This window comes from Heterodontus francisci, chromosome 3 (assembly GCF_036365525.1).
Source record: "Heterodontus francisci isolate sHetFra1 chromosome 3, sHetFra1.hap1, whole genome shotgun sequence".
NCBI classification, from domain to species: domain Eukaryota; kingdom Metazoa; phylum Chordata; class Chondrichthyes; order Heterodontiformes; family Heterodontidae; genus Heterodontus; species Heterodontus francisci.
In genome coordinates, this window is record NC_090373.1 from 33,255,386 (window position 1) to 33,543,743 (window position 288,358).

The 288,358-nt window shown below is 40.5% G+C and overlaps 1 protein-coding gene across 1 annotated transcript; it reads right to left on the bottom strand.

Moving 5' to 3' along the window:
• Positions 1-19,342: 19,342 nt before the first annotated feature.
• Positions 19,343-158,033, bottom strand: kcnq5a (potassium voltage-gated channel, KQT-like subfamily, member 5a). The gene is given in 13 exon segments (XM_068028417.1): positions 19,343-20,155; positions 25,781-25,907; positions 56,228-56,359; positions 57,053-57,158; positions 57,750-57,973; positions 73,736-73,762; positions 75,496-75,590; positions 83,759-83,854; positions 93,960-94,070; positions 96,657-96,782; positions 97,951-98,126; positions 128,404-128,530; positions 157,992-158,033. Coding segments are annotated over 13 exon segments (2,202 nt in total).
• Positions 158,034-288,358: the final 130,325 nt, after the last annotated feature.

Here is a 288,358-nt window from a genome sequence, read left to right on the forward strand (position 1 = left end):
CCTGTCGTGCTCAGCAATTATTGAACTCAATGTTCAGTCCGGCAGGCTGTAGTTTGTCTAATAGGTAAATGATATGTTGTTCCTCGAGCAACGTCAGGTAGCTGCCAGGACTAAAGATGGTGCTGCTCAAATAATCACACTAAGGCAATCTAAACACATGGCAGCCCACAATGGCTGGAGGAAGTGAGCGAGCGGCCAGGCAGGGGTGGGAGGAGGAGAGCACACCTGCCACCACCAAGGTCTTCGGCCGGGCTCTCCCTGCTTCCCCCACTCCCGCTCTCTGCCCGCGTTACACGATGACGTCATCTGCTCATGCACCAACCAGTCCTGGCAATGCAGAACGCAGCAAAAGAGCACAGAGTAGCAGCCAATCTGCACACATGCGCATCTTAGCGCAGTCTGATGACATCAGCGGCCGGCTGCATTGTCAATTATCACTTTGTCAAAATTAATGTTCATGATAAAACTAATGTGCCTCATTCTTGGCAGGTAGGAGCCTTGCATGACACTTCCACACCCAGCGGAATGAAATGGGATTTGAGAAAGGCACATTTCATTAAATCGGTCGCGAGAAAATACATGATACAAAAAAAAACCTGTATTTCTCTCATTCATTGACAAATCCTAAAACTATTAAAATTGCCCCCTTTTTGGCATCCAAATGTGATTCTTTTTTGGGGAAGTTTCTCTTCTGTTTGCCCATTTCTATGGCTGCCTCGGGTCTTTGTTCCTGCTAAGGTAAATTTTTTCAGAAGAGTCAGTAATGGGTGGATTTATCCTGAACTCTCCTTCAGTGCTTTGCTGAGTTATGCAAAGGCTTTTGACTTTAGGGGGATGGGTGGTTTTCTTTTTTCTGACTGTGGGGCAGGATTATTTGCTAATCTCCCCTTTGTCCTCTTGGACCAATCCTGCCTGCAGGTATTTGTGCTGACTCTACTGCACTCCCCTTTGGCACTTCTACCAGATAAGGCATAACCCTCACAGTTTCTCTGCCCCCAAGAGGTCTTTCTTTGTCTCTGCAGGTTCCCGTAAAGGCTGTTAGCAACTCTGGTGGGGTGCTTCTAGTGCCTGCATTTACACAGGAGGAGGTGGGGTCTAACCTTTCACATTTTTTGGGGTTGGCTGACCGGACAGTAGGGGTTTTCAACCGGGATTCCTCCTGGACTTCCTTTAATCTGCCCTCTTGGTCACTTTTTCCCCTTCTCTTTCTAAATATTTGCCAGCTTTGTGCCTGCCTGTCCCCTTTTGTTCTCGGCGGGGGTCCCTTACAGTTCACCAGCCCTCTGCTGGAGGGTCCTCCTAACATTGGTACAGGACTTAGGGGTGCAGGTTTCACTGTAGATTGGTGTTTCTCCTCAACCTGGCACATGTGGCAACTCCTGTAGTACTCCATCACATCTTTGTGGAGTTTTGGTCAATCAAACTACTGTCTTATGCGGGCTTTTTTCTTTTGTATAGCAGCATGTACAGCCATTGTAGTCTCGTGGGCCCTTCTTAATATTTCTCTCCGGCACCTCTGCGGCACCACTTACTGGTGAACTACTGCCCACTCCTTGCTCTCAGGTCTGTGAGAAGAACTCTATTTCCTCATTGGTACCTCAATCTTTAAATAATAGCAATCACAGATTCCCTTTGCTTCACTTTCAGACTGGGCAGCCTTTGCTAACTCTCGCAATACTGGGTCGGCTCGCTGAGCCTCACCTAGGGAAAATCCATTTAATTCATTCCCTGGGTCTTCTAACTTTCCAAAGAAAGTCTCAGACAGACAGACCTGTCCGTCTGCCTGCAGTGCTAAATCAGTCTCCTCTGGGGGAGCTGGTTTGATCATGGCCTGATCCACTACACTATCAAGGAAACTGCAGGGGACCGTCTCCTGCCACTGCCCTGTCTCTCTGACCTCCTGCGGTCTCTCTTTCACTACTTGGGTGGGGGGGGGGGGAGCTACCCATCTTCACCCCGCCAGATCATTACCTGGAGCAGATCAACCCCGTCCACAGGCAAACTAGGGACAATCACTACGGTCACCGCTCCCTAAACTAGGTGGCACTCCAGGTACAGGTACAGGAATACACTGCACTCCAATACCATTCACCACCATTCTGGTGTTCACTGCACTCTCTGGGGGAAAGGTCAGGCCTTTTCCCAGTAAAAGGGATCTAGTGGCCCCTGTGTTCCTGAGAATCACTCTGGGCTTGCTTGCCCCACTTCAGACACAAAACCTTGATAACCCTCAGGAATCCTATTACATTTTCCTGCACTTGCAGCCGTAAGCTTCCTGGGTCTCACTATTACTATAGTTAAAGCCACAGTTGGCTCTGCTGTGCTTTCCATCAGGTTCACTTCTTCACTGAGCGGGTGTGCCCTGATTAACGCTATTGGTTTTCCCTTTAGTTTCCAGCAGTCAGCTTTTAGATGACCTGCCTTATTACAATGGAAGCACACAGGTCTCCGGGTCTCATTCCTGCTCACAGCACCTTCATTTTTGGCTGGAGGAAGACCCCCTGTGTCTCCTGCTTTTCTTTCTGTCCTATCACCTTCTCACCCTTTGTCCTTTTCAGATTTGTGGGGGTGTCTAGGAAAGGTTGTCCCCTGGGAAACTGACTTGTAAATTAAAGCAAACTCATGGCCAGAACGGCCACTTGCCGGGCTCACTGAACCCGCTGCTCCTCTACATGGGTCTTTATGGACAGTATGAGCCCTTTCCTATCCTGAGTGGCGTGAAACAGGGCTATGTTCTCGCACCCACACTTTTTGGGATTTTCTTCTCCCTGCTGCTTTCACATGCGTTCAAGTCCTCTGAAGAAGGAATTTTCCTCCACACAAGATCAGGGGGCAGGTTGTTCAACCTTGCCCGTCTAAGAGCGAAGTCCAAAGTACGGAAAGTCCTCATCAGGGCACTCCTCTTTGCTGACGATGCTGCTTTAACATCTCACACTGAAGAGTGTCTGCAGAGTCTCATCGACAGGTTTGCGGCTGCCTGCAATGAATTTGGCCTAACCATCAGCCTCAAGAAAACGAACATCATGGGGCAGGACGTCAGAAATGCTCCATCCATCAATATTGGCGACCACGCTCTGGAAGTGGTTCAAGAGTTCACCTACCTAGGCTCAACTATCACCAGTAACCTGTCTCTAGATGCAGAAATCGACAAGCGCATGGGTAAGGCTTCCACTGCTATGTCCAGACTGGCCAAGAGAGTGTGGGAAAATGGCGCACTGACACGGAACACAAAAGTCCGAGTGTATCAGGCCTGTGTCCTCAGTACCTTGCTCTATGGCAGTGAGGCCTGGACAACGTATGTCTGCCAAGAGCGATGTCTCAATTCATTCCATCTTCGCTGCCTCCGGAGAATACTTGGCATCAGGTGGCAGGACCGTATCTCCAACACAGAAGTCCTCGAGGCGGCCAACATCCCCAGCTTGTACACACTACTGAGTCAGCGGCGCTTGAGATGACTTGGCCATGTGAGCCGCATGGAAGATGGCAGGATCCCCAAAGACACATTGTACAGCGAGCTAGCCACTGGTATCAGACCCACCGGCCGTCCATGTCTCCGCTTTAAAGACGTCTGCAAACGCGACATGAAATCCTGTGACATTGATCACAAGTTGTGGGAGTCAGTTGCCAGCGTTCGCCAGAGCTGGCAGGCAGCCATAAAGACGGGGCTAAAATGTGGCGAGTTGAAGAGACTTAGTAGTTGGCAGGAAAAAAGACAGAGGCGCAAGGGGAGAGCCAACTGTGCAACAGCCCCGACAAACACATTTTTCTGCAGCACCTGTGGAAGAGCCTGTCACTCTAGAATTGGCCTTTATAGCCACTCCAGGCGCTGCTTCACAAACCACTGACCACCTCCAGGCACGTATCCATTGTCTCTCGAGATAAGGAGGCCAAAGAAGATGAGAGAGTGTTTAAATTCCTCTAACAGAATTACTTCTCTGAAATTCTCATAGCTGAGCTGTACTTTAAGAGCCCTCAGCCACTGGTCAAAAGCTAGCTGGTTACTTCCTTCAAACTCCAGATAAGTTTGATTAGCTCATTTCTTGAGGGTTCTAAACTGTTGGTGATAGGCTTCAGGTACTAATTCATATGCCTCGAGCATAGCACTTTTTGGTCAGTTCATAATTTGATGAACTCTCATCTGGCAACAGGGAATAAACCTCAGGGGTTTTTCCAGTTAGCTCGCTTTGCAGGAAAAGAGACCAGGTCTCAGCTGGCCATTTTAGCTGCCTTGCTAGTTTCTCAAAAGACGCAAAAATCTTCTACATCCTCCTCTTTGAATCTTGGAATTAGTTGAGCTAGTTTTAACAATTCTGTACCCAGCCCTGAATTACGCTCCTCCATATTGGCCATGCTTTCATTGGGGTTACTCTGTCACTCCCTAGTTAACGCAAACCGTTTCAACTCTCTTTTTTCACATTCCTTCTGGAATATTCTTTCCTTCTCCCTCTCCTGCCTTTCATTTTCTTCACGTTCCTTCTGGAAGGCTCTCTTTTTCTCCCTCTCCTGCCTCTTTCTTTTTCCTCTCTCTTTCTTTCTTTCTCCTCTAATTGAAGTTTTCTCTGTTCCAATTGTAGCTTTTCAAGTGATATCTTATCTGGGTCTACTTCTAACCCTGTTTCTGCTTCTTCAGATTCAAGGGAAAAAATTGTTGGCCACTTGTCTTAGGAGTTCAAACTTCCTAGCCTTGGCAAGGACAGTGATCCCACACTGCTCAGCCATTTTCCTCAACTCCTCCATAGACAGTGCTTTTAACTTATCCCAAGTTACTTCACTCTGTCTTAGAGAGCTACTCGCTTCAGTTGCAGACATGTTAGTATTCAAGCACACACAACCACAAGAAAATCTGTATTGAAATATTGCTCTTTTTTGATTGGGAAAAATTTGGCTTCCCACTTTCAATTTCTCTCATTTGTGTGTGGGTCAATTCTGGATGCTAGCACCTAAAGTTCTGTTATGGCCATGTGAGAAAGGTGTCTAGGGGTCCTTCTCAGCCTTCACCTGGTCTTACTGTAACAGGGTTTAATTTGAAACACATTGTGTTTTTAACTCCCCCTTGGTGAATCCTTGTTCACCACTTTCCAAATATAAGGCAAAGAAACCAGCAAAAACAGGCTTTCTTAGGTTTAAAGAAGAAAAGTTGAAATTTATTAAACTTAAACTATAATTTGGTTGACGCCTACAGATACATGACATGCTCACACTTAAATGCATACACGATACACAGTGCAAATAGAGACAGAAAAGAGTAGAAGAAAAATAAAGTGGAAAAGTTTGAGGCAATATCTGAAGAGATTTTGTTACGGTTCTTCGAGCTCACTGTAGAGTCCTTGATTGTAGGTAGATCTTGCTTTTCGTTGGGGCCCAGTATTCTTCTTAAACCTTGTTTAAAGAAGAAATCAATACAATAGTGAGGAAGGATATCAGCTCAGAGAATCCTGATGTGGAATCTATATGGGTGGAGTAAGAAACACCAAGGGCAGAAAACGTTGGTGGGGTTTGTATATAGACCCCCAAACAGCAGTGGTGATGTAGAGGACAGAATTAAACAAGAAATTATAGACGCGTGCTATAAGGGTGCAACTGTAATTATGGGTGATTTTAATCTACATATAGATTGGGTAAACCAAATTAGCAATAATACTGTAGAGGAGGAATTCCTGGAGTGCGCACGTGATAGTTTTTTGGACCAATACATTGAAGAACCAACTAGAGAACAGGCCATCCTAGACTGGGTATTGTGTAATGAGAAAGGATTAGTTAACAATCTTGTTGTGCGGGGTCCCCTGGGGAAGAGCGACCATAACATGATAGAATTTTTCATTAAGATGGCAAGTGAGAGAGTTGATTCCGAGACTGGGGTCCTGAGCCTAAATAAAGGAAACTATGAAGATATGAGGTGCAAGTTGGCTTTGATAGATTGGGGAACGTTACTTAAAGGGTTGACAGTGGATAGGCAATGGCTACCATTTAAAAAGCGCATGGATGAATTACAACAATTGTTCATTCCTGTCTGGCACAAAAATAAAACAGGAAGGGTAGCTCAACTGTGGCTTACAAAATAAATTAGGGATAGTATTAGATCCAAGGAGGAGAAATATAAAATGGCCAGAACAAGCAGCAAACCTGAGGATTGGGAACAGTTTAGAATTCAGCAAAGGAGGACAAAGGGATTGATTAAGAAGGGGAAAATCGAGTATGAGAGCAAGCTTGCAGAGAACATAAAAACTGACTGTAAAAGCTTCTATAGAAATATGAAGAGAAAAAGATTAGCAAAGACCGATGTGGGTCCCTCACAGTCAGAAACGGGGGAATTTATAATGGGGAACAAAGAAATGGCAGACCAATTAAATACATACTTTGGTTCTGTCTTCACAAAGGAGGACACAAATAACCTCCCAGAAATGTTGGGGAGCATAGGTCCAGTGAGAAGGAGGAACTGTATGAAATCAGTATTAGTAGGGAAATGGTGTTAGGGAAATTGATGGGATTGAAGGCCGATAAATCCCCAAGGCCTGATAATCTACATCCCAGAGTACTTAAGGAAGTAGCCCTTGAAATAGTTAATGCATTGCTGGTCATTTTTCAAAATTCTATAGACTCTGGAACAGTTCCAATGGATTGGAGGGTAGCTAATGCAACCCCACTATTTAAAAAAGGAGGCAGAGAGAAAACAGAGAATTATAGACCGGTTAGCCTGACATCAGTAGTGGGGAAAATGCTGGAGTCCATTATAAAAGATGTAATAGCAGAGCACTTGGAAAACAATGACGTGATCGGACAAAGTCAACATGAATTTACGAAAGGAAAATCATGCTTGACAAATCTACTGGAATTTTTTGAGAATGTAAATATTATAATAGATAAGGGAGAACCAGTTGATGTGGTGTATTTGGACTTTCAGAAGGCTTTTGATAAGGTCCTGCATAAGAGATTAGCAAGCAAAATTAAAGCACATGGCATTGGGGGTAAGGTACTGACATGGCTAGAGAACTGGTTGGCAGACAGGAAACAAGAGTAGGAATAAACGGGTCTTTTTCCGAGTGGCAGGCAGTGACTAGTGGGGTACCGCAGGGATCAGTGCTAGGACCCCAGCTATTCACAATATATATTAATGATATAAATGAGAGAATTAAATGTAATATATCCAAGTTTGCAGATGACACAAAGCTGGGTGGGAGTGTGAGCCGTGAAGAGGATCTCCAGTGTGATTTGGACAGGTTGAGTGAGTGGGCAAATACATGGCAGATGCAGTATAATGTGGATAACTGTGATGTTATCCACTTTGGTGGCAAAAAAAGAGGGCAGATTATTATCTGAACAGCGATAGATTGGGAAAGGGGAAGGTGCAGCGAGACCTGGGTGTCCTTGAGCACCAGTCGCTGAAAGTAAGCATGCAGGTGCAACAGACAGTTAAGAAGGCAAATGGTATGTTGGCCTTCAAGGCGAGGGGATTTGAGTACAGGAGCGAGGATGTCTTGCTGAAATTATACAAGGCCTTGGTGAGACCACATCTGGAGTTTTGTGTGCAGTTTTGGTCTCCTTATCTGAGGAAGGATGTTCTTGCTATGGAGGGAGTGCAGCGAAGGTTCACCAGACTGATTCCTGGGATGGCAGGACTGATGTATGAAGAGAGATTGGGTCGATTAGGCTTGTATTCTCTGGAGTTTAGAAGAATGGGAGGGGGTCTCATAGAAACCTACAAAATTCTAACAGGACTGGACAGACTAGATGCAGGAAGGATGTTCCCGATGGCGGGGGAGTCCAAGACCAGGGGTCACAATCTAAGGATAAGGGGTAAGCCATTTAGGACTGAGATGAGGAGGGGTTTCTTCACCCAGAGAGTGGTGAACCTGTGGAATTCTCTACCACGGAAAGCAGTTGAGGCCAAATCATTAAATATATTCAAGAAAGAGTTAGATATAGTCCTTAGGGCTAAAGCAATCAAGGGTTATGGGGAGAAAGCGGCAAAAGAGTACTGAGTTTGGATGATCAACCATGATCGTATTGAATGGCGGTGCAGGCTCGAAGGGCCGAATGGCCTACTCCTGCTCCTATTTTCTATGTTTCTATGCTCACTGTAGGAGACTTTTCTCTCTTGGGGTTCATATGTCTTCAGTGGATTCAGAGGCTTGTGAGAAAGAGGTGGAAGCAGACAGGAGCAATCTTCTCAGTCCAGCAGTAAACAGACACTCTCAGTTCAAACTGTTTGTACTATTCAGTAAACCCCAGGTTGTCAAGCAGGTTAGTCATGTGACTAACTGGTCTGACCACGTCTTGGATTTTATCACCTTAGCAGTCTCTGGAATGCTCCTCTTACACACAATACCTGGTGAACAAGGCCCATTGTGGGCTGAATGTGTCACGGAATGGTCCTTTGTCCTTCTAATCACCATCTGTTAATATGCAAATGTATTTTCCAGCCACGGCTGATCTGTTTAACAAGTCCATTCTTCACGCCAGGAACAGTTTAATATCAATGTTCATGACTAATGTGCCTCATTCTTGGCAGGTGGGGGCCTAGCATGACAATATGAAACAGCTAGGAGTGCAATATATATATAGATTCCTTTCAGGCCAAAAGAAGTGCATTCCTGAATAGACTTGTGTGAAGATACAGAGCTTAAAACCAAACTGCAATTTAAAATGGCTGTTTTGCAAATGGCAACCCATGGTTGGTGAGCTGGACCAGGAACTGACAGTCTTCAGGTGGTGAGGATGAAAAATGACCACTGGGATCTAAATGGCATCACTGGGCCCCAATTTGAATTTATTCATGAGGCTCCCGGCAGGATCCATGGGTGCCCGTGAAAGCAGCGGTGAGTGAGCAAGCTGATTCACATTACACTTGTTAACACTTGGGACTGAAAAGAGACGATAATTGTCCTCCGCTTATGGTGTAACTGACAGTCAAAGTTGTCAAAAGTCCTTTCCTAGGAACTCTGCCGATATCTCAGAGTTCCTTCAGTTTGTAATGGATCTAGAATGTTCTTAAATCCATGTACAGATTCAGCATCTAACACCTGTATCTATCACACATAAAGTCATGCTCCTCAATCAGTTCTATTTGAATGTTGTGCTCAGCTCTCTTATTTAATTTATAATCCTCTAAATCCTTCCTCCAATTTCCACCTTGACTCTCCACTCTTTGCTAAATGTGTTTTCCAGGAGAAATGGGAATGTTTGGAAACCCTCAGTGCTAACTCGCAATTAATTCATGCACACTTTAAGAGCTGTTCACACTTGAGACCAAGAAGGTATTGACAAAGATGATATTTGAATGCAAGCATGTGGAGCACCTTGGATTAGTAATCCATCATTCTAACAGCTCAACCCTCTCACACTGCACATAGCCAGATTTGCATAGAATTGCACCAAGTCTACAGCACAGAAACAGACCATTCGGCCCAACATGTCTATGCCAGTGTTTATGCTTGCATTATGATCAGGTGAGTTGGGGTTGAAAGGCTCCCCTCTTGTCCCTTTCCTTGTTTGACTGTAACAGGGTTTATTTCTTTTTACCAATTCGGTGAGTGTTTAACCCTTTATGTGTTATGATCATAAAAGAATCAATCGGACAGGTTTTCTTGTGTTTAAACAAGAAAGAGGTTAGTTTATTGTACTTAAAACCAAAGTAAACTAAGTAAAATAATAAACTTCACTTCAACATTTACACACACACACACACACAGAATCACATGCACACAAATAGGTTACAGAGTGAAGAAGAATAGATTGGTTGGATTAGTGTCCTGAACAAATAAAAGAATATACAGTCTGTAGAGTCTGGTAATTCTGTTGTCTTCCGGATGAACTCGTGGTCCTGAAGTCTCTGACTGGTAGAGGTGACCAACCGGTTCAGGGTTTTCTTGGAGACAGTGATGCAGATGGTTTTCTCCCCGGGTCTCTGTCTGCAGCAATGCAGCAATTGTATGTATTGCAGCCAGCAGGCAGGGTTCAAACTTATAGCATTTCCTGGAGTGAGAGAGAGATAGAGAGAGATAGAGAGAGACAGATCCCACTTGGGTCTTGCACTGACTGAAAGCTTAGATGCTTGTCTGTTATAGCCAAAAGAAACTGTAAGTTTTCACACAGATTGTGAGACTGTCATATGATTGTCCAGTGTATTCTGTCTTTTGCATCTTAATTAGTTCAAGTCTAAGAATTCCAATCTCTTTCTTGGGTCCCATTGTTTCAGTGTTTACCCTTTGAGGTTCGTCTCCACCAGTGTTGATGTTCCAAGATGGCTTTGAATGTCTTGTTAATGGAGGTAATGCAGGTAGCTCATTCAAAATTCACCAGCCATTGTTCTGGTGGGAGATTAACCAGACATTCGTCTTCACCTCAATACCTTGGCATGTGATGTATTTAAATGCACATTGTGGTGGCCATTTTAGCTGCTTTCTTTTTTAAAGTTTAATTCAAGTTCTTTATCTTCTGCTTTCTTTTTAGAGTTTAATTCAGGTTAAAAATCATCATTCGGCATAGCATGTGTTCATGACACTTGACATGAACCTCCTCCAACCCTACATCATCTCACCCTATCAGCACATCCTTTCTTTTATGTGGCTCAGTTGGTAGAACTCTTTCTTCTGAGTCAGTAGGTTGTATGCTCCAAGTTCTACTGGAGGATTTGAGCACAACAATCTAGACTGACACTTCGGTGTAGGGCTGAGCGAGTGCTGCACTGTCAGAAGTGCTGTCTTTTGGATGAGACGTTAAACCCATCTGCCTTCTCAGGTGGACATAAAAAATCCCATGGCATTATTTTGAAGAAGAACAGGGGAGTTATCCCCGGCATCCTGGCCAATATTTGTTCCTCAACCAACATCACAAAAACAGATTAGCTGGTCATTATCACATTGCTGTTTGCAGGAATTTGCCGTGCACAAATTGGTGCCATGTTTCCTGCATTACAACAGTGATTACACTTCAAAAAAGTATTTAATTGGCTGTAAAGTACTTTGGGATGTCCAGTGGTCATGAAAGGCACTATAGAAATGCCATTTTTCCATTTTCTCCCCCATGTGCTTATCGAGCTTTCCCTTAGATACATCTATGCTATTCACCTCAACTGCTCCTTGTGGTAGTGAGATCCACATTCTCAGCACTCTGAGTAAAGAAGTTTCCCCTGAACTCCCTATTTATGCAGAGTATTTCTTAAATGGTAAGAGATTAGAAAGTGTAGATGTACAAAGGGACCTGGGTGTTCTTGTCAATAAGTCACAAAGCTAGCATGCAGGTGCAGCAAGCAATTAGGAAGGCTAATAGTGTGTTAGCCTTTATCGCAAGAGGATTTGAGTACAGGAGTAGTGAAGTCTTGCTTCAATTGTATAGAACCTTGGTTGTTAGACTGGACCTGGAGTACTGTGTGCAGTTTTGGTCCCCTTACCTTAGGAAGGGTATTATTGGCATAGAGGATGTGCAACAAAGGTTCACCAGACTTGTTCCCGGGATGGCAGGACTGTCCTATGAAGAGAGATTGGGGAAACTGGGCCTGTATTCTCTAGAGTTTTGAAGAATGAGAGGTGATCTCATTGAAACCTACAAAATACTGAAAGGGATGGATAGGGTAGATGCAGGTAAGATGTTTCTCCTTGTTGGGGAGTCTAGAACCAGGGGACACAAATTCAAAATTAGGGGGAAGCCACTTAGAACAGAGATGAAGAGAAATTTCTTTACTCAGAGCGTTGTGAATCCTTGGAATTCTCTACCCCAGAGGGCTGCTGAAGCTCAGTCATTGAGTATGTTTAAAACAGAGATTGACAGATCTCGAAATACAAATGACATAAAGGGATATGGGGATAGTTGGGAAAAAGGCACTGAAGTGGATGATCACCCATGATCGTATTGAAAAGCGGAGCAGGCTCGATGGGCTGAATGGCCTACTCCTGCTCCTATATTCCTATTTATTGTCTAATATTTATGATCCCTAGTTTTTGTCTCCCCGACATGTGGAAACATTGGGCTGAATTTTACAGGCCCTCCGATGTCAGGGGTCATGGGCGGGGGCCCCAGAAAATTCTTCTGACAGAGGCTCGCCATGAATCCTGACGCCGGGAAGGCTCCGCCACATTTTATCTTGGTGCGGCCCCCCTGCTGCACGGTGGCGGAGCCTTCATTTGCTTATTATAATGAATACAAATAAATGTTAAATAATTTACCTGGACAGGGCGGCGAAACGAGGGGAATCATAGTAAAATTAAAAGTATTCTGGAGTTTGCTTTGAAACGGGACCTTTAAAAATTTAAATGAGACTGAAGTGCCTGAAGCCCTTTAAAAATGGCACCGGCGCTTGCACTGTGGTGCTGGATGCCATTGCTGGGGACAGAGAACTCATAAATTTGAACCCATTTTCTCTACATCTACCCTATTGAACCCTTCATAATTTTAAAGACCTCTATCAGGTCACCCCACAGTCTTCTCTTTTCTAGAGAAAAGAGCCTGAGTCTGTTAATCTTTCCTGATAGTTTTAATCTCCCAGTTCTGATATCATTCTTGTAAAACTTGGTTGCACCTTCTCCAGTGCATCTGTGGGTCAAACCATAATTCAACATAACTCCTTTACTTTTCAATTCTATCACTCTAGAAGTTGTATCAAATAAAAATGCTGGTTCATTCAGAATTCATCGAGGGCCATCATACTGGTTAAACTGTGACCATGTGCTTCAACAAGGTTATGTTATTTCACGTTAAACCCACAGAGGTTTGTCCATCCTCCAGGTTACGTTCACAGAGTTCTCATATTTACTACCGGGCTTTAAGCAGGACCCGGGTGGAACATAGAGCTGACAATCTGGCAATAACCTTGCACGGCTTGTACAGAAGCTGCCGGATGAATAGCCAGGTGGGTTCTGCATCCTACGTGTGGTCCTTTCCATAAGATTCTCCACTCTTTCCAGGCGCTGAATAGAGAATCTGCCCCAAAGAGTTCAAAACTGGAATTCCTTTCCCTTCTCCTCCAAAAGAGAAGCATCTAAAACTCAACCTTGGCATCAAGCGACAACCAGCTGTGCATTGTTCCCTTCCACTATACCTAGTGCTATCCTGCTCTGTGGGATTTTTGTCTTCTCAACTTAAGATAAAAAAATGTTCATAATGAAACAGAAATTATTCAGAAAACATTAGGATCCCATAAATGAAATCAACTTCAAAACACTGAGAATAATTAAACCTGCTCTTCAGAAACGTAAAAAAGATGTCAAAGAATAGTCAGGAACAGGGTTTAATATTTCTTGGTTCATTGCACTTTGAGTAAAGATGTCACTACCTTACTACAGGCGATAGAATTGGCCAGTCACTGAGCAAAGTAAATTAAACAAAACTAAAACCATATCTGAAGCTAGTCATTTAGGGCAAAATGACACAGTTCTCCATAATAAATTACTTGTGAAAACTGTTTATTAGAATTATTCAAATCGGATTTTCATTAACATTAAGCACAATTAAAGTAGAACTTAAAAGACCCTTAGCATCTGTCAGGAGCTTCCCTTATGCTGGGGATACACCTTTAGTTTTCATATTCAATACAAGATCAGGCAAGAAAGGCACCGTATACATATCAAATAAGAACAGGATCCAATGGCTGTAAGATCTACATACCCTTTTTATATTATACAGTTCATAAAATTTACAGGCAGAGTTTTGATAAATGAAAATTCAGGCTCATTCATTGCAATTTTTAAACTTCAAGCAATTATTTACAAATTTCTGATGATATCAAATAAGCTAATATTTTAAAAGAAAGATGTTGAGAAAATTCATTTTTCACTGAACTGACTTGCAATGAGAGGTTACAACATGGAAAACAGTGGGATGTGGTAAGATTGTATGCAGGTCTATCAGTTATATTGTATAAAGATGTAAAAGCAATAGAATAGTCATAATGGTGCGTTCAATTATCCTACTATAGACTGGGAAAAAATGTAAAGGGCAAGGGGGAAAGGAATTCCTGAAATGTATACAAGAAAACTTTATCAATCACTGTGTTTCCAGCCTAACAAGGAATTAAGCAGTGCAGGGTCTAGTTCTTGGGAATGAAATGGGGCAAGTGGAGTATGTTTCAGTGAGGGGGAACATTTGGGGACTTGTGATCATAATATCATTAGGTTTAGAGTAGTTATGGAAAAGGCCAAGGAACAATCACATGTGAGAATACTCAAGGAGGAGGACTAATTTCAGTGAGTTTAAAGATGATTGGAATCAAAAATAGGCAGGTAAAACAGTAACCAATCAATATGAGATCTTCAAAGAGAAGATTTGGCTACAGACTAGACATACTCCCACATGGGGGAAAGGAAGGGTATCCAAAGCTAGAACTTCCTGGATAACTGAAGAAATTGGATTAAAATGCAACTGAAAAGGGAGACTTCTGAGAAATGTCAGACTTATAATAAAGTAGAGAATCAAGCTAAAAAGTACAGAAAGTACAGAAGAGATCTAAAGGAAGGAATAAGGGGGGCAAAGAGAGAGTATGGGAATAGTTTAGTGGATAACATAAAAAAGGAATTTGTTTTGAATGCTGGACTTTGTAATATGATTATGTTATAAAAACTGTGATTTTTTAAAAGTTCAAGATGGAGTCTGAGAAGTCAGGTGACCTCACATCCTCTCTGCTTAAGGACAAGACAGAAATCTTGGCTACCAGGACAACAGAGAACACAGATCCAATACTTTTTTTTTGAAAAAAACAGAGACTGCAGGGGTAACACCTGAAGAACAATGGGCTTCACCCTCCCAGACTTTCAGGTTGTAAACAAGGAGTCAGTGATTCAAGTAACACCTGGAAACAATGAAGGTTCAGTTGTGAAACCAGAATTTTGAACTTTGCATATTGGAAGAGGACATTAAGCTCTAGATTTTTGAGTCTAGATAAATTTAGCCGATTTTCTGAAGGCAGATAGGCTGTACAGAGGACCAGCAGGGGTAACCTCAGAGCAGGCTGTGAGAAAGGAAGACAACCAGTGGTGGCAGCTTTGAGAGAGAGAGAGAGAGAGAGAGAGGGGGGGAACATCTGCTCTCAGAGAATACTGATACAGCAAATGGCTGCGAAGGCTTGAACCTGTTTTAAAAGTTGAGGTTTGTGGAGAAGTAAAAGCCCCACAGAATCACCAGGAATCACCTTATTCATGGACATTAGATTGAAAGTGCATGGAGAAGTGAGTGAAGAGGTAATTGACTTTGAGAAAGATCTGGGAAATCCAACCCATTACAACTGGGATAATAAAATAAAAGCAAAATACTGCGGATGCTGGAAATCTGAAATAAAATTCAAGAAATGCTGGAAATACTCAGCAGGTCTGGCAGCATCTGTTGAGAGAGAAGCAGAGTTAACGTTTCAGGTCAGTGACCCTTCTTCAGAACTAACAAAGGAGAAGCTGTAGATAGGACAAGGTCACAGAATAGCTGACCAGAAGGTCGTGGAGCAAAGGCAAACAATATGTTAATGGTGTGTTGAAAGACAAAGCATTAGTACAGATAGGGTGTTAATGGACTGAAAACTGAACAAACTAAGATGAAATAAAATAAAATAAACACAGAAAAAAAATTTAAAAAAGGAAAAAGAAAAAATAACTAAAAATAAAAGTAAAATGGGGGGCCTGTCATGCTCTGAAATTATTGAACTCAATGTTCAGTCCGGCAGGCTGGAGTGTGCTTAATCGGTAAATGAGATGCTGTTCCTCGAGCTTGTGTTGATGTTCACTGGAACACTGCAGCAATCCCAGGACAGAGATGTGAGCATGAGAGCAGGGGGGAGTGTTGAAATGGCAAGCAACCGGAAGCTCGGGGTCCTGCTTGTGGACTGAGCCGAGGTGTTCCGCAAAGCGGTCACCCAGTCTGCGTTTGGTCTCCCCAATGTAGAGGAGACCACATTGTGAGCAGCGAATACAGTATACTACATTGAAAGAAGTACAAATAAATCGCTGCTTCACCTGAAAGGAGTGTTTGTGGCCTGGGATAGTGAGGAGAGAGGAGGTAAATGGGCAGGTATTACACCTCCTGCGATTGCAGGGGAAGGTGCCGTGGGAAGGGGACGAGGTGGTGGGGGTAATGGAGGAATGGACCAGGGTGTCACAGAGGGAACGATCCCTTCAGAATGCTGACAGGGGGAGGGAAGATGCATTTGGTAGTGGCATCATCCTGGAGGTGGCGGATATGGCGGAGGATGATCCTTTGGATATGGAGGCTGATGGGGTGGAAAATGAGGACAAGGGGAACCCTGTCGCGATTCTGGGAGGGAGGGGAATGGGTGAGGGTAGAGGTACGAGAAATGGGCCGGACACGGTTGAGGGCCCTGTCAACCACTGTTGGGGGGAATCCTCGGTTGAGGAAAAAGGAAGACTGGGAGGAGTTTGATACTTTTAACCACAAAGATTTCACCATCAAAGAGATCTTGTAACATATAAGTGTGATGTGAGGTTTCCAAGTGTTGTGATAAGTAAAGAAAATATCGTTCTTTGGATTTGGAGTATCAGCTACTTACAAAACGCTACTTAGTTAATGGGAATTTCTTTTAGTTTAGTTGTTATAATTAAAGTCTTAAAATGTGAAATCTTGTGTAATTCTTTAAATTAGTCTGGTGGTTCATAGCTCATATTTTTAACATTAACGGTCACACCGAGGTCCTAACAGAATTCAAAAGTCGATATAGACATCTCAATAGTAAAAGAGTAGTCAAAGGAAAGGTGGGGATGCTTAGGAACCAAAAAGAAGATATTCTTGTAGAGGCAGAGGGCAAACTTCATTGGAGAAGAGGATGCTGCCAATGTCACAGTAAAGGAGGAAGTAGTAGAGAAATTGGATAGGATAAAAATAGATTAAAAAAGAGGTACTTAATAAGGCTCAAAGTAGAAATGTCACTCAGTGTGGATGGAATGGATCTTAGGTTACTGAGGGAACTAAGGGTGGGAATTGTGGAGGCTATCGGCACAATCTTCCAATCCTCCTTAGATATGGGAGTGTTTGCCAGAAGACAAGAGAATTGCAAATGTAACACCCCTATTCAAAAAAGGGAAGAGGAATAAACCTGACAACTACAGGCCAGTCAGACAAGAAATTTCTAGAGACCATAATCCAGGATCAAATTAATTGTCACTTGGAAAAACATGGGTTAATAAATGAAAGTCAGCACGGATTTTTTAAAGGTAAATTAAAAAATGTGATCTAATTCTTTGATGACGTAACGGAGAGAGTTGATGAGGATTGTATGATTGATGTGGATATGAACATTCAGAAACATTTGATAAAGTACCACATAATGGATTTGTTATCAAAATTAAATCCCACATATTAAAGGGACAGTGGCAGCATGGATACAACCTTGGCTAAGGGACAGAAGGCAGAGAGTAGAACTGAACAGTTATTTTTCAGATTAAAGATAAGTACACAGTGGTGTTCCCCAGGGCTCAGTATTAGGACCACTACTCTTTTTGATATACAGTAATGACCTAGACGTGGGTCTGTCAGGCATAATTTCAAAGTTTACACATGACACAAAATACACAAATGTAATAAAAAGTTACGAGCATAGTAACAGAGCTCAGCAAGACATAAGCAGACCAATGAAATGAGCAGACACATGGCAGATGAAATTTAATACAGAGAACTGTGAACATTATAGTAGAGAGAATGAGGAGAGGTATTGTAAACTAAATGGTACAATTTTAAAGGGGATGTAAGAACAGAGAGACCTGGGGGTTCACATACACAAGTCTTTGCAGGACAGGAAATGTTGAGAAAGCTGTTAAGCTCTCATATGGGATCCTGGGCTTTATAAATAAAGACAAATACAAAGAGGCTAAGCAAAACCTCTATAAATCATTGGTTAGGCATCAGTTGAAATATTGTGTCCAATTCTGGGTTCCACACTTTAGGAATAATGTCAAGGCCTTGGAGAGGGTGTAGAGGTGATTTACTAGAATGGTACCAGGGATGAGGGACTTCAGTTATGCGGAGAGACCGGAGAGGCTGGAGTTGTTATCCTTAGAACTGAGAAGGTTAAGGGGAAATTGATTGAAAATTATGAAGCGTTTCGATACAGTAGATAGGGAAAAACTGTTTCCACTGAAAGAAGGGTCAGTAACCAGACAACACAGGTTTAAGATAATTGACAAAATAAACACTCGAGCTGAGGTGACTTTTTTATGCAGCGAGTTACGATGAGATGGAATGCACTGTCTGAAAGGGCGGTGGAAGTAGATTCAATAATAACTTTCATAAGGGAATTGGATAAATACTTGAAGGGAAATCATTTACAGGGCTATGGGGAAAGAGTAGGGAGAGTGGGACTAATTGGATAGCTCTTTCAGAGCGAATGCAAAGGCACAATGGGCTGAATGGCCTCCTCTGGAGCTGTAAGATTCTATGTTTCTACAACATGATCAATTGCTCAGCAAACTGTGCTCAAAGGCAACATCTGGATCTACTAGCTGGGCCGCTGTTCAACGTGGTATCATACAACTAATCAGTACAAATATCAACATCTCATAGATGAACAAAATGACATACAAAGCATCCTACTTCATCGTTCGGCATCAACATCTCATTTTATTGGAAAACAGCTCAACAAAAATTGCATCTGCTTTAAAGGAGGTCCCAGCACTTAATTCACTTTGCACTTTACAGCACAGTTGGATGTCCAGCACTGGTACTCTATCTTCCATCTCACAGATTGTTCTCCCACTTTTCTCAGCAAAGGAAAGTTTCTCCAAATGCAATTTTAAAACAAAAATCAGTTATCAGCAGTTCACCAAAATATACAGGAATAAACTTTCAAAATGATGGTGAATATTCCAGAAATGATTTTCAAAGGAGCTGAGTGTCTTTGGGTTGTAACAGACAGCATACTCATCTTTGTATCTCACCGGTAGTTGACAAATACTTCTGATATAAAGAGGAACCATCATCTGGATAAAATAATAGGGATTCACAATTGGCATGAAAGCCCAGAGATGCAACTTTACTGTGTGTTTCTGCATGTGTGCTGCAAATAATAGTGGTTTTAATCTGTCCAGACTCTTGAATACATGTACTCTGGTACATCCTCAAACAATTTCTGTGCTCATTTCTTACAAGAATAATTCCTACTCTATCAGCAGAATCAGGTTGTTTTCTCATTATACTTTAAATTCATATCATTTCTAATTTAACATGCATTTTTCATGCTACTAGTTCATAACTGCTCCGACAAGTGCCTTTCTGACTTATTCAGATTCATGCATTTGAAAGTCTCATTATTTGTCTCATCCTCAGAGACAGTCCATACGATGATATGTTTCAGAAACTGAAGCAACATTTGAAAGGAGAGCTTCTTTCGTTGTCATTTTAGTTGAACGTGAGACAGACTTCAGGGGTCTGATGCCTCCTCAGCTTGGCGAACGTGTTGAAGTGTTCTGGCTACAGCAGCCCTCAGTGAGTCAGCGGCTTTGAGCATCGCAGTGTCAATCTCCTTGTCTCTTAGCAAAAGCTGTGAGTCTGTCCAATCAGGGTAGTGCTCTTGGCTCACCTTGACGCTCTTGTGGTCATGGCCAGTGAACGGCAGCTTCAGTTTGTGTGTGGATTGAATCAGATTTTGCACAGACAGTGAGTGTTCTAAGGGTTATTCCATCACTGAGGAAATCTTGACCAAGGATTCATTTTCTGCACTCTGGCTCCTCCTCCATATTGCCTCCTGTGTGAGGTTAGCTTCTGCCACTTGACCGGCAACAGGGCAGTAGGTGGCATCAGAACCAATCTCCTCTGTGGTGACAGGAATAATCGCCCTGCACACATTCTGAAAAGATGACAGCTGTTGTGTTGGCAGGGCCACCTTGGCAGACTGAACCATTTGATTTACTGCCGACATTGTGGGTCCATAACTGTCACTACTTGGAGTAACCTGAGCATGCATGGCTTGGCTGATGGTGCAGCAAGAGGGAACACTTGGATAATTTGGTGTTAGGATGTGCTGCAGTCCCCTTGTACTTGTGGATCTTGACATGCAGCCACTGAACTGTGCTGAGCTAGGGCCGTCTACGGGACTATGGTAATCAGATGTCTGATCAAACTCAAATGCAGGCATCTGCAGTGAGGTGAGGGTCAGCGCTGAGACAGAGCCTTTATGCAGACACTGTCTGTAGATTTCCAGGAGGCAGTCCAGCTTCGATTCGATGGATTGTACCTGTGAAGAGAAATCTCACCATCAGTATACAACCCCCCACACTTGCCAATGTTGTGACTTTCACATTGTGACATCTGACCCAGAATAAAGACTGGACAATTGATGGATTAACCCTCCAAACACCTTCATTAGAGACTGGACAATTGATGGATTAACCCTCTAAACACCCAGATTCGGGACTGGACAATTGATGGATTAACTCTCCAAACACCTAGATTAGAGACTGGACAATTGATGGATTAACTCTCCAAACATCCAGATTAGAGACTGGACAGTTGATGGATTAACCCTCCAAACACCTTCATTAGAGACTGGACAATTGATGGATTAACCCTCTAAACACCCAGATTCGGGACTGGACAATTGATGGATTAACCCCCGAAATACCTAGATTAGAGACTGGACAATTGATGGATTAACCCCCCAAACATCCAGATTAGAGACTGGACAATTGATGGATTAACTCTCCAAGCATCCAGATTAGAGACTGGACAAATGATGGATTAATCCTCCAAACACCCAGATTAGAAATTGGACAATTGATGGATTAACTCTCCAAACATCCAGATTAGAGACTGGACAATTGATGGATTAACTCTCCAAACACCGAGATTAGAGACTGGACAATTGATGGATTAACTCTCCAAACACCTAGATTAGAGACTGGACAATTGATGGATTAACTCTCCAAACACCTAGATTAGAGACTGGACAATTGATGGATTAACTCTCCAAACACACAGATTAGAGACTGGACAATTGATGGATTAATCCTCCAAACACCCAGATTAGAAATTGGACAATTTATGGATTAACCCCCCAAACACACAGATTAGAGACTGGACGATTGATGGATTAACTCTCCAAACACCTAGATTAGAGACTGGACAATTGATGGATTAATCCTCCAAACACCCAGATTAGAAATTGGACAATTTATGGATTAACCCCCCAAACACACAGATTAGAGATTGGACAATTGATGGATTAACTCTCCAAACACCTGCATTAGAGACTGGACAATTGATGGATTAACTCTCCAAACATCCAGGTTAGAGACTGGACAATTGATGGATTAACTCTCCAAACACCTCGATTAGAGACTGGACAATTGATGGATTAACTCTCCAAGTATCCAGATTAGAGACTGGACAATTGATGGATTAACCCTCCAAACATCCAGATTAGAGACTGGACAAATGATGGATTAATCCTCCAAACACCCAGATTAGAAATTGGACAATTGATGGATTAACTCTCCAAACATCCAGATAAGAGACTGGACAATTGATGGATTAACTTTCCAAACATCCAGATTAAAGACTGGACAATTGATGGATTAACTCTCCAAGCATCCAGATAAGAGACTGGACAATTGATGGATTAACTCTCCAAACACCTAGATTAGAGACTGGACAATTGATAGATTAACTCTCCAAACACCTAGATTAGAGACTGGCCAACTGATGGATTAACTCTCCAAACACCTAGATTAGAGACTGGACAATTGATGGATTAACTCTCCAAACACCTAGATTAGAGACTGGACAATTGATAGATTAACTCTCCAAACACCTAGATTAGAGACTGGACAATTGATGGATTAACTCTCCAAGTATCCAGATTAGAGACTGGACAATTGATGGATTAATCCTCCAAACACCCAGATTAGAAATTGGACAATTGATGGATTAACCCTCCAAACACACAGATTAGAGACTGGACGATTGATGGATTAACTCTCCAAACACCTGGATTAGAGACTGGACAATTGATGGATTAACTCTCCAAACACCTAGATTAGAGACTGGACAATTGATGGATTAACCCTCCAAAAACACAGATTAGAGACTGGACAATTGATGGATTAACTCTCCAAACACACAGATTAGAAATTGGACAATTGATGGATTAACTCTCCAAACAGCCAGATAAGAGACTGGACAATTGATGGATTAACTCTCCAAACACACAGATTAGAAATTGGACAATTGATGGATTAATCCTCCAAACACCCAGATTAGTGTTTGGACAATTGATGCATTAATCCTCCAAACACCCAGATTAGAAATTGGACAATTGATGGATTAATCCTCCAAACATCTAGATTAGAGATTGGACAATTGATGGATTAATCCTCCAAACCTCCAGATTAGAGACTGGACAATTGATGGATTAATCCTCCAAACATCCAGATTAGAGACTGGACAATTGATGGATTAATCCTCCAAACATCCAGATTAGAGACTGGACAATTGATGGATTAACCCTCCAAACATCCAGGTTAGAGACTGGACAATTGATGGATTAATCCTTCAAACACCCAGATTAGAGATTGGACAATTGATGGATTAATCCTCGAAACACCCAGATAAGAGATTGGACAATTGATGGATTAATCCTCCAAACATCCAGATTAGAGATTGGACAATTGATGGATTAATCCTCCAAACATCCAGATAAGAGATTGGACAATTGATGGATTAATCCTCCAAACATCCAGATTAGAGATTGGACAATTGATGGATTAATCCTCCAAACACCTCGATTAGAGATTGGACAATTGATGGATTAATCCTCCAAACATCCAGATTAGAGATTGGACAATTGATGGATTAATCCTCCAAACATCCAGATTAGAGATTGGACAATTGATGGATTAATCCTCCAAACATCCAGATTAGAGATTGGACAATTGATGGATTAATCCTCCAAACATCCAGATTAGAGATTGGACAATTGATGGATTAACTCTCCAAACACCTAGATTAGAGACTGGACAATTGATGGATTAATCCTCCAAACACCCAGATTAGAAATTGGACAATTTATGGATTAACCCCCCAAACACACAGATTAGAGATTGGACAATTGATGGATTAACTCTCCAAACACCTGCATTAGAGACTGGACAATTGATGGATTAACTCTCCAAACATCCAGGTTAGAGACTGGACAATTGATGGATTAACTCTCCAAACACCTCGATTAGAGACTGGACAATTGATGGATTAACTCTCCAAGTATCCAGATTAGAGACTGGACAATTGATGGATTAACCCTCCAAACATCCAGATTAGAGACTGGACAAATGATGGATTAATCCTCCAAACACCCAGATTAGAAATTGGACAATTGATGGATTAACTCTCCAAACATCCAGATAAGAGACTGGACAATTGATGGATTAACTTTCCAAACATCCAGATTAAAGACTGGACAATTGATGGATTAACTCTCCAAGCATCCAGATAAGAGACTGGACAATTGATGGATTAACTCTCCAAACACCTAGATTAGAGACTGGACAATTGATAGATTAACTCTCCAAACACCTAGATTAGAGACTGGCCAACTGATGGATTAACTCTCCAAACACCTAGATTAGAGACTGGACAATTGATGGATTAACTCTCCAAACACCTAGATTAGAGACTGGACAATTGATAGATTAACTCTCCAAACACCTAGATTAGAGACTGGACAATTGATGGATTAACTCTCCAAGTATCCAGATTAGAGACTGGACAATTGATGGATTAATCCTCCAAACACCCAGATTAGAAATTGGACAATTGATGGATTAACCCTCCAAACACACAGATTAGAGACTGGACGATTGATGGATTAACTCTCCAAACACCTGGATTAGAGACTGGACAATTGATGGATTAACTCTCCAAACACCTAGATTAGAGACTGGACAATTGATGGATTAACCCTCCAAACACACAGATTAGAGACTGGACAATTGATGGATTAACTCTCCAAACACACAGATTAGAAATTGGACAATTGATGGATTAACTCTCCAAACAGCCAGATAAGAGACTGGACAATTGATGGATTAACTCTCCAAACACACAGATTAGAAATTGGACAATTGATGGATTAATCCTCCAAACACCCAGATTAGTGTTTGGACAATTGATGCATTAATCCTCCAAACACCCAGATTAGAAATTGGACAATTGATGGATTAATCCTCCAAACATCTAGATTAGAGATTGGACAATTGATGGATTAATCCTCCAAACCTCCAGATTAGAGACTGGACAATTGATGGATTAATCCTCCAAACATCCAGATTAGAGACTGGACAATTGATGGATTAATCCTCCAAACATCCAGATTAGAGACTGGACAATTGATGGATTAATCCTCCAAACATCCAGATTAGAGACTGGACAATTGATGGATTAATCCTCCAAACATCCAGATTAGAGACTGGACAATTGATGGATTAATCCTCCAAACATCCAGGTTAGAGACTGGACAATTGATGGATTAATCCTTCAAACACCCAGATTAGAGATTGGACAATTGATGGATTAATCCTCGAAACACCCAGATAAGAGATTGGACAATTGATGGATTAATCCTCCAAACATCCAGATTAGAGATTGGACAATTGATGGATTAATCCTCCAAACATCCAGATAAGAGATTGGACAATTGATGGATTAATCCTCCAAACATCCAGATTAGAGATTGGACAATTGATGGATTAATCCTCCAAACACCTCGATTAGAGATTGGACAATTGATGGATTAATCCTCCAAACATCCAGATTAGAGATTGGACAATTGATGGATTAATCCTCCAAACATCCAGATTAGAGATTGGACAATTGATGGATTAATCCTCCAAACATCCAGATTAGAGATTGGACAATTGATGGATTAATCCTCCAAACATCCAGATTAGAGATTGGACAATTGATGGATTAATCCTCCAAACATCCAGATTAGAGACTGGACAATTGATGGATTAATCCTCCAAACACCCAGATAAGAGATTGGACAATTGATGGATTAATCCTCCAAACATCCAGATTAGAGATTGGACAATTGATGGATTAATCCTCCAAACATCCAGATTAGAGATTGGACAATTGATGGATTAATCCTCCAAACATCCAGATTAGAGATTGGACAATTGATGGATTAATCCTCCAAACATCCAGATTAGAGATTGGACAATTGATGGATTAATCCTCCAAACACCCAGATAAGAGATTGGACAATTGATGGATTAATCCTCCAAACATCCAGATTAGAGATTGGACAATTGATGGATTAATCCTCCAAACATCCAGATTAGAGATTGGACAATTGATGGATTAATCCTCCAAACATCCAGATTAGAGATTGGACAATTGATGGATTAATCCTCCAAACATCCAGATTAGAGACTGGACAATTGGTGGATTAATCCTCCAAACACCCAGATAAGAGATTGGACAATTGATGGATTAATCCTCCAAACATCCAGATTAGAGATTGGACAATTGATGGATTAACCCTCCAAACATCCAGATTAGAGATTGGACAATTGATGGATTAATCCTCCAAACACCCAGATTAGAGATTGGACAATTGATGGATTAATCCTCCAAACACCCAGATTAGAGACTGGACAATTGATGGATTAATCCTCCAAACATCCAGATTAGAGATTGGACAATTGATGGATAATCCTCCAAACATCCAATCCATTCTTGGTGAAACACATGATGTTTGTAATTGCAAAGCTATTATTTTGATTGTGGTCTTTCTTATCAGTGAGAGGAGTTGCTCCTTTGGAAATGAAAGGAATAATTTCCAAGTGGTTATTGTTTTTACCTGTTTTTCAACTTTTACCACCCGTCCCATCATGCTGAGATCATCAGTGGCATTTTTGTCTGGTGGGCCTTTCTCACGTGATCTCTTGTCCATTGTGAACTGCCCTTTCCCAAGCATATGATCCACACTGCATTGAATGAAATAATGAAATTCAGGAAACTATAATGTATACATTGGGAAATGATTCTTTCTTAGTGTCCTATTGCAGCCTAGAGTAAGTAACTATTAAATAAAACACTTTCTAATGATGGGACGTTAAGGAGACACTCATCAGGAAACCAGATCTTACATGGGCTGAAGCCTTTAAATATGGGTCCCAAAATCCAAAGCACCAGTTTAAACACCAGGATCCCTCTACCATGATTCCAAGATTGTCTTGCCAACGTTCATGTGATCAGATGTGGTGGGGTAGGTGGTGGGGGGCAGTGATCACCCAATTTAAATATCCCAGGCACGAGATGGTGGCCCAGACCAGTGGCTGCTCCTGATGCAAATTAGTACCCACTGTTCTTGGGTCCTGATCTAAATCACAGTGAGTTACACTAGGAGTGTGAAGCCCTTGGATTTTTGGCACATTAAAGCTATAGAAGGAGATTTGGCAGTGTCACTGGATGGAGCTAAATGGCCTAAGCCAGGGCTGAGCTGAGGCTTCTGTTGTTTACAGTAAATGGAGGCAAGAGATAATTAGATGTGTTTCTGGAAAGAGAAGGAATGGAGGGACACTGTGAGAATAAGATGACATGGGGTGAGCTATCCAAATGGGGCAGGCTGTCTGGGGATAGTTACACGACACATTCATAGATTCTGGCATAAATGAACAGCAGGTCACAAAACCGATCTCATCATCACTTGGAGAGATAGCTGGGCTCCCATAGACTGTCTTTAACATGCAGAAGAGAGCAGGATAGAGTCAAGCCATTCCTCAGTTGAGCTGTCAGTTTGACATTGGACTATATGGAGTTCTGCAGGTCACATTCATTGTGATGGCAGGACCTTAATCCTACCGAGTATCTCCTAGTGTTCCCACTCACTGGGGTTACAGGCTCTTGATCCTACAGAACATTAGAACCTAAGAACTGAAGAAATAAGAGCAGGAGTAGGCTTTACTGCCCTTCGAGTCTGCTCTGCCATTCAATAAGATCATGGCTGAACTTTGACCTCAACTCCACTTTCCCACCCAATCCCTATAACCCTTGATTGCCTTAGAATCCAAAACTCTATCTCAGCTTTGAATTTACTCATGGACTGAGCATTTACAGCCCTCTGGGGTAGAGAATTCCCAAGATTCACAACCCTCTGAGTGAAGAAATCTCGCCTCAGCTCAGCCCAAAATGGCTGACCCCTTATCCTGAAACAATGCCCCTTTGTTCTAGACTCTTTAGCTCGGGGAAACAACTTCTTAGCAACTATCCTGTCAGGCCCTCTCAGAATTTTATATGTTTCAATGAGATCACCTCTTATTCTTCTAAACTTCATTCTACTCAATCTCTCCTCATTGGACAATCCTCTCATCCCAGCAATCAATCCAGTGCACTATTGTTACAATCCCTCCGAGACCAAAGCTGTACATAGTACTCCAAGTGTAGTCTCACCAAAACCCTGTACAATTGTAGCAAGGCTTCCTTACTCTTGTACTGTAACCCACTTGCAAAAAAGGCCAACATGCCATTTGCCTTCCTAATTGCTTGCTGTACCTGCATGTTAACTTTGTGCTTTGTGTACAAGGACACCCAATTCCCTCTGATCACCATATTTAATAGTTTCTCACCATTTAAAAAATATCCTGTGATTCTATTCTTCCTACTAAAATGAATAACCGCACATATGTTCACATTTTACTCCATCTTCCACATTCTTGGCCACTCATTTTACCTGTCTATATCCCTTTGCAGACTCCTTGGGCTGAATTTTCCCATGGGAGTAAGGACCCTGAGGTCAGGACCATATGTGGGTCCTGAGCCCGCAGATGGCCTCAGAACGCCTACCCGAGCAACTTTACATGAGGCGGCCTCCTAATTGGCTGGCTCTGTGTTCGCTGTCCAATTCAGGACGTCAGGTGGCATCAGAGCGTGGGAGGCCCAATGAGAGGGCTCGCAGATCTGGACGGCCGGCAGCCCCACCAGGAGAGATGGATGCTGCTGAGGGATGTAGGTGTGCGAGTGGGTGCCTCAAAAAGGAAGCCCTCTGAAACGTCTGCTGAGCATGTTTAAAAAAAAGGAGTCCTGGAGGTGTTCGAGCCATCAGTGTGGAGGGGGACCCCTTCAAAGGAATGCGAGAACACAAGAAATAGGAGCAGGAGTAGACCATATGGCCCATCGAGCCTGTTCCGCCATTCACTAGGATCATGGCAGATCTTAGGCTTCAACTCCACTTTCCCACCCACTCACTCTATCGTTTGATTTCCTGACAGACCAAAAGTCTGTCTATCAAAAATTATATTGGCGGCTGCGGCTCCATCATTGGGGGTTTGAGTGGAGGCTCTCATGGTCCTCTGACCTATCACCTCCATGCAGTTTACGGGCTCTGGACTCAGCAAGGGGCCGTCCAACACCAGGTAAGTTCCATCAGCATGGGGTAATGACCCTTCATAGGGGTCTTAATTGGAGTTGTTGAGTGCTCACCTCTGAGCGGGCTGCTGATTCTTCTGGCAGACTGCCCTGGTAAAGTTGGCTGGAGGAGGGACAGCATCGGGGAGCCATCCTGATGGGGTTTCCCGCTGCTTTTCCGGCCCCACCCCGCCTCCAAACCTATCCCCACAGAGCAGGGAAAATTCAGCCCTTTGTATCCTCCTCACAGCTTAATTTCCCACCTAACACTGTAGCTTCAGCAAACCTGAATATATTGCACTCGGTCCCCTCATGTAAGTCATTAATATAGATTGTAAAAAGCTGAGGCCCCAGTGCTAATCCTTGCAGTACCTGCTTAGTAACAACCTACCAACCTGAAAATGATCTGTTCATTCCTATTCTCCGTTTTCTGTCCTATACCAATCTTCTACCTATGCTCAATCCCAATGTCTAACAATCTTTTGTGTGACACCTTATCAGATGCCTTTTGAAAATCCAAATATACTACATCCAATGGTTCCCCTTTAGCTACCTTGCTTGTTACATCCTCAAAAAACTCTTTGGATTTGACAAACACGATTTCTCTTTCACAAATCCATTTTGATTCTGCGTGGTCCTATTATGCTTTTTTTAAGTGCCCTGTCATTTTTTTTAATAAGGAATTTCAGAATATTCCTGCTGGCTGATGTCAGGCTAACTGGCCTGTAGTTTCCTATTTTCTCTTTCTAACCTTTCTTGAATAGTAGTCTTAAATATGCAACCTTTCAATCCACTGGGGTGTTCCATAATCTAGGGAATTTTGGACGATCATAACCAGTGCATCCACAATCTCTGCAGCCACCTCTCTTAGAAGCTGAGGAATTAAGCCATCAGGTCAAGGGGATTTGTCAGCTTTTATTTTATTTATTTATTTTTTTATTTAGAGATACAGCACTGAAACAGGCCCTTCGGCCCACCGAGTCTGTGCCGACCAAGAACCACTCATTGATCCGAACCCTACTGTAATCCCATATTCCCTATCACCGACCTTCACAAGGGGCAATTTACAATGGCCAATTTACCTATCACCTGCAAGTCTTTGGCGGTGGGAGGAAACCGGAGCACCCGGCGAAAACCCACACGGTCACAGGGAGAACTTTTAGTCCCATTAATTTCTCCAGTACTTTTTCTTTACTAATATTAATTACTTTAAGTTCCCCACTCTCATTATACACTTGGTTCCCCCATTTCTGTTATGTTTCTTGTGTTTTCTACTGTGAGGACAGACGAAAGATATTTGCTTAATGTCTTTTCCTTAATATCCACAGAAATTTCTCCTATCTCAGCCTCTAAGGGATCCATGTTTACTTTCATAGGAACATAGGAGCAGGAGTAGGCTATTCAGCCCATTGAGCCTGCTCCGCCATTCAGTACAATCATGGCTGATCATCCGCTTCAATGCCTTTTTCCAACAATATACCCATATAGAACAAAAGAACAAAGAACAAAGAACAGTACAGCACAGGAACAGGCCATTCAGCCCGCCAAGCCTGCGCCAATCTTGATGCCTGCCTAAACTAAAACCTTCTGCACTTCCGCGGACCGTATCCCTCTATTCCCATCCTATTCATGTATTTGTCAAGATGCCTCTTAAACGTCACTATCGGACCTGCTTCCACCACCTCCCCCTGCAGCAAGTTCCAGGCACTCACCACCCTCTGTGTAAAGAACTTGCCTCGCACATCCCCTCTAAACTTTGCCCCTTGCACCTTAAACCTATGCCCCCTAGTAACTGACTCTTCCACCCTGGGAAAAAGCTTCTGACTATCCACTCTGTCCATGCCGCTCATAACTTTGTAAACCTCTATCATGTCGCCCCTCCACCTCCGTCGTTCCAACGAAAACAATCCGGGTTTTTCCAACCTCTCCTCATAGCTAATGCCCTCCAGACCAGGAAACATCCTGTAAACCCCTTCTGTACCCTCTCCAAAGCCTCCACGTCCTTCTGGTAGTGTGGCAACCAGAATTGCACGCAATATTCTAAGTGTGGCCTAACTAAAGTTCTGTACAGCTGCAGCATGACTTGCCAATTTTTATACTTTATGCCCCGACCGAAGGCAAGCATGCCGTCTGCCTTCTTGACTACCTTATCCACCTGCGTTGCCACTTTCAGTGACCTGTGGACCTGTACGCCCAGATCTCTCTGCCTGTCAATACTCCTCAGGGTTCTGCCATTTACTGTATACTTCCCACCTGCATTAGACCTTCCAAAATGCATTACCTCACATTTGTCCGGATTAAACTCCATCTTCCATTTCTCCGCCCAAGTCTCCAACCGATCTATATCCTGCTGTATCCTCTGACAATCCTCATCACTATCCGCAACTCCACCAACCTTTGTGTCGTCCGCAAACTTACTAATCAGACCAGCTACATTTTCCTCCAAATCATTTATATAGACTGCAAAGAGCAAAGGTCCCAGCACTGATCCCTGCGGAACACCACTAGTCACATCCCTCCATTCAGAAAAGCACACTTCCACTGCTACCCTCTGTCTTCTATGACTGAGCCAGTTCTGTATCCATTTTGCCAGCTCACCTCTGATCCCGTGTGACTTCACCTTTTGTATCAGTCTGCCATGAGGGACCTTGTCAAAGGCTTTACTGAAGTCCATATCGATAACATCCACTGCCCTTTCTTCATCAATCATCTTTGTCACTTCCTCAAAAAACTCAATCAAATTAGTGAGACACGACCTCCCCTTCACAAAACCATGCTGCCTCTCGCTAATAAGTCCATTTGTTTCCAAATGGGAGTAAATCCTGTCCCGAAGAATCCTCTCTAATAATTTCCCTACCACTGACGTAAGGCTCACCGGCCTATAATTTCCTGGATTATCCTTGCTACCCTTCTTAAACAAAGGAGCAACATTGGCTAATCTCCAATCCTCTGGGACCTCACCTGTAGCCAATGAGGATGCAAAGATTTCTGTCAAGGCCCCAGCAATTTCTTCCCTTGCCTCCCTCAGTATTCTGGGGTAGATCCCATCAGAACCTGGGGACTTATCTACTTTAATGCTTTGCAAGACACCCAGCACCTCCTCCTTTTTGATAATGAGATGACTGAGACTATCTACACTCCCTTCTCTAGGCTCATTATCCACCAAGTCCTTCTCTTTGGTGAATACTGATGCAAAGTACTCATTTAGTACCTTGCCCATTTCCTCTGGCTCCACACATAGATTCCCATCTCTGTCATTGAGTGGGCCAACCCTTTCCCTAGTTACCCTCTTGCTCTTTATATACGTATAAAAAGCCTTGGGATTTTCCTTAATCCTGTTTGCCAATGACTTTTCATGACCCCTTTTAGCCCTCCTGACTCCTTGCTTAAGTTCCTTCCTACTGTCTTTATATTCCTCAAGGGATTCGTCTGTTCCCAGCCTTCCAGCCCTTATGAATGCTTCCTTTTTCTTTTTGACTAGGCTCACAATATCCCGCGTTATCCAAGGTTCCCGAAACTTGCCAAACTTATCCTTCTTCCTCACAGGAACGTGCTGGTCCTGGATTCTAATCAACTGACTTTTGAAAGACTCCCACATGTCAGATGTTGATTTACCCTCAAACAGCTGCCCCCAATCTAAATTCTTCAGTTCCTGCCTAATATTGTTATAATTAGCCTTCTCCCAATATCCCTTTTTGTCATTGGCATTTAGAAATCTGTCAATCGCTACTTTAAACATACTCAATGACTGAGCTTCCACAGCCCTCTGGGGTAGAGAATTTTTAAGATTCACAACCCTCTGAGTAAAGAAATTTCTCCTCATCTCTGTCCTAAATGGCTTCCCCCTTATTTTGAAATTGTGACCCCTGGTTCTAGACTCCCCAACCAGGGGAAACATCTTACCTGCATCTACCCTGTTTATCCCTTTAAGTATTTTGTAGGTTTCAATGAGATCACTCTCATTCTTCGAAACTCTCGAGAATACAGTCCCAGTTTCCCCAATCTCTCTTCATTGGACAGTCCTGCCATCCCGGGAACAAGTCTGGTGAACCCTTGTTGCACTCCCTTTATGGCAATAATATCCTTCCTAAGGTAAGGCGACCAAAACTGCACACAGTATTCCAGGTACGGTCTAACCAAGGTTCTGTACAATTGAAGCAAGTCTTCACTACTCCTGTACTCAAATCGTGTTGTGATAAAGGCTAACATACCATTAGCCTTCTTAATTGCTTGTTGCATCTGCATGTTAGCTTTCAGTAACTTATTGACGAGGACACCCAGGTCTCTTTGTACATCTACACTTTCTAATCTCTTACCATTTCCTCTGCAGATCTATTCCTCCTATCAAAATGGATAACCTCATATTTTTCCACATTATATTCCATCTGCCATGTTATTGCCCACTCATTAAGTTTGTCCAAATCCCCTTGAAGCCGCTTTGCATCTTCCTCACAATGCACATTCCCACCTAGTTTTGTGTCATCTGTGAATTTGGAAATATTACATTTGGTTCCCACATCCAAATCATTGATATTTCTTAATGCCCAAGGGATCAAGGGATATGGGGAGAAAGTGGGAACAGGGTACTGAATTAGACGATCAGCCATGATCTTTTTTGAATGGCAGAGCAGGCCCGAATGGCAGAATGGCCTACTCCTGCTCCTATTTTCCATGTTTCTATGTTTTCTATATATTGTGAACAGCTGGGGCCCAAGTACTGATCCTTGTGGTACTCCATTAGTCACAGCCTGCCAATGCGAGAATGACCCATTTATTCCTACTCTGTTTTCTGCCTGTTCACCAATCCTTAATGCCAGTATATTACCTCTTATCCCATGTGCTTTAATTTTGCTAACCGACTTCCTGTGGGGGACTTTATCAAAAGCCTTCTGAAAATCCAAGTATACTACGTCCACTGACTCCCCTTTATCAATTCTGTTCGTAACATCCTCAAAAAACTCCAACAGGTTCATCAAACATGATTTTCCAATCATAAATCCATGTTGACTATGCCCAATCAGATCATTATTATCCAAGTGTCCACTTATCACATCCTTTAGAATAGATTCTAACATTTTCTCTACTACTGATGTAAGGCTAAGAGGTCTGTAGTTCCCTATTTTCTTTCTCCCTCCCTTCTTAAAAAGTGGGGTGACATTTTCTACCTTCCAATCTGCAGGAACTGTTCCAGAAACTATAGAATTTTGGAAGATGATCACCAATGTATCCACTATCTCCATAGCTACCTCTTTCAACACTCTCGGGTGTAAAATATCAGGTCTTGGGGACTTCGACCTTCAGCCCTAATAATTTCTCCAATACAACCTTCTTACTAATGCTAATTTCCTACAATTCCTCATTCTCCCTAGTCCCTTGGATCTCTAATTCTGGGAGATTTCTTGTATCCGTCTCAGTGAAGACAGACACAAAGTAATCATTTAGCTTCTCTGCCATTTCTCTATTCCCCATCGTAAATTCTCTGCCTCTGCCTGTAATAGACCCACATTTGTCTTCGCCAAACATTTCCTTTTTACATACCTATAGAAGCTTTTACAGTCTGTTTTTATGTTTTTTTGCTAGTTTACATTCATATTCTATTCTCCCTTTCTTTATCAGTTTCTTGGTCCTCCTTTGCTGTATTCTAAAATCCTCCCAATCCTCAGGTTTACAGCTATTTCACTAATCTCTTCCTTTTACATCCTTGCAGAAAGTCTGACAATCTGTTTGTATATTTTGTTTTAGTTTACTTTCATATTCTTCTCTATGTCATCTTTTGGTCACTCTTTTGCTGGCTTCTAAAACTCTCCCAATCCTCAGGCTTACTACCCTTCTTCGCACAATTATAAGTCTCTTCTTTTATTTTAATTCTATCCTTAGCTCTTCAGTTAGCTGCAGATGGATCACTTTTTCCATGGAGTTTTCATGTCTCAATGGATTTTTAAAAAATTCGTTCATGGGATGCAAGGCCAGCATTTATTGTTCATCCTTAATTTCCCTTGAGAAGGTGGTGGTGGGCTGCCTTTTTGAATTGCTGCAGTCCATGTAGTGTAGGTATATCCACAGCGCTGTTAGGGAATTCTGGGTTGTTGACTCAGTGACAGTGAAGGAACAGTGAAATAGTTCCAAGTCAGGATCGTGTGTGGCTTGGAGGGGATCTTGCAGATGGTGGTGTTCCCATATGTCTGTTGCCCTTGTCCGTCTAGGTGGCAGAGGTCATGGGTTTGGAAGGTGTTATCGAAGAAGGTTTGGTGAGTTGCTGCAGTGCATCTTGTAGTGGTACATACTGCTGCCACTGTGCGCAGTGGTGGAGGAAGTGAATGTTGAAGGTGACAATCAAGTGGGCTGCTTTGTCCTGGATGGATGAAGAACTTTTGTAGTATATTATAGTAGAAACATATGGCACAATATAAAAAATGCCAAGATAGAGGAACTGTAGGAAATCATGTCAACATACTGTCATGGTCCTGTAGTTTTTTTCCAGGAATATGCAGTTTACCTTTAAGGCTTGCAAAGGATCAGGACTGCTTTAAGAACCAGCAAGCCTCAGGAATTAGAGAAAATGTTTTTACAGTTGCCGTTGGATACAACCATTCAGAGACTGCGATTCAAAGGGTGCATTCTTGATACCATGGATACAGCCACTTGGACTGAGCCACATGCGATACATTTGTTACAATTCAATTTTGAACTGGCTTTTTAGTTGAAGACAGTCTGTTCTAACAGAACACAGTCAGACAGCTAGTGTTAACACCTGTAAAAAGAGCTCTCAACCATTTAAACTGAAGGAAGAGAATTTTAGTCTGTTTAATTATTATCTCTCAAAATTCTAAAAAAGTCAAGCAAAAACAGAGATCTCTGGTAATTTAAACTGAAGGAAGGGAAGTTAGACTGTAACAATCTTTTATCCCTCAAAGACTCGAAAGCCAGATTGATTCTATTGAAAGTGTTTACAAGTTGTTAATTGTTGAAATCCATCGCTGAAGAAGGAAGCATCACTTACTGCTGGAATTAGACTATGGACTGTTCGACTGTGGAAGAACCTTTTCTCCCCATCGGATGGCTGTGAGGACTTCATGCAACATTGGACTGTTAATTTGCCAGGACTCTAATTTTTTCTATTTTAAATGTTGTTTATATCTTCATAGTGTTTAAGAATTTAGCTTTTCTAATTAAACAGTTAATTTGTTGATTAAAGACACCTGGTTTGGTTAGCCTCATTCGGGGGTTAATAGATGGTACAATTTGGCTGGGACTTTCTTTAATTTGGAAAGTTTAAAATTATGTGTTAGCCAATCTGTGGAGAGGATGGGATTGAATTTTCAGTGCGTTTCTCCCACAACAATCAGAATCGTATATTTTGATTGGGGGCTTTGACTGGAGTGTTCTGACATAACATATTTATTGGGTTTCTTGTCGGGGATTTGAATAACATATTAATTTGGGGCTTGCTCAGGATTTGAATCCCACATTAATTGGGTTTCTGGATTTGAATCATATCTTAATTGGGGGCTTGCTTTCAGTTGAATCATATTTAATTCGGTGGCTCGCATCTGGGATCAGAATCAGACTAATTTGGAGGGCTCGCATTTGGAATCATAGTAATTGCTCATCTCTGAGATAACATATTTAAATTGGGGTCCTGCGTTTGGCATCATATTAATTGCTCTCAAGTCTGGGATCATATCAATTGGAAATTCGATTGTTGGGATCTAAATCTAACACCCATTACAAAGAAATTAAAAGAACCCGGTCTCTTGTATAATAAGGTACAGTCTATACCATTGTTATAGCATTTGTGACTGTAGCAGAGTTTTTGGGAAAGCAGAATGTTTCCCTGAGTGACTTGATAACTTTAACTAAGAACAAATTTAAAGAATTGGCAGCGAAATTGGGGTTGGAATTGAAATCAGGTGCCAAAAAAGCAGAGATAATTGACATACTAGCCAAACATCTGGAATTAGTAGAAAAGATAATTATGATGATACAGATGAAGGGCAATATGAGGAACAAGAACAGGAATATGAGAGACAAGAGGGCAGTAGGTCCAAGAGTGATGCAGTGGAATTGGCTAGGATTCAGATTGAAATGAAAAAACTGGAGTTTCAGCAGGAAAAAGAATTAAGAAAACTTGAATTGGAAAAATAGGAAATGAAGAGAGAGCATTTCGGAGAGAAAGTGAAAGAGAAAAAGAACTTAAGTTAAAAGTGATGAAACTAAGACAAAGGGATAGTCTTGAATCCAGGGAAAACTCGGGTCAGGAAGAATCTGAGTTTAGATCAGGACCCAGTGAGAAGTTGTTTAAATTTATACAGGCTTATCCTAAGTTTGAGGAAAGGGACGCAGAGGCATTTTTCATATCTTTTGACAAAACAGCCAAACAGATGAAATGGCTGAAAGAAAGCTGGACATTGCTCATGCAGGGCAGGCTGGTAGGCAGAGCTCATGAAGCTTATGTCATGCTTTCTGAAGAGGTTTCTGCAGATTATAAGATGGCAAAAAAGGCTATTCTCGCTGTGTATGAGTTAATCCCTGAAGCTCACTGTCAGAAGTTTAGGAACTTATGGAGATTGGCTGGACAGACATATTTAGAATTTGAGAGGGTGAAGCAAATTAATTTTGACCATTGGATATGGCATTAAAGATAGAATGAGAAACTTCGAGAATTGATTCTCTTAGAAGAGTTTAAAAACTCTATCCCTTCAGTAGTGAGAACTCATATAGATAACCTGAAAGTTTTGAAAGATAGGCAAGCAGCAGAGATTGCTGATGATTTTGAGCTTGTGAATAAGCCAACCTATTTTGTCCATCACCCCCATAAACCCGAGAAGGATAGAAAGTGGGAGAGTGAAAGGAAGGCAAGCAGCCGGGGACAAGAAGGAACAGCTAGGAATGCCCCAGGATCACCTCCTCTGGTCAGAAAGGAAGGTGCTGTGGGTAGAAGTGAGGTTTGCAAGCCAAAGTGTTATCATTGCAACAAAACAGATCATCTTCGTTTAGAGTGCTGGAAATTGCGAGGTAAACCCATAGGACTTGTTGGGGTATGCAAAGTTAGTGCAGTGGAAAAGACTCTGACTGAGAATATAGCAGACCAGGCTATAGCTTTAATGACAACTGTGAATGTGAAACCAGATACTAAAACTAAAAAGAGTGTAGAGGTTAAGAATAAAATACCTGAAAGTTATAATGATTTTTTGTTAAAGGGGAGAGTAACTCCGTATCCTGTAAGTGAGGCAGGAAAACCTATCATTATACTCAGGGACACAGGAGCAACCCAAACACTCTTGCTGGGGAAAGATATAAGGTTTCCCCCAGAGTGGGCCTTGAACGATAAAGCTTTAGTTAATGGAATTCGCGGGGTGTGTATACCTGTACCTTTGTATAAAGTATGCCGAGAGAGTGACTTAATATCTGGGATAGTAATTGTAGGTGTTGTCCACAGTTTACCAGTAAAGGGAATTATCTACTCCGAGGAAACAATTTGGCTGGATCAAAAGTATCAGTTTCTCCTGTAGTAGTTACAGAGGAACCATGTGAAATTTAGGAAACGGAGCAATTACAGGAACAAGTTCCGGGAATATTTTCTGCGTGTGTAGCTACCTGAGCAATGGCTAAATAGGATCCATTGTCGGAGGTAAAAGTGGCACCACAAATTAATAGCCAAGTATCTGAAACCTTATTTGGGGATTTAGATAATCCAAATGAGGTGTTTAACAGATCGTCTATCCCTGCAGCACAGCAAGCTGATCCAGAGATCTACCGAATAGTACAGACAGTCCTCTGTCAGAAGCTGAAGTGAAAGGAGTTCCGGGAGGCTATTATAAGGCAAACGGGGTTTTGAGGAGGAAATGGAGACCACCTCATAGGCCTGCCGACAAAGACTGGACAGTTGTTGAACAGAAAGTGGTACCACCTAAATATCGACAAGGATTATTAAGGTTAGCACACGACATTCCTTTTTCAGGACACAGGGGAATTTGGAAGACCAAATCACACATAAGCAAACATTATTACTGGCCAGGGCTTCCAAAGGATGCAAGACAATTTTGTAGGGCATGCCATACCTGTCAAATGGTGGGAAAACCACAACCTACCATAAAACCAGGGGATGAGGTATTAGTGCTGCTCCCATCACAGGGAGAACCTGTGAAAGCACGGTTCAGTGGCCCATATAGAGTGATCAAAAGAGTGGTAGATTACTTGATGGACACCATGATCGCCGGATGAAGAACCGGTTGTGTCACATTAATTTGCTCAAACCATATTACCGCAGGGAGGAGGATAAGCCAGTACAGGTATGTCAGGTAATCGGGACTGTGGAGATGGAAAAGGATAGGGAGGGTGAGGCAGAAGTAGGTCAAGGAAATTCTCAGTTTGAACCTCCAACTAGCCAGTTAGCGAATGCAGAATGGCTAGGAAAATTAAACAATAGGCTTTTACACTTAAAGGCAAAACATCATGAAGTCCTAACCAGGATTTTCACAATGTTTCAAAAAGTTTGTAGGGATAAACCAGGATGTACAACCTTAGCCACACATGATGTGGGTATAGGGGGAGCCATTCCTTTAAAACAACATCCTTGCCGCTTCGGTCCAGACAGACAGGCCCAAGTGGAAGCAGAGTTACAATGCATGCTGAAGGGCAGCTTAGATGAACCTAGTCAGGACCACTGGCAGATGGTGTTGATGTCTAAACTGGTGGGTCGGCTCAAACTGGCATAGACTCTAGAAAAGTCACTGTGGTAAAGAAGGCAGACTCCTACACAAATCCTTATTTAAAGGACTGTAAGGACAGGATGGGCAACACAATGTGTCTTAAAGAGACAAATGTGCTGGAGGAAAGCTGTCAAATTCCTTTGACACCCCAGGATAAGAAAAAATCAGCTTCTGTTACACCAGACAGGGTTTTCCAGTGTCAAGTTATGCCACATAGGTTAACAGGTACTCGAGAAACTTGCAGTGGTCAGTGCTCCTAGCTGTGCAGCTCACCTGGCTGAGGTGATGGACAATAGGGACACTTGGAAGGAAAACACACAACAATTGGAAGACTGTGCTTGTAAATTTGAAACGGGCTAAATGGAACAACCTTTTGAAAATTTAAAGCCAAAATGTTTTGGTGGAACTTGTTGACGTAGTCTAAACATTTAAAAGCATATCTGTAAATGCATGGGTAAAAATGTGTTAGCATTTTTTCAATTCATATTTTTTTTACCTATTGTAATGAAACGCATTTCAGGAATGGCGTTTCGTTCTGCTTGGGGTGGAGGTGTCATGGTCCTGTAGTTTTTTTTTTGGGAACATGCAGTTTCCCTTTAAGGCTTGCAAAGGATCAGTACTGCTTTAAGAACCAGCAAGATTCAGGAGTTAGAGAAAATACATTTATGGTTGCCGTTGGATACAACCATTCGGAGACTGCGATTCAAAGGGTGCATTCTCGAAACCAAGGATACAGCACTTGGACTGAGCCACATGCGATCCATTTGTTACAATTCAATTTTGAACTGGCTTTTTAGTTGAAGACAGTCTGTTCTAACAGAACACAGTCAGACAGCTAGTGTTAGCACCTGAAAAAAGAGCTCTCAACCATTTAAACTGAAGGTAGCAGATTTTAGTCTGTTTAATTAGTTTTAGTTTAGTTTTAGTTTAGAGATACAGCACTGAAACAGGCCCTTCGGCCCACCGAGTCTGTGCCGACCATCAATTACCCATATATACTAATCCTACACTAATCCCATATTCCTACCACATCCCCACCTGTCCCTATATTTCCCTACCACCTACCTACTAGGGGCAATTTACGACAGCCAATTTACCTACCAACCTGCAAGTCTTTTGGCTTGTGGGAGGAAACCGGAGCACCCGGAGAAAACCCATGCAGACACAGGGAGAACTTGCAAACTCCACACAGGCAGTACCCAGAATTGAACCCAGGGTGCTGGAGCTGTGAGGCTGCAGTGCTAACCACTGTGCCGCCCTAAATTATTATTATCTCTCAAAATTCAAAAAAGTCAAGCGAAAACAGAGATGTCTGGTAATTTAAACTGAAGGAAGGGAAGTTAGACTGTGACAATCTTTTATCCCTCATAAATTCTAAAGTCAGATTGATTCTATTGAAAGTGTTTGCAAGTTGTTAATTGTTGAAATCCATCACGGAAAAAGGAAAGCATCACGTACTGCTGGAATTACATATGGACTGTTCTACTGCGGAAGAACCTTTTTTTCCCCATCGGACAGCTGTGAGGACTCAAGCAACATTGGGCTGTAAATTTGCCAGGACTCTAACTTTCTCTATTTTAAATGTTGCTTATATCTTCATAATGTTTAAGAATTTAGTTTTTCTAATTAAACAGTTAATTTGTTGATTTAAAGACACCTGGTTTGGTTAGCCTCATTCGGGGATAAATAGATGGTACAATTTGGCTGGGGTCTTTCTTTAATTTGGAAAGTTTAAAATTATATGTTAGGCAATCTGTGGAGGGACGGGATTGAATTATCAGTGCGTGTCTCCAACCACAATCAGAATTGTATATTTTGATTGGGAGCTTTGTCTGGAGTGGTCGGTCGTAATAATATGAACATACAAACTAGGAGCAGGAGTAGGCTGTTTGGCCCCTCAAGCCTTCTCTGCCATTCTATCAGATCATGCCTGATCTGTTTGTGGACTCAACTCCACTTTCCTGCCTACCCCCGATAGATACCCTTTGACTCACTTATTTGTCAAAAATCTTCTACTTGTGCCCTGAAAACATTCAATGACCCTGCTTTCACTGCTCTCCGGGGAAGAGTGTTCCACAGACTCATGACCCTCTGAGAGAAAACATTTCTCTTCATCTCTGTCTTAAATGGAAGACCCTTAATTTTTAAACTGTGTCCCCTAGTTTTAGTCTCTCCCACAAGGGGAAACATCCTTTCAACATCAAAGTTGTAACAAACTCACTGCAGCTGAAGCTAAAAGACCTTGAACACTGGCTGTGAACTGTCTAGCAGGCCTCTTTCAAGCAGATAAGAAAGAACAGGAAGGTAGAAACCCTAAGATAAGGAGAAAATAAGACAGTAGTGAATACGAAGGGCATTACGTAATTATATAAGGTTGGCAACAGACACATGGACAAATACCTGATTGGTCAAGAAAATCACAGGGCACGATAGTCAGAGGGATAAACATGATTGGGTATGGGAAGGGGTTAATTAGGTAAGAATCCGGAAAAAGGAGACCGTCCCAGTCAGGTCTACATGGCAGAGAAGAACCAGAAACAAGAAGACAAAAAGACAGGCGAGAGAGAGAGAGAGAGAGAGTGAGAGAGAGAGAAAGAGAAAAGCTTGAAGACTGAAGACTAAAGCTGCAAGAGAAGATGTGCGCTCTTCCATTCAGGCTTGATAATGGATAGTATAACCTGCATAAAACTATAAATTACTGCTTAGTTTATTGCTTTAGTTTGCATAAAACTTAATAAACTTGTTCTGACTTTATCTTTAAGTAGATTCACGACTGACCTTTTGTCATGTCCGATCCCATTGTGAGTAAGGGGTTAAATCCTCACAGATTGACTCCTGACTACAGTGCTGAGCTTCTTGAGTGTTGTTGAAGCTGCACCCTTCCAGGCAAGTGGAGAGCATTCCATCACACTCCGGACTTCTGCCTTGTAGATGGTGGACAGGCTTTGGGGAGTCAGGAAGTGAGTTACTCACCACAGAATTCCCAGACTCTGACCTGTTCTTGTAGCCACAGTATTTATATGGCTGGTCCCATTAAGTTATTTGTCAGGATATTGATGGTGGGCAATTCAGCAATGGTAATGCTGCTGAACATCATGGAGCAATGGTTAGATTCTCTCTTGTTGGAGATGGTCATTGCCTGGCACTTGTGCGGTGCAAACTTATCAGCCTAAGCCTGGTTGTTGTCCAGGTCTTGCTGCATGTGAACATATCTGAGGTATCCGAGGACTCGTGAATGGTGCTGAACATTGTGCAATCATCAGTGGACATCCCACTTCTGACTTTATGTTGGAGGGAAGGTCATTGATGAAGCAGCTGAAGATAGTTGGGCCTAGGACTATACCCTGAGGAACTCCTGCAGTGATGTCCTGGGGCTGAGATGATTGACCTCCAACAACTACTACCATCTTCCTTTGGGTTAGATATGACTCCACCCAGTGGTGAGTTTTTCCCTGATTCCCATTGGCTCCAGTTTTGTTAGGGCTCCTTGATACCACACTCAATCAAATACTGCCTTGATGTCAAGATCAGTCACTCGTAACTCACCTCTGGAATTCAGCTCTTTTGTCCTTGTTTGGACCAAGGTTGTAATGACACAAAAACAGAAAATGCTGGAAATACTCAGCAGGTCAGGCAGCATCTGTGGAGAGAAAAATAAGTTAACGTTTCAGGTCTGTGTGACCTTTCATAAGAACTATTCACAGACCTGAAATGTTAACTTATTTTTCTCTCCACAGATGCTGCCTGACCTGCTAATTATTTCCAGCATTTTCTGTTTTTGTTTCAGATTTCCAGCATCTGCAGTATTTTGCTTTTGTAAGTGTGTAATGAGTGCCCTTGGCAGAACCAAAACTGAACATTGGTGAGTAGGTTATTCTGAGTAAGTGCTGCTTGATAGCACTGTCGACAACACCTTCCATTCCTTTGCTGACGATCAAGAGTAGACTAATGGGGCAGTAATTGGCTGGATTGGATGTTTCCTGCTTTTTGTGGACAGGACATACCTGGGTAATTTCCACATTGTTGGGTAGATGGCAGTGTTGCAACTGCATTGGGACAGCTTGGCTGAGGGCGCAGCTAGTCCTGGAGTCCAAGTCTTCAGTACTATAGCCGAGATATTAGCACAGGATTGCACAGGATTCAGTACCATTTGCAACTCCTCAGATACTGAAACAGTCTAGTCAGGATGCAGCAAGATCTGGACAATATTCAGGTTTGGGCCAATAAGTGGAAAGTAACATTTGTACCACACAAGTGCCAGGCAATGACCATGTCTAACAAGAGAGAATCCAACCATCTCCCCATGACATTCAATGACATTACCATCGCTGAATCCCCCACTATCAACATCCTGGAGGTTACCATTGACCAGAGACTTAACTGGACCAGCCACACAAATGCTGTGGCTGCCAGAGCAGGTCAGAGGCTGGGAGTTCTGCGGCGAGTACTTCATCTCCTGACTCTCCAAAGCCTATCCACCATCTACATGGCAGAAGTCAGGAGTGTGATGAAATGCTCTCCACTTGCCTGGATGGGTGCAGCTCCAACAACACTCAAGAAGCTCAACACCATCCAGGACAAAGCAGCCTGCTTGATTGGCATCCCATCCACTACCTTCAACATTCACTCCCTTCACCACTGACGCACAGTAGATGCAGTGCATACCATCTACAAGATGCACTGTAGCAACTCACAAACTCTCCTTCCACAGCACTTACCAAACCTGTGACCTCTACCACCTAGAAGGACAAGGGCAGCAGATGCATGGGAACACCACCACCTGCAAGTTTTACTAGAAGTCACGTGTCATCCTGACTTGGAAATATACTGCTGTTGCTTCACTGTTGCTGTGTCAAAAACCTGAAACCCCTTTCCTAACAGCACTGTAGGTGTACCTACACCACATGGACTTCAGTGGTGCAAGAAGGCGGCTCACCACCACCTTCAAGGGTAATTAAGGATGGACAACAAATGCTGGGTTTGCCAGCGATGCCCACATCTCATGACAGAATGAAAGAAAATATTGTCAAGGCCCATAGCCTCTGCTGTATCCAATTCCTTCAGCCATTTCTTGATATCACATAGAGTGAATTGAATTGGCTGAAGACTGGCATCAGTGATGCTGGGGAGTTCAGGAAGAGGCCAAGATGTATCATCCACTCGGTATTTCAGGCTGAAGGTGGTTGCAAATGCTTCAGCCTTTTCTTTTGCACTGATGTGCTGGGCTCCTCCATTGTTGAGGATGGGGATGCTCATAAGCCTCTTCCTCTAGTTAGTTATTTAATCATCCACCACCATTCATGACTTGATGTGGCAGCACTGTATATCATTGAGAATTACAAAATATTTCTTTAAATGTTCGCCATTATTTATCTAATGTCATGTCTTTTAATCTAATTTCTCAATCTACCTTAGCCAACTCACCCCTCGCTCCTCTTTAATTGATTTTATTTAAGTTTAACACTCTAGTTTTAAGTACAACAGTCTCAAACTCAATTTGAAATTCTATTGTATTATGATCACTCTTCCCCAAAGGATCCCTTACCATGGAATTACTAAATAACCCTGTCTTATTACACAGCCAAGATCTAAAATAGCCGACAAAAACAAAATACTGCGGATGGTGGCAAAAGTTAGAAATGTTATAGGTTTTGAGCAAGTGAAAGGGGGAGGGTGGAAGAAGAATGAAAGGGAAGTCTGTGATAGGATGTAGTGCAGGAAAGATTAAATGACAAAACGTTTCATGGTGCAAAGCCAAAGGCAGTGGTAATAGGACCTGTGGGAGTCAGTGGGCTTACAGTGAATATTGGTTGATAGCATATCCCCAGAAATGGAGACAGAGGAGTCAAGGAAGGGGAAGGAAGAGTTGGAGATGGACCATGTGACGGTGAGCGAAGGGGTGGATATTGGAAGCAAAGTCAATTAAATTTTCCAGGGCAAAAGCAGGAAACATTCCACGAACTCGTTCTCCAAACAACTTCTACCAATTTGTTTTGTCCAGTCTATTTGAAGATTAAGGTACTCCATGATTATTGCATTACCTTTGCTACAAGTTCCTTTTATTTCTTGATTAATACCATATCCAACTGTATAGCTACTGTAGGGGCCAATGAACCACTCCCACCAATGTTTTCTGCCCCTTGTTATTTCTTATCTCCACCCATCCTGATTCTACTTCTTGAACTTCTGTACCAACATCCTTCCACATTACTGTCTTTATGTTGTGCTTTATTATCCATTTTGTCTGTCTTTTCAAAATATAAAGTGCCCTGGAATATTTCCAAACTTGGTCACCATGCAACCACAATATTGTAATGGGTATTAGATCAAACCCACTTATCTCTATTTTACCATTAAATCGTCTGCCTTTATTATCAATTCTTCATGCATTCAGAATAAGCATTTTTAATTTTAAACTTTTGACCATTTTCCCCTGATTTTACCTTATTCGCTGAGGTACTATTACTGTTAAACTCTCTGGGCTGGATTTTGTTATGGAGGCAGGAAACAAGAGCTGGGTCTGGTTTTCGGTCAGAAACCCTCCTCCGGTGGGAAATTGATTTAGGTTCAGATTTTCAAATGGGAAAGCCTTTAATTGGAATGGAGATGGGTCTGCCATCCTCTTAGATCCAGTGGGGCTGGGAATGGAGGTGAGTCAGATCAAGCATGGGGTTCGTGTTGACACCCCACGGCAGCCATCACTGAGGCTGCTGGTTGTCCTGAGGGAGAGATCTGCAGTCTATGCCAAAATCTTCCACTGCACCAGAGGGAAGCGTGATGTCACAGGGGAGCTGGAGGCCTGGCATTAGGGGCAGGGCAGATCCTCGCTTCATTGATGCCTCCCTGGATCTAATGCTGGAGGCTGTGAGGAAGAAGAGGGAGGTCCTCTTCCAGGAAGATGGCAGGAGGAGGCCACCTGGTCGTGTAGCAGGGGCACCCCTCTGTTCAGTGTTATCCCCCTCCATCTCCTCTTCCTCCTCCTCTCTTACCTCCTGCTCCTTCCAGAACTTCACTGTCCTCAAGCTCCACACCTCTCCAGAGGGCCATGTTATGAGAGTGCAGCAGACCACCATAATAACGGAGACCCTTGCAGGAACGTTTTGGAGGGCGCCACCCGACCGATCCAGGTACTGGAAGCACATCTTCAGAATCCCAATGGCTTGCTCAATGATTGGCCTGCTAAGCAGGTGGCATTGATTGTATTGTTTCTGTGCCTCTGTCTGGGGCTCCCGTAGAGGGGTCAGGAGCCATCTCTTCAAGGGATATCCCTTGTCCCCTTGGATCCATCCATGCACTTGTGGGATGGAGTGAAGATCCGAGGCAGTCTGGACTGGTGGAGGATGTAGGAGTAATGGCAGCTGCCAGGAAAGCGAGCATGCACATAGAGGAAGCTCTCACTGTGGTCGCAGACCTATTGGACATTGATGGAGTGGTAGCCCTTCCTGTTGATGGATCTCACTGGCCAGTCACTGGGTGCCTTGATGGCCACATGGGCAAAGCAGTGATGCCCCTGCATCTGGGGGAATCCAGCAATGGAGGCTGAACCCAGTGCCCTCTGTGCCTGCACAGGCCCATCTGTGTCGAAGTTTGTAGTCTCCTGCCCTCCTGAAAAGGGCATCCGTGACTTGCCTGATGGCCTAATGAGCTGCTGTGAGATGCCACCTAGCTCCACATCCACAGCTGATCCCTGGAATGACCTGTTTGAATAGAAATTTAGGGCAACGGAAACCTTGACAGCTGCAGGCAGGGAACTGCCATGGGGGTGGTGAGGCCTCAGGTCATTGTGGATCAGAGCACACAGGACTGAGACCATCTGCCTGGATAGACCCAGCCTCCTATGGCACTAGTGCTCTGTCGTTTGCAGGTAGCTGACTCTTGGGCGATAGACCCAATGGCTTGGATAGTGCCGTCCTCTCCTTGCAGCCCCCTGCTGTGCTGCTCTGGCCTCCTGCTGTCCAGGAGGTTGTATCTGTCGCAGCTTATCCTGGCTGCTCTGTCCAATGTCAGAGTAGACTGTTCCCACTGATCTCCCTCAGCTGGGCTTTATGCATTCACCAGGCCTTGCCCTGCCAACCCCAGCAGCCCAAGTGATGCCAGCGGCCTCACATCCCACTCCTCTTTCCTGCTACTCACCACTGAGAAAAGCAAGTCTTACAGTTGCAGCAATGGCCACTCTGTTGCACCTTTGAAGCAGCCGAGCTTTTTTTTTGTGACTCTACATTATTTTAATCAGCCCTTCCCATAGCCCTCATGCCCTCTGCATTGTTCATTTCTTCTACACCTTGCAATGTCCAGATATGGTGTTCTCCCATTCAGTTCCATTGAAATTCCCAAACTACGGCTAACAAGTCTGTTAATGAGCTCCACAATTAGCTCAACAATTGGAGGTGTTCAGAGTTGCTGTTCCCCCACTTCTGACGTCCCTTTAAAAGTAGCTTTGTTTTCCGGAAGAGGCAAGACCTGCTGCCGATCTCCAAGAACACAATCTTCAAATCGCACGCACACCGACTTCCACCTATTTCTACTCCCAGCGGGTTTTAAAAATCCCGCCCTCTGTCCCTTCCTGTCACAACCTGCATATTGTTGCCCAAATTGCAAGACTGCTCTATGGCCTTGACTTTTCCCTTTTGGTTTAAAATTTCCCCTCACATGCATGCGCCCAACCCTTTTTAATGTAAAGCACTGGTTATTCAATTTGCAAGGACACTGGTCCCAGCCCAGTTTAACTGGAGCTCAACTCAATGGAAAAACTCCTACTCTTTTCAGTACTGATCTCAGAGCGTCATGAAACCCCTCTCTTCAAACGTGCATTCAACTGATCATCCCGAGAGCACGTCGCAGTGTCCACACTCACATTGACAGCAGGTTCCTGATCATCCCGAGCATGTCCCAGTGTCCACACTCACCTTGACTGCTGGTTCCTGATCATCCCGAGGATGTCCCAGTGTCCACACTCACTGTGACAGCTGGTTCCTGATCATCCCGAGCATGTCCCAGTGTCCACACTCACCTTGACTGCTGGTTCCTGATCATCCTGAGCATGTCCCAGTGTCCACACTCACTGTGACTGCTGGTTCCTGATCATCCTGAGCATGTCCCAGTGTCCACACTCACTGTGACTGCTGGTTCCTGATCATCCCGAGCACGTCCCAGTGTCCACACTCACTGTGACAGCTGGTTCCTGATCATCCCGAGCATGTCCCAGTGTCTACACTCACTGTGACTCCTGGTTCCTGATCATCCCGAACATTTCCCAGTGTCTACACTCACCTTGACTGCTGGTTCCTGATCATCCCGAGCACGTCCAAGTGTCCACACTCACTGTGACAGCTGGTTCCTGATCATCCTGAGCATGTCCCAGTGTCCACACTCACTGTGACTGCTGGTTCCTGATCATCCTGAGCATTTCCCAGTGTCTACACTCACCTTGACTGCTGGTTCCTGATCATCCTGAGCATGTCCCAGTGTCCACACTCACTGTGACTGCTGGTTCCTGATCATCCTGAGCATGTCCCAGTGTCCACACTCACCATGACTCCTGGTTCCTGATCATCCCGAACATGTCAGTGTCCACACTCACTGTGACAGCTGGTTCCTGATCATCCCGAACATGTCCCAGTGTCCACACTCACTGTGACTGCTGGTTCCTGATCATCCCGAGCACGTCCAAGTGTCCACACTCACTGTGACAGCTGGTTCCTGATCATCCCGAGCACGTCCAAGTGTCCACACTCACTGTGACAGCTGGTTCCTGATCATCCCGAGCATGTCCCAGTGTCCACACTCACCTTGACTGCTGGTTCCTGATCATCCCGAGCATGTCCCAGTGTCCACACTCACCTTGACTGCTGGTTCCTGATCATCCCGAGCATGTCCCAGTGTCCACACTCACTGTGACTGCTGGTTCCTGATCATCCCGAGCATGTCCAGTGTCCACACTCACCATGACTCCTGGTTCCTGATCATCCCGAGCATGTCCCAGTGTCCACACTCACCTTGACTGCTGGTTCCTGATCATCCCGAACATTTCCCAGTGTCCACACTCACTGTGACTGCTGGTTCCTGATCATCCCGAGCATGTCCCAGTGTCCACACTCACCATGACTCCTGGTTCCTGATCATCCCGAACATGTCCCAGTGTCCACACTCACCATGACTCCTGGTTCCTGATCATCCCGAGCATGTCAGTGTCCACACTCACTGTGACTGCCGGTTCCTGATCATCCCGAACATTTCCCAGTGTCCACACTCACTGTGACAGCTGGTTCCTGATCATCCCGAACATGTCCCAGTGTCCACACTCACTGTGACTCCTGGTTCCTGATCATCCCGAACATGTCCCAGTGTCCACACTCACTGTGACAGCTGGTTCCTGATCATCCCGAGCATGTCCCAGTGTCCACACTCACCATGACTCCTGGTTCCTGATCATCCCGAGCATGTCAGTGTCCACACTCACTGTGACTGCCGGTTCCTGATCATCCCGAACATTTCCCAGTGTCCACACTCACTGTGACAGCTGGTTCCTGATCATCCCGAACATGTCCCAGTGTCCACACTCACTGTGACTCCTGGTTCCTGATCATCCCGAACATGTCCCAGTGTCCACACTCACTGTGACAGCTGGTTCCTGATCATCCCGAGCATGTCCCAGTGTCCACACTCACCATGACTCCTGGTTCCTGATCATCCCGAGCATGTCAGTGTCCACACTCACTGTGACTGCCGGTTCCTGATCATCCCGAACATTTCCCAGTGTCCACACTCACTGTGACAGCTGGTTCCTGATCATCCCGAACATGTCCCAGTGTCCACACTCACCTTGACTGCTGGTTCCTGATCATCCCGAGGATGTCCCAGTGTCCACACTCACTGTGACAGCTGGTTCCTGATCATCCCGAGCATGTCCCAGTGTCCACACTCACCTTGACTGCTGGTTCCTGATCATCCTGAGCATGTCCCAGTGTCCACACTCACTGTGACTGCTGGTTCCTGATAATCCTGAGCATGTCCCAGTGTCCACACTCACTGTGACTGCTGGTTCCTGATCATCCCGAGCACGTCCCAGTGTCCACACTCACTGTGACAGCTGGTTCCTGATCATCCCGAGCATGTCCCAGTGTCTACACTCACTGTGACTCCTGGTTCCTGATCATCCCGAACATTTCCCAGTGTCTACACTCACCTTGACTGCTGGTTCCTGATCATCCCGAGCACGTCCAAGTGTCCACACTCACTGTGACAGCTGGTTCCTGATCATCCCGAGCATGTCCCAGTGTCCACACTCACTGTGACAGCTGGTTCCTGATCATCCCGAACATGTCAGTGTCCACACTCACTGTGACAGCTGGTTCCTGATCATCCCGAACATGTCCCAGTGTCCACACTCACTGTGACTGCTGGTTCCTGATCATCCCGACCACGTCCAAGTGTCCACACTCACTGTGACAGCTGGTTCCTGATCATCCCGAGCACGTCCAAGTGTCCACACTCACTGTGACAGCTGGTTCCTGATCATCCCGAGCATGTCCCAGTGTCCACACTCACCTTGACTGCTGGTTCCTGATCATCCCGAGCATGTCCCAGTGTCCACACTCACCTTGACTGCTGGTTCCTGATCATCCCGAGCATGTCCCAGTGTCCACACTCACTGTGACTGCTGGTTCCTGATCATCCCGAGCATGTCCAGTGTCCACACTCACCATGACTCCTGGTTCCTGATCATCCCGAGCATGTCCCAGTGTCCACACTCACCTTGACTGCTGGTTCCTGATCATCCCGAACATTTCCCAGTGTCCACACTCACTGTGACTGCTGGTTCCTGATCATCCCGAGCATGTCCCAGTGTCCACACTCACCATGACTCCTGGTTCCTGATCATCCCGAACATGTCCCAGTGTCCACACTCACCATGACTCCTGGTTCCTGATCATCCCGAACATGTCCCAGTGTCCACACTCACCATGACTCCTGGTTCCTGATCATCCCGAGCATGTCAGTGTCCACACTCACTGTGACTGCCGGTTCCTGATCATCCCGAACATTTCCCAGTGTCCACACTCACTGTGACAGCTGGTTCCTGATCATCCCGAACATGTCCCAGTGTCCACACTCACTGTGACTCCTGGTTCCTGATCATCCCGAACATGTCCCAGTGTCCACACTCACTGTGACAGCTGGTTCCTGATCATCCCGAGCATGTCCCAGTGTCCACACTCACCATGACTCCTGGTTCCTGATCATCCCGAGCATGTCAGTGTCCACACTCACTGTGACTGCCGGTTCCTGATCATCCCGAACATTTCCCAGTGTCCACACTCACTGTGACAGCTGGTTCCTGATCATCCCGAACATGTCCCAGTGTCCACACTCACTGTGACAGCTGGTTCCTGATCATCCCGAACATGTCCCAGTGTCCACACTCACTGTGACTCCTGGTTCCTGATCATCCCGAACATTTCCCAGTGTCCACACTCACCATGACTCCTGGTTCCTGATCATCCCGAACATTTCCCAGTGTCCACACTCACCATGACTCCTGGTTCCTGATCATCCCGAACATTTCCCAGTGTCCACACTCACCATGACTCCTGGTTCCTGATCATCCCGAACATTTCCCAGTGTCCACACTCACTGTGACTCCTGGTTCCTGATCATCCCGAGCATGTCCCAGTGTCCACACTCACCTCGACTGCTGGTTCCTGATCATCCTGAGCATGTCCCAGTGTCCACACTCACTGTGACTCCTGGTTCCTGATCATCCCGAGCATGTCCCAGTGTCCACACTCACCTTGACTGCTGGTTCCTGATCATCCTGAGCATGTCCCAGTGTCCACACTCACCTTGACTGCTGGTTCCTGATCATCCCGAGCACGTCCAAGTGTCCACACTCACTGTGACAGCTGGTTCCTGATCATCCCGAGCATGTCCCAGTGTCCACACTCACCTTGACTGCTGGTTCCTGATCATCCCGAACATTTCCCAGTGTCCACACTCACTGTGACTGCTGGTTCCTGATCATCCCGAGCATTTCCCAGTGTCCACACTCACCATGACTCCTGGTTCCTGATCATCCCGAACATGTCCCAGTGTCCACACTCACTGTGACTGCTGGTTCCTGATCATCCCGAACATGTCCCAGTGTCCACACTCACCTTGACAGCTGGTTCCTGATCATCCCGAGCACGTCCAAGTGTCCACACTCACTGTGACAGCTGGTTCCTGATCATCCCGAGCATGTCCCAGTGTCCACACTCACCTTGACTGCTGGTTCCTGATCATCCCGAACATTTCCCAGTGTCCACACTCACTGTGACTGCTGGTTCCTGATCATCCCGAGCATTTCCCAGTGTCCACACTCACCATGACTCCTGGTTCCTGATCATCCCGAACATGTCCCAGTGTCCACACTCACTGTGACTGCTGGTTCCTGATCATCCCGAACATGTCCCAGTGTCCACACTCACCTTGACTGCTGGTTCCTGATCATCCCGAGCATTTCCCAGTGTCCACACTCACCATGACTCCTGGTTCCTGATCATCCCGAGCATGTCCCAGTGTCCACACTCACCATGACTCCTGGTTCCTGATCATCCCGAGCATGTCAGTGTCCACACTCACTGTGACAGCTGGTTCCTGATCATCCCGAGCATGTCCCAGTGTCCACACTCACCATGACTCCTGGTTCCTGATCATCCCGAGCATGTCAGTGTCCACACTCACTGTGACAGCTGGTTCCTGATCATCCCGAGCATGTCCCAGTGTCCACACTCACCATGACTCCTGGTTCCTGATCATCCCGAACATTTCCCAGTGTCCACACTCACCATGACTCCTGGTTCCTGATCATCCCGAGCATGTCAGTGTCCACACTCACTGTGACTGCCGGTTCCTGATCATCCCGAACATTTCCCAGTGTCCACACTCACTGTGACTGCTGGTTCCTGATCATCCCGAACATGTCCCAGTGTCCACACTCACTGTGACTCCTGGTTCCTGATCATCCCGAACATTTCCCAGTGTCCACACTCACCATGACTCCTGGTTCCTGATCATCCCGAACATTTCCCAGTGTCCACACTCACTGTGACTCCTGGTTCCTGATCATCCTGAGCATGTCCCAGTGTCCACACTCACTGTGACTCCTGGTTCCTGATCATCCCGAGCATCTCCCAGTGTCCACACTCACCTTGACAGCTGGTTCCTGATCATCCTGAGCATGTCCCAGTGTCCACACTCACCTTGACTGCTGGTTCCTGATCATCCCGAGCATGTCCCAGTGTCCACACTCACCTTGACAGCTGGTTCCTGATCATCCCGAGCATGTCCCAGTGTCCACACTCACTGTGACTGCTGGTTCCTGATCATCCTGAGCATGTCCCAGTGTCCACACTCACTGTGACTGCTGGTTCCTGATCATCCCGAGCATCTCCCAGTGTCCACACTCACCTTGACTGCTGGTTCCTGATCATCCCGAGCATGTCCCAGTGTCCACACACACCTTGACAGCTGGTTCCTGATCATCCTGAGCATGTCCCAGTGTCCACACTCACTGTGACTGCTGGTTCCTGATCATCCCGAGCATGTCCCAGTGTCCACACTCACCTTGACAGCTGGTTCCTGATCATCCCGAGCATGTCCCAGTGTCCACACTCACCTTGACTGCTGGTTCCTGATCATCCCGAGCATGTCCCAGTGTCCACACTCACCTTGACAGCTGGTTCCTGATCATCCCGAGCATGTCCCAGTGTCCACACTCACCTTGACTGCTGGTTCCTGATCATCCCGAGCATGTCCCAGTGTCCACACTCACCTTGACAGCTGGTTCCTGATCATCCTGAGCATGTCCCAATGTCCACACTCACCGTGACTGCTGGTTCCTGATCATCCTGAGCATGTCCCAGTGTCCACACTGACTGTGACTGCTGGTTCCTGATCATCCCGAGCATGTCCCAGTGTCCACACTCACCATGACTCCTGGTTCCTGATCATCCCGAGCATGTCAGTGTCCACACTCACTGTGACTCCTGGTTCCTGATCATCCTGAACATTTCCCAGTGTCCACACTCACCATGACTCCTGGTTCCTGATCATCCCGAACATTTTCCAGTGTCCACACTCACCATGACTCCTGGTTCCTGATCATCCCGAGCATGTCCCAGTGTCCACACTCACTGTGACAGCTGGTTCCTGATCATCCTGAGCATGTCCAGTGTCCACACTCACCTTGACTGCTGGTTCCTGATCATCCCGAGCACGTCCCAGTGTCCACACTCACTGTGACTGCTGGTTCCTGATCATCCTGAGCATGTCCCAGTGTCCACACTCACTGTGACAGCTGGTTCCTGATCATCCCGAGCACGTCCCAGTGTCCACACTCACTGTGACTGCTGGTTCCTGATCATCCTGAGCATGTCCCAGTGTCCACACTCACTGTGACTGCTGGTTCCTGATCATCCTGAACATGTCCCAGTGTCCACACTCACTGTGACTCCTGGTTCCTGATCATCCCGAACATTTCCCAGTGTCCACACTCACCATGACTCCTGGTTCCTGATCATCCCGAACATTTCCCAGTGTCCACACTCACCATGACTCCTGGTTCCTGATTATCCCGAACATTTCCCAGTGTCCACACTCACCATGACTCCTGGTTCCTGATCATCCTGAGCATGTCCCAGTGTCCACACTCACTGTGACAGCTGGTTCCTGATCATCCTGAGCATGTCCCAGTGTCCACACTCACTGTGACAGCTGGTTCCTGATCATCCCGAACATGTCCCAGTGTCCACACTCACTGTGACTCCTGGTTCCTGATCATCCCGAACATTTCCCAGTGTCCACACTCACCATGACTCCTGGTTCCTGATCATCCCGAACATTTCCCAGTGTCCACACTCACCATGACTCCTGGTTCCTGATCATCCCGAACATTTCCCAGTGTCCACACTCACTGTGACTCCTGGTTCCTGATCATCCCGAACATTTCCCAGTGTCCACACTCACTGTGACTGCTGGTTCCTGATCATCCCGAACATTTCCCAGTGTCCACACTCACTGTGACTCCTGGTTCCTGATCATCCCGAGCATGTCAGTGTCCACACTCACTGTGACTCCTGGTTCCTGATCATCCCGAGCATGTCCCAGTGTCCACACTCACTGTGACTCCTGGTTCCTGATCATCCCGAGCATGTCCCAGTGTCCACACTCACTGTGACTGCTGGTTCCTGATCATCCCGAGCATGTCAGTGTCCACACTCACTGTGACTCCTGGTTCCTGATCATCCCGAGCATGTCCCAGTGTCCACACTGACTGTGACTGTTGGTTCCTGATCATCCCGAGCATGTCCAGTGTCCACACTCACCTTGACTCCTGGTTCCTGATCATCCCGAACATTTCCCAGTGTCCACACTCACTGTGACTGCTGGTTCCTGATCATCCCGAGCATGTCCCAGTGTCCACACTCACTGTGACTGCTGGTTCCTGATCATCCCGAGCATGTCCAGTGTCCACACTCACCTTGACTCCTGGTTCCTGATCATCCCGAGCATGTCAGTGTCCACACTCACTGTGACAGCTGGTTCCTGATCATCCCGAACATTTCCCAGTGTCCACACTCACTGTGACAGCTGGTTCCTGATCATCCCGAGCATGTCCCAGTGTCCACACTCACCTTGACTCCTGGTTCCTGATCATCCCGAGCATGTCAGTGTCCACACTCACTGTGACTGCTGGTTCCTGATCATCCCGAGCATGTCAGTGTCCACACTCACTGTGACTGCTGGTTCCTGATCATCCCGAACATGTCCCAGTGTCCACACTCACTGTGACTCCTGGTTCCTGATCATCCCGAACATGTCCCAGTGTCCACACTCACTGTGACTCCTGGTTCCTGATCATCCCGAGCATGTGCCAGTGTCCACACTCACCCTGACTGATGGTTCCTGATCATCCCGAGCATGTCCCAGTGTCCACACTCACCCTGACTGATGGTTCCTGATCATCCCGAGCATGTCCCAGTGTCCACACTCACTGTGACTCCTGGTTCCTGATCATCCCGAACATGTCCCAGTGTCCACACTCACTGTGACTCCTGGTTCCTGATCATCCCGAGCATGTCCCAGTGTCCACACTCACCCTGACTGATGGTTCCTGATCATCCCGAGCATGTCCCAGTGTCCACACTCACCGTGACTGCAGACTCTTGATCCTAGAGAGCATGTCCAAATGTCCAGCTGAGTATTGCTCAATCACATCCTTCACATCATATGGTCGTAGAGTCTCTTTGAACTTTCTCTTGGCAACGTGAAACTTCACAATCCTGGAGTACACCAGAGGAATTGCATAACATAAGGATTAGGAGCAGGAGTAGGCCATTCAGCCCCTCAAGGCTGCTCTTCAATTCAATACAATCATAGCTGATCTTCTACCTCAACTCCTCTTTCATGTCTGCTCACTTGCTTCCCTCAGAGATCAACAATCTATTGATTTTAGTCTTGAATATACCGCCTGGAGGACGTCTTCATCTCTTCGTCTTGTTTCAGTGTCAACGGGGGGCTCGCATGCTGAGTGGAAAATTCCTTAATAGGCCCTTTGATTGGCCCAATGGGCTACCCGCCACTTACCCGTCACCTGCACAACCCCAACCTCCGGTCCTGCCTGAATGAAAATGGCGTGGAGGAAGGACCATGGCAGGAAACTGTCATGCCAGCCTATCGTGGGAAAGTGTGGATCTGCCTGCCTCTAGTCCTGCCTCCACAGGCGAACAAAAATTCTGCTCCATCCACTGATTGACCAATTGGTCACAGAGATATTGTTTCCCCAGATTTGTTTTGAACATCCCCCCTTCAAGCTTAGGCCGTGTTCTCAGGTTCTACTGTCTGGACAACGTGAAACATCTTGTCATGGTCCACATTATCCAATGCCTTCAGAATCCCAGCAGCTTCCCAAGCAGCTCTCAATCCTAGCACACTGCTCATTAGAAAGAGTAAAGGAGTCTCCTGCAACACTTCACCTGATAGCCCTGATCACAGTTTTGAGCACAGGTGTGAGTTCCCCCATCGAGAACTCACAATGACCTCCTCTCGCATCAAAACCTTCATCTGTACCCAGAGCAGCATCTGTGAGAATTGAACAAAAAGTTTGTTTATTTGTTGCTGTAAAGTCTAGAAAGAGTGAATCAGACTTGAGTTTCTCTGATTGGAAATGTTTGATTTCTCCCTTTTCTAACTCAATAATCAAAGACAGACCTATCGCTAGCAGAATTTCATCCTTTACAGTTCAATGTAAATGGGATGTCCCCTCGAAAGGTAGTCACAGGGTCAGCTTTCCCGGGTCACAGGGGTCACCTTCAAACATCCAGGCCTGGGTTATGGAGGTGTCTCAGGAATGTGGCAACTGATGACAACTAAATCGTGGACATTCCTTTCACTTTCCCCAACATGCTCAGCCCACCCCCACTTCTCATGAGTTTACTGGGACCTCTCCCCATCTCCTTACCACAATCCACCCCACCCACAACACTCCCTCCACCATTGCCATTGCCACCCCGCCCCCCACCCCCGACTGCACCCCACCAATGGTCAATGAACTAACGGAGTGTCTCAGAGATCTCTCCTGTGACAAAGCTAGCTTGCCAGTGATGTTTGTGACCTGAGTTGGGAAGGTCTGGACGGGCACAGGCCCTGGGCCCTGGAGTGTCTCTCTCTCACCGTCCAAGTCTCTCCGCGACTGACAGCCCTTATGACGGAGCGATGGTCGGAATCGAGTCCGATCGTTGAAGCTCCAGCTCTTCGGCACTTTGGTGGGACTACCGTCTGTGGTTAGGTCATTGCCAGGTGACAGGTGGTCTGCTGCTAGCGAGGCCTGTCTGCCCTTTATACCTTGACCCCTGGGACTGGTCATTCGGACACGCTCCTTTAAACTTAATTTGTGGCTAAACAGAAAAAAAGAGACAGAATATGAATTCAATACTTGAAACTCACAAATCACTTCAATCTCACATTAATCTCTGAGTCATGGGCACTCACTGCTGGCAATTCAACCCTTCCCTATTTAACCCTGTTCAAAACTCAGGCTAAATTTCTCATGATAGAGACATAAAAAGAGAGTAGAGACAGAGCAAATGAGGGAATAGAGACTCAGAGTAAGGGATGGGAACAGAGAGAACCAGAGAAAAAGGAGGGAACAGGGAGAACCAGAGAAAAAGGAGGGAACAGGGAGAGCCAGAGAAAAGGATGGAACAGGGAGAACCAGAGAAAAAGGATGGAACAGGGAGAACCAGAGAAAAGGATGGAACAGGGAGAACCAGAGAAAAAGGAGGGAACAGGGAGAAACAGAAAAAAGGAGGGAACAGGAACCAGAGAAAAGGAGGGAACAGGGAGAACCAGAGAAAAGGATGGAACAGGGAGAACGAGAGAAAAGGAGGGAACAGGGAGAACCAGAGAAAAGGAGGGGACAGGGAGAACCAGAGAAAAGGAGGGAACAGGGAGAACCAGAGAAAAGGAGGGAATGGGGAGAACAAGAGAAAAGGATGGAACGGGGAGAAACAGAAAAAAGGAGGGAACAGGAACCAGAGAAAAGGAGGGAACAGGGAGAACCAGAGAAAAGGATGGAACAGGGAGAACCAGAGAAAAGGTGGGAACGGGGAGAAACAGAAAAAAGGAGGGAACAGGACCAGAGAAAAGGATGGAACAGGACCAGAGAAAAGGAGGGAATGGGGAGAACAAGAGAAAAGGATGGAACAGGGAGAAGCAGAGAAAAGGAGGGAACAGGGAGAACCAGAGAAAAGGAGGGAACAGGGAGAACCAGAGAAAAGGAGGGAACGAGGAGAACCAAAGAGAAGGAGGGAACAGGGAGAACCAGAGAAAAAGGAGGGAACAGGGAGAACCAGAGAAAAGGAGGGAACAGGGAGAAACAGAAAAAAGGAGGGAACACGAAGAACCAGAGAAAAGGATGGAACAGGGAGAAACAGAAAAAAGGAGGGAACAGGGAGAACCAGAGAAAAGGAGGGAACGAGGAGAACCAGAGAGAAGGAGGGAACAGGGAGAACCAGAGAAAAAGGAGGGAACAGGGAGAACCAGAGAAAAGGAGGGAACAGGGAGAAACAGAAAAAAGGAGGGAACAGGAAGAACCAGAGTAAAGGATGGAACAGGGAGAAACAGAAAAAAGGAGGGAACAGAGAGAACCAGAGAAAAGGATGGAACAGGGAGAACCAGAGAAAAGGATGGAACAGGGAGAACCAGAGAAAAAGGAGGGAACAGGAAGAACCAGGGAAAAGGATGGAACAGGGAGAAACAGAAAAAAGGAGGGAACAGGGAGAACCAGAGAAAAAGGAGGGAACAGGGAGAGCCAGAGAAAAGGATGGAACAGGGAGAACCAGAGAAAAAGGAGGGAACAGGGAGAAACAGAAAAAAGGAGGGAACAGGAACCAGAGAAAAGGAGGGAACAGGGAGAACCAGAGAAAAGGAGGGAACAGGGAGAACCAGAGAAAAGGAGGGAACAGGGAGAACCAGAGAAAAGGAGGGAATGGGGAGAACAAGAGAAAAGGATGGAACGGGGGGAACCAGAGAAAAGGAGGGAACGGGGAGAAACAGAAAAAAGGAGGGAACAGGAACCAGAGAAAAGGAGGGAACAGGGAAAACCAGAGAAAAGGATGGAACAGGGAGAACCAGAGAAAAGGTGGGAATGGGGAGAAACAGAAAAAAGGAGGGAACAGGAACCAGAGAAAAGGAGGGAACAGGGAGAACCAGAGAAAAGGATGGAACAGGGAGAACCAGAGAAAAAGGAGGGAACAGGGTGAACCAGAGAATAAGGAGAGAACAGGGAGAACCAGAGAAAAAGGAGGGAACAGAGAGAACCAGAGAAAAAGGAGGAAACAGAGAGAACCAGAGAAAAAGGAGGGAACAGAGCGAACCAGAGAAAAGGAGGGAACAGTGAGAACCAGAGAAAAAGGAGGGAACAGGGAGATCCAGAGAAAAAGGAGAGAACAGGGAGATCCAGAGAAAAGGAGGGAACAGGGAGAACCAGAGAAAAGGAGGGAACGAGGGGAACCAGAGAGAAGGAGGAAACAGGGAGAACCAGAGAAAAAGGAGGGAACAGGGAGAACCAGAGAAAAGGAGGGAACAGGGAGAACCAGAGAAAAGGAGGGAATGAGGAGAACCAAAGAGAAGGAGGGAACAGGGAGAACCAGAGAAAAAGGAGGGGACAGGGAGAACCAGAGAAAAGGAGGGAACAGGGAGAAACAGAAAAAAGGAGAGAACAGGGAGAACCAGAGAAAAGGAGGGAACGAGGAGAACCAGAGAGAAGGAGGGAACAGGGAGAACCAGAGAAAAAGGAGGGAACAGGGAGAACCAGAGAAAAGGAGGGAACAGGGAGAAACAGAAAAAAGGAGGGAACAGAGAGAACCAGAGAAAAGGATGGAACAGGGAGAACCAGAGAAAAGGATGGAACAGGGAGAACCAGAGAAAAAGGAGGGAACAGGAAGAACCAGAGAAAAGGATGGAACAGGGAGAAACAGAAAAAAGGAGGGAACAGGGAGAACCAGAGAAAAAGGAGGGAACAGGGAGAGCCAGAGAAAAGGATGGAACAGGGAGAACCAGAGAAAAAGGATGGAACAGGGAGAACCAGAGAAAAGGATGGAACAGGGAGAACCAGAGAAAAAGGAGGGAACAGGGAGAAACAGAAAAAAGGAGGGAACAGGAACCAGAGAAAAGGAGGGAACAGGGAGAACCAGAGAAAAGGATGGAACAGGGAGAACGAGAGAAAAGGAGGGAACAGGGAGAACCAGAGAAAAGGAGGGGACAGGGAGAACCAGAGAAAAGGAGGGAACAGGGAGAACCAGAGAAAAGGAGGGAACGGGGAGAACAAGAGAAAAGGATGGAACGGGGAGAAACAGAAAAAAGGAGGGAACAGGAACCAGAGAAAAGGAGGGAACAGGGAGAACCAGAGAAAAGGATGGAACAGGGAGAACCAGAGAAAAGGTGGGAACGGGGAGAAACAGAAAAAAGGAGGGAACAGGACCAGAGAAAAGGATGGAACAGGACCAGAGAAAAGGAGAGAATGGGGAGAACAAGAGAAAAGGATGGAACAGGGAGAAGCAGAGAAAAGGAGGGAACAGGGAGAAGCAGAGAAAAGGAGGGAACAGGGAGAACCAGAGAAAAGGAGGGAACAGGGAGAACCAGAGAAAAAGGAGGGAACAGGGAGAACCAGAGAAAAGGAGGGAACGAGGAGAACCAAAGAGAAGGAGGGAACAGGGAGAACCAGAGAAAAAGGAGGGAACAGGGAGAACCAGAGAAAAGGAGGGAACAGGGAGAAACAGAAAAAAGGAGGGAACACGAACCAGAGAAAAGGATGGAACAGGGAGAAACAGAAAAAAGGAGGGAACAGGGAGAACCAGAGAAAAGGAGGGAACGAGGAGAACCAGAGAGAAGGAGGGAACAGGGAGAACCAGAGAAAAAGGAGGGAACAGGGAGAACCAGAGAAAAGGAGGGAACAGGGAGAAACAGAAAAAAGGAGGGAACAGGAAGAACCAGAGAAAAGGATGGAACAGGGAGAACCAGAGAAAAGGATGGAACAGGGAGAACCAGAGAAAAAGGAGGGAACAGGAAGAACCAGGGAAAAGGATGGAACAGGGAGAAACAGAAAAAAGGAGGGAACAGGGAGAACCAGAGAAAAAGGAGGGAACAGGGAGAAGCAGAGAAAAAGGAGGGAACAGGGAGTACCAGAGAAAAGGATGGAACAGGGAGAAGCAGAGAAAAAGGAGGGAACAGGGAGTACCAGAGAAAAAGGAGGGAACAGGGAGTACCAGAGAAAAGGATGGAACAGGGAGAAGCAGAGAAAAAGGAGGGAACAGGGAGAAACAGAAAAAAGGAGGGAACAGGGAGAACCAGAGAAAAAGGAGGGAACAGGGAGTACCAGAGAAAAGGATGGAACAGGGAGAAGCAGAGAAAAAGGAGGGAACAGGGAGTACCAGAGAAAAGGATGGAACAGGGAGAAGCAGAGAAAAAGGAGGGAACAGGGAGTACCAGAGAAAAAGGAGGGAACAGGGAGTACCAGAGAAAAGGATGGAACAGGGAGAACCAGAGAAAAAGGAGGGAACAGGGAGTACCAGAGAAAAGGATGGAACAGGGAGAAGCAGAGAAAAAGGAGGGAACAGGGAGAAACAGAAAAAAGGAGGGAACAGGAACCAGAGAAAAGGAGGGAGCAGGGAGAACCAGAGAAAAGGAGGGAACAGGGAGAACCAGAGAAAAGGAGGGAACAGGGAGAACCAGAGAAAAGGAGGGAATGGGGAGAACAAGAGAAAAGGATGGAACGGGGAGAAACAGAAAAAAGGAGGGAACAGGAACCAGAGAAAAGGAGGGAACAGGGAAAACCAGAGAAAAGGATGGAACAGGGAGAACCAGAGAAAAGGTGGGAATGGGGAGAAACAGAAAAAAGGAGGGAACAGGAACCAGAGAAAAGGAGGGAACAGGGAGAACCAGAGAAAAGGATGGAACAGGGAGAACCAGAGAAAAGGAGGGAACAGGGAGAACCAGAGAAAAGGATGGAACAGGACCAGAGAAAAGGAGGGAATGGGGAGAAGCAGAGAAAAGGAGGGAACAGGGAGAACCAGAGAAAAGGAGGGAACAGGGAGAACTAGAGAAAAGGATGGAACGGGGAGAAACAGAAAAAAGGAGGGAACAGGAACCAGAGAAAAGGAGGGAACAGGGAGAACCAGAGAAAAGGATGGAACAGGGAGAACCAGAGAAAAGGACGGAACGGGGAGAAACAAAAAAAAGGAGGGAACAGGAACCAGAGAAAAGGAGGGAACAGGGAGAACCAGAGAAAAGGATGGAACGGGGAGAAACAGAAAAAAGGAGGGAACAGGAACCAGAGAAAAGGAGGGAACAGGGAGAACCAGAGAAAAGGATGGAACAGGGAGAACCAGAGAAAAGGAGGGAACAGGGAGAACCAGAGAAAAGGATGGAACAGGGAGAACCAGAGAAAAGGAGGGATTGGGGAGAACAAGAGAAAAGGATGGAACAGGGAGAAGCAGAGAAAAGGAGGGAACGGGGGGAACCAGAGAAAAGGAGGGAACAGGGAGAAGCAGAGAAAAGGAGGGAACAGGGAGAAGCAGAGAAAAGGAGGGAACAGAGAGAACCAGAGAAAAGGTGGGAACGGAGAGAAGCAGAGAAAAGGAGGGAACGGGGAGAAACAGAAAAAAGGAGGGAACAGGAACCAGAGAAAAGGAGGGAACAGGGAGAACCAGAGAAAAGGATGGAACAGGGAGAAGCAGAGAAAAGGATGGAACGGGGAGAAACAGAAAAAAGGAGGGAACAGGAACCAGTGAAAAGGAGGGAACAGGGAGAACCAGAGAAAAGGATGGAACGGGGAGAAACAGAAAAAAGGAGGGAACAGGAACCAGAGAAAAGGAGGGAACAGGGAGAACCAGAGAAAAGGATGGAACAGGGAGAAGCAGAGAAAAGGAGGGAATGGGGAGAACAAGAGAAAAGGATGGAACAGGGAGAAGCAGAGAAAAGGAGGGAACGGGGGGCACCATAGAAAAGGAGGGAACAGAGAGAACCAGAGAAAAGGTGGGAACGGGGAGAAGCAGAGAAAAAGAGGGAACGGGGGGAACCAGAGAAAAGGAGGGAACAGGGAGAAGCAGAGAAAAGGAGGGAACAGGGAGAAGCAGAGAAAAGGAGGGAACAGAGAGAACCAGAGAAAAGGAGGGAACAGGGAGAACCAGAGAAAAGGAGGGAACAGGGAGAACCAGAGAAAAGGAGGGAACGAGGAGAACCAAAGAGAAGGAGGGAACAGGGAGAACCAGAGAAAAAGGAGGGAACAGGGAGAACCAGAGAAGAGGAGGGAACAGGGAAAAACAGAAAAAAGGAGGGAACACGAAGAACCAGAGAAAAGGATGGAACAGGGAGAAACAGAAAAAAGGAGGGAACAGGGAGAACCAGAGAAAAGGAGGGAACGAGGAGAACCAGAGAGAAGGAGGGAACAGGGAGAACCAGAGAAAAAGGAGGGAACAGGGAGAACCAGAGAAAAGGAGGGAACAGGAAGAACCAGAGAAAAGGATGGAACAGGGAGAAACAGAAAAAAAGAGGGAACAGAGAGAACCAGAGAAAAGGATGGAACAGGGAGAACCAGAGAAAAGGATGGAACAGGGAGAACCAGAGAAAAAGGAGGGAACAGGAAGAACCAGGGAAAAGGATGGAACAGGGAGAAACAGAAAAAAGGAGGGAACAGGGAGAACCAGAGAAAAAGGAGGGAACAGGGAGAACCAGAGAAAAGGATGGAACAGGGAGAAACAGAAAAAAGGAGGGAACAGGAACCAGAGAAAAGGAGGGAGCAGGGAGAACCAGAGAAAAGGAGGGAACAGGGAGAACCAGAGAAAAGGAGGGAACAGGGAGAACCAGAGAATAAGGAGAGAACAGGGAGAACCAGAGAAAAAGGAGGGAACAGGGAGAACCAGAGAAATAGGAGGGAACAGGGAGAGCCAGAGAAAAGGATGGAACAGGGAGAACCAGAGAAAAAGGAGGGAACAGGGAGTACCAGAGAAAAGGATGGAACAGGGAGAAGCAGAGAAAAAGGAGGGAACAGGGAGAAACAGAAAAAAGGAGGGAACAGGAACCAGAGAAAAGGAGGGAGCAGGGAGAACCAGAGAAAAGGAGGGAACAGGGAGAACCAGAGAAAAGGAGGGAACAGGGAGAACCAGAGAAAAGGAGGGAATGGGGAGAACAAGAGAAAAGGATGGAACGGGGAGAAACAGAAAAAAGGAGGGAACAGGAACCAGAGAAAAGGAGGGAACAGGGAAAACCAGAGAAAAGGATGGAACAGGGAGAACCAGAGAAAAGGTGGGAATGGGGAGAAACAGAAAAAAGGAGGGAACAGGAACCAGAGAAAAGGAGGGAACAGGGAGAACCAGAGAAAAGGATGGAACAGGGAGAACCAGAGAAAAGGAGGGAACAGGGAGAACCAGAGAAAAGGATGGAACAGGACCAGAGAAAAGGAGGGAATGGGGAGAAGCAGAGAAAAGGAGGGAACAGGGAGAACCAGAGAAAAGGAGGGAACAGGGAGAACTAGAGAAAAGGATGGAACGGGGAGAAACAGAAAAAAGGAGGGAACAGGAACCAGAGAAAAGGAGGGAACAGGGAGAACCAGAGAAAAGGATGGAACAGGGAGAACCAGAGAAAAGGACGGAACGGGGAGAAACAAAAAAAAGGAGGGAACAGGAACCAGAGAAAAGGAGGGAACAGGGAGAACCAGAGAAAAGGATGGAACGGGGAGAAACAGAAAAAAGGAGGGAACAGGAACCAGAGAAAAGGAGGGAACAGGGAGAACCAGAGAAAAGGATGGAACAGGGAGAACCAGAGAAAAGGAGGGAACAGGGAGAACCAGAGAAAAGGATGGAACAGGGAGAACCAGAGAAAAGGAGGGATTGGGGAGAACAAGAGAAAAGGATGGAACAGGGAGAAGCAGAGAAAAGGAGGGAACGGGGGGAACCAGAGAAAAGGAGGGAACAGGGAGAAGCAGAGAAAAGGAGGGAACAGGGAGAAGCAGAGAAAAGGAGGGAACAGAGAGAACCAGAGAAAAGGTGGGAACGGAGAGAAGCAGAGAAAAGGAGGGAACGGGGAGAAACAGAAAAAAGGAGGGAACAGGAACCAGAGAAAAGGAGGGAACAGGGAGAACCAGAGAAAAGGATGGAACAGGGAGAAGCAGAGAAAAGGATGGAACGGGGAGAAACAGAAAAAAGGAGGGAACAGGAACCAGTGAAAAGGAGGGAACAGGGATAACCAGAGAAAAGGATGGAACGGGGAGAAACAGAAAAAAGGAGGGAACAGGAACCAGAGAAAAGGAGGGAACAGGGAGAACCAGAGAAAAGGATGGAACAGGGAGAAGCAGAGAAAAGGAGGGAATGGGGAGAACAAGAGAAAAGGATGGAACAGGGAGAAGCAGAGAAAAGGAGGGAACGGGGGGCACCATAGAAAAGGAGGGAACAGGGAGAAGCAGAGAAAAGGAGGGAACAGAGAGAACCAGAGAAAAGGTGGGAACGGGGAGAAGCAGAGAAAAAGAGGGAACGGGGGGAACCAGAGAAAAGGAGGGAACAGGGAGAAGCAGAGAAAAGGAGGGAACAGGGAGAAGCAGAGAAAAGGAGGGAACAGAGAGAACCAGAGAAAAGGAGGGAACAGGGAGAACCAGAGAAAAGGAGGGAACAGGGAGAACCAGAGAAAAGGAGGGAACGAGGAGAACCAAAGAGAAGGAGGGAACAGGGAGAACCAGAGAAAAAGGAGGGAACAGGGAGAACCAGAGAAGAGGAGGGAACAGGGAAAAACAGAAAAAAGGAGGGAACACGAAGAACCAGAGAAAAGGATGGAACAGGGAGAAACAGAAAAAAGGAGGGAACAGGGAGAACCAGAGAAAAGGAGGGAACGAGGAGAACCAGAGAGAAGGAGGGAACAGGGAGAACCAGAGAAAAAGGAGGGAACAGGGAGAACCAGAGAATAGGAGGGAACAGGGAGAAACAGAAAAAAGGAGGGAACAGGAAGAACCAGAGAAAAGGATGGAACAGGGAGAAACAGAAAAAAGGAGGGAACAGAGAGAACCAGAGAAAAGGATGGAACAGGGAGAACCAGAGAAAAGGATGGAACAGGGAGAACCAGAGAAAAAGGAGGGAACAGGAAGAACCAGGGAAAAGGATGGAACAGGGAGAAACAGAAAAAAGGAGGGAACAGGGAGAACCAGAGAAAAGGAGGGAATGGGGAGAAGCAGAGAAAAGGAGGGAACAGGGAGAACCAGAGAAAAGGAGGGAACAGGGAGAACTAGAGAAAAGGATGGAATGGGGAGAAACAGAAAAAAGGAGGGAACAGGAACCAGAGAAAAGGAGGGAACAGGGAGAACCAGAGAAAAGGAGGGAACAGGGAGAACCAGAGAAAAGGATGGAACAGGGAGAATGAGAGAAAAGGAGGGAACAGGGAGAACCAGAGAAAAGGAGGGAACAGGGAGAACCAGAGAAAAGGAGGGAACAGGGAGAACCAGAGAAAAGGAGGGAACAGGGAAAACCAGAGAAAAGGATGGAACAGGGAGAACCAGAGAAAAGGTGGGAACGGGGAGAAACAGAAAAAAGGAGGGAACAGGAACCAGAGAAAAGGAGGGAACAGGGAGAACCAGAGAAAAGGAGGGAACAGGGAGAACCAGAGAAAAGGATGGAACAGGACCAGAGAAAAGGAGGGAATGGGGAGAACAAGAGAAAAGGATGGAACAGGGAGAAGCAGAGAAAAGGAGGGAACAGGGAGAACCAGAGAAAAGGAGGGAACAGGGAGAACTAGAGAAAAGGATGGAACGGGGAGAAACAGAAAAAAGGAGGGAACAGGAACCAGAGAAAAGGAGGGAACGGGGAGAACCAGAGAAAAGGATGGAACGGGGAGAAACAAAAAAAAGGAGGGAACAGGAACCAGAGAAAAGGAGGGAACAGGGAGAACCAGAGAAAAGGATGGAACGGGGAGAAACAGAAAAAATGAGGGAACAGGAACCAGAGAAAAGGAGGGAACAGGGAGAACCAGAGAAAAGGATGGAACAGGGAGAACCAGAGAAAAGGAGGGAACAGGGAGAACCAGAGAAAAGGATGGAACAGGGAGAACCAGAGAAAAGGAGGGATTGGGGAGAACAAGAGAAAAGGATGGAACAGGGAGAAGCAGAGAAAAGGAGGGAACGGGGGGAACCAGAGAAAAGGAGGGATCAGGGAGAAGCAGAGAAAAGGAGGGAACAGGGAGAAGCAGAGAAAAGGAGGGAACAGAGAGAACCAGTGAAAAGGTGGGAACGGGGAGAAGCAGAGAAAAGGATGGAACGGGGAGAAACAGAAAAAAGGAGGGAACAGGAACCAGAGAAAAGGAGGGAACAGGGAGAACCAGAGAAAAGGATGGAACAGGGAGAACCAGAGAAAAGGATGGAACGGGGAGAAACAGAAAACAGGAGGGAACAGGAACCAGAGAAAAGGAGGGAACAGGGAGAACCAGAGAAAAGGATGGAACGGGGAGAAACAGAAAAAAGGAGGGAACAGGAACCAGAGAAAAGGAGGGAACAGGGAGAACCAGAGAAAAGGATGGAACAGGGAGAACCAGAGAAAAGGATGGAACGGGGAGAAACAAAAAAAAGGAGGGAACAGGAACCAGAGAAAAGGAGGGAACAGGGAGAACCAGAGAAAAGGATGGAACGGGGAGAAACAGAAAAAAGGAGGGAACAGGAACCAGAGAAAAGGAGGGAACAGGGAGAACCAGAGAAAAGGATGGAACAGGGAGAACCAGAGAAAAGGAGGGAACAGGGAGAACCGGAGAAAAGGATGGAACAGGGAGAACCAGAGAAAAGGAGGGATTGGGGAGAACAAGAGAAAAGGATGGAACAGGGAGAAGCAGAGAAAAGGAGGGTACGGGGGGAACCAGAGAAAAGGAGGGAACAGGGAGAAGCAGAGAAAAGGAGGGAACAGGGAGAAGCAGAGAAAAGGAGGGAACAGAGAGAACCAGTGAAAAGGTGGGAACGGGGAGAAGCAGAGAAAAGGATGGAACGGGGAGAAACAGAAAAAAGGAGGGAACAGGAACCAGAGAAAAGGAGGGAACAGGGAGAACCAGAGAAAAGGATGGAACGGGGAGAAACAGAAAAAAGGAGGGAACAGGAACCAGAGAAAAGGAGGGAACAGGGAGAACCAGAGAAAAGGATGGAACGGGGAGAAACAGAAAAAAGGAGGGAACAGGAACCAGAGAAAAGGAGGGAACAGGGAGAACCAGAGAAAAGGATGGAACGGAGAACCAGAGAAAAGGAGGGAACAGGGAGAACCAGAGAAAAGGATGGAACAGGGAGAACCAGAGAAAAGGAGGGAATGGGGAGAACAAGAGAAAAGGATGGAACAGGGAGAAGCAGAGAAAAGGAGGGAACGGGGGGAACCATAGAAAAGGAGGGAACAGGGAGAAGCAGAGAAAAGGAGGGAACAGAGAGAACCAGAGAAAAGGTGGGAACGGGGAGAAGCAGAGAAAAAGAGGGAACGGGGGGAACCAGAGAAAAGGAGGGAACAGGGAGAAGCAGAGAAAAGGAGGGAACAGGGAGAAGCAGAGAAAAGGAGGGAACAGAGAGAACCAGAGAAAAGGAGGGAACAGGGAGAAACAGAAAAAAGGAGGGAACAGGAACCAGAGAAAAGGAGGGAACAGGGAGAACCAGCGAAAAGGAGGGAACAGGGAGAACTGGAGAAAAGGATGGGAGAACCAGAGGAAAAGGAGGGAACGGGGAGAAACAGAAAAAAGGAGGGAACAGGAACCAGAGAAAAGGAGGGAACAGTGAGAACCAGAGAAAAGGAGGGAACAGAGAGAACCAGAGAAAAGGAAGGAAGAGAGAGAACCAGAGTAAAATGGTGCTGGTGAGTGGCGGCACAGTGGCACAGTGGTTAGCACCACAGCCTCACAGCTCCAGGGACCCGGGTTCGATTCTGGGTACTGCCTGTACGGAGTTTGCAAGTTCTCCCTGTGTCTGCGTGGGTTTTCGCCGGGTGCTCCGGTTTCCTCCCACAACCAAAGACTTGCAGGTGATAGGTAAATTGGCCATTGTAAATTGCCCCTAGTGTAGGGAGGTGATGGGGAATATGGGATTGCTGTCGGGTTAGTATAAATGGGTGGTTGTTGGTCGGCACAGACTCGGTGGGCCGAAGGGCCTGTTTCAGTGCTGTATCTCTAAATAAATAAATAAATTCCTGGTCCAAGGAGTAATTATACAGCATCCAGTGAAATCTGAGCTCAGTGTAAATGCCACTAACACAGAAACTCTTCAGTATTTTAGCCTTATAAAGTTCTCCTTACAGTTGATTGGAATGAGGAGGCCGATAACCATGCAGTAACAAAGGAGCTCGGATTGAGGATTAGTACTGGAAGAATCAAGGGGGAACGTTAGAAGCAATGTTTTCACACAGAATGCTATTAGAAGGAGGGATTATTTTTTTACAGGACTGAGGCAGAGACTGATACAGCATTGAAAGGGGAATTGAGCAAGAATTACTCAATGTTTAATTGGTGATCTGATCAGCTGATGATGGTTACTGATCAGTGGGATCATTTTTCTGCTGAATCCTTGTTCTGTCCATTTATCTAGCTTCAAGCATGAACAATGGTAGGGAATTGAATTATAAAAATCCAGTGCATTTCATACAGAATACAACGTGTTGTTAAAATGCAGAATGCACAAAGGACAGATTGGTCAGTGCAACTAAACTCTCGCACTCTCCAATTTTTAGCCAATGGTGTGATTGATTCACACTCTCGGAGAACATCCCCTGCAGTTATTGAACAGCTGTCCGTGAAATATCATTTGTACATAATGGCCCTGATTTTGCGGTCAGTGGTGAATGAACGACGAATAGCGTCAGTTGTTTATTACAGTTCTGAAGAAGGGTCACTGCCCTGAAACATTAACTCTACTTCCCTCTCCACAGATGCTGCCAGACCTGCCAAGTATTTCCAGCATTTCTTGTTTTTATTTCATATTTCCAGCATCTGCAGTTTTTTGCTTTTAGTTTATTGCAGTTGACTTGCCTACAGATTTTCGTTGGGGTTTTGTACTGAAAATTGTTGTGATTAGTAAACCATTTTGGCACAGTGCCCTCTACAGGGGATCTGGGACCTGTATGAACAGGGCAAACAATGGTATCTCCTTCACCAATCTGATTTGTTACGAGCAAGGCAGGAGGAGTGCACTGTTAATTCAGTCCCACTTCTCCACAGGTCACAACATATCAATAAATTTTCCCACTTAATGAAACAGTCAATCAGATACTCTATTTGCCCCAGAATAAAGCACACCAACAAGGTTTCTTTAATAAACAGAATTATCCGTTTATTATAAAACCAAGTCTTAACCAACAATGAAGTAAATATATATGCAAATTGAGATATTAAAGCCCCATATTTTTATCCTAGCCCTCATGCACATGCACATACATCCAAAAACTGGCTAACCGGGAGAAAAAAGGTATTTTTGTTTACAGTTGTTACTAAGAAATAGACGGAATTAAAAAAAAACTTGGTCTGCAAACATATGGAAGTAAGTCCTTTGGATTGATGAGGTGTCCCAAAATCAAATAGTCGGTTGCCACTAGGAGTCTTTCCAGGCGATGTTGATGAACAGTCTGCTTGGGTAGGCATTCAAAGAAATTCAACTGCAGAATGCTTCACATAGGTCTTAAAGCAGGTGTGCAGCAAGAAAGTTGTCAGTTCTCACACACATTCGATGCAAAGTCATTTTAAAGATGGAAGGTTTCTGCAAGCATTCAGGATGTTTTAAAAATACAGGAAGCAACAGTACAACTTCATGCAAGCTTTTGCTTTTCAAGAGTAGGGATTCTTCAAAGAGAGGTATCAATGGCTTGGATGTTCTTCTGATCTCCAACAACTCCTTTCGTCCAGAAAAGAAGCTGGCTTTTAACAGTTCAAAGTGAAACCAAAAACAGTTCAGCAACAATCCTGTGACAGCCATATATCGTGGTCTGTCATTTCCTTGTAAACATCTGACCTTTAGGTTAGAACAACCTGTGGTGTTTAAAGAAATCACATGTTTTCCAGTACTTGTTTACAGGTCAACCCTTTTGTTCACTTTCCTTTTAAAAAACACCCAAAGTTCAGCGACCTTCAGGTGATTCAATGACCATGAAATCCTTTTTTTTAGCTTTTAAAGATATAGATCCCAAGTTTTCACACAAAATGGAAACTCTCCTAACAGATTAAAGAGTTGTTAATAAGCAGCACAGAATCTGAACAAGGAAGTGTGAGCGAGAATAGTTAATGCAATACCAAATCATGTACAGAAAGCAAAATAAACAGAGGGAAAGAAAGATGGGATTGAGAGAAAGGGAAGAGTCAAAGAAAGGGTTAAAATATTTTTAAAAATCGTCAACAATAATTAATATCTGAAGGACTGAGACTCCACACTTGTAAAAGTTAACTTTCAGTACTAGAGAGGTTTTTTGGCAGTAATTAAGCCTTATCACACCGTTAAAATTGTACTTACACTGAAATGGACAAGCCACAATTTTTTCTGGCATGTTTAGTGGGTATCTATCATACAGGTGCAGCAACTTCACACCATTGCATGTATTTCAATGCCAAGATTCTCGGCGAGATACTGTTATACTGAAGATACTGGAGGAGCAGGGCAACTCATACAGCAGCTTCTTGATTTCCACATTTAATTGCAGATGTGTGGTCACTGCAAGTTTCTGTTCGATTTACACTTTAATAGCAGTGAGCACTGATAGCATCCTCATTACTCCTACCGCAAAATCTGGGCCAATCAGTTTCACGGCACGGTGTATCTGGAATCAATTTAACATTACAACAGTCTTACTGAGCATTATTCAATAACTGAGGGAGCCTCTTGTCCTAACTCTGCATTGAAGAGATTGTGAGTGCCAAGGACCATGCTAAGAAATGACAGGTAGCAGGGATCCATTCTAGTTTATTCAATATCTGCAGGCAGCAAGCAAGACAAAAGTGGGGCAAAAGAAAGGAAGGAGGGAAAAGCAAGCATCAGAAATAATACCAGAAACAGTTAAAGGATCCAGGAAGCGCCATTTGAAAGCCCTTAAAGAGGCGCGGAGGGAATAACCGACCATGCAACTGCTGTTAATGGCATTCCCAAAGACCATGTGAGCAGATGCTGGATACCTATGTTTCCGGGAGGTGCATATCCTGAAGAGCTTCTGTTTATTATCAAAAAGCTTACTAGGAAGTGAGGGGAGATAGAGGAGCATTTTAAACACTGATCAATGCAAACCTACAGAAATTACTAACTCCAACAGTTTGAGCAATAAAATCTGACAGCAGCCACCTACTAGTAAGCAATGGTTCATGTACAGTGCATGGCTGAGGTGGAAGTGTCTCACAGATACGGATCTAGGAAGTTGTACTAGTTTGCTAATCGTTTCTACATCACTGCCAGCGATTTATTTTGAGTCAATACTTCAACTCTCTCTAGAGGTGTTGTCAGGAACTTTTGAAGTTACCAGCTACTTTAGACCAACAGATTATTCAAGGATCCTTTATCTAAAATGGGTCTTAGTGAGTAACCATGAAATGTTACATTGCACAATGTGCCTCATTGTTGAGATGTTCAATACAGGCATAGTGACTGGAAACAGCTGGGGCTGGAGGTCCAAATGGGCTGATCCCAGTGGGCTGGAAACTATGCTGGATGTAATGACACCTTGCCATGACCATCATGTCCCGATGAAGTGTGCCTGTAAATCACAGTATGAGGCAATAACACTCCTTCTTCTTTCAGTGTTGCCCCAGGGTATTAGGGCTTCACTAGTGGGTACATTAGATCGGGTCTTGCATCAGGGGAGTTCCAGTGACACAAAGTCTGTCCACATCCCTGCAATGAATTAGCTACAGGGACAAATATGTTACAAAGTGAGTTAATCTTAGATTTTATTTAAAGAAAGCGCGCAGGTTTTAGAAAGAAAAGTAGGGTGAAAGCTGACACAGAATTGCACAGTTGTGTTTTGTATTCTAAATATGAAAAATTTTATACCAGTTATATTCCCCATCAGTGACAACCACTTAAATCGGGAACTCCCTGTGCTGTTTTGCAGTGACATTTAAGGAGCTGAGAATCTGATTATTAACAGTGGATCTTTGCATGGTTTCTACTATTTGGGAAGAAAGGGGAGTGAACAAACCTGTTGAATGTTTCTCCTTGGTCTTTTCTTCAGTGTTGGTGAAAGAAAACAAAGTCAGAGGGTCATCAAAATAAACAATCAATGATTAAAACAATTGAACACATTGTAAATCTGATTATAAATAGCACAGTCATCTCTTAATTCATACAGGCAAAATACAGCACTTGTCTCTAACTGGGAAAGACTATCTAAAATTGCACCATCCAGAGCAAGCAGCACAGACCGCTGACTGAAACAAGGGCAGGTTAAAGCATGTAAGGGGCGTACGGTGATTCTGCACTCTTGGGGGTTGAGGGAATACTGTGCTGGGAGAGAGCACAACCCCACTGCACTGGCCCTGCTCCCCCTCTCATTCCCTCCTGTTTTATTTTTCCTCCCCCTTCCTCTCTCACCTGCTTTTCTCTCCCTCTCCCTCCCTCCCCTGGTCTTTCCCTCCCTCTGTCTGACATTCCCCATTCCCTCCTCTACCATCCCGCTCCATTCCCCTCCTCCCTCTGAGTGTACCTCCCTCCCAGGTGTACGTGTTTGCTCCCATGACTAGGAGCCCACCCCTCCAATTGCCTTTAGGCAACCCCCCTCTATTATCTGAAAAACATTTAGAGAGAGAATGAAATTAAAGAGAAACAGCGGGTGTCACATCCAGAGCTGATAGAATCCAGTCACATTCCGTCTCTCACCTAATGCTGCTGATATTTGCACAACTGTGTTGTGATTTTTCAATCCTTTTGTCTTCAAAAGGCTGGTTTCATTTATGTAAGACTGTCAGAAAGGGGAGAATGGCCAGGATTGCAGGCTGGGTTCATGGAGCAAGATCATTGTCCCATTAAATACTCCCAGGGCAGGTACAATATGGGTTAAATACAGAGTAAAACTCTCTACATTGTCCCATTAAATACTCCCAGGGCAGGTACAATACAGGTTAAATGCAGAGTAAAACTCTGTCTACATTGTCCCGTCAAATATTCCCAGGGCAGGCACAACACAGGTTAAATACAGAGTAAAACTCTCTCTATGCTTTCCCATCAAGTACTCCAAGGGCAGGTACAACATGTGTTAGAGTAAAACTCTCTCTATGCTTTCCCATCAAATACTCCCAGAGTAGAGTACAGTATGGGTTAGATACCCAGTAAAACTTCCTTGAAACTGTTACAAACTCACAGGACAGGTATAGCATGGGTTCGGTACAGAGTAAAGCTCCCACTCGCTACACTGACCCATCGAAGACTCCCAGTGCAGGTACAGCATGGGTTAGATGTACAGTAAAGCTTCCCCGACAGTATTGTTAAATACTCCTAGGGTAGGTATAATGCCTTAGATCCTGCACAGCCTCTGTGTGTTATGGCCTATGTATAATGGCCTGTGTATACAGGACCATGTACTATCACCCTTGTAAGCAAACAAGTTAAAGTGGCAAATTGATGTGAAGCTGTGAAATGCATACAGGAGCAAACTGATTTTTTGGTGAGAACAGGTTTTTTCCCACGCATTCTTTAAGATTTTAAAGTACGAAAACTGCATTTGTTCAAAAAGTGTCCAAGCATTTGAAAATTTGCTTTTGCATATTTTGATTTCAATCCTCTAAATATCTTTTCCTGGAATAATAATTCTGATGTTAAAGTAACTGAATCATCTCAATGGATGATTTGACAGCTGTGATCGTTTCAACGATAGAGAAGGAAATAGCTTCAACAAGCGTGAAATAACTAAAAGCCAGAACACAGGTGCCGATGTACAACATCAGTTGCCAGTTTTGTACCTACTTTGCCAGGCTGCAGGTATGCAAGGCGTTCAAATGTGGCTTCCAGGTTGCTATGGAAACCGAGTTCGCATCAGCCGCATAACTATGCCACGTATACTATGTGCAGATTTTTTTATATATAAAGAAATCAAACAAGGCTGGGAGGGAGAGGAAAGAGAGAAATAAAAAAAGGGAAAAAGTAGATTAGCAAAAACAATCCAAAAACACTTGATACATGCCTGAGTGGAGATAGGACACTCTCATAGAATCGCCAAGTGGCCACCAGGTATGTGCAGCTCCCATCAGTGGAGTAAAACCGCCAAGCAGCCTAAAGTCAAAGGGGAGATAGGGGAGGGGAAGGAGCAAGGTACAAAAAAACCCCACACAAAATCAGCAAGGAAAATGGGTTGAAAGGCACAGTAAATACATGGCAAGACGTTTCCTTTTGTTTTAACTCATTCCAGAAGAATTTGACCAGCTCTGTCATGTTGTATGGGGAGGGACTAATCAACCCATTATGTCATCAACAGGCCTCAATTCAACTTATTCATACAGAATATTGAAATAATCGAATCAGAGTGCTTTGTTAAATTTAAACAGTTGAATAACAAACAAAGGAGAGCAAATTGCTAATTAGCCTATTTCAGAACAGTATTCCAAATAATTACCTGATTTTCTAAAAGTCTTCAGCTCTAATTCACACTTGACACAAGTATAAGAACAGGATCTATACCTCAATACAGGATGATACTGAGCACAGATATCATTTACTGACTGCTAATGTTCTGCTCTATCACTCAACTCAACATCTCTTCCATAAAGAACAAGTGATTCAAATTCGGTGCAATTTTTGAAGAGATAATGTCCTAATGAAACCTTTTCTGAGGTTAAACAAGCGGAGTGCTGATGCTGACCATTGATAGAAAGGGAGTGTGATGTTCTCATCAGAAAGGCATGGCTCACAGTTGGCGTTACCAAGTTGTGCATCCGTATATCAAAAGAAAATGGTTTTCTAACTTTGATTTGTGCTGACCTCAGCTGGGTTTGCAGTGAGGATGGAACACAGAAACATTGATACACATGAAGAGGCCATTCAGCTCCTCGAGCCTGTTCTGTACCTCAACTCCTCAATTGCCGAACTCTAATTAAGATTATTCCCCCTGGTTCTGGATTCCGCCACCAGAGGAAATGGTTGCTCTCCTTCTAATCTCCCAAATTCTTGAATCATATTGAACACTCCAATCAGATCATCTGCTAATCTTCCGTAGTCAAGGCAAAAGAAGCCTAGTCTATACAATCATTCTTCATAATTTAACCCCTACTCTCCTCACCTGTAGTGAGTGATTACCCTCACTGATGCTTCCTACTCTTCTCTCCTTCCACATGTTCTTCATGCTGTTAAATAAAACTGAAGGAAGTATTGCAGCTGCTGTGTGTGCTTTATGTTGGAATGCCAGTGAAGACTGGAATCCATACTTGGCAGCCTCTGTTCCCAATCACTACTCAGCAACGGCTACTCACTGAGCGAGGATTTGTAAGGATCAACATTTGAAGAATGAGATGTTGTGTCTCGAGGGTCTGTTGAGGGATGGGAGAGAGTCTCTTTGCAACACAGCTATTAACTGCCCCCTGCAGGCCAGACAAAATTTCACAAGTTCTGTTCCAAGGACATTGATTTAAAGATTGAGAATTTTATTCTTTTTCAGAATAATCTTGCTGAGGCACTCCATTTATTAAATCACAAGCCAAATAGGGTGTTTTCATGAATCACAGTCTTACATGAATATCTATCACTGAATGTTGAAATTACATTGACTGAGTAATTAAAAGATTCTTGGAAAAATAATGTGGTGCTTTGCAAACCACACAAAAGTCAGTAACAACAATAAAACTGTCAAATTAGAATATTTATTATACTCCTTGATCCTGAAGGGTATCTTTTAAGGAATTTTATTTCCTATGAGCCCAAATTTGAAATTAATAAATGTGCTTAGAAACACTTTTGTACCCAAGCAAAATTCTAGACAATTCATGCTTTGGATTCTTTTCCATTAAAATGTTTCACAAGTAGATGCAGATTAAAAAGTTTCTTGTACTCAGGCAATTCTTCTGACCCTTAATGAACAATTGGTGCAATATCTTAACCAGCTTCAACTCTCCAGCACGCCGAGCCCTCCCGTAATCAAAGGTACTTTGTGAGTGTGGGTGCCTCAACCATCTTTTAACCCTGATGCTTAGTAATCAATCCCATTGGAACAACTAAAGCAGTTTTGAGCAGACAAACAGTGACACTACAGTCTCCAGTTTTATTTCAGTCGAGTGTACGGACCTGCAGATTGCTGGTTACAGCACTGGATTGATAGCTTGTCTTGATTCTACTCCAGGGGTAACAATGAAACAATCAAAGCCTCACTCCAAAAATATGCATACTTTAGATGACCTACAATTGCCTGCATGTGTACTGATGTTTAAAAAGGTGAAGAATGGAGTTATCTGACCAGCACAGTTTCCACAATACCTCATGTTCACTATGGTAAGAATACTTCTAGATTCTCTTTTTTTGCTAAATGTTTCTAGACAAACCAATATGACAACTGACTGATCTGATCCCAAATTTTGAACATGGTTGCTGTTGGGGACAGTGGCTAGCTCCCTTTCCTTCTCACTGTTGGTGTTAGCTCACACCTCACGAGGAGACTGTCAGCAGCCTCAAACCTGTCACTTAATAGTTTGTTATTTTGCTTTCCAACACTGAGTGTCCGGCCTCATACCACCACATTCATCAATTCGTGACGAGGCCATCTCTTTCTAGGACTGCCCAAGACTCAAATCAGATATCCTCCTAAGGGCTTGCCACTGAACCTCTGATTGGTTGCTTGGAAGTGGGCAAGAGTGGGCAGGATTGTATTCACCCCTGATTTTCTTCCCCTTGTTATGATTTGAGGTGGGGGTGCAGTGGGTAAGAGGAAGCAAACGCTCTCTGATTCTAGCAACCCTTGGCATCAGTAGCTGGCTGGGTTGGTCAGGCTGTCGGACTTCCATTCCCAGGTGAAGACGTTTGGATTGAAGAAATTCTAAATGTTGATGAGTATATAATAAGAAAGAGTGTAGCTAAAGTGAGCGTGGGACCCTTGGAGGATGCGACTGGAGAACTGATAAGGGGAACAAGGAAATGGCAGATAATTTAAACTAATATTTTGCCTCGGTCTTCACGGTGGAGGACACTATAAACATCCCACAGATATCAGATAAGCAAGGAGCTAATGGGAGGAAAGATCTTGTAACAGTCTCCATCATGAGGGACAAAGTATTTGACAAACTAATGGGACTAAAGGCAGACAAGTCTGCCTGCATCCAAGGGTTTTAAAGGAAGTGGCTGCAGACATAGGGAAGGCATTGGTCGAAATATTCCAGAACTCACTGGATTCCAGGAGGGTCCCAGCGGATTGGAAAACCACTAATGTGATGCCCCTGTTCAAGAAGGGAGGGAGACAAAAAGCAGGAAAATATAGGCCAGTCAGCCTAACATCGATCGTTGGGAAAATGCTAGAGTTCATTATTAAGGAAGAAATAGCAGGACATTTAGAAAAGCTTAATGCAATCAAACAGCATGGATTGAGGATTGGTTAACTCACAGAAGAAAGAGAGTCGGGATTAATGGGTCTTTTTCAGGTTGGAAAGATGTAACTAGTGGAGTGCCACAAGGATCAGTCCTAGGGCCTCAATTATTTATTATCTATATTAATGACTTGGAGGAGGGAGCAGAGTGTAATGTATCCAAATTTGCTGATGATACAAAAATAGGTGGGAGGGCATGTTGTGATGAGGACATAAGGAATCTGAAAGGGAATATAGATAGATTGAGTGAGTGGGCAAAAACTTGGCAGATGGAGTTTAATGTAGGAAAGTGTGAGGTCATGCACTTCGGTAGGAAGAAAAGGCAAACTATTATTTAAATGGAGAGAGACTCCAAAAAAGTGCAGCACAGAGGGATCTGGGTGTTCTTGTGCATGAAACACAAAAAGTCAGCATGCAGGTGCAGCAAGTAATGAAGGCGGCAAATGGAATTTTAGCCTTTATTGCTCAGGGGTTAGAGTTTAAAAATAGGGAAGCCTTGTTACAATTGTACAGGGTGTTGGTGAGGCTGCACCTGGAATATTGTGTACAGTTTTGGTTCCCGTATTTAAGAAAGGATTTATTGGCATTGGAGGCAGTTCAAAAGAGATTCACTAGACTAATTCCTGGGATGAAGGGGTTGACTTATCAAGAACGGCTAAACAGGTTAGGCCTTTATTCGTTAGAGTTTAGAAGAATGAGGGGTTATCTCATTTAAATGTACAAGATTCTGACGGGGTTTGACAGGGTGGATGTTGAAAAGATGTTTCCACTAGTGGGGGAATCTCGAACTAGGAGACATAGTTACAGAATAAGGGGGCACTCATTTAAACCTGAGATACGAAGGAATTTCTCCTCTCAGAGGACAGTGAATGTCTAGAATTCTCTACCCCAGATAGTTGTGGAGGCTAGATCACTGAAAGTATTTAAAGAGGAGGTAGATAGATTTTGAAATATCGGGGAGTTGAGGGCTATGAGGAGCTGGCACGAAAGAGGAGTTGAGGTCTGGGGCAGCTCAGCCATGATCTCATTGAATGGCGGGGCAGGCTTGAGGGGCCGAATGGCCTACTCCTGCTCCTATTTCTTATGTTCACCATGAAGGAGCAGAACAGGCTAAAACTTAATTGTGAAGTAAAATTTCCAGACCTCTGTGAAAGACAAACCATCTGGAGCCTGACACTTATGAATTAGTCTACAGAAAGGGAAGAGGAGGTCAGTTTGGAAACTGAGAGGAGTTCTGGAGAAAGGTCTTGCTGTAGCTTTATATCACCAGCTGATAATGCAACACATGGGCAGCAAAACCCTCACTGCAACTGTCAATATCAACACGCCATTAGTTAGATTTTACCGATGAAGATTAATGAGATGGAATGTCGAAAGAATTAAGTTAAACATTAATAGCAGATTTTCCTCCATGCTAAGTTCACTGCCAGTGATGAGGCAATGTGAGTCGCAGAAAACCAAACTCATATTGTTGCAGTCGATGGACATTGTTGGGAGCAAAAACCATCACTTTTGAATAAAACAATTTCACACCAACTTTTGCCTAACTCAATGTAAGCAACTCAGTATAAGTAACATGGTGTGTGTAACTCAGTGTGAGTAATGGTGAGTAGGAACGTAGGAGCAGGAGGAGGCCATTTGGTCCCTCAAGCCTGTTCTACCATTCACTGAGATCATGGCTGATCTGCAATCTAACTCCATATCCCCACCCTTGCTCTTTATCCATTAATATCTTTGGTTAGCAGATTTAAAATTAACAATTGATCTATCAATTGCTGTTTGTGGAAGAGTGTTTTCTAACTTCACTCCTGAAAGGTCTGGCTCTAATTGTTAGACAATGCCCCCTAGTCCTGGACTCCAGCTAGCAGAAATAGTTCCTCTCTCTACCCTATCTGTTTCCCTTAACATTTTGAAAACTTCGATCAAATCACCCCTTAACATTCTAAATTCTAAGGAATACAACCCTAGTTTGTTTAATCTCTCCTTGTAATTTAACCCTTGGAGTCCAGGTATCATTCTGGTAAAAACTATGCCGCACTCCCTCCAAGGTCAATATATCCTTACTGAGGTGTGGTGCCCAGAAATGCTCGCAGTACTCCAGGTGTGGTCTAACCAGGACTTTGTATATCTGAAGCATGACTTCTACCCCCTTTGTATTCTAATCCTCCAGATATAAAGGCCAGTATTCCATTTGCCTTTTTGATTATTTTCTGTACCTGTCCATGACATTTTAATGATCCATGTACCTGGACCACGAAGTCTCTTTGGACCTCCCTGTTTCCAGTTTATCATTTAGAAGATTCCCTCTTGTATCCTTTTTGGGTCCAAAGTGGATGACCTCACATTTGTTTACACTGAAATCCATTTGTCATGGTTTTACCCATTCACTCGATCTATTAATATCTGGTTTCAATTTTATGCTTCCATCTACACTGCTTACAATGCCACCATTTTTGTTTCATTGGCAAACTTGGAAACATAGCTTTCTATCCAGCACCTAAGTCTTTAATAAAGATGATGAATATTTGAAACCCTAACACAGACCCTTATGGAACGCTAGTCATGTTCTGCCATATCGAGCCCATTATACCTACTCTCTTTCTCCTGCTGCTTAGCCAATTTCAAAATCAGGTCAATAACTTGTCATTAATTCCATGAGCTTCAACTTTAGTTAACAGTCTCTTTTGAGGGACTTTTTCAATACCTTCTGGAAGTCCATATAAACAACATCTATAGACATTCCTCTATCAACTACTTCAGTCACATCTTCAAAAAATTCTATAAGGTTCGTCAGGCATGATCTACCATTTACAAATACATGCTGGCTCTCAGCTGAAAATTTTCAAGGCATTTAGTCACTTTATCCTTAATTATAGACTGTAGTAGTTTCCTGACAACAGATGTTAGGCTAACTGGTCTCTAATTCCCTGGTTTCTCTCTGTCATCCTTTTTAAATAGTGGAGTGACAGGCACTTTTTTCAAATCTGAAGAAACAGTTCCCAAATTGAAAGAACTTTGGAAGATTATGGTTAAGGCATCTTCAATGTTCTCACCTACTTCCTTTAAAATCCTGGGATGGAAATTATTTGATCCTGAGGTTTGTCACTCTATTGTGCCATTTTTCTTCATTGATATTTTTCCTATGGTTAATTTTTGTGAGTCCCTGTCTCTGATTCAATAATAGTTTCCTTGGGATGACTGGCATGCTATCCTCTTCCTCTACTGTATATAATGATGCAAAGTAACTATTCAGCATTTCTGCCACTTCCTTATTTTCATTCCGTTATCACTTTTCAATGGGTCCATATTGCTCCAGGTCACCCTCTTTTTCCCAATATAACTTGAAAAAAAAAATTTGTGTTGATTTTGATATCCATTGCAAGTGTCTTTTCATACTCCCTTTTTGTAGCTCTTATTATCTGTTTGGCCAACTTTTGTTATTTGAATCGTTCCCAGTTGCCAAGATCTATGATATTTTTGCATGTAAATAACAGAACGTGAGTCACAGAATCACAGAATTATTACAGCACAGAAGGAGGTCATTTGGCCCATCGTGTTTGCACTGGCTTTCCGAATGGAGTCACTGGGCCGAATTTTATGGGCCCCCCCCACCCCCCCCCCCATCCCCCTGCCCCGAAATGGGTTTGGAGGTGGGTAACCCACAGAATTGTGATGGGAGGCAGGGGAATTTTGTCAGGAGTTGGATAGGCCAAAGACGGCCTTCCTGCCCAGAGGCCAACTGAGGCCCTTAAGTGGCCTATTAACAGCCACCAGAGGGCCTCTTCTGCTGCTGCTGGTGGGGGGTGGGGGGGCCTCCGCCACATGGGGAAGTCACCCAGTAAAATGAGACAACATCCCTGTGGGCTTGGCAGGAGACCTGTCTCCATGGGCAACCGTTGGCCCACAGAAGGCCCTGCTGGGAAAAAATCTACTCCCGTAAACCTCTCTCCTCCTGCACCGAACATCCACCCTCTCCCTACCTCCCTTGCCAGGGCCTGCCAGTCTGCCTCACTTAACTTGGATTCAGACTCCAGTGCTGTGCCTGGGTCCAAGGCCCCTTGCAGTACCGGCAGTGGCCACTGCTCCTGGTGCTGCTGCCGGTGCTACTGAGCTACTGGCCCTCTGATTGGCTGGCAGCTCTTGGAGGCAGGATTCCTGTCTTTAAAGAGATGGGGATCCCGGCACCGGTCTGTTTATTGGCCCGGCACCGTAGAAACGCTCAGCAGGGGCTCCAACTGGCTGTGGCTCGATTCTCCCTGCCTTTTCGGTCCGGCACTGGGACAGGCCCTCCATCTCCCACCTCCCGTCACAATTCTATGGGCCCCCCCACTTCAGAACCTATCTTCAGTGGCCCATAAAATTCAGCCCAGAATGTGAGTTACTTTGGATTGTTAATCCAGCCCCAGATCGCACTATTCTCCCTCACTGAGGTGCAGCAGATGATGTTTCCTTTGCCTCTGAGTCTTCTTCCTTCTGTCATCGTAGGATTCAATCAATGACCAGCTCATTGGCCAGAGTCACACTGCCTTCTTTAGGAAATACCTTTGCTTACGATCAACATAAGCACTTTGTTGCTGCCTTGTCTGAGTTACACATTTCAGACAGAGTTGCAGAACTGACTGACACACTCGACACAGTTGATGCTTATGGATCAACTTGGGGCCTACCTGAATGAGGCTGGCGGCAGGATTTCTTCTCTTCTCAAAATGTTTCTGCCGATGCTGTTCTTGAACTTTTAAGGCAAACCCTGAGCCAAGAATACCCTGCGATAAAGGCCATGAAAACATGTCAGTCACACCTGGTCTAACTGGTTACACCTCCAACACAAGTCGCTGGTTCTGAACTCCTCAACTACTGGAAACAGTCTGCTTCTACCTCCCTTTCTTGTCCTCTCATAAGTTAAAGACTTCTATCATATCGCTGTGCAACCTGCAGTGTTCTAATGAAAAAAGACCCAATTTTTCAAGTCTTTCTTTCTATTTGTATTTCCTCATACCAGGCAGCATCCCAATGAATCTGTGCTGTACCCTCTTCAAAGCCTCAATATTCCTCCTATACTGAGGAGTCCAGTACCTCACAAACTGCTCCAACAGAGGTCTTAAGGTTTTATGTAGGCTCTTTATATGGACTTTGATGGTCTCCATTTGACATGTTTCCACAGTGTCTGGTCAAAAGCCAGATGGGTAAACTTGGAGTGCAATGAGTGAATGAAATTGAAGAAGTGTCCGAATAGTGTAAACAGATCCTTGCATTAATGCATGCTGGCAGTTTGCTGAACTATTGAAATTTGGGCTCCCTTCCTGCCTAAATTTTCCTCCATTCTTTATACTTGGATGACCAGGAGAAGCTACCCTGTGTGTTGGAAGCCCCTCTCTCCCAGATCTGGATCTTGCAATAATGAGGACACCACCTACAAATGGATCAGCTCTGGGGCAAAGAGACAAAGGTCAACAATGGGGGAACTAAGGAAGTTATTGGGATGTGTTGTTCTAAGATATCTCAGGTCAAGGGAAAAGGCAGAGTTAAAACTATTACATTGAATATAAACAAGTCAAGGATGGCCGCAAGAAAATAAGTTTAAGTTAAACAAGCAAGCAAGCCTCAAACGGATGAATTGTAAAAGTAAATTGGGAAGAAGGGGCACAAAATGTTGTCTACAGAACAAAGAGATATCAGAGGCACAAATAGAGCCCAACAGATCAATAGGAAAAAAGACTTTGATGCATTTGAGTATTAAAGTAAGAGGAAGGTTAGTCAGGAATGTAGATTTCAAAAGGATAGAAGTGGTGAGGAGACGATTAGGTTGATTATTTTCTAGCAGTATTGAGTATGTTGACACTAAAGGCAGGATTTTCCCTGCCAGTTTCCAAACCCTCATGTCAGGCTCAAATGTGGGTTTGAAGCCCACACTGTGTGGGGAACAGTCACTCACCTTTGATTTTCCTCTAATTTGCCAATTAATGTCCAGAGGGTGGTCTCGCTGTCCAATTAAGGATGGCAGGTGGGTTCTCGAAGCTGCAGGGCCAATAGGAGGCTGCCCAGCTTGGAAGGAGCAGCAGGATGCCCTTTCAGGTAAGTGACAGAGAGCGCATCCCAAGATGGAGGCACTCTCTACAACTTTTTGAAATCTAAAATAAAAAAGTCGATCAAGCAGCTGGGCCACCATTGTGAAGGGGGAAGCGGGGAGGGCCTCTAAGCCTGCCTGGAGCACTGGGACCCTGGTCTGCCACCAGGAGGCTGCCTCCAGGCAGCTGCACTCTTACCCGGTGTCTTCGGAGACCTGGAGGCCAACCTCCAACAATAGACCTTTAATTAGTTGAATCGGCTACCCGCCGCCCCCATGGCCCAGTGGCAGAATGGAGTTGAGGAACTGGCACGCAAGCTGGCATGTGAAATTCCATGCCCATCCACCTCTGTGCAGGCCCCCAGTGGTGCCTAAACTTTCAGCCCGCACTTGCTGCACAATGACTGAAATAGAATTAACATCTTCCAGGGTTTTCAATAGATTGAAATGGAGACATTGGCTGGAATAAAGAGATTGAAGACCAATAAACCCATCGGCCCAGACGGAATATATTGGAAGTATTGAAGGTTAGACTGACCCCTTCAAAAGCATCACTCACTGGTTTTCCAGTGGTTGCAGTTTCTCAAAAGGAACAAACCCTCTGAAGGGCTATCCCTGGGATATAAGCTCTATCCTGGACATTCCCTCGGGATATGAGCTCTGTCCAGGATGTGATCTGACCCTGTCTATTTATATGGGTAACTCGCATCTCAAGAGACTTTACCCAACAGGCACATGTGATGCTGCGGTTGATTGCAGAACTGTGTACACTGTCTGCCTTCCCTATCATACTTCTTTCACTATTTTATGCTAGGAAGCATCTTGGCCTAGTGTCAGGTCAAGAATTTGTTGAATTATTTCTATCACTTGATTCAGCACCGAAAGGAATGGTCTTAATAAATAAAGTGGTCTATTTGAGTAAAAGCGGGACAGTTACTGAGCAAGCTGTGCGGTGTTTGGATTGTAACCTCACTGGGTTCACAGACTGTAGTGTGTATGAGGGACCACACTACTCACTGAGACAAGAGAGAAGGCACTCTCTCATCAGAGCCAGTTACCCTCAACGTCCCAGCTGCACTCCGCTCCGTTACCAGCCCTCTCAGTCAGGGCTTTCCTTCCTCCAGTGCTGGAAGAAATAATTAATGTATTCCTTTATATGAGGGAGCTTGTATTCACATCGGACAAGATGTTAATGTGACCTTTGGGAAAATTACCTCCATTAAAACGCTGTTAATTAAGTAGAGATGCAGCCGTAAACATTAAATTATCAGGATTGCCATTTGTGGCTGTCATCTGCCAATTAGTTGTGAAACACCAAACTAATTTTCTTAGAAAACAATCTGTTGGTTTAGGAACAAACACGGTAGAGCAATTAAATAATTACAATCTTTCCCTTGTTCATCCTTGTTTTCAAATCCCTACATGGCCTCAGCCCTCTCTATCTCTCTAACCACCTTCAGCCCTACAACCCTCTATGTTCCTCTAATTCTATCCTATTGAGCATCCCCAATTTTAATCACTCCACCACTGGCAGCCATGACGTCAGTTGCCTGACTCCTGAGCGCTGGAATTCCCTTCCTAAACCTCTCCACCTCTCTACCTCGCTTTCCTCTTTTAAGACTCTCGTTAAAACCTACCTCTTTAACTAAGTTTTTGGTCATCTGTGTAAGAGGTGGTAATTTTATTTTTAATCGAAATTTGTGGTTGAGATTTGCGAAGCTATCCAACCCAGAAGCATCTATAGTTTAAATGAAATACAGGAAGATATGTTGTAAACAGGTGTACAGAAAACTGACCAAATCTGACCAACTTGCACTGTGGAGGCCAAAAGGGCTTTTTGAGCTAAAGTAACTGTTTAAAGCTAAAGCTGTTTTCATTACAGATAAACAGAGTAACTGGTGAAAAAACACTTTAAGACTATGGAATGTTTAGCAAAAGGCAAATAAGTCACAAAATTGAGTCAAAACCAATAAGCAGACATACTTCAGATCTGTGTTTCGCTTAGATGCCAAGTTAGAACTTTAGAGAAGCTTCACGTACACAAAAACATGGAGTCATGGTGTATGGAAACATGAAGATTGGAGATTGAACATGCTTTAAAAATGCTAATTCAGTGGCCGAAGTACTCCAAAGTATTTTGAAAAGCTGTGAGAGAGTGACAAAAACTGATGTTGATTGATGACATTAGAGTTTGTCTTCTTTTGAAATGCAGAGAAACTAAAAATTCTCCAAGCAGCGGTTTGTAAGCAGTCAGTAATTTAAGGGACTTGGATTGTCTAATTGTCTCTGGTTTTAAGATGTGTGTGTGTGCGACAGGAAAGGAAGTTGCTGTTGTATTCACTGATAAAGATCTTGAAGGCATCTGTAAAATCCATAAGAGATGATGAAATTACTGAAGGAAATGTAAACATATGCTCGCTGCCAAGGCAGTTTCTGATATCATAGTTTGAACAAAGAATTAGATGCCTCATTGGACAATTGTAAATTAAGGTGGATTTTGATAAGATAGTACCATTTTGTCAATCAAACAATCTGTCCACCTCGGAAAATAAGGTATAAAAATCATTGCAAATAGTGATTCTGTGCTTAAGTTTGGTAGTTTGGCCAACTACTGAAGAGAACGATTGGCAGGGAGGTGACCATTCACTGGGTGATCGTGTATGTATAACTCCTTGTAATGTATTTGTGACTAACTGGTGTATTGTTAGAATTAGAATTAGAACATTACAGCGCAGTACAGGCCCTTCGGCCCTCGATGTTGCGCCGACCTGTGAAACCATCTGACCTACACTATTCCATTTTCATCCATATGTCTATCCAATGACCACTTAAATGCCCTTAAAGTTGGCGAGTCTACTACTGTTGCAGGCAGGACGTTCCACGCCCCTACTACTCTCTGAGTAAAGAAACTACCTCTGACATCTGTCCTATATCTATCACCCCTCAACTTAAAGCTATGTCCCCTCGTGTTTGCCATCACCATCCGAGGAAAAAGACTCTCACTATCCACCCTATCTAACCCTCTGATTATCTTATATGTCTCTATTAATTCACCTCTCCTCCTCCTTCTCTCCAACGAAAACAACCTCAAGTCCCTCAGCCTTTCCTCGTAAGACCTTCCCTCCATACCAGGCAACATCCTAGTAAATCTCCTCTGCACCCTTTCCATAGCTTCCACATCCTTCCTATAATGCGGTGACCAGAACTGCATGCAATACTCCAGGTGCGGTCTCACCAGAGTTTTGTACAGCTGCAGCATGATCTCGTGGCTCCGAAACTCGATCCCCCTACTAATAAAAGCTAACACACCATATGCCTTCTTAACAGCCCTATTAACCTGGGTAGCAACCTTCAGGGATTTATGCACCTGGACACCAAGATCTCTCTGTTCATCTACACTACCAAGAATCTTCCCATTAGCCCAGTACTCTGCATTCCTGTTACTCCTTCCAAAGTGAATCACCTCGCACTTTTCCGCATTAAACTCCATTTGCCATCTCTCAGCCCAGCTCTGCAGCCTATCTATGTCCCTCTGTACCCTACAACATCCTTCGGCGCTATCCACAACTCCACCGACCTTAGTGTCATCAGCAAATTTACTAACCCACCCTTCTACACCCTCTTCCAGGTCATTTATAAAAATGACAAACAGCAGGGCCCCAAAACAGATCCTTGCGGTACACCACTAGTAACTAAACTCCAGGATGAACATTTGCCATCAACCACCACCCTCTGTCTTCTTTCAGCTAGCCAATTTCTGATCCAAAGCTCTAAATCACCTTCAACCCTATACTTCCGTATTTTCTGCAATAGCCTACCATGGGGAAACTTATCAAACGCCTTACTGAAATCCATATACACCACATCCACGGCTTTACCCTCATCCACCTGTTTGGTCACCTTCTCGAAAAACTCAATAAGGTTTGTGAGGCACGACCTACCCGTCACAAAACCGTGCTGACTATCGCTAATGAATTGTATTCCTAATTGGCCTTCCTACCAAACCTAGTAAAGATATTAATGTTTAATTTGGGCTTTGTTGTCTCAGTATTTCTTGTATCTGAACAGTGGGTTAACCTGTCAAGGGGTGGAAGGTTACGTCTTATATCTATTTTAATATCGCCTCATGTGGCCTGTGTTAATTTTTGTTTGATAACTCGCCTGTGAAGCACTTTAGGGTGTTTTTATTACATTTAAGGCACTCTAGAAGTACAGAGATTCAGGGATTCCCAGCCACCTTTCTAGTGTAAATAAACTGTTATGATTCAGAGTAATTTCCAACTCTTTTCCTCTGGAAGGATTGCTCTCAGGGTCGATGAGCCCCAGTGGAACCTCTGCTCAGTTAAAATAGAGTCAGATCTCAACATCGAGGTGATCTGGTTTACACTTTTTCTCGAGACTCGCACCTGACTCGACTGTCTGTGAGAATAGAGCGGGCAGGAATTTTAACCCTGATCCACCCAGTTTTCACAGGGAGGCGGAATTACAATTGTCCCTCGTGTTCAGAGTTTTAACAATGTGTAGTTTGGCCAGTTAGAATTTAAGTGAATATCTTTAAGAAACACTTTTCCACCCAGTGTCAGTACCTAGCTCTCCCAGGTAAGAAACACTGGGACACGAGGAGGCCATTCAGCCCCTTGGCTCTGTTCCACCATTCAATTAGATCATGGCTGATCTGTATCTGAATTCATTTTCCACACCTTTGCTCCAAATCATTTGATAAATCTATTGATTCTAGTCTTGTAAGCTCCAATTGACCCCCGGCATCCACAGTCATGTGGGGGAAAAGTTCCAGATTTCTACTCCCTTTTGTGTGGAGCCGTTGTTTCTGATTTTACTCTGGAATAGCCTTGCTTTAATTTTAAGATTGTGCCCTTACCAGAGGAAATAGTTTCTATCAATCCTATCAAATCCTTTAATCATCTTAAACACATCAATAAAATCACCTCTTAATCTTCGCAACCTCTCTTCATCATGTAACCCTTTAATGATTCAAGTGAGTCTACTCTAAGGTCAATATTTCCTTCCTGATGTGCAGTAAGGTACATGAAGGCTGAATATTGAACAAAGCTGCCTTTGCTCTTCCCAGCAACATGTCTCAGCACTATCCATTGAATAGCACTCATCCTATAGCAGGGAGATTTTCAGCTCAGTGCTATGATAGGGCCACTTTGGGGCAGTGGATCATGCCTCTAGGCATTGCTTTCATTCGACTCAATCTCTGATTCTCTTTACAACCTGTCATGTACATAAGAAATGCAATGATACAAATTATGAACTAAATATGAATAGTTATAAAAACTGACTTTGTCTTTTAAAAAATGAACAATGCTCCAAAATGGCCACCGAAGTAACAAGGCCTTGGCCTTTGTACATTAACACTGTCGGACAAGGACAAAGGAAAAGCTTCGAAGCTAAGAGTTGTCAATTGCACCCATCCTATTGTGGATGTCGGTTTTTTTCAGCAGGATACTATGCTTCCTAGCTTGGCTGGAACTCAAAAAGCTGTTACAAGTAGTTTCACCTTCTGGGTCAGTCTCTTTCTCTCTCTCTCTGGCTGTCTGTTTTAAGATAAAACTGTCAACTCTCACCTCCTGGTAGGAGACATTCTCCTCTCTTCCTCATGGTGATCGCATAATGTCCCAGGACATGGCTACTTCACACCTTCTTTGTTTCTGAAGAACACACTCAATTCTGGAATGTTTTTAGGATAGCTGTAAGATGAGTTTCATTAACACCTTTTGGCTTTTAAGATCTGTCCTTTGTCTTTGTCAGCCAGTTTGAATACACAAAAGGCCAATCCCCTTTTCTTTGGTGGCCATTTTTGACCATTGTTCACTTTTCTAAATAAAGGTTAACTTTTTAAAGAAAAAGTCAATTTTTCATAATTCTTTAGGATTAGTCCATGACTGTTGTATCATTGTACTTCAGGCGTGTGCGACAATGGCTTTTGATTGCTGGATATGATTTCTCAAGCAAGAGTCCTCATATGAAAATTTGGGAGAATTAGAGAAATGATGTTGCTGAAAGAACTTAAAAATAGCATTCCAAGTAGTATAAGAACACACATTGAAGAACAAAAAGTCATAAGAGTCAGGGAAGCAGCAGAAAAGGCTGACATGTATGAATTAATTCACAAATCCATAACTCAGAATAAATTTGGGTCTAGTAACTGTTCCAAGCTCGAGAGAGATAGCAGGGATGTAAATGAAGCAGAAATGGGCTCGAGAGAAAAGGAGAATAGGCAAGGAAAACCAGACCAGTCTCCAACTTTTAAAAGACGGAACCCAAGTGATAAACCAGTAGGGGTCTGCCCAACATGTTTCCAGTGTGGCAAATCTGGGTATGTCTAGGAAATGTGTTGGTATGCCAAAAACCAACAGGAGGTGCTGCAGTCACGCCTGTGTCTGTGGCTTTGGAAGTGGTAAGGTTGTGTTCTGACGTCACTCAAGGGCAGAGCACATACCAGAACTTTTTACATAAAGGAAACAAGACTCCTTTTGTGTCCCATGCACCAGACAAGGAGATAACCATCCTCAGGGATACTGGTTGTTCTCAAACTCTACTGCAGCCAGATTTATAGAAATGCCACTGGAAAGCAGAACAAATACCAAAGTATTGCTAAGAGGGCTTACTGGCAAATGCTTGAAGTTCCCCTTAGTTAAAATTTACCTACAGGGTAAGTTGGTCACCAGGGTAGTGACAGTTGGGATCATTCCGAGCTTACCCATGCAGGGGCTAGACCTATTGCTGGGCCATGACTTGGCAGGAAGCACAGTATTGTACCCAGAGCATCCAGAACAGTCCACGGAGACTAGAGAAACTGAGGGGAACAAACAAAAACTCTGTACAGTTGCAGAGGGCTGGGGAAGTCCCAAAAATCCCACAGTGGGGCAATAGAGCCAGAAGAATTTAAAAAGGTCCAGATAGAGCCATAAAACAAATTAAAGGAGTGAGATAAATGCTGCAAAGGTTGAAAGAAAAGCACTAGAGACATTGTCAGCTGAAACTTTTAAAAAAAAGATTTAAATAGGGATGAGGAAAATTCCCAAACAGGAAAGCCAAGATTGAGGGAGATGCCTCACCTAGTGCCACAGGGGCATGCAGTGGAAGCTGGACAACCACCTGCGAGCAATAGTGTCCCAGAGGACACGGGGCAGATTAGGGAAACACCTCTCATTGAAGGAAAAGGGAAGGTAACCTACTCTAAAGTGAACCACACTTGTGAAAATCACAGGAGGTCAGCATGGATCGACCCACTAAACCACACGATCAGGTTCCAAATCCAAAACTAATCAAACCCAACAATTTAGGGTCAGAACTCAGCGAGAACAAGGGGCAGGAGGAAATCCTAGATGCCTTGCAGGGGCTAAAAAACAATGTATCACCCAGTCTTACCCTGGAAATAAGACCCATCAATGTGACAGAAACTGAATGGTAAAGCCATGCATTATGGAAGCAGTAGTAAAGGAATTACAGCTTGTACAGACAGGGAACCTTGCAACCAGCAGTAACAGAAATCTGCATACTATAAGCTTTGCCAACAATCACATGCTTATGGAGATTAACATTTCTAAAATAGTACAAACTGATGTGAGAGGAACTACAACCCCATTTGATGACATGCAACCAAAAGAAATACAATTTTTTACTGTACCTCATGCAAAGGAAGGATGATGAAAAAATTTAAACATGAACATGGAATGGCTGTTACAAGCAATGTCAGCTGTAGCAGTTGTAAGATTGAAGAGTGAATGAAATGAAAGTGCAGTAGTGTGACTCTATAATGTCTTTCCTTCTAAACTCAAAAACAAACATAAAAATGAAATCCAAGGAGTTTCATTTTTTTTCCCTTTTGGGGGAAGGTGTCCCACACACGAGAAGTGTGATGATACAATTATGGACTAAATCTGAAGTGTTATAAGAACTGATTTTGTCCTTTTAAAAAAAAGTCCTTTCTTTTAAAAAGTGAACAGTGCTCCAAAATGGTCAAAGAACAAAAGGGCCAGAGTATCAGGGATGGACAGTATGGGATCCTGCCTTTGTATATTCAAACTGTGTGACAGAGACAAAGGAAAATCCTCAAAGCTAAGAGGTGTCAATTGCACCCATCCTACACCCATCCTAAAGCATTCCAGAATTGAATAGGTTCTTCTGAAATAAAGAAGGTGTGAAGTAACCATGTATGGGCCATTGTGCAATCACCATGGGGAAGAGACCAAAACGTCTCCTACCCGGGGGCGAGAAGTAACCTTAAAAAGCAGCCTAGAGACACCCCAGAGAAAGAAAAAAAGGCAGCATCCAGAAGCTTGTTTCCAGCAAACCAGAAGGGATGTGCCCTGCTGTTGAATTCTGCATCTGCACTACACAGCAGTGAACTAGAAGTGATCCACTAACTTCAACTGAACTTTCAACCAAGAGAGAAACCTACAATCACATCAGGCCTGCAACCAACAAGAATTTGATTTCCAAGAGAATTTAACAGGTTTACCGTGACCGCCCCTGAAACCTACCTCTCACTTATAATGACTACCTCTTTTTTCCTCTCAATCTGTCTCGTGTGTGTGTGTGAGAGCAAATGCATGAGTGGATGCAATTGCGACAATTTCAGGTTTAGGCTTATTTATCAACAAACAATTGATTTTCTGTTTTAAACCTACAAGAAAACCTGTCACTGTTTATTTGACAAATAAAACAGCAAGAGTTTAAGCCTTAATAAAACACTTGTTGCGGTCAGGTGGGAGGTTAACAGTGGGACCCACCCAAACTTCACCACATGGCCGTAACAAATCTCAAATACTCACAGCAGGAAGTGCAAAGAAGGAGATCCCGAGGACAGCAAACCCTGCCGACAGTAGCCTCCCAAGCCAAGTAGTGGGAGTCTTATCCCCATATCCGATAGTTGTCAGAGTAATCTAGAGGGAAAAACAAGGTGCACGTCAACATCTGTGCCCACATGTACAGTCGTCAGCCATGGATCCTACTGGGTCAACAGCCCAGCCTCACTGGGGCCGGACCAGGCTCACTAATGCCATGGTAACAGGTCTGACACAACTGAATTCCACCCTTCCCAACTCATGACAGGTGCCCAACACAAAGCAGAGATGACCAAACAAAACATTAGATTACTGAACATGGATTTTCAGACAGGGTCAGAGTATCAGCGATGGACAGTGTGGGATCCTGCTGTGCCTCAAGACTATCAGGCAGGGTCAGAGTATCAGGGATGGACAGTATGGGATCCTGCTGCACCTCAGGACTATCAGACAGGGTCAGAGTATCAGGATTAGACAGTGTGGGATCCTGCAGTGCCCCAGGACTATCAGACAGGGTCAGAGTATCAGGGATGGACAGTGTGGGATCCTGCTGTGCCTCAGGACGATCAGGCAGGGTCAGAGTATCAGGGATGGACAGTGTGGGATACTGCTGTGCCTCAGGACTATCAGACAGGGTCAGAGTATCAGGGAAGGACAGTGTGGGATCCTGCAGTGCCTCAGGACTATCAGACAGGGTCAGAGTATCAGGGATGGACAGTGTGGGATCCTGCAGTGCCTCAGGACTATCAGACAGAGTCAGAGTATCAGGATTAGATAGTGTGGGATCCTGCTGTGCCCCAGTACTATCAGACAGGGTCAGACAGTGTGGGATCCTGCAGTGCCCCAGGACTATCAGACAGGGTCAGAGTATCAGGGATAGACAGTGTGGGATCCTGCTGTGCCCCAGGACTATCAGACAGGGTCAGAGTATCAGGATTAGACAGTGTGGGATCCTGCAGTGCCCCAGGACTATCAGACAGGGTCAGAGTATCAGGGATGGACAGTGTGGGATCCTGCTGTGCCCCAGGACTATCAGGCAGGGTCAGAGTATCAGGATTAGACAGTGTGGGATCCTGCTGTGCCCCAGGACTATCAAACAGGGTCACAGTATCAGGGATAGACCATGTGGGATCCTGCAGTGCCCCAGGACTATCAGACAGGGTCAGAGTATCAGGGATGGACAGTGTGGGATCCTGCTGTGCCCCAGGACTATCAGACAGGGTCAGAGTATCAGGGATGGACAGTGTGGGATCCTGCTGTGCCTCAGGACTATCAGGCAGGGTCAGAATATCAGGGATGGACAGTATGGGATCCTGCTGTGCCTCAGGACTATCAGGCAGGGTCAGAGTATCAGGATTAGACAGTGTGGGATCCTGCTGTGCCCCAGGACTATCAAACAGGGTCACAGTATCAGGGATAGACCATGTGGCATCCTGCTGTGCCCCAGGACTATCAGGCAGGGACAGAGTATCAGGGATAGACAGTGTGGGATCCTGCTGTGCCTCAGGACTATCGCAGGCTGAGTATCAGGGATAGACAGTGTAGGATCCTGCTGTGCCCCAGGACTATCAGGCAGGGTCAGAGTATGAGGGATGGACAGTGTGGGATCCTGCTGTGCCCCAGGACTATCAGGCAGGGTCAGAGTATCAGGGATGGACAGTGTGGGATCCTGCTGTGCCCCAGGACTATCAGACAGGGTCAGAGTATCAGGATTAGACAGTGTGGGATCCTGCTGTGCCCCAGTACTATCAGACAGGGTCAGACAGTGTGGGATCCTGCAGTGCCCCAGGACTATCAGACAGGGTCAGAGTATCAGGGATAGACAGTGTGGGATCCTGCTGTGCCCCAGGACTATCAGGCAGGGTCAGAGTATCAGGGATAGACAGTGTGGGATCCTGCTGTGCCCCAGGACTATCAGACAGGGTCAGAGTATCAGGGATGGACAGTGTGGGATCCTGCTGTGTCCCAGGACTATCCTGGAGCTTCAGGGCCTTGTATGTTACTCAAGGACGAGCTGTTCACACGTACAATGGCTGACAAGAGTGACTGGCCATTCCATGTTTGAGACCAAATCATGATCTTTTCACTCATCACTTTCTAAAATAAATGGCAGTGAGGTAATTAGTGACATGGAATATTCTGTATCCGGAGACTGTTCCTTAACTTCCATCCTGCAAGTGGGATGAATTTTGATTGTTTGTGCTCCTGAGAGACTGAGGGGGAGAGAGAGAAAACAAGAGAGAGAGAGAGGGAGGGAGAGAGAGTGGGAGAGATGCAGAGAGAGTTAGTGGGAGAGAGTGAGTGGGTAAGAAGGTGAGTGGGAGAGAGGGGGGAGAGATAGTGGGAGAGAGAGAGTGAATGGGAGAGTGAGTGGAACAGTAAGAGTGAGTGGGAGAGAAAGAGGAAAGAGAAAGCATGGGGGAGGGAGAGAGAGGGGAAAGAGAGAGGAGAGAGAAAGTGCAAGAAAAATAAAGTGGGAGATAGAGGGAGAGAGAGAGAGGCAAGCTGAAGACAAACACCAGTCTCTGTGACAACGTGTTGATGGGCTTGTGTCATGTTTGTTTGTATGAACTGCTTGTAACTTGTTGACTTGTTTTATTGTCTTGTGGTTTCAACTATCCTGTGTTGACTTTTCTAGTATGAAATCATTCCAAAGCAAGGTGGCAGTGCAAAGGTTGTACTCACTGTACCCCACCACAGAGCATCGGCATACGTGGCAAAATCAGTATTTGAATCCTTCTCTACTAAGTAAACAAGGAACGAGGAGAAGATCAGCACCAGGAAGCCAATGTACCAGGCTGTGATCAGTTCCTGTCAGGAAGAAACAGAACATAAAGTCAGAGCCTCCTGACTTTCTCAACAACTATAGCATTAGGAGCAATTGTGAGACACAGAGATGCTGCAACAAACGAGGAGAGCACTTTTGCTGTTCAGGAATTTCATAACATCAGATGACTAATCACAACAATCAATCTCTATCAATGAGTCTACAGCAGGCCCAGATATGAGGTGAGGAAAAGCCCAGTGGTGGAAAGCTTTGGGAACCGTTCCTCCCAGGCTACACGTACCTTGTTATGTCTCAAATTACTCATTTACCATATTGCGAACCTCTTATTTTCTGAGAGAAAACTAATTTACATAGGAGTGATACATAGGAGTGGGGTGGCACGTTGGCGCAATGGTTAGCACCGCAGCCTCACAGCTCCAGCGACCCGGGTTCAATTCTGAGTACTGCCTGTGCGGAGTTTGCAAGTTCTCCCTGTGTCTGCGTGGGTTTCCTCCGGGTGCTCCGGTTTCCTCCCACATGCCAAAAACTTGCAGGTTGATAGGTAAATTGGCCATTATAAATTGCCCCTAGTATAGGTAGGTGGTAGGGGAATATAGGGACAGGTGGGGATGTGGTAGGGATATGGAATTAGTGTAGGATTAGTATAAATGGGTGGTTGATGGTCGGCACAGACTCGGTGGGCCGAAGGCCCTGTTTCAGTGCTGTATCTCTAAACTAAACTAAATACTAACTGCTTCCCTAGTCTCCCTAGGTATCCTGTGCCACAGATTGACCTCTCACTCACTGTAATACTATTTCCCCAGATCCCTTTTGAACTTCCCCCCCGTCAAGCTCAGACCATGTTCTCTGGTTCTACTGTTCTGGACAAGGTGAATCAGCTTGTCATGGTCCACATTATCCAGTCTCTTTAGAATCCTAAAAACAGCAGTGCTCCATTTTGAAATCTTCCACTTATCCAACCCCCAGATTGAAGTAGCCCCGGACACGTCCTCACCATCAGTTTCCCATCAAGTGGCATGAACTTTGAACCCAAACCTTGGTACTGGATGGCCACAGTGAGAATGAAGGTAGTTCGAGAGGAAGTTGGGTTAGAAACGATGGTGGCCTCATCAGTGTCTGAGAAACCCGTGTTACAAGATAGGATGGACAGCAGTCGACGAGTCTGTTATGTAATGTGGCCGATTCACCCACCTTACTGTGCGCGTAAACCACTGACCCCAGCAGTTTCCATGTGCCCCCACGATGGTCCATTCTGACCATGCGGAGGATTTGCAGGAAGCGGAGGCTTCGGAGGGCGGATGTGGCAAATATGTTCCGCTGGGTGCCAGCGGCGATGACTGCAATGGAGGCGATTAGTACGATGATATCTGGAGATGGAAAGGACAGCATGTCAACAACCACTGTCTCTCTAGATTTCTCTCCAAATTTCTTCTGCTCTTTGTACCAAATCTCTTGCATTTAATCTTTTCGCTGTCTCATCAATCTCGACCTTCAAACTAGAAATGAGCTTGAACTATTAGAGTGGAAGAAACTAGAAACCTGATTTTAAACATCTCTAGCAAATCACCCCTTACCCTCCCTTGTTTGAACAAAAACAGTCTGAATTTTTCAAACCTTTCTTTGTATTCCTCATAGCAGGCAGCAGCCCAGTCAATGTGTACTGTACTCTCTCTATTGCCTGAACATCCTTGCCATAGTGCAAAACCTACTACTGTACACACAACTCCAACAGTGGTTATACCAAGGTGTGATGTAGATTCACCATTACATCTCGACTTTTATATTCTGTACCTTTGTTATGGAGTCAAGGCAGGTGAGTGGAGTTAAGGTACAGATCAGCTCTGATCTCACTGAATGGCAGAACAGGCTCGAGGGGCTGAATGGCCTCCTCCTCTTCCAATGTTACCATCAAACTCAATATTCCATTGGCCTTCACCTCTCCATTGGTGGCCACGCCTTCCACTGCTGGGGCCCTAAACTCTGGAATTGCCTCCCTGAACCTCTCCGCCTCTCCACCTCTCTCTCTCCGTTTCTTTGAACAAGATTTTGATCACCCCTCCTAAGATCTCCTTCTGTGACTCATGCCGATTGTTTTGATTATTGGTGAAGCTGCTCAGGCTGTTTTTGCATGTTTTGTTCAGTGTCTTCCCCAGGAGCCTCTACTCTGTGTGAAGCTGGAGAGTCAATGTGGGCAAGCTATGCTACTGTGAAGGCTGAATCCACTCGATCTGTCAACACAACACTGTCTAACAGGAGACAAAGGCAGCGATCAGGAGCAATGCCTCACTAATTGCCTTCCCTCCCCCTACCCTCACTGTTCAAGGGTCAGCCAATTCAGAACAAGCCACATGGGGCTACATTTCAATCTGACCCTAGACAAAATAATCCTTTCAAATTCCTTGGAATATTTCAAAATTTAATGACAGATTTGATTTCATCAGCTGGGAATGTGAACAGTTCTCGTTTTCTTTGTTTGACGAGAGCCTCTTACCAATTAGAATCACGAGATGATTTGGAGCTAACTAATTTCCCGAGGCAGTGATTAATTTTGTGTGTAACTTGAACTGATCTTTTAATTTATCACGTTGCGTGACAGGGTTTATGAAGCTTCATCATGGTAAAGATAATATATTGGTGAGAATGACCAGGTGCTGATATCAGGTACCAGGAAAAATAAGGAAAGATTTGATAAGGAAGGTGTTTCACCCCATTAATCCCTTGTATTGAGCACAGGGGTAAATTCTCAGGTTTCATTAACTATTGGTGTCACTCCGACCCACAACAGAGTTCAAATTAATACTGACACCAAGGAGCCAGCATGGACCTCTTTGGCTGTATGGTTGTTTTTGTGCTGTAAATACTCGGTAAGGAGCCTTTCCAACATGACTGGGTGGGATTCTTCAATGGCTATTGGGACAATTGGTTCTCCTGCCATGGCCACAGAGTCTGGAGCTGGGGTTGTGCGGACAGGCTCGGAGTTGGAAAGGGAAGGCATTGGGATGTTTATAATTCACTAAGTGACACGGAAGCTAGCAGAGTGAGGGAGCATTTCCAGAAAAGTTGCCTAGGTCTTGAAGGGAATGGGTTAGGGATCGATTAGATGGATTGCAGAGTCTGCTCCAATGCTGCAGTACCCATCTGGCCTAATACTCAGACTCTGATCAATATTCATTACTCACTCTGATACTTCTTGATATTTAATGAGCTGGTTCCAGTTCCTCTGCACTTGGTGGTGAGGTGAAGGGAGTAGGGGGTGCACAAGAGACAACGCCCAAGAAATGGAGAGTGTGGGGCAGGGTGGTGGAGGTTATAGAGGAAGGGAGAGACAAGGCCATGGATTTAAACATGAAGTTGAGAACATAAAATTGGTGGACCAGGAGCCAATGAAGGTCAGTGAGCACAGGGTGATGGGTGAGCGGACTTGGTGCGAGCTAAGAAAAGGGGCAGTAGAGTTTTGAATGAGCTCAATTTACAGAGGATGGGAGATGCGAGGCTGGCCAGAAGAACATTGGAATAGTCAAGTCCAGAGATAAGAAGAGAGCTGGAAACAGGCAGTTTTTTTGATGGAGAGGTTATGGGATTGGAAGCTCAGTTTAGGATGGGATAGGACAGCAAGGTGACGAGCAGTCTAGTTCAACGTCAGGCAGTGGCGAAGAAGTGGAGTGGAGTTAATGGCTAGGGAATGGAGTTTGTGGTGGTGGGGTGTTGAAAATGAATAATTGGAGGAAAGAATGAGTGTTGGACAAGCTGTCTGATAACATAGATGTGGTGGAGATGGTACTGAGGTAGAGCTGGGTGTCACCATTGTACATGTGGAACCTGAAGTTATGTTTTTGGATGATGTTGTTGAGGGGCAGCTGAGTTTTTGACCATTTCCATCTCCCTCCTTACCTCTAGACTTGATCATTCCAATGTTCTCCTGGCCAGTCTCCCACCTCCCACCCTCCACAAACTTCAGCTCATTCCATATCCTAACTTGCACCAAGTTACTTTCACCCATCACCCATGGTTGACTTACAGTGGCTCCAGATACGGCAACACCTCAAGTTTAAAACTCTCAACCTGCTTTTCAAAAACCTCCCTGGCCTCACTCTTTCCTATCTCCATAATCTTCTCCATCCCTACTTCCCCCAAGATATCTGTGCTCCTTCAATTCTGGCCTCTTGTGCATCTCCTATTTTAATCACTCCACCATTGGCGACTGTACCTTCAGTTGCACGCCTGAAGCTCTGGAATTCCCTCCCTAAACCTCTCTGTCTCTCTACCTCTCTTTCCTCCTTTAAGGCACTCCTTAAAAGCTTTGACCAAGAAGGGGAAAATAGCATACGAGAGCAAGCTTGCGGGGAACATAAAAACTGACTGTAAAAGTTTCTATAGGTATGTGAAGAGAAAAAGATTGGTGAAGACAAATGTAGGTACCTTACAGTCAGAAACAGGGGAATTTATTACGGGGAATAAAGAAATGGCTGAACAACTAAATGCATACTTTGGTTCTGTCTTCACAAAGGAGGACACAAATATACCAGAAATGTTGGGGAACACAGGGCTTAGTGAGAGAGAGGAACTGAAAGAAATCAGTATTAATAGAGAAATGGTGTTGGGGAAATTGATGGGATTGAAGGCCTATAAATCCCCAGGGCCTGATGACATACATCCCAGAGTACTTAAGGAAGTGACCCTAGAAATAGTGGATGCATCGGTGGTCATCTTCCAAGATTCTATAGACTCTAACAGTTCCTACAGATCGGAGGGTAGCTAATGTAACCCCACTATTTAAAAACGGAGGTAGAGAGAAAGCAGGGAATTATAGACCAGTCAGCCTGACGTCGGTAGTGGGGAAAATTTTACAGTCCATTATCAAAGATTTTATAGCAGAGCACTTGGAGAACAGTGGTAGAATCGGGCAGAGTCAGCATGGATTTACGAAAGGGAAATCATGCTTGACAAATCTACTAGAATTCTTCGAGGATGTAACTAGTAGAGTTGATGAGGGGCAGCCAGTGGATGTGGTTTATTTGGACTTTCAGAAGGTTTTCGACAAAGTCCCACATAAGAGATTAGCATGGGATTGGGGGTAGTGTATTGTGATGGATAGAAAATTGGTTGGCAGACAAGAAACAAAGGGTAGGAATAAACGGGTCTTTTTCCGAATGGCAGGCAGTGACTAGTGGGGTACTGCAAGGATTGGTGCTAGGACCCCAGCTATTCACAATATCCATTAATGATTTAGATGAGGGAACTAAGTGTAATATCTCCAAATTTGCAGATGACACAAAACTGGGTGGGAGGGTGAGTTGTGAGGAGGATGCAGAGAGGCTTCAGGGTGATTTGGACAAGTTGAATGAGTGGGCAAATGCATGGCAGATGCAGTATAATGTGGATAAATGTGAAGTTATCCACTTTGATAGCAAAAACAGGAAGGCAGATTATTATCTGAATGGCGATAAACTGAGAGAGGGGAACATGCAGCGAGACCTGGGTGCTCTCGTACACCAGTCGCTGAAGGTAAACATGCAGGTGCAACAGGCGGTAAAAAAGGCAAACGTTATGTTGGCCTTCATATCGAGATGATTCGAGTACAGAAGCAGGGATGTCTTGCTGCAATTATACAGGGCCTTGGTGAGGCCACACCTGGAATATTGTGTGCAGTTTTGGTCTCCTTATCTGAGGAAGGATGCTCTTGCTATAGAGGGAGTGCAGCGAAGGTTTACCAGATTGATTCCTGGGATGGCGGGACTGACGTATGAGGAGAGATTGAGTCGGTTAGGATTATATTCGCTGGAGTTTAGAAGAGTGAGGGGGAATCTCATAGAAACCTATAAAATTCTAAACGGACTTGACAGGGTAGATGCAGGAAGGATGTTCCCGATGGTGGGGGAATGCAGAACCAGGGGTCATAGTCTAAGGATATGGGGTAAACCATTCAGGACTGAGATGAGGAGAAATTTCTTCACCCAGAGAGTGGTGAGCCTGTCGAATTCGTTACCACCAGAAAGCATTTGAGGCCAAAACATTGTATGTTTTCATGAAGGAGTTAGATATAGCTCTTGGGTCTAAAGTGATCAAAGGGTATGGGGAGAAAGCGGGAACAGGTTACATAATGAATGGCAGAGCAGGCTCGAAGGACCGAATGGCCTATTGCTGCTCCTATTTTCTATGTTTAAAAGATGGTGCAATTTTAAGTGCAAATTACGTTTAGGTTAAATTGAATTTCCACAATTTTTTGTGATGGTTTGAAACACTTGGCATGAGAAGTGACCCAAAACTGGCTCACAAAACTGGCCATGTCCCAGGATGAATTAATCAACATTGTGACTTTCTGCTAACTGCACCTGTTTACAGGCCCTCAAGCAATCTTTAACAAATTAAGCTTTTTTGGGCTCAAGGACACCAATTGGCATATTTTAAATGCTTTTAAAATTCCTTTTTTACTTTACTAAGAAACTGACCCAATATAACTAGCAAATGGTTCGGTATATTTTTTAAAGTCATTTTCAATCATTTAAAATCGTGTTACTCACAGACGGTGGTTTGATATGATGATTAAAAATGCTAATTTTTTGTGATAAACCCATTTTAAGGTCTATCAAAATTTAACAAATTATCACTCTTAAAATATATAAAGAAATATTTTTTAATGCAAATATTTTATTTTGAAAAAAGTGACATTTTAAAATGCTGCCCAATCGCGCTGGTTCATGGCAGATTTTGCGTTCAGTGATATGCAAATGAGTTCCAGTAGAAACTGGAGAGAAAAAATCTTTTCAAAACTGGCACAATTTTGAGCGCAATTTGCGGCCACATCGCTGACTGCGCCCAAAGTGGAACCTCCAGGTCAGGATGTGATTTGATGTTTTGATAATGGTCATTTCAATGCTGTGTTATGCTGCTGTGTTTCAGTGTATGAGCTTAGGGGGAGGAATGCAATACAGAGAGTAAGAGAGTCATAGAACTATACAGCACAGAAACAGGCCCTTGGGCCCATTGTGTCTGTGCCGGCCATCAAGCACCTATCTAGTCTAATTCCATTTTCCAGCACTTGGCCCATAGCCTTGTATGCTATTTCAAGGTGTTTCAAGTGCTCATCTAAATACCTCTTAAATGTTGAGGGTTTCTGCCTCTGCCACCCCTTCAGGCAGTGCATTCCAGATTCCAAACACCCTCTGGGTGAAAATTTTTTCCTCAAATCCCCTCTAAATCTCCTGTCCCTTACCTTAAATCTATGCCCCCTTGTTATTGACTCCTCTGCTGAGGGAAAAAGTCTCTTCCTATCTACCTTATCTATGCCCCTAATAATTTTGCATATCTCAATCAGGTCTCCTCTCAGCCTTCTCTGCTCTAAGGAAAACAACCTTAGCCTATCCAGTCTTTCTTCATAGCTGAAATGCTCCGGCCCAGGCAACATCCTGGTGACTCTCCTCTGCACCCTCTCCAGTGCAATCACATCCTTCCTATAATGTGGTGCCCAGAACTGTACACAGTACTCCAGCTGTGACCTAACTAGCGTTTTATACAGCTCCATCATAACCTCCCTGCTCCTATAATCTATGCCTCGGCTAATAAAGGCAAGTATCCCATATGCCTTCCTAAACACCTTATCTACCCAGGCTGCTGCCTTCAGTGATCTATGGACAAGTGCACCAAGGTCCCTCTGACCCTCTGTACTTCCTAGGGTCCTACCATCCATTGTATATTCCTTTGCCTTGTTAGTCCTTCTAAACCCAGTTATATTTCAAATGCAGCTTGTCGAAGAAATATGCTTACTCCAAAGTTTGCAGCAAAATTGCTGTGTGCTGTGCCGCACATTTTAAATCACTGCTGATGTGAAAATGATGCATCTGCAATTTGAGATCTCACGATGGATCGCAGGCTGCAGGTTGCGTCCTTTTATAAGTAATTACCATTGTTTCCCCACATGCTGGATAAATGCCAGCCATCCCTGTGTGTATTTAATTATTCATTCTTGGGATGCGGGCAAAGCCAGCATTTATTGCCCATTCTTTTGATGTGCTCAGTCCTGATTTTTGAAGGAACTGCCAGTGTATCTGTGCTTGTGGACAAGATTCAACGAGGACTGTTCCACCCCCCCCAAATACAACCCCCACCCCTTACTCCCCCTCACCCCCGTCTCCACTCCTCTCCATCCCGACTCCCACACACCCTCCCCCTGCCTCCAATCCCACCCAGTCTCACCCAATCCCACTTCCGGCACAGTGGCGCAGTGGTTAGCATTGCAGCCTCACAGCTCCAGGGACCCGGGTTCGATTCCGGGTACTGCCTGTGTGGAGTTTGCAAGTTCTCCCTGTGTCTGCGTGGGTTTTCTCCGGGTGCTCCGGTTTCCTCCCACAAGCCAAAAGACTTGCAGGTTGATAGGTAAATTGGCCATTATAAATTGTCACTAGTATAGGTAGGTGGTAGGGAAATATAGGAACAGGTGGAGATGTTTGGTAGGAATATGGGATTAGTGTAGGATTAGTATAAATGGGTGGCTGATGTTCGGCACAGACTCGGTGGGCCGAAGGGCCTGTTTCAGTGCTGTATCTCTAATCTAATCTAATCTAACCCCCACCTTCACTCCCCAACTTCCGTCCACTTCATCCAATTCCCCCACTCCCACCCCACCTACAGGTGCTCCCCCAACCTCCAGGTGGTCCTTACACCAAGCCCTCAGCTTCCACTGCTGCTCACAGTGGTGCATCATTCTGAACTTGCTGCCAAGGCGGTTAACTACAGACCAGTCAGTCTGATGTTAGTTATGACTAAATGCTAAGCCTCAGTTTTACCAGGGACTGATGGGCGAGAGGCCAATCCGGGGCCAGGATGATGAGTGGACCCCTTATAGTCTCAGGCTTCATTCCCTGAATCGAGGCCTGACTCTAAGCCATAGTGGGCAGGAATGATGGGTCAGCAGGGCAGGAAGCTGCTGCCTGAGTGGAATGCTGGTTAACTGATAGGAATTGCAGGGTTCAGATTGGAGAAGGAATTAGTTCTGTGTCTAATATCGGAGTGGTTCACAACCAAACTAAACTTTCCAAATGAACATTGAAACATTATCCTGTCACCTTCCCACTCTCGACTTCACTTGTTAAAGAAAATGACAATAATTAATAAAAGGATGGGAAGATATTAAACGAGAGAGAAAGATCCCACAAGTGGTGGCCAACTACTCAGAGATCCACCGATTGTTTATCTCTCTTTTCTATTTCCATTTTGAAGTTAATATTATGGGACATTCTAAAATTTAATGACTATCTGTGCAAGTGAGTGACTGGCAATATCATGTGAGTTACACAGTACTGATCACAGATGGTGTTGGGTTGAATGACCTGTTTCTGTACTGTGAATACTATGTACTGGTTCCTGAGATAGTTATCTTGTGAGAGCTGATGTCATATTGCACAATATAAATGTCTCTCTCTCTCCCTCTGTGCACAGTTCAAGACGGAGATGGATTGTGCTTAATTCTGTGAAACCACTTTGACTGAATTGCGTTTTTGTCCTTATATAATATTTCACTTACACGAAAAAGCCAACTTTCTATTATGTTAATGTACTGCTGACAATGAATTTCATGGAATATTTATTTAATGCTACTACGCATTATTTTTTACTGCAACATTTTAAAAATGCAACTACAGTTTTGTTGTAATACAACATCTCGACTCATGTGGTCAACTGCAGTCAGACCTTGGTGTCATGAGCATGCAATGGGCTGGTTAATGATTGATCACAATATAAGTGATTGAAGATAACAGGTAGATTTACTACTATCCCAAAACATATGTTCGAGGGAGCCAACAATCGACGCCTGCCAGCCAACAATCGACGCCTGCCAGCCACCTCGACAGACATTCTCTGGGGCTTACACATGCGCGGAATTCAACCTACCCACAAATTTCACTAACTCAGCTACTGTTAAAACACTACCTGGCAATTCAGAGCAAGCCAGACTACATCTGAAAGAGGAGGAGAGGTGATCATCAGAGGAGTGAGTTTGCCATTAACTCAACAGGTGGCTGAAACAGGGCTCACCTGAAACTTGGTTCACCTGATGTACCTTTACTCTTTCAGCTTCCTATTTTCTTGCCATGTTAACCCAGCAGTTCCTGGTTATGTTTCACTTTTCCCACATGCTTTTCTTGTCTGTTGGTGCCAGGTTTCATGGCTGCTTTTTTGGCGCCTCCTTTCCGACAGAGTCTCATCCATTGGGAAACGGTGGGAGTGCCCCAAATCTATTTCCATCCATTGTGAGATCCCCGGAACGTCCTGAATAAATTTCCAAACATTGGTAGATACTGGGAGTGCCCCAAATCTATTTCCATCCAATGGGACATCCTGGGAATGCCCTGAATCTATTTCCATCCACTGCCAGGTGGGGTGGACATTTACTCCAAACCAGCCCCTTAGTATCATCACAGGCATCGACCCCTGACCTGCAGTGGTGTGACAAGGAGCTACAATGGATGTTATTAGTTCCAAGTAAATCTTTTTTTGTTTGAAAGTTCCAGGATGGAAAATGCTTTATTTTTACTTCAGTGTATTTGCAAACGGTAACTGGAGATACTTTACGGTCTGGTTTAGCCTTTCCAAATAGTTCATTTAGGAAGAATCCCCATTTACTCTTGATTGATGCAGCCATTGAATTTTGACTTTGAGCTGTCTCTACTGATGAAGATTGATTGAAAACCTGAACATCTCCATTAATAACATCTTGATACAAGGAATAGTAACACATTCAGAAGCACAGTTCAAATCTGTGCATCACAAGATGCTGTCCTTGAAAGTTAAACATTGGACTGTTGGTTTAAGTCTATTCTGTTATATTGATGATGGGAGAAAAGGCTGTTTGATTGGATGATTCTTGACTGTCAATTGGGCAACAAAGGGCTGAAGTTTTAACTTACAGACCCGCTGACAACAGGGAAGCTGGCAGCATGCGGGAAACCTGGAAGTTTGAGCGCCATGATTGTCAATGGCTTTTTAACCCAGCCACTGCATTTGCATCTGACCTCCGGGTTTCCTGACCAATTAGAGTGGGCAAATGTGATGTCGACCTGCATCAGTCTATCTGAGCTCCAACATTTAAAGGGACCCTGCGAGGGTCAGAATTAATACATTGTAGAAGAGTTATGACAGAGCCAGGAACTTCACAGACAGAAGCTCAACGTGGCAAGGCAGCAGCATGCTTCTCTGAGACATCCCTGGTCATGATACAGTGGGTTGTAAGGGCCTGCAGGAAGGTTCTGTTTTCTGCAGATAGGAGGAAGATGGCAGCCTCAAAAAACAAGCCAGCATGGTTGGAAGTGGCTGAGGAGGTCAGCAGCAGGAGTGTGGTACCTTGCTCCTGGATACAGTGTTGCAAGAGGTTCAATGATCTAATAAGGACAGCAAACGACCACACTCTGCCTCTCTTGAATGTCACTCCTCATACCCAACACACCTTGCAGGTGTACCCATCCCTCTCTGTTGAGACTCCACCTCACATCCCCGTCTGACCTGTAACCACTGACACTCACCTTCATCTTATTGCAATGCCACACCCATCCCTCACAGTAACTCTCTACAAATGGTCCCACCTGAGGTTTTCTAAGTCTGGAAGATACTGCCCTACCATTCTGGAAACCCTGGCTGATGCACACTGAAGGGTGCCCCCAGATCTGTCCAGGCACCTGAATCACATCCTCAGCATCCTGATTGTTTGCTCAATGACAACATGGTGCACATGTGACTTCTGTTGTACCTTCCCTGGGCACCATTGTCTGGGCTCCTTACCGGAATCAGCAGCCACAACTCAGTATTTAAAGCATTTCCAACTTGTCAATTACTCAGCCTCGTCAATTCCTGCTGTGCTCTCACCTTGTTGAAACTGACAAGACTCACACAGCTTGGGAAACCTGTGCGCTGGCAGTTGAAGTCCCAATCCTGGGTTATAACTACACTTAATGAGCATTTAACATATTTAAATGCAAGACCTGCCTGTCCCACAGGGGTTTCCCATGGGCTGAAGAATGTGCTCAGGTTAAAGGTGGAAGTTGTCAGATTCCTACCAGTCTTCCTGACACACTAGTAATTTCAGCTGTTGAACTGCCTGTCCACACAGACACACACCCACTCTGGCAGGTTAAAATTCCCCACAAAGGTCCATTCCCATTGGCTGTTGGAAAGCAATGAGCTGGAAGATGGACAGGTTGGGTGACCAATAGTGGGACAATGGGGGTGGGGCAGTTGGAGGAAGGATGCCATGTGATGAAACCTTCCAGAATCTGTCCAACCAGTGTTGTTGACTCGATGAAGCCCACAGGAGCTTGGCAGAGTGGAATCATCCTGCAGAATAAAGTCACTTAAAACCAGCCTCCATTACTCACTCGCTCACAGTGTCAAAGGACTAAAAATTGGTTTGCCCTCATTTTTGGGCATGGGGGTGGTGATTTGCATGAGTGAGTGGCTAACACAGGGCGTTCAATGGACCTGCATTGTTCAAGTTTGCAGACATCCTTCCCAGCAGGGGGCACGGTGCAGGCCATGCCGGAAGCAACCAGAACTGCTGTGTGCTCTATTTTGAGGGCCTCCAATTTCCGTAGTGCCAGCTCCAGTGGCGCTATAGAGCCGAACCTTGCAGCCACAGAATCTTACAGCACAGGAGGAGGCTATTTGGCCCATTGTGCATGTGCCAGCTCTTTGGTAGAGCTATCCATTTAATCACACCCTCCTGCTTTTTCCCCCATCGCCCAGCAAAAATGTCTTCTTTCCAAGTATTTATCCAATTCCTTTTTGAAAGTTACTATTGAATCTGTTTTCACCCCCCTTTCAGGCAGTGGATTCCAAATACAACAACTTGCTTCATATAAAAATTCTGATCATCTCTCTGATTGCCTTAAATCTGTGTCCTTTGGTTACCAACCCTCCTGCCAGTTTCTCCCAATCTATCAAAACTCCTCTAATTTTGAACATTTCTATTAAATTGGGTCCTGGTATGCTGATGCCAGGGTACTATTGATGTGAGATATTGTGGTAAATTACGTTCACTAGTAAGAGAGGAAGCTCATGCTTAAAAGTCAATTCACCCTCATCTGTTCTTTCTAAATCTCATTGAATTAATGTAATGAGAAGGATAATTTTCATTACAGTAAATTGTTTTGTATTTCATTTATACAATCCCTTTTTCAGTGCCAGATTTATTGACCTGGTGTCACCCGAGCAGCTGCTAAAAATATTAATTATTCATCCAAGCGGGTCAGTTTAACTCCTCATTACTCACTGAGGGTCAGATTTATCTCACTGTGAAAACTTTGACTAATAATATCTGTCTGTAGGTTGTCCATCAGGATCAAGCAGCACTTGCTTCCACTCCAGTTCTGTGTGTTTTAAGGATGGCTAATGAGTCTGATGTGCAGTCTGCAGACTCTACCACATGTGGGCCAGGTAGTGTTTGAAGGATCAAGTAGATGAGTTACATGGGGGACAGTGCACTCCTCTGTTGCCTGAACTTGGCCTCAATGTTCTCCCGTTGGAGTCTCTCAGGTGCTCGCTGCCTTCCTGAATGCGGCTTCTCCATTTCGATGCCGTCGCGGGCCAGGGGCTCCCATGAATCAGTGGGGACGTTGGATCTCTTCAGGGAGGCTTTGAGAACATCCATAAAGACTTTCCTCTGTTCTCCTGGGAGTCTCTTGCTGTGGTGAAGTTCAGAGTAGAGCAGTTGCTTTGGGACCTGGGTGTCAGGCATGCGAGTGACGTGGCCTGCCCACCGAAGCTGGGTTTGGGAGATTAGCACCTCGATGCTGGGAATGTTGGCTTGGGAGAGGATGCTGACATTAGACCGCCTATCCTGCAAAAGAATGTGGAAGATTTTGCGGAGACAGCATTGATGGTATTGTTCCAGTGCCTTGAGGTGCCTACTGTAGATTGTCCAAGTCTCTGAAGCATATAGGAGCGCAGGGATCACTGTTGCTCGGTACATCATGACCTTAGTTCCGGGTTTGAGGTCTTGATCCTCGAATACTCTCTTCCTCAGTCAGCCGAAGGCTAAGCTGTCTGCCTTTGTTGACAGGAAACTCTTGAGATATGAAAATTGGTCCACATTTTCCAGGGTCTTGCCATGGATCCTGATCGACAGAGGATGCTGTTGTGCAATGGGAGCGGGTTGGAAAAGAACCTTCGTTTTCTGGGTGTTGAAAGTAAGGCCCATCCTCTTGTATGCTTTGGTGAAGGAGTCAACAATGACTTGGAGCTCAGTCTCCCAGTGAGCACATACACAAGCATCGTCTGTGAGTAAATTTGCAGCACTTCACAGGGAGAAAGCTGGAAGTGACTGTCTCCTGTTTTAAACTGAATCTCAAGTATTATTTCAGTCTAACATTATTTAAAGATTTGAAATTATGCCATTGAAGGTGAAGCTAGATAAGTACATGAGGGAGATAGGACTAGAAGGATATGTGGATTGGATTACAACAACAACAACTTGTATTTATATAATGCCTCCATGTAACAAAATGGCCCAAAGGCATTCACTGGACCGTTGCCAAACAAAATTTGACACTGAGCCACATAAGGAGATATTAGGGAAGATGACGAAAAGGTTGGTCAAAGAGGGTATAAAGATAAAGGAGGGTGAGAATATGGAGGGATTTGAAAAGAAGGGGGAGAATTTGAAATTTGAGGCATCGCCACACTGGGAGCACAGGGGTGACGAGTGAGTAGGACTTTGTGCCAGTTCGGATATGGTTATGTTTTAAATGAGCTCAAGGTTATGGAGGGTGGAGGCTAAAAGGCCGGCTAGCAGAGCATTGGAACAGTCAAGTCTTGAGGTCATAAAAGCATGGATGAGGGTTTCAGTAGCAGACGAGTTGAGGTAGGGACCGATTCGGGTGCTATTACGATGGTGGAAATAGGCAGTCTTGGTGATGGACAGGATATGTGGTTTGAAGCTCATCTGAGGGTCAAGTATAAGACCAGGATTACGAACAGACTGGTTTAGTCTCAGACAGTTGCCAAGGAGAGGGATGGAGTCAGTAGCTAGGGAACGGAGTTTGTGACGGGGATAGAAGATAATGGCTTCGGTCTTCCCAATATTTAGACAGTGGAAATTTCTACTCATCCAGTACTGGATGGCGGACAAGCAATGTGACAAATACTAGACAGTGAAAGGGTCGAGAGGGGTGGTGGTGAGGTAGAGCTGGGTGTCCGCAGTGTACATGTGGAAACGGACGCTGTGTTTTTGGATGATGTTGCCGTAAGTCAGCATGTAAATGAGAAATAGGAAGGGGCCAAGGATAGATTCTTGAGGGACACCAGAGGTAAAGGTGTGGGAGGGGAAAGAGAAACCATTGCCTATGTCTGGATAGGTAAGTGTGGAACCAGGTGAGAACAGTCCCACCCAGCTGACTGAAGCAAGAGAGACATTGGAGGAGAATGGTGTGGTCAACAGTCTCAAAGGCTGCGGAAAGATCAAGGAGGACAAGGAGGGATAGTTTACCTTTGTCACAGTCACATGGGATGTCATTTGCGACTTTGGCAGAGGGGAGCAGGCAGGAGGGGAGCAGGCAGGAGGGGAGAAGATAGTGGGAAACGGACATAGAAAGATAGAACATAGAAAACATAGAAACACAGAAAATCTATGGCATGGATGGAGGACATTTGGCCCATTAATTCTGTGCCAGCTGAAAAGAACTATCCAGCCTAATCCCACTTTCTAATTCTTGGTCCATAACCCTACAGGTTACAGCAGTTCAAGTACATATCCCAGTATTTTTAAATGCGATGAGGCTTTCTGCCTCTACCACCCTTTAAGGCAGTGAGTTGCAGACCCCCACCACCCTCTGGGTGAAAACATTCTCCTCAACTCCCCTCTAATCCTTCTGCCAAATACTTTAAATCTATGCCCCCTAGTTATTTATCTTTCTGCTAAAGGAAATAGGCCCTACCTACCCACTCTATTCAGGCCCCTCAATTTTATACATCTCAACTGAATCTCCCCTTAGCCTTTCCTGTTCCAAAGCCAACCCCAGTGTATCCAAACATTCCTCATAGCTAAAATTCTCCAGTCCAGGCAACATCCTCGGAAACTACCTCTCTACCGTGATCACATCCTTCCTTTAATGTGATGGCCAGAACAGTACTCTAGCTACAGCCTAACCAGTTTTTGCATAATCTCCCTGCTCTTATATTCTGTTCCTCAGTTAATATAGGAAAGTATCCTGTATGTCTTCTCAACCATATTATCTACCTGTCCTGCTACCTTCAGGAATCTGTGTACTTGCACCACAAGATCCTTCTGTTCCTCTACACTTCTCAGTATCCCACCATTTATTCCCATTGCTTGCCCTTCCCAATGCATTATCTTAAACTTTTCCAGATTGAAACGTATTGAAACATAACTATTGAAACATGTAAGATCTTGAAGGGACTTGACAGGGTGGATGCTGAGAGGGTGTTTCTCCTTGTTGGGGAGAATAGAACCCGGGGACACAGTTTAAAAATAAGGGGTCTCCCATTTAAGATGGAGATGAGGAGAATTATTTTCTCTCGGGGGTTGTTATTCTGTGGAATTCTCTTCCCCAGAGAGCAGTGGAGGCAGGGTCATTGAATATTTTTAAGGCTGAGTTAGGTAGACTCTTGACTGAAAAGGGAGTCAAATGATATAGGGGGGAGACAGGAAAGTAGAGTTGAGGCCTACTCTTGCCCCTAATTTGTATGTTTGTATTGAATTCCATTGAAGGATCTATTTTCTGCCCACCTGACCAGTCCATTGACAACTTCCTTCAATCTATGGCTTTGTTCCTCACTATCAACCAGACAACCAGTTTTTGTATCAACAGCAGACTTATACTTACTCCCTACATTTAATTCTAAACCATTGATATATAATATGAAAAGCAGGGGACCGAGTGCTGACTCCTGTGGAACTCCACTGGAAACAGCCTTCCAGTCATAATAATACCCATTGACCATTACCCTTTGCTTCCTACCTCTGAGCCAATTTGGGATCCAACTTGCCACTTTGCCTTGGATCCCAAGGGCTCTTACTATTTTGACCAATCTGCCATGTGGAACCTTGTCAAATGCCTTGCTGAAATCCATGCAGACTACATCAAATGAATTACCTCATCGAGCCACCTTGTTACCTCCTCAAAAAATTCAATCAAGCTAATCAGACACGCACTTCCCTTAATAAATCCATCTGACTGCCCTTGATTAATCCGTGTGTTTCTAAATGACGATTTATAGTCTCCCAGAATTAAAATAAAATCCCCACCACTGAGCACAACAGAGAGAGCGAAACAGCCAGAGGGGAGCAGGCAGGAGGGGGAACGAGCAGGAGGGGGAACCGACAGAGCGGAACCGACATAAAAATAGTAAGTGCTGGAAATACTCAGCAGGCCTGGCAGCATCTGAGGAGAGAGACGCAGAGTTAACGTTTCAGGTCAGCGACCTTTCATCAGAACCCAGAGTGGAACAGACAATGGGGAACAGTCAGAGGGGAATAGTCAGAGGGAACGGTCAGAGGCGAACAGTCAGAGGGAAACAGGAGAGGGGAACAGGCAGAGGGGAACAGGCAGAGGGGAACAGGCAGAGGGGAGCAGAAAGAGAACAGATGGGAACAGACAGAGGAGAACAGAGTGGAACAGACCGTGGGAAGCAGACAGAGCAGAACAGACAGAGAGAAAGAGCCAGAGAGAAACAGAATGGAACAGTCAGAGTGCAACATTCAGAGGGGAAGACACGATGGGGAACAGAGGGGAATAAACAGAGGGGAACAGGCAGAGACAAACTGTCAGAGGGAGAAAGACAGAGAGAAACTGGCAGAGGAGAACTGGCTGTGGGGAACAGGCAGAGGGGAACAGACTCAGGAAAACCTACCCGATTGATTACTTGCTATGATCATAACAAGAACCAAACACCTACTGAATTCGACAGCACAACCACTTTAAAAAAACAATAAAACCTGTTGTTGTCAAACAAGGACAGGGAAAAAAAGGTAAGCCCTTCAACCCCTCCTCACTTAACCATAGCAGAAATTTGGGGGCTCACACCTGCATCGATCGCAAAGCCAATTGGGAAATTGGAACCGGGAAACCAGATTGATCCCTAGCAATATTTTAAAACCTTAATAAAGGTTTTCTTGTTGTTTTCAGTGCTAGAGTACTAAATTGTCCACATTAGAGGCCAGTAACTTCCTAGAACAGAGTGAAGTAACTTGGACCAGGTTAAAATCCCTATCAGCTGATGAGTTGAGGAATGTAGCTGGGCAGTTAGAGATTACTATCCGTCCATAAGCTAGGAAGCCTGAAGTCCTAAAACTTGTGACCAACCAGTTTAAAATTGATACTGCAGAACCGGAGACAGGCACACAATCAGAAACAGACAAAGTAACATTAGCTAAGATACAGCTAGAACAGAGGAGACTAGAATTAGAATTCCAGGAAAGGGAGAAAGAAAGGGCTTTTCAAAAGAAGGAGGAAAGGGAGTTAAGGCAGCTTGAACTAACTAGGGGAAGACCCAAAACAACCAGTGAAGGCACTGCGAGTGAGGGAGTTACCCCTAGCTCAGGACCGGGTGCTGAGCTCTTAATGTTCTCCTCGTTGAAACAAAGTTCAATGAGGTGGATGTGGAAACATTTTTCATCTGTTTTGAAAAGTCTGCAAAACAGTTAAAGTGGCCAATAGACAGCTGGACAGTGTTATTGCAAAGCCCATGAGGTTTATTCACTATTGCCTGATGAGAGTTCATCAGACTATGAGCTGACTAAAAATGCTATGAGGGCATATGAGCTAGTACCGGAGGAATACCGACAAAATTTCTGAACCCTCCGAAAGCAACCGAAACAAGCTTACATTGAGTTCGAAAGGGTTAAGCAACTCACTTTTGACCGATGGGTACTGGGACTTAAGATAGAATCCACCTATGAAAATCTCAGAGAGGTGATCCTCCTCGAGGAGTTCAAAAACTCCACTTTCCATAAAAATACACGTGGATGAACAAATGGTTCCAAGAGCCAGGCAGGCAGCAATCCTGGTTGATAATTATACACTGGTTCACAAGCCCTTGCCCCAAGGAAACTCTTCCCTAGTAACCTCCAAAAATCTGAAAAGGCTAGAAGATGGGACGTTGATAGGAGAATGAACAGCCATGAGTGAGAAGGGAGAGCTGGAAACACAGGGGGCCTTGCTTAGGCCAAAAAGGAATGTGCTGAGAACAGGAGTGATGCCCGGAAGCCTGTATGTTTCCATTGTAACAAGGCAGGTCACCTTCAAGCTGACTGCTGGATGTTACGGGGAAAACCCATAGGTTTAGTCAGGGTACAGCAGACCAGGGCTGGAAAAGGGACCCTGATGGAATGCACAGCAGACCAGGCTGTGGCTTTAACTGCGGCAGTAAAACCCAGTAAACCTACCGCTGACAGTGCGGGAAAACATAACAAAATCCCTGAGAATTACCAGGATTTTGTGTTCAGAGGAAAAGTGACCCCCATTCTCCGAGTGAGGCAAGTAAGCCCACAGTCATACTTAGCGATACAGGGGCCACACAATCCCTTCTGCTGGGAAAAGGCATGACCTTTGGAGGAGTATTGGTATTGGAGGAAAGTATATGTCCATACCTTTATACTGGGTGCATCTGGAGTGCGACCTTGTTTCAGGACTGGTAACCGTGGGGATTGTCCCTAGTTCACCTATGGACGGGGTCAACCTGCTCCTGGGTAATGATCTGGCAGGGGCGAAGGTGGTAGCTTCCTCAGTGGGTTTAGAAAGGCCGAGAGAGGACAGGGAGACAGAGCAGTTACAGGAAAAGCTCCCTGGGCTTTTCCCTGATTGTGTGGTGACTCAGTCCATGGCCAAACAAGCTCCATCAGAGGAGGCAGAAATGGCACTTCAGGCAGATGACCCAACTGTCTGGCTATCTGAAACCTTCTTTGGGACGTTACAGCACCCAAAGGATGGGTTAAACAGGTCTTCCTTGGTCAAGGCTCAGCATGCCGACCCAGGGTTAAAAATGTTAGCACAGACTGCACAAACTGAAGATGAAGCAGAGGGAGTTCCAGAGTGGTACTGTTTAAAGGATGAGGTGCTGATGAGGAAGTGGAGACCTCTTCACAGACCTGCAGAACAAGAGTGAACAGTGTTCACCAGGTAGTGGTGCTGTCGAGTTACCATAGGGAAATACTGAGAATAGCCCACGAGATTCCAATGGCTGAATGTGTCAGTGTCAGAAAAACCCAAGCCCACATCATTTTCACTGCCATAACTCCACAAGGATGTGGTGGAGTTCGGTAAGACTTTCCACACATGCCAGGCTGTGAGGAAGCCTCTGCAATAAAACCTGCACCCCTAATTCCCATATTGCCTTTTGGGGAACCATTAAGCAGAGTGCTGGTTGATTGTGTGGGACCCCTGCCAAAAAAAGGGGGCTACCACTATCTTCTCACCATTATGGATGTGGCTACTCTATTTCCCGAGGCTATCCCTCGAAGAATTATCTCTGCCAAGGTAGTGGTGGAGGGGCCAATCCAATTCTTCACCCATTATGGGCTGCCTGCTGAGATCCAGTCAGATCAGGGCACAAATTTTATGTCCAGTATGTTTCAAAAGGTCATGGGCAATGTGGGCATAACCCAATAAAATCCTCAGTCTACCACGCACATTCACAAGGGGCTTTGGAGTGGTACCACCAGATCCTAAAGACAATAATCAGGGTATACTGCTATGAGGACCCCCATGACTAGGACAAACGGCTGGGATTTCTTCTGTTGCTACCAGAGACTCACCCAATAGGCTGAATTTTACCAGCCCTTCGCCACCATGGGTCGCAGCGGGGGGCCGGTACAATTCAGTGGGGAGGGGCCCGCCTCGACCCCCAACGTCGAGAAGGGCCCGCTGCATATTACCGGTGGTGGGGGAACCTCGGTGCAGCCCCACCACCCACTGCATGGTGGCAGACCCTTCATCTAAATATTTAAATTAAAAATAACGATATATAAATAAATTTAGCTGCAGGCGGCAGAGTTCCGAGGCGAGAACCTGGTGGGGAGGGGGCAGGAATAAACTTTTCAGGGTGGGAGGGGTGGGGGAGTGGGGTAAACACTGTTTATTGGTTATGGGGATGTTGGGAAGGGGTTGAAGGGCAAATGATAGAAGGTTGTGGGGAACAGTTTGGGTAGGGAATAAAGTGAGTTTTGTCAATGAGGGCCAATTAAATGACCATTGAGGGGTTGGGGTAGGGCCTCCATATCATACTTGTTTATTTACAAATAATCGGTGTAATATCGTGGGGGCTGTGTGGCGACATTTCCACAGTGGGCCGCCGTGAAGCGTGGCGCACTAATAAAATCCAGCCCAATGAGTCCACTGGCTTTAGTCCCTTTGAAATAGTTTATGGACATGAGCTGAGAGATCCTCTAAAACTAATCAAGCAGAGGTTTTTGGGGCACAGAGCAGAATCTTCCCTGTTAGACTACATCTCCATGTTCGGAGAACGGCTCACGAGAGCCTGTGCGGTGGCTCAGGAACACCTAAAAATCCCCCAGACAGCTATGAAAAGGCAAGTGGATAAACATGCCAAGACCAGAACATTTCAGCCCAGAGACCATGTGTTCGTGCTATTACCAATACAGGGAGAATTGAAAGCCTGGTTCAGCGGCCCGTACAGAGTAGGAATGAGAATTAGCCAGGTGAATTATATAATTGACATCCCAGATCGTAGAAAAAATCAAAGGCTGTGCCACATCAATACGTTAACATGGTATCACAGCCAGGAAGGGGACAAACAAGCACAAGTCTGACAGGCAGTCAGGAAAGAGGAGGGTGAAATGGACAGTGAGGACGAATTAGAGGAAATCCTGGAGGATTCTCTATCGTCTGGTTAGCTAACACTGAAATGTTAGGGAAATTAGACACCGTACTCTCCTATTTAAACGCAGAACAGAGAGGAGACCTAACAAAGCTGCTCACAGCATTTAAAGGGACATGCCGGGACAAATCATGGTGCACAACTCTAACCCTACACGATGTGGATGTAAAAGAAACCACTTCCATAAAACAAAATCCCTATCACCTAGGTCCCAGGAAACTGACTCAATTCGGGAGGAAATTCAGTATATTCTGGAGCACATGCTGATTGAGCCCAGTCAGAGCAGTTGGAGTTCCCCAGTTGTGTTGGTCTTGCGATGAAAGTGCTTCTATTTGTAAAATTGTTTTTGAGGATTTGTATTTTAGAGTTGTGGACATTGGTTTATTTGAGTAAACTGAAAAGACTCCATGGATTTTTTTTTTACAAAGGACACCGCGAGGTCTTGTTTGAAAACAATCTTTACTAGAAGTCACACGCCTTAAGCTCAATAAACAACAGAAACCTGGGGTGACTTGGGGAAGATGTTTACAAGTGGAGTGACATGTCAAGATTTATGATGGTCAGGAGGTCACTTTTGGGGTATTGTTTTGACTTTCTGGTTAGGTTGTGGACCGTTTTGAGTTATTTGGAGGTCAGCCTGCCAAGAGAGAAACACGCAGCTCATGTCTTTCTTCACTTCTTTGAAAAGCCCTGGGAGTTCAGTGTGTGTGAGAGCTACAACCCCTGATGCTGCATTTCTCCTGAGAGGGTGGAAAAACCTATCAGATTAATTCTCGATGCCGCCTGAAAAGAACTGCTCTAGAAAAGATCCCTGTGATCTATGTGTTCTCGGACACCAGACTGTGTACCATTTTGGGACACAATCTAGCTCATCCGTTTTCTTCAAGAATGAACAAGTATTTGGCCAAAGTGTTCTTTTTGTGTTTTTTTCTGTAAAAGCTCTGCAGAGAAAATTTCTTTACGCTTCAGTTAACCAACATGAGTGTATGTGTGAAAGGCTAAGGTAAAAGGGAACTTCCATATTTCAATCTGTCTGATAATTCTTTGCTTTGTTACTGGATAAGTATTGTTTTATAATACACTGATAATTTTGTTGTTTGTTAAAGAAACCTAGTTGGTGTATTTTATTCAGGATGAAGAGTAGATTATATGATTGACCATATCGGTAACTGGGTAAATATACATTGTGACACGTGGAGAAGTGGAACTAGAAAATAAAGTGCAGTCCTCCCATCTCAGTTGTAACATATAATTGGGGACTCTGCGGGATAACCCAAAGCTGACGACGTGCAATTCTAAGCGGGGTAATAATAATTGAGAAAAGGAACAGGAAAAACCAGGTTTCTTGTGCATTAGACTAAAGTTTACATTACCAGAATGTCTTTGTCAGTTGCTACATATGACCATTCTGGAGAAGCAGGACTTATCTCAGTGGTTTGAGACATTTAACCAAGGTTAAGCTAATAGCATTGGCAGCAAAATTGGTATTAGAGTTAAAACAAGGAGCGAAGAAAGCATACATAATTGAAGTATTGGAACAGGATTTGCAATTGGAAGAAGAAAAGGCAATCCAGATGGTAGTTCAGTTGAATTAGCTAAAATTCAGTTATAGATGAATCAGCTTGAGCTTGAACAGGAAAAAAAAATGAAAAAACTTGAGCTTGACCAGGAAAGAGAATTGACAATGAAGAAACTTGAACTTGAAAGAGAGGAAAGGACAAAGGAAAGAGAAAGAGAAACAGAAAGAGAAGGCAGGGAATTTGAATTAAAAGGCTGGAACTAGGGATGGCCTTGACTCCAGTGAAAATTTTGGTGAGGAAAGAACTGAACCCAGCCCAGGACCCAGTGGAGAGCTGTTTAAATTTGTACAAGCCCTCCCAAGGTTTGAGGAAAGGAATGTAGTGGCATTTTTCATTTCTTTTGAAAAGATAGCTTAACAGATGAAGAAAAAAGTTGGACACTGCTCAAAGCAGGTTGATAGGCAGAGCTCATGAAGTTCATGCCATGCTTTCTGAGGAGACTTCTGCAGATTATGAGATGGCAAAAAAGGCTATCCTCGCTGCTTTTGAGTTAGTCCCGGAAGCATATCGGAAGAAATTTCGGAACCTCCGGAGACAGCCGGGGCAGACTTATATAGAATTTGAGAGGGCAAATCAAACTAATTTTGATTGTGGATGCGAGGACTAAAGATAGAGGCCACATATGAGAAACTTTGGGAAATAATTCTCCTGGAATAACTTAAAAATTCACACTCTCCGTTAGTAAGAAACCATGTAGAGAACCAGAAAGTTTCAATAGCCAGACAGGCAACTGAGATTGCTGATGATTACGAGCTTGTTTACAAGCCAAAACCCTTTGTCCATCACCCCCCAAACCTGAGAAGGATAGAAGGCGGGAGGGTGAACGGAAGGCAAGTAGCCGGGGACAAGAAAGGACAGCTGGGAATGCCCTGGGATCTCCTCCTCAGGCCAGAAAGGAAGATGCTGAGGGTGGAAGTGAGGTCCGAAAGCCTAAGTGTTACCATTGCCACAAGGTGGGACACCTTTGTGCAGAATGCTGGAAGTTGTGGGGTAAACCCATGGAACTTATTGGGGTGCACAAGGCCAATGTACAGAAAGAGGCCCTGACCGAGAGTATGATGGATCAGGTGTAGCTCTGACTGCAGCTGCAAGGCCAAGTACAAAAACTACTGAGAGTGCGGGGGACGTGAGCAAAATGCCTGAATTCTTGTTTAAAGGAAAAGTAACTTCTTATCCCTCAAGTGAGGCAGGTAAACCTGTAGTTATACTTAGTGATACAGGAGCCAACCAAACTCCTTTGCTGGGGAATGGCATAACTTTTCCACCAGGGTGCACAGGTTTTAGTGACAGGTATCGGCAGGGAGTATATACCCATACCTTTGTGTCAGGTACACACGGCATCTGACCTAGGGCTGCATTTTAATAGCTTGCTGCCATTCTCAGTGGTGAGCTTCAAAAAGTGTGCCATGGAGGGGGCGGACCTCCTGCCCCCGATGACGTCGAGGGGGCGATCCCTGGCAATGGCGTCTGGCTACACTGCGCAGGCACTGGCGCATTTTTAAAGTTCTTCAAACCCTTCAGTGACATTCAAATTTTTAAAGGTCCCAGTCTCCAGGAAATAAAAATAACATTTTAATTCAACTTTGAATCGCCTCTCACACCACCCCCCCAGGAGTAATCGATATATAAATTGCCCTCTCCCTCCAAAAAAAGCATTTATTCAGATCCCGAACTTTCCCCCCCAAACTTTATATCCTTTGACTCTCAACCCCTTCCCACCACCCCGTAACCAAGAGGAAGAGTTTTCCCCGCTCCCCCCTCCCACCCCGAAAACCTCACTCCTCCCCCCTCCCTACCAGTGTTATGCCTCGGATCTCTGAACGGAGATTCGAAGGTGTGGAAATTCCAGCCACCACCCGGAATATCGGCATGGGATGGTCGTCGCTACAATGTAAGGCATTATTCATTCATTATAATTTAGTTAAATATTTAAACTAAGGCTCCACCACCGAGTGGCAGCAGGCCGCCCCGAGGCCTCGCCGCCGCTGGTAAAATGGGGCGGGGCCTTATGGCGCGAGGCCCGTGGCGGGTGTTTCCTGGAAGTATTTTCTGGCCACCTGCCATGAACCCGACATCGGGAGGCTCATAAAATTCAGCCTCTAATGTCTGGAACGGTAACTGTAGGAGTTGTCCATAGTTTGCCTGTAGATGGAATTGACATACTCCTGGGGAATGATTTGGCTGGAGCAAAGGTAGTAGCTTCTCCAGTAGTCACGGAAAGACCAAGTGAAGTCAAAGTAACAGTAGAGTTACAGGAAACTGTTCCTGGAGTTTTTCCTTCATGTGTAGTGACCTGAGCAATGGCTAAACAAGTTCTATTGTCAGAAGTAAAATTGGCACCACAGACAGACAGTTGCATATCTGAAATTTTCTTTGGGGATTTGGATAATCAGCAGGAAATGTTCAGTAAGTCTTCTCTGATCAAGGCTCAGCAAGCCGATCCAGAGTTAACTAAAGTGGCTCTAACTGAAGCTGAAGTAAAAATAGTTCCGGAAGGTTACTATATTAAAATGGGATTCTGAGGAGGAAGTGGAGACCTCCTCACAGACCAGCTGTTGAAGAATGGACAGTAGTTCACCAGATAGTGGTACCGCCCAAGTATCGCAGGGAAATATTAAGGATAGGCCATGAAATTCCTATAGTGGGACATGTGGGGAACCGAAAGACCCAATCACGTATAAGTTGACATTTTTACTGGCCAGGTCTTTCCAAGGATGTGGTTCAGTTTTGTAAAACGTGCCATATGTGTCAGATTTTGGGAAAACTGCAACCTGCCATAAAATCAGCACCTCTAATTCCCATACCAGTTTTTGGGGAACCATTTGGTCGGGTGTTGGTAGACTGTGTAGGACCTTTACTAAAAACAAAAGCGGGACACCAATACATACTGACTATCATGGATTCAGCTACTCAGTTCCCAGAGGTCATTCACTTGGGAACAATTTCTGCTAAGGTAGTGGTACAGAAGTTAACCCAGTTATTTAATAGATATAGGTTACCGAAAGAGATTCAGTCGGATCAAGGTTCCAATTTTCTGTCTAAATTTTTCAGCAAGTTTTGGGTAATTTGGGTATAACAGTCCGAAGTTGGGAAACAGCTGTTCCCGATGTCAGCAACTGTCAGCTGTGAAACTGACTTGAGATTTTTAAAAAATGATCAACTATCTGCTGACTGTTCCCGCTCTCTGCAACTGTCAGAGAGTGAGAGACAGAGAAGAGAGAGAGAGGGGGACAGAGAGAGCGAGAGAGAGAGAGAGAAAGGGGGATAGAAAGAGAGAGAAAGAGGGGGACAGAGACAGAGAAAGGGGGACAGAGAGGCCAGGACAGAGAGAGAGAAAGGGGGGAGAGAAAAAGGGGGACAGAGAGAGAGAGAGAAAAATGGGGATAGAGAAAGAGGGGGACAGAGAGCGAGAAAGGGGACGGGGCAACAGAGAGGGAGAGAGAGAAAAAGGGGGACAGACATAGTGAGAGGGTGGCAGAGAGAGAGAGGGGCAGAGAGAAAGAGAGAGGGGGCAGAGAGAGAGAGTGAAAGAGAGTGATCAAGATTACTTCTGACAGAATGCCCTCTATCTGGAATACTCCGCATCGCTACAAAAAATGTGCAGTGTTACGACCGAGGCGGGAAGAGTGCACTGTTAATTCAGTCCCACCTCTCCACAGGTCACAACATATATTTACATTTTCCCACTTAGTGAAACAATCAATCAGATATTCTATTTTTCTCCAGAATAAAGCACATCAGCTAGGTTTCTTTGATAAAAAACAAAACTATGTGCTTATTACAAACTAAGTCTTAACCAATAATAAAGAAAACATACACGGCAATTAAAATATTAAAGTCCCTTTTTTTATCCTAGCCCTCACACTCACACACATACATGCACAACCGGTTAACTGGGGAAAAAAAACAGATTTTTGTTTACAGCTGTTGCAAAGAAATAGAATGAATAACAAAAAGCTTAGACCAAAGAAAAGGTATGGAAGTCCTTTGTTTGGTGAGGTATCCCAAAAGGTGAATAGGTGGCTGCCGCTAGGAATCTTTCTAAAACAGTTCTTTTCAGGCCATATTGATGAACAGTCTAGGTAGGCTTTCAAGAGATGCAGCTACAGAAGGCATACATCAGGTGTGCAGCAACAAAGGTTTCAATTCTCACACGTTCGTGCAAAATTCTTTCAAAGATGCAAGGTTTCTGCAAACATTCAGGATTTCGTCAATACAGCAGGCAACAGGAAACCACACTTGACACAGGAATTTCTTTTCAAGAGAAAGATGGGCTGGCTGGATCTTCTGTTCTCCTGGCAATTCAGGAAGCAAACGTCTTTCTGCTTTTGGCCAAACACCCACTGGCTTTTTAACAAAATAAAACAAAAACCTTTCCAGAGGCAAGTCCTATGACAGCCATAAAACCTGACTTGTCAATAAACAAATAGCTCTTCAGGTTGAAACACAACCCCTGATTGGGTCCTTTGCAAACAGGTGCCTTCCAGTAAAACTTGTTTACATTCAGTCCAAATCATCTGGCAACTTCTTTTAAATACAACCACAAAGTTCAGCCTCTTCAGTTTTAAAATATAGATTCTCAATTTTTTTTTTTTTACAGAAAATGGAAACCTACATAACAACGGGCAAACCTTGACTACTTGTGCAAGCAAAAATAAAACGAGCACATGGCCATATGAATTAGGAGCAGAAGCAGGCCATTCGGCCCCTCTAGCCTGCTCCGCCAATCAATAAGATCATGGCTGTTCTGTGTGTCTTGAATTCCACACTCCCATCTACCCCTGCTAACCACTGCTTCCCTTGCCTAACAAGAATCTATCTACCCTCGCCTTAAAATTATTCAATGACCCTGCCTCCACCACCTTCTGAGGCAGAGTTCCAAAGTCACACAATCCTCTGAGAGAAAAAAATTTCTCCTCATCTTTGTCCTAAAAGGGCGCCCCCTAACTTTAAAACAGTGCCCCCAAGTTCTGGGCTCCCCCACAAGAGGAAACAGCATTTCCACATCCACCTTGTCAAGACCGTTCAGGATCTTATATACCTCAGTCAAGTCTCTCCTCACTCTTCTAAACTCCAGTGAAAACAAGCCCAGTCTGTCCAACCTTTCCTCATAAGACAACTTGCTCGTTCCAGCTATCAATCTAGTAAACCTCCTCTGAACCACCTCCAATGCATTCACATCTTTCCTTAAATAAGGAGACCAAAACTGCACACAGTATTCGAGATGTGGTCTCACCAATGCCCTGTATAACTGAAGCATAACATCCTTACTTTTATTTTCAATTCCTTTTGTAATAAAGGATTGCATTCCATTAGTCTTGTTGATTACTTGCTGTATCTGAATACTAACTTTTGCTGACTCATGCACTAGAATACCTAGATCCCTCTGCACCTCGGAATTCTGCAGTTGTTTCCTGTTTAAAAAATACTGTTTTTTTACTCTTCCTGCCAAAGTGAATAACTTCACATTTTCCACATTTTACTTCATCTGCCAGATCTTTTGCCCACTCACTCAACCTATCTATATCGGTCTGCCAGCTCCTTATGTCCTCTTCACAACTTACTTTCCTACCTATCTTTGTGTCATCTGCAAATTTAGCTACCATGTCATTGCTCCCCTCATCTAAGTCATTGATATAAATTGTAAAAAGCTGAGGCCCCAGCACAGACCCCTGTGGGACTCCACTCATTACCTCCTGCCATCCATTTATGCATACTCTCTGTCTTCTGCCAGTCAACCAATCTTCTATCCATGCTAATATGTTACCCACTACCCCATGAACTCCTACTTTGTGCAATAACCTTTTATGTGGCACCTTGTCAAGTGCCTTTTAGAAATCCAATTACAGTACGTCCATGGGCTCCCCTTTATCCACGGCACACGTTACCCCTTCAAAGAACTCCAATAAATTGGTTAAACATGATTTCCCTTTCACAAAGCCATGCTGACTATTCCCGATTGAGTTTTTCTAAGTGCCCAGCTATAGGCTCCTTAATGATCAATTCTAACACTTTCCCCATGATAGACATCAAGCTAGCTGGCCTATAGTTTCCTGTTTTCTGCCTCCCCGCCTTCTTGAATAGACGGGTTATATTTGCTATTTTCTAGTCTGATGAAACCTTTCCAGAATCGAGCGAATTTTGAAAAATTGAAAAATTAACGCATCTACTACCTCATTAGCCATCTCTTTTAAGAAAGGTTTCTCACTCAATCAGCATCGAACATAGTGAAGAGAAAGTAAGTCAATAAATTAGTCTTCTTATTTAAAGCTTCTTCACAAAAATGTACATTTGCTGCTGTTTTGATTAATAGTAAGATAACATTTAATGCCTTTATCTTTCCAAAATTGTCTCACTGGCCCCCCTTGTAAGACCAAAATTGTGATGTGGCCCCCACGCGAAAAGGTAGGTCAACCCTGGTCTAGAATTTGTTTGGTTTGCCACTAGGACTTCACCTCATGAGTTTAACGGTTTTAGTCCATTTGAATTCGTTTATGGACATGAGGTAGTAGGTCCTCTAAAACTTATCAGGTCAGAGTGTCTGGTATACAGTATAATACACAGATCAGAGTGTGTAATATGCAGCATAACACATATGTCAGAGTGTGTAATATACAGCATAATACCTGGAACAGAGTGTGTTATATACAGCATAACATCCAAGTCAGAGTGTGTTATATACAACAGAACACCCAGGTCAGTGTATGCAGTATATAGCAAAACAGCCAGGCCAGGTCAGAATGTGTAGCGTACACCATAATACACATGTCAGAGTGTGTAATATAGGGCATAACACAGTGTAGAGTGTCTAATATACCGCATGACACACAGGTCAGTGTGTAATATGCAGCATGTGCACATGTCATAAAGTGTAATATATAGCATAATACACAGGTCAGAGTATGTAATATATAGCATTACAGTTCCAAGTGTGTAATATAGAGCATAACTCACAGGTCAGAGTGTGTAATCTACAACATAACACACAGGTCAGAGTGTGTAGTATACAACATACTACACAGGGCAGTGTGTGTAATATGGAACTTAACATCCAGGTCAGAGTCTGTTGTATACTGCATAATGCACAGCTTAGTGTGTAATATACAGCAGAATACACAGGACAAAGTGTGTAATATACAGCATAACACCCCAGTCAGCTGTCTGGTATAAAGTATCATACACAGATCTGAGCATGTAATATGCAGCATAATACTTGGGGTGACTGTGTAATATAGAGCATAAAACCCAAGTCAGAGTCTGCAGTATACATCACAAAACGCAGGTCAGTGTGTCGTATACAGTATAACACAGGTCAGAGAATGAAATATACAGCATAATACACAGGTCTGAGTGTGTAATATGCAGCATAACACACATGCCAGAATGTGTAACGTACGGCATAACACCCAGATCAAAGTGTGTAATATACAGCATAATACACAGGTAGGAGTGTATAATATACAGCCTAGCACCCCGGTCAGTGTATGCAGTATATAGCGAAAAACACATTTCAGAGTGTGTAATATACAGCATAACACACAGGTCAGAGCGTGTAATATACAGCAGAACACTCCGTGTAGAGTGTCTAATATGCAGCATTACGCATAGGGGAGACTATGCAATATACAGCATAATACACAGGCCAAAGTGTGACCCCATTTCCAAGACCCAGGGTGTACATATTTAAATTTAAAATGTTTATCCTTTTGTTAAAGTTTATTTAAAGAGCAAATAAACCCAACAGACTGTTTCTGAACCCCAACTGTTTCTGGGCTCATTTCAAATGTACACAGTTCTTTGATTCACATGAGATCTGCAAAAAAAGAATAGATTTGTTGCTGCAGTGGCTTTGCAATCTGCGGCAACGAGGAGAGACTTGCATGTATATAGGGCCTTCCACAACCTCAGGACTTCCAAAATGCTTCACAGCCAATGAAGTAGTTTTAAACTGAAGTCACTGTTGTAAAGTAGGGAAATACAGCAGCCAATTTGTGCACAGCAAACTCCCACAAATTGTTTCACCCCATAAATAATATAGAAGGTGTATTAGAAAACAGGGATATATCTGTGATTGCAATCCCAAAGTGAAATCTCACTTGACAGGGGGTGTAGGGTCAGTACCCCAGCCCTGTGGTGCTCCTGGTGTTTGGGCCGTTAACCCTCATCTGAATGCACAGCTCCTTTTCCTAAACTCTGCCTCCTTCTCACTCAGGCTGCCACTTACCGATGACAGAGAATGGCTTCCTGGCGTAGCGAATGCGCCCCATCCACCCACGATACCGACAGCAGCAGCCTGCTGCCCAGATCCGTATGATGAACTCCAGGCCAAGCACCACGATCATCACAAACTCCTGCCAGAGGAATGCAGAACAAAATCAGCAGCAACTCCCAGTTGCTGTTAAAAACAGAGCCAGCTGTTGATGGGAGAATATTCACCTTAATGAACAGCAGTAATAGGGCTAGATTCATAAATGTGGGAAGAATTCATACAGTTAGCATAGGTCTATCATTCTCTATCATTAATAAAATAATAAACAAAAGCTGCCACCAGCCACAAACCTCAAACACTCTTTTCTCTAGAAAGAGAAGATAAAGAGGTGACCTGACAAAGGTCTTTAAAATCCTAAAGGGATTTGATAGTATAGACACAGGGAAAATGCTTCTACTTGTGGAGGAGTCCAAAATTAGGGGCCAAAATATAAGATAGTCACCAATAAATCTAATAGGAAATGGATAATGTAATATGTATTAATATTGCCATGAACATGTATTATGCCGAATGATAATTTTTTAAATCCATCATTTGGAAACCTGAATTAACCATTAAAAAGAATCAGGAGACAGAAAAACCTGATAAAAGACCACTGCTAGCAGCTAAAATGGCCACCACAATTTGCATCGAAATACCTTACATTCCAAGGTATCGAGGTGGAGACAAATGTTAGTCCTCATCCAGAACGATGGTGAGAATTTTGGAATGGATTACCAGGCCCTGCCTTAATTAACAAGACATTAAAGGCAATCTTGGAACATTAACACTGGTGGAGACGAGCCACTCAAAGGATAATCCTGGAACAATGGGACCCTAAGAGATTGGAATGCTTATACATGATCCAGTTAAGTTGCAGAAGAGACAATACACTGGGACATCATGTGACAGACTCTCCATCTGTGTGAAACTAGTTGCCCTTCTCTGTACAGGCAGACAAGCACTTGATTTTGACCAGTGAAGGGTCCAAGTCCTCTCTCTCTCTCCCTCTATCTGTCTATCTGTCCAGGCCATCCTACAAGTTGGAACCCGGCCTGCTGACTGCAAACATCCAAGCCTATCATTGTTGCAGATAGAGACCCCAGGAAGAAAACCATCTGCATCACTGTCTCCAGGAAAACCCTGAACCAATTGGCCATCTCTACCAGCCAGAAATTTCAGGACCACTGAGTTCAGCTGGAAGACAACTGAATTACCAGACTCCACAGACTGTATATTCTTTTTATTGTTCCCGACTCTAACCTAACTAATTTATTCTTCTCCACTCTGTAACCTATTTGTGTGTGTGTGTGTGTGTGTGTGTGATTCTTGTGTGTGTGTGAGTAAGTTAGAGTGTAGTTGATTATTTTACTTAGATCGGATTTTGGTTTTAAGTACAATAAACTAACCTCATTCTTGTTTAAACTCAAGAAAACCTGTCTGATTGGTTCTTTTATGATTATAGCATATAAAGGGTTAAACACTCACTTTATTGGTAAGCACGTCCACTGTTTAAAAGAAATAAACCCTGTTGCGGTTAAACCAGGAGATGGACAAGGGGGGAGACTTTCAACCCCTCTTCACCCGATCGTAACAATAGGTAGTGCAGAGACTCCTTGTTCCTTATGAACTGGAGGGCACAGTGATATATCTGGTAATGTAGCAATCACTTGCTCCTTAGGCCATTACACTGCACTGAATTCAGAGCCAAGTCATAGGAGAGGAAGAGCATAGCATTGGCTCAATCCCTGTTTGGATACCTTTTTGGCAAAAACTCCACAAGACAGAAGGGTATTATAACAGAAAGTGGTACGGATCTCTGCACCGAGCCCAGCTATTCTCGAGCAGACTCACTCAAATACCAATCCAATCTTCCTGTATATGTTACCATATTCTCTGTGCTGCCGTGCAGTCTATTCAGAACAACAAAAACCAATTTTCACGAAGTCTCACTATAATTTACAATATGTAAATAATGCAAATCTTGGCTAACAAGAGAAATGTCAACCAGTGAAGCCACATTAGCCAAGCCAGTGAGTTATTCCTAGTTCCTCTCGAATCATGTTGAGTGGAGGAGAGATCAATTCAGGAGCATACAGCAGCACCCCACCCACCCACCGTAAAATTCTGGCCACTGATTATGGACAGTAAAGGGAAAAGAACTGGGGTTTGAAATCTCTCTCAATTCTGTCCATAACAATAGTAAATATTGATTTAACTTGGTGAAATATTGACAGTAAACTATGATTTAATTCAGTGAAACACTGACAAACTTTGATTTAACTCAGTGAAATACTGACAATAAACTTTGATTTAACTCAGTGAAACACTGACAATAACAACGTTTAACCTAGTGAAACACTGTCAGGAAAACAATGATTTAATAAGCAAAACATTGACAGTAAATAATGATTTAACTCAGTGAAGCATTGGTAGTAATCATTGACTTCACTTACTGAAACATGGTGAGTAAACTTTGATGTAACTCAGTGTAACACCGAGAGTAAACAATAATTAACTTGGAGAAACACAACTGTAAACATTGATTTAACTCAGTGAAGCACTGACAATAACAATTGATTTAACTCAATGAAACAGTGAAAATATATAGATTGATTTTACTCCGTGAAAGTCTCACAAGAAATAAATATTTAACTCAGTAAACATTGATTTTACTCAGTGTAACACTAATAGTGTGATGGTGTCCACATGAGCAGATTGCGTTCTATGCAGCTGACTTGTTGAGTGCTTTGACTTTGGATTCAAAGTGTGTTTGTGAGACCAGCCCTGATTTGGAACTGAAACTAAAATGCCTTAATGTCATGAGAGGTCAGAATAAGGTTAAACAAACAAACAGCTTTTTTACCAGAGACATGTGATCGCAGCTGAGGTTTCAGTTTTCACAAGGGACCTTAGAAAGTGGTTGTTTAAAGAGACTGAAAATGAAGCAGGCTGGAGTGGTCATTTTGGCTGTGAGAGGGAGCCATGTTGAACAGTAGAATGCCTGTGCTAAAAATGTAAATTATCAAGTGGTTTATGAAAAGATTGTCCAATGGTACAAGGCCTTGAGTTTGGAACCTATGTCCTGGTCCACTATAGGGAATCAAGAAACAGATTTTTGGTGCTTCCAGAGAGGCTGCTTAGAATTGAAACAGACTACAAAGCAGCCAGTTGAAGCAGTTATTTTCATTGTGGGCAGGGGAGCCTGAATTCTGAGGCTGACCGTTGGTGAATAGGACTAGTGGCAGCTATCTTTGGTGACTTAAAGAGTTATCCATGGAACCACACCATCAGGATGGTAGTGGGCAAGGCCAAGGTTAGAATTAGAATTAGAACATTACAATGCAGTACAGGCCCTTCGGCCCTCGATGTTGCGCCGACCTGTGAAACCATCTGACCTACACTATTCCATTTTCATCCATATGTCTATCCAATGACCACTTAAATGCCCTTAAAGTTGGCGAGTCTACTACTGTTGCAGGCAGGGCATTCCACGCCCCTACTACTCTCTGAGTAAAGAAACTACCTCTAACATCTGTCCTATATCTATCACCCCTCAACTTAAAGCTATGTCCCCTCGTGTTTGCCATCACCATCCGAGGAAAAAGACTCCCACTATCCACCCTATCTAACCCTCTGATTATCTTATATGTCTCTATTAAGTCACCTCTCCTCCTCCTTCTCTCCAACGAAAACAACTTCAAGTCCCTCAGCCTTTCCTCGTAAGACCTTCCCTCCATACCAGGCAACATCCTAGTAAATCTCCTCTGCACCCTTTCCAAAGCTTCCACATCCTTCCTATAATGCGGTGACCAGAACTGCACGCAATAGTCCAGGTGCGGCCTCACCAGAGTTTTGTACAGCTGCAGCATGACCTCGTGGCTCCGAAACTCGATCCCCCTACTAATAAAAGCTAACACACCATATGCCTTCTTAACAGCCCTATTAACCTGGGTAGCAACTTTCAGGGATTTATGTACCTGGACACCAAGATCTCTCTGCTCATCTACACTACCAAGAATCTTCCCATTAGCCCAGTACTCTGCATTCCTGTTACTCCTTCCAAAGTGAATCACCTCACACTTTTCCGCATTAAACTCCATTTGTCATCTCTCAGCCCAGCTCTGCAGCCTATCTATGTCCCTCTGTACCCTACAACATCCTTCGGCACTATCCACAACTCCACCGACCTTCGTGTCATCCACAAATTTACTAACCCACCCTACTACACCCTCTTCCAGGTCATTTATAAAAATGACAAACAGCAGTGGCCCCAAAACAGATCCTTGCGGTACACCACTAGTAACTAAACTCCAGGATGAACATTTGCCATCAACCACCACCCTCTGTCTTCTTTCAGCTAGCCAATTTCTGATCCAAAGCTCTAAATCACCTTCAACCCCATACTTCTGTATTTTCTGCAATAGCCTACCGTGGGGAACCTTATCAAACGCCTTACTGAAATCCATTTACACCACATCCACTGCTTTACCCTCATCCACCTGTTTGGTCACCTTCTCGAAAAACTCAATAAGGTTTGTGAGGCATGACCTACCCTTCACAAAACCGTGCTGACTATCGCTAATGAACTTATTCTTTTCAAGATGATTATAAATCCTGTCTCTTATAACCTTTACCAACATTTTACCCACAACCGAAGTAAGGCTCACAGGTCTATAATTACCAGGGCTGCCTCTACTCCCCTTCTTGAACAAGGGGACAACATTTGCTATCCTCCAGTCTTCCGGCACTATTCCTGTCGACAATGATGACATAAAGATCAAGGACAAAGGCACTGCAATCTCCTCCCTGGCTTCCCAGAGAATCCTAGGATAAATCCCATCTGGCCCAGGGGACCTATCTATTTTCACACTTTCCAAAATTGCTAACACCTCCTCCTTGTGAACCTCAATCCCATCTAGCCTAGTAGTCTGAATCTCAGTATTCTCCTCGACAACGTTTTCTTTCTCTACTGTAAATACCGACGAAAAATATTCATTTAACGCTTCCCCTATCTCCTCTGATTCCACACACAACTTCCCACTACTATCCTTGATTGGCCCTAATCTAACTCTAGTCATTCTTTTATTCCTGATATACCTATAGAAAGCCTTAGGGTTTTCCTTGATCCTATCCGCCAATGACCTCTCGTGTCCTCTCCTTGCTCTCCTTAGCTCTCCCTTTAGATCCTTCCTGGCTAGTTTGTAACTCTCAAGCGCCCTAACTGAGCCTTCACGTCTCATCCTAACATAAGCCTTCTTCTTCCTCTTGACAAGTGCTTCAACTTCTTTAGTAAACCACGGCTCCCTCGCTCGACAACTTCCTCCCTGCCTGACAGGTACATACTTATCAAGGACACGCAGTAGCTGCTCCTTGAATAAGCTCCACATTTCGATTGTGCCCATGCCCTGCAGTTTCCTTCCCCATCCTCCGCATCCTAAATCTTGCCTAATCGCATCATAATTTCCTTTCCCCCAGCTGTAATTCTTGCCCTGCGGTATATACCTGTCCCTGCCCATCGCTAAGGTAAACCTAACCGAATTGTGATCACTATCACCAAAGTGCTCACCGACATCTAAATCTAACACCTGGCCGGGTTCATTACCCAGTACCAAATCCAATGTGGCATCGCCCCTGGTTGGCCTGTCTACATACTGTGTCAGAAAACCCTCCTGCACACACTGGACAAAAACTGACCCATCTAAAGTACTCGAACTATAGTATTTCCAGTCAATATTTGGAAAGTTAAAGTCCCCCATAACAACTACCCTGTTACTCTCACCCCTGTCGAGAATAATCTTCGCTATCCTTTCCTCTACATCTCTGGAACTATTCGGAGGTCTATAGAAGACTCCCAACAGGGTGACCTCTCCTCTCCTGTTTCTAACCTCGGCCCATACTACCTCAGTAGACGAGTCCTCAAACGTCATTTCTGCCGCTGTAATACTCTCCTTGATTAACAATGCCACACCCCCCCCTCTTTTACCATCTTCTCTGTTCTTACTGAAACATCTAAATCTTGGAACCTGCAACATCCATTCCTGCCCCTGCTCTATCCATGTCTCTGAAATGGCCACTACATCGAGATCCCAGGTACCAACCCATGCTGCAAGCTCACCCACCTTATTCCAGATGCTCCTGGCGTTGAAGTAAACACACTTTAAACCAAGTTCTTGCTTGCCAGTGCCCTCTTGCGTCCTTGTAACCTTATCCCTGACCTCACTACTCTCAACATCCTGTACACTGGACCTACACTTTAGGTTCCCATTCCCCTGCTGAATTAGTTTAAATCCCCCCGAAGAGCACTAGCAAATCTCCCCCCCAGGATATTGGTACCCCTCTGGTTCAGGTGAAGACCATCCTGTTTGTAGAGGTCCCACCTACCCCAGAAAGAGCCCCAATTATCCAGGAAACCAAAACCCTCCCTCCTACACCATCCCTGCAGCCACGTGTTCAACTCCTCTCTCTCCCTATTCCTCGCTTCGCTATCACGTGGCACGGGCAACAACCCAGAGATAACAACTCTGTTTGTTCTCGCTCTAAGCTTCCACCCTAGCTCCCTGAATTTCTGCCTTAAATCCCCATCTCTCTTCCTACCTATGTCGTTGGTGCCTATGTGGACCACGACTTGGGGCTGCTCCCCCTTAAGGATCCCAGAAGGGTGGCAAGACCAAAAGGTTAAAGGGAAGAGTGCATCACTCGCTATTGATAGGACATCGTTACTTCTGTATCCGCATCCTGGAGGACAGGACTTGGAAAACTACCTGAGGTAGTTTCTTATTTTGATGTACTTTGTGACGGTTTGGCAATATCCTGCTGAAAGGACTGCCAAAGGCAGAGATGACCCTGCCCTGGCAACTGAGGTTTTGCTACTCTCCTGGCAGACTCTCTGATGGCCCTTGCTGCTGGCCAATCCTCTCATCCAGCAGAATGGGTAACCGGAAATCTCACCCAACAGTTTGGTTACCCGATATATCCAATCAAACCCAAGCCCCCTCTTGCAGAGCCCCCAAGACCCCGATCCGCCTTGCAGAGCCCCGAGACCCTGATCTGCCTTGCAGAGCCCCGAGACTGTGGCCCCCTATTGCACAGACCCCACCTGAGTGCTGCCCGCTGTTCACTTAATCCCACACCCCACCCCCCATTAAATTGCGATGAATGAGATGCAAATGTATTGACAGTAAGTGTTCTATAATTTAAAATACATTTCCATCGTGTTGTGGCATTGATTCCACCTTGGTGCTTTCCCGCTGATGACAAAATCTGGAATGTCACAATGCCGGATTTCTGGGCGGACGCTTCTGACGTGATTCGCTGACCTCCCCACTTCACCATTCCTGCTTCAAACAGCCGCACAAAATTCTGCCCAGTATCTGCAGAACATTCGTGCAGACCTCCATACCCTTGGCCTGACCACGGGTGCAAGGCAGCAGTGGCAAGGCGAGAGGGGGACAGGGGACCTGTCCTCTCAGGTCAGCAGGGAGGCAGAAGTCTGCCTTGATAGGGAGGAGGAGTGTCTGTCTCCTTCAGCTGGGGGCTCCTCCAGGGTGATCCTGGTGCAGGCAGCAGCTACTCTGCCACTCTGCCAGTGTCCCCGGTTCATCCAGCATCCCAGCCTGAAGAGGGTGGTACTGTTTCTGTGTAGCAGGCCCTCAGCATGCCAGCGCTCTCCAGGCCCAAGGCTCCCGAGGACAGATGCCAAGGTTATCCATAGCCATGGGGCAAAAGGGTCAGCAGGCAGCCTCCACCTCAGCTGACAGTGCAGGGGCAGCACCGTGTAGGAGTTCACAGAATCACAGAAAAAGATTTTCCTCATGTTAACATTGTTTCTTTTACCTATTACTTTAGATCTGTGCCCTCTTGTTCCCGATCCCTTCACCACTGGGAACAGTTTTTCCCTATCTACACTGTCCAGACCACTCACGATTTTGAATACCTCTATCAAATCTCCTCTCAGCCTTCTCTTCTCCAAAGAAATCAGTCCCAACTTCTCCAATCTATTTTCATAATTGACATTCCTCATCCCTGGAATCATTCTCATGAATCTTTTCAGCAGCCCCTTGAACGCCTTCACATCTTGCGTAAAGTGTGGCCCCAGAACAGGACACAGTACTCCAGTTGAGGCTGAACCAGTGTTCTATACGAGTTTAACATAACTTCCATGCTTTTGCACTCTATGCCCCTATTAATGAAGCCTAGGATGCTGTATGCTTTATTAACCGCTCTCTCAATCTGTCCTGCAACCTTCAATGATTTATGCACATACACCCAGGTGCCTTTGCTCCTGCACCCCCTTTAGAATTGCACCTTTTATTTTTTATTGTCGCTCCACGTTCTTCCTACCACAATAAATCACTTCACATTTCTCCGCATTGAACTTCATCTGCCACCTGTCTGCCCATTCCACCAACCTGTCTATGTCCTTTTGAAATTCTACACTATCCTCCTCACAGTTCACAATGTTTCCAAGTATCATATCATCTGCAAATTTTGAGATTGTGCCCAGACACCAAGGTCCAGATCATTAATATATATTATTCTGAAAGTGCTTCAATTTTTAAATTTTTTTTGAGGACTTGTGGTTGAATATTGTGGAGAAGGATTCATTTGGGACTGAAGTGATTCCATAGATGCTGGACTTTGCTTTTTTTTTTAAAAAAGGTAAATAAACAGAAACCTTGGTGACTAGGGTTAGGTGTTTACAGAGAAGTGATATGTTAAGATTTAAGGTGGTCAAGAGTTGGTTTCATTTGGAATAGTGTTTTGAGTCAGCTGGGTTTGTAGCCTGTTGAGAGAAACACCCAGCTCATCTTTTCTGCAGCTCCATGAGGAACCCTGCAAAAAATCCAGTATGAGATTGCTGGAAAGTCTGCCAGACTAATGCAGGACGTTGCCTGAAGAGAATTTAAAAAGCTGAAACTAAAACAAAGGGGTGGCCTTAACTCCAGTGAAAATTCTGATGAGGAAAGAGCTGACTCCAGCCCAGGACCCATTGGAGAGCTGTTTAAATTTGTGCAAGCCCTCCTGAAAAGATCCCAGTGACAGCCATCTACGCGTACTTGGAACACCAGAAGAAAAGGACAACGAATATCATTCCATATCTTCTCCTTTTCTTTCAAGAATTAACAAGTATTTGGTCAAAGTTTTTTTTTAGTCTTTTTTGTAAAACGATTTCTGCAGAAAAAACTTCCTTATTTTTTCTTTAACTTGTGTGCGTTTGTGTGTGTGGCTAATTTAAAAAAGAACCTTCATATTTCAATCTGTATGTTAGTGATTTGCATCTTTACTGGATAAGTCTTGTTTTATAATAAATTAATCATTTTATTTATTAAAGAAAGCAGGTTGGTGAATTTTATTCTGAAATAAAAATAGAGAATATAATTGGCCGTATCGGTAACTGGGTCAATGTTTAAGTATATGTTGTGACCTGTGGAGAAGTGGAACCAGAGAAGGACAGTGCACTCCTCCCGCCTCGGTCATAACATATAACTTGGGGCTGTGTGCGGGATAACCCAAAGCTGACGATGTGCAATTGTAAATGGGGTAATAATTGAAAAGGGGAAAAGTAAAACACCATGCTTCTTGTGCATTAGAGTATAGATTAAACTGCCAGAATGGCTTTGTCAGTTGCTATGACCTTTCTGGAGAGGGAGGACTTATCCCTGAGTGATATGAAAAACTTAACCAAGGCTAGGCAAAAGGAATTGGCAGAAAAGTTGGAGTTAGAGTTAAAACCAGTGGCTAAGAAAGCAGACATAATACAAGTAATAGCACAGAGTTTGAAATTGGAAGGAGGAAAAGGCAATCCAGATGATAATTCAGTTGAATTAGCAAGAATTCAATTGCAGATGAAGCAGCTTGAATAGGAAAGAGAACTGACAATGAAGAAACTTGAACTTGAAAGAGAGGAAATGGCAAAATAGAGAGCATTTCAAAGGGAAAGAGACAGGAGACAGAAATGGAGCGAGAAAGGGAATTCGAATATAAAAAGCTGAAACTAAAACAAAAGGGTGGCCTTGACTCCAGTGAAAATTCTGATGAGGAAAGAGCTGACTCCAGCCCAGGAGCCATTGGAGAGCTGTTTAAATTTGTACAAGCCCTCCTGAAGTTTGAGGAACGAGACGTAGAGACATTTTTCATTTCTTCTGAAAAGATATCTAGGCAGATGAAGTGGCCAAAGGAAAGCTGGACACTGCTTATGCAAAGCAGGGTCGATGGACGGAGCTCATGAAGTTTATGCTATGCTTTCTAAGGAGGCTTCTGTAGATTATAAGATGGCAAAAAAAGGCTATTCTTGCTGCTTTTGAGTTAGTGCCTGAAGCTTACAGGCAAAAGTTTCAGAACCTGCGGAAACAGCCTGGGCAGACTTATATAGAATTTGAGGCGGTAAAGCAAATTAATTTTTATCATTGGATGTGGGCATTAAAAATAGAGGCCATGTATGAGACCCTGAGGGAAATAATTCTCCTGGAATTATTTAAAAATTCACTCCATTATTAAGAAGCCACGTAGAGAACCAGAAGGTTTCAACGGCCAGAAAGGCAGCTGAGATCGCTAATGATTACGAGCTTGTTTACAAGCACAAACCCTTTGTCGGTCACCCCACAAACATGATAAGGATAGAAGGTGGGAGGGTGAAAGGAAGGCAAGTAGCCGGGGACAAGAAGAGAAGCTGGGAATCCCCAGGATCATCACCTCAGGCCAGGAAGGAAGATGCTGAGGGTGGAAGTGAAGTCAAAAAGCCGAAGTGTTATCATTGTCACAAGGTGGGACACCTTTGTGCAGAATGCAGGAAGTTGCCGGGTAATCCCATGGGACTTATTGGGGTACACAAAGCCAATGCAGAGAAAGGGGCCCTGACAGAGTACGACAGATCAGGCTGCAGCTCTGACTGCAGCTGTAAGGCCAAGTACAAAAACTGCCTTGAGTGCGGGGGACGTGAATAAGATACCTGAGTTTTATAGGGAATTCTTGTCAAAAGGAAAAGTAACTCCTTATCCCTCAAGTGAGGCAGGTAAACCTATAGTTATACTTAGGGATATAGGAGCCACCAAAACTCTTTTGCTGGGGAAAGGCATTATTTTTCCACCAGAGAGTGCATTGAATGCCAAGGGTTTGATGAATGGTGTTGGCGGGGAGTATATACCCATACATTTGTATCAGGTGCACCTGGAGTGTGACCTTATGTCTGGAACAGTAACTGTAGGAGTTGTTCATAGTTTGCCTGTAAATGGAGTTGACCTTCTCCTGGGGAATGATTTGGCCAGAGCGCAGGTAGTAGCTTCTCCAGTGGTCATGAAAGACCAAGTGAAGTTAAAGAGACAGAACAATTGCAGGAAAAGGTTCCAGAAATTCTTCCTTCATGCGTCGTGACCAGAGCAATGGCTGAACAAGTTCCATTGTTGGAGATAAAATTGGCACCGCCGTCAGATAGCTGAATATCTGAAACTTTCTTTGGGGATTTGGATATTCCGAACGAAATGTTCAGTAAGTCTTCTCTGATCAGGGCTCAGCAAGCCGATCCAGAGTTAAACAAAGTGGTACAATCGGCTCTAACTGAAGCTGAGGCAAAGGTTGTTCCGGAAGGATACTAGATTAAAAATGGGATTCTGATGAGGAAGTAGTGACCTCCTCACAGACCTGCGGACGAAGAATGGACGGTTTTCACCAGATAGTGTAACTGCCCAAGTATCGCTGGGAAATATTAAAGATAGCCCATGAAATTCCTATGGCGGGAGATGTGGGCATCCAGAAGACTCAATCACGTATAGGTCGACATTTTACTGGCCAGGTCTTTCCAAGGACATGGTTCAGGTTTGCAAAACATGCCATATGTGCCAGATTTTGGGAAAACCACAACCTGCCAGAAAGCTCTAATTCCCATACCAGTTTTTGGAGGACCATTTGGTTGGGGGTTGGTAGACTGTGTAGGACCTTTACCGAAAACAAAAGCGGGACACCAAGATATACTCATTATCATGGATATGGCTACTTGGGTCCCAAAGGCCATTCTCTTGAGAACAATTTGTGCTAAGGTAGTGGTAGAGAAGTTAACCCAGTTCTTCACTCGATATGGATTGCTGATGGAGATTCAGTCAGATCAAGTTTCCAATTTTATATCTAAAATTTTCCAGGAAGTTATGAGTAATTTGGGTATAATACAGTTAAAGTTCTCAGCATACCATCCACAAACACAAGGAGCTTTAGAAAGGTACCATCAGACTCTCAAAATGACGATCATGGCATACTGTCATGAATATCCCCGTGATTGGGATAAAGGGTTGGAATTTCTTTTGTTTCCAGTTTTTAGTCCTTTTGAATTAGTTTATGGCTATAAGGTAAGAGGTCCTCTAAAACAAATCAAAGAAAACTTTTTAAAACAGAGGGACACGCCTTCCGTGTTAGATTATGTATCTGTGTTCTGGGAGCAGCTCACGAGAACCCGCAAAGTGTCTCAGGAACACCTGACAATTTCCCAAACAACCATGAAGAAATGGGCAGACAAGCATGCCAAGACCCGAATACTTCAAGCAGGGTATGAGGTGTTAGTATCACTGCCTTTACAGGGTGAACCACTGAGAGCACAGTTCAATGGTCCATAAAAAGTGGTCAAAAGAATTTGATTGACATCCCAGTTCGCTGGAAAAAGAGGCGGGACATTTGGCGCAGTGAGGAACCCTTTGACAACTGTGCAGCAGGTGCTGGGGCCCTATTTTAAGCACTCCGGCACCTGCTTCCTGACAGCTGTCAAAGAAATACTTACCTGAGTGGGGCTGCTGTCAATCTGGCAGCAAAACAGAAAGTGCTGCAGAAATCCAGCAGGTCAGGCAGCATCTGTGGAGAGAGAAGCAGAGTTAACTTGTCAAAGTTCACAGACCTGAAAGTTAACTCTGCTTCTCTCTCCACAGTTGCTCCCTGACCTGCTGAGTTACCCCAGCACTTTCTGCTTTGCCACCACATACTTACCCTGCTGTGTCAGTGTCCTGTGAAGTTGCAATCCTCTTCTCCCACTCACGTGTAACATTCCTTTTTGTAGGCGTGCCGCACCTGGGTGAATAATCGTACATTTGCACATTCCAGGACTTGAGACTTAAACAGAACATAAAAGGGATTAGAGGTTTACAAAGAACATACTGACATAAATGGGAATGCACGGGTGTCACAGCAATGTAAATATGTCTTTCACTAAATGTTCCTCACCAACATGTGTGTCCTTTTCTCTGTGTGAATGATGTGTGCCAGCATGTAGTGCCAATGTCACATCCCTTTGCACCATTGGCCCTTCAGGAGAGCCAACGTATGCAATAACATCATTGCCATGCCACCATTACTCATGAGTGACTCCACGGATGCAGTGACATGGACATCAGCTCAGTCAGCTGCTGCCTCTAATGGTTTACACAGGGATGCTGCAGATGTGGACTGGTGCACAGCAGGTGAGCAAGGGTGATGTGTGTCTTGCAGAGCTCATGTCGGTTGCTATGGAGCAGACAGCCTTTGTCTGATAAGCCACTTCCGTACATCCCTAGCTCACTGCTAGCCCTGCGTGCAGAGCCTGGGTGCCATCTGTCCTCCCATGCGTCTTTCATGTTGTAGGTCCTCAGCGTCCTCATAGTCCGAGGAGGAATCCTGTTGATGTCTCTCTTCATCATGCCAGGCCTGGCCCCTATTGAGTGCGTAGCTGTGCAGAGCAGCAAAGAAAGGAGCTGGCCTTTTCGGCCCATAGTATAGGGCATCACTCTATCCATACAGGCATTGGAGGTGCTCTTTCAGCATGCTGATCTCCTGTTCAATGGTGGTTCATGTAGCTCAGTGGCCTCTCCTCTGCAGCAATGGTAGAGTCTCTCACTGGTGTCGGGAGCCATGTCTGCAAAGAATAGCCCTTATCTCCAAGAAGCCACCCCTCCATCCGAGCCAGTTCAGTGAACAGCGGCGGCAGTCGGGACTGGCACAAGACCCAAGTGTCATGACAGCTGCCTGAGAAGCAGTCACACATTAGTTGCGAGCATCTGCAGTGATCACATACCAGCTTCATCTAGATTGAGAGGGCTCCTTTAATAGTGACGTCTGCAGGTGGTAGCCTGGCAGTAGGTCTGATGGGCACATGAGTGCAGTCTATGAACATTACAACCTATGGTTCTCCGGCAATGGTGCCAAAACCAATGGCCCTCTGGGCCTGGCTGTGAGAGTCTGTCCTGAAGCGGACATCCTCACTGGCCCTCTGGTGAAGGGGATTGGTGGCCTCCCTGATGCAGCAGTGCACTGCTGACTGTGACCCCACAAAGGTCTCTGGTGGGCCCCTAAAAGGCTGCAGAGGCGTCAGGCTTGAGAACTGCTTCCATTATGCGGAACAAAAGCATGGGATGTCCACTGGAGCCCATGGGCTGCGGGTCAACCTTAAGCAGGGCGGAGACGTGTCACCACCCTCTCTATATGCGCAATCGCCTCTGACACTGGTGCTCTGACATCTGATGGCATGTCATGTGGGGCCTGTAGATGCACGGTAAATGTAATGGCGAGCTCCCCTTGGGGGCTGCTGCTCATGACTGGGGATCTCTACGTGGATCATACCTGCCTGCTGATATTGCCTCTTGGCGCATATGGATCCTCACGTGCAGAGGATCAAACAATATATGATAAGCCATACCTATTTCCATGTGATAAAGTTGAACCCTGCATGTATTCGAAGGTTCCTAACAGGGCAGGGATTGGTGTTGATGGGTATATCAGCTGCTTTCCTGGATCAACTATGTAGTGTGCCATGGCATTGCCCATCTTGACCAACACTCAGTGGCACAGCATGACCACATCAAGATCCTACCAGCTGAATCAATTGCCCCCACCATCCATAAAACCTTAATGCCCCTGTCCTTTCTGGCACCCTGCCCACACACAGGGTGCCTAGTGTGCCATTGCTCCCTCACCACGACCCGTGGTGTCAAGGAGCCGGTAAAATTCAGCCCAATATCACTGCCGGGAAGAGGATAAGCAAGCACAGGTATGTCAGGTAGTAGGGACAGTGAAAGATGAAAGAGATAGTGAGCATGAGGCAGAAGGAGACATAGACAATTCTCTAATTGAACCTCCTATTATCTGATTAGCTAATACTGAATTGTTAGGGAGAATTGACACTATGCTTTCATATTTAGATGCCGAACACACAAGACCTAACAAAGCTACTTATACCATTTAAAGGTGTCTGTCGGGACAAACCAGGATGTACAACCTTAGCCACATGATGTGGATGTAGGAGAGCCTTCTCCTATAAAGCAGCATCCTTATCGCTTAAGTTCAGAGAAACAGGCCCAGGTGAAAGCAGAAATCCAATATATGTTGGAAAGCCGCCTAATTGAACCTGGTCAAAGCAGCTGGAGTTTCCTCTGTGGTGTTACTGCCTAAAGCTGATGGTTCAACTAGATTTTGTATAGACTACAGAAAAGTTAATGTAGTAACAAAGGCAGACTCCTACCAAATTCCTTGCTTGGAAGACTGTATTGACAGAGGAGGCAGCGTCACATTTCTCACCAAAATTGATTTGTTGCAGGGATACTGGCAGATTCCTTTAACACCCCGAGCTAAAGAAATATCAGCCATTGTCACACCAGATGGTCTTTTTCAATGCTGAGTGATGCCATTCAGGCTAAATAAATGCCCCAGCAACTTTCCAGAGACGAATGAACCAAATGGTAGCCAGTGTTCCTAACTGTGTGGTTTACCTTGATGTGCTGGTATACAGTGACACTTAGAAGGACCACTTGGAACAACTAGAAGCTCTATTTAGAAAATTACAGTCAGCTGTTATGGTGATAAACCTTGCCAAAAGTGAACTAGCAAAAGCATGGGTAACCTACCTCGGGCATATAGTCGGGTAAGGACAAGTGTTGCCAAGAACAGAAAAAGCACAAGCATTGATGGAGTTCCCTGCCCCTAAGACTAAATGAGAAACCATGAGGTTTTTGGGGATGTGTGGTTTCTACCACAATTTTGTACCAAACTTTAGTACTACAGCTGCTCCCTGATGGATTTTCTACAAGAAAAAAGAAAACCAAGGTAGTGTGGTCAGGAGAGTGCCAAGAATCTTTTGAGAGGCTGAAAGCCATTTTGTTCAATGAATCATTGTTGGCTTCCCCAAATTTCACCAAGCCTTTCAAAGTAGCAATTGATGCTAGTAACCTGGGGGTCGATGTAGTCCTGTTAGAGGAAGATGAATGAGGCATAGAAAGGCTAGTGGAATACTTTTCCAAAAAGCTAAATCAACACCAAAAGAGATACTCAAGAGTGGAAAAGGAAAGCCTGGGCTTACTACTAGTTCTTAAGCATTTTGAAGTATATGTCTGCCATGACTACAGAGAGACACTAGCATATACTGATCATAACCCCTTAGCCTTTGTGGAAAAATTCAAAAAACAGAATGCCAGACTATTTCGATGGAATTTACTATTGCAGCCCTATCTCTTAAAGATTATCCACATTGCAGGGAAAAACAATGTCATTGCTGATGCTTTGTCTAGAATTTAACTTTGTTTCAAGTTATCCGAGTACAAAGATGATACAAAGCAGAACTGTATTAGTTACAGGTAAAAATGGAATAAGAATGAGTGTGTAAATGAGTTTTAGTATTTTTCATCACCTGTTTTTTTCCACATTTGTAATGACATGCTTTTAATAATGCTGTTTCATTCCTCCAAGGATGGAGTTATGAAAGTGCTTCTATGTTTTAATATATTTTTGAGGACTCGTGGTTGAAGATTGCGGAGTTTGATACATTTGGAACTGAATTGATTCCATAGATGCTGGACTTTACTTTTTTTTTTAAAAAGAAAGGTCACTAGAAGGACTTGAGATTTCTGTTGAAAAACAACATTTACTGGATGTTCCATGTCTTAAGCTAAATAAACAACAGAAGCCTTGGTGACTGGGGGAGTTGTTTCAGAGAAGTGACATGTTAAGATTTATGGTGGTTAAAAGTTGGTTTCGTTTTGGAATATTGTATGGAGTCAGTTGGGTTTGTAGCCTGCTGAGAGAAACACCCAGGTCATCTTTACTCCACCTCTCTGCAAAAAATCCAGTGTGTGATAGCTGAAACGCCTGATGCCGCATTTCTCCTGGAAAGCCTGCCAAGCTGTCGCCTGAAAAGAACTGCTCTAAAAAGATCCCAGTGACAGCCATCTACACATATTCGAGATGCCAGAATAAATGGACAACTGATATCATTCCATATCTTCTCCTCTTCCTTCAAGAATTAACAAGTATATGGCCAAAGTAGTCTTTTTTTGTGAAAAGATCTCTGCAAAGAAAATTTCCCTATTTTTTCTTTAACTGGTGTGTGTATGTGTGTGTGGCTTATTTTAAAAGGGAACTTTCATATTTCAATCTGTGTGTTAATGATTTGCATCTTTACTGGATAAGTCTTGTTTTATAATAAATTAATAATTGTTGTTTATTAAAGAAACCTGATTGGTGAATTTTATTCAGAAATAAAAACAGACTATATAATCGGCAGTATTGGTAACTGGGTAATGTTTAAAAAAATGTTGTGACCTGTGGAGAAGTGGAACTAGAGAAAGACAGTGCACTCCTCCAGCCTCGGTCATACCAATATCGGGAAGAGCAAGGGTCCGAACACTGATCCCTGGAGATCTCCGCTACAAAACTTCCTCCAGGCCAAAAAACATCCATTAACCACTAGTCACTGTTTCTTGTCACTCTGCCAATTTCGTATCCATGTTGCTACTGTCCCTTTTACTCCATGAGCTATAACTTTGCTCACAAGTCTGTTGTGTGGCACTGTATCAAATGCTTTTTTGAAGTCCATGTACATCACATCGACATAACCTTGATCAACCTTCTCTGTTACCTCGACAAAAAACTCCAGCAAGTTAGTTAAACATGATTTGTCCTTCACAAATACGCGCTGGCTTTGCCTAATTAACCTGCATTTGCCCAAGTAACTATTAATTTTGTCCCGAATTATCATTTCTAGAAGCTTCCCCACCACCAAGTTTAAACTGACTGGCCTGGAGTTGCTGGGCTTATTTTTACACTCTTTTTTGAACAAGGGTGTAATATTTGCAATTCTCCAGTCCTCTGGTACCACCACTGAGTCTAAGGAAGACTGAAATATTATGGCCAGTGCCTCCACTGTTGTATGATTGCCTTTAAGAGTGATGTCCCTTTAAATCTTAGTATACTAATGAGCCGAGTACCGAGTCACTCTCCTACTGTAACCCCCACAGTAAGGATCTGTAAATAGTTAGCTCTGTACTGTGTAATAGTTTAGAAGTAATAAACCAGTTTGAGATCTTCAACCAACTGGACTCAACACATCTCATTTATATTGCATCAGACAACATAAAAGGAAGACATTACATCCGCAATTTCCACTCTCACTTTCCTTAGTATCCTTGGATGCATTTCATCCAGTCCTGGTGCCTTATCAACTTTAAGTACAGCTAGCCTATCGAATACCTCCCCTTATCAATTTTAAACGCTTCAAGTGTCTGAATTACCTCCTCTTTCACCATGACCTGCACAGCATCTTCTTCCTTGCTAACGACAGATGCAAAGCATTCATTTAATACTTCAGCCATGCCCCTGTCTTCATGCATTAATCCTCTTTTTGGTCTCTAATCAGTCCCACTCCTCTTTTTACCACTGTTTTCCCATAATATGCCTATCGAAGACTTTTGGATTTGCTTTTATATTAGCTGCCAGTCTTTTCATACTCTCTTTGCTTCTTTTATTTGATTTTTCACTTCCCCTCTGATCCTTCTATATTCAACCTGGTTCTTGGTTGTATTATCCACCTGATGTCTGTCATAAGCACTCTTTTTCTTCTTCATCTTAATCTCTAGCTCTTTCATTATCCAGGGAGATCTGGATTTGTTTGCCCTATCTTTACTCTTTGTGGGAAATACCTTGACTGTGTCCAAACTATCTCTTCTTTAAAGGTAGTCCATTGTTCAGTTACGATTTTTCCTGCCAACCTTTGATTCCAATTTATCTGCATCAGATCCATTCTTACCTCATTGAAGTTCACTTTCCCCCAGTTAATTATTCTTACTCTGATCGTTTTTTGTCCTTTTCCATAGCCAACCTTAACCTTATGATATAATGATCAATGTCCCCTAAATGTTCTCCTATTGACACTTGATCCACTTGACCCACCTCATTCCCATGAACAAGATCGAGCAGTGCCTCCTTTCTCATTGGATTGGGAACATACTGCTGTAGTAAATTTTCCTGAACACACGCTAAGAACTCTTGCCCCTCTCTGCCCTTTAAACTACTACAATCCCAGTCTATATTTAGATAATTAAAGTCCCCCATTATAACCACTCTAAGATTCTCGCACCTTTCTGTAATTTCTTTGCAAATTTGTCCCTCTACATCTTTCCTGTTAGTTGATGGCCTGTAGACGACAGCGAGCAATGTAGAGGAGTTCATAGAATGGCTTTGGGATAGTTTCTTTGAACAGCACATTCTGGAGCCCAACTGGAGAGCAGGCTATACTGGACCTGGTATAGGATTAATTAATTAATTCATTCATTCATGACCCCCCGCATAGTGAAGGCGCCCCTAGGCAGCAGCTATCATATTTGAATTTTACATTCAGTTTGAGGGAGAGAAAAATGGGTCTAAGACTAGTATTTTAAACTTAAATAAGGGCAATTATGAGGGCATGAAAGCAGAGCTAGCTGAAGTGAACTGGCAAATTAGGTTCAGGGATAGGTCAATAGCGATGCAGTGGCAGACATTTAAGGGGATATTTCAGAATACACGGAATAGATACATTCCAACGCGAAAGAAAAATTCCAAGGGGAGGACCCAACATCTGTGGTTAACTAAAAAAGTTAAAGATAGTATCAAACTTAAAGAAAAAGCATATAATTGTGCCAAGATGGGTGGCAGGTCAGAAGATTTGACAGAATATATACAACAGCAAAGAACGACTAAAGGATTAATAAGGAGGGAAAAATTAGAGTATGAGGGAAAGCTAGCTAGAAATATAAAGACAGATAGTAATATATAATATATAATATCAATATTTAAAAAAGAAAAGTTAACAAATGAGTGTTGGTCCTATAGAAAGTGAGCCTGGGGAATTAATAATGGAAAATAAGGAGATGGCAGATGAATTGAACAGGTATTTTGCATCAGTGTGTACCATAGAGAATACAAGTAACATCTCAGAAATAGCTGTAAATCAGGAAATGGAAGGGAGGGAGGAACTCAAGAAAATTACAATCACCAGGGAAGTCGTACTGAGCAAATTGTTGGAGCTATAGGCTGACAAGTCCCCGGGTCCTGATGGACTTCATCCTAGGGTCTTAAAAGAAGTGGCTAGTGAAATAGTTGATGCCTTGGTTTTAATTTTCCAAAATTCCCTAGATTCAGGGAAAGTTCCATTAGATTGGAAAATAGCCAATGTAACTTCTTTATTCAAAAAGGCAGGGAGGCAGAAAGCAGGAAACTACAGGCCAGTTAGCTTAACGTTTGTCATAGAGAAAATGTTAGAAGCTATTAAAGATGTTATAGCAGAGCACTCAGAAAAATTCAAGCTAATCAGGCAGAGTCAACATGGTTTTGTGAAAGGGAAATCCTGTTTAACCAATTTATTGGAGTTCGTTGAAGTAGTAACATGTGCTGTGGATAAAGGGGAAACAGTGGATGCATCGTACTTAGATTTCCAGAAGGCATTTGATAAGGTGTCACATCAAAGGTATTGCAGAAAATAAAAGCTCATGGTGTAGGGGGTAACATATTGGCATGGATAGAAGATTGGCTAGCTAACAGGAAGCAGAGAGTAGGCATATATGGGTCATTTTCTGGTTGGCAAGATGTAATGCATGGTGTGCCACAGGGATCAGTGCTGGGGCCTCAATTTTTTAAGATTTATATAAATGACATAGATGAAGGGACCAAAGGTAGGTTTGCTAAATTTGCTGATGACAAAGATAGGTAGGAAAGCAAGTTGTGAAGATGACATAAGGAGGCTACAAAGGAATAGAAATAAGTTAAGTGAGTGGGCAAAGATCTGGAAAATGGAGTATAATGTGGGAAATGTGCAATTGTCCATTTTGGCAGGAAGAATAAAAAAGAAGCATATTATCTAAATGGTGAGAGAATGCGGAACTCTGAGAAGTAAAAGGATCTGGGTGTCCTGGTGCATGAATTACAAAAGGTTAGTATGTAACCTAATGTAATTAGGAAAACTAATCGAATGTTATCATTTATTGTGAGGGGAATTGAGTACAAATGGAGGGAGGTTAGGCTTCAGTTATACAGGGCATTGGTCAGATCACGTCTGGAGTACTGTATAGTATTTATCTCCTTATTTAAGGAAGGATGTAAATGCATTGGAAGCAGTTCAGAGACGGTTTACAAGACTAATACCTGGAATGGGTGGGTTATCTTTTGAGGAAAGGTTGGACAGGCTAGGCTTGTATCCGCAGGAGTTTACTCCTGCTCCGAATTTGTATGTTCGTAATTGAAGCTTTTTTGTTTCTCTGCTCTGGCCAAATAGACTCCACCCTTGACCCCTTTGGGACATCCTCTCCCTCCAGTACTGCAATGTTCTCCTTAACAAAACTGCACCTCCGCTTCCCCTTTCGTTCCTTTCCTATCTTTCCTGAACACTTTGTATTCAGGAATTTTTAGCACTCAGTCCTGCCCTTCTTTGAGCCAGGTCTCCGTTATCTTCCACATGGTTTTCTGCACCTGCAGCTCACTAACCTTATTTACCACACTCTGCACATTCACATACATGCACGGTAACCCTATGTTACGACTGAGGCGGGATGAGTGCACTGTCTTTTCTAGCTCCACTTCTCCACAGATTACAAGATATATTTAAATGTTTACCCGGTTCACAAATTGAAATATTGAAGTTCCCTTTTTAAAATCCCCCTATTACACACAAACATACACTAGAAAAAATACAGAAGTTCTCTCTCTGCAGAGGTCTGTTACAAAAAAAAACTACTTTGACCAAATGCTTGTTACTTCTTGATGAAAAAAGAAAAGATATGGAAAAAAAGTCAGTTGTCCCTTTTTGATTTGGTGTCCGGGTATACGGAGATGGATCACTGGGATTGTTTCAGAAGCAGTCCATTCTGGAGATGTTGAGAATTATTCTAGTGGGTTTTCTAGGAGAAATGTGGCGTTAGGGTTTTCCCGCCAGCACACACTTGAATCGCAGCACTTTTTTTTCCATTTTCTCAGGAGTTATGCAGCACCAGGATAGAGGTAGAGAAGGAGGTGAGCTGGGTGGTTTCTACTTTCCGTGGCAGGAAAACACCAGCTATCTTCAAATAGTTCACACCCCAACCATACCGAAAACAATGTTCAAAGCCCAAATAGAGAGTCAGTCTCCTGAAGTCCATAAACCTTGACATGTGGCTTGTTTGTAACCATTTTTCCCAGGTCGCCAAGGGTTCTGTTGTTTACTGAGCCCAAAGCACATAACTGCCAGCACAGGTGTTTTTCAAACAACATCTCTAGTGTCCTTTTGGCGAACCTGGTTAAAAAAACACATCCATGGAATCTTTTCAGTTTGAATAAAAGTCCTCAAAAATAAATTAAAAAAAGGAAGCACTTTTGTAACACCTCCATCCTTGGAGGAACGAAACACAATTTTTAAATGTGTTTCATTACAAAGAGTGAAAAACAGAAGATGAAAAATATTAAAACATATTTACACTCATTCTCATTCACGCTTTACCTGTAGCTAATACAGTTTGGCTTTGTACCTTCTTTGCATTCAGATACCTCAAAGCAAAGTTAGATTCTAGACAAAGCATTCACAATTACATTATTGTTTCCCGCAATGTGGATTATCTTTAAGTAATAAGGTTGTAATAGTAAACTCCATTGGAATAGTCTGGCTTTCTGGTTTTTGAATTTTTCCACAAAGGCTAGGGTGTTATGATCAGTATATATCAGTATCTCTCTGTACTTGTCGTGGACATAGACTTCAAAATGCTTAAGAGCTTGTAATAAGCCCAGGGTTTCTTTTTCTACAGTTAACAATCTTTTTTGGTGTCAACGTAGCTTTTTGGAAAAGTATCCCACTGGCCTTTCTATGCCTGACTCATTGCCTTGTAACAGGACTGCATTGGCCCCCAGGACACGACCAGGTCAATTGCCATCTTGAAGGGCTTAGTGAAATTTGCAGCAGCCAAGACTGGTTCATTAATCAAAATGGCTTTCAGCCTCTCAAAAGATGCTTGGCACTCCCCTGACTACAGTACCTTGGTTTTCTATTTTTGCAGCAAATCAGTCAGTGGAGTAGCTATAGTACTAAAGTTTGGTACAAACTTGTGGTAGAAATCACACATCCCCAAAAACCTCATGATTTCTCACTCAGTCTGAAGGGTAGGGAATTCTACCAATACCTGTACTTTATCTGTTCTGGGCAACACTTGTCCTCACCATACTATATGCCCCAGGTAGGTCACTTTCACAAATACACTTTTGGCAAGGTTTATCACTAAATCAGCTGATTGTAATTTTCTAAACAGAGCTTCTAATTGTTCCAAGTGTCCCTATATACCAGCACATCATCAAGGTAAACCACACAGTTAGGAACACTGGCTACCACTTAATGCATTAGTCTCTGAAAAGTTGCTGGGGCATTTTTTAGCCCAAATGGTATTACCCGGCATTGGAAAAGACGTTCTGGTTGGACAAAGGCCGATATTTCTTTAGCTCGGGGTGTTAAAGGAATTTGCCAGTATCCCTTTAACAAATCTATTTTTGTAAAAAATGTGACACTTCCCACTATGTCAATGCAGTCTTCCAAGTGAGGAATTGGGTAGGTGTCTGCCTTTGTTACTGCATTAACCTTTCTGTCATCCATGCAGAATCCAGTTGAACTGTTAGGCACTAACACCACAGGGGAAACTCCAGCTGCTTTGACTGGGTTCAATTAGGCGGCTTTCCAACATGTATTGGATTTCTGCTTTCACCTTGGCCCGTTTCTCTGGACTGAAGTGATAAGAATGCTGTTTTTTTGGAAAGGATTCCCTGACATTCACATTATGTGTGGTGAAGGTTGTACATCCTGGCTTGTAAGTAGCCTTGTTAGGTCTTTTTGCTGTTCTTTATCGAAATATGAAAGCATAGTGTCCAATCTCCTGAACAATTCAGATAGTAGGAGGTTCAATTTGAGAATTGTCTGCGCCTCCTTCTGCCTCATCCTCACTATCCTTTTCATCCTTCACTGTCCCTACTACCTGACATACCTCTGTTTGCTAATCCTCCTCCCGGCATTGATATTGTTTCAACATATTGATACGACACAGCTGATTGACATCCCAGATCGCTGGGAAAACATTCAAATAATTTACTTTGCCAATTCTTTTGACCACTTTATACGGACCACTGACCCGTGCTCTCAGTGGTTCAACCTGTAAAGGCAGTAATACTAACACCTCATCCTCTGTTTGAAATGTCTGTGCTTGTCTGCCCATTTCTTCATGGTTGTTTGGGAAACTCTCAGGTGTTCCTGAGTCACTTTGCAGGCTCTCATGAGCTGCCTCTGGAGCATGGATACATAATCTAACAGAAAATTTGCCCCTCTGTTCTAAAGTGTTTTCTTTAATTAGTTTTAGAGAACCTGTTATGTCATAGCTGTAAACTAATTCAAAATGACTAAAACCGGAAGACTCATTAGGTGAATCCCTAGTGGCAAACAAAAGAAATTCCTGCCCTTTATCCCAATCATGGGGATATTCACGACAGTATGTCCTGATCATCGTTTTGAGGGTCTGATGGTACCTTTCTGAAGCCCCTTGTGTCTGTGGGTGGTGTGCTGAAGACTTTAACTGGGTTATACCCAGATTATTCATAACTTCCTGGAACATTTTGGACATATAATAGGAACCTTGATCCAACTGAATCTCAATCAGTAATCCATATCTAATGAAGGACTGGGTTAACTTCTCTACCACTACCACTTCTGCTGTTTACTGAGCCCAAAGCACATGATTTCCAGCACAGGTTGTTGTCAAACAACATCTCTAGTGTCCTTTCGGTAAACTTGGTAATAAAAACACATCCATGGAATCTTTTCAGTTTTAATGCAGGTCCTCAAAAAAATAGAATATTAAAAAAAGGAAGCACTTTCGTAGCACCCTAATTTAGACTTTATTATTTTCCCTCTTACTTCAACCCCTCCTAATACTTTAGTATATCCTAGTCTAGTGCAATCTGTCTCTCGCAATTCTCTGTGCACCTTGGTGTTCCTCTTTTGTATTATCTCCTGGGTCCGACATCCCTGCCAAATTAGTTTAAACCCTCCCCAATAGCACTAGCAAATCACCACGCAAGGAAATTTGTCTCAGCTCTGTTCAGATGCAACCCATCCAGTCTGAACAGGTCCCATCTTCTTCAGTAATATAAAAATAAAACACTGCAGATGCTGGAAATCTGAAATAAAAACAAAAAATGCTGGAAATACTCAGCAGGTCTGGCAGCATCTGTGGAGAGAGAAGCAGAGTTAATGTTTCAGGTCAGTGACCCTTCATTAGAGCTGACAAATATTGGAAATGTAAAAGGTTTTAAGCAAGTAAAGTGGGGGTGGGGCAAGAGATAACAAAGGAGCAGGTGTTGATAGGACAGAGGGTCACAGAGAATAACTGACCAGAAGGTCATGGAACAAAGGCAAATGGTATATTAATGGTGTGCTGAGAGACAAAGTGTTAGTACAGAGAGGATGTGAATAGACTGTAAAGCATAGAGCACTCCAAGCACAAACATCAAAAAAAGGTCAGCTATTCTCTGTGACCCTGTCCTATCAACACTGTCTCTTTTGTTACCTCTTGCCCCACCCCCGCTTTACTTGCTTAAAACCTTACATTTCTAATATTTGCCAGTTCTGATGAAGGGACACTGACCTGAAATGCTATCTCTGCTTCTCTCTCCACAGATGCTGCCAGACCTGCTGAGAATTTCCAGCATTTCTTGTTTTTATCCCATCTGCTTCAGAACTGGTCGCAGTGTTTCAGGAATCTAAAGTGCTCTTTCCTACACCATCTTTCCAGCCACACAATCATTTGTTTTATCCTCCTATTTCTATACTTGTGTGGTATTGGGAGCAATCTGGAAATTACTACTTTTGAGGTCCTTCTTGCTAATTTCTTACCTAGTTCAGTAAACCCTTTCTGCAGGATCACATTCCTCTTCTTACCTATGTCATTGGTACCAATGTGGACCATGACTGCTGGCTGTTCACCCTCCCCCACCTCAGAGTGCTCTGTAGCTGTTCAGTGACATCCTTGACCCTGACACTAGGGAGGCAACACACCATCTTGGATTCATGCCTGCGGCCACAGAAACGCCTGTCTGTTTCCCATGACCATTGAATCTGCTATCACTATCGCTCTTCCAGTATTCTTTGTGCCCCCTGTGCAGCTGAGCCAGCTGTGGACTTGGCTCTGGCTGCACTCCTCAGATGAACCATCACTTTCCTCAGTATTCAGAGAGTGAGATGCTTGGGGTCTCCTGCTCTACCTGCCTGTTTCTTGACTGCCTAGTGGTCACTCATTCCTTCTCTCCCTGCATAGTCTTAAGGTCCCGGGTGACCACATCTATAAACGTGCTATCCATATAGCTCTCATCCTCAGTTGCACCGCAGTAATGCCAGCTGCTGCTTAAGCTCTGAAACATGGAGATCGAGCTGCTGCAACTGATAACACTTCCTGCACTAATGGTTATCCAGGACACAGGAAGCATCCTGGATTTCCTATACACCAGAGGATGTACACTCCAGAGGTCAGAGCAGCCCTGCCATTCCTCTATTTAGATAATAAACCTTGCGACTACTAATAAACCTTGTATTACTCAAATATCCAAGTTTTGAGTGAGAGGAGAGAGGAAATATAGCTAAAAAAAGAAAAAAATACTCACCAATGGAAGAGAATTAAGAAGTGCATGTAGCATCATGGGGTTATCATGTGTGAGTGTATGTCCCAGATGAAAAAAAGAGAGTCTGCAATTTGAATGTGAATAACTCTTTGGCTAAGCATGGAATCCTTCCCTTTCTCATCTGTCAAGGGGTTGGCCCTTTGCTGCATCCTGCCTCTATGAAGAGGCTGGAGGTGATTGAAGATGCTGCGAGGGGTCAACTCTGGAACGTCACCAGATCAGCTCTGTGCGAATGTTCAATAAGACAATGCATCGTTAAGGAAGGAATGGTGCAAGACAGCTGAATAAAGGCAAGTCTTGATTGGTGAAGGTACAAGGGGCAGTAAGGATAAAATGAAACCAGAGTATATAAGGGCATTGCGAGCCTCCCTTGCGCATCTCATGTTCAATGTCATGTTGCCCCTGGGGTTCTTCATCTGGCCTAGCTTGCCCGTCTTCCTAATCCACATTCCTCATTGGCTGAGGAGGCAGTCTAATCCTCACTTTCCTTGTTGCTCATTCGCTCCTCTCTCTGCAGGGCAATATTGTGCAGCACACAGCAAACCACAACAATACATGAAATCCTCACCGGGGCATACTGGATAGCTCCACCAGACTGATCTAGGCACCTGAATTTTATCTTCAGCAGACCAATGGCCTGATCAATGGTTACTCGTGTTGTTCTGTGACAGGCATTTATATTTCTTCTCTGCACCTGTATGTGGGCTCTTCACAGGTGTCAGCAGCCACGTGGGTATCCCTTGTCTCCATGGATCCATCTTAATTACCTGCCCACCGTCGCTGCCAGACCTCCACCCTTCATGTTTGCCACCATGGACAAAATCGGGATGGAACGTCACAACATCGGACTTCCTGTTCAATGTGTCCGTTCCGATTTTATGTTCTTTATTCCCATCCACTTCATCCCCTTATAATTCAGTCATGATTTAACTCAGTGAAACACTGACATAAAACAATGAATTAACTCAGTGAAACAAGGGAAAAAAGGATTGATTTCATTCAGTGAAAAACTGACAGTTGATGTTGATTTAACTTAGCGAAGCATTGCCAATAAACATTGCTTTAACTCATGAAAACATTGACAGTAAACAGTGTTTAACTCAGTGAAATACTATCAGTAAATGATGGTTTCACTCAGTAAAACACTGACAATTGTTATGATCCCCGTGAAGACCACCAACAAACCAAAAGTATCGAATCCACTGACTGATTCCAATTTAGAAAACAGAAACCAACGGACAAGATTTTACTTGTATGAATTTTACTTTAACACTCAAGCCAAAACCAACTTAAATATGAACTAACGGTTAAATCAAGTTTGATATATATATTTTAACGGTTACACGTTAACTATCATATGCACCAAGGATATTTCTCACAAGTTCTTGACAGTCCTTTCATCAGAGTCTCAAAGTCCTTCAGCTCTGTGAAAATTTCACTCAATTCTTCAGATCCCGTCTCCCCAAGATGCAAACTGCTGGCTTCCACTCGCTGGCAGTTTCTCTGTAATCTAAACTCCACAAAACTCCACACCCTTTCAGAACTCTTGTGGTTTTGCTCAAAACAGTCCTGATGGCATAGCTTCACTGGTCTCACCTTCCGTAACTCTTTAAGGCCCCAAACACAACAGTGTTTGGATAAATACTTTTGTACACTTTGGCTTGCCATACACATGTGACCGCTGATGTCTTGATATGTAAATAAAGACTTTTGGCAGTCGCCATTTTACACATCACATGGAATATGGTGTCAGAAGTGAGTAGCCAGGATTTTGATAGCAGAAAAACAGACAGCTGAGGTGCAAAACATCAGTATTTAAAACAATTCCTATTTGCAACTTTGCACGGGACATTAACAGCTGGGTAAGTCATTATGGCTTTGGGTTTTCCTGCTTCTATGGACGTGAAGGGTGATTTGACGGGGAATTGGCAATTCTTCCAGTCTCAATGGCAGAATTATGAAATTAGTTGGACAAGAATTTTGAAAGAGTTGGACAAGAAACCTGAATAGATAAGAATAGCAACGCTGTTATCGTTGATGGAGAAGGAGTGTTACAAGCTGTATTGCACCCTAGATCTCACTGAAGAGAAGAAAAGCAAGACTTGAGAGATTTGGGAGGCCTTGAAGACCCACTTTGAACCCTCTACTAATGTCATTTATGAACACTATGGGCTGCATTTTACATTGCTGCCGCTGAAATCGGCGGTGGATGTGAACAACGGTGGTCCGCCCAAGGTATTAAACGCAGAAGCTCATTTAAATGAGCGTGGCAGACAGCCCTCCCCATCCCCCCAATGACAGAGGGGGTGGGCAGTCCGTCCCCGGCAATGGCGTCAGCTGCCTTTGCACAGGTGCTGACGCCATTTTTAAAGGGCTTTGAGCCATACATTTCAATTTAAAATTTAAAGGGACAATGTTTTAAAAAAAATAAATAACTTGATCCTGACCCTGTCCCAACTCCCATAGAATTAAGTGCCTGCCCTCTTTACCACCCACCCCCCACAAAACTCTTACGTGGTGCACCTGATCTTCCCCCCAAAAGTTCATAAACTCTTTTCTTTACCCCTTCCCACCATCCCCTAGACCAATGAAATTACTCTGACGCCACTCCCCAGCTCCCACACAAAGAAACTTACCTGCTTCCCCATCCGTGATCCACCTGCGATCTCCGGCACCATTATCGTCCTGGACGGCAGGAGCGGGTAGGTCATTTGTTCATTCATTTACATTTTTTAAAAATATGCAGATTTGGCGCCCGTCGCTGTGCCGCCACGAGGCCTCGCTGCCGCCAGCAATATTGGGCTGGGCCTTGCTGGTGTTGATGACCATGGTGGGCCTGGGTGGGGGTGGGGGGAGGGGGAGGTATGTAAAATGCGGCCCTGTGTCTTTAACACTAGAGCTCAGGAAGTGAGGGAGAATATTTAGTTTAGTTTAGAGATACAGCACTGAAACAGGCCCTTCGGCCCACCGAGTCTGTGCCGACCATCAACCACCCATTTATACTAATCCTACACTATTCCCATATTCCTACCACATCCCCACCTGTCCCTATATTTCCCTACCAGCTACCTGTACTAGGGGCAATTAATAATGGCCAATTTACCTACCAACCTGCAAGTCTTTTGGCTTGTGGGAGGAAACCGGAGCACCCGGAGAAAACCCACGCAGACACAGGGAGAACTTGCAAACTCCACACAGGCAGTACCCAGAATTGAACACGGGTCGCTGGCGCTGTGAGGCTGCAGTGCTAACCACTGCGCCACTGTGCCGCCCTTTATTGATCAGTATTGACCCTATTGATCAGTATGCAACAGTACTGAGGCAATTAGCTGAGTCATGTGAGTTTGGGCAACTGATCATCAGAGATGGGATTGTCTTAGGAATAAGAGATCCTGTTGTGAGTGCACGTCAGCTGAGAGAAGAGAAGCAGCTTACTCTCAAGATGCTATTGATGTGCAAAAGCTGTGAGGTGGCTAAACAACAGCTGAAGAGTATTGATGGGAGAACTGATGAGGCTGTGCACTAGGCTGAGAGGCAGTCCAAGTCTTTCAAGCACAAGTCAATGATGAAAAGGGAGGACCAGCAGAAAGATCAAGGCCAGAGGACTGGATGTAAATACTATCGGGGACACAACAAGGAGGAAAAGGAAACCTGTCCGGTGTGGGGAAAACTGTGTAGTATTCAATGGTTTAATTGATCTATGTTTGGTTGTGTTAGTCTGTTCACTGATCGATGTTCACTGTGCTTAATCGCTTAAGCCTGAGGGTGGCGTTTCAGAGTTAAGGAACTGAAACCAGACGTGAAGTTTCCAGAATAAACAAACCTGAGTTCTGGTTGAGATAATGCATCAAAAGTGCGGCCTGAAAGATAAGATAGAGGAGCTCGAAATGGGAGTAATCAAGAAAGTAATAACTCCTACAGACTGGATTAGCAGCATGGTCACAGTGAAAAAACCTGGAAAGTTGAGAGTGTGTATTCATCCAAAGGACTTCAATAAAGCTTTGAAGAGATCTCATTAACCTAAACCAACCATTGAAGAGATTCTGCCTCAAGCTGCCAAGGCAAAGGTCTTTACTACCCTAGATGCTAAGGATGGATAATGGCAAGTGAAGTTGGTTGAAAGCAGCAGCTTTCTGGACACCTTTTGGGAGGTACAGGTGGTTGCACATGCCATCTGGCATTTCTACTGTGAATGAGAACCAACGCAGACAGCATGACATAGTCGATGGTGTACCAGGAGTGGAAGCGATCGTGGATGATCTTCTAGTCTATGTGGGAGATACGGTGGAAGACACCATTGTAGACCGTGATTGGAATCTAGTGAGAATGCTAAAGAGAGCTCAGCAGATGAAACTGGAGCTGAACAAGAAAAAGTTACATCTGAACATGACTGAAGTCAGGTACATAGAGCAGGTACCGACAGCGAAAGACTTCGCCTTGATCCTGATAAGGTGCGAGCTGTAGCAAAGATGCAGCAACCAACAGAGGCGAACGCGGTCCAACGATTTGTTGGATTTGTGAACTATCTAGCCAAGTTCTTGTCAAATCTGTTGTCAGAGTGCAAACCTCTGTGCAAACTCACTGCAAAGGATGTTCAGTGATATCGGGGTACAGAAGCAGCAGCTTTCACTCTCAAACAATTAGTGATGACAACACCAGTGCTAAGGTACTATGATGTCTAAGGCTCATAGGAAATAGGAACAGGAGTAGGCTATTCAGCCCATCGAGTCTGCTCCACCATTCAAACAGATCATGACTGATCATCTACCTCTACGCCATTTTTCTCCAATATCCCCATATCCCTTGATTTCATTAATATTCAGAAATCTATCGATATCTATCTTGAACATGCTCAATGATTGAGCTTCCACAGCCCTCTGGGGTAGAGAATTCCACAGATTCAACATGCTGTGAGTAAAGAAATTCCTTTATATCTCAGTCTTAAATGACCTGCCCCTTATTCTGAGACTGTGTCCCCTTGTTCTAGACTCACCAGCCAGAGGAAACATCCTATCCACTTCTACCCTGTCACACCCTGTAAGAATTTTGATCGTTTCGAACATGCATATGAAGATACGAACGTATGAGTTCAGAGCAGAAGTAGGCCATTCGGCCCCTTTAGCTTGCTCTGCCATTCAATAAGAAAATTGCTGATCTGTTTGTGTCTCGAATTCCACACCCCCAATAACCTTTGATTCCCTTGCCTAACAAGAATCTATCTACCTCCAGCTTAAAAATATTCAATGACCCCACCTTCACCATCTTCTGAGGCAGAGAGTTCCAAAGTCACACAATCCTCTAAGAGAAAAAAATTCTCTTCATCTCTGTCCTAAAAGGGCGCCCCCTAATTTTAAAACAGTGCCTCCTAGTTCTGGACCTACCAACATGAGGAAGCATCCTTTCCATATCCACCTTGTCAAGACCGTTCAGGATCTTATAAACTTCAATCAAGTCTCCCCTTACTCTTCTAAACTCCAATGAAAACAAGCCCAGTCTGTCCAACCTTTCCTCATAAGACAACCCACTCATTCCAGGTCTCAATCTAGTAAACCTCCTCTGAACCGTCTGCAACGCATTTACATCCTTCCCTAAATAAAGAGACCAAAACTGCACACAGTATTCGAGATGTGGTCTCACCAATGCTGTGTATAACTGAAGCATAACATCCTTACTTTTATTTTCAATTCCTCTTGTAATAAAGAATAGCATTCCATTACCTTTCTTTATTACTTGCTGTACCTACATACTAACCTTTGGTGTCTCCTGCAGTAGATCCCTCTGCACCTCAGAATTCTGCAGTCGTTCTCCATTTAAGTATTAATCTGTTTTTTTATTCTTTCTGCCAAAGTGAACAACTTCACATTTTTCCACATTATACTCCATCTGCCAGATTTTTTGCCCACTCACTTAACCTATCTATGTTTGTCTGCAATCTCCTGATGTCCTCTTCACAACATACTTTCCTACCCATCTTTGTGTCATTTACAAATTTAGCTACCATGCCATCACTCCCCTCATCTAAGTCATTGATATAAATTGTAAAAATTTGAAGCCCCTGTGGGACTCCACATCCTGCCACTCCGAAAAGGACCCTTTTATGCATACTCTGTTTTCTCAGATAATCTTCTATCCATGCTAATGTGTTATCCCCTACACCATGAGCTCCTACTTTGCGCAATAACCTTTTATGTGGCACGTTGTCAAGTGCCTTCTGGAAATCCAAGTACAGTACGTCAACAGGCTCCCCTTTATCCACAGTGCATGTTACTCCTTCAAAGAACTCCAATAAATTGGTTAAACAAAACTATGCTGACTATTCTCAATTACCTTAAGTTTTTCTAACTTATAGCCCAGCTATAACCTCCTTAATAATTGATTCTAACACCTTCCCCATGACAGATGTTAAGCTATAGGTACCTGTTTTCTGCCTCCCAGCCTTCTTAAATAGAGGGGTTATATTTGCTACTTTCCAGTCTGATGGAACCTTTCCAGAATCTAGCGAATTTTGAAAAATTAGCACTAACGTACCTACTACCTCATTAGCCACCTCTGTTAAGACCCTCGGATGAAGTCCATCAGGACCCGGGGACGTATCAGCCCGCAGCTCCATCAGTTTGCTCAGTACCACTTCCCTGGTGATTGTAATTTCACCAAGTTCCTCTTTTCCTTCCTCCTTCTGATTTAGTTATTACTGGAATGTTTTTTGTATCCTCTATAGTGAAGACAGAATCAAAATATTTGTTCATTTCATCTGCAATTTCCTTACTATCTATTATTAACTTCCCAGTCTCACTCACTTTACTTACTCATTTCCTTTTCAAATACCTGTAGAAACTCTTGCTGTCTGTTTTTAGTTTCCTCTCATACTCTAATTTCTTTCTCATGATTAACCTTTTAGTCACTCTCTGCTGTTCTTGACCAATCATCTGATCAGCCACTCATCTTTGCACAATTATATGCCTTTTCCTTAAGTTTGATGCTTTCCTTAATTTCTTTAGTTACCCACGTATGGTGGGTCCTCTTCTTGGAATTTTTCTTTATCGTAGGAATATATTATTCTGAGTATTCTGAAATATCCCCTTAAATGTCTTCCACTGCTTCTCTATTGATCTATCTCCTAGCCTAGTAACCCAGTTCACTTCAGCTAGCTCAGCTTTCATGCCCACATTGTTGCCCTTATTCAAGTTTAAAATACTAGTTTTAGACCCACTCTTCAGGAGCAGGGATGTCTTGCTGCAATTATACAGGGCCTTGGTGAGGCCACACCTGGAATATTGTGTGCAGTTTTGGTCTCCTTATCTGAGGAAGGATGTTCTTGCGAAAGAGGGAGTGCAGTGAAGGTGTACCAGACTGATTCCTGGGATGGTGGGACTGACGAATGAGGAGAGATTGAGTTGGTTAGGATTATATTCGCTGGAGTTCAGAAGAGTGAGGGGGGATCTCATAGAAACCTATAAAATTCTAACAGGACTTGACAGGGTAGATGCAGGAAGGATGTTACCGATGGTGGGTGAGTCCAGAACAAAGGGTTGTAGTCTAAGGATACGGGGTAAACCTTTCAGGACTGAGATGAGGAGAAATTTCTTCACCCAGAGAGTGGTGAACCTGTGGAATTTGCTACCACAGAAAGCAGTTGAGACCAAAACATTGTATGTTTTCAAGAAGGAGTTAGATATAGCTCTTGGGTCAAAAGGTATCAAAGGGTGTGGGGCAAAAGCAGGAACAGGTTACTGAGCTGGATGATCAGCCATGATCATAATGAATGACGGAGCAGGCTCGAAGGGCCGAATGGCCTGCTCCTGCTCCTATTTTCTATGTTTCTTCTCTTTCAAACTCGATGTAAAATTCAATCATATTATGGTCACTGCTACCTGGAGGTGCCTTTACTCTGAAGTCATGAATTAATCCCGTCACATTACACAATACCGAGTCTAATATAACCTGCTCTCTGGTTGGTTCCAGAACGTGCTGCTCTAAGAAACTATCTTGAAAGCACACTATGAACTCCTCATCCAGGCTACGATTTCCAATCTGATTTTTCCACTTTATATGTAGATTAAAATCACCCATGATTATTGCCGTCCCGTTATCACAAGCACCCAATATTTCTTCTTGTATACTTCGTCCTATATTGTGTTTACTGTTCGGGGGCCTGTAGACCACTCCCACTAGTGACTTCTTTCCCCTATATTCCTCATCTTCCAAACTGATTCTTCACCTCCCAAACAGATTCCAAACTGATTGAGCCCTCAAGATTGCTGATAAGTCGACTTAAATGTATTCATTTTATTGATTTGAATATTTTAATTGAGGTCCCATTGCCCAGTGATGGGGGAGCCACCACAGAGCCTCATTACCGCCGGGAGGATTGGGCCAGGCCCTGACGGTGTCGAGGTCCATGGTGGGTCTCATCTGGAGCTATCTTCAGGCCCCCTCCACCACTGATCACGACACCTGGGGGAGAACAAAATCCAGTCCAAAGTGACTGCCCAAAATGGCATCTTGTGCAAAGGAACTCGGGTCATTATCCCTAAAGAGATGAGAAAAGAGATGTTGAAGGGCATCCACACAAGTCGTCAAGAAATTGAGTCTAGTCTGAGGAAGGCAAGAGGAGTCTCTACTGGCCAAACATGAGCAATGGGATTAAGGACCTCTTCAGCCAGTGCAGTGTTTGCAATGAACATCAAGTTGAATGAGCTAAAGAGCCCCTCATAACTCATGATATCCCAGACAGACCATGGATGAAGCTTGGAATTGACCTCTTCACTCTCACTGGAATTAACTATCGCGCCACTGTCAACTACTATTCAGACTACTGGGAGTTAAACCAGCTGACGTCAACAACTACCAGTGAGATTGTATAATGCTGAAAGCACACTTCAGTCGTCATGGCTTTCCCGACATTGTGATGAGTGACAATGAACCTCAATTCACGAGTGAAAAATTCAGATACTTCATGAATGATTGGAAAATTCAGCACTACACATCATCTCCACACTATCCCCAGTCAAATGGGAAAGGCTGAGGCTGCCGTGAAAATTGCCAAAAGGATCAAAGAAATCTACTAGATCTAGCATAGATGTGTACAAGGCAATGTTAGAGTGGAGAAACACACCTAGTGAAGGCATGGGAAGTTGTCAGACCCACAAATAATGTCATGATGCACCCAGACATTCTAACAGCTAAGAAACTACTGAAGCCAGAAGTAGCAACAGTCGCGAAGGACAAGATCATAGTGAAACAACAGAAAGTCAAATTTCAATAAAACTGCCAAATCATTACCAGAGCTGAGAGTTCGGGAGCCAGAGTGCAAACATTCAATGCACTCAAGAAAAATGAGCCCACTTGGCAATTTGCTTGAAGTTGTCACCTCAATCATACCAGGTGAAGGTGAACGACCAGGTCTATTGTCACAACTGCAGACATCTACACTCAACCAGAGAGCAAGACTAGCGGAGAGCATATATGAGCTGTCCAGTCCAGTCCAGTGCAGACCATTCCATTCCAGTCCAGTCCGTGGCTCCAGAGTGGACCAACCGCCTTCTGAGAAAAATCAGAATGTGATGTCACAGGAAAACAGGTAGTTGATTGGTTGGTGAGATTTTTCTCATTTATCTTTCAAAACTCAGGTAATTTTTGTAATTGTATGGTTCTATTTACTAATAGTAAAGCTTAATAGATTAGCTGTTCCCCATTAATTAAGTAATTAATTAGCTATTTACAACACAATCAGAATGGCAGGGCAGGTGATGTGTTGCAGATGCAGTATGTGGGAGCTGGTGGACACCAATGTGATCCATGGCAACTACATCTGCAGTAAGTGTCTATAGCTCGAGGAGCTTCGGCTCAGAGTTGATGAGCTGGAGGCCGAGATACAGACATTGTGATGCATCAGGGAGGGGGAAATTTACCTGGACACTTTGTTCCAGAAGGCAGTCACAACTCATAGGATAGGGTCTTCTGATTTGGTCAATGGTCAGGGACAGGAGGGTATGACTGTAAGTAAGGCAGTTAAGGGGATCAAGAAGGTAAAAGTGGAGGAGCCTCAGCCCTTTCAATTGTCCAACAGGTTTGAGGTTCTTTCAGCTTATATGGCTGAGAGTGGGGGCTGCAGGGTGGATGAACAAACTGACTGACACTATGGTGCAGGAAACCATTCAAGAGGGGTGGATGTGGAAAGCATGATTCCTCTGTGGGAGAATCTAGAACTAGGGGTCACCCATTTAAGACAGAGATGAGGAGAAAATGTTTCTCTCAGATGGTCGTGAGACTTTGGAACTCTCTTCAAGAGGCAGCGGAACTAGAGTCTTGGAATATTTTTAAGGCAGAGGTAGATTCTTGATAAGGAAAAGGGTGAAGGTTATTGGGGGTAGGCGGGAATGTGGAGTTGAAGTTACAAATCAGAACAGACATGTCCCAGCACAATTGAATGGCAGAGCAGGCTCGAGGTGCTGAGTGGCCTACTCCTGCTCCGAATTTGTATGTTCGTATGTTCATATGTATAGAGGAATGTAGTGGTAGTAGGGGATAGTATAGTCAGGGGATAGATACAGTTTTCTGTAGCCGAGTGTGATAATCCAGAAGATGGTTGCCTGCCTGGTACCAAGGTTCCGGACATCTGCTCGAGGATGGAGAGGAACATGAAATAGGAGGAGGAAGATCCAGTTGTCGTGGTCCACGTGGTTACCAATGACAAATAGGACTAGGAAAGAGGTTCTGTGTCGACAGTATGAGTAGCTAGGGGTTAAATTAAAAAGCAGAACCTCAAAGGTAATAATCTCTGGATTATTCCTTGAGACATGAGCAAATTGGAGTAGGATAAGTAAGATTTGAGAGTTAAATGCGTGGCTCAAATATTGGTGTGGGAGAAATGGGTTTTGATTCATGGGGCACCAGTACTGGGGAAAGTGAGAGCTGTACCGTTGGGACGGTTTTCACCTGAATCGTGCTGGGACAAGTTCTGGTGAATCATAACTAGGATGGTATGAAGGGCTTTAAACTAAATAGTGGGACAAGGGATCAAGAGAGGGAAGATGTGATAATTTAGAGAGACAGGAGAAGGCAAGAGAGCAAGGTACCAACAAGGGTAATTACAATCTGAGTTTGCAGGAAGGGAAGATTGGAAGGAAGCAAAGCTGGTAACAGGAAGTAGAAAAGTGATAAGCAAAATTAGAAGACAGATAAAGCATAGACAAGCAAATAGGATCAGAATGCGGAATAACATTAAGAAGACAAAGTTAGGGGCACTCTATCTGAATGCACACAGCATTCAAAACAAGATGATTTGAAGGTACAAATAGAGGTAAATGGGTATGATTTAATTGCCATTACAGAGGTGTGGTTACAGGGTGACCAAGACTGGGAGCTGAATATTCAAGGATATTCGTCATTTAGGAAGGATAGGCAAAAAGGAAAAGGAGGTGGGGTAGTGCTTGTAATAAGGGATGAGATCAGTACATTAATGACAGAGGATCTTAGATCGAAGGATCAAGATGTAGAATCAATTTGGGCATAGCTAAGAAACAGAAAGGGGCAGCAAACATTGGCAGGTATACTTAATAGGTCAGGCAGCATCTGTGGAGAGAGAAGCAGAGTTAACGTTTCAGGTCTGTGACCTTTCATCAGAACAAGATTTGAGAGTTAAATGCATGGCTCAAATATTGGTTTGGGAGAAATGGGTTTCGATTCATGGGGCACTGGCACCAGTACTGGGGAAAGTGGGAGCTATACCACTGGAATGGTCTTCACCTGAACCATGTTCTGATGAAAGGTCACAGACCTGAAACATTAATTCTGCTTCTCGCTCCACAGATGCTGCCTGATCTGCTGAGTATTTCCAGCACTTTGTTGAAAGTGATATAGTTCATTCTGAAATTAGAGTCTTAAATCTGAACAAAGGAAACTATGAATGTATGAGTGGCAAGTTGGCTGCGGTGGATTGGGAAAATAAACTAAAACACATGCAATGGTTAGTATTTAAAGAAATATTACATGGTCTACAACAAATATACATTCCTTTAAGACATAAAAGTAACAGGAAAGATGAATAAACCATGGCTAACAAAAGAAGTTAAAGATTACATTAGATCAAATGAAGTGACATAAGGTTGCCAGTAAAGGAGTGGCAGTGGGAGAGCATTTTGGTGGTAGTGATCATAATTCAGTAAGTTTTAACATAATTATGGAAAAAGACAGATAGAACAGGAGTTAGAGTTCTCAATTTGGGAAAGGCCAATTTTACTACACTGAGGAGTGATTTAGCAAAAGTGGACTGGAAACAGCTACTTGAAGGTAAATCAGTGTCAGAACAGTGGGAGGCATTCAAAGGGGAGATTCAAGGGGTTCAGAGTAAACATGTTCCCACAAAGAAAAAGGGTGAGGCGGCCAAATCTAGAGCCCCATGGATGTCAAGGAGCTTACAGGGTAAGATAGGGCAGAAAAGGAAAGATTATGTCCGACACCAAGAACTCAATACTACAGAAAGCCAAGAGGAGTATAGAAAGTGGAGGGGTGAAATCATAAAGGAAATTAGGAAAGCAAAGAGAGAGCATGAAAGAATATTGACAAGCAAAATCAATATGAACCCAACAATGTTTTATCAATACATTAAGAGTAAGAGGATAACTAAGGAGAGAGTGGGGCCCATGAAAGACCAAAAAGGTAACCTATGTGTAGGAGTGGAAGATATTGGTATGGTTCTTAATGAATACTTTGCATCTGTCTTCACAAAAGTTGGGGACGATGCAGATATTGCAGTTAAGGATGAAGACTGTGCAGTATTGGATGTTATAAACATAGGGAGAGGGGAAGTATTAATGGGATTAGCATCCTTGAAAGTTGATAAATCGAGGACAGATGAAATGTATCCTAGGCTGTTAAAAGAAGCAAAAAAGAGGAAACAGCAGAGTGTCTGACAATAATTTTCCAGTCCTCACTGGATATAAGTGACCAAAGAATTGGAGAATTGCTAACGTTGTACCTCTGTTTAAAAAGGGAGTGAAGGATAGACTGAATAATTACAGGCCAGTCAGTCTAACCTCAGTAGTGGGCAAATTATTGAAATCTATTCTGAGAGGCAGGATAAACTGGTTAATCAAGGATAGTCAGCATGGATTTGTTACGGGAAGATCTTGTTTGACCAACTTGATTGAATTTTTTGAAGTAGTAACAAGGAAGATAGATGAGGGTAGTACAGTTGATGTGGTCTACATGGATTTTAGCAAGGCTTTTGACAAGGTCCCACATGGCAGACTGGTTAAAAAAATAAAAACCCATGGGATCCAGGGAAATGCAGCAAGGTGGATACAAAATTGGCTCAGTGGCAGGAAACAAAAGGTGTTTTAGCGACTGGAGGGCTGTTTCCAGTGGCGTTCCGCAGGGCTCAGCACAAAGTCCCCTGCTTTTTGTGGTGTATATTAACGATTTGGACATAAATGTAGGGGGCTTGATCAAGAAGTTTGTGAACGACACAAAGATTGGCCATGTGGTAGATAGCGAGGAGGATAGCTGTAGGAAGATATCGATGGTCTGGTCAGATGGGCAGAAAAGTGGCAAATGGAATTCAACTTGGAGAAGTCTGAGGTGATGCATCTGGGGAGGTCAAACAAGGCAAAGGAATACAGGATTAATGGGAAAATACTGAGAAGTGTAGGGTACGTGAGGGACCTTGGAGTGAGTGTCCACAGATCCCTGAAGGTAGCAGGACAGGTTGATAAGGTGGTTAAGAAGGCAAATGGAATCCTTTCCTTTATTAGCCGAGGTATAGAATATAAGAGCAGGGAGGCTATGCTGGAACTGTATAAATCATTGGTTAGGCTACATCTTGAGTACTGTGTGCAGTTCTGGTCACCTGATTACAGAAAGGATGTAATTGCACTAGAGAGGGTGCAGAGGAGATTTACGAGGATGTTGCCAGGACTGGAAAAATGCAGCTATGAGGAAAGATTGGATAGGCTGGGGTTGTTCTCCTTGTAACAGAGAAGGCTGAGGGGAGATCTGATTGAAATGTACACATTTTGCTATGGACCAAATGTTGGAAGGTGGGATTAGAATAGGAGGATTGTTTTTTGGCCGGCACAGACACGATGGACCAAGTGGCTTCTTGCTGTGCCTTAAACTTTCTATGATTCTGATTCTAAAAAGTAGTAAGCCTGAGGATTGGGAGCAATTTAGAATCCAGCAAAGAATGACCAAGAAACTGACAAAAAAAGGGAAAAGAGAATATGATTACAAGCTAGTGAGAAACATAAAGGTGGACTGTAAAAGCTTCTATAGGTATGTGAAAAGGAAAACATTAGCAAGGACAAATATGATCTATTACAGGCAGAGACAGGAGAATTTATAATAGAGATTGGTGAAATGCTGGAGAAACTAAACAATTACTTTGTGGCTTTCTTTATGGAGGATGATACAGAAAATCTCCCAGAAATATTGGGGAACTAAGGGACTTATGAAAATGAGGAACTGAAAGAAATTAGTATTAATAAAGAGGTAGTTCTCAAAAAATTAACTGGATTGAAGGTTGATAAATCCCCTGGACCAGATGAGCTACATCCCAGAGTGTTGAAGGAGGTGGCTATTGTTGTGAAAGTGATTCTGTTTTTGTTAAAATATTTTGAGGAATTCATAGTCAAACTGAAGAAATGTTGGACCAGTTTTTTCATGAAGAGGGTCATGAAGAGGACACTGAAATAACTGGTTTGGCAACAACGTTTACTGGTTGTCACATGACTCAAGTTAAAAATCGAACATAAACCCTGGTAACTGGGGAAGATGTGGGCAGAGAAGTGACAGTCACGCACCCCTTGACAGGACAGAACCCCAACTCAGTCCAGCCTGTTCCATCTCTTTAAAAAGGCTGCTGAAGAAATGTCAGAGGAAGATATCAGATTCTTGCTGAATGTTCAAAGAGTCAAGCCTGCAGAATGAAGAAGAGAATTGCCAAGGAATGAAAAACCACAATGAGGCTCATCTTTCCAGCACCTCTCTAAAAGGCCCTGAGAGGTCTGCCGTGTCAACTCATCTTGTCTCCTGTCTTTGCAGAAAACCTGCTAAATTAATTCTCAACACTGCCTGAAAAGAAGGGTTCCAAAAGATCTCAGTGACCCATTACGTGTACTCGGAGGCCAGACTGTATGCCAGTTTTGGAACACAACATATCTCAACTGCTGTTTTCTTCAAAAATGAGCAGGTATTCACCCCAAATGCTTTTTTTGTTGGTAACAGAGCTCTGAACAAAAATACCTTTTATTTTTCCGGTTAACCAGTGTATGTGTGTATGTGTGTGAGTGTGAGGGGCTAAGGTAAGAAGGGAACTCTAAAATTTCAGTCTGTGTGTTCATGTTTAACTTCATTACTAGATAAATCTTGTTTTATAATAAACTGATAATTGTTGTTTATTAAAGAAAACTGGTTGGTGTGTTTTTGCTGGGAAAAATAGAGTCTATGATTGACAGTATCAGCAAATGGGAAAAAAATTTGAATATATGTTGTGACCTGTGGAGAAGTGGAACTAGAATAAACAATGCACTTCTCCTGCCTTAGTCATTTCACTATAGAGATAGTGGGTGCATTGGTGGTTCTCTTTCAAAATTCTATAGATTCTGGAAAACTTCCTGTAGACTGGAAAGTAACAAATATAACCCCAGTATTAAATAAAGGAGGGAGAGAGAAATCGGGGAACGACAGACCTGTTAGTTTAATGTCAGTAGTAGGGAAAATGTTAGAATCTATTATAAAGGATGTGATTTCTGGACATTTAGAAAATAATGATGTGATTGGGCAGAGTAAACATGCATTTATGAAAGGGAAATCATGTTTGACAAACTTGTTGGAGTGCTTTGAGGATGTCACTTGTAGCATAGATAAAGGAGAACCAGTGGATGTGGTGTATTTGGATCTTTACAAGGCTTTTGATAAGGTCCCACAAAAGCGGTTAGCAAACAAAAGTAAAGCACATGGGATTGGGGCTAAGATACTGGTATGGATTGAGAATTGGTTAACAAACAGAAAACAGAGAGCAGGAATAAACAGATCATTCTCAGGACTGCAGGTTGTTATTAGTGGGGTACCACAAGGATTAGTGCTGGGGCCACAGCTGTTCACAATCTATATGGATGTGGGGACCAAATGCAATATTTCCAAATTTGCTGATGACACAAAACTAGATGGGAATGTAAGTTGTGAGGAGGATGTAAGGAGGCTTCAAAGGGATTTGGACAGGCTAAGTGAATGGGCAAGAACATGGCAGATGGAATATAATGTGAACAAGTGTGAAATTATCCTCTTTGGTAGAAAAAACAAAGACAGGGGGCTGTATTTTATAAGTTCGCGGCCGATCTCAAAAATGGCGGTCTGGCCGTGTGGACCGCACATTGCAGAGCCGCCGCGATATTCAACATGGCGGCTCATCTAAATGGCTGGGGCGGACTGCCCACGCCGATGACATGGAGGGGGCGGGTGGTTCATCCCCAGCAATGGCATCAGGCGCCATTGCGCAGGTGCCGACCCCATTTTTAAAGGTCTTCAAGCCCTGCATCTCAATTTACATATTTAAAGGAATAGTGATTTAAAATAGATTTGAAAAAATTAAATAAATGTTTCTAGCCCCTCTCCCACCCCCCCCAATAACCATATAATTCATTTCTTGCCCTCTCCCCACTGAAATTCATATCTTGTGCACCTGAACCTCCCCCCCAACCGAAGTTCATACACTGTTCATTTTACCCCTTCCCACCAATCAGATTAGTTTTACCTCTCTTCACCTCCAGCACTGAAATACTTCCCTGCTCCCCACTCCCTACCAGTGGAATCCTGGACGGGTAGCTGAAGGCATGGGAGTGCCGGCCACCGGCAGCCATATTGCTCCGGAACAGACAGCGGGAGTGGGTAAGTAATTAATTCATTTATTTAAGTACATTTAAATATTTAAATTTTGCTCCTGCTGTCAGCAATATCGGGCCGGGCCTTTCCGGCAATGATGCCCATGGCTGGCCTCTCCAGGAGGCATTTTCCGGCACCCTCGCCACTACCCCTGATGTTGGGGGTGAGAGGGTTGTAAAATTCAGCCCAGACTATTTCTTAAATGGTTAGAGGTTGGGAAGTGTTGGTGTCCAAAGGGACCTGGGTGTCCTTGTTCATGAGTCACTAAAAGCTAGCATGCAGGTGCAGCAAACATTTCGGAAGGCAATGTTGGGAACACAAGGGTTAAGGGAGTGAAAAATAGTCAGGAAAACCTGGGCAATTCACTTGTGCAAGCAAAAACTTAACAGATATCAGTATGGAGCGTCTTGCGTGCTGCATTCCTCAGACAGGATATAGGCAATAAAATGACTTAAAGCCTGTAATTAAGAAATCAGGAACGGAATCTGTTCTTATTGCAAACATTCCAATGGTACAAATACCTATGATTATTAAAACACTGGCAGGATGAACCTCATTAAGGGAATCTTGTAACTTCTTCTGGCTCCATGGTCATCATTATGGTCAGGTGAGTGAGGAATCTTGAAATAGTCTGAAGGAAGACACCTGGGTGATTAAGAGATGTAACATCATGTGGTAGGAATATGGGATTAGTGTAGGATTAGTATAAATGGGTGGTTAATGGTAGGCACAGACTCGGTGGGCCGAAGGGCCCGTTTCAGTGCTGTATCTCTAAATCTAAAAATCATCCTTGACCATTCATAGAGCTGACCATGCAGGGAGTAACCAATCCCTGATTGCCACAGGTTCTGAGCATGTGTACAGAGAGGTATAAGAAAGGTTTACCTTCCCTTGTTCTTCATTGTACAAGCCGGACCCTTGACCAAGGCATCAGGAGTTACATCTTTCCCCCTGGCATCTGACCAGCGCTCCAGGTATGAACAGAGACTAGAGGGAGCCAGCTGGGCTGGGGAAGAGAAAAGCTTATGAGTTTCGTTCAGGGAATGTGTAAGCCTTTAGTCTCCTGGTTGAGTTAAAGTGCAGAGCTGGAGGGGAAGTGGCAGTTTTCTGTGGTTGAGTTAAAGAGATTGAAGGGCAAGGCTGGGAACTGTGTGGAAGATTCAGCTTTGTGGATATCATCCAGATAACTGGATGTGTAAACCTTTGATCTCATAGTTTAAAGTAAGAACGCCCAGCTGTCCCGTGGATTGGGAAGATCCAGTTTCTGTGTGGTATTTATAAAATGAGAACACAATGAGAAGAGGTCAGTCTGAAAGTTTGGTTTTACATTGATAGATCCTTGCTGTTATTGGCCTGTTTATCAGCTATCAGGGTGATTTTCATATCCTTGTGATTTTGAAGCATAGTTCAATACAGATAGATCAGGAATTTTGTAATCTTACACATTTGCCCGTGTCATTGTTTATTCTATTCAAGTCTGAATTCTCGTAATAGTTCATGTGTAATAAGGGGGATGTTTAGATAAATACTTTTGTACACTTTGGCTTGCTGTACATGTGACTTTTGATGTCATGATATGTAAATAAAGGCATTTGGCATTTTACAGATTACATGGAACAAACAGTAGCAGTTTGTATTTTCCAAGGGTCAGCTCTCAGTCCTCAGCCTTCAGTCAAAGCAACTGCTTCAACCAGCTGCTTTGTAGTCTTTCAATTCCAAGCAGCCTCTCTGGAAGCACTAAAAGGATAGTAGATTTCCATTTTTAAAGGACATTAGTAAACCAGATGGGTTTTTTCGACAATTGACATGCTTTCATGGTCATCATTAGACTAGCTTTTAATTCCAGATTTATTAATTGAATTCCAATTTCACCATCTGCTGCGGTGGGATTCAAATCCATGTCTCCAGAGCATGAGCCTGGGCTCTGGATTACTAGTTTAGTGACATTACCACTATGCCACCACCACCCCTCCAATCACAAGGCCTTTTACCATTGGACAATCCTTACTTAATCCACTTGATAAATTACATTTTTAGCAGAGACATTCTACAGTTCAACATAGCTCTCCCTCACAGCCAAAACAACCATTCCGCCTGCAGCTTTCTCAGTCTCTTTAAACAACCACTCTCCAAAGTCTAGTTTAGAGATACAGCACTGAAACAGGCCCTTCGGCCCACCGAGTCTGTGCCGACCATCAACCACCCATTTATACTAATCCTACACTAATCCCATATTCCTATCACATCCCCACCTGTCCCTATATATTTCCCTACCACCTACCTATACTAGGGGCAATTTTATAATGGCCAATTAACCCATCAACCTGCAAGTCGTCTTGTGAAACTGAAACCTAAGCTCCTATCACACGCCTCTGGTAAAAAAAAAACCTGTTTGTTTAACCTGATTCTGACCTCTCAGAACATTAAGGCATTTTATCTTTAGTTTCAAATCAGGCTTTGTCTCAAAAAAACACTCTTTGAATCCAAAGTTCAAGCACACAAGTCAGCTGCACAGAACGTAGACAGTATAGGAGGATTCCATTACACAATTAACAATGATTTAACTCACAGAAACACTGACAATAAAGATTTATTTAACTCATTGAAACAGTCAGTAAATGTTGATTTGACTCAGCGAAACATTTTCAATTAACATTTATTTAACTCAGTAAAACACTGGTAGCAAGCACTGATTTAACGGAGTGAAGGACTGAAAAAAAAAAAGCTTGAATTAATTCAGTGAAACACTGTCAGTAAACATTGATTTAACTCAATGAAACACTGGTAGAAAACACCGATTTAACTCAGTGAAACAATGACAATCAAAATTGATTTAACTCGGATAAGCATTGATCTAACAGTGAAACACTGGCAGTAAATATTGATTTAACTGAGGGAAACACTGACTATAAACATTGATTTAACTCAGTGAAACACTGATATAAAACACCGATTTACCTCAGTGAAACACGGACTGCAGACCATAGTTCAACACAGAGAACCACTGACAGTGAACATTGATCTTACTTAGAGAAACACTGATTGTAAACATTGATTTAACTCTATGAAATGGTGAAAGCAACCAATGATTTAACTCCGTGATACAGAGATAAAACAATGATATAACTCAGAGAAACATTGAAAGTAAACATGGATTTAACCCAGGGAAACACTGATAATAAATATTGATTCAATTCAGTGAAACACCGACAGTAAACAATGATTCAGTTCAGTGAAACACTGACGTTTTAACTCAGTGAAAGACTGACAGTAAAAATTGATATAACTGAAGGAAACACTGACAATAAACATCAATTTAATTCAGTGAAACACTGATAGAAAACATTGATTTACCTTCGTGAAACACAGACAGTAAACCATCATTCAACTCAGTGAAACATTCCCAATATACATTGATTTAACTCAGAAACAATGGCAGTAAAAAATGGTTTAATTCAGAAACATTGACAATAAATATTGATTTAACTGAATGAAACACTGGTAGAGGACACAAGTTTATCTTAGTGAAACACTGACAATAAAAAATGGTTTAATTCAGATAAACATTGTGTTACAAGGTTTTTATTTTTATATTAAAAACTTACAATGCTGTGTGTTTTAAAAAAAAACTGAAAAAGGATTTTTAGTGGACATTGACACCTGCAAATCTCTGAAATTTTTGAATGTTTTGAAAGGAAACTGACTTCGTATACAAGGACAGGAAAGTTGGCAATTTCACAGAAACCAGCAAGGGGTTTGACCTCCTCAGAGCAATTTCCTGAATGACAAGGGAGACTATGTCTGGACATGTGACCTGTTCAGGAAGGTTTGCTTTTACTTTGGACCCTTTAAAAAGCCAAGGAGCTGGACAAAGAGCAGGTTTTTGGAAATTTGGTTTTTGACCTGCCGAGAGATCAGAAAGGAAGACCCAGAAAATGTGTTACCTCTCTCTGTAAAGGAATCTGCATCTCCTGAGAAGAAACCCTGTATTTCAAAAGGTGGCAGATTCCTATTGCCTCCTGTCTCTGAAGAATCCCTGCATCAAGTGTGGTTCTCGTTGCCTCCTATGTTTGAAGAAATCCTGAAATCTGAAGAAATCCTCTACTGCTAGACTGCTGCTGTAAAATCTAAGACCTGTTGCTACACCCTGATAAAAGACGTATGTGAAGCCTGCTGCAGTGGAATTGCTTTGAATGCCTACCCATCACAGTCTGTTCTTCAACCTCACCTGGAGAGACCTTGAGTGGCATCCGACTATTCGACTCTGGGACACCTCACCAAACCGAAGAACTTCCTATCAGAACATGACAACCTAAGTTATTTTATTATTCCTTTCATTCCTAAGAACCAGCTGTAAAAAAAAAATCCTTTTTCTCTGGTTAACCAGTTTTCTTTGAATGTATGCATGTGTGAATGAGGGCTAGAGAAATAAGGAGCTTTTTGTATAGAGTTATCTCATTATTGGTTAAGACTTAAATGGGCGATCCCTTATTTTTAAACAGTGACCCCTAGTTCTAGATTCTCCCACAAGAGTAAACATGCTTTCCACATCCACCCTGTCAAGATCCCTCAGGATCTTATATGTTGCAATCAAGTCACCTCTTACTCTTTTAAACTCCAGTGGATATAAGCCTAGCCTGTCCAACCTTTCCTCATAAGACAACCAGCCCATTCCAGGTATTAGTCTAGTAAACCTTCTCTGAACTGCTTCCAATATATTTGCATCCTTCCTTATATAAGGAGACCAATACTGTACACAGTACTCCATATGTGTTCTCACCAATGTCCTGTATAACTGAAGCATAACCTCCCTACTTTTGTATTCAATTCTCCTCGCAATAAATGATAACATTCTATTAGCTTTCCTAATTACTTGCTGTCCCTGCGTACTAACCTTTTGTGATTCATGCACTAGAACACCCAGATCCCACCTCTGCAATCTCTCACCATTTAGATAATGCTTTTTTATTCTTCCTGCCAAAATGGACAATTTCACATTTTCTTACATTATACTCCATTTGCCAGATCTTTGCCCATTCACTTAACCTATCTATATCCCTTTGTTGCCTCTATGTCCTCTTCACAACTAGCTTTCTGACCTATCTTTCTCATTAGCAAATTTAGCAACCATATCTTTGGTCCCTTCATCCAAGTCATTTATATCAATTGTAGAAAGTTGAGGCCCCAGCACTGATCCCTGTGACACCACTCGTTACATCTTGCCAACCAGAAAATGACTCATTTATGCCCACTCTGTTTCCTGTTAGCTAGCCAATCCCGTATCCATGTTACCCCCTAAACCATGAGCTTTTAGTTTCTGCAATAACCTTTGATGTGGTGCCTTATCAAATGCCTTCTGGAAATTTAAGTACAGTACATCCACCGGTTCCCCTTTATCCACAGTGCATGTTACTTCTTCAAAGAACTCCAATAAATTGGTTAAACAGGATTTCCCTTTCACAAATCCATATTGACTCTGCCTGATTAGCTTGAATTTTTCTAAGTGCCCTGCTATAACATCTTTAATAATAGCTAACATTTTCCCGATGACAAATGTTAAGCTAACTGGCCTGTGGTTTCCTGCTTTGTCTCCCTCCCTTTTTGAATATAAAGTGATTATTGACAACGCAGCCGGCAGCTGACGTCATCAGACTGCGCCAAACTGCGCAGATGGGCTCCTACTCTCTGGGCATGCACTGCGTTCCGCATTGCCAGGACTGGTTGGCGCATGCACAGATGACATCATCGCGTAATGCGGGCAGAGAGCGGGAGTGGGGGAAGCGGTGGTGGGGGAAGTGGGGATGGGGGAGGCGGGGAGATCGCGGCCGAAGACCTTGGTGGTGGCGGGTGCACTGTCCTCCTCCCCCCCCCACCCCCGCCTGCTCGCTCCCCTCCCCGGCCCACCCACTTGCTCCCCCCCCCTCAGCTCGCTCGCTGACCCTCCAGCCCACTCGCTCGCTCCCTCCGGCCATTGCGTTCTGCCACGTGTTTAGGTTGCCTTTGTGTGATTATTTGAGCAGCACCATCTTTAGTCCTGGCAGTTGCCTGATGTCGCAGCCTGTGACGTTTTAGTGGCACAGGCTGCATTTGCGTATGTGCTATTGCAGTGCCACCTAGTGGTTGTGTTGTCAGCAAACGTAGCCTTTTGAATAAAGGAGTTACAATGGCTATTTTACATTCGAATGGAACCTTCCCCGAATCTAGGGAATTTTGGAAAATTAAAACCAACTATCTCACTAGCCACTTCTTTTAAGACCCTAGGATGAAGTCCATCAGGATCCGGGGACTTTTCAGCCCGCAGCTCCAACAATTTGCTCAGTACCACTTCCCTGGTGATAGTAATTTTCTTGAGTTACCCCTCCCTTCCATTTCCTGATTTACAGCTATTACTGGGATGTTACTTGTATCCTCTATAGTGAAGACTAATGCAAAATACCTGTTCAATTCATCTTCCATCTCCTTATTTTCCATTGTTAATTTCCCAGACTCACATTCTATAGGACCAACACTCACTTTGTTAACTCTTTTCTTTTTAAAATATCTATAGAATGTCTCACAATCGGTTTTATATTTCTTGCCAGCTTTCTCTCATACTCTAATTTTTCCCGCCTTAATCTTTTAGTCATTCTTTGCTGCTTTTTATATTCTGGCCAATCTTCTGACCTGCCATCCATCTTTGCACAATTATATGCTTTTTCTTTACGTTTGATACTATCTTTAACTTATTTAGTTAACCACAGATGTTGAGCCCACCCCTTGGAATTTTTCTTCCTCATTGGAATGTATCTATTCTGCGTATTCTGGAATATCCCCTTAAATGTCTGCCACTGTATCTCTATTGACCGATCCCTGAACCTAATTTGCCAGTTCATTTTTGCTAGCTTTACTTTCATGCCATCATACATGCCTTTATTTAAGTTAAAATACTAGTCTTAGACATACTCTTCTGTTCCATATTATGATCACTGCTGCCTAGGGGTGCTTCACTATGCAGTCATTAATTAATCCTGTCTCGTTGCACAATACCAGGTCTAGCATAGCCTGCTCTCTGGTTAGCTTCAGAACGTACTATTCTAAGAAACTATCCTGAAAACATTCTATGAACTCCTCACCTAGGCTACCTTTGCCCATCTGATTTTTTTTCAGTCTATATTTAGATTAAAATCCCTCATGATTGTTGCTGTACCTTTCTGACAAGCACCCATTATTTAACAAAAACAAAGAACAAAGAAAATTACAGCACAGGAACAGGCCCTTCGGCCCTCCAAGCCTGCGCCGATCCAAATCCTCTATCTAAACCTGTTGCCTATTTTCTAAGGGTCTGTATCTCTTTGCTTCCTGCCCATTCATGTATCTGTCTAGATACATCTTAAAAGACGCTATCGTGCCCGCGTCTACCACCTCCGCTGGCAACGCGTTCCAGGCACCCACCCCCCTCTGCGTAAAGAACTTTCCACGCATATCCCCCCTAAACTTTTCCCCTCTCACTTTGAACTCGTGTCCCCTAGTATTTGAATCCCCCACTCTGGGAAAAAGCTTCTTGCTATCCACCCTGTCTATACCCCTCATGATTTTGTACACCTCAATCAGGTCCCTCCTCAACCTCCGTCTTTCTAATGAAAATAATCCTAATCTACTCAACCTCTCTTCATAGCTAGCGCCCTCCATACCAGGCAACATCCTGGTGAACCTCCTCTGCACCCTTTCCAAAGCATCTACATCCTTTTGGTAATGTGACGACCAGAACTGCACGCAGTATTCCAAATGTGGCCGAACCAAAGTCTTATACAACTGTAAGATGACCTGCCAACTCTTGTACTCAATACCCCGTCCGATGAAGGAAAGTATGCCGTATGCCTTCTTGACCACTCTATTGACCTGCGTTGCCACCTTCAGGGAACAACGGACCTGAACACCCAAATCTCTCTGTCCATCAATTTTCCCCAGGATTTTTCCATTTACTGTATAGTTCACTCTTGAATTGGATCTTCCAAAATGCATTACCTTGCATTTGCCCGGTTTGAACTCCATCTGCCATTTCTCTGCCCAACTCTCCAATCTATCTATATTCTGTTGTATTCTCCAACAGTCCCCTTCACTATCTGCTACTCCACCAATCTTAGTGTCATCTGCAAACTTGCTAATCAGACCACCTATACTTTCCTCCAAATCATTTATGTATATCACAAACAGTGGTCCCAGCACGGATCCCTGTGGAACACCACTGGTCACACGTCTCCCTTTTGAGAAACTCCCTTCCACTGTTACTCTGTCTCCTGTTGCCCAGCCAGTTCTTTATCCATCTAGCCAGTACACCCTGGACCCCATGCGACTTCACTTTCTCCATCAGCCTACCATGGGGAACCTTATCAAACGCCTTACTGAAGTCCATGTATATGACATCTACAGCCCTTCCCTCAATCAACTTTGTCACTTCCTCAAAGAATTCTATTAAGTTGGTAAGACATGACCTTCCCTGCACAAAACCATGTTGCCTATCACTGATAAGCCCATTTTCTTCCAAATGGGAATAGATCCTATCCCTCAGTATCTTCTCCAGCAGCTTCCCTACCACTGACGTCAGGCTCACCGGTCTATAATTACCTGGATTATCCCTGCTACCCTTCTTAAACAAGGGGACAACATTAGCAATTCTCCAGTCCTCCGGGACCTCACCCGTGTTTAAGGATGCTGCAAAGATATCTGTTCAGGCCCCAGCTATTTCCTCTCTCGCTTCCCACAAAACCTGGGATAGATCCCATCTGGACCTGGGGACTTGTCCACCTTAATGCCTTTTAGAATACCCAACACTTCCTCCCTCCTTATGCCGACTTGACCTAGAGTAATCAAACATCTATTCCTAACCTCAACATCCGTCATGTCCCTCTGCATCGGTGTTCACCAAGGAAAGTACTCGTTTAGAATCTCACCCATTTTCTCTGACTCCACGCATAATTTTCCTACTTTGTCCTTGAGTGGGCCAATCCTTTCTCTAGTTACCCTCTTGCTCCTTATATATGAATAAAAGGCTTTGGGATTTTCTTTAACCCTGTTTGCTAAAGATATTTCATGACCCCTTTTAGCCCTCTTAATTCCTCGTTTCAGATTGGTCCTACATTCCCGATATTCTTCCAAAGCTTCGTCTTTCTTCAGCCGCCTAGACCTTGTGTGCTTCCTTTTTCCTCTTAGCTAGTTTCACAATTTCACCTGTCATCCATGGTTCCCTAATCTTGCCATTTCTATCCCTCATTTTCACAGGAACATGTCTCTCCTGCACGCTAATCAACCTCTCTTTAAAAGCCTCCCACATATCAAATGTGGATTTATCTTCAAACAGCTGCTCCCAATATACATTCCTCAGCTCCTGCCGAATTTTGGTATGGTTGGCCTTCTCCCAATTTATCACTCTTCCTTTAGGACCACTCTCGTCTTTGTCCAGGAGTATTCTAAAACTTACGGAATTGTGATCACTATTCCCAAAGTAGTCCCCTACTGAAACTTCAACCACCTGGCCGGGCTCATTCCCCAACACCAGGTCCAGTATGGCCCCTTCCCGAGTTGGACTATTTACATACTGCTCTAGAAAACCCTCCTGGAAACTCCTTACAAATTCTGCTCCATCTAGACCTCCAACACGAAGTGAATCCCAGTCAATGTTGGGAAAATTAAAATCTCCTATCACCACCACCCTGTTGCATAATCTGTTTACATATTTGTACCTCTATCTCACGCTCGCTGTTGGGAGGCCTGTAGTACAGCCCCAACATTGTTACCGCACCCTTCCTATTTCTGAGTTCTGCCCATATTGCCTCACTGCTCGAGTCCTCCATAGTGCCCTCCTTCAGCACAGCTGTGATATCCTCTTTGACCAGTAATGCAACTCCTCCACCCCTTTTACCTCCCTCTCTATCCCGCCTGAAGCATCGGTATCCTGGGATATTTAGTTGCCAATCGTGCCCTTCCCTCAACCAAGTCTCAGTAATAGCAATATCATCATACTCCCAGGTACTAATCCAAGCCCTAAGTTCATCTGCCTTACCTACTACACTTCTTGCATTAAAACAAATGCACCTCAGACCACCAGTCCCTTTGCGTTCATCATCTGCTCCCTGCCTACTCTTCCCCTTAGTCACGCTGACTTCATTATCTAGTTCCTTACAGGCTTTAGTTACTACCTCCTTCCTGTCCACTGACCTCATTTGGTTCCCATCCCCCTGCCACATTAGTTTAAACCCTCCCCAACAGCGTTAGCAAAAGCACCCCCAAGGACATTGGTTCCAGTCCGGCCCAGGTGTAGACTGTCCAATTTGTAATAGTCCCACCTCCCCCAGAACCGGTCCCAATGTCCCAAAAATCTGAACCCGTCCCTCCTGCACCATCTCTCAAGACACGCATTCATCCTGACTATTCTTTCATTTCTACTCTGACTAGCACGTGGCACTGGTAGCAATCCTGAGAGGTCCTACTTTTTAACTTGGCTCCTAACTCCCTAAATTCTACTTGTAGGACCTCATCCCATTTTTTACCTATATCATTGGTGCCTATGTACACAATGACAACTGGCTGTTCACCCTCCCCCTTCAGAATGTTCTGCAGCCGATCTGAGACATCCCTGACCCGTGCACCTGGGAGGCAACATACCATTCGGGAGTCTCATTTTTGACCACAGAACCGCCTATCTACTCCCCTTACAATCGAATCCCCTATGACTATAGCCCTTCCACTCTTTTTCCCGCCCTTCTGAACAGCAGAGCCAGCCACGGTGCCATGAACCTGGCTACTGCTGCCTTCCCCTGGTGAGCCATCTCCCCCAGCAGTATCCAAAACGGTATACCTGTTTTGGAGGGAGATGACTGCAGGGGACACCTGCGCTGCCTTCCTGCTCTTTCTCTGCCTTTTGGTCACCCATTTCCTTTCTCCCTCAGCAATCCTAATCTGCGGTGTGACCAATTCGCTAAACGTGCTATCCACGACCTCCTCAGCATCGGGGATGCTCCAAAGTGAGTCCATCCGCAGCTCCAGAGCCGTCATGCGATCTAATAAGAGCTGCAGCTGGACACACTTCCAGCACGTGAAGGAGTCAAGGACATCAGCTGTGTCCCTGAGCTCCCATATTGAGCAAGAGGAGTATAACACGGGTCTGAGATCTCCTGCCATTTTTAATCTTAAGCTTAACTTAGATAAATGAAAAAGGAACGAAAAGTTTTTAACCAATCACACGAAAAAAAAAGAAATAGAAAAAGCCTTACCTTATCTACACACCACCGAGTCCTTTTTTTTGGTTAGAGGAGGAGGGTGGATGGGAGACACTACAGGTTTAGTGTCTCGGGTTCAGCCACTGCCCAAATATATAGGACTTACTTACCCAGCTGCCACCTCGCTCTCCCTGTCGCCGCTGCAAAAAGAAACTACCCCATCCTACCATATGGTTAATGTTAGGTGGCCTGTACACTACTCCCACAAGTGACTTCTTGCCTTTATGATTTCTCATTTTGACCCAAACTGCTTCTGCATCCTGGTTTCCTGAACTTAGGTCATCCCTCTCTATTGTGCTAATACCATTATTAATTAACAGAGCTACCCCTCCACCTTTTCCCAGCTTCCTGTCCTTCCTAAATGCCATGTACCCTCCAATATTCAGGACCCAATCTATGTCGCCCTGCAACCATGTCTCTGTAATGGCTATCAGATTGTACTTATTTATTTCTATTTGCGCTATCAGTTCATCCGTTTTGTTTCGAACGCAATGTGCATTCAGATACTGAGCCTTTAGTTTTGTGCTTTTATTATTTTTGTAACCTCCAGCCTTATCTGCTGATTTACTTTTAGATTTGTACTCTGTCCCTTCCTGTCAGTGTGTTTATCTTTTCCCATATTAATATCTTTCTCTCTTGCCTTGTCTCTACTCTTTGATTTACCATATCTTCCCAAATTTGACCCCTTGTCCCCACTATTTAGTTTAAAACTCTCTCTACTTCCCTAGCAATGTGGCTCGCTAGAACACTTATCCCAGCTCAGTTTAGGTGCAGACCGTCTCAACAGTCCAGCCCCCATTTTTCCCAGTGTCAATGCCCCACGAACCAGAACCCACTTCTACTACACCAGTCTTTGAGCCATGCATTCATTTCTCTAATCTTATTTGACCTACTCCAATTTGCATGTGGCTCAGGTAGTAATCCAGAGATTATTACCTTTGAGGTTCTGCTTCTTAATTTGGTGCCTTGCTCCTCATACTGATGATGCAGAACCTCTTTCCTTGTCCTGCCTATGTCATTGGTACATACATGGACATGACGACTGGATCCTCCCCCTCTCACTGCAAGTTCTTCTCCAGCCCTGAGAAGATGTCCCGAACCCTGGTACCGGGCAGGCAACACAGCCTTCTGGACTCTCGCTCTTTGCTGCAGAGAACAGTGTCGATCCCCCTCGCTATTCTGTCCCCTACTACCACTACATTTCTTTTTGTCCCCCCTCCCCTCCACTTGAATGGCTTCTTGTACCATGGTGCCATGGTCAGTTTGCTCATCTACACTGCAGCCCTCACTCTTGTCGAGACAAGCTGACAGGAAGGGGCGGCACAGTGGCGCAGTGGTTAGCACCACAGCCTCACAGCTCCAGCGACCCGGGTTCAATTCCGGGCACTGCCTGTGTGGAGTTTGCAAGTTCTCCCTGTGTCTGCGTGGGTTTCCTCCGGGTCCTCCGGCTTCCTCCCACATGCCAAAGACTTGCAGGTTGATAGGTAAATTGGCCATTAGAAATTGCCCCTAGTATAGGTAGGTGGTAGGGAAATATAGGAACAGGTGGGGATGTGGTAGGAATATGGAATTAGTGTAGGATTAGTATAAATGGGTGGTTGATGGACAGCACAGACTTGGTGAGCCGAAGGGCCTGTTTCAGTGCTGTATCTCTAAAAAAAAACCTCGAACTTGTTGCTCAAGCATGTTCCAAACCCATGACCTCTACCACCTAGAAGGACAAGGGCAGCAGATGCATGGGACCACCACCACCTGTAAGTTCCCCTCCAAGCCACACACCATCCTGACTTGGAACTATATTGCCGTGCCTTCACTGTCGCTGGGTCAGAATCCTGGAACTCCCTTCCTAACAGCACTGTGGGTGCACCTATCCCACATGGACTGTAGCGGTTTAAGAAGGTAGCTCACCACCTCCTTCTCAAGGGCAATTAGGGATGGGCAATAACTGCTGTCCTAGCCAGCGACGCCCGTATCTCACAAACAAATAAAAGAAAATTGCAAGGGCCGAGGTTCCTCCACTCCTACCTTTTGATCCCCTTACCTGCCTGACTCGCAGTCACACCCGCCTGTCCCTGACCAAAACAGACGAACCTATCCTAAGGGGCGTGACTGCCTTCTGGAACAAAGTGTCCAAGTAACATTCCCCCTCGCTGATGCATCGCAGTGTCTGCAGCTCGGCCTCCAGCTCAATAAGTCTGAGTTGAAGCTTCTCAAGCAGCAGAGACTTACTACAGACATGGTTGCCATAGATTGCCACGACATCCAGGAGCTCCCACATACTGTAGCTGCGACACATCACCTGTCCTGCCATCTTTATTGTGTTAATTAGTTCCCCTCCTTACCAAGTTCCCTCACTAACTAAACTCCCTTCGTCACACTCGGTGCCCTCCAGCAGCACAGTGCAGACAAGCAGCAGTGGGAGTCTCCTGAATTTATACTCTCTGAAAACAATGATGGGCTGGATTTTGAAGGCTCTCCGATGCTGGGAATGGTGGTGTGGGGGAGTGGGAAGGAGGAATGAAGATAGCAATGGAATAGGCCCGCCACCGACCCCGACATCGGCAGGCCCCGTCCCGATCATAGCGGTGGTGGCGAGTCCTTTTGGCGGCTCACCCGTTGCTCGGTGACAGGACCACGATTTACATATTTAAATACATTTACCTAACTGAATTAATGAAGGTCCCGTCGCCTCCTTATTTATTTATTTATTTATTTTTTTATTTGGAGATCCAGCACTGAAACAGGCGCTTCGGCCCACTGAGTCTGTGCCGACCATCAACCACCCATTTATACTAATCCTACATTAATCCCATATTCCTACCACATCCCCACCATTCTCCTACCACCTACCTACACGAGGGACAATTTATAATGGCCAATTTACCCATCAACATGCAAGTCTTTGGCTGTGGGAGGAAACCAGAGCACCCAGCGAAAACCCACGCGGTCACAGGGATAACGTGCAAACTCCGCACAGGCAGTACCCAGAATCGAACCCGGGTCCCTGGAGCTGTGAGGCTGCGGTGCTAACCACTAAAAGCCTATTAATTTAATTCAAATTGCACAATCTGCCATGGTGGGATTCGAACCCATCTCCCCAGAGCATTAGCCTGGGGCCTCTGGGTTACTAGTCCAGTGATATTATCACTACGCCATCACCTCCCTAACCTCATTTGGACGGCCGGCAATGCTGCGCCTTTGAATCCCCGTACGGGGAAATGAAGTGCGACTCCTGGGGGGACGCGGGAGGAGGTGATTTTCTCTGTGCATGAGAGGGGGACCGGGGTTAAAATGCTTTGGATTGGTCGGGTGGTGATGGGAAGGGGTAAAGGACAAAAGTGGGGTGGGGGAAAAAAGGTCAAATTTTCATGGTAGGTATTCCGAGAGTGGAAAAGGGCAGGAATGATGTGTTATGCCATTGGCTGGGCGGTGTTGAGAGAGAGCATGTAAAGCTTATTTTATTCATTTCTAGAAACTTTAAAGTCACCATACCTTTAAAATTTAAATGCTCATTGAGGGATGTAAGCCCTCTAAAAATGGCACTGGCGCCTGTGCATTGGCACCGGATGCCGTTGCTGGGATGGCTCGCCTGCCCCCTCCACAACATTGGTGGGGAGTGGGGGGCAGCTGCCCCAGCCATGCTAATGAGCCGTGGTGTCTGGAATCACGGCGACTCCACGATGTAACTTTTGCCACCCGGCACCTACTTCAGTGGCGGGCTTTCAAAATTCAGCCCGATGTGCCAGCTTTGCTAGAGCCCAGAAACCTGTTTAAGCTAGCTACCTAATTAACTAGCTACAGCTACTCAGAGAGCTTGTATACCCCTGTTCAACATCGTAGGAAACCTAACTTGACTCTTAATTTTAACAATAATTTTAGGAACTTGCTAAATATAAAGAAAACAAAAACACACTTTAGAGTGATTAACCCTTAAAATCACATCACGTACCAAACTCCCACCCTCACACAGGGTGCCCACTAGCAGCACAAAGCTGCACATAAAAATAAGGGGTCACCCACTTAAGACAGCGATAAGGAGAAATTTTTACACTCAGATGGTCCTGACTCTCCTCAAAAAGTGGCAGAAGTCTGTTAATATTGTTAAGGTGGAGGTAGATAGATTCTTCACAAGCAAGAGGATGAAAAGTTTTTGGGGGTAGTCGGGAAAGTGATGTAGAGGTTACAATCAGATCAGCAATGATCTTATTCAATGGCAGAGCAGGGTCGAGGGGCCGAATGGCCTGCTCCTAATTCGTATGAGTTAACTCAGTGATTTACTGACAGTACACAATGATCTACTCAATGAACCAAGAACAATAAACAATGATTTAACTCAGTGAAACACTGACAATAAACAATTATTTACGTCAGTGAAATACTGACAATGAACAATGATATAACTCAGTGAAACACTGACAATAAACAATTATTTACGTCAGTGAAATACCGACAATGAACAATGATATAACTCATTGAAACAGTGACAAGAATCAGTGATTTAACTCAGTGAATTACTGACGGTACACAATGATCTACTCAATGAACCAAGAACAATAAACAATGATTTAACACAGTGAAATATTGACAGTAAGCAATGATTAAACTCAGTGAAATGCTGACAATAAACAGTGATTTAACTCAGTGAAACACTGACAATAAAGAGTGGTTGAAGTTAGTGAAAAACTGAGAAAAAAAAGTGCTTTAATTCAGCGAAACAACGACAATAAACAGTGATGTAACTCAGTGAAACACCGACAGTATGCAGTGATTTAACTCAATGAATCACTGACAATAAACAGTGATTTAATTCAGTGTAGTACTGACAGTAAAGAATGATTTAACTGAATGAAACATTGAAAATAAACAATGATGTAACTCAGTGAAACACTGACAATAATCAGTGATTTAATTCATTGAAACATTGACAATAAACAATTATATAACTCAGTGAGTTACTGACGGTAGACAAGGATATACCCAATGAAACAAGAACAATAAACAATAATTTAACTCCGTGGAAGACTAACAATATACAATGATTCTACCCAGTGAGACACCGACAATAAACAATAATTTAATTCATTGAAACAGTGACAATAAACAATGATTTAACTCAGTGAGACACCGACAATAAACAATAATTTAATTCATTGAAACAGTGACAATAAACAATGATTTAACTCAGTGAAATATTGACAGTAAACAATGATTTGACTCTGTGAAACACTGATTGTAAACATTGTTTGTTTTCAGTGTTTCCCTGAGTTAAATCATTGTTTACCGTCAGTGTTTCCCTGAGTTAAATCATTGTTTACCGTCAGTGTTTCACTGAGTTAAATCATTGTTTGTTTTCAGTGTTTCCCTGAGTTAAATCATAGTGAAACACCGACGGGAAACAATGATTTAACGCAGTGAAATACTGACAGTAAACAATGATTGAAACAGTGAAACACTGACAGTAAACAGTGATTTATCCCTCAGTGAAATACTGACAATGATCAGTGATCTTTTGTTTGCACTGGAGTGCTGACTTGGGTTGCATTCGAGTGCTATAGTGGAAGTTTGGTAACTGAGGATAATTAAGGGTTAATTTTATCTTAAATCTAATCTGTCTTTTATTTAGCAGATTAACTTAACAGTTGCTGTTAAGGTTGGAGAAGGTGAGTTTTAGACCAGCTTTAAACAGGGTTCACTCATGCTCTGCTCGCAGCTGCACCTTGTTAATTAGATAGCTGGCTTAAACCAGTTTTCAGGGGGCAAGAGCCAGTCAGCATAAAATGTAAACCATCTTACAGTGCTGACTTTGTTTGCACTGGAGTTCTGACTTGGGTTGCATTAGAGTGCTATAGTGGAAGTTTGGTAACTGAGGAAGTTCGGTAAGGAGGGAGCGAGGAACTCCTTTATTTCCTACCTGTCCTCAGAGTGAGGGGAGCCAAGAGCTTCCAAAGAGCACAGCTGACTGGGAGAAGACTCGGAGGGCAGAGTTCCGGATCGGTAAGTATAGAAAAACTTAACTCTGGTAAAAAAAAACCTGAAAGTGACGTCACAGGAAAGCTGTGACCTGATTGGCTGGTAGGGAATTTTTTTTTAACTGAAATTTGAAAATAAAACATTGATAATTGATTAAAACCCTAATTAACTAACTAATAGAGTAACTAAATCAGAGGGAGGAGATTATTGTATTTACTTAGCATTTAAAATTTATAGTAGGAATCTAGCACTAGAGACCATATAGTAAATTATAACAATTTAGTAAGGATTTAATAAGTATTTATTTCTTTTAAATTAATTTATTAGTGCTAGAAATGTCAGTTAGAGGGGTAAAGTGCTTCACCTGTGAGATGTGGGAGGTCCGTGACGCTTCCAACGTTCCGGACGACTACATCTGCAGGAAGTGTACCCAGTTGCAGCTCCTCACAGACCGCATGGATCGGTTGGAGCGGCAACTGGATGCACTTCGGAGCATGCAGGTGGCGGAAAGCGTCATAGACAGGAGTTTTAGAGAAGTGGTGATACCCAAGGCGCAGGCAGATAGATGGGTGACCACTAGAAGGGGCAGGCGGTCAGTGCAGGAATCCCCTGTGGCTATCCCCCTCTCTAACAAGTATACCATTTTGGATACTGTTGGGGGGGATGGCCTATCAGGGGAAAACAGCAGCAGCCAGAGCAGTGGCACCACGGCTGGCACTGTTGTTCAGCAGGGAGGGACAAAGCGCAGAAGAGCAACAGTTATAGGGGACTCTATAGTCAGGGGCACAGATAGGCACTTCTGTGGACGTGAAAGAGACTCCAGGATGGTATGTTGCCTCCCTGGTGCCAGGGTCAAGGATGTCTCTGAACGGACAGGGGGCATTCTGAAGGGGGAGGGTGAACAGCCAGAGGTTGTGGTACACATCGGTACCAATGACATAGGCAGGAAGAGTGATGAGGTCCTGCAGGGGGAGTTCAGGGAGTTAGGTAGTAAGTTAAAAGACAGGACCTCTAGGGTTGTAATCTCGGGATTACTCCCTGTGCCACGTGCCAGTGAGGCTAGAAATAGGAAGATAGTGCAGCTAAACATGTGGCTGAACAGCTGGTGTAGGAGGGAGGGTTTCAGATATCTGGATCATCGGGATCTCTTCAGGGACAGGTGGGACCTGCACAAGAAGGACAGGTTGCATCTAAACTGGAGGGGCACAAATATCCTGGCTGCGAGGTTTGCTAGCGTCACTCGGGAGGGTTTAAACTAGTGTGGCAGGGGGGTGGGAACCAGAGCAGGAGGACAGCAAGAGAAATAAATGAGGGGGAACTAGGAAATAAGGCCAGTAAGACTGAGAGGAAGAGCAGGCAGGGAGATGTTGCTGAGCACAGCGGGACTGGTGGTCTGAAGTGCATTTGTTTCAATGCGAGAAGTATAACAGGTAAGGCAGATGAACTTAGAGCTTGGATTAGTACTTGGAACTATGATGTTGTTGCTATCACAGAGACTTGGATGAGGGAAGGACAGGATTGGCAGCTAAATGTTCCAGGATTTAGAAGCTTCAGGCAGGATAGAGGGGGATGTAAAAGGGATGGGGGTGTTGTAGTACTTGAAAGAGAATATCACAGCTGTACTGCAGGACACCTCGGAGGGGTCATGCAGCGCGACAATATGGGTGGAGCTCAGGAATAGGAAGGGTGCAGTCATGATGTTGGGGGTTTACTACAGGCCTCCCAACAACCAGCGGGAGGTAGAGGAGCAGATATGTAGACAGATTTTGGAAAGAGGTAAAGGTAACAGGGTTGTAGTGCTGGGTGATTTTAACTTCCCCTATATTGACTGGGGCTCACTTAGTGCTAGGGGCTTGGATGGGGCAGAATTTGTGAGGAGCATCCAGGAGGGCTTCTTGAAACAATATGTAGATAGTCAAACTAGGGATGGGGCTGTACTGGACCTGGTATTGGGGAATGAGCCCGGCCAGGTGGTCGAAGTTTCAGTAGGGGAGCATTTCAGGAACAGTGACCATAATTCTGTAAGTTTTAAGGTACTTGTGGATAAGGATAAGAGTAGTGCTCGGGTGAAGGTGCTAAATTGGGGGAAGGCTAATTATAACAATATTAGGCAGGAACTGAAGAATTTAGATTGGGGGCGGCTGTTTGAGGGTAAATCAACATCTGACATGTGGGAGTCTTTCAAACGTCAGTTGATTAGAATCCAGGACCAGCATGTTCCTGTGAGGAAGAAGGATAAGTTTGGCAAGTTTCAGGAACCTTTGATAACGCGGGATATTGTGAGCCGAGTCAAAAAGAGAAAGGAAGCATTCGTAAGGGCTGGAAGGCTAGGAACAGACGAATCCCTTCAGGAATATAAAGACAGTAGGAAGGAACTTAAGCAAGGAGTCAGGAGGGCTAAAAGGGGTCATGAAAAGTCATTGGCAAACAGGATTAAGGAAAATCCCAAGGCTTTTTATATGTATATAAAGAGCAAGAGGGTAACCAGGGAAAGGGTTGGCCCACTCAAGGACAGAGGAGGGAATCTACGTGTGGAGCCAGAGGAAATGGGCGAGGTACTAAATGAGTACTTTGCATCAGTATTCACCAAAGAGAAGGACTTGATGGATGATGAGCCTAGGGACGGGAGTGTAGATTGTCTCAGTCATCTCATTATCAAAAAGGAGGAGGTGTTGGGTGTCTTGCAAAGCATTAAGGTAGATAAGTCCCCAGGGCCTGATGGGATCTACCCTAGAATACTGAGGGTGGCAAGGGAAGAAATTGCTGGGGCCTTGACAGAAATCTTTGCATCCTCATTGGCTACAGGTGAGGTCCCAGAGGACTGGAGAATAGCCAATGTTATTCCTTTGTTTAAGAAGGATAGCAAGGATAATCCAGGAAATTATAGGCCGGTGAGCCTTACGTCAGTGGTAGGGAAATTATTAGAGAGGATTCTTCGGGACAGGAAACAAACGAACTTATTAGCGAGAGGCAGCATGGTTTTGTGAAGGGGAGGTCGTGTCTCACTAACTTGATTGAGTTTTTTGAGGAAGTGACAAAGATGATTGATGAAGGAAGGGCAGTGGATGTTATCTATATGGACTTCAGTAAAGCCTTTGACACGATCCCTCATGGCAGACTGGTACAAAAGGTGAAGTCACACGGATTCAGAGGTGAGCTGGCAAGATGGATACAGAACTGGCTCGGTCATAGAAGACAGAGGGTAGCAGAGAAAGGGTGCTTTTCTGAATGGAGGGATGTGACTAATGGTGTTCCGCAGGGATCAGTGCTGGGACCTTTGCGGTTTGTAGTATATATAAATGACTTGGAGGAAAATGTAGCTGGTCTGATTAGTAAGTTTGCAGACGACACAAAGGTTGGTGGAGTTGCGGACAGTGTTGAGGATTGTCAGAGGATACAGCAGGATATAGATCGGTTGGAGACTTGAGCGGAGAAATTGCAGATGGAGTTTAATCTGGACAAATGTGAGGTAATGCATTTTGGAAGGTCTAATGCAGGTGGGAAGTAGACAGTAAATGGCAGAAACCTTAGGAGTATTGACAGGCAGAGAGATCTGGGCATACAGGTCCACAGGTCACTGAAAGTGGCAACACAGATGGATAAGGTAGTCAAGAAGGCATACGGCATGATTGCCTTCATGAGTCGGGGCATAGAGTATAAAAATTGGCAAGTCATGCTGCCGCTGTACAGAACTTTAGTTAGGGCACACTTAGAATATTGTGTGCAATTCTAGTCGCCACACTACCAGAAGGACGTGGAGGCTTTGGAGAGGGTACAGAAGAGGTTTACAGGATGTTGCCTGGTCTGGAGGGCATTAGCTATGAGGAGAGGTTGGCTAAACTTGGATTGTTTTCACTGGAACGACAGAGGTGGAGGGGCGACATGATAGAGGTTTACAAATTTATAAGCGGCATGGACAGAGTGGATAGTCAGAAGCTTTTTCCCAGGGTGGAAGAGTCAGTTACTAGGGGACATAGCTTTCAGGTGCGAGGGGCAAAGTTTAGAGGGGATGTGCGAGGCAAGTTCTTTACACAGAGGGTGGTGAGTGCCTGGAACTTGCTGCCGGGGGAGGTGGTGGAAGCAGGTACGATAGCGACGTTTAAGAGGCATCTTGACAAATACATGAATAGGATGGGAATAGAGGGAGACGGTCCGCGGAGGTGCAGAAGGTTTTAGTTTAGGCAGGCATCAAGATCGGCGCAGGCTTGGAGGGCCGAATGGCCTGTTCCTGTGCTGTACTGTTCTTTGTTCTTTAATTTAACTCTGAAATACTGACAGTAAACAATGATTTAATTCAGCGAAACACTTAAAATAAACAATGATTTAACTCAGTTAAACAGTGACAGTAAAGATTGACTTAATTCAGTGAAATACTGACAGTAAACAATGTCTTAACTCATTGAAACAATGACAATACACAATGATTTAACAGTGAAATATTGACAATAAACACTGATTTAACTCAGTGAAATGCTGGCAATAAACAGTGATTTAACTCATTGAAATACTGACAGTCAACAGGGATCTACCTCAATGAAACATTGAAAATGAACAATTATTTCACTCACTGAAAGACTGATTGTAAACAATGATTTAAACTCAGTTAAACAGTGACAGTAAAGATTGATTTAATTCTGTGAAATACTGACAGTAAACAATGTCTTAACTCAGTAAAACACTGGCAGTAAACAACGATTTAACTCAGTGAAATACTGACAGTAAACCGTGATTTAACTCAATGAATCACTGACAGTAAACAATGACTTAACTCATTGAAACACTTACAATAGACAATGATTTAACTCAGTGAAAGACTGATTGTAAACTTTTATTTAACTCAGAATCACAGAATAACACAGTGCAGAAGAGGCCCTTCGGCCCATCGAGTCTGCACCGATACATTAAAACAGCTGACCGGTCTACCTAATCCCATTTGCCAGCACTTGGCCCATAGCCTTGAATGTTATGATGTGCCAAGTGCTCATCCAGGTACTTTTTAAAGGATATGAGGCAATCTGCCTCTACCACCCTCCCAGGCAGTGCATTCCAGACCGTCACCACCCTCTGGGTAAAAAAGTTCTTCCTCAAATCCCCCTTAAACCTCCCGCCCCGCACCTTAAACTTGTGACCCCTCGTAACTGACCCTTCAACTAAGGGGAACAGCTGCTCCCTATCCATGCCCCTCAATCTTGTACACCTCAATCAGGTCATCCCTCAGTCTTCTCTGCTCCAGTGAAAACAACCCAAGCCTATCCAACATCCTGGTGAATCGCCTCTGCACCCGCTTCAATGCAATCACATCCTTCCTATAATGTGGCGACCAGAATTGCACACAGTACTCCAGCTGTGGCCTTACCAAAGTTCTGTACAACTCCAACATGACCTCCCTGCTTTTGTAATCTATGCCTCGATTGATAAAGGCAAGTGTCCCATATGCCTTTTGCACCACCCTATTAACCTGCCCTTCTGCCTTCAGAGATCTATGGACAAACACGCCAAGGTCCCTTTGTTCCTCGGAACTTCCCAGTGTCAGGCCATTCATTGAATACGTCTGTGTCACATTACTCCTTCCAAAGTCTATCACCTCACACTTTTCAGCGTTACATTCCATCTGCCACTTTTCTGCCCATTTGACCATCCCGTCTATATCTTCCTGTAGCCCAAGACACTCCAACTCACTGTTAACCACTCGGCCAATCTTTGTGTCATCCGCGAATTTACTGATCCTACTCCCCTCATAGTCATCTATGTCGTTTATATAAATGACAAACAATAGGGGACCCAGCACAGATCCCTGTGGTACGCCACTGGACACTGACTTCCAGTCACTAACACAGCCATCTGTCATCACTCTGTCTCCTACAGCTAAGCCAACTTTGAATCCACCTTATCAAGTTACCTTGTATCCCATGTGCATTTGCTTTCTTGATAAGTCTCCCATGTGGTACCTTGTCAAAGGCTTTGCTGAAATCCATGTAAACTACATCAACTGCACTACCCTCATCTACACACCTGGTCACATGCTCAAAAAAGTCAATCAAATTTGTTCGGCATGACCTCCCTCTGACAAAGCTATGCTGACCATTCCTAATCAAATTTTGCCTCTCCAAGTGGAGATAGATTCTCTCCTTCAGAATTTTCTCCAATAGTTTCCCTACCACTGACGTGAGACTCACTGGTCTGTAGTTCCCTGGCATTTCTCTGCAACCTTTCTTAAATAGTGGGACGGCATTAGCTGTTCTCCAGTCCTCGGAATTAAAATTTAGGGTCAGAGCCCCTGCAACCTCCACCCTCGCCTCCCACAGCATCCTGGGACACAAATCATGCAGACCTGGAGATTTGTCTACATTTAAGCCTTCCAAAATCTTCAATACCTTGTCACTCCCTATGACAATTTGCTCAAGAACCTCACAGTCTCTCTCCGAATTCCATATCTACATCCTCATTCTCTTCGGTGAAGACAGATGTGAAGTATTCATTCAACACCCTACCAATGTCCTCTGGCTCCACCCACAAATTTCCCCCTTGGTCCCTAATGGGTCCTACTCTTTCCCTGGTTATCCTCTTCCCATTGATATACTTATGGAATATCTTGGGATTTTCCCTGCTTTTACCAGCCAGAGCTTTCTCATATCCCCTCTTTGCTCTCCTAATTGCTTTCTTGAGCTCCATCCTACACATTCTGTACTCCACTAATGCTTCCATTGGTTTGTTCTCCTTGTATTTGCTAAAAGCCTCTCTTTCCTTCTCATCATACCCTGAATGTTTCTGGTCATCCATGGTTCTCTGGGCTTGTTGCTCCTACCTATTACCCTAGATGGAACATGTTGGGCCTGTACCCTCCCCATTTCCTTTTTGAATGCCCCCCACTGCTCTTCTGTAGATTTCCCGGCAAGTAACTCTTTCCAGTCTACCTTGGCCAGATCCTGCCTTATTTTACTAAAATTTGCTCTCCCCCAATCCAAAACCTTTTTTTTCAACTTCTATTTCTTTCTCCATAACAAGCTTAAATTGGACTATGTTATGGTCACTTTCACCAAAATGCTCCCCCACCAACACATCAACCACCTGTCCGGCTTCATTCCCCAGAATTAGGTCCAGCACTGCACCCTCCCTTGTTGGATCCTCTACATATTGAGCTAAAAAGTTCTCCTGTATATATTTTAAGAACTCCACTCCATCTAAGCCCTTAACACGATGACTATCCCAATTAATGTTGGGAAAGTTGAAATCACCTAATATAATTACCCTATTATTTTTACACCTCTGTGAATTTCGCACATATTTGCTCCTCAATTTCCCGCTGACTATCTGGGGGTCTATAATAAACACCTAGCAATGTGGTTGTCCCTTTTTTATTCCTAAACTCTACCCATAAAGCTTCATTTGACACCCTGTCCAAGATATCATTTCTCCTTACTGCAGTAACTGACTCCTTAACTAATATTGCAATGACCCCTCCTCTTTTACCCCCTCCTCTGTCTCTGCTGAAGATTCTATATCCCGGGATATTGAGCTGCCAGTCCTGGCCCTCCCTCAACCATGTCTCCGTGATGGCTACTATATCACAATTCCTCATGTCAATCATTGCCCTTAACTCATCTGTTTTACCTGCAATATTCCTGGCATTCAAGTAGAGGCCTTCCATCCTGCTCTTACTCCCTTGAAACTTACTTCCGCTGTATTCCCTCTGACTTGTTTGCTTTCCTGTGTTTAGCTGTGTCCCGATTCTGCTAGGAGTCTGTGTCCCCTCCCCCTGCCAAATTAGTTTAAACTCCTCCCAACAGCACTAGCAAACCTGCCAGCAAGGATGTTAGTCCCCCTCTGGTTCAGATGTAGACCGTCCCGCTTGTACAGGTCCCACCTTCCCCAGAAACAGTCCCAGTGGTCCAGGAATCTAAAACCCTCCCTCCTGCACCAACTCTTAAGCCACGCATTCATCTGTGCTATTCTCCTATTTCTATACTCGCTAGCACGTGGCACTGGGAGTAATCCAGAGATTACAACCCGAGAGGTCCTGCTTTTTAGTCTACTGCATAACTCCCTGAATTCTTGATGCAAGACCTCATCCCTCTTTCTACCGATGTCATTGGTACCAACATGTACCATGACCTCTGCCTTATCACCCTCCCCCTGCAGGATGCCCTGCAGCCGTTGAGTGACATCCCAGACCCTGGCACCAGGGAGGCAACACACCATCCTGGAGTCACGTTGACGGCCACACTAGCTCCTATCTGTTCCCCTGACTAGAATCCCCTATTACGATTGCTCTTCCTCTCTTTCCCCCTTCCTGTGCAGACAGGCTGCTTGCGGTGCCAGAAGCTTGGCTCCGTCCACACTCCCTGGAGGAACCAGCCTCCAAAATGGAATACCGATTTGCAAGCAGGACCCCAGGGGACTCCTGAACTACCTGCCTGTTTCTGTTGGACTGCCTGGTGGTCACCCATTCCCTTCCTTCCTCAAGTCCCTTCAGCTGCAGTGTGACCACCTCTCTATACGTGCTATCCACGATGCTCTCAGACTCACGGATGCTCCACAGTGTTTCCAGCCGCCGTTCCAGCTCTGAAATCTGAGCTTCCAGGAGCTGCAGCTGGACACACTTCCTGCACACATGCTGGTCCCGGGGACTGGAAATGTTCCCGGATTCCCATATGCAGCAAGAGGAGCAAACCACAGCTTCAAGCTCTCCTGCCATGACTAAATCCTTTAAATGTAAAACTATGGAAGATTATAATTTAAAAAAAAAATTAAGTCTTGCTAAAACAATGACATACAATTCAATTCCCTTTGAAAAATACCCACCAGGACTTACTCACCAGTCAGCTGTGCTGTTTGGAAGCTCTCGGCTCCCCTCAATCTGAGGACAGGTAGGATATGAAAGGAGCTCCTCGCTCCCTCCTGAACAAACTTCCTCAGTTACCAAACTTCCACTATAGTACTCTAATACAACCCAAGTCAGCACTGAAAGATGGCCCACTTTTATACTGACTGACTCTATCCCCTGAAAACTGGTTTAAGCCAATTCTCTAATTAACAAGGTGCAGCTGCAAGCAGAGCCTGAGTGAACCCTGTTGAAAGCTGCTCTAAAACACACCATCTCGAAGCCAAACAGCAACGGTTAAGTTAATCTGCTAAATAAAAGACAGATTAGACTTAATATAGATATAACCCTTAACGATCCTCAGTTCCATTATAGCACTCGAATGCAACCCAAATCAGCACTTCAGAAACACTGACAGAAACAATGATTTAACTCAGTGAAAGACTGACAGTAAACAATGATTTTACTCAGCGAATCACTGACAATAAACAATGATTTAACTCAGTGAAAGACTGACAGTAAACAATGATTTAAATCAGTGAAATAATGATAATAAATAGTGCTTTATCTCAACTAAACACTGACAGTAAACAATGACTTAACTCAATGAAACATTGAAAATAAACAATGATTTAACTCAGTGAAACATTGCCAGTAACGATTGAATTAACTCGGTGAAACACTGACAGTAAACCATGATTTAACTCAGTGAAACACTGACAATAAACAGTGATTTAATTCTTTGAAACACTGACAATAAACAATGATTTAACTCAGTGAAACATTGCCAGAAAAGATTGAATTAACTCGGTGAAACACTGACAGTAAACCATGATTTAACTCAGTGAGACACTGACAGTAAACAGTGATTAACTCAGTGAAATACTGACAGTAAACACTGATTTAAGTAAATGTAAAACTGACTGTAAACACTGATTTAACTCAGTGAAACACTGACAATAAACAGTGATTTAATTCTTTGAAACACTGACAATAAACAATGATTTAACTCAGTGAAACACTGACAATAAACAATGATTTAACTCAGTGAAATACAGACAGTAAACAATGATTTTACATAGTGAAACACTGACAATAAACAATGATTTAACTCAGGGAAACACTGACGATAAACAATGATTTAACTCAGTGAAATACAGACAGTAAACAATGGTTTAACTCAGTGAAACACTGACAATAAACAATGATTTAACTCAGTGAAACACTGACAGTAAACAATGATTTAACTCAGTGAAACACTGACAACAAACAATGATTTAACTCAGTGAACACTGGCAATAAAAAATAATTTAACATAGTGGGAAAATGGCGCACTGACACGGAACACAAAAGTCCGAGTGTATCAGGCTTGTGTCCTCAGTACCTTGCTCAATGGCAGCGAGGCGTGGACAACGTATGCCAGCCAAGAGAGATGTCTCAATTCATTCCATCTTCGCTGCCTCCGGAGAATACTTGGCATCAGGTGGCAGGACCGCATCTCCAACACAGAAGTCCTCGAGGCAGCCAACATCCCCAGCTTGTACACACTACTGAGTCAGCGGCGCTTGAGATGGCTTGGCCATGTGAGCCGCATGGAAGATGGCAGGATCCCCAAATACATATTGTACAGCGAGCTCGCCATTGGTATCAGACCCACCGGCCGTCCACGTCTCCGCTTTAAAGACGTCTGCAAACGCGACATGAAATCCTGTGACATTGATAAGAAGTTGTGGGAGTCAGTTGCCAGCGTTCGCCAGAGCTGGTGGGCAGCCATAAAGACAGGGCTAAAATGTGGCGAGTCGAAGAGAATTAGTAGTTGGCAGGAAAAAAGACAGAGGCGCAAGGGGAGAGCCAACTGTGCAACAGCCCCGACAAACAAATTTCTCTGCAGCACCTGTGGAAGAGCCTGTCACTCTAGAATTGGCCTTTATAGCCACTCCAGGCGCTGCTTCACAAACCACTGACCACCTCCAGGCGCGTATCCATTGTCTCTCGAGATAAGGAGGCCCAAAGAAAACAATGATTTAACTCAGGGAAACACTGACAATAAACAATGGTTTAACTCAGTGAAACACTGACAATAAACAATGATTTAACTCAGTGAAACACTGACAGTAAACAATGATTTAACTCAGTGAAATACTGACAATAAACAATGATTTAACTCAGTGAACACTGGCAATAAAAAATAATTTAACATAGTGAAACACTGACAATAAACAATTATTTAACTCAGTGAAATACAGACAGTAAACAATGACAACTCAGGGAAACGCTGACAATAAACAATTATTTAACTCAGTGAATTAATGACAGTAAACAATGATTTAACTCAGTGAAACACTGACAATAAACAACGATTTAACTAAGTGAAAGACTGACAGTAAACAATGATTTAACTCAGTGAAATAATGACAATAAATAGTGCTTTATCTCAACTAAAACTGACAGTAAACAATGACTTAACTCATTGAAACAATGACAGTACACAATGATTTAACTGAATGAAACAATAAGAATAAAGAATGATTGAACTCAGTGAAACACTGACAATAAACAATGATGTAGCTCAGCGAATCACTGACAATAAACAATGATTTAACTCAGTGAAATACTGACAGTAAACAATGATTTAACTCAGTGAAACACTGACAATAAGCAATGATTTAACTCAGTGAAATAATGGTAATAAATAGTGCTTTATCTGAACAAAACACTTACAATAAACAATGACTTAACTCAATGAAACATTGAAAATGAACAACGATTTAACTCAGTGAAACATTGCCAGTCAAGATTGAATTAACTCGGTGAAACACTGACAGCAAACCATGATTGAACTCAGTGAGACACTGACAGTAAACAGTGATTAACTCAGTGAACACTGACAATAAACAGTGATTTAATTCTTTGAAACACTGACAGTAAACAATGATTTAACTCAGTGAAACACTGACAATAAACAATGATTTAACTCAGTGAAACACTGACAATAAACAATGATTTAACTCAGTGAAACAGTGATGATAAACAATGATTTAACTCAGTGAAATACAGACAGTAAACAATGATTTAACTCAGGGAAACACTGACGATAAACAATGATTTAACTCAGTGAAATACAGACAGTAAACAATGATTTAACTCAGTGAAACACTGACGATAAACAATGATTTAACTCAGTGAAATACAGACAGTAAATACAGCCAAGAGAGTGTGGGAAAATGGCGCACTGACACGGAACACAAAAGTCCGAGTGTATCAGGCCTGTGTCCTCAGTACCTTGCTCTATGGCAGCGAGGCGTGGACAACGTATGCCAGCCAAGAGCGATGTCTCAATTCATTCCATCTTCGCTGCCTCCGGAGAATACTTGGCATCAGGTGGCAGGACCGCATCTCCAACACAGAAGTCCTCGAGGCAGCCAACATCCCCAGCTTGTACACACTACTGAGTCAGCGGCGCTTGAGATGGCTTGGCCATGTGAGCCGCATGGAAGATGGCAGGATCCCCAAATACACATTGTACAGCGAGCTAGCCATTGGTATCAGACCCACCGGCCGTCCATGTCTCCGCTTTAAAGACGTCTGCAAAAGCGACATGAAATCCTATGACATTGATCACAAGTCGTGGGAATCAGTTGCCAGCGTTCGCCAGAGCTGGCGGGCAGCCATAAAGACAGGGCTAAAATGTGGCGAGTCGAAGAGACTTAGTAGTTGGCAGGAAAAAAGACAGAGGCGCAAGGGGAGAGCCAACTGTGCAACAGCCCCGACAAACAAATTTCTCTGCAGCACCTGTGGAAGAGCATGTCACTCTAGAATTGGCCCTTATAGCCACTCCAGGTGCTGCTTCACTAACCACTGACCAACGCCAGGCGCATATCCATTGTCTCTCGAGATAAGGAGGCCCAAAGAAAACAATGATTTAACTCAGTGAAACACTGACAATAAACAATGATTTACCTCAGTGAAACACTGACAGTAAACAATGATTTAACTCAGTGAAACACTGACAATAAACAATGATTTACCTCAGTGAACACTGGCAATAAACAATGATTTAACTCAGTGAAACACTGACAATAAACAATGATTTAACTCAGTGAAACACTGACAATAAACAATGATTTAACTCAGTGAAACACTGACAATAAACAATGATTTACCTCAGTGAACACTGGCAATAAACAATGATTTAACTCAGTGAAACACTGACAATAAACAATGATTTAACTCAGTGAAACACTGACAATAAACAATGATTTAACTCAGTGAAACACTGACAATAAACACTGATTTAACTCAGTGAAACACTGACAATAAACAATGATTTACCTCAGTGAAACACTGACAATAAACAATGATTTAACTCAGTGAAACACTGACAATAAACAATGATTTACCTCAGTGAACACTGGCAATAAACAATGATTTAACTCAGTGAAACACTGACAATAAACAATGATTTAACTCAGTGAAACACTGACAATAAACAATGATTTAACTCAGTGAAACACTGACAATAAACAATGATTTAACTCAGTGAAACACTGACAATAAACAATGAATAACTCAGTACAACACTGACAATAAACAATGATTTAACTCAGTGAAACACTGACAATAAACAATGATTTAACTCAGTGAAACACTGACAATAAACAATGATTTAACTCAGTGAAACACTGACAATAAACAATGATTTAACTCAGTGAAACACTCACAATAAACAATGATTTAACTTAGTGAAACACTGACAATAAACAATGATTTAACTCAGTGAAACACTGACAATAAACAATGAATAACTCAGTACAACACTGGCAATAAACAATGATTTAACTCAGTGAAACACTGACAATAAACAATGATTTAACTCAATGAAACACTGACAATAAAAAATGATTGAACTCAGTGAAACACTGACAATAAACAATGACTTAACTCAGTGAAACACTGACAATAAACAATGAATAACTCAGTACAACACTGGCAATAAACAATGATTTAACTCAGTGAAACACTGACAATAAACAATGATTTAACTCAGTGAAACACTGACAATAAACAATGATTTAACTCAGTGCAACACTGACAATAAACAATGATTTAACTCAGTGAAACACTGACAATAAACAATGAATAACTCAGTACAACACTGACAATAAACAATGATTTAACTCAGTGAAACACTGACAATAAACAATGATTTAACTCAGTGAAACACTGACAATAAACAATGATTTAACTCAGTGAAACACTGACAATAAACAATGATTTAACTCAGTGAACACTGGCAATAAACAATGATTTAACTCAGTGAAACACTGACAATAAACAATGATTTACCTCAGTGAAACACTGACAATAAACAATGATTTAACTCAGTGGAACACTGACAATAAACAATGATTTACCTCAGTGAAACACTGACAATAAACAATGATTTAACTCAGTGAAACACTGACAATAAACAATGATTTAACATAGTGAAACACTGACAATAAACAATGATTTAACACAGTGAAACACTGACAATAAACAATGAATAACTCAGTGCAACACTGGCAATAAACAATGATTTAACTCAGTGAAACACTGACAATAAACAATGATTTAACATAGTGAAACACTGACAATAAACAATGATTTAACTCAGTGAAACACTGACAATAAACAATGAATAACTCAGTGCAACACTGGCAATAAACAATGATTTAACTCAGTGAAACACTGACAATAAAGAATGAATAACTCAGTGCAACACTGGCAATAAACAATGATTTAACTCAGTGAAACACTGACAATAAACAATGAATAACGCAGTGAAACACTGACAATAAACAATGAATAACTCAGTGTAACACTGGCAATAAACAATGATTTAACTCAGTGCAACACTGGCAATAAACAATCAATAACTCAGTGAAACACTGACAATAAACAATGAATAACTCAGTGCAACACTGGCAATAAACAATGAATAACTCAGTGAACACTGGCAATAAACAATGAATAACTCAGTGAACACTGGCAATAAACAATGAATAACTCAGTGAAACACTGACAATAAACAATGAATAACTCAGTGAACACTGGCAATAAAGAATGAATAACTCAGTGAAACACTGACAAAAAGCAATGAATAACTCAGTGAACACTGGCAATAAACAATGAATAACTCAGTGAACACTGGCAATAAACAATGATTTGACTCAGTGAAACACTAACAATAAACAATGATTTAACTCAGTGAAACACTGACAATAAACAATGAATAACTCAGTGCAACACTGGCAATAAACAATGATTTAACTCAGTGAACACTGGCAATAAACAATGATTTAACTCAGTGAAACACTGACAATAAACAATGAATAACTCAGTGCAACACTGGCAATAAACAATGATTTAACTCAGTGAAACACTGACAATAAACAATGATTTAACTCAGTGAACACTGACAATAAACAATGAATAACTCAGTGCAACACTGGCAATAAACAATGAATAACTCAGTGCAACACTGGCAATAAACAATGATTTAACTCAGTGAAAAACTGACAATAAACAATGATTTAACTCAGTGAAACACTGGCAATAAACAATGATTTAACTCAGTGAAACACTGACAATAAACAATGATTTAACTCAGTGAAACACTGACAATAAACAATGAATAACTCAGAGAAACACTGACAATAAACAATGAATAACTCAGTGAACATTGGCAATAAACAATGATTTAACTCAGTGAAACACTGACAATAAACAATGATTCAACTCAGTGAAACATGACAATAAACAATGATTTAACTCAGTGAAAAACTGACAATAAACAATGATTAAACTCAGTGAAACACTGGCAATAAACAATGAATAACTCAGAGAAACACTGACAATAAACAATGAATAACTCAGTGCAACACTGGCAATAAACAATGAATAATTCAGTGAACACTGGCAATAAACAATGATTTAACTCAGTGAAACACTGGCAATAAACAATGATTTAACTCAGTGAAACACTGACAATAAACAATGATTTAACTCAGTGAAACACTGACAATAAACAATGATTGAACTCAGTGAAACACTGACAATAAACAATGACTTAACTCAGTGAAACACTGACAATAAACAATGAATAACTCAGTACAACACTGGCAATAAACAATGATTTAACTCAGTGAAACACTGACAATAAACAATGATTTAACTCAGTGAAACACTGACAATAAACAATGATTTAACTCAGTGCAACACTGACAATAAACAATGATTTAACTCAGTGAAACACTGACAATAAACAATGAATAACTCAGTACAACACTGACAATAAACAATGATTTAACTCAGTGAAACACTGACAATAAACAATGATTTAACTCAGTGAAACACTGACAATAAACAATGATTTAACTCAGTGAAACACTGACAATAAACAATGATTTAACTCAGTGAACACTGGCAATAAACAATGATTTAACTCAGTGAAACACTGACAATAAACAATGATTTACCTCAGTGAAACACTGACAATAAACAATGATTTAACTCAGTGGAACACTGACAATAAACAATGATTTACCTCAGTGAAACACTGACAATAAACAATGATTTAACTCAGTGAAACACTGACAATAAACAATGATTTAACATAGTGAAACACTGACAATAAACAATGATTTAACACAGTGAAACACTGACAATAAACAATGAATAACTCAGTGCAACACTGGCAATAAACAATGATTTAACTCAGTGAAACACTGACAATAAACAATGATTTAACATAGTGAAACACTGACAATAAACAATGATTTAACTCAGTGAAACACTGACAATAAACAATGAATAACTCAGTGCAACACTGGCAATAAACAATGATTTAACTCAGTGAAACACTGACAATAAAGAATGAATAACTCAGTGCAACACTGGCAATAAACAATGATTTAACTCAGTGAAACACTGACAATAAACAATGAATAACGCAGTGAAACACTGACAATAAACAATGAATAACTCAGTGTAACACTGGCAATAAACAATGATTTAACTCAGTGCAATACTGGCAATAAACAATCAATAACTCAGTGAAACACTGACAATAAACAATGAATAACTCAGTGCAACACTGGCAATAAACAATGAATAACTCAGTGAACACTGGCAATAAACAATGAATAACTCAGTGAACACTGGCAATAAACAATGAATAACTCAGTGAAACACTGACAATAAACAATGAATAACTCAGTGAACACTGGCAATAAAGAATGAATAACTCAGTGAAACACTGACAAAAAGCAATGAATAACTCAGTGAACACTGGCAATAAACAATGAATAACTCAGTGAACACTGGCAATAAACAATGATTTGACTCAGTGAAACACTAACAATAAACAATGATTTAACTCAGTGAAACACTGACAATAAACAATGAATAACTCAGTGCAACACTGGCAATAAACAATGATTTAACTCAGTGAACACTGGCAATAAACAATGATTTAACTCAGTGAAACACTGACAATAAACAATGATTTAACTCAGTGAACACTGACAATAAACAATGAATAACTCAGTGCAACACTGGCAATAAACAATGAATAACTCAGTGCAACACTGGCAATAAACAATGATTTAACTAAGTGAAAAACTGACAATAAACAATGATTTAACTCAGTGAAACACTGGCAATAAACAATGATTTAACTCAGTGAAACACTGACAATAAACAATGATTTAACTCAGTGAAACACTGACAATAAACAATGAATAACTCAGAGAAACACTGACAATAAACAATGAATAACTCAGTGAACACTGGCAATAAACAATGATTTAACTCAGTGAAACACTGACAATAAACAATGATTCAACTCAGTGAAACATGACAATAAACAATGATTTAACTCAGTGAAAAACTGACAATAAACAATGATTAAACTCAGTGAAACACTGACAATAAACAATGAATAACTCAGTACAACACTGACAATAAACAATGATTTAACTCAGTGAAACACTGACAATAAACAATGATTTAACTCAGTGAAACACTGACAATAAACAATGATTTAACTCAGTGAAACACTGACAATAAACAATGATTTAACTCAGTGAACACTGGCAATAAACAATGATTTAACTCAGTGAAACACTGACAATAAACAATGATTTACCTCAGTGAAACACTGACAATAAACAATGATTTAACTCAGTGGAACACTGACAATAAACAATGATTTACCTCAGTGAAACACTGACAATAAACAATGATTTAACTCAGTGAAACACTGACAATAAACAATGATTTAACATAGTGAAACACTGACAATAAACAATGATTTAACACAGTGAAACACTGACAATAAACAATGAATAACTCAGTGCAACACTGGCAATAAACAATGATTTAACTCAGTGAAACACTGACAATAAACAATGATTTAACATAGTGAAACACTGACAATAAACAATGATTTAACTCAGTGAAACACTGACAATAAACAATGAATAACTCAGTGCAACACTGGCAATAAACAATGATTTAACTCAGTGAAACACTGACAATAAAGAATGAATAACTCAGTGCAACACTGGCAATAAACAATGATTTAACTCAGTGAAACACTGACAATAAACAATGAATAACGCAGTGAAACACTGACAATAAACAATGAATAACTCAGTGTAACACTGGCAATAAACAATGATTTAACTCAGTGCAATACTGGCAATAAACAATCAATAACTCAGTGAAACACTGACAATAAACAATGAATAACTCAGTGCAACACTGGCAATAAACAATGAATAACTCAGTGAACACTGGCAATAAACAATGAATAACTCAGTGAACACTGGCAATAAACAATGAATAACTCAGTGAAACACTGACAATAAACAATGAATAACTCAGTGAACACTGGCAATAAAGAATGAATAACTCAGTGAAACACTGACAAAAAGCAATGAATAACTCAGTGAACACTGGCAATAAACAATGAATAACTCAGTGAACACTGGCAATAAACAATGATTTGACTCAGTGAAACACTAACAATAAACAATGATTTAACTCAGTGAAACACTGACAATAAACAATGAATAACTCAGTGCAACACTGGCAATAAACAATGATTTAACTCAGTGAACACTGGCAATAAACAATGATTTAACTCAGTGAAACACTGACAATAAACAATGATTTAACTCAGTGAACACTGACAATAAACAATGAATAACTCAGTGCAACACTGGCAATAAACAATGAATAACTCAGTGCAACACTGGCAATAAACAATGATTTAACTAAGTGAAAAACTGACAATAAACAATGATTTAACTCAGTGAAACACTGGCAATAAACAATGATTTAACTCAGTGAAACACTGACAATAAACAATGATTTAACTCAGTGAAACACTGACAATAAACAATGAATAACTCAGAGAAACACTGACAATAAACAATGAATAACTCAGTGAACACTGGCAATAAACAATGATTTAACTCAGTGAAACACTGACAATAAACAATGATTCAACTCAGTGAAACATGACAATAAACAATGATTTAACTCAGTGAAAAACTGACAATAAACAATGATTAAACTCAGTGAAACAATGGCAATAAACAATGAATAACTCAGAGAAACACTGACAATAAACAATGAATAACTCAGTGCAACACTGGCAATAAACAATGAATAATTCAGTGAACACTGGCAATAAACAATGATTTAACTCAGTGAAACACTGGCAATAAACAATGAATAACTCAGAGAAACACTGACAATAAACAATGAATAACTCAATGCAACACTGGCAATAAACAATGAATAACTCAGTGAACACTGGCAATAAACAATGATTTAACTCAGTGAAACACTGGCAATAAACAATGAATAACTCAGTGAACACTGGCAATAAACAATGAATAACTCAGTGCAACACTGGCAATAAACAATGAATAACTCAGTGCAACACTGGCAATAAACAATGATATAACTCAGTGAAACACTGACAATAAACAATGAATAACTCAGTGAAACACTGAGAATAAACAATGAATAACTCACTGCAACACTGGCAATAAGCAATGAATAACTCAGTGAACACTGGCAATAAACAATGATTTAACTCAGTGAAACACTGGCAATAAACAATGAATAACTCAGTGAACACTGGCAATAAACAATGAATAACTCAGTGCAACACTGGCAATAAACAATGATTTAACTTTGTGAAACACTGACAATAAACAATGAATAACTCAGTGCAACACTGGCAATAATCAATGATTTACCTCAGTGAAACACTGACAATAAACAATGATTTAACTCAGTGAATGACCGACAATAAACAATGATTTAACATAGTGAAACACTGACAATAAACAATGCTTTAACTCAGTGAAAGACTGACAATAAACAATGATTTAACATAGTGAAACACTGACAATAAACAATGATTTAACTCAGTGAAACACTGACAAGAAACAATGAATAACTCAGTGCAACACTGGCAATAAACAATGATTTAACTCAGTGCAACACTGGCAATAAACAATGATTTAACTCAGTGAAACACTGACAATAAACAATGATTTAACTCAGTGAAACACTGACAATAAACAATGATTTAACATAGTGAAACACTGACAATAAACAATGATTTAACTCAGTGAAACATTGACAATAAACAATGATTTAACTCAGTGAAACACTGACAATAAACAATGATTTAACTCAGTGAAACACTGACAATAAACAATGATTTAACATAGTGAAACACTGACAATAAACAATGATTTAACTCAGTGAAACACTGACAATAAACAATGAATAACTCAGTGCAACACTGGCAATAAACAATGATTTAACTCAGTGAAACACTGAAAATAAACAATGAATAACTCCGTGCAACACTGGCAATAAACAATGATTTAACTCAGTGAAACACTGACAATAAACAATGAATAACGCAGTGAAACACTGACAATAAACAATGAATAACTCAGTGTAACACTGGCAATAAACAATGATTTAACTCAGTGCAACACTGGCAATAAACAATCAATAACTCAGTGAACACTGACAATAAACAATGAATAACTCAGTGCAACACTGGCAATAAACAATGAATAACTCAGTGAACACTGGCAATAAACAATGAATAACTCAGTGAACACTGGCAATAAACAATGAATAACTCAGTGAAACACTGACAATAAACAATGAATAACTCAATGCAACAATGGCAATAAACAATGAATAACTCAGTGAACACTGGCAATAAACAATGATTTAACTCAGTGCAACACTGGCAATAAAGAATGAATAACTCAGTGAAACACTGACAAAAAACAATGAATAACTCAGTGAACAAAGGCAATAAACAATGAATAACTCAGTGCAACACTGGCAATAAAGAATGAATAACTCAGTGAAACACTGACAAAAAACAATGAATAACTCAGTGAACACTGGCAATAAACAATGATTTAACTCAGTGAACACGGGCAATAAACAATGATTTAACTCAGTGAAACACTGACAATAAACAATGATTTAACTCAGTGAAACACTGACAATAAACAATGATTTAACATAGTGAAACACTGACAATAAACAATGATTTAACTCAGTGAAACACTGACAATAAACAATGATTTAACTCAGTGAAACACTGACAATAAACAATGATTTAACATAGTGAAACACTGACAATAAACAATGATTTAACTCAGTGAAACACTGACAATAAACAATGATTTAACTCAGTGAAACACTGACAATAAACAATGATTTAACTCAGTGAAACACTGACAATAAACAATGATGTAACATAGTGAAACACTGACAATAAACAATGATTTAACTCAGTGAAACACTGACAATAAACAATGAATAACTCAGTGCAACACTGGCAATAAACAATGATTTAACTCAGTGAAACACTGACAATAAACAATGAATAACTCCGTGCAACACTGGCAATAAACAATGATTTAACTCAGTGAAACACTGCCAATAAACAATGAATAACGCAGTGAAACACTGACAATAAACAATGAATAACTCAGTGTAACACTGGCAATAAACAATGATTTAACTCAGTGCAACACTGGCAATAAACAATGAATAACGCAGTGAAACACTGACAATAAACAATGAATAACTCAGTGTAACACTGGCAATAAACAATGATTTAACTCAGTGCAACACTGGCAATAAACAATCAATAACTCAGTGAAACACTGACAATAAACAATCAATAACTCAGTGAAACACTGACAATAAACAATGAATAACTCAGTGCAACACTGGCAATAAACAATCAATAACTCAGTGAAACACTGACAATAAACAATCAATAACTCAGTGAACACTGGCAATAAACAATGAATAACTCAGTGAACACTGGCAATAAACAATGAATAACTCAGTGAAACACTGACAATAAACAATGAATAACTCAATGCAACAATGGCAATAAACAATGAATAACTCAGTGAACACTGGCAATAAACAATGATTTAACTCAGTGAAACACTGGCAATAAACAATGAATAACTCAGTGCAACACTGGCAATAAAGAATGAATAACTCAGTGAAACACTGACAAAAAACAATGAATAACTCAGTGAACACTGGCAATAAACAATGAATAACTCAGTGCAACACTGGCAATAAAGAATGAATAACTCAGTGAAACACTGACAAAAAACAATGAATAACTCAGTGAACACTGGCAATAAACAATGATTTAACTCAGTGAACACGGGCAATAAACAATGATTTAACTCAGTGAAACACTGACAATAAACAATGAATAACTCAGTGAAACACTGACAATAAACAATGAATAACTCACTGCAACGCTGGCAATAAACAATGAATAACTCAGTGAACACTGACAATAAACAATGATTTAACTCAGTGAAACACTGGCAATAAACAATGAATAACTCAGTGAACACTGGCAATAAACAATGATTTAACTTTGTGAAACACAGACAATAAACAATGAATAACTCAGTGCAACACTGGCAATAATCAATGATTTACCTCAGTGAAACACTGACAATAAACAATGATTTAACTCAGTGAAAGACTGACAATAAACAATGATTTAACATAGTGAAACACTGACAATAAACAATGATTTAAATCAGTGAAAGACTGACAATAAACAATGATTTAACATAGTGAAACACTGACAATAAACAATGATTTAACTCAGTGAAACACTGACAATAAACAATGATTTAACTCAGTGAAAGACTGACAATAAACAATGATTTACCTCAGTGAAACACTGACAATAAACAATGATTTAACTCAGTGAAACACTGACAATAAACAATGATTTAACATAGTGAAACACTGACAATAAACAATGATTTAACTCAGTGAAACACTGACAATAAACAATGAATAACTCAGTGCAACACTGGCAATAAACAATGATTTAACTCAGTGCAACACTGGCAATAAACAATGATTTAACTCAGTGAAACACTGACAATAAACAATGATTTAACTCAGTGAAACACTGACAATAAACAATGATTTAACATAGTGAAACACTGACAATAAACAATGATTTAACTCAGTGAAACACTGACAATAAACAATGATTTAACTCAGTGAAACACTGACAATAAACAATGATTTACCTCAGTGAAACACTGACAATAAACAATGAATAACTCAGTGCAACACTGGCAATAAACAATGATTTAACTCAGTGAAACACTGACAATAAACAATGAATAACTCCGTGCAACACTGGCAATAAACAATGATTTAACTCAGTGAAACACTGACAATAAACAATGAATAACGCAGTCAAACACTGACAATAAACAATGAATAACTCAGTGTAACACTGGCAATAAACAATGATTTAACTCAGTGCAACACTGGCAATAAACAATCAATAACTCAGTGAAACACTGACAATAAACAATGAATAACTCAGTGCAACACTGGCAATAAACAATGAATAACTCAGTGAACACTGGCAATAAACAATGAATAACTCAGTGAACACAGGCAATAAACAATGAATAACTCAATGCAACAATGGCAATAAACAATGAATAACACAGTGAACACTGGCAATAAACAATGATTTAACTCAGTGAAACACTGGCAATAAACAATGAATAACTCAGTGCAACACTGGCAATAAAGAATGAATAACTCAGTGAAACACTGACAAAAAACAATGAATAACTCAGTGAACACTGGCAATAAACAATGAATAACTCAGTGCAACACTGGCAATAAAGAATGAATAACTCAGTGAAACACTGACAAAAAACAATGAATAACTCAGTGAACACTGGCAATAAACAATGATTTAACTCAGTGAACACGGGCAATAAACAATGATTTAACTCAGTGCAACACTGGCAATAAACAATGATTTAACTCAGTGAAACACTGACAATAAACAATGATTTAACTCAGTGAAACACTGACAATAAACAATGATTTAACATAGTGAAACACTGACAATAAACAATGATTTAACTCAGTGAAACACTGACAATAAACAATGATTTAACATAGTGAAACACTGACAATAAACAATGATTTAACTCAGTGAAACACTGACAATAAACAATGATTTAACTCAGTGAAACACTGACAATAAACAATGATTTAACTCAGTGAAACACTGACAATTAACAATGATTTAACATAGTGAAACACTGACAATAAACAATGATTTAACTCAGTGAAACACTGACAATAAACAATGAATAACTCCGTGCAACACTGGCAATAAACAATGATTTAACTCAGTGAAACACTGACAATAAACAATGATTTAACTCAGTGAAACACTGACAATAAACAATGATTTAACTCAGTGAAACACTGACAATAAACAATGATTTAACATAGTGAAACACTGACAATAAACAATGATTTAACTCAGTGAAACACTGACAATAAACAATCAATAACTCAGTGAAACACTGACAATAAACAATGAATAACTCAGTGTAACACTGGCAATAAACAATGATTTAACTCAGTGAAACACTGGCAATAAACAATGAATAACTCAGTGAACACTGGCAACAAACAATGAATAACTCAGTGCAACACTGGCAATAAAGAATGAATAACTCAGTGAAACACTGACAAAAAACAATGAATAACTCAGTGAACACTGGCAATAAACAATGATTTAACTCAGTGAACACGGGCAATAAACAATGATTTAACTCAGTGAAACACTGACAATAAACAATGAATAACTCAGTGAAACACTGACAATAAACAATGAGTAACTCACTGCAACGCTGGCAATAAACAATGAATAACTCAGTGAAACACTGACAATAAACAATGAGTAACTCACTGCAACGCTGGCAATAAACAATGAATAACTCAGTGAACACTAGCAATAAACAATGATTTAACTCAGTGAAACACTGGCAATAAACAATGAATAACTCAGTGAACACTGACAATAAACAATGATTTAACTCAGTGAAAGACTGACAATAAACAATGATTTAACATAGTGAAACACTGACAATAAACAATGATTTAACTCAGTGAAAGACTGAAAATAAACAATGATTTAACATAGTGAAACACTGACAATAAACAATGATTTAACTCAGTGAAACACTGACAATAAACAATGATTTAACTCAGTGAAAGACTGACAATAAACAATGATTTACCTCAGTGAAACACTGACAATAAACAATGCTTTAACTCAGTGAAACACTGACAATAAACAATGATTTAACATAGTGAAACACTGACAATAAACAATGATTTAACTCAGTGAAACACTGACAAGAAACAATGATTTAACTCAGTGAAACACTGACAATAAACAATGATTTAACATAGTGAAACACTGACAATAAACAATGATTTAACTCAGTGAAACACTGACAATAAACAATGATTTAACTCAGTGAAAGACTTACAATAAACAATGATTTACCTCAGTGAAACACTGACAATAAACAATGCTTTAACTCAGTGCAACACTGGCAATAAACAATGATTTAACTCAGTGCAACACTGGCAATAAACAATGATTTAACTCAGTGAAACACTGACAATAAACAATGATTTAACTCAGTGAAACACTGACAATAAACAATGATTTAACATAGTGAAACACTGACAATAAACAATGATTTAACTCAGTGAAACACTGACAATAAACAATGATTTAACTCAGTGAAACACTGACAATAAACAATGATTTAACTCAGTGAAACACTGACAATAAACAATGAATTAACATAGTGAAACACTGACAATAAACAATGATTTAACTCAGTGAAACACTGACAATAAACAATGAATAACTCAGTGAAACACTGACAATAAACAATGAATAACTCACTGCAACGCTGGCAATAAACAATGAATAACTCAGTGAACACTAGCAATAAACAATGATTTAACTCAGTGAAACACTGGCAATAAACAATGAATAACTCAGTGAACACTGGCAATAAACAATGATTTAACTTTGTGAAACACAGACAATAAACAATGAATAACTCAGTGCAACACTGGCAATAATCAATGATTTACCTCAGTGGAACACTGACAAAAAACAATGATTTAACTCAGTGAAAGACTGACAATAAACAATGATTTAACATTGTGAAACACTGACAATAAACAATGATTTAACTCAGTGAAAGACTGACAATAAACAATGATTTAACATAGTGAAACACTGACAATAAACAATGATTTAACTCAGTGAAACACTGACAATAAACAATGATTTAACTCAGTGAAAGACTGACAATAAACAATGATTTACCTCAGTGAAACACTGACAATAAACAATGATTTAACTCAGTGAAACACTGACAATAAACAATGATTTAACATCGTGAAACACTGACAATAAACAATGATTTAACTCAGTGAAACACTGACAAGAAACAATGAATAACTCAGTGCAACACTGGCAATAAACAATGATTTAACTTAGTGCAACACTGGCAATAAACAATGATTTAACTCAGTGAAACACTGACAATAAACAATGATTTAACTCAGTGAAACACTGACAATAAACAATGATTTAACATAGTGAAACACTGACAATAAACAATGATTTAACTCAGTGAAACACTGACAATAAACAATGATTTAACATAGTGAAACACTGACAATAAACAATGATTTAACTCAGTGAAACACTGACAATAAACAATGATTTAACTCAGTGAAACACTGACAATAAACAATGATTTAACTCAGTGAAACACTGACAATAAACAATGATTTAACATAGTGAAACACTGACAATAAACAATGATTTAACTCAGTGAAACACTGACAATAAACAATGAATTACTCAGTGCAACACTGGCAATAAACTATGATTTAACTCAGTGAAACACTGACAATAAACAATGAATAACTCAGTGCAACACTGGCAATAAAGAATGATTTAACTCAGTGAAACACTGACAATAAACAATGAATAACGCAGTGAAACACTGACAATAAACAATGAATAACGCAGTGAAACACTGACAATAAACAATGAATAACTCAGTGTAACACTGGCAATAAACAATGATTTAACTCAGTGCAACACTGGCAATAAACAATCAATAACTCAGTGAAACACTGACAATAAACAATGAATAACTCAGTGCAACACTGGCAATAAACAATGAATAACTCAGTGAACACTGGCAATAAACAATGAATAACTCAGTGAACACTGGCAATAAACAATAAATAACTCAGTGAAACACTGTCAATAAACAATGATTTAACTCAGTGAAACACTGACAATAAACAATGATTTAACATAGTGAAACACTGACAATAAACAATGATTTAACTCAGTGAAACACTGACAAGAAACAATGAATAACTCAGTGCAACACTGGCAATAAACAATGATTTAACTCAGTGCAACACTGGCAATAAACAATGATTTAACTCAGTGAAACACTGACAATAAACAATGATTTAACTCAGTGAAACACTGACAATAAACAATGATTTAACATAGTGAAACACTGACAATAAACAATGATTTAACTCAGTGAAACACTGACAATAAACAATGATTTAACTCAGTGAAACACTGACAAGAAACAATGATTTAACTCAGTGAAACACTGACAATAAACAATGATTTAACATAGTGAAACACTGACAATAAACAATGATTTAACTCAGTGAAACACTGACAATAAACAATGATTTAACATAGTGAAACACTGGCAATAAACTATGATTTAACTCAGTGAAGCACTGACAATAAACAATGAATAACTCACTGCAACACTGGCAATAAAGAATAATTTAACTCAGTGAAACACTGACAATAAACAATGAATAACGCAGTGAAACACTGACAATAAACAATGAATAACGCAGTGAAACACTGACAATAAACAATGAATAACTCAGTGTAACACGGGCAATAAACAATGATTTAACTCAGTGCAACACTGGCAATAAACAATCAATAACTCAGTGAAACACTGACAATAAACAATGAATAACTCAGTGCAACACTGGCAATAAACAATGAATAACTCAGTGAACACTGGCAATAAACAATGAATAACTCAGTGAACACTGGCAATAAACAATGAATAACTCAGTGAAACACTGTCAATAAACAATGAATAACTCAGTGAACACTGGCAATAAACAATGAATAACTCAGTGAACACTGGCAATAAACAATGATTTAACTCAGTGAAACACTGGCAATAAACAATCAATAACTCAGTGAAACACTGACGTTAAACAATGAATAACTCAGTGCAACACTGGCAATAAACAATGAATAACTCAGTGAACACTGGCAATAAACAATGAATAACTCAGTGAACACTGGCAATAAACAATGAATAACTCAGTGAAACACTGACAATAAACAATGAAGAACTCAGTGAACACTGGCAATAAAGAATGAATAACTCAGTGAAACACTGACAAAAAGCAATGAATAACTCAGTGAACACTGGCAATAAACAATGATTTGACTCAGTGAAACACTAACAATAAACAATGATTTAACTCAGTGAAACACTGACAATAAACAATGAATAACTCAGTGCAACACTGGCAATAAGCAATGATTTAACTCAGTGAACACTGGCAATAAACAATGATTTAACTCAGTGAAACACTGACAATAAACAATGATTTAACTCAGTGAACACTGACAATAAACAATGAATAACTCAGTGCAACACTGGCAATAAACAATGATTTACCTCAGTGAAACACTGACAATAAACAATGATTTAACTCAGTGAAAGACTGACAATAAACAATGATTTAACATAGTGAAACACTGACAATAAACAATGATTTAACTCAGTGAAACACTGACAAGAAACAATGAATAACTCAGTGCAACACTGGCAATAAACAATGATTTAACTCAGTGCAACACTGGCAATAAACAATGATTTAACTCAGTGAAACACTGACAATAAACAATGATTTAACTCAGTGAAACACTGACAATAAACAATGATTTAACATAGTGAAACACTGACAATAAACAATGATTTAACTCAGTGAAACACTGACAATAAACAATGATTTAACTCAGTGAAACACTGACAATAAACAATGATTTAACTCAGTGAAACACTGACAATAAACAATGATTTAACATAGTGAAACACTGACAATAAACAATGATTTAACTCAGTGAAACACTGACAATAAACAATGAATAACTCAGTGCAACACTGGCAATAAACAATGATTTAACTCAGTGAAACACTGACAATAAACAATGAATAACTCCGTGCAACACTGGCAATAAACAATGATTTAACTCAGTGAAACACTGACAATAAACAATGAATAACGCAGTGAAACACTGACAATAAACAATGAATAACTCAGTGTAACTCTGGCAATAAACAATGATTTAACTCAGTGCAACACTGGCAATAAACAATCAATAACTCAGTGAAACACTGACAATAAACAATGAATAACTCAGTGCAACACTGGCAATAAACAATGAATAACTCAGTGAACACTGGCAATAAACAATGAATAACTCAGTGAACACTGGCAATAAACAATGAATAACTCAGTGAAACACTGACAATAAACAATGAATAACTCAATGCAACAATGGCAATAAACAATGAATAACTCAGTGAACACTGGCAATAAACAATGATTTAACTCAGTGAAACACTGGCAATAAACAATGAATAACTCAGTGCAACACTGGCAATAAAGAATGAATAACTCAGTGAAACACTGACAAAAAACAATGAATAACTCAGTGAACACTGGCAATAAACAATGAATAACTCAGTGCAACACTGGCAATAAAGAATGAATAACTCAGTGAAACACTGACAAAAAACAATGAATAACTCAGTGAACACTGGCAATAAACAATGATTTAACTCAGTGAACACGGGCAATAAACAATGATTTAACTCAGTGCAACACTGGCAATAAACAATGATTTAACTCAGTGAAACACTGACAATAAACAATGAATAACTCCGTGAAACACTGACAATAAACAATGATTTAACATAGTGAAACACTGACAATAAACAATGATTTAACTCAGTGAAACACTGACAATAAACAATGATTTAACTCAGTGAAACACTGACAATAAACAATGATTTAACTCAGTGAAACACTGACAATAAACAATGATTTAACTCAGTGAAACACTGACAATAAACAATGAATAACTCAGTGCAACACTGGCAATAAACAATGATTTAACTCAGTGAAACACTGACAATAAACAATGAATAACTCCGTGCAACACTGGCAATAAACAATGATTTAACTCAGTGAAACACTGACAATAAACAATGAATAACGCAGTGAAACACTGACAATAAACAATGAATAACTCAGTGTAACACTGGCAATAAACAATGATTTAACTCAGTGCAACACTGGCAATAAACAATCAATAACTCAGTGAAACACTGACAATAAACAATGAATAACTCAGTGCAACACTGGCAATAAACAATGAATAACTCAGTGAACACTGGCAATAAACAATGAATAACTCAGTGAACACTGGCAATAAACAATGAATAACTCAGTGAAACACTGACAATAAACAATGAATAACTCAATGCAACAATGGCAATAAACAATGAATAACTCAGTGAACACTGGCAATAAACAATGAATAACTCAGTGCAACACTGGCAATAAAGAATGAATAACTCAGTGAAACACTGACAAAAAACAATGAATAACTCAGTGAAAACTGGCAATAAGCAATGAATAACTCAGTGCAACACTGGCAATAAAGAATGAATAACTCAGTGAACACTGACAAAAAACAATGAATAACTCAGTGAACACTGGCAATAAACAATGATTTAACTCAGTGAACACGGGCAATAAACAATGATTTAACTCAGTGCAACACTGGCAATAAACAATGATTTAACTCAGTGAAACACTGACAATAAACAATGATTTAACTCAGTGAAACGCTGACAATAAACAATGATTTAACTCAGTGAAACACTGACAATAAACAATGATTTAACTCAGTGAAACACTGACAATAAACAATGATTTAACTCAGTGAAACACTGACAATAAACAATGATTTAACATAGTGAAACACTGACAATAAACAATGATTTAACTCAGTGAAACACTGACAATAAACAATGAATAACTCAGTGCAACACTGGCAATAAACAATGATTTAACTCAGTGAAACACTGACAATAAACAATGAATAACTCCGTGCAACACTGGCAATAAACAATGATTTAACTCAGTGAAACACTGACAATAAACAATGAATAACGCAGTGAAACACTGACAATAAACAATGATTTAACTCAGTGAAACACTGACAATAAACAATGATTTAACTCAGTGAAACACTGACAATAAACAATGATTTAACATAGTGAAACACTGACAATAAACAATGATTTAACTCAGTGAAACACTGACAATAAACAATGAATAACTCAGTGCAACACTGGCAATAAACAATGATTTAACTCAGTGAAACACTGACAATAAACAATGAATAACGCAGTGAAACACTGACAATAAACAATGAGTAACTCAGTGTAACACTGGCAATAAACAATGATTTAACTCAGTGCAACACTGGCAATAAACAATCAATAACTCAGTGAAACACTGACAATAAACAATGAATAACTCAGTGCAACACTGGCAATAAACAATGAATAACTCAGTGAACACTGGCAATAAACAATGAATAACTCAGTGAACACTGGCAATAAACAATGAATAACTCAGTGAAACACTGACAATACACAGTGAGTAACTCAATGCAACAATGGCAATAAACAATGAATAACTCAGTGAACACTGGCAATAAACAATGATTTAACTCAGTGAAACACTGGCAATAAACAATGAATAACTCAGTGCAACACTGGCAATAAAGAATGAATAACTCAGTGAAACACTGACAAAAAACAATGAATAACTCAGTGCAACACTGGCAATAAGCAATGATTTAACTCAGTGAACACTGGCAATAAACAATGATTTAACTCAGTGAAACACTGACAATAAACAATGATTTAACTCAGTGAACACTGACAATAAACAATGAATAACTCAGTGCAACACTGGCAATAAACAATGAATAACTCAGTGAAACACTGACAATAAACAATGAATAACTCAGAGAAACACTGACAATAAACAATGAATAACTCAGTGAAACACTGACAATAAACAATGATTTAACTCAGTGAAACACTGACAATAAACAATGATTTAACTCAGTGAAACACTGACAATAAACAATGATTTAACTCAGTGAAACACTGACAATAAACAATGATTTAACTCAGTGAAACACTGACAATAAACAATGATTTAACTCAGTGAAACACTGACAATAAACAATGAATAACTCAGTACAACACTGGCAATAAACAATGATTTAACTCAGTGAAACACTGACAATAAACAATGATTTAACTCAGTGAAACATGACAATAAACAATGATTTAACTCAGTGAAAAACTGACAATAAACAATGATTAAACTCGGTGAAACACTGGCAATAAACAATGAATAACTCAGAGAAACACTGACAATAAACAATGAATAACTCAGTGCAACACTGGCAATAAACAATGAATAATTCAGTGAACACTGGCAATAAACAATGATTTAACTCAGTGAAACACTGGCAATAAACAATGAATAACTCAGAGAAACACTGACAATAAACAATGAATAACTCAATGCAACACTGGCAATAATCAATGAATAACTCAGTGAACACTGGCAATAAACAATGATTTAACTCAGTGAAACACTGGCAATAAACAATGAATAACTCAGTGAACACTGGCAATAAACAATGAATAACTCAGTGCAACACTGGCAATAAACAATGAATAACTCAGTGCAACACTGGCAATAAACAATGAATAACTCAAAGAAACACTGACAATAAACAATGAATAACTCAGTGCAACACTGGCAATAAACAATGAATAACTCAGTGAACACTGGCAATAAACAATGATATAACTCAGTGAAACACTGACAATAAACAATGAATAACTCAGTGAAACACTGAGAATAAACAATGAATAACTCACTGCAACACTGGCAATAAACAATGAATAACTCAGTGAACACTGGCAATAAACAATGATTTAACTCAGTGAAACACTGGCAATAAACAATGAATAACTCAGTGAACACTGGCAATAAACAATGAATAACTCAGTGCAACACTGGCAATAAACAATGATTTAACTTTGTGAAACACTGGCAATAAACAATGAATAACTCAGTGAAACACTGACAATAAACAATGAATAACTCAGTGAAACACTGAGAATAAACAATGAATAACTCACTGCAACACTGGCAATAAACAATGAATAACTCAGTGAACACTGGCAATAATCAATGATTTACCTCAGTGAAACACTGACAATAAACAAAGATTTAACTCAGTGAAAGACTGACAATAAACAATGATTTAACATAGTGAAACACTGACAATAAACAATGATTTAACTCAGTGAAAGACTGACAATAAACAATGATTTAACATAGTGAAACACTGACAATAAACAATGATTTAACTCAGTGAAACACTGACAATAAACAATGATTTACCTCAGTGAAACACTGACAATAAACAATGATTTAACTCAGTGAAAGACTGACAATAAACAATGATTTAACATAGTGAAACACTGACAATAAACAATGATTTAACTCAGTGAAACACTGACAAGAAACAATGAATAACTCAGTGCAACACTGGCAATAAACAATGACTTAACTCAGTGCAACACTGGCAATAAACAATGATTTAACTCAGTGAAACACTGACAATAAACAATGATTTAACTCAGTGAAACACTGACAATAAACAATGATTTAACATAGTGAAACACTGACAATAAACAATGATTTAACTCAGTGAAACACTGACAATAAACAATGATTTAACTCAGTGAAACACTGACAATAAACAATGATTTAACATAGTGAAACACTGACAATAAACAATGATTTAACTCAGTGAAACACTGACAATAAACAATGAATAACTCAGTGCAACACTGGCAATAAACAATGATTTAACTCAGTGAAACACTGACAATAAACAATGAATAACTCCGTGCAACACTGGCAATAAACAATGATTTAACTCAGTGAAACACTGACAATAAACAATGAATAACGCAGTGAAACACTGACAATAAACAATGAATAACTCAGTGTAACACTGGCAATAAACAATGATTTAACTCAGTGCAACACTGGCAATAAACAATCAATAACTCAGTGAAACACTGACAATAAACAATGAATAACTCAATGCAACAATGGCAATAAACAATGAATAACTCAGTGAACACTGGCAATAAACAATGATTTAACTCAGTGAAACACTGGCAATAAACAATGAATAACTCAGTGCAACACTGGCAATAAAGAATGAATAACTCAGTGAAACACTGACAAAAAACAATGAATAACTCAGTGAACACTGGCAATAAACAATGAATAACTCAGTGCAACACTGGCAATAAAGAATGAATAACTCAGTGAAACACTGACAAAAAACAATGAATAACTCAGTGAACACTGGCAATAAACAATGATTTAACTCAGTGAACACGGGCAATAAACAATGATTTAACTCAGTGCAACACTGGCAATAAACAATGATTTAACTCAGTGAAACACTGACAATAAACAATGATTTAACTCAGTGAAACACTGACAATAAACAATGATTTAACATAGTGAAACACTGACAATAAACAATGATTTAACTCAGCGAAACACTGACTATAAACAATGATTTAACTCAGTGAAACACTGACAATAAACAATGATTTAACTCAGTGAAACACTGACAATAAACAATGATTTAACTCAGTGAAACACTGACAATAAACAATGAATAACTCAGTGCAACACTGGCAATAAACAATGATTTAACTCAGTGAAACACTGACAATAAACAATGAATAACTCCGTGCAACACTGGCAATAAACAATGATTTAACTCAGTGAAACACTGACAATAAACAATGAATAACGCAGTGAAACACTGACAATAAACAATGAATAACTCAGTGTAACACTGGCAATAAACAATGATTTAACTCAGTGCAACACTGGCAATAAACAATCAATAACTCAGTGAAACACTGACAATAAACAATGAATAACTCAGTGCAACACTGGCAATAAACAATGAATAACTCAGTGAACACTGGCAATAAACAATGAATAACTCAGTGAACACTGGCAATAAACAATGAATAACTCAGTGAAACACTGGCAATAAACAATGAATAACTCAATGCAACAATGGCAATAAACAATGAATAACTCAGTGAACACTGTCAATAAACAATGATTTAACTCAGTGAAACACTGACAATAAACAATGAATAACTCAGTGCAACACTGGCAATAAAGAATGAATAACTCAGTGAAACACTGACAAAAAACAATGAATAACTCAGTGAAAACTGGCAATAAGCAATGAATAACTCAGTGAACACGGGCAATAAACAATGATTTAACTCAGTGCAACACTGGCAATAAACAATGATTTAACTCAGTGAAACACTGACAATAAACAATGATTTAACTCAGTGAAACGCTGACAATAAACAATGATTTAACATAGTGAAACACTGACAATAAACAATGATTTAACTCAGTGAAACACTGACAATAAACAATGATTTAACTCAGTGAAACACTGACAATAAACAATGATTTAACTCAGTGAAACACTGACAATAAACAATGATTTAACATAGTGAAACACTGACAATAAACAATGATTTAACTCAGTGAAACACTGACAATAAACAATGAATAACTCAGTGCAACACTGGCAATAAACAATGATTTAACTCAGTGAAACACTGACAATAAACAATGAATAACTCCGTGCAACACTGGCAATAAACAATAATTTAACTCAGTGAAACACTGACAATAAACAATGAATAACGCAGTGAAACACTGACAATAAACAATGAATAACTCAGTGTAACACTGGCAATAAACAATGATTTAACTCAGTGCAACACTGGCAATAAACAATCAATAACTCAGTGAAACACTGACAATAAACAATGAATAACTCAGTGCAACACTGGCAATAAATAATGAATAACTCAGTGAACACTGGCAATAAACAATGAATAACTCAGTGAACACTGGCAATAAACAATGAATAACTCAGTGAAACACTGACAATAAACAGTGAATAACTCAATGCAACAATGGCAATAAACAATGAATAACTCAGTGAACACTGGCAATAAACAATGATTTAACTCAGTGAAACACTGGCAATAAACAATGAATAACTCAGTGCAACACTGGCAATAAACAATGAATAACTCAGTGAAACACTGACAATAAACAATGAAGAACTCAGTGAACACTGGCAATAAAGAATGAATAACTCAGTGAAACACTGACAAAAAGCAATGAATAACTCAGTGAACACTGGCAATAAACAATGATTTGACTCAGTGAAACACTAACAATAAACAATGATTTAACTCAGTGAAACACTGACAAAAAACAATGAATAACTCAGTGCAACACTGGCAATAAGCAATGATTTAACTCAGTGAACACTGGCAATAAACAATGATTTAACTCAGTGAAACACTGACAATAAACAATGATTTAACTCAGTGAACACTGACAATAAACAATGAATAACTCAGTGCAACACTGGCAATAAACAATGAATAACTCAGTGCAACACTGGCAATAAACAATGATTTAACTCAGTGAAAAACTGACAATAAACAATGATTTAACTCAGTGAAACACTGACAATAAACAATGATTTAACATAGTGAAACACTGACAATGAACAATGATTTAACTCAGTGAAAGACTGACAATAAACAATGATTTAACATAGTGAAACACTGACAATAAACAATGATTTAACTCAGTGAAACACTGACAATAAACAATGAATAACTCAGTGCAACACTGGCAATAAACAATGATTTAACTCAGTGAAACACTGACAATAAACAATGAATAACTCCGTGCAACACTGGCAATAAACAATGATTTAACTCAGTGAAACACTGACAATAAACAATGAATAACGCAGTGAAACACTGACAATAAACAATGAATAACTCAGTGTAACACTGGCAATAAACAATGATTTAACTCAGTGCAACACTGGCAATAAACAATCAATAACTCAGTGAAACACTGACAATAAACAATGAATAACTCAGTGCAACACTGGCAATAAACAATGAATAACTCAGTGCAACACTGGCAATAAGCAATGATTTAACTCAGTGAACACTGGCAATAAACAATGATTTAACTCAGTGAAACACTGACAATAAACAATGAATAACTCAGTGCAACACTGGCAATAAACAATGACTTAACTCAGTGCAACACTGGCAATAAACAATGATTTAACTCAGTGAAACACTGACAATAAACAATGATTTAACTCAGTGAAACACTGACAATAAACAATGATTTAACATAGTGAAACACTGACAATAAACAATGATTTAACTCAGTGAAACACTGACAATAAACAATGATTTAACTCAGTGAAACACTGACAATAAACAATGATTTAACATAGTGAAACACTGACAATAAACAATGATTTAACTCAGTGAAACACTGACAATAAACAATGAATAACTCAGTGCAACACTGGCAATAAACAATGATTTAACTCAGTGAAACACTGACAATAAACAATGAATAACTCCGTGCAACACTGGCAATAAACAATGATTTAACTCAGTGAAACACTGACAATAAACAATGAATAACGCAGTGAAACACTGACAATAAACAATGAATAACTCAGTGTAACACTGGCAATAAACAATGATTCAACTCAGTGCAACACTGGCAATAAACAATCAATAACTCAGTGAAACACTGACAATAAACAATGAATAACTCAGTGCAACACTGGCAATAAACAATGAATAACTCAGTGAACACTGGCAATAAACAATGAATAACTCAGTGAACACTGGCAATAAACAATGAATAACTCAGTGAAACACTGACAATAAACAATGAATAACTCAATGCAACAATGGCAATAAACAATGAATAACTCAGTGAACACTGGCAATAAACAATGATTTAACTCACTGAAACACTGGCAATAAACAATGAATAACTCAGTGCAACACTGGCAATAAAGAATGAATAACTCAGTGAAACACTGACAAAAAACAATGAATAACTCAGTGAACACTGGCAATAAACAATGAATAACTCAGTGCAACACTGGCAATAAAGAATGAATAACTCAGTGAAACACTGACAAAAAACAATGAATAACTCAGTGAACACTGGCAATAAACAATGATTTAACTCAGTGAACACGGGCAATAAACAATGATTTAACTCAGTGCAACACTGGCAATAAACAATGATTTAACTCAGTGAAACACTGACAATAAACAATGATTTAACTCAGTGAAACACTGACAATAAACAATGATTTAACATAGTGAAACACTGACAATAAACAATGATTTAACTCAGCGAAACACTGACAATAAACAATGATTTAACTCAGTGAAACACTGACAATAAACAATGATTTAACTCAGTGAAACACTGACAATAAACAATGATTTAACTCAGTGAAACACTGACAATAAACAATGAATAACTCAGTGCAACACTGGCAATAAACAATGATTTAACTCAGTGAAACACTGACAATAAACAATGAATAACTCCGTGCAACACTGGCAATAAACAATGATTTAACTCAGTGAAACACTGACAATAAACAATGAATAACGCAGTGAAACACTGACAATAAACAATGAATAACTCAGTGTAACACTGGCAATAAACAATGATTTAACTCAGTGCAACACTGGCAATAAACAATCAATAACTCAGTGAAACACTGACAATAAACAATGAATAACTCAGTGCAACACTGGCAATAAACAATGAATAACTCAGTGAACACTGGCAATAAACAATGAATAACTCAGTGAACACTGGCAATAAACAATGAATAACTCAGTGAAACACTGACAATAAACAATGAATAACTCAATGCAACAATGGCAATAAACAATGAATAACTCAGTGAACACTGTCAATAAACAATGATTTAACTCAGTGAAACACTGACAATAAACAATGAATAACTCAGTGCAACACTGGCAATAAAGAATGAATAACTCAGTGAAACACTGACAAAAACAATGAATAACTCAGTGAAAACTGGCAATAAGCAATGAATAACTCAGTGAACACGGGCAATAAACAATGATTTAACTCAGTGCAACACTGGCAATAAACAATGATTTAACTCAGTGAAACACTGACAATAAACAATGATTTAACTCAGTGAAACGCTGACAATAAACAATGATTTAACATAGTGAAACACTGACAATAAACAATGATTTAACTCAGTGAAACACTGACAATAAACAATGATTTAACTCAGTGAAACACTGACAATAAACAATGATTTAACTCAGTGAAACACTGACAATAAACAATGATTTAACATAGTGAAACACTGACAATAAACAATGATTTAACTCAGTGAAACACTGACAATAAACAATGAATAACTCAGTGCAACACTGGCAATAAACAATGATTTAACTCAGTGAAACACTGACAATAAACAATGAAAAACTCCGTGCAACACTGGCAATAAACAATAATTTAACTCAGTGAAACACTGACAATAAACAATGAATAACGCAGTGAAACACTGACAATAAACAATGAATAACTCAGTGTAACACTGGCAATAAACAATGATTTAACTCAGTGCAACACTGGCAATAAACAATCAATAACTCAGTGAAACAATGACAATAAACAATGAATAACTCAGTGCAACACTGGCAATAAACAATGAATAACTCAGTGAACACTGGCAATAAACAATGAATAACTCAGTGAACACTGGCAATAAACAATGAATAACTCAGTGAAACACTGACAATAAACAGTGAATAACTCAATGCAACAATGGCAATAAACAATGAATAACTCAGTGAACACTGGCAATAAACAATGATTTAACTCAGTGAAACACTGGCAATAAACAATGAATAACTCAGTGCAACACTGGCAATAAACAATGAATAACTCAGTGAAACACTGACAATAAACAATGAAGAACTCAGTGAACACTGGCAATAAAGAATGAATAACTCAGTGAAACACTGACAAAAAGCAATGAATAACTCAGTGAACACTGGCAATAAACAATGATTTGACTCAGTGAAACACTAACAATAAACAATGATTTAACTCAGTGAAACACTGACAAAAAACAATGAATAACTCAGTGCAACACTGGCAATAAGCAATGATTTAACTCAGTGAACACTGGCAATAAACAATGATTTAACTCAGTGAAACACTGACAATAAACAATGATTTAACTCAGTGAACACTGACAATAAACAATGAATAACTCAGTGCAACACTGGCAATAAACAATGAATAACTCAGTGCAACACTGGCAATAAACAATGATTTAACTCAGTGAAAAACTGACAATAAACAATGATTTAACTCAGTGAAAGACTGACAATAAACAATGATTTAACATAGTGAAACACTGACAATGAACAATGATTTAACTCAGTGAAAGACTGACAATAAACAATGATTTAACATAGTGAAACACTGACAATAAACAATGATTTAACTCAGTGAAACACTGACAATAAACAATGATTTACCTCAGTGAAACACTGACAATAAACAATGATTTAACTCAGTGAAAGACTGACAATAAACAATGATTTAACATAGTGAAACACTGACAATAAACAATGATTTAACTCAGTGAAACACTGACAAGAAACAATGAATAACTCAGTGCAACACTGGCAATAAACAATGATTTAACTCAGTGCAACACTGGCAATAATCAATGATTTACCTCAGTGAAACACTGACAATAAACAATGATTTAACTCAGTGAAAGACTGACAATAAACAATGATTTAACATAGTGAAACACTGACAATAAACAATGATTTAACTCAGTGAAAGACTGACAATAAACAATGATTTAACATAGTGAAACACTGACAATAAACAATGATTTAACTCAGTGAAACACTGACAATAAACAATGATTTAACTCAGTGAAAGACTGACAATAAACAATGATTTACCTCAGTGAAACACTGACAATAAACAATGATTGAACTCAGTGAAACACTGACAATAAACAATGATTTAACATAGTGAAACACTGACAATAAACAATGATTTAACTCAGTGAAACACTGACAAGAAACAATGAATAACTCAGTGCAACACTGGCAATAAACAATGATTTTACTCAGTGCAACACTGGCAATAAACAATGATTTAACTCAGTGAAACACTGACAATAAACAATGATTTAACTCAGTGAAACACTGACAATAAACAATGATTTAACATAGTGAAACACTGACAATAAACAATGATTTAACTCAGTGAAACACTGACAATAAACAATGATTTAACTCAGTGAAACACTGACAATAAACAATGATTTAACTCAGTGAAACACTGACAATAAACAATGATTTAACATAGTGAAACACTGACAATAAACAATGATTTAACTCAGTGAAACACTGACAATAAACAATGAATAACTCAGTGAAACACTGACAATAAACAATGATTTAACATAGTGAAACACTGACAATAAACAATGATTTAACTCAGTGAAACACTGACAATAAACAATGATTTAACTCAGTGAAACACTGACAATAAACAATGATTTAACTCAGTGAAACACTGACAATAAACAATGATTTAACATAGTGAAACACTGACAATAAACAATGATTTAACTCAGTGAAACACTGACAATAAACAATGAATAACTCAGTGCAACACTGGCAATAAACAATGATTTAACTCAGTGAAACACTGACAATAAACAATGAATAACTCCGTGCAACACTGGCAATAAACAATGATTTAACTCAGTGAAACACTGACAATAAACAATGAATAACGCAGTGAAACACTGACAATAAACAATGAATAACTCAGTGTAACACTGGCAATAAACAATGATTTAACTCAGTGCAACACTGGCAATAAACAATCAATAACTCAGTGAAACACTGACAATAAACAATGAATAACTCAGTGCAACACTGGCAATAAACAATGAATAACTCAGTGAACACTGGCAATAAACAATGAATAACTCAGTGAACACTGGCAATAAACAATGAATAACTCAGTGAAACACTGACAATAAACAGTGAATAACTCAATGCAACAATGGCAATAAACAATGAATAACTCAGTGAACACTGGCAATAAACAATGATTTAACTCAGTGAAACACTGGCAATAAACAATGAATAACTCAGTGCAACACTGGCAATAAAGAATGAATAACTCAGTGAAACACTGACAAAAAACAATGAATAACTCAGTGCAACACTGGCAATAAGCAATGATTTAACTCAGTGAACACTGGCAATAAACAATGATTTAACTCAGTGAAACACTGACAATAAACAATGATTTAACTCAGTGAACACTGACAATAAACAATGAATAACTCAGTGCAACACTGGCAATAAACAATGAATCACTCAGTGCAACACTGGCAATAAACAATGATTTAACTCAGTGAAAAACTGACAATAAACAATGATTTAACTCAGTGAAACACTGGCAATAAACAATGATTTAACTCAGTGAAACACTGACAATAAACAATGATTTAACTCAGTGAAACACTGACAATAAACAATGAATAACTCAGAGAAACACTGACAATAAACAATGAATAACTCAGTGAACACTGGCAATAAACAATGATTTAACTCAGTGAAACACTGACAATAAACAATGATTTAACTCAGTGAAACATGACAATAAACAATGATTTAACTCAGTGAAAAACTGACAATAAACAATGATTAAACTCAGTGAAACACTGGCAATAAACAATGAATAACTCAGAGAAACACTGACAATAAACAATGAATAACTCAGTGCAACACTGGCAATAAACAATGAATAATTCAGTGAACACTGGCAATAAACAATGATTTAACTCAGTGAAACACTGGCAATAAACAATGAATAACTCAGAGAAACACTGACAATAAACAATGAATAACTCAATGCAACACTGGCAATAAACAATGAATAACTCAGTGAACACTGGCAATAAACAATGATTTAACTCAGTGAAACACTGGCAATAAACAATGAATAACTCAGTGAACACTGGCAATAAACAATGAATAACTCAGTGCAACACTGGCAATAAACAATGAATAACTCAGTGCAACACTGGCAATAAACAATGAATAACTCAAAGAAACACTGACAATAAACAATGAATAACTCAGTGCAACACTGGCAATAAACCATGAATAACTCAGTGAACACTGGCAATAAACAATGATATAACTCAGTGAAACACTGACAATAAACAATGAATAACTCAGTGAAACACTGAGAATAAACAATGAATAACTCACTGCAACACTGGCAATAAACAATGAATAACTCAGTGAACACTGGCAATAAACAATGATTTAACTCAGTGAAACACTGGCAATAAACAATGAATAACTCAGTGAACACTGGCAATAAACAATGAATAACTCAGTGCAACACTGGCAATAAACAATGATTTAACTTTGTGAAACACTGACAATAAACAATGAATAACTCAGTGCAACACTGGCAATAATCAATGATTTACCTCAGTGAAACACTGACAATAAACAATGATTTAACTCAGTGAAAGACTGACAATAAACAATGATTTAACATAGTGAAACACTGACAATGAACAATGATTTAACTCAGTGAAAGACTGACAATAAACAATGACTTAACATAGTGAAACACTGACAATAAACAATGATTTAACTCAGTGAAACACTGACAATAAACAATGATTTACCTCAGTGAAACACTGACAATAAACAATGATTTAACTCAGTGAAAGACTGACAATAAACAATGATTTAACATAGTGAAACACTGACAATAAACAATGATTTAACTCAGTGAAACACTGACAAGAAACAATGAATAACTCAGTGCAACACTGGCAATAAACAATGATTTAACTCAGTGCAACACTGGCAATAATCAATGATTTACCTCAGTGAAACACTGACAATAAACAATGATTTAACTCAGTGAAAGACTGACAATAAACAATGATTTAACATAGTGAAACACTGACAATAAACAATGATTTAACTCAGTGAAACACTGACAATAAACAATGATTTAACTCAGTGAAAGACTGACAATAAACAATGATTTACCTCAGTGAAACACTGACAATAAACAATGATTTAACTCAGTGAAAGACTGACAATAAACAATGATTTAACATAGTGAAACACTGACAATAAACAATGATTTAACTCAGTGAAACACTGACAATAAACAATGATTTAACTCAGTGAAAGACTGACAATAAACAATGATTTACCACAGTGAAACACTGACAATAAACAATGATTTAACTCAGTGAAACACTGACAATAAACAATGATTTAACATAGTGAAACACTGACAATAAACAATGATTTAACTCAGTGAAACACTGACAAGAAACAATGAATAACTCAGTGCAACACTGGCAATAAACAATGATTTAACTCAGTGCAACACTGGCAATAAACAATGATTTAACTCAGTGAAACACTGACAATAAACAATGATTTAACTCAGTGAAACACTGACAATAAACAATGATTTAACATAGTGAAACACTGACAATAAACAATGATTTAACTCAGTGAAACACTGACAATAAACAATGATTTAACTCAGTGAAACACTGACAATAAACTATGATTTAACTCAGTGAAACACTGACAATAAACAATGATTTAACATAGTGAAACACTGACAATAAACAATGATTTAACTCAGTGAAACACTGACAATAAACAATGAATAACTCAGTGAAACACTGACAATAAACAATGAATAACTCACTGCAACGCTGGCAATAAACAATGAATAACTCAGTGAACACTAGCAATAAACAATGATTTAACTCAGTGAAACACTGGCAATAAACAATGAATAACTCAGTGAACACTGGCAATAAACAATGATTTAACTTTGTGAAACACAGACAATAAACAATGAATAACTCAGTGCAACACTGGCAATAATCAATGATTTACCTCAGTGAAACACTGACAATAAACAATGATTTAACTCAGTGAAAGACTGACAATAAACAATGATTTAACATAGTGAAACACTGACAATAAACAATGATTTAACTCAGTGAAAGACTGACAATAAACAATGATTTAACATAGTGAAACACTGACAATAAACAATGATTTAACTCAGTGAAACACTGACAATAAACAATGATTTAACTCAGTGAAAGACTGACAATAAACAATGATTTACCTCAGTGAAACACTGACAATAAACAATGATTTAACTCAGTGAAACACTGACAATAAACAATGATTTAACATAGTGAAACACTGACAATAAACAATGATTTAACTCAGTGAAACACTGACAAGAAACAATGAATAACTCAGTGCAACACTGGCAATAAACAATGATTTAACTCAGTGCAACACTGGCAATAAACAATGATTTAACTCAGTGAAACACTGACAATAAACAATGATTTAACTCAGTGAAACACTGACAATAAACAATGATTTAACATAGTGAAACACTGACAATAAACAATGATTTAACTCAGTGAAACACTGACAATAAACAATGATTTAACATAGTGAAACACTGACAATAAACAATGATTTAACTCAGTGAAACACTGACAATAAACAATGATTTAACTCAGTGAAACACTGACAATAAACAATGATTTAACTCAGTGAAACACTGACAATAAACAATGATTTAACATAGTGAAACACTGACAATAAACAATGATTTAACTCAGTGAAACACTGACAATAAACAATGAATAACTCAGTGCAACACTGGCAATAAACTATGATTTAACTCAGTGAAACACTGACAATAAACAATGAATAACTCAGTGCAACACTGGCAATAAAGAATGATTTAACTCAGTGAAACACTGACAATAAACAATGAATAACGCAGTGAAACACTGACAATAAACAATGAATAACGCAGTGAAACACTGACAATAAACAATGAATAACTCAGTGTAACACTGGCAATAAACAATGATTTAACTCAGTGCGACACTGGCAATAAACAATCAATAACTCAGTGAAACACTGACAATAAACAATGAATAACTCAGTGCAACACTGGCAATAAACAATGAATAACTCAGTGAACACTGGCAATAAACAATGAATAACTCAGTGAACACTGGCAATAAACAATGAATAACTCAGTGAAACACTGTCAATAAACAATGATTTAACTCAGTGAAACACTGACAATAAACAATGATTTAACATAGTGAAACACTGACAATAAACAATGATTTAACTCAGTGAAACACTGACAAGAAACAATGAATAACTCAGTGCAACACTGGCAATAAACAATGATTTAACTCAGTGCAACACTGGCAATAAACAATGATTTAACTCAGTGAAACACTGACAATAAACAATGATTTAACTCAGTGAAACACTGACAATAAACAATGATTTAACTCAGTGAAACACTGACAATAAACAATGATTTAACTCAGTGAAACACTGACAATAAACAATGATTTAACTCAGTGAAACACTGACAATAAACAATGATTTAACTCAGTGAAACACTGACAATAAACAATGATTTAACATAGTGAAACACTGACAATAAACAATGATTTAACTCAGTGAAACACTGACAATAAACAATGAATAACCCAGTGCAACACTGGCAATAAACTATGATTTAACTCAGTGAAGCACTGACAATAAACAATGAATAACTCACTGCAACACTGGCAATAAAGAATGATTTAACTCAGTGAAACACTGACAATAAACAATGAATAACGCAGTGAAACACTGACAATAAACAATGAATAACGCAGTGAAACACTGACAATAAACAATGAATAACTCAGTGTAACACGGGCAATAAACAATGAATAACTCAGTGAACACTGGCAATAAACAATGAATAACTCAGTGAAACACTGACAATAAACAGTGAATAACTCAATGCAACAATGGCAATAAACAATGAATAACTCAGTGAACACTGGCAATAAACAATGATTTAACTCAGTGAAACACTGGCAATAAACAATGAATAACTCAGTGCAACACTGGCAATAAAGAATGAATAACTCAGTGAAACACTGACAAAAAACAATGAATAACTCAGTGCAACACTGGCAATAAGCAATGATTTAACTCAGTGAACACTGGCAATAAACAATGATTTAACTCAGTGAAACACTGACAATAAACAATGATTTAACTCAGTGAACACTGACAATAAACAATGAATAACTCAGTGCAACACTGGCAATAAACAATGAATCACTCAGTGCAACACTGGCAATAAACAATGATTTAACTCAGTGAAAAACTGACAATAAACAATGATTTAACTCAGTGAAACACTGGCAATAAACAATGATTTAACTCAGTGAAACACTGACAATAAACAATGATTTAACTCAGTGAAACACTGACAATAAACAATGAATAACTCAGAGAAACACTGACAATAAACAATGAATAACTCAGTGAACACTGGCAATAAACAATGATTTAACTCAGTGAAACACTGACAATAAACAATGATTTAACTCAGTGAAACATGACAATAAACAATGATTTAACTCAGTGAAAAACTGACAATAAACAATGATTAAACTCAGTGAAACACTGGCAATAAACAATGAATAACTCAGAGAAACACTGACAATAAACAATGAATAACTCAGTGCAAAACTGGCAATAAACAATGAATAATTCAGTGAACACTGGCAATAAACAATGATTTAACTCAGTGAAACACTGGCAATAAACAATGAATAACTCAGAGAAACACTGACAATAAACAATGAATAACTCAATGCAACACTGGCAATAAACAATGAATAACTCAGTGAACACTGGCAATAAACAATGATTTAACTCAGTGAAACACTGGCAATAAACAATGAATAACTCAGTGAACACTGGCAATAAACAATGAATAACTCAGTGCAACACTGGCAATAAACAATGAATAACTCAGTGCAACACTGGCAATAAACAATGAATAACTCAAAGAAACACTGACAATAAACAATGAATAACTCAGTGCAACACTGGCAATAAACCATGAATAACTCAGTGAACACTGGCAATAAACAATGATATAACTCAGTGAAACACTGACAATAAACAATGAATAACTCAGTGAAACACTGAGAATAAACAATGAATAACTCACTGCAACACTGGCAATAAACAATGAATAACTCAGTGAACACTGGCAATAAACAATGATTTAACTCAGTGAAACACTGGCAATAAACAATGAATAACTCAGTGAACACTGGCAATAAACAATGAATAACTCAGTGCAACACTGGCAATAAACAATGATTTAACTTTGTGAAACACTGACAATAAACAATGAATAACTCAGTGCAACACTGGCAATAATCAATGATTTACCTCAGTGAAACACTGACAATAAACAATGATTTAACTCAGTGAAAGACTGACAATAAACAATGATTTAACATAGTGAAACACTGACAATGAACAATGATTTAACTCAGTGAAAGACTGACAATAAACAATGACTTAACATAGTGAAACACTGACAATAAACAATGATTTAACTCAGTGAAACACTGACAATAAACAATGATTTACCTCAGTGAAACACTGACAATAAACAATGATTTAACTCAGTGAAAGACTGACAATAAACAATGATTTAACATAGTGAAACACTGACAATAAACAATGATTTAACTCAGTGAAACACTGACAAGAAACAATGAATAACTCAGTGCAACACTGGCAATAAACAATGATTTAACTCAGTGCAACACTGGCAATAATCAATGATTTACCTCAGTGAAACACTGACAATAAACAATGATTTAACTCAGTGAAAGACTGACAATAAACAATGATTTAACATAGTGAAACACTGACAATAAACAATGATTTAACTCAGTGAAACACTGACAATAAACAATGATTTAACTCAGTGAAAGACTGACAATAAACAATGATTTACCTCAGTGAAACACTGACAATAAACAATGATTTAACTCAGTGAAAGACTGACAATAAACAATGATTTAACATAGTGAAACACTGACAATAAACAATGATTTAACTCAGTGAAACACTGACAATAAACAATGATTTAACTCAGTGAAAGACTGACAATAAACAATGATTTACCACAGTGAAACACTGACAATAAACAATGATTTAACTCAGTGAAACACTGACAATAAACAATGATTTAACATAGTGAAACACTGACAATAAACAATGATTTAACTCAGTGAAACACTGACAAGAAACAATGAATAACTCAGTGCAACACTGGCAATAAACAATGATTTAACTCAGTGCAACACTGGCAATAAACAATGATTTAACTCAGTGAAACACTGACAATAAACAATGATTTAACTCAGTGAAACACTGACAATAAACAATGATTTAACATAGTGAAACACTGACAATAAACAATGATTTAACTCAGTGAAACACTGACAATAAACAATGATTTAACTCAGTGAAACACTGACAATAAACTATGATTTAACTCAGTGAAACACTGACAATAAACAATGATTTAACATAGTGAAACACTGACAATAAACAATGATTTAACTCAGTGAAACACTGACAATAAACAATGAATAACTCAGTGAAACACTGACAATAAACAATGAATAACTCACTGCAACGCTGGCAATAAACAATGAATAACTCAGTGAACACTAGCAATAAACAATGATTTAACTCAGTGAAACACTGGCAATAAACAATGAATAACTCAGTGAACACTGGCAATAAACAATGATTTAACTTTGTGAAACACAGACAATAAACAATGAATAACTCAGTGCAACACTGGCAATAATCAATGATTTACCTCAGTGAAACACTGACAATAAACAATGATTTAACTCAGTGAAAGACTGACAATAAACAATGATTTAACATAGTGAAACACTGACAATAAACAATGATTTAACTCAGTGAAAGACTGACAATAAACAATGATTTAACATAGTGAAACACTGACAATAAACAATGATTTAACTCAGTGAAACACTGACAATAAACAATGATTTAACTCAGTGAAAGACTGACAATAAACAATGATTTACCTCAGTGAAACACTGACAATAAACAATGATTTAACTCAGTGAAACACTGACAATAAACAATGATTTAACATAGTGAAACACTGACAATAAACAATGATTTAACTCAGTGAAACACTGACAAGAAACAATGAATAACTCAGTGCAACACTGGCAATAAACAATGATTTAACTCAGTGCAACACTGGCAATAAACAATGATTTAACTCAGTGAAACACTGACAATAAACAATGATTTAACTCAGTGAAACACTGACAATAAACAATGATTTAACATAGTGAAACACTGACAATAAACAATGATTTAACTCAGTGAAACACTGACAATAAACAATGATTTAACATAGTGAAACACTGACAATAAACAATGATTTAACTCAGTGAAACACTGACAATAAACAATGATTTAACTCAGTGAAACACTGACAATAAACAATGATTTAACTCAGTGAAACACTGACAATAAACAATGATTTAACATAGTGAAACACTGACAATAAACAATGATTTAACTCAGTGAAACACTGACAATAAACAATGAATAACTCAGTGCAACACTGGCAATAAACTATGATTTAACTCAGTGAAACACTGACAATAAACAATGAATAACTCAGTGCAACACTGGCAATAAAGAATGATTTAACTCAGTGAAACACTGACAATAAACAATGAATAACGCAGTGAAACACTGACAATAAACAATGAATAACGCAGTGAAACACTGACAATAAACAATGAATAACTCAGTGTAACACTGGCAATAAACAATGATTTAACTCAGTGCGACACTGGCAATAAACAATCAATAACTCAGTGAAACACTGACAATAAACAATGAATAACTCAGTGCAACACTGGCAATAAACAATGAATAACTCAGTGAACACTGGCAATAAACAATGAATAACTCAGTGAACACTGGCAATAAACAATGAATAACTCAGTGAAACACTGTCAATAAACAATGATTTAACTCAGTGAAACACTGACAATAAACAATGATTTAACATAGTGAAACACTGACAATAAACAATGATTTAACTCAGTGAAACACTGACAAGAAACAATGAATAACTCAGTGCAACACTGGCAATAAACAATGATTTAACTCAGTGCAACACTGGCAATAAACAATGATTTAACTCAGTGAAACACTGACAATAAACAATGATTTAACTCAGTGAAACACTGACAATAAACAATGATTTAACTCAGTGAAACACTGACAATAAACAATGATTTAACTCAGTGAAACACTGACAATAAACAATGATTTAACTCAGTGAAACACTGACAATAAACAATGATTTAACTCAGTGAAACACTGACAATAAACAATGATTTAACATAGTGAAACACTGACAATAAACAATGATTTAACTCAGTGAAACACTGACAATAAACAATGAATAACCCAGTGCAACACTGGCAATAAACTATGATTTAACTCAGTGAAGCACTGACAATAAACAATGAATAACTCACTGCAACACTGGCAATAAAGAATGATTTAACTCAGTGAAACACTGACAATAAACAATGAATAACGCAGTGAAACACTGACAATAAACAATGAATAACGCAGTGAAACACTGACAATAAACAATGAATAACTCAGTGTAACACGGGCAATAAACAATGATTTAACTCAGTGCAACACTGGCAATAAACAATCAATAACTCAGTGAAACACTGACAATAAACAATGAATAACTCAGTGCAACACTGGCAATAAACAATGAATAACTCAGTGAACACTGGCAATAAACAATGAATAACTCAGTGAACACTGGCAATAAACAATGAATAACTCAGTGAAACACTGTCAATAAACAATGAATAACTCAGTGAACACTGGCAATAAACAATGAATAACTCAGTGAACACTGGCAATAAACAATGATTTAACTCAGTGAAACACTGGCAATAAACAATCAATAACTCAGTGAAACACTGACAATAAACAATGAATAACTCAGTGCAACACTGGCAATAAACAATGAATAACTCAGTGAACACTGGCAATAAACAATGAATAACTCAGTGAACACTGGCAATAAACAATGAATAACTCAGTGAAACACTGACAATAAACAATGAAGAACTCAGTGAACACTGGCAATAAAGAATGAATAACTCAGTGAAACACTGACAAAAAGCAATGAATAACTCAGTGAACACTGGCAATAAACAATGATTTGACTCAGTGAAACACTAACAATAAACAATGATTTAACTCAGTGAAACACTGACAAAAAACAATGAATAACTCAGTGCAACACTGGCAATAAGCAATGATTTAACTCAGTGAACACTGGCAATAAACAATGATTTAACTCAGTGAAACACTGACAATAAACAATGATTTAACTCAGTGAACACTGACAATAAACAATGAATAACTCAGTGCAACACTGGCAATAAACAATGAATAACTCAGTGCAACACTGGCAATAAACAATGATTTAACTCAGTGAAAAACTGACAATAAACAATGATTTAACTCAGTGAAACACTGGCAATAAACAATGATTTAACTCAGTGAAACACTGACAATAAACAATGATTTAACTCAGTGAAACACTGACAATAAACAATGAATAACTCAGAGAAACACTGACAATAAACAATGAATAACTCAGTGAACACTGGCAATAAACAATGATTTAACTCAGTGAAACACTGACAATAAACAATGATTTAACTCAGTGAAACATGACAATAAACAATGATTTAACTCAGTGAAAAACTGACAATAAACAATGATTAAACTCAGTGAAACACTGGCAATAAACAATGAATAACTCAGAGAAACACTGACAATAAACAATGAATAACTCAGTGCAACACTGGCAATAAACAATGAATAATTCAGTGAACACTGGCAATAAACAATGATTTAACTCAGTGAAACACTGGCAATAAACAATGAATAACTCAGAGAAACACTGACAATAAACAATGAATAACTCAATGCAACACTGGCAATAAACAATGAATAACTCAGTGAACACTGGCAATAAACAATGATTTAACTCAGTGAAACACTGGCAATAAACAATGAATAACTCAGTGAACACTGGCAATAAACAATGAATAACTCAGTGCAACACTGGCAATAAACAATGAATAACTCAAAGAAACACTGACAATAAACAATGAATAACTCAGTGCAACACTGGCAATAAACCATGAATAACTCAGTGAACACTGGCAATAAACAATGATATAACTCAGTGAAACACTGACAATAAACAATGAATAACTCAGTGAAACACTGAGAATAAACAATGAATAACTCACTGCAACACTGGCAATAAACAATGAATAACTCAGTGAACACTGGCAATAAACAATGATTTAACTCAGTGAAACACTGGCAATAAACAATGAATAACTCAGTGAACACTGGCAATAAACAATGAATAACTCAGTGCAACACTGGCAATAAACAATGATTTAACTTTGTGAAACACTGACAATAAACAATGAATAACTCAGTGCAACACTGGCAATAATCAATGATTTACCTCAGTGAAACACTGACAATAAACAATGATTTAACTCAGTGAAAGACTGACAATAAACAATGATTTAACATAGTGAAACACTGACAATAAACAATGATTTAACTCAGTGAAAGACTGACAATAAACAATGATTTAACATAGTGAAACACTGACAATAAACAATGATTTAACTCAGTGAAACACTGACAATAAACAATGATTTACCTCAGTGAAACACTGACAATAAACAATGATTTAACTCAGTGAAAGACTGACAATAAACAATGATTTAACATAGTGAAACACTGACAATAAACAATGATTTAACTCAGTGAAACACTGACAAGAAACAATGAATAACTCAGTGCAACACTGGCAATAAACAAAGATTTAACTCAGTGCAACACTGGCAATAAACAATGATTTAACTCAGTGAAACACTGACAATAAACAATGATTTAACTCAGTGAAACACTGACAATAAACAATGATTTAACATAGTGAAACACTGACAATAAACAATGATTTAACTCAGTGAAACACTGACAATAAACAATGATTTAACTCAGTGAAACACTGACAATAAACAATGATTTAACTCAGTGAAACACTGACAATAAACAATGATTTAACATAGTGAAACACTGACAATAAACAATGATTTAACTCAGTGAAACACTGACAATAAACAATGAATAACTCAGTGCAACACTGGCAATAAACAATGATTTAACTCAGTGAAACACTGACAATAAACAATGAATAACTCCGTGCAACACTGGCAATAAACAATGATTTAACTCAGTGAAACACTGACAATAAACAATGAATAACGCAGTGAAACACTGACAATAAACAATGAATAACTCAGTGTAACACTGGCAATAAACAATGATTTAACTCAGTGCAACACTGGCAATAAACAATCAATAACTCAGTGAAACACTGACAATAAACAATGAATAACTCAGTGCAACACTGGCAATAAACAATGAATAACTCAGTGAACACTGGCAATAAACAATGAATAACTCAGTGAACACTGGCAATAAACAATGAATAACTCAGTGAAACACTGACAATAAACAATGAATAACTCAATGCAACAATGGCAATAAACAATGAATAACTCAGTGAACACTGGCAATAAACAATGATTTAACTCAGTGAAACACTGGCAATAAACAATGAATAACTCAGTGCAACACTGGCAATAAAGAATGAATAACTCAGTGAAAGACTGACAAAAAACAATGAATAACTCAGTGAACACTGGCAATAAACAATGAATAACTCAGTGCAACACTGGCAATAAAGAATGAATAACTCAGTGAAACACTGACAAAAAACAATGAATAACTCAGTGAACACTGGCAATAAACAATGATTTAACTCAGTGAACACGGGCAATAAACAATGATTTAACTCAGTGCAACACTGGCAATAAACAATGATTTAACTCAGTGAAACACTGACAATAAACAATGATTTAACTCAGTGAAACACTGACAATAAACAATGATTTAACATAGTGAAACACTGACAATAAACAATGATTTAACTCAGTGAAACACTGACAATAAACAATGATTTAACTCAGTGAAACACTGACAATAAACAATGATTTAACTCAGTGAAACACTGACAATAAACAATGATTTAACTCAGTGAAACACTGACAATAAACAATGAATAACTCAGTGCAACACTGGCAATAAACAATGATTTAACTCAGTGAAACACTGACAATAAACAATGAATAACTCCGTGCAACACTGGCAATAAACAATGATTTAACTCAGTGAAACACTGACAATAAACAATGAATAACGCAGTGAAACACTGACAATAAACAATGAATAACTCAGTGTAACACTGGCAATAAACAATGATTTAACTCAGTGCAACACTGGCAATAAACAATCAATAACTCAGTGAAACACTGACAATAAACAATGAATAACTCAGTGCAACACTGGCAATAAACAATGAATAACTCAGTGAACACTGGCAATAAACAATGAATAACTCAGTGAACACTGGCAATAAACAATGAATAACTCAGTGATACACTGGCAATAAACAATGAATAACTCAGTGAACACTGGCAATAAAGAATGAATAACTCAGTGAAACACTGACAAAAAACAATGAATAACTCTGTGAAAACTGGCAATAAGCAATGAATAACTCAGTGAACACTGTCAATAAACAATGATTTAACTCAGTGAAACACTGGCAATAAACAATGAATAACTCAGTGCAACACTGGCAATAAAGAATGAATAACTCAGTGAAACACTGACAAAAAACAATGAATAACTCTGTGAAAACTGGCAATAAGCAATGAATAACTCAGTGCAACACTGGCAATAAAGAATGAATAACTCAGTGAAACACTGACAAAAAACAATGAATAACTCAGTGAACACTGGCAATAAACAATGATTTAACTCAGTGAACACGGGCAATAAACAATGATTTAACTCAGTGCAACACTGGCAATAAACAATGATTTAACTCAGTGAAACACTGACAATAAACAATGATTTAACTCAGTGAAACACTGACAATAAACAATGATTTAACATAGTGAAACACTGACAATAAACAATGATTTAACTCAGTGAAACACTGACAATAAACAATGATTTAACTCAGTGAAACACTGACAATAAACAATGATTTAACTCAGTGAAACACTGACAATAAACAATGATTTAACATAGTGAAACACTGACAAGAAACAATGATTTAACTCAGTGAAACACTGACAATAAACAATGAATAACTCAGTGCAACACTGGCAATAAACAATGATTTAACTCAGTGAAACACTGACAATAAACAATGAATAACTCCGTGCAACACTGGCAATAAACAATGATTTAACTCAGTGAAACACTGACAATAAACAATGAATAACGCAGTGAAACACTGACAATAAACAATGAATAACTCAGTGTAACACTGGCAATAAACAATGATTTAACTCAGTGCAACACTGGCAATAAACAATCAATAACTCAGTGAAACACTGACAATAAACAATGAATAACTCAGTGCAACACTGGCAATAAACAATGAATAACTCAGTGAACACTGGCAATAAACAATGAATAACTCAGTGAACACTGGCAATAAACAATGAATAACTCAGTGAAACACTGACAATAAACAGTGAATAACTCAATGCAACAATGGCAATAAACAATGAATAACTCAGTGAACACTGGCAATAAACAATGATTTAACTCAGTGAAACACTGGCAATAAACAATGAATAACTCAGTGCAACACTGGCAATAAAGAATGAATAACTCAGTGAAACACTGACAAAAAACAATGAATAACTCAGTGCAACACTGGCAATAAGCAATGATTTAACTCAGTGAACACTGGCAATAAACAATGATTTAACTCAGTGAAACACTGACAATAAACAATGATTTAACTCAGTGAACACTGACAATAAACAATGAATAACTCAGTGCAACATTGGCAATAAACAATGAATAACTCAGTTCAACACTGGCAATAAACAATGATTTAACTCAGTGAAAAACTGACAATAAACAATGATTTAACTCAGTGAAACACTGGCAATAAACAATGATTTAACTCAGTGAAACACTGACAATAAACAATGATTTAACTCAGTGAAACACTGACAATAAACAATGAATAACTCAGAGAAACACTGACAATAAACAATGAATAACTCAGTGAACACTGGCAATAAACAATGATTTAACTCAGTGAAACACTGACAATAAACAATGATTTAACTCAGTGAAACATGACAATAAACAATGATTTAACTCAGTGAAAAACTGACAATAAACAATGATTAAACTCAGTGAAACACTGGCAATAAACAATGAATAACTCAGAGAAACACTGACAATAAACAATGAATAACTCAGTGCAACACTGGCAATAAACAATGAATAATTCAGTGAACACTGGCAATAAACAATGATTTAACTCAGTGAAACACTGGCAATAAACAATGAATAACTCAGAGAAACACTGACAATAAACAATGAATAACTCAATGCAACACTGGCAATAAACAATGAATAACTCAGTGAACACTGGCAATAAACAATGATTTAACTCAGTGAAACACTGGCAATAAACAATGAATAACTCAGTGAACACTGGCAATAAACAATGAATAACTCAGTGCAACACTGGCAATAAACAATGAATAACTCAGTGCAACACTGGCAATAAACAATGAATAACTCAAAGAAACACTGACAATAAACAATGAATAACTCAGTCCAACACTGGCAATAAACCATGAATAACTCAGTGAACACTGGCAATAAACAATGATATAACTCAGTGAAACACTGACAATAAACAATGAATAACTCAGTGAAACACTGAGAATAAACAATGAATAACTCACTGCAACACTGGCAATAAACAATGAATAACTCAGTGAACACTGGCAATAAACAATGATTTAACTCAGTGAAACACTGGCAATAAACAATGAATAACTCAGTGAACACTGGCAATAAACAATGAATAACTCAGTGCAACACTGGCAATAAACAATGATTTAACTTTGTGAAACACTGACAATAAACAATGAATAACTCAGTGCAACACTGGCAATAATCAATGATTTACCTCAGTGAAACACTGACAATAAACAATGATTTAACTCAGTGAAAGACTGACAATAAACAATGATTTAACATAGTGAAACACTGACAATAAAGAATGATTTAACTCAGTGAAAGACTCACAATAAACAATGATTTAACATAGTGAAACACTGACAATAAACAATGATTTAACTCAGTGAAACACTGACAATAAACAATGATTTAACTCAGTGAAACACTGACAATAAACAATGATTTAACTCAGTGAAAGACTGACAATAAACAATGATTTAACATAGTGAAACACTGACAATAAACAATGATTTAACTCAGTGAAACACTGACAAGAAACAATGAATAACTCAGTGCAACACTGGCAATAAACAATGATTTAACTCAGTGCAACACTGGCAATAAACAATGATTTAACTCAGTGAAACACTGACAATAAACAATGATTTAACTCAGTGAAACACTGACAATAAACAATGATTTAACATAGTGAAACACTGACAATAAACAATGATTTAACTCAGTGAAACACTGACAATAAACAATGATTTAACTCAGTGAAACACTGACAATAAACAATGATTTAACTCAGTGAAACACTGACAATAAACAATGATTTAACATAGTGAAACACTGACAATAAACAATGATTTAAATCAGTGAAACACTGACAATAAACAATGAATAACTCAGTGCAACACTGGTAATAAACAATGATTTAACTCAGTGAAACACTGACAATAAACAATGAATATCTCCGTGCAACACTGGCAATAAACAATGATTTAACTCAGTGAAACACTGACAATAAACAATGAATAACGCAGTGAAACACTGACAATAAACAATGAATAACTCAGTGTAACACTGGCAATAAACAATGATTTAACTCAGTGCAACACTGGCAATAAACAATCAATAACTCAGTGAAACACTGACAATAAACAATGAATAACTCAGTGCAACACTGGCAATAAACAATGAATAACTCAGTGAACACTGGCAATAAACAATGAATAACTCAGTGAACACTGGCAATAAACAATGAATAACTCAGTGAAACACTGACAATAAACAATGAATAACTCAGTGTAACACTGGCAATAAACAATGATTTAACTCAGTGCAACAATGGCAATAAACAATGAATAACTCAGTGAACACTGGCAATAAACAATGATTTAACTCAGTGAAACACTGGCAATAAAGAATGAATAACTCAGTGAAACACTGACAAAAAACAATGAATAACTCAGTGAACACTGGCAATAAACAATGAATAACTCAGTGCAACACTGGCAATAAAGAATGAATAACTCAGTGAAACACTGACAAAAAACAATGAATAACTCAGTGAACACTGGCAATAAACAATGATTTAACTCAGTGAACACGGGCAATAAACAATGATTTAACTCAGTGCAACACTGGCAATAAACAATGATTTAACTCAGTGAAACACTGACAATAAACAATGATTTAACTCAGTGAAACACTGACAATAAACAATGATTTAACATAGTGAAACACTGACAATAAACAATGATTTAACTCAGTGAAACACTGACAATAAACAATGATTTAACTCAGTGAAACACTGACAATAAACAATGATTTAACTCAGTGAAACACTGACAATAAACAATGATTTAACATAGTGAAACACTGACAATAAACAATGATTTAACTCAGTGAAACACTGACAATAAACAATGAATAACTCAGTGAACACTGGCAATAAACAATGAATAACTCAGTGCAACACTGGCAATAAAGAATGAATAACTCAGTGAAACACTGACAAAAAACAATGAATAACTCAGTGAACACTGACAATAAACAATGATTTAACTCAGTGAAACACTGACAATAAACAATGAATAACTCAGAGAAACACTGACAATAAACAATGAATAACTCAGTGAACACTGGCAATAAACAATGATTTAACTCAGTGAAACACTGACAATAAACAATGATTTAACTCAGTGAAACATGACAATAAACAATGATTTAACTCAGTGAAAAACTGACAATAAACAATGATTAAACTAAGTGAAACACTGGCAATAAACAATGAATAACTCAGAGAAACACTGACAATAAACAATGAATAACTCAGTGCAACACTGGCAATAAACAATGAATAATTCAGTGAACACTGGCAATAAACAATGATTTAACTCAGTGAAACACTGGCAATAAACAATGAATAACTCAGAGAAACACTGACAATAAACAATGAATAACTCAATGCAACACTGGCAATAAACAATGAATAACTCAGTGAACACTGGCAATAAACAATGATTTAACTCAGTGAAACACTGGCAATAAACAATGAATAACTCAGTGAACACTGGCAATAAACAATGAATAACTCAGTGCAACACTGGCAATAAACAATGAATAACTCAGTGCAACACTGGCAATAAACAATGAATAACTCAAAGAAACACTGACAATAAACAATGAATAACTCAGTGCAACACTGGCAATAAACCATGAATAACTCAGTGAACACTGGCAATAAACAATGATATAACTCAGTGAAACACTGACAATAAACAATGAATAACTCAGTGAAACACTGAGAATAAACAATGAATAACTCACTGCAACACTGGCAATAAACAATGAATAACTCAGTGAACACTGGCAATAAACAATGATTTAACTCAGTGAAACACTGGCAATAAACAATGAATAACTCAGTGAACACTGGCAATAAACAATGAATAACTCAGTGCAACACTGGCAATAATCAATGATTTACCTCAGTGAAACACTGACAATAAACAATGATTTAACTCAGTGAAAGACTGACAATAAACAATGATTTAACATAGTGAAACACTGACAATAAACAATGATTTAACTCAGTGAAAGACTGACAATAAACAATGATTTAACATAGTGAAACACTGACAATAAACAATGATTTAACTCAGTGAAACACTGACAATAAACAATGATTTACCTCAGTGAAACACTGACAATAAACAATGATTTAACTCAGTGAAAGACTGACAATAAACAATGATTTAACATAGTGAAACACTGACAATAAACAATGATTTAACTCAGTGAAACACTGACAAGAAACAATGAATAACTCAGTGCAACACTGGCAATAAACAATGATTTAACTCAGTGCAACACTGGCAATAAACAATGATTTAACTCAGTGAAACACTGACAATAAACAATGATTTAACTCAGTGAAACACTGACAATAAACAATGATTTAACATAGTGAAACACTGACAATAAACAATGATTTAACTCAGTGAAACACTGACAATAAACAATGATTTAACTCAGTGAAACACTGACAATAAACAATGATTTAACTCAGTGAAACACTGACAATAAACAATGATTTAACATAGTGAAACACTGACAATAAACAATGATTTAACTCAGTGAAACCCTGACAATAAACAATGAATAACTCAGTGCAACACTGGCAATAAACAATGATTTAACTCAGTGAAACACTGACAATAAACAATGAATAACTCCGTGCAACACTGGCAATAAACAATGATTTAACTCAGTGAAACACTGACAATAAACAATGAATAACGCAGTGAAACACTGACAATAAACAATGAATAACTCAGTGTAACACTGGCAATAAACAATGATTTAACTCAGTGCAACACTGGCAATAAACAATCAATAACTCAGTGAAACACTGACAATAAACAATGAATAACTCAGTGCAACACTGGCAATAAACAATGAATAACTCAGTGAACACTGGCAATAAACAATGAATAACTCAGTGAACACTGGCAATAAACAATGAATAACTCAGTGAAACACCGACAATAAACAATGAATAACTCAATGCAACAATGGCAATAAACAATGAATAACTCAGTGAACACTGGCAATAAACAATGATTTAACTCAGTGAAACACTGGCAATAAAGAATGAATAACTCAGTGAAACACTGACAAAAAACAATGAATAACTCAGTGAACACTGGCAATAAAAAATGAATAACTCAGTGCAACACTGGCAATAAAGAATGAATAACTCAGTGAAACACTGACAAAAAACAATGAATAACTCAGTGAACACTGGCAATAAACAATGATTTAACTCAGTGAACACGGGCAATAAACAATGATTTAACTCAGTGCAACACTGGCAATAAACAATGATTTAACTCAGTGAAACACTGACAATAAACAATGATTTAACTCAGTGAAACACTGACAATAAACAATGATTTAACATAGTGAAACACTGACAATAAACAATGATTTAACTCAGTGAAACACTGACAATAAACAATGATTTAACTCAGTGAAACACTGACAATAAACAATGATTTAACTCAGTGAAACACTGACAATAAACAATGATTTAACATAGTGAAACACTGACAATAAACAATGATTTAACTCAGTGAAACACTGACAATAAACAATGAATAACTCAGTGCAACACTGGCAATAAACAATGATTTAACTCAGTGAAACACTGACAATAAACAATGAATAACTCAGTGAAACACTGACAATAAACAATGATTTAACTCAGTGAAACACTGACAATAAACAATGAATAACGCAGTGAAACACTGACAATAAACAATGAATAACTCAGTGTAACACTGGCAATAAACAATGATTTAACTCAGTGCAACACTGGCAATAAACAATCAATAACTCAGTGAAACACTGACAATAAACAATGAATAACTCAGTGCAACACTGGCAATAAACAATGAATAACTCAGTGAACACTGGCAATAAACAATGAATAACTCAGTGAACACTGGCAATAAACAATGAATAACTCAGTGAAACAATGACAATAAACAATGAATAACTCAATGCAACAATGGCAATAAACAATGAATAACTCAGTGAACACTGGCAATAAACAATGATTTAACTCAGTGAAACATTGGCAATAAACAATGAATAACTCAGTGCAACACTGGCAATAAAGAATGAATAACTCAGTGAAACACTGACAAAAAACAATGAATAACTCAGTGTAAACTGGCAATAAACAATGAATAACTCAGTGCAACACTGGCAATAAAGAATGAATAACTCAGTGAAACACTGACAAAAAACAATGAATAACTCAGTGAACACTGGCAATAAACAATGATTTAACTCAGTGAACACGGGCAATAAACAATGATTTAACTCAGTGCAACACTGGCAATAAACAATGATTTAACTCAGTGAAACACTGACAATAAACAATGATTTAACTCAGTGAAACGCTGACAATAAACAATGATTTAACATAGTGAAACACTGACAATAAACAATGATTTAACTCAGTGAAACACTGACAATAAACAATGATTTAACTCAGTGAAACACTGACAATAAACAATGATTTAACTCAGTGAAACACTGACAATAAACAATGATTTAACATAGTGAAACACTGACAATAAACAATGATTTAACTCAGTGAAACACTGACAATAAACAATGAATAACTCAGTGCAACACTGGCAATAAACAATGATTTAACTCAGTGAAACACTGACAATAAACAATGAATAACTCCGTGCAACACTGGCAATAAACAATGATTTAACTCAGTGAAACACTGACAATAAACAATGAATAACGCAGTGAAACACTGACAATAAACAATGAATAACTCAGTGTAACACTGGCAATAAACAATGATTTAACTCAGTGCAACACTGGCAATAAACAATCAATAACTCAGTGAAACACTGACAATAAACAATGAATAACTCAGTGCAACACTGGCAATAAACAATGAATAACTCAGTGAACACTGGCAATAAACAATGAATAACTCAGTGAACACTGGCAATAAACAATGAATAACTCAGTGAAACACTGACAATAAACAATGAATAACTCAATGCAACAATGGCAATAAACAATGAATAACTCAGTGAACACTGGCAATAAACAATGATTTAACTCAGTGAAACACTGGCAATAAACAATGAATAACTCAGTGCAACACTGGCAATAAAGAATGAATAACTCAGTGAAACACTGACAAAAAACAATGAATAACACAGTGAACACTGGCAATAAACAATGAATAACTCAGTGAACACTGGCAATAAACAATGAATAACTCAGTGAACACTGGCAATAAACAATGAATAACTCAGTGAAACACTGACAATAAACAATGAATAACTCAATGCAACAATGGCAATAAACAATGAATAACTCAGTGAACACTGGCAATAAACAATGATTTAACTCAGTGAAACACTGGCAATAAACAATGAATAACTCAGTGAAACACTGACAAAAAACAATGAATAACTCAGTGAAAACTGGCAATAAACAATGAATAACTCAGTGCAACACTGGCAATAAAGAATGAATAACTCAGTGAAACACTGACAAAAAACAATGAATAACTCAGTGAACACTGGCAATAAACAATGATTTAACTCAGTGAACACGGGCAATAAACAATGATTTAACTCAGTGCAACACTGGCAATAAACAATGATTTAACTCAGTGAAACACTGACAATAAACAATGATTTAACTCAGTGAAACGCTGACAATAAACAATGATTTAACATAGTGAAACACTGACAATAAACAATGATTTAACTCAGTGAAACACTGACAATAAACAATGATTTAACTCAGTGAAACACTGACAATAAACAATGATTTAACTCAGTGAAACACTGACAATAAACAATGATTTAACATAGTGAAACACTGACAATAAACAATGATTTAACTCAGTGAAACACTGACAATAAACAATGAATAACTCAGTGCAACACTGGCAATAAACAATGATTTAACTCAGTGAAACACTGACAATAAACAATGAATAACTCCGTGCAACACTGGCAATAAACAATGATTTAACTCAGTGAAACACTGACAATAAACAATGAATAACGCAGTGAAACACTGACAATAAACAATGAATAACTCAGTGTAACACTGGCAATAAACAATGATTTAACTCAGTGCAACACTGGCAATAAACAATCAATAACTCAGTGAAACACTGACAAGAAACAATGAATAACTCAGTGCAACACTGGCAATAAACAATGAATAACTCAGTGAACACTGGCAATAAACAATGAATAACTCAGTGAACACTGGCAATAAACAATGAATAAGTCAGTGAAACACTGACAATAAACAATGAATAACTCAATGCAACAATGGCAATAAACAATGAATAACTCAGTGAACACTGGCAATAAACAATGATTTAACTCAGTGAAACACTGGCAATAAACAATGAATAACTCAGTGCAACACTGGCAATAAAGAATGAATAACTCAGTGAAACACTGACAAAAAACAATGAATAACACAGTGAACACTGGCAATAAACAATGAATAACTCAGTGCAACACTGGCAATAAAGAATGAATAACTCAGTGAAACACTGACAAAAAACAATGAATAACTCAGTGAACACTGGCAATAAACAATGATTTAACTCAGTGAACACGGGCAATAAACAATGATTTAACTCAGTGAAACACTGACAATAAACAATGAATAACTCAGTGAAACACTGACAATAAACAATGAATAACTCACTGCAACGCTGGCAATAAACAATGAATAACTCAGTGAACACTAGCAATAAACAATGATTTAACTCAGTGAAACACTGGCAATAAACAATGAATAACTCAGTGAACACTGGCAATAAAGAATGATTTAACTTTGTGAAACACAGACAATAAACAATGAATAACTCACTGTAACACTGGCAATAAACAATGATTTAACTCAGTGAAACACTGACAATAAACAATGAATAACGCAGTGAAACACTGACAATAAACAATGAATAACTCAGTGTAACACTGGCAATAAACAATGATTTAACTCAGTGCAACACTGGCAATAAACAATCAATAACTCAGTGCAACACTGGCAATAAACAATGAATAACTCCGTGCAACACTGGCAATAAACAATGATTTAACTCAGTGCAACACTGGCAATAAACAATCAATAACTCAGTGAAACACTGACAATAAACAATGAATAACTCAGTGCAACAATGGCAATAAACAATGAATAACTCAGTGAACACTGGCAATAAACAATGAATAACTCAGTGAACACTGGCAATAAACAATGAATAACTCAGTGAAACACTGACAATAAACAATGAATAACTCAAAGCAACAATGGCAATAAACAATGAATAACTCAGTGAACACTGGCAATAAACAATGATTTAACTCAGTGAAACACTGGCAATAAACAATGAATAACTCAGTGCAACACTGGCAATAAAGAATGAATAACTCAGTGAAACACTGACAAAAAACAATGAATAAATCAGTGAACACTGGCAATAAACAATGATTTAACTCAGTGAACACGGGCAATAAACAATGATTTAACTCAGTGCAACACTGGCAATAAACAATGATTTAACTCAGTGAAACACTGACAATAAACAATGATTTAACTCAGTGAAACGCTGACAATAAACAATGATTTAACATAGTGAAACACTGACAATAAACAATGATTTAACTCAGTGAAACACTGACAATAAACAATGATTTAACTCAGTGAAACACTGACAATAAACAATGATTTAACTCAGTGAAACACTGACAATAAACAATGATTTAACTCAGTGAAACACTGACAATAAACAATGATTTAACTCAGTGAAACACTGACAATAAACAATGAATAACTCCGTGCAACACTGGCAATAAACAATGATTTAACTCAGTGAAACACTGACAATAAACAATGAATAACGCAGTGAAACACTGACAATAAACAATGAATAACTCAGTGTAACACTGGCAATAAACAATGATTTAACTCAGTGCAACACTGGCAATAAACAATCAATAACTCAGTGAAACACTGACAATAAACAATGAATAACTCAGTGCAACACTGGCAATAAACAATGAATAACTCAGTGAACACTGGCAATAAACAATGAATAACTCAGTGAACACTGGCAATAAACAATGAATAACTCAGTTAAACACTGACAATAAACAATGAATAACTCAATGCAACAATGGCAATAAACAATGAATAACTCAGTGAACACTGGCAATAAACAATGATTTAACTCAGTGAAACACTGGCAATAAACAATGAATAACTCAGTGCAACACTGGCAATAAAGAATGAATAACTCAGTGAAACACTGACAAAAAACAATGAATAACACAGTGAACACTGGCAATAAACAATGAATAACTCAGTGCAACACTGGCAATAAAGAATGAATAACTCAGTGAAACACTGACAAAAAACAATGAATAACTCAGTGAACACTGGCAATAAACAATGATTTAACTCAGTGAACACGGGCAATAAACAATGATTTAACTCAGTGAAACACTGACAATAAACAATGAATAACTCAGTGAAACACTGACAATAAACAATGAATAACTCACTGCAACGCTGGCAATAAACAATGAATAACTCAGTGAACACTAGCAATAAACAATGATTTAACTCAGTGAAACACTGGCAATAAACAATGAATAACTCAGTGAACACTGGCAATAAACAATGATTTAACTTTGTGAAACACAGACAATAAACAATGAATAACTCAGTGCAACACTGGCAATAAACAATGAATAATTCAGTGAACACTGGCAATAAACAATGATTTAACTCAGTGAAACACTGGCAATAAACAATGAATAACTCAGAGAAACACTGACAATAAACAATGAATAACTCAATGCAACACTGGCAATAAACAATGAATAACTCAGTGAACACTGGCAATAAACAATGATTTAACTCAGTGAAACACTGGCAATAAACAATGAATAACTCAGTGAACACTGGCAATAAACAATGAATAACTGAGTGCAACACTGGCAATAAACAATGAATAACTCAGTGCAACACTGGCAATAAACAATGAATAACTCAAAGAAACACTGACAATAAACAATGAATAACTCAGTGCAACACTGGCAATAAACCATGAATAACTCAGTGAACACTGGCAATAAACAATGATATAACTCAGTGAAACACTGACAATAAACAATGAATAACTCAGTGAAACACTGAGAATAAACAATGAATAACTCACTGCAACACTGGCAATAAACAATGAATAACTCAGTGAACACTGGCAATAAACAATGATTTAACTCAGTGAAACACTGGCAATAAACAATGAATAACTCAGTGAACACTGGCAATAAACAATGAATAACTCAGTGCAACACTGGCAATAAACAATGATTTAACTTTGTGAAACACTGACAATAAACAATGAATAACTCAGTGCAACACTGGCAATAATCAATGATTTACCTCAGTGAAACACTGACAATAAACAATGATTTAACTCAGTGAAAGACTGACAATAAACAATGATTTAACATAGTGAAACACTGACAATAAACAATGATTTAACTCAGTGAAAGACTGACAATAAACAATGATTTAACATAGTGAAACACTGACAATAAACAATGATTTAACTCAGTGAAACACTGACAATAAACAATGATTTACCTCAGTGAAACACTGACAATAAACAATGATTTAACTCAGTGAAAGACTGACAATAAACAATGATTTAACATAGTGAAACACTGACAATAAACAATGATTTAACTCAGTGAAACACTGACAAGAAACAATGAATAACTCAGTGCAACACTGGCAATAAACAATGATTTAACTCAGTGCAACACTGGCAATAAACAATGATTTAACTCAGTGAAACACTGACAATAAACAATGATTTAACTCAGTGAAACACTGACAATAAACAATGATTTAACATAGTGAAACACTGACAATAAACAATGATTTAACTCAGTGAAACACTGACAATAAACAATGATTTAACTCAGTGAAACGCTGACAATAAACAATGATTTAACATAGTGAAACACTGACAATAAACAATGATTTAACTCAGTGAAACACTGACAATAAACAATGATTTAACTCAGTGAAACACTGACAATAAACAATGAATAACTCAGTGCAACACTGGCAATAAACAATGATTTAACTCAGTGAAACACTGACAATAAACAATGAATAACTCCGTGCAACACTGGCAATAAACAATGATTTAACTCAGTGAAACACTGACAATAAACAATGAATAACGCAGTGAAACACTGACAATAAACAATGAATAACTCAGTGTAACACTGGCAATAAACAATGATTTAACTCAGTGCAACACTGGCAATAAACAATCAATAACTCAGTGAAACACTGACAATAAACAATGAATAACTCAGTGCAACACTGGCAATAAACAATGAATAACTCAGTGAACACTGGCAATAAACAATGAATAACTCAGTGAACACTGGCAATAAACAATGAATAACTCAGTGAAACACTGACAATAAACAATGAATAACTCAATGCAACAATGGCAATAAACAATGAATAACTCAGTGAACACTGGCAATAAACAATGATTTAACTCAGTGAAACACTGGCAATAAACAATGAATAACTCAGTGCAACACTGACACAAAACAATGAATAACTCAGTGAACACTGGCAATAAACAATGAATAACTCAGTGCAACACTGGCAATAAAGAATGAATAACTCAGTGAAACACTGACAAAAAACAATGAATAACTCAGTGAACACTGGCAATAAACAATGATTTAACTCAGTGAACACGGGCAATAAACAATGATTTAACTCAGTGAAACACTGACAATAAACAATGAATAACTCAGTGCAACACTGGCAATAAACAATGAATAACTCAGTGAACACTGGCAATAAACAATGAATAACTCAGTGAACACTGGCAATAAACAATGAATAACTCAGTGAAACACTGACAATAAACAATGAATAACTCAATGCAACAATGGCAATAAACAATGAATAACTCAGTGAACACTGGCAATAAACAATGATTTAACTCAGTGAAACACTGGCAATAAACAATGAATAACTCAGTGCAACACTGGCAATAAAGAATGAATAACTCAGTGAAACACTGACAAAAAACAATGAATAACTCAGTGAACACTGGCAATAAACAATGAATAACTCAGTGCAACACTGGCAATAAAGAATGAATAACTCAGTGAAACACTGACAAAAAACAATGAATAACTCAGTGAACACTGGCAATAAACAATGATTTAACTCAGTGAACACGGGCAATAAACAATGATTTAACTCAGTGAAACACTGACAATAAACAATGAATAACTCAGTGAAACACTGACAATAAACAATGAATAACTCACTGCAACGCTGGCAATAAACAATGAATAACTCAGTGAACACTAGCAATAAACAATGATATAACTCAGTGAAACACTGGCAATAAACAATGAATAACTCAGTGAACACTGGCAATAAACAATGATTTAACTTTGTGAAACACAGACAATAAACAATAAATAACTCAGTGCAACACTGGCAATAAACAATGAATAATTCAGTGAACACTGGCAATAAACAATGATTTAACTCAGTGAAACACTGGCAATAAACAATGAATAACTCAGAGAAACACTGACAATAAACAATGAATAACTCAATGCAACACTGGCAATAAACAATGAATAACTCAGTGAACACTGGCAATAAACAATGATTTAACTCAGTGAAACACTGGCAATAAACAATGAATAACTCAGTGAACACTGGCAATAAACAATGAATAACTCAGTGCAACACTGGCAATAAACAATGAATAACTCAGTGCAACACTGGCAATAAACAATGAATAACTCAAAGAAACACTGACAATAAACAATGAATAACTCAGTGCAACACTGGCAATAAACCATGAATAACTCAGTGAACACTGGCAATAAACAATGATATAACTCAGTGAAACACTGACAATAAACAATGAATAACTCAGTGAAACACTGAGAATAAACAACGAATAACTCACTGCAACACTGGCAATAAACAATGAATAACTCAGTGAACACTGGCAATAAACAATGATTTAACTCAGTGAAACACTGGCAATAAACAATGAATAACTCAGTGAAACACTGACAATAAACAATGAATAACTCAATGCAACAATGGCAATAAACAATGAATAACTCAGTGAACACTGGCAATAAACAATGATTTAACTCAGTGAAACACTGGCAATAAACAATGAATAACTCAGTGCAACACTGGCAATAAAGAATGAATAACTCAGTGAAACACTGACAAAAAACAATGAATAACTCAGTGAACACTGGCAATAAACAATGAATAACTCAGTGCAACACTGGCAATAAAGAATGAATAACTCAGTGAAACACTGACAAAAAACAATGAATAACTCAGTGAACACTGGCAATAAACAATGATTTAACTCAGTGAACACGGGCAATAAACAATGATTTAACTCAGTGAAACACTGACAATAAACAATGAATAACTCAGTGAAACACTGACAATAAACAATGAATAACTCACTGCAACGCTGGCAATAAACAATGAATAACTCAGTGAACACTAGCAATAAACAATGATATAACTCAGTGAAACACTGGCAATAAACAATGAATAACTCAGTGAACACTGGCAATAAACAATGATTTAACTTTGTGAAACACAGACAATAAACAATGAATAACTCAGTGCAACACTGGCAATAAACAATGAATAATTCAGTGAACACTGGCAATAAACAATGATTTAACTCAGTGAAACACTGGCAATAAACAATGAATAACTCAGAGAAACACTGACAATAAACAATGAATAACTCAATGCAACACTGGCAATAAACAATGAATAACTCAGTGAACACTGGCAATAAACAATGATTTAACTCAGTGAAACACTGGCAATAAACAATGAATAACTCAGTGAACACTGGCAATAAACAATGAATAACTCAGTGCAACACTGGCAATAAACAATGAATAACTCAGTGCAACACTGGCAATAAACAATGAATAACTCAAAGAAACACTGACAATAAACAATGAATAACTCAGTGCAACACTGGCAATAAACCATGAATAACTCAGTGAACACTGGCAATAAACAATGATATAACTCAGTGAAACACTGACAATAAACAATGAATAACTCAGTGAAACACTGAGAATAAACAATGAATAACTCACTGCAACACTGGCAATAAACAATGAATAACTCAGTGAACACTGGCAATAAACAATGATTTAACTCAGTGAAACACTGGCAATAAACAATGAATAACTCAGTGAACACTGGCAATAAACAATGATTTAACTTTGTGAAACACTGACAATAAACAATGAATAACTCAGTGCAACACTGGCAATAATCAATGATTTACCTCAGTGAAACACTGACAATAAACAATGATTTAACTCAGTGAAAGACTGACAATAAACAATGATTTAACATAGTGAAACACTGACAATAAACAATGATTTAACTCAGTGAAAGACTGACAATAAACAATGATTTAACATAGTGAAACACTGACAATAAACAATGATTTAACTCAGTGAAACACTGACAATAAACAATGATTTACCTCAGTGAAACACTGACAATAAACAATGATTTAACTCAGTGAAAGACTGACAATAAACAATGATTTAACATAGTGAAACACTGACAATAAACAATGATTTAACTCAGTGAAACACTGACAAGAAACAATGAATAACTCAGTGCAACACTGGCAATAAACAATGATTTAACTCAGTGCAACACTGGCAATAAACAATGATTTAACTCAGTGAAACACTGACAATAAACAATGATTTAACTCAGTGAAACACTGACAATAAACAATGATTTAACATAGTGAAACACTGACAATAAACAATGATTTAACTCAGTGAAACACTGACAATAAACAATGATTTAACTCAGTGAAACACTGACAATAAACAATGATTTAACTCAGTGAAACACTGACAATAAACAATGAATAACTCAGTGCAACACTGGCAATAAACAATGATTTAACTCAGTGAAACACTGACAATAAACAATGAATAACTCCGTGCAACACTGGCAATAAACAATGATTTAACTCAGTGAAACACTGACAATAAACAATGAATAACGCAGTGAAACACTGACAATAAACAATGAATAACTCAGTGTAACACTGGCAATAAACAATGATTTAACTCAGTGCAACACTGGCAATAAACAATCAATAACTCAGTGAAACACTGACAATAAACAATGAATAACTCAGTGCAACACTGGCAATAAACAATGAATAACTCAGTGAACACTGGCAATAAACAATGAATAACTCAGTGAACACTGGCAATAAACAATGAATAACTCAGTGAAACACTGACAATAAACAATGAATAACTCAATGCAACAATGGCAATAAACAATGAATAACTCAGTGAACACTGGCAATAAACAATGATTTAACTCAGTGAAACACTGGCAATAAACAATGAATAACTCAGTGCAACACTGGCAATAAAGAATGAATAACTCAGTGAAACACTGACAAAAAACAATGAATAACTCAGTGAACACTGGCAATAAAGAATGAATAACTCAGTGAAACACTGACAAAAAACAATGAATAACTCAGTGAACACTGGCAATAAACAATGATTTAACTCAGTGAACACGGGCAATAAACAATGATTTAACTCAGTGCAACACTGGCAATAAACAATGATTTAACTTTGTGAAACACTGACAATAAACAATGAATAACTCAGTGCAACACTGGCAATAATCAATGATTTACCTCAGTGAAACACTGACAATAAACAATGATTTAACTCAGTGAAAGACTGACAATAAACAATGATTTAACATAGTGAAACACTGACAATAAACAATGATTTAACTCAGTGAAAGACTGACAATAAACAATGATTTAACATAGTGAAACACTGACAATAAACAATGATTTAACTCAGTGAAACACTGACAATAAACAATGATTTACCTCAGTGAAACACTGACAATAAACAATGATTTAACTCAGTGAAAGACTGACAATAAACAATGATTTAACATAGTGAAACACTGACAATAAACAATGATTTAACTCAGTGAAACACTGACAAGAAACAATGAATAACTCAGTGCAACACTGGCAATAAACAATGATTTAACTCAGTGCAACACTGGCAATAAACAATGATTTAACTCAGTGAAACACTGACAATAAACAATGATTTAACTCAGTGAAACACTGACAATAAACAATGATTTAACATAGTGAAACACTGACAATAAACAATGATTTAACTCAGTGAAACACTGACAATAAACAATGATTTAACTCAGTGAAACACTGACAATAAACAATGATTTAACTCAGTGAAACACTGACAATAAACAATGATTTAACATAGTGAAACACTGACAATAAACAATGATTTAACTCAGTGAAACACTGACAATAAACAATGAATAACTCAGTGCAACACTGGCAATAAACAATGATTTAACTCAGTGAAACACTGACAATAAACAATGAATAACTCCGTGCAACACTGGCAATAAACAATGATTTAACTCAGTGAAACACTGACAATAAACAATGAATAACGCAGTGAAACACTGACAATAAACAATGAATAACTCAGTGTAACACTGGCAATAAACAATGATTTAACTCAGTGAAACACTGACAATAAACAATGAATAACTCAGTGCAACACTGGCAATAAACAATGAATAACTCAGTGAACACTGGCAATAAACAATGAATAACTCAGTGAACACTGGCAATAAACAATGAATAACTCAGTGAAACACTGACAATAAACAATGAATAACTCAATGCAACAATGGCAATAAACAATGAATAACTCAGTGAACACTGGCAATAAACAATGATTTAACTCAGTGAAACACTGGCAATAAACAATGAAAAACTCAGTGCAACACTGGCAATAAAGAATGAATAACTCAGTGAAACACTGACAAAAAACAATGAATAACTCAGTGAACACTGGCAATAAAGAATGAATAACTCAGTGAAACACTGACAAAAAACAATGAATAACTCAGTGAACACTGGCAATAAACAATGATTTAACTCAGTGAACACGGGCAATAAACAATGATTTAACTCAGTGCAACACTGGCAATAAACAATGATTTAACTCAGTGAAACACTGACAATAAACAATGATTTAACTCAGTGAACACTGGCAATAAACAATGATTTAACTCAGTGAAACACTGGCAATAAACAATGAATAACTCAGTGAACACTGGCAATAAACAATGAATAACTCAGTGCAACACTGGCAATAAACAATGAATAACTCAGTGCAACACTGGCAATAAACAATGAATAACTCAAAGAAACACTGACAATAAACAATGAATAACTCAGTGCAACACTGGCAATAAACCATGAATAACTCAGTGAACACTGGCAATAAACAATGATATAACTCAGTGAAACACTGACAATAAACAATGAATAACTCAGTGAAACACTGAGAATAAACAATGAATAACTCACTGCAACACTGGCAATAAACAATGAATAACTCAGTGAACACTGGCAATAAACAATGATTTAACTCAGTGAAACACTGGCAATAAACAATGAATAACTCAGTGAACACTGGCAATAAACAATGATTTAACTTTGTGAAACACTGACAATAAACAATGAATAACTCAGTGCAACACTGGCAATAATCAATGATTTACCTCAGTGAAACACTGACAATAAACAATGATTTAACTCAGTGAAAGACTGACAATAAACAATGATTTAACATAGTGAAACACTGACAATAAACAATGATTTAACTCAGTGAAAGACTGACAATAAACAATGATTTAACATAGTGAAACACTGACAATAAACAATGATTTAACTCAGTGAAACACTGACAATAAACAATGATTTACCTCAGTGAAACACTGACAATAAACAATGATTTAACTCAGTGAAAGACTGATAATAAACAATGATTTAACATAGTGAAACACTGACAATAAACAATGATTTAACTCAGTGAAACACTGACAAGAAACAATGAATAACTCAGTGCAACACTGGCAATAAACAATGATTTAACTCAGTGCAACACTGGCAATAAACAATGATTTAACTCAGTGAAACACTGACAATAAACAATGATTTAACTCAGTGAAACACTGACAATAAACAATGATTTAACATAGTGAAACACTGACAATAAACAATGATTTAACTCAGTGAAACACTGACAATAAACAATGATTTAACTCAGTGAAACACTGACAATAAACAATGATTTAACTCAGTGAAACACTGACAATAAACAATGAATAACTCAGTGCAACACTGGCAATAAACAATGATTTAACTCAGTGAAACACTGACAATAAACAATGAATAACTCCGTGCAACACTGGCAATAAACAATGATTTAACTCAGTGAAACACTGACAATAAACAATGAATAACGCAGTGAAACACTGACAATAAACAATGAATAACTCAGTGTAACACTGGCAATAAACAATGATTTAACTCAGTGCAACACTGGCAATAAACAATCAATAACTCAGTGAAACACTGACAATAAACAATGAATAACTCAGTGCAACACTGGCAATAAACAATGAATAACTCAGTGAACACTGGCAATAAACAATGAATAACTCAGTGAACACTGGCAATAAACAATGAATAACTCAGTGAAACACTGACAATAAACAATGAATAACTCAATGCAACAATGGCAATAAACAATGAATAACTCAGTGAACACTGGCAATAAACAATGATTTAACTCAGTGAAACACTGGCAATAAACAATGAATAACTCAGTGCAACACTGGCAATAAAGAATGAATAACTCAGTGAAACACTGACAAAAAACAATGAATAACTCAGTGAACACTGGCAATAAAGAATGAATAACTCAGTGAAACACTGACAAAAAACAATGAATAACTCAGTGAACACTGGCAATAAACAATGATTTAACTCAGTGAACACGGGCAATAAACAATGATTTAACTCAGTGCAACACTGGCAATAAACAATGATTTAACTTTGTGAAACACTGACAATAAACAATGAATAACTCAGTGCAACACTGGCAATAATCAATGATTTACCTCAGTGAAACACTGACAATAAACAATGATTTAACTCAGTGAAAGACTGACAATAAACAATGATTTAACATAGTGAAACACTGACAATAAACAATGATTTAACTCAGTGAAAGACTGACAATAAACAATGATTTAACATAGTGAAACACTGACAATAAACAATGATTTAACTCAGTGAAACACTGACAATAAACAATGATTTACCTCAGTGAAACACTGACAATAAACAATGATTTAACTCAGTGAAAGACTGACAATAAACAATGATTTAACATAGTGAAACACTGACAATAAACAATGATTTAACTCAGTGAAACACTGACAAGAAACAATGAATAACTCAGTGCAACACTGGCAATAAACAATGATTTAACTCAGTGCAACACTGGCAATAAACAATGATTTAACTCAGTGAAACACTGACAATAAACAATGATTTAACTCAGTGAAACACTGACAATAAACAATGATTTAACATAGTGAAACACTGACAATAAACAATGATTTAACTCAGTGAAACACTGACAATAAACAATGATTTAACTCAGTGAAACACTGACAATAAACAATGATTTAACTCAGTGAAACACTGACAATAAACAATGATTTAACATAGTGAAACACTGACAATAAACAATGATTTAACTCAGTGAAACACTGACAATAAACAATGAATAACTCAGTGCAACACTGGCAATAAACAATGATTTAACTCAGTGAAACACTGACAATAAACAATGAATAACTCCGTGCAACACTGGCAATAAACAATGATTTAACTCAGTGAAACACTGACAATAAACAATGAATAACGCAGTGAAACACTGACAATAAACAATGAATAACTCAGTGTAACACTGGCAATAAACAATGATTTAACTCAGTGCAACACTGGCAATAAACAATCAATAACTCAGTGAAACACTGACAATAAACAATGAATAACTCAGTGCAACACTGGCAATAAACAATGAATAACTCAGTGAACACTGGCAATAAACAATGAATAACTCAGTGAACACTGGCAATAAACAATGAATAACTCAGTGAAACACTGACAATAAACAATGAATAACTCAATGCAACAATGGCAATAAACAATGAATAACTCAGTGAACACTGGCAATAAACAATGATTTAACTCAGTGAAACACTGGCAATAAACAATGAATAACTCAGTGCAACACTGGCAATAAAGAATGAATAACTCAGTGAAACACTGACAAAAAACAATGAATAACTCAGTGAACACTGGCAATAAAGAATGAATAACTCAGTGAAACACTGACAAAAAACAATGAATAACTCAGTGAACACTGGCAATAAACAATGATTTAACTCAGTGAACACGGGCAATAAACAATGATTTAACTCAGTGCAACACTGGCAATAAACAATGATTTAACTCAGTGAAACACTGACAATAAACAATGATTTAACTCAGTGAAACACTGACAATAAACAATGATTTAACATAGTGAAACACTGACAATAAACAATGATTTAACTCAGTGAAACACTGACAATAAACAATGATTTAACTCAGTGAAACACTGACAATAAACAATGATTTAACTCAGTGAAACACTGACAATAAACAATGATTTAACATAGTGAAACACTGACAATAAACAATGATTTAACTCAGTGAAACACTGACAATAAACAATGAATAACTCCGTGCAACACTGGCAATAAACAATGATTTAACTCAGTGAAACACTGACAATAAACAATGAATAACGCAGTGAAACACTGACAATAAACAATGAATAACTCAGTGTAACACTGGCAATAAACAATGATTTAACTCAGTGCAACACTGGCAATAAACAATCAATAACTCAGTGAAACACTGACAATAAACAATGAATAACTCAGTGCAACACTGGCAATAAACAATGAATAACTCAGTGAACACTGGCAATAAACAATGAATAACTCAGTGAACACTGGCAATAAACAATGAATAACTCAGTGAAACACTGACAATAAACAATGAATAACTCAATGCAACAATGGCAATAAACAATGAATAACTCAGTGAACACTGGCAATAAACAATGATTTAACTCAGTGAAACACTGGCAATAAACAATGAATAACTCAGTGCAACACTGGCAATAAAGAATGAATAACTCAGTGAAACACTGACAAAAAACAATGAATAACTCAGTGAACACTGGCAATAAACAATGAATAACTCAGTGCAACACTGGCATTAAAGAATGAATAACTCAGTGAAACACTGACAAAAAACAATGAATAACTCAGTGAACACTGGCAATAAACAATGATTTAACTCAGTGAACACGGGCAATAAACAATGATTTAACTCAGTGAAACACTGACAATAAACAATGAATAACTCAGTGAAACACTGGCAATAAACAATGATTTAACTCAGTGAAACACTGACAATAAACAATGAATAACGCAGTGAAACACTGACAATAAACAATGAATAACTCAGTGTAACACTGGCAATAAACAATGATTTAACTCAGTGCAACACTGGCAATAAACAATCAATAACTCAGTGAAACACTGACAATAAACAATGAATAACTCAGTGCAACACTGGCAATAAACAATGAATAACTCAGTGAACACTGGCAATAAACAATGAATAACTCAGTGAACACTGGCAATAAACAATGAATAACTCAGTGAAACACTGACAATAAACAATGAATAACTCAATGCAACAATGGCAATAAACAATGAATAACTCAGTGAACACTGGCAATAAACAATGATTTAACTCAGTGAAACACTGGCAATAAACAATGAATAACTCAGTGCAACACTGGCAATAAAGAATGAATAACTCAGTGAAACACTGACAAAAAACAATGAATAACACAGTGAACACTGGCAATAAAGAATGAATAACTCAGTGAAACACTGACAAAAAACAATGAATAACTCAGTGAACACTGGCAATAAACAATGATTTAACTCAGTGAACACGGGCAATAAACAATGATTTAACTCAGTGAAACACTGACAATAAACAATGAATAACTCAGTGAAACACTGACAATAAACAATGAATAACTCACTGCAACGCTGGCAATAAACAATGAATAACTCAGTGAACACCAGCAATAAACAATGATTTAACTCAGTGAAACACTGGCAATAAACAATGAATAACTCAGTGAACACTGGCAATAAACTATGATTTAACTTTGTGAAACACAGACAATAAACAATGAATAACTCAGTGCAACACTGGCAATAAACAATGAATAATTCAGTGAACACTGGCAATAAACAATGATTTAACTCAGTGAAACACTGGCAATAAACAATGAATAACTCAGAGAAACACTGACAATAAACAATGAATAACTCAATGCAACACTGGCAATAAACAATGAATAACTCAGTGAACACTGGCAATAAACAATGATTTAACTCAGTGAAACACTGGCAATAAACAATGAATAACTCAGTGAACACTGGCAATAAACAATGAATAACTGAGTGCAACACTGGCAATAAACAATGAATAACTCAGTGCAACACTGGCAATAAACAATGAATAACTCAAAGAAACACTGACAATAAACAATGAATAACTCAGTGCAACACTGGCAATAAACCATGAATAACTCAGTGAACACTGGCAATAAACAATGATATAATTCAGTGAAACACTGACAATAAACAATGAATAACTCAGTGAAACACTGAGAATAAACAATGAATAACTCACTGCAACACTGGCAATAAACAATGAATAACTCAGTGAACACTGGCAATAAAGAATGATTTAACTCAGTGAAACACTGGCAATAAACAATGAATAACTCAGTGAACACTGGCAATAAACAATGAATAACTCAGTGCAACACTGGCAATAAACAATGATTTAACTTTGTGAAACACTGACAATAAACAATGAATAACTCAGTGCAACACTGGCAATAATCAATGATTTACCTCAGTGAAACACTGACAATAAACAATGATTTAACTCAGTGAAAGACTGACAATAAACAATGATTTAACATAGTGAAACACTGACAATAAACAATGATTTAACTCAGTGAAAGACTGACAATAAACAATGATTTAACATAGTGAAACACTGACAATAAACAATGATTTAACTCAGTGAAACACTGACAATAAACAATGATTTACCTCAGTGAAACACTGACAATAAACAATGATTTAACTCAGTGAAAGACTGACAATAAACAATGATTTAACATAGTGAAACACTGACAATAAACAATGATTTAACTCAGTGAAACACTGACAAGAAACAATGAATAACTCAGTGCAACACTGGCAATAAACAATGATTTAACTCAGTGCAACACTGGCAATAAACAATGATTTAACTCAGTGAAACACTGACAATAAACAATGATTTAACTCAGTGAAACACTGACAATAAACAATGATTTAACATAGTGAAACACTGACAATAAACAATGATTTAACTCAGTGAAACACTGACAATAAACAATGATTTAACTCAGTGAAACACTGACAATAAACAAAGATTTAACTCAGTGAAACACTGACAATAAACAATGATTTAACATAGTGAAACACTGACAATAAACAATGATTTAACTCAGTGAAACACTGACAATAAACAATGAATAACTCAGTGCAACACTGGCAATAAACAATGATTTAACTCAGTGAAACACTGACAATAAACAATGAATAACTCCGTGCAACACTGGCAATAAACAATGATTTAACTCAGTGAAACACTGACAATAAACAATGAATAACGCAGTGAAACACTGACAATAAACAATGAATAACTCAGTGTAACACTGGCAATAAACAATGATTTAACTCAGTGCAACACTGGCAATAAACAATCAATAACTCAGTGAAACACTGACAATAAACAATGAATAACTCAGTGCAACACTGGCAATAAACAATGAATAACTCAGTGAACACTGGCAATAAACAATGAATAACTCAGTGAACACTGGCAATAAACAATGAATAACTCAGTGAAACACTGACAATAAACAATGAATAACTCAATGCAACAATGGCAATAAACAATGAATAACTCAGTGAACACTGGCAATAAACAATGATTTAACTCAGTGAAACACTGGCAATAAACAATGAATAACTCAGTGCAACACTGGCAATAAAGAATGAATAACTCAGTGAAACACTGACAAAAAACAATGAATAACTCAGTGAACACTGGCAATAAACAATGAATAACTCAGTGCAACACTGGCAATAAAGAATGAATAACTCAGTGAAACACTGACAAAAAACAATGAATAACTCAGTGAACACTGGCAATAAACAATGATTTAACTCAGTGAACACGGGCAATAAACAATGATTTAACTCAGTGAAACACTGACAATAAACAATGAATAACTCAGTGAAACACTGACAATAAACAATGAATAACTCACTGCAACGCTGGCAATAAACAATGAATAACTCAGTGAACACTAGCAATAAACAATGATTTAACTCAGTGAAACACTGGCAATAAACAATGAATAACTCAGTGAACACTGGCAATAAACAATGATTTAACTTTGTGAAACACAGACAATAAACAATGAATAACTCAGTGCAACACTGGCAATAAACAATGAATAATTCAGTGAACACTGGCAATAAACAATGATTTAACTCAGTGAAACACTGGCAATAAACAATGAATAACTCAGAGAAACACTGACAATAAACAATGAATAACTCAATGCAACACTGGCAATAAACAATGAATAACTCAGTGAACACTGGCAATAAACAATGATTTAACTCAGTGAAACACTGGCAATAAACAATGAATAACTCAGTGAACACTGGCAATAAACAATGAATAACTCAGTGCAACACTGGCAATAAACAATGAATAACTCAGTGCAACACTGGCAATAAACAATGAATAACTCAAAGAAACACTGACAATAAACAATGAATAACTCAGTGCAACACTGGCAATAAACCATGAATAACTCAGTGAACACTGGCAATAAACAATGATATAAGTCAGTGAAACACTGACAATAAACAATGAATAACTCAGTGAAACACTGAGAATAAACAATGAATAACTCACTGCAACACTGGCAATAAACAATGAATAACTCAGTGAACACTGGCAATAAACAATGATTTAACTCAGTGAAACACTGGCAATAAACAATGAATAACTCAGTGAACACTGGCAATAAACAATGAATAACTCAGTGCAACACTGGCAATAAACAATGATTTAACTTTGTGAAACACTGACAATAAACAATGAATTAACTCAGTGAAAGACTGACAATAAACAATGATTTAACATAGTGAAACACTGACAATAAACAATGATTTAACTCAGTGAAAGACTGACAATAAACAATGATTTAACATAGTGAAACACTGACAATAAACAATGATTTAACTCAGTGAAACACTGACAATAAACAATGATTTACCTCAGTGAAACACTGACAATAAACAATGATTTAACTCAGTGAAAGACTGACAATAAACAATGATTTAACATAGTGAAAAACTGACAATAAACAATGATTTAACTCAGTGAAACACTGACAAGAAACAATGAATAACTCAGTGCAACACTGGCAATAAACAATGATTTAACTCAGTGCAACACTGACATTAAACAATGATTTAACTCAGTGAAACACTGACAATAAACAATGATTTAACTCAGTGAAACACTGACAATAAACAATGATTTAACATAGTGAAACACTGACAATAAACAATGATTTAACTCAGTGAAACACTGACAATAAACAATGAATAACTCAGTGCAACACTGGCAATAAACAATGATTTAACTCAGTGCAACACTGGCAATAAACAATCAATAACTCAGTGAAACACTGACAATAAACAATGAATAACTCAGTGCAACACTGGCAATAAACAATGAATAACTCAGTGAACACTGGCAATAAACAATGAATAACTCAGTGAACACTGGCAATAAACAATGAATAACTCAGTGAAACACTGACAATAAACAATGAATAACTCAATGCAACAATGGCAATAAACAATGAATAACTCAGTGAACACTGGCAATAAACAATGATTTAACTCAGTGAAACACTGGCAATAAACAATGAATAACTCAGTGCAACACTGGCAATAAAGAATGAATAACTCAGTGAAACACTGACAAAAAACAATGAATAACACAGTGAACACTGGCATTAAAGAATGAATAACTCAGTGAAACACTGACAAAAAACAATGAATAACTCAGTGAACACTGGCAATAAACAATGATTTAACTCAGTGAACACGGGCAATAAACAATGATTTAACTCAGTGAAACACTGACAATAAACAATGAATAACTCAGTGAAACACTGACAATAAACAATGAATAACTCACTGCAACGCTGGCAATAAACAATGAATAACTCAGTGAACACTAGCAATAAACAATGATTTAACTCAGTGAAACACTGGCAATAAACAATGAATAACTCAGTGAACACTGGCAATAAACAATGATTTAACTTTGTGAAACACAGACAATAAACAATGAATAACTCAGTGCAACACTGGCAATAAACAATGAATAATTCAGTGAACACTGGCAATAAACAATGATTTAACTCAGTGAAACACTGGCAATAAACAATGAATAACTCAGAGAAACACTGACAATAAACAATGAATAACTCAATGCAACACTGGCAATAAACAATGAATAACTCAGTGAACACTGGCAATAAACAATGATTTAACTCAGTGAAACACTGGCAATAAACAATGAATAACTCAGTGAACACTGGCAATAAACAATGAATAACTGAGTGCAACACTGGCAATAAACAATGAATAACTCAGTGCAAGACTGGCAATAAACAATGAATAACTCAAAGAAACACTGACAATAAACAATGAATAACTCAGAGCAACACTGGCAATAAACCATGAATAACTCAGTGAACACTGGCAATAAACAATGATATAATTCAGTGAAACACTGACAATAAACAATGAATAACTCAGTGAAACACTGAGAATAAACAATGAATAACTCACTGCAACACTGGCAATAAACAATGAATAACTCAGTGAACACTGGCAATAAACAATGATTTAACTCAGTGAAACACTGGCAATAAACAATGAATAACTCAGTGAACACTGGCAATAAACAATGAATAACTCAGTGCAACACTGGCAATAAAGAATGAATAACTCAGTGAAACACTGACAAAAAACAATGAATAACTCAGTGAACACTGGCAATAAACAATGATTTAACTTTGTGAAACACTGACAATAAACAATGAATAACTCAGTGCAACACTGGCAATAATCAATGATTTACCTCAGTGAAACACTGACAATAAACAATGATTTAACTCAGTGAAAGACTGACAATAAACAATGATTTAACATAGTGAAACACTGACAATAAACAATGATTTAACTCAGTGAAAGACTGACAATAAACAATGATTTAACATAGTGAAACAGTGACAATAAACAATGATTTAACTCAGTGAAACACTGACAATAAACAATGATTTACCTCAGTGAAACACTGACAATAAACAATGATTTAACTCAGTGAAAGACTGACAATAAACAATGATTTAACATAGTGAAACACTGACAATAAACAATGATTTAACTCAGTGAAAGACTGACAAGAAACAATGAATAACTCGGTGCAACACTGGCAATAAACAATGATTTAACTCAGTGCAACACTGGCAATAAACAATGATTTAACTCAGTGAAACACTGACAATAAACAATGATTTAACTCAGTGAAACACTGACAATAAACAATGATTTAACATAGTGAAACACTGACAATAAACAATGATTTAACTCAGTGAAACACTGACAATAAACAATGAATAACTCAGTGCAACACTGGCAATAAACAATGATTTAACTCAGTGCAACACTGGCAATAAACAATCAATAACTCAGTGAAACACTGACAATAAACAATGAATAACTCAGTGCAACACTGGCAATAAACAATGAATAACTCAGTGAACACTGGCAATAAACAATGAATAACTCAGTGAACACTGGCAATAAACAATGAATAACTCAGTGAAACACTGACAATAAACAATGAATAACTCAATGCAACAATGGCAATAAACAATGAATAACTCAGTGAACACTGGCAATAAACAATGATTTAACTCAGTGAAACACTGGCAATAAACAATGAATAACTCAGTGCAACACTGGCAATAAAGAATGAATAACTCAGTGAAACACTGACAAAAAACAATGAATAACACAGTGAACACTGGCAATAAACAATGAATAACTCAGTGCAACACTGGCAATAAAGAATGAATAACTCAGTGAAACACTGACAAAAAACAATGAATAACTCAGTGAACACTGGCAATAAACAATGATTTAACTCAGTGAACACGGGCAATAAACAATGATTTAACTCAGTGAAACACTGACAATAAACAATGAATAACTCAGTGAAACACTGACAATAAACAATGAATAACTCACTGCAACGCTGGCAATAAACAATGAATAACTCAGTGAACACTAGCAATAAACAATGATTTAACTCAGTGAAACACTGGCAATAAACAATGAATAACTCAGTGAACACTGGCAATAAACAATGATTTAACTTTGTGAAACACAGACAATAAACAATGAATAACTCAGTGCAACACTGGCAATAAACAATGAATAATTCAGTGAACACTGGCAATAAACAATGATTTAACTCAGTGAAACACTGGCAATAAACAATGAATAACTCAGAGAAACACTGACAATAAACAATGAATAACTCAATGCAACACTGGCAATAAACAATGAATAACTCAGTGAACACTGGCAATAAACAATGATTTAACTCAGTGAAACACTGGCAATAAACAATGAATAACTCAGTGAACACTGGCAATAAACAATGAATAACTGAGTGCAACACTGGCAATAAACAATGAATAACTCAGTGCAACACTGGCAATAAACAATGAATAACTCAAAGAAACACTGACAATAAACAATGAATAACTCAGTGCAACACTGGCAATAAACCATGAATAACTCAGTGAACACTGGCAATAAACAATGATATAATTCAGTGAAACACTGACAATAAACAATGAATAACTCAGTGAAACACTGAGAATAAACAATGAATAACTCACTGCAACACTGGCAATAAACAATGAATAACTCAGTGAACACTGGCAATAAACAATGAATAACTCAGTGAACACTGGCAATAAACAATGAATAACTCAGTGCAACACTGGCAATAAACAATGATTTAACTTTGTGAAACACTGACAATAAACAATGAATAACTCAGTGCAACACTGGCAATAATCAATGATTTACCTCAGTGAAACACTGACAATAAACAATGATTTAACTCAGTGAAAGACTGACAATAAACAATGATTTAACATAGTGAAACACTGACAATAAACAATGATTTAACTCAGTGAAAGACTGACAATAAACAATGATTTAACATAGTGAAACACTGACAATAAACAATGATTTAACTCAGTGAATCACTGACAATAAACAATGATTTACCTCAGTGAAACACTGACAATAAACAATGATTTAACTCAGTGAAAGACTGACAATAAACAATGATTTAACATAGTGAAACACTGACAATAAACAATGATTTAACTCAGTGAAACACTGACAAGAAACAATGAATAACTCAGTGCAACACTGGCAATAAACAATGATTTAACTCAGTGCAACACTGGCAATAAACAATGATTTAACTCAGTGAAACACTGACAATAAACAATGATTTAACTCAGTGAAACACTGACAATAAACAATGATTTAACATAGTGAAACACTGACAATAAACAATGATTTAACTCAGTGAAACACTGACAATAAACAATGAATAACTCAGTGCAACACTGGCAATAAACAATGATTTAACTCAGTGCAACACTGGCAATAAACAATGAATAACTCAGTGAAACACTGACAATAAACAATGAATAACTCAGTGTAACACTGGCAATAAACAATGATTTAACTCAGTGCAACACTGGCAATAAACAATCAATAACTCAGTGAAACACTGACAATAAACAATGAATAACTCAGTGCAACACTGGCAATAAACAATGAATAACTCAGTGAACACTGGCAATAAACAATGAATAACTCAGTGAACACTGGCAATAAACAATGAATAACTCAGTGAAACACTGACAATAAACAATGAATAACTCAATGCAACAATGGCAATAAACAATGAATAACTCAGTGAACACTGGCAATAAACAATGATTTAACTCAGTGAAACACTGGCAATAAACAATGAATAACTCAGTGCAACACTGGCAATAAACCATGAATAACTCAGTGAACACTGGCAATAAACAATGATATAATTCAGTGAAACACTGACAATAAACAATGAATAACTCAGTGAAACACTGAGAATAAACAATGAATAACTCACTGCAACACTGGCAATAAACAATGAATAACTCAGTGAACACTGGCAATAAAGAATGATTTAACTCAGTGAAACACTGGCAATAAACAATGAATAACTCAGTGAACACTGGCAATAAACAATGAATAACTCAGTGCAACACTGGCAATAAACAATGATTTAACTTTGTGAAACACTGACAATAAACAATGAATAACTCAGTGCAACACTGGCAATAATCAATGATTTACCTCAGTGAAACACTGACAATAAACAATGATTTAACTCAGTGAAAGACTGACAATAAACAATGATTTAACATAGTGAAACACTGACAATAAACAATGATTTAACTCAGTGAAAGACTGACAATAAACAATGATTTAACATAGTGAAACACTGACAATAAACAATGATTTAACTCAGTGAAACACTGACAATAAACAATGATTTACCTCAGTGAAACACTGACAATAAACAATGATTTAACTCAGTGAAAGACTGACAATAAACAATGATTTAACATAGTGAAACACTGACAATAAACAATGATTTAACTCAGTGAAACACTGACAAGAAACAATGAATAACTCAGTGCAACACTGGCAATAAACAATGATTTAACTCAGTGCAACACTGGCAATAAACAATGATTTAACTCAGTGAAACACTGACAATAAACAATGATTTAACTCAGTGAAACACTGACAATAAACAATGATTTAACATAGTGAAACACTGACAATAAACAATGATTTAACTCAGTGAAACACTGACAATAAACAATGATTTAACTCAGTGAAACACTGACAATAAACAAAGATTTAACTCAGTGAAACACTGACAATAAACAATGATTTAACATAGTGAAACACTGACAATAAACAATGATTTAACTCAGTGAAACACTGACAATAAACAATGAATAACTCAGTGCAACACTGGCAATAAACAATGATTTAACTCAGTGAAACACTGACAATAAACAATGAATAACTCCGTGCAACACTGGCAATAAACAATGATTTAACTCAGTGAAACACTGACAATAAACAATGAATAACGCAGTGAAACACTGACAATAAACAATGAATAACTCAGTGTAACACTGGCAATAAACAATGATTTAACTCAGTGCAACACTGGCAATAAACAATCAATAACTCAGTGAAACACTGACAATAAACAATGAATAACTCAGTGCAACACTGGCAATAAACAATGAATAACTCAGTGAACACTGGCAATAAACAATGAATAACTCAGTGAACACTGGCAATAAACAATGAATAACTCAGTGAAACACTGACAATAAACAATGAATAACTCAATGCAACAATGGCAATAAACAATGAATAACTCAGTGAACACTGGCAATAAACAATGATTTAACTCAGTGAAACACTGGCAATAAACAATGAATAACTCAGTGCAACACTGGCAATAAAGAATGAATAACTCAGTGAAACACTGACAAAAAACAATGAATAACTCAGTGAACACTGGCAATAAACAATGAATAACTCAGTGCAACACTGGCAATAAAGAATGAATAACTCAGTGAAACACTGACAAAAAACAATGAATAACTCAGTGAACACTGGCAATAAACAATGATTTAACTCAGTGAACACGGGCAATAAACAATGATTTAACTCAGTGAAACACTGACAATAAACAATGAATAACTCAGTGAAACACTGACAATAAACAATGAATAACTCACTGCAACGCTGGCAATAAACAATGAATAACTCAGTGAACACTAGCAATAAACAATGATTTAACTCAGTGAAACACTGGCAATAAACAATGAATAACTCAGTGAACACTGGCAATAAACAATGATTTAACTTTGTGAAACACAGACAATAAACAATGAATAACTCAGTGCAACACTGGCAATAAACAATGAATAATTCAGTGAACACTGGCAATAAACAATGATTTAACTCAGTGAAACACTGGCAATAAACAATGAATAACTCAGAGAAACACTGACAATAAACAATGAATAACTCAATGCAACACTGGCAATAAACAATGAATAACTCAGTGAACACTGGCAATAAACAATGATTTAACTCAGTGAAACACTGGCAATAAACAATGAATAACTCAGTGAACACTGGCAATAAACAATGAATAACTCAGTGCAACACTGGCAATAAACAATGAATAACTCAGTGCAACACTGGCAATAAACAATGAATAACTCAAAGAAACACTGACAATAAACAATGAATAACTCAGTGCAACACTGGCAATAAACCATGAATAACTCAGTGAACACTGGCAATAAACAATGATATAAGTCAGTGAAACACTGACAATAAACAATGAATAACTCAGTGAAACACTGAGAATAAACAATGAATAACTCACTGCAACACTGGCAATAAACAATGAATAACTCAGTGAACACTGGCAATAAACAATGATTTAACTCAGTGAAACACTGGCAATAAACAATGAATAACTCAGTGAACACTGGCAATAAACAATGAATAACTCAGTGCAACACTGGCAATAAACAATGATTTAACTTTGTGAAACACTGACAATAAACAATGAATTAACTCAGTGAAAGACTGACAATAAACAATGATTTAACATAGTGAAACACTGACAATAAACAATGATTTAACTCAGTGAAAGACTGACAATAAACAATGATTTAACATAGTGAAACACTGACAATAAACAATGATTTAACTCAGTGAAACACTGACAATAAACAATGATTTACCTCAGTGAAACACTGACAATAAACAATGATTTAACTCAGTGAAAGACTGACAATAAACAATGATTTAACATAGTGAAAAACTGACAATAAACAATGATTTAACTCAGTGAAACACTGACAAGAAACAATGAATAACTCAGTGCAACACTGGCAATAAACAATGATTTAACTCAGTGCAACACTGACATTAAACAATGATTTAACTCAGTGAAACACTGACAATAAACAATGATTTAACTCAGTGAAACACTGACAATAAACAATGATTTAACATAGTGAAACACTGACAATAAACAATGATTTAACTCAGTGAAACACTGACAATAAACAATGAATAACTCAGTGCAACACTGGCAATAAACAATGATTTAACTCAGTGCAACACTGGCAATAAACAATCAATAACTCAGTGAAACACTGACAATAAACAATGAATAACTCAGTGCAACACTGGCAATAAACAATGAATAACTCAGTGAACACTGGGAATAAACAATGAATAACTCAGTGAACACTGGCAATAAACAATGAATAACTCAGTGAAACACTGACAATAAACAATGAATAACTCAATGCAACAATGGCAATAAACAATGAATAACTCAGTGAACACTGGCAATAAACAATGATTTAACTCAGTGAAACACTGGCAATAAACAATGAATAACTCAGTGCAACACTGGCAATAAAGAATGAATAACTCAGTGAAACACTGACAAAAAACAATGAATAACACAGTGAACACTGGCAATAAAGAATGAATAACTCAGTGAAACACTGACAAAAAACAATGAATAACTCAGTGAACACTGGCAATAAACAATGATTTAACTCAGTGAACACGGGCAATAAACAATGATTTAACTCAGTGAAACACTGACAATAAACAATGAATAACTCAGTGAAACACTGACAATAAACAATGAATAACTCACTGCAACGCTGGCAATAAACAATGAATAACTCAGTGAACACTAGCAATAAACAATGATTTAACTCAGTGAAACACTGGCAATAAACAATGAATAACTCAGTGAACACTGGCAATAAACAATGATTTAACTTTGTGAAACACAGACAATAAACAATGAATAACTCAGTGCAACACTGGCAATAAACAATGAATAATTCAGTGAACACTGGCAATAAACAATGATTTAACTCAGTGAAACACTGGCAATAAACAATGAATAACTCAGAGAAACACTGACAATAAACAATGAATAACTCAATGCAACACTGGCAATAAACAATGAATAACTCAGTGAACACTGGCAATAAACAATGATTTAACTCAGTGAAACACTGGCAATAAACAATGAATAACTCAGTGAACACTGGCAATAAACAATGAATAACTGAGTGCAACACTGGCAATAAACAATGAATAACTCAGTGCAAGACTGGCAATAAACAATGAATAACTCAAAGAAACACTGACAATAAACAATGAATAACTCAGAGCAACACTGGCAATAAACCATGAATAACTCAGTGAACACTGGCAATAAACAATGATATAATTCAGTGAAACACTGACAATAAACAATGAATAACTCAGTGAAACACTGAGAATAAACAATGAATAACTCACTGCAACACTGGCAATAAACAATGAATAACTCAGTGAACACTGGCAATAAACAATGATTTAACTCAGTGAAACACTGGCAATAAACAATGAATAACTCAGTGAACACTGGCAATAAACAATGAATAACTCAGTGCAACACTGGCAATAAAGAATGAATAACTCAGTGAAACACTGACAAAAAACAATGAATAACTCAGTGAACACTGGCAATAAACAATGATTTAACTTTGTGAAACACTGACAATAAACAATGAATAACTCAGTGCAACACTGGCAATAATCAATGATTTACCTCAGTGAAACACTGACAATAAACAATGATTTAACTCAGTGAAAGACTGACAATAAACAATGATTTAACATAGTGAAACACTGACAATAAACAATGATTTAACTCAGTGAAAGACTGACAATAAACAATGATTTAACATAGTGAAACAGTGACAATAAACAATGATTTAACTCAGTGAAACACTGACAATAAACAATGATTTACCTCAGTGAAACACTGACAATAAACAATGATTTAACTCAGTGAAAGACTGACAATAAACAATGATTTAACATAGTGAAACACTGACAATAAACAATGATTTAACTCAGTGAAAGACTGACAAGAAACAATGAATAACTCGGTGCAACACTGGCAATAAACAATGATTTAGCTCAGTGCAACACTGGCAATAAACAATGATTTAACTCAGTGAAACACTGACAATAAACAATGATTTAACTCAGTGAAACACTGACAATAAACAATGATTTAACATAGTGAAACACTGACAATAAACAATGATTTAACTCAGTGAAACACTGACAATAAACAATGAATAACTCAGTGCAACACTGGCAATAAACAATGATTTAACTCAGTGCAACACTGGCAATAAACAATCAATAACTCAGTGAAACACTGACAATAAACAATGAATAACTCAGTGCAACACTGGCAATAAACAATGAATAACTCAGTGAACACTGGCAATAAACAATGAATAACTCAGTGAACACTGGCAATAAACAATGAATAACTCAGTGAAACACTGACAATAAACAATGAATAACTCAATGCAACAATGGCAATAAACAATGAATAACTCAGTGAACACTGGCAATAAACAATGATTTAACTCAGTGAAACACTGGCAATAAACAATGAATAACTCAGTGCAACACTGGCAATAAAGAATGAATAACTCAGTGAAACACTGACAAAAAACAATGAATAACACAGTGAACACTGGCAATAAACAATGAATAACTCAGTGCAACACTGGCAATAAAGAATGAATAACTCAGTGAAACACTGACAAAAAACAATGAATAACTCAGTGAACACTGGCAATAAACAATGATTTAACTCAGTGAACACGGGCAATAAACAATGATTTAACTCAGTGAAACACTGACAATAAACAATGAATAACTCAGTGAAACACTGACAATAAACAATGAATAACTCACTGCAACGCTGGCAATAAACAATGAATAACTCAGTGAACACTAGCAATAAACAATGATTTAACTCAGTGAAACACTGGCAATAAACAATGAATAACTCAGTGAACACTGGCAATAAACAATGATTTAACTTTGTGAAACACAGACAATAAACAATGAATAACTCAGTGCAACACTGGCAATAAACAATGAATAATTCAGTGAACACTGGCAATAAACAATGATTTAACTCAGTGAAACACTGGCAATAAACAATGAATAACTCAGAGAAACACTGACAATAAACAATGAATAACTCAATGCAACACTGGCAATAAACAATGAATAACTCAGTGAACACTGGCAATAAACAATGATTTAACTCAGTGAAACACTGGCAATAAACAATGAATAACTCAGTGAACACTGGCAATAAACAATGAATAACTGAGTGCAACACTGGCAATAAACAATGAATAACTCAGTGCAACACTGGCAATAAACAATGAATAACTCAAAGAAACACTGACAATAAACAATGAATAACTCAGTGCAACACTGGCAATAAACCATGAATAACTCAGTGAACACTGGCAATAAACAATGATATAATTCAGTGAAACACTGACAATAAACAATGAATAACTCAGTGAAACACTGAGAATAAACAATGAATAACTCACTGCAACACTGGCAATAAACAATGAATAACTCAGTGAACACTGGCAATAAACAATGAATAACTCAGTGAACACTGGCAATAAACAATGAATAACTCAGTGCAACACTGGCAATAAACAATGATTTAACTTTGTGAAACACTGACAATAAACAATGAATAACTCAGTGCAACACTGGCAATAATCAATGATTTACCTCAGTGAAACACTGACAATAAACAATGATTTAACTCAGTGAAAGACTGACAATAAACAATGATTTAACATAGTGAAACACTGACAATAAACAATGATTTAACTCAGTGAAAGACTGACAATAAACAATGATTTAACATAGTGAAACACTGACAATAAACAATGATTTAACTCAGTGAATCACTGACAATAAACAATGATTTACCTCAGTGAAACACTGACAATAAACAATGATTTAACTCAGTGAAAGACTGACAATAAACAATGATTTAACATAGTGAAACACTGACAATAAACAATGATTTAACTCAGTGAAACACTGACAAGAAACAATGAATAACTCAGTGCAACACTGGCAATAAACAATGATTTAACTCAGTGCAACACTGGCAATAAACAATGATTTAACTCAGTGAAACACTGACAATAAACAATGATTTAACTCAGTGAAACACTGACAATAAACAATGATTTAACATAGTGAAACACTGACAATAAACAATGATTTAACTCAGTGAAACACTGACAATAAACAATGAATAACTCAGTGCAACACTGGCAATAAACAATGATTTAACTCAGTGCAACACTGGCAATAAACAATCAATAACTCAGTGAAACACTGACAATAAACAATGAATAACTCAGTGCAACACTGGCAATAAACAATGAATAACTCAGTGAACACTGGCAATAAACAATGAATAACTCAGTGAACACTGGCAATAAACAATGAATAACTCAGTGAAACACTGACAATAAACAATGAATAACTCAATGCAACAATGGCAATAAACAATGAATAACTCAGTGAACACTGGCAATAAACAATGATTTAACTCAGTGAAACACTGGCAATAAACAATGAATAACTCAGTGCAACACTGGCAATAAGGAATGAATAACTCAGTGAAACACTGACAAAAACAATGAATAACACAGTGAACACTGGCAATAAACAATGAATAACTCAGTGCAACACTGGCAATAAAGAATGAATAACTCAGTGAAACACTGACAAAAAACAATGAATAACTCAGTGAACACTGGCAATAAACAATGATTTAACTCAGTGAACACGGGCAATAAACAATGATTTAACTCAGTGAAACACTGACAATAAACAATGAATAACTCAGTGAAACACTGACAATAAACAATGAATAACTCACTGCAACGCTGGCAATAAACAATGAATAACTCAGTGAACACTAGCAATAAACAATGATTTAACTCAGTGAAACACTGGCAATAAACAATGAATAACTCAGTGAACACTGGCAATAAACAATGATTTAACTTTGTGAAACACAGACAATAAACAATGAATAACTCAGTGCAACACTGGCAATAAACAATGAATAATTCAGTGAACACTGGCAATAAACAATGATTTAACTCAGTGAAACACTGGCAATAAACAATGAATAACTCAGAGAAACAATGACAATAAACAATGAATAACTCAATGCAACACTGGCAATAAACAATGAATAACTCAGTGAACACTGGCAATAAACAATGATTTAACTCAGTGAAACACTGGCAATAAACAATGAATAACTCAGTGAACACTGGCAATAAACAATGAATAACTGAGTGCAACACTGGCAATAAACAATGAATAACTCAAAGAAACACTGACAATAAACAATGAATAACTCAGTGCAACACTGGCAATAAACCATGAATAATTCAGTGAACACTGGCAATAAACAATGATATAATTCAGTGAAACACTGACAATAAACAATGAATAACTCAGTGAAACACTGAGAATAAACAATGAATAACTCACTGCAACACTGGCAATAAACAATGAATAACTCAGTGAACACTGGCAATAAACAATGATTTAACTCAGTGAAACACTGGCAATAAACAATGAATAACTCAGTGAACACTGGCAATAAACAATGAATAACTCAGTGCAACACTGGCAATAAACAATGATTTAACTTTGTGAAACACTGACAATAAACAATGAATAACTCAGTGCAACACTGGCAATAATCAATGATTTACCTCAGTGAAACACTGACAATAAACAATGATTTAACTCAGTGAAAGACTGACAATAAACAATGATTTAACATAGTGAAACACTGACAATAAACAATGATTTAACTCAGTGAAAGACTGACAATAAACAATGATTTAACATAGTGAAACACTGACAATAAACAATGATTTAACTCAGTGAAACACTGACAATAAACAATGATTTACCTCAGTGAAACACTGACAATAAACAATGATTTAACTCAGTGAAAGACTGACAATAAACAATGATTTAACATAGTGAAACACTGACAATAAACAATGATTTAACTCAGTGAAACACTGACAAGAAACAATGAATAACTCAGTGCAACACTGGCAATAAACAATGATTTAACTCAGTGCAACACTGGCAATAAACAATGATTTAACTCAGTGAAACACTGACAATAAACAATGATTTAACTCAGTGAAACACTGACAATAAACAATGATTTAAGATAGTGAAACACTGACAATAAACAATGATTTAACTCAGTGAAACACTGACAATAAACAATGATTTAACTCAGTGAAACACTGACAATAAACAATGATTTAACATAGTGAAACACTGACAATAAACAATGATTTAACTCAGTGAAACACTGACAATAAACAATGAATAACTCAGTGCAACACTGGCAATAAACAATGATTTAACTCAGTGAAACACTGACAATAAACAATGAATAACTGCGTGCAACACTGGCAATAAACAATGATTTAACTCAGTGAAACACTGACAATAAACAATGAATAACGCAGTGAAACACTGACAATAAACAATGAATAACTCAGTGTAACACTGGCAATAAACAATGATTTAACTCAGTGCAACACTGGCAATAAACAATCAATAACTCAGTGAAACACTGACAATAGACAATGAAT